This window comes from Agelaius tricolor, unplaced genomic scaffold (genome assembly GCF_023055355.1).
Source record: "Agelaius tricolor isolate 1412-34295 unplaced genomic scaffold, bAgeTri1.0.p SCAF_27, whole genome shotgun sequence".
In the NCBI taxonomy this organism is placed as follows: Eukaryota; Metazoa; Chordata; class Aves; order Passeriformes; family Icteridae; genus Agelaius; species Agelaius tricolor.
This window is the reverse complement of record NW_027269287.1, coordinates 459255-747612: the sequence shown is the minus strand read 5'-3', so window position 1 is coordinate 747612 and position 288358 is coordinate 459255. Positions and strand designations below refer to the sequence as shown.

Sequence of the window (288358 nt, the reverse complement as noted above, 5' to 3'; positions counted from 1 at the left end):
AAAAGCTTCACTGAAGTCCAAAAAAATTACATCAACTGGTTTTCATTGATCAGCCAGGTGGGTTGCCTTGTCAAAAAAGGAAATCACGCTTGACCAACAGGACTTTCCCCTCATGAAGCCATGCTGGTTGTGGCAGATGACGGGTTGTCCTTCAGGTGTCCAGAATATTCCTAAAGCTCCTGGGTGATAGCTTCATGGTACCAAGGCATCACAGATAGTAAAAGAGCTGAGTAGGAAAAATGCCCTCCTTGATTTGTTGCTCATTTCCAGAGGGGGTTTTGTGTGGCCATTAAGTGTTTGAGTTTAAAATCTCTTGACAGGAAGAAAAGAACCTCAACCATGGACATGAGGAGAGCAGACTTCAGGAACTAGTATTGAGGTCTCTGGGAAAACATTTTAGAAGGTGCTGGAGTTCATCAATGCTGGTCACTTTTTTGAGCACCACCTCCTAAATGCACAGGAAATTCCAGAATGTTGGAAGTCAAGCAAATGAGGCAGAAGGCTGGCTTGGCTGAGCAGGGTCTTTTGGAGCTAAAGCAAGAAAAATAACATGTATGGCCGTGGAAGCAGGGTCAAGTGCCATGGGAGAAAAATAGAGGTGCTGCTGTGAGGGAGAAAATTCATGTAGCCAGAACTTGGCTAGAGTTGACGTTGGCCAGAACTGTGGGTGACAATGAAAAGAGTTTCCTTAAATCATTAATGGTAAAAGACAATGCTGAGGTAACATTGCCCATCACAGGCTAAGGGTGGTCACCTCCTGAACAGGGACAGAGACAAGGCAGAGGTGTTTAATGCTGTCCTTGCCTCTGTCTCCAACACTGCTGATGGGCTGGGGGGGTCCGAGTGCCCTGAGCTGGAGGACCACGACTGTGAGAGTGACAAACTCCCAGCTGGCCCTGAGCCTGTGCAGGTTCCATTGCTCCAGCTGGATCCCTGCAAAACCATGGGGCTTGATGGGATTCGTCTGAGAATACTCAAAGAGCTGCTGATGTCATCATGAGCCTCTCTCAATGATTTTTGAACATTCCTGGGAATCCACAGAAGTCTGAGTTGATTGGAAACTGGTGAACATTGTCCCAGTTTTCAAGAAGGGCAAGAAGCATGACCCAGGAAACTGCAGGCCTGTCAGTCACACATTCAGCACCTAGTGAAAATATGGGGAAGGGAAGTTTATTTTGGGAGTTGCTGAAAACCACCTGAAAAACCTAATCAACGTACATCATGTAAATTAGGCCTGTCCCTCCATTAATACACAACTTCTTGCTAAGCTCTAAGATTTTTGTCAGTATAATTGAGGGCTAGCAGTGGTCACTGTCTAACTATTTACCTCTTTAGTGATAACCAAGAATAAGGGGTCACACACTAAATTTTTTTGGTGAGATTTGAGAGCAATATATAATGAGAGCATTCCCTCACTGGAATGGCAAAAGAGGCGGTAGGAAAATGTGAATAAACTGTTTGTTTGATTTTGCTTCAGAATATGTAATACATATCTCCAGCAGGGGCAGAAGAAGGGAATATCTTAATTTGATCAAAACTGCTAGCATGTGTTCTTCAAAAGCAAATCTGAATTTAAGGACTTGAAAAAACTTGTATCTTCAGATATTTTTGATAGAATAAAGATAATTTGTTCTTTACCTTCTGCTCTCCAGCCTTCCCACAGACAGCCTGGCAAATTGGGAACATAATTTCAGGGCAGAAAAGGAGCAATATTGAAAATGGAATGTAGAGACTGTCCATAAATGCAGAGAAACAAAAGTCAGTGATTAGTGTTCTCAGTTGCAAAAGCTTAATAAAATATAGAAATGTCCAGATAGATATGTACAGTATTTATGTCATATTTATGTCAGGTTTCATTCGGAAGTCTATTTCAGCCTTTATGTTTCAAATGGTGTTTTTGAAGATAAGTTAAAATCACAAAATATGTTAACCCCTGATATACCTTTTTTTTTTCTCCTGATACTTGGAAACTGACTCAACTAAAAAGCCAGCTATTTTTTCAGCTTTTTCAACAGGAAAAAAAAGGTCTTCTACATCTTCCATTCAAATTGAGGCACTCTTTCAATGGATGCAAATACCATCATACAGTGGTCTAATATGGCAGTTACAGATTTGTTTGTTTGTTATTATTCAAACTGCTAATGAGTTGGCTGCAGTACATATTGCCTGTAACAGCTTGATCTGGGTGAAATACTGTATCACTCTTCCCTTGTTTTCAAAACATAGGAGCAGAACATGACTCCTACCTACCAAAGTAATAAAACTGAAAGGAATATTTTAGCTTTTATCTGAAATTCTGAGTCTTGCTCTTATTTCACAGTCTTATGCTTAGCACTAAGGCAAGTCCAGAGCAAAGGGCCTTTTGCCTGGAACTTGACTGGTCTGCCAAGGTGCTTCATGTCTTTCCCAAAATGAATTTTTACAAGCAACAGACTTGTAAACTGGTGTTCCTGATTCTTGGTTTCAGGATGTCTGCAGAAAAGAAAAACAGCAGGTTTGCTTTTCCTGCAGCAGTGAACGAAACTCACTGAAGTTTCTGATATCTGAAATAGGACCCTGAATTTATGTAATACCTTTGAGTAAAGGTATGTAACACCTTTACATACATTTTTATGTATGTAATGCATTTGACCATTATTTGTAGGAGGAAAGACCAGTATACAGATGTGCCTTGACTCTCTGCTCCTAGCTGTTACCAGCTCAGCTCAGTGCCACTCAAAGTGATGTGATACCTTTGATGCCCACACAGCCCCCTGAAGAGTTTATGGTCTCTGTGGGTAGAGGTATCAGTCTAAACCTGTTGCAAAATACAAGCAGGGGCAGGATTGTCAGACACTCTTCCCATGGACTAGCTTTGTGTATGCAAAATGATACATGAAAAAACCCAAACAAAGGCATGGAAAAGGGGATTCTTGAAACCAAGTATGTGCTTACCGCTGAGAGCACCCTGACAAGGAGATACGTGTCACTTCAACTACTTGAGAACAGTGAGGGGAAGGAGACTTGTCATGTAGCTACTTGTGTTTCAGGAGCTTAAAAATGCCTACAGTGTTTTCTTTGAAAAATGGAGATTTTTTATTTCCAATACAATCAAAAAAACCCCAAAAAAACCTGGCAAAAAGTTTGCTGTGAAGCAGGTAACTGTTGCATAACAGTTTTGACATTCTTTGAAATTAACTAAATAATATTCACTTTGGCTAATACATTTTTTTCTTTTAATAAAAAGCAGCTACTTTATAAAGCCTACTTTTATCAAGGGAATTAATGTGTCGTGTTCTCTTAAGCAGTTTATTTGTATTAATTTGACAACATAATGGGTCTAGAAACTCATTTGTGTGTTTTTCCTCTAATACATTTGTGTCTGATAAGTACTCTACAATAATGGAGTTTCCTCAATGTAACACCAGTTGATCTTCATAAAAACTGCTGTTGAGAAATGGTTCCAATTACTTTACAAAAGGGAAAATATTTGTGTATTTAAATACAGTTTCAACATACAAGGAAAAGCCAGGAGAATTGGGATTGTTCAGCCTGGAACAGAGGCTTTGGGGTGACCTAACTATGGCCTTCCAGTACCTGAAGGAAACTCACAAGAAAGATAAAGGGCAAGTAGTGACAAGACTAGGGGAAATGGCTTCAGACTGAAGGGGAGTAGGCTTAGATAAGATATGAGGAAAAAATTCTTTACTGCGAGGGTGGTGAGGCCCTGGCACAGGTTTCCCAGAGAAGCTGTGGATGCGCCATCCCTGGAAGTGTTCAAGGCCAGGTTGGATGGGGCTTAGAGCAGCAACCTGGGATAGTGGAAGGTGTCCTCACCAACAGTAGATGATCTTTAAGGTTCCTTCCAACCCAAACCATTCTGTGATTCCATAGAACTTTTCCCAATGGGAATAAAAACCAAGACATTTTAGGTTGTAAAGGAAACACGCTGCTGACATGCAGCAACTTAAAAATTTTTGAATTTCTGAAAAAAGATCAGTGTATGCTAGCTCTATTAATTAGTAAAAGTTTAGAGTGTGCAGTACAAGAAGTTGGAATCATACTTAAGGACTAACTGGGAAGCTCTGTAACTGAAACTACTTGGCACACTAAAGCTTCTGCTTGCACAGTAGGACAGACATCAGCACATACCAGCACGTATCAGCATGTGCATCAGATATGCAGTCCTCTCATCTCTGGAAAGAAAAGGGAATTCAAAGCATGATGGTTGGGTGTACACCTCCTTCTGTCTTTGTAGCTGCAAGCTTTTAGTCATCTGTCAGGTATTTTGTTCCCCTCTATCAAAAAAAAGTGAATGGATACTCCTCACATCTTCAAACTTTGCCAATAGTGCAGAGTTACCAGATCAGGATAATTCTAGATGTAATAATCATCACAAAAATGACACTGGGAGTGGGGGCTGGATTTTCTGAAGCTCCTGCATAGCCGAGGGATGTGAAGGATGAGGTGGGTGTGCTGACAGTGATCTCAAAGGGAAGCAGAGCTGCCAAAGAAATGAGAATATACCTCTTCTGGAGTTTGTACAAACACTACTTTTTCTCCTTTGTGCCTCCTGCACACTGTCCATAGCAAGGTATTTTGGGTCTGTGTTCTCCATATGACATGGAGTGCAAATGACAGAGTCATAAGTGATTGATACCTCTTCTTTTTCACAGGGGTCATCTGCTTCCTTTCTCTGTGCAAGTGTCCAGGATGGCTTGTTGATCATTTCCCATTTCTTTGTGTGCACCATGGATTGGTATAAAGGATTGGTCAATAGCTTCAATGTTTAGCGGGGAAAATTGAGTCTTGCATTTTGATCCTGAAAATTAAAATCCTGTGAAAACATTTGTGTAGAAAGCATCTGTATAGTAAGATTTATTAAACTAATGACTTCTTCTGTTAGAGGGAGTATTTGTACTTGACAGCAGACACTTTCCATATACTTAGGTTTCTCCTCTCTTTTCTAGAGTTCCTCTTCCTGCCTGGCATAGTACATCATTTCAGTGCCTCTTTATGTACTAGTTGTCTACCCTCGCTTCAGTTGCTTCACCTTTTTCTAATTTTTCTCTCTTTCTCTTTGGTTTTCATATGTGCCTTTTCTGTCTTTGTTCTGTATGTCTCCCCAGGGAAGTATCCAGCCCCTATTTCCACGTTCCCTTAAATGAAGGGCACTTTGGGTACTCGTCACTGTGCATGATGCTGCCCACAGCTGCTTGTGGAGTACTTGCCAGAAATTGTCACCAGGACATATAAATTGAGCATTACAGGGAGATCGTGAATTATACTCTGCACTGATGGATTCACAGGGTGATGAAGCTTCCCTTAACACTTCAGATGGTTGGGATTAAAAGTCATGCAGCTGAGTTTGTCTTAAATAATGTTCTGTTGGCAGCTCTAGCTGTATTTTAACATACATATATATATATATATACACACAATATAAATATTTACATCTAAACACACACATATATATATAAAAATACACTGTACATACATATATGCAAATGGCTGCATTACAGCTGTAACAGGAAGTATGCAGCTATGCAGGAACTGGGTAAGGATAGGTTTGCAGATATTAAAAAGAAGTTTGTTTCATACTCTTTGTAATTATTGGGGCAATTTTCTAAAAGGTGCCTAACTTTCTGCATTTACAATGTTTGTCTGCATTTATTTTACTTAAATAGCTGTAGCAAAAGGAAGGGAAATAAAATTCCCAATACTGATGTGTAACAATCACATGAACAAATTCTCTCATGAGATTATAAAAATCTGGCTGGGGCGCAGAAATATTTGCTGAGCCCTCAGTGAGGGAAATAAAAGTTCTCATTGGCCAGAAGCTGTTGAATTTACATTATACTCCTCAAAGCAACAAAGTGATGTGCAGTTACTTTCTGCGTGACTGCACCTGTTAAAAAAAAGCATGTGGTTGAGAGGAGCTAGAACAACAACCACTTCTTTGGTCCCCAATTACTTTTTGAGATCTGTCTGCCTTTCTTAGGGAGGCGTCTTTGTTAATGACCCTATTCAGTACAGTCTCTTTTGGCTTAATGCTGCTTATGGTGTGGTCACAGGTGTCCTGTGCTCTTTAGTTTGCTGCCCTCAGTGTCTATTTCTTTTTACACAGGAGTTCTGACTTAGTACCTTGCAGCTGGCTACTCTTCAAGCACCAAAGCAATATTTTACTGTTAATGAAGTACTTTGATCGTTTAACCCCAGCCAGCAACTAAGCCCCACACAGCTGTTCACTCACTCCCCTGTGGTCAGATGGGTAAGGGAATTGGAAAAGAAAAAAAATTACAAAACTCGGGGATTGAGATGAGAACAGTTTAATAGGAAAAACAGAAAGCACACACATGGAGAGCAAAACAAGGAATTCATTCACTGCTTCCCATGGCTGTGCAGGTGTTCAGCCATCCCTAGGTGAGTACGGCCCCATCACAGTAGTGATGACTCAGAAAGACAAACACCATCATTGCTCTCAAAGTCCTTCCATTCCTTCTTCTCCTCAGCTTCATATGCTGAGCATGATGTCAGACACTCTGGAATATCCCTCTGGTCGGCTGGGGTTAGCTGTCCTGGCTGTGAGCCCTCCCAGCTCCTTGTGCACCCCCATCCTGCTCACTGCGGGGGTGAGGAGCAGAAAAGGGCTTGGCCCAGTGCAAGCCCTGCCCAGCAATAGCAAAAACATCTCTGTGTTATCAACACTTTGCAGCACAAGTCCAAAACACAGCCCCATGCTCGTTTACCATGAATAAAATTAACTCTACCCCAGACAAAACCAGAAGAAGCAATTTGTCCATGCTAAATCAATCCTGGGGAATTACTCAGAGCTATAATAATATCATCAAACTGGTTAATCAGGCCAAACAGACCAACATCATAATGATGCTAAACTGGTAGTTTTGGGGCAACTCTGTTTCTGGTTAATTATAAAAGAACTGCTACTAATTAGATTTAAAAGTAGTGTGGCCTAGTGATTGATTGCATAAAAAATTATAAATGATGGAATCACATAAACCAGAATGCATTTCACTGGGGGAAAAAGAAGTTATATTTTTGCAACAACTATATAACAGGGTGATTTTGCCTTGTAGGGAAAAGAACATTGTATTGTTCTGTCTTGTGACATTAATGTGAGGTTGCTTTCTTGGTATCCAGTGCTTGCATGGTACTGCTTGCCCACTTCTCCAGACACATATATGTCTCCTTAAATCCCTTTGTCTTCCACTCCCTCATTTAATCTGTTCACAAGGATTATATGGATTAAGAGTTTAGGAACAAGTGAGATAGTAGTTTGAAAGAAACACAGCTATAATTTCCTTCAAAAATCCTCTGGGGTTGTTCAAAACTTCACTGACTCTTGAAGATGTTTATAAAACACACTAATTCTTTGGCTTAGGAAAAGAACAGTAGAATGTGTGTTCCTCATTTACCTTTTCAACAACCTTGTTATCATGAGCCACTGCATTAGGAGGCATCAAGTACCAGGAGGCATCGCGTGACCATGATGCCAAGATAACCAATGTATGCTTATCTCTATTTAAAATAGATATATTTTCCATTTTAAACCAATTTCTGGCCTATCAACACACCTTCAAGCATATATTCAGTGGCATTATTCAGTGGGACTTTGCCTTTTCACTACTAGCCATAACAATAAACAAATACCAGGTTCTTAGATGCCAAGTCATAATTTCTGTAATGAGTGGGCAGAATGGAAGCTTCTCTTTATTTTCCCCCATTTTTGTACCTAGCACCTCAACCAAATCTGTGGGTAGCACACCAAGTAGGTACACATGTAGGTAACAACCTGGAAGTATGTACAGAAATTAGTACTAAATCAGGGATGGGCAGTTAAATATTTATAACTACTGCCTGTTGGAGAATGAATGACAATTGCTGCAACAACTACAGCCCTGGGGAAGGACTATTTTGTTGCTCTGGAAACATGGTCAGAGTCAATAACTAGCTGGAGAGCAGAGCTGCCAGCACTTGGGTGGGAGGGAGGCACTAACACAAGAAACAGGAAAGAAAGATTTGCGTAGGTCATTCCTCACCGCAGTGAGGAGCAGCAGCTGATCAAAGGTCTGCAGTTCACAAAGTTTTTTCATAATGGGTGACTGTCTGATGCCAAGAGGACTACCCACCACTTGGTAGGTAATGTGTTAGCATTCTTAATTTACGATTTCAGTACAGGACATAGTGGCTCTGAAATTTTTTTTAATTTCTTTTTTTATGGTGGAGGGGCAGAGGCAGGTTATGGAATAACTTGTATGAAATATGAATATGATAGTCGGGGCAGAAGTGAGGAAGTGCAGTTTCAGATGCAGAAGAATAGGAGAGGCATTTGCTTTTATCTGAGAGCAGAGGCACAGTCACCCAGAGATGACTTTGTGTCCTGCTTCTACTTTTGCAATGAGTTTCTTCTCTGACATCAAGACAAATTCATTCATGATCTGCTCCACAAAGTGCCCAGATCAGGTTAATGGTTCAAATTCTAATCTTTCTCCTCTTCTTGGTATACTGTTCTATATGTCTGGGCAAGCCATTGTGGAACTAGTCAAACCGGTACCTCCTGCACTCTTCTGACCACTTTCTCCTTTCAGTCCAGTGCGTACACTTCCTTGCCTGTCATTTCCCAAATACGTCAGGAAGAGCATCAGTCTGTACCTGCATTCAGACCTCATCTGAATGAGGTCCTTACTTTCCTGAAAAACAGCTGTAATACCTGTAACACTGTGCTTAGCACAATTCTGTGCTTCTGTCATCTTGGCACAGGAAAAGGCAGTGTGTCTGTCTGTTATACAGATACTGCACAGCCACTGTCTTTTCCCTCTGTGAGGGTATCAAATCATCACTACAAAGGGAACTTGCCTTCTACTGTCCTACATGGTGAAATTACAACCCATCAAATGGCAGTCTCTGAGAAACCTGTGCTGACCTGGAAGTTTCCTCCAGAGATTGTGATGGAGTAGGTTTTGTCATCTGAAGGGATTCAAGCAATTTTCAAAAGCCAAGACCTTTAACTCTGTTCTTTACTGATTTTTTAACTTATTTTGTTCAGAGCAGAAGTTGTCTTTACTATGTGTAGGTTCCTGAGTAACCCCTTATAGAGTTTTGAAAAAAGTGCAAACATCGTCTTTACTACTTTCTAATCTTCAGGTACCAAAGAATTTTTTAAGTGGTGATGTACTGAAGCCACTTAATTCAACTATTTCATTGTCTATCTTTCTTTAATTGCTTGGAAATAGTGTGACAGTTGTTGCTATTTATTTTGTTTGCTTTTTCTGTAAGGTCTTTTGTTGCTGCCTAAGTTTGAGTTACCACTTCTGATATATGCACTGACAGAGAAGAGGTTCTGAAAATGCTGGAAGCCCTTCCACTCTGAGCACATACACCGACAACTTTCCTGTCTTCTGATAAGGCCATGTTTTCTGCTATCCTTTTTACACCCTCCTGATCTGTTGGTGCTCCATGTTCTCTGACAGGCTTCCTGTTGGAGGGATATTGAGGTGATGACTGATTATTCTTTTCTTATGTCCCTTTTGAGATATTTTTCTATCTCCCTAGACCTTTGTGCTATGTTTTTCACTTTTCTTCTATCTCTGTTGTGATGCCATCTATTTTAATTTGTAATGAAACTAGAATTTTTCAAAAGGTGTTTTTAACAATTCCTTTTACCTTTACTGTGCCATTTTTTCACATTGTCTACATTTTTTCTTTCCACTGAGTTCTTCTTGCTTTGTAGGATGTTTCTTTTTTGCTTTCTTCCTGGGGAACGAAGTCACTGGTTGTGTTAAACATCGACATCTTGATCAATGCTGACACTGGCATATAAATTAGGAGTGGCTGCCTTACTCTGTTCTTGTTCTTGTCTCTAGTCCCCAAGAATGGTAATTAAACTGATGTTCTCATTACAGGTTAGTCATTTAATGTCCTCCACATCATGTGTCTCAGAGTTCTGGTAATGTTGTGGAATCAATTTACTCTGATCCTTCATTTTCTTACCTGTGCATTACTTTGATGGCCTTTACCCGGAAAGCCTGGTTTTCATGGCAACAGCTATATGAATACCAAAACAAATTCCCTTCCACATCTTCCCCTCTCTTCATTTCAAGAACTCAATTCCAACTATCATCCACTTCCAAACGAAAAGTTTCTTTATGCGTTCACAAATAGGTGTATTAATTGGAAAACCTCTAACAGTGGGCAATTAAGGTCTTAAATGAGCAGGAAATTTTCCATAGAGCAAGCAAAGGACCAGGTTTTCTTTCACGAAGATCAAATGGATTAAAAGCCTGGAGACATGAAACACTGGGATTCCCTCCTTTAGGTGCACTAGGGAGATGTAGATTAAAGAACAGTTGGCAGAGAGCAATAACCAAATTCTACCCCAGTTAAATCTGCATTATCCCCAGCTAAATTTGGCTTTTCTGTGCTATGTATGTTCAATGGCATATTCTTATTATAACTATGCCACTTACATGCCAGTTTATAATTATTTTTTAGTACTGAGGCAACTTGTGAACAGAGAGGAAGCGATGACCAGAGCCATGACAAGGGGGAATGGCATGAAGCTGAGTCAGGGGAGGTTTAGGTTGGATATTAGGTTGGACATTGGAAAAGGTTCTTCACCCAGAGGGTGTTTGGGCACTGGAACAGGCTCCCCAGGGAAGTAGTCACTGCACCAGCCTGACAGAGTTCCAGAAGTGTTTGGACAATGCTCTTACATCTCTGAATTTCACACAGGATTTTTGGCCCATACACTGGCAGAGCATACTGCGTGCAAGAGCTGCTCAAAACACATAGAAATTACTTGCAAGCAGAGTTTTTGAAAGAAGACACACCAATAACTACTAGAAATTCTACAAATTGGATTATTTTTTAATTATTAATAATTTTAAGCTGGGCATTAAGGAAAATACCCTTTGTAGTTTATAAAAAAGACTTTTGCAAGATATTTTTTTTATAACTTGGAAAAGCAAATAACTCTGTAGTGTGTAAAATTGTAGTAAAATTAGTCTACCATTCCAGAATAAGCAGATGAAAAAATTAATATGGTGAACAGTTAATAGTGTTTTGATCAATGTTAAGGCAACATGATATTATGAGTTTTTTACTTAGCAAGGTGTGTATGACTTCTAAGGTAAAAATTTAAATGTAGATGTTACAGAGATCATCACTATGATATTTAATTTCTAAGACAGTTGGCTTATTCCCCGTTATTCTCCTCCTTCACTGATCTAGAAGACTTACTGAGCTAACAGCTTTTTGACTGATGCAGATGATAAATAAATTAGACGCTGGCATCACTTAAGAATAACCATAAAAATGTAAAAAAAATGGGGAAAAAAGAAAAAAATGTAAAAAAAAAAAAGGCAGAAAAAAATTACAATTGGCCAAAGCTACTTTGTAGTTTTATCAAAAGGCTGGGCAAATTTGTTAAATCATACCAGAAACATTTTTTGGATGGTAGAGGACTGTCAAAGAAAGTTGCATATGAATACTTTGTGCAGGAGAGTGGTCTCATGGCAACAATTTTCATTTTTTGAGCTTGTAAAAAGGCAATTCACCCAAGAGCAACTGTCTATCCCTTTTCAAGACAGGAACAGTGCCATGCCAGTTAGACTCTGAAGGTAATAATAGTAACTAAGAGAACATAAACCAAGCTGTGGCACCAGGGCAAATACAGGAACCCATCAGTGTGTTAGTAAATAGGAAACACCAGGAGGTTGAACTCATCTTGCACATAATTTCTTCATATTTAACAATGTCAGTGTGATGGTGAGACCTATGACTGTACTGAAGGGGCCTGCTGAAAGGTTATGCGACAGATGCCGCCCAGAAATCTCAAAAATGAAACAAAAAAATGGACCTTTATAATAGATGATGGCTCTTTAACCAGCCAGAAATCACATGATCCAGGATGTATAGATTGCAGCTGGACATATTTCCTTCCCAGAGTCAGGGTAATTAATTAGAGCTCTGTGATACAGATGTGAATTTAATACTCTCTGAACTCTTCAAGTGCAAAAGCACTTTTGATATATTATGCCTTTGGACCTTAAATTAAGTTTCAGATTCAGTGTGTGGTTTTTTGTAAATTATTAAGAGCATTGTCCAAATGCCTGTTAAACAGTGACTAGCTTGGGCCATCAATCACTTCTCTGGGAAGCCTGTTCCTTTCAACAAACAAAGTCTGAACATCCCCTGGCACGGCTGTGAGCCCTTCCCATGTGTCCTGTCCCTGGATCCCAGGGAACAGAGATCAGCACCTCCCTCCCTCTCCACTTCCCCTCCCCAGGAAGCTGCAGAGAGCAGTGAGGTCACTCCTCAGCCTCCTTTTCTCCAAAATGAACAAACCCCATGTGACAGCTGAGGAGTCCACAGCTGCTCCTCACTGGACAGCCCTTCCAGCCCTTCCACCAGCCCCACTGCCCTCCTCTGGGTGCATCCCAGTGCCTTCACATCCTTCCTCAAGTGTGAGACCCAGAACTGCTCTCACAAAATACAGCAGCACAATCACCTCTGTTGACTGTGTGGCTGTGCTGTGTTTGATGCACCCAGGATGGGATTTGCCCTCCTCTTGAATCTGGCAATAGCTCATTCAGTTTCAATCTGATGAAAATTGTCCAACTCTTCCTCCAGTCTAGATTCCTCTGCAAGAAGACAGTGATTCCTCCCTCAAGACAGTGATTACCTCCTAGTTTGGTAGCATCAGAAATCTTGGTAATGGTGCATCCGACTCCAGCATACAGGTCATTAATAAATGTATTGTGAACGTTCATATATCTGTTCTTCAGACAAGTTTTCACACAGGCAGTATTAATCACCCTCCCTAGTACTCTTTTCATGTGTGAGCCATGTGAAGTGTGAGCCAAAGCTTAAAAAAATTGTAATTCTTTTTTCTTACTCAATGTGAATTTTTGCATCAGGCTGTTATATTTAGGAAATATAAAATATATCTAACTATTTCTCTCAAACTCCTGCAGCCTTTGCCCAAAGGTTTATGTGAGCCAGTGTATAGCTATTTTTCTCTGTTTCTCTTCTCCTCCTTTCCTTCTCCCATATTATATTTACAGGAAACAATTGTGGCAGTTCCAAAGCACGTCTGCTTTCAGGTTTAATCCTTTCCCTCCAAGACCTCTAGTAAGCAACTCTTTTTCCTTAAAGCAGAATTTCTTGTTAAACTTACTAGTTATTCAAGACAGGTATCATAATATCTTTATGGTATGAATGGATTTGTGAGTCAGACACCAAGAATAAACTATACAAATTAATTTCAAAAATTCAAAGCTCTGCACTCCGGCTGTTATGCTAAATATTAACAACGCAGAAATTATCCATCTCCCATGTCAGAACAGTAAAATAAAATAGTTCAAAAGATGGAAGATTATTCAGTGTTTTTATTCATGTTCTATTTCAGTAAGTTGCACAACATTGTTTCAAGTCGTTATTTTTAAAATAACCATTAATTTGTCTTCTTATGTAAGATTTATCTAAAATTGCTGCATCCATTAGATCAGCAATCTGTTATAAAAATGTTCTAAATAAACTTTGCACCTTTCTGTGAAGTGCAGGAGAGTTACAATTTGGGGAGTTTCCTCAGGGATATTTTTCTATCTTCTTCTTAGTTAAAGCTTGATGAGGTCATTATGTGGCCTTCAGAAGTGACTTTTCATCAGCCTTATGTTTGAGCTCATGATGTCAAATTAAGCCTAGTGTGTTACTTGTGTAAGTGGAAAAATGAATGTAAAAGCACAAAAGGGATGTAACCTATAGGTGAAATTCTTCTATTCCTCTATCAGTTTCTTCATCACAGATCAGTACTACTTGTGTTTCATTTCTCTGAGTGGACTTGGGGTATTTTTTTTTTTAATATGCTAGACCTCCAAATTGTGAGTAATAACACAGATAACAATAATGGTACAACAGAAGGAAATTACTGTAAAGCAAACTGCATCTACAGTGGAAGAGAGAGAGACACAAACAGGACACTAAAGTGTGTATAAACCTTGCTATTCTAGCTTCTTGGGCAGAAAGAAGCTTCTTGAGTGTTACATGACTAAGTACAACCAGTAGAGAGCAGGTAAGATATAGGAGTTGCTTGCAAGGGGGCTTAAGCCATGAGTTAGGAGTGCAAAATATAGAAGGTAATGTAAGACTTAGAAGCAAGAAAAGTGACTTCAGTGTTGGGGGCCAATCACACATTTAAATGAGGATTTAAACCAGCTGCAAACATCAACATTTTCTGGGTGTGGGAAAGAAATCACAGCTACTTGTCTGTAAGGTTTGTGATTTGGGGAGGTGAGTTTCATTCAAAGGTTGTGATATGGTTAAAGCAGTGCAGCCTCCATGCTCAATTAGAGGATGTGATAATATTGTTACAGCAGTGCCCACACCATTTGAGCCTCAGCCTGTGAAGAACAGACTGTGCTGATGTAGCTGCAGCTTTTCTGGGGGTGACACCTGCATAACTGCAGGAGTCCCCCAGCTGCCACTACTATGATTTCAAGCCAAGATTTACACTGTGATTCTTCTCTCAGACTGCTGCCAAACATCAGTGTGGCACTGAATCCCAGAAGCAAGGTCCCCAGGGTGATTCCTTGGCCCCAGGACAGGATCACAGAGACCTGTGCCTCAAGGTGTGTTTCTCAGTGTGGTGGTGAAGGTGTTCCAGGAGCCTTCTCTAACATCCCACTCCTGGTGGCTCCTGCAAGGGATTCCAGAGGTCCAGCCCTGAGCTCCCTCCTGGGGGCCTCCCTGCTGCCTCCAGACACGGAGCAGGTAGAGTTCATTGTGTTTCAGCTGTCTTTCACAGAAGGCAGTTCTCGTGTCTCGCCTTCTTCTCTGAAAAGTGGGACAGCCTTTCCTTGTGAGGACTTTTTTTTTACTCCTTTGATCAGTCTGCATAAGGTTTTTCTTCCTAGATGTCTGATTAGCTTTGTTGCTTCCTTCTGCTTGACTCCTAGACTTTTTTGTCAAGAACTTGGAAAAATGTTAAGTGTAATTCCAAGTGGCATATGCTACGCATTAAAAAAATCTTAATAGGAATATAAGCAAGATAAAAAAGGGACATTTGGTAAGAAATACACTTAAAATTCTACTCTTTTGGCGGAGAGCCTTGCCATTTGCTAATAATAATCATCAGCTTTAATCCATAAAAAAACTTTCAGATTTATTGGGGAGGAACTGACCACAAGCACACTTCCCAATTTCATGGTGTGTCACACTGACAATATGAAGTTTTGTTTTGGCATTCATAATATAAATGTTTTGTTATTTTGGGAAAGTGTTCAGAATTGTTTTGAATTGCCACATCATGGATATTGAGCCAGAGCTTCCACAACTCTTTTTAATTTCACTCAACATTTCAACCATTGCTAATTTTCTCTGTTTGTTCACATTACTTTCTGTGACTTGGAAGACCTGAAGGGGAGGCACAAAAATCCCCCAGAAAAAAAAGTAATTTTGAGAAATTATTGATGATGTAAAATATATTCCTGTATGCCTGTTCAAGTGGATACATAGTCTCATCTTATCAACATAAAAAGATTTAAGAGCTAAGAAATTTTTGCATCTTAATTATTCCCTAAAAACTTGTCTCTTCATTAGAAGACTATCATGTCTTTAAAGAGTTAATTTATAATTTATGACACACTAGGGATGAAATTTTAATAGTCACTCAAAAACAAATAAGAGAAACACTTGAGATGGTGAGGTCTATGGAGAATTCTAGTTTTTGGATTTTTTTTATTTTTAGTAGTACTAAAATAGGAAAAGAGTTATCTTTGTTCAGGTAAAGTTTCTGTCTATATGAAATCTGACAAAAGAAGTAATTTTAATAAATACTGCAAAGAACTCTTTTCAAGGGCAAAAATACTGGAAGCAAACCAGCAAAGTGTCTTCTGGAGTTCTCCAAAGGCAAGTTTGAAACCAGGAATTTTCCAAATGAAGTAAGGGTATAACCTGTCCTGAAACAGAATAAATATAAACACAGTCATGCACTTGTCCAGCTTGTGATGTTTTTGAGAAAATATTTTTGCAGTCTATTCATGTAATAGTTAAAAAAAAAGAGGAATTCCACTTGGTGGTTATTCAGATTTTTAATTATGAAAAAAATGTTGGTGCTAATTCAATACAACAAATTAATTATTCAAAATTACTTTAAAAAGACTCTTCTGTGAAAACATGAAGTTGTGTATTGTCTGAGTCTCAGTAAAGATCTCATCCCACACTCAAATTCTCTATGTATGTTTAGATCTCTATGTTCTCACCAGATGGAAAGAGAAGTTCAAGACAGAAAAGCTTTTTCTTGTATACACTGAATCTGTCTTGCTGATGAATTAGTAGAGCTACTTCTGAGATCCTTTGAAATAATTGCTACAAAAGCAAATAAAAATTGTACTTTGGGTATATTTCCTTAGATTAGAATGTATCTTTTTCACTAATTTTTTGAATTTTTCCTGATTTTGTTAGAGTATGTGCTTTCAAGTTTTTATAATGAAAAACTGAATTAAACTACATTAAACATTTTGTGGCAAACTACTTCCCACAAAAGTATATATTGAACAAATAAATGAAGACACTGTGGTTAGTTGACCCTGGCTGAATGCCAGATGCCCACCCACCCACTCGATTTTTCTGTTCCTCAACAGGACAGCTGGTATAGAATGTAATTAAAGGCTCATGGGGCAAGATAAGGGCAGAGAGAGAGATCACCTAGCAGTTGCTGTCATGGGTGAAATCAACTTGAATTGGGGAAATTAATTGAATTTATTTCCTATCAAATCAAAGCAGGATAATGAGAAATAAAAGCTACATCCTTAAAACACTCTTCCTTCACCTCTCTCTCTTTCCCAGGCTTAACTTTGCTGCTGAATTCTCCCCCTCCTCCCCAGAGTGGCACAAGGGGATGGGGAATGGGAGTTATGATCACTTTATCACATGTGGTCTGCAGGACCTGCCTCTTCATAAGGAAGGCTCCTCACAGTCCTATACACAAGCCTAACACAATTTCTATAAAAATGCAGAATATAAACCCCACTACATTAATTAATAATTAATAAAATAAATTTATAAATACATATGTAGAGACTTACAAACTTTATTTTCTGGCAGGTTAAAAGGCTGACATATTTCAAGGAAAAGAATAAATGATAAAACTTCAATTTTGGGCTTTTGATAGGCAGGAATTCCATCACAGAGAAACTAATTCCTTTGTTTAAATGTTAACATTTTGTTATCCAACCTTTCCCACAAGTCTAAACATTTTGAAATCTGTAAGAGGCTTTCCCTGCCCATACCATGCCAAACAGGAAGACGTAAAGCCACAGGAATGTACCTGTTAGACCTCACTCCTAAGAGCTGTCTGTAAACAGACATATGTTACGAACATACAGATAAAAATATGTTGCAAGGAGGCCAGCTTTGCACCCAGCATTCAATCTGTGATCTTCTGAAACCATTGCAAAAGCACAGACAAAAAAGAGGGGCTGAGAAGAGAGGTACATGACTGGCATCAAGCATTTTATGGCTGCTGCCACAGGAACTGGGCTGTCTTCTGTGCTCAGGACCTGTTTTAGCAGAGGATGTGGAAGCCAGACCTCGCTGCAGCCAGGAGAGGTCTCAGACCTCCCATAACCAATCACAAATCAAAGCCAGTGGTGCTGCAGAGCAATTGAGTGGGTCCTCAGTGCCTGGACAGGCTGTTGTGGTGCTGGCAGACAACCATTCCAAATAAACACATTAGGACTAGGAATTATTCACCAATTAATAGTGTGGGATCCTGCAAATGGGAATAAAACAAGGATTAAAGTGGACAGTTGTATGTTGGATGTTTATACCAGACCAAAAATTGCAAAGTGGCAAATATCTACCCCCTTGCCCCTCAACATCATCAATGATTTTTATCAGCTGATCCTGACTGGCCACCAGGTGGTCACCAAACTGCTCTCTCACTCCTACTTCTCAACAGGATTGTGGGGAGGGGGGAAAAGTGGCAGAAACATCATGAGCCAAGATAAGGACTAGGAGACCTCTTCCTAATTATTTGTCAAAGCAAAACAGACTCAGATAAATTATTATCTTGCTAATTAAGGAGACTGTGATAATGAGAAATTAAAACAAATGTTAAAAGCATCTTTGTCCCACCCCTCTGTTCTTTCTGAGCTGAACTTCATTCCGAAATTCTTTACCTCCTCCTGTGAGTGGCAAAGAAGTTTGGGAAGTTGAGAGTTGATATTAGTTCTTACCTTCTGAGCTGCTCCTTCTTCCTCATGCTTTTCCCTTGCTCCAGCACAGGTTCCCAAACACATGAAATAATCCTCCTCCAGTGTAGGTCCTGTCCATAGGGTGCAGGTCCTCAGGAACACACTGCTCCAGCTTATCCCCCATGGGGTCCCAGGTACTGCCAGTAAACCTGTCCCTGTGGGGGCTCCTCTCCAAGGGCTGCCAGGAGCCAGCTCCGTCCAGCCTGTTCTCCATGGGGCCACAGCTTGCTCCAAGGCTGCAGAGGGATCCTTGCTGCACCATGGACCCCCTCAGGCTGCAGGGGCACTCCACAGCACCTCCTCCCCTCCTGCACCGACCGTGGGCCTGCAGGGCTGCTTCTCTCACCTGCTTTTACTCGGCTCTCACAGCTGCTGTTGTGCAGCTGTAATTTAACCTTTCTTTGACGCAATATCCCAAAGCTGCTGCCACTGTTGCTGATAGACTCAGCCCTGGTCAGCAGCCAGTCCAGCAGTCTGGCACTGGCTGTGATGGCCTGATGGCAGCTTCTGACAGAAACCACCCCAATGTCCTCCCCACCCAAGGCTGGCTTGCCACACAAGCCCAGCAGAAGCTTGAGGGAATACATTCCTTGTCCAAATGTGTCTTGCAGTTTCCCCTCAGAATCAGTACTGGGAGATCAGAGGTGTCATGCTTTGGTGACAAGAAATAGCTCCTCCAAGGCAAGTAGCCATTTCCATTCTCTCCCTTATTCATGATATGAGGTAATTTGAATGCAATTGCTTGATTGTTTCTTCACTTAACTTTTTTTTTTTATTTCCACATACAGTTTCCACAGCAGATTATTGTGAACAGAGGCATGTGAGCAAAGACATTTTCCTAACCCTATTCATCTCCAAAATTCAATATTTCCTTAATTTCATGAATGCCCCTTTCTTATCTGCTGAAAACTGTTTTGTGTTGAGTCGTGTCCTACAGTGTTGAGTAGTTCTCAGCTGGACAGCTGCTATTCCAGCAAGCTGTCTGCCTGGACCTCTCCCACAAAGGTCATCATCCAGCCTTGTTGTCATAGCACCAACGTGTTGACCTTTTTTTTCTTATTCATGTGTATACTAGAGATCTCCTATCGAGTTCTGTGGACAAAGATTTTTGCCTACAACATGATTCACTGAAGATAAATATGAATGTGTCATAGGTCTGTTCTGAGGAAATCACCTCATTATGCAGTTCTCTTAACAAGATCATAAAATCCGTTTTCCTGTTCAATGGTTCATTGCCCTTTTTGTAATTATTAGGACAAAACCACAAATTGTGTAGTGTAAACAAAGTGTCTGTGGCAAAAAATGATGTTTAAAATTAGGGCCACAGACAATATTCTGTATGTATGTATAAATATTTCCCAAAAGACTTTCACTTCTGAGATCTCATCTGAGATAAGAAGCTGAGAGAAAAAGCCATGCCACTGTAATGTCATGTTTCATTGCAAATTGAAAAAATAAACAAGTCTGGACTTAGTCAGAGTTACTGCTAGCACCAGCTGCTGTGACCTCCTACTGAAACAGGAGTGACACACTACATTTTTCTGGTGATTCTAGTGATGATTACAATTGAGTCAATACATAGCTGGATTTATACTAGTATTGAATTACCAAATAATTAAATTTCATAGAGAAAGTAAGCAAGCAAAAACCAGTCAATGCCAATGTTTTTTAATCCATGAAATTCAGAAATTCAGCAGCTGTTTAATTTTAAACATCCTTTAAAGATCAGATTAAGAGAAAGTCAGCAGAGCTGACAGAATATTTTAGAGTTGCTTCAGATCTAGAAGCAACATTGATACATTTATTATGCTTCTGTATTTTGGGTTTTCTACACGCAGATCTTTTTCTCCAGCTGTAAGTTTTCCCATATGAAAAAGGAGGCTGTTGATCAACAATCTTACCAGAAGACTGCTTTGGTATGGCACATGCAGAAGTTTATTTTCTCTAATAATAGTTTATTATTGTTTATCTCTTTCATGTGCCTATTGTATCACATAAATATAGGCATGTCTACATCTCATCTTTCAGATAAGGAAAAGGAATGCTTGGATAGGTCTCAAAAAAGAGAGCTTCAGGCAACCACGTGATGCAATTTCTAAGTGCTGGAAGTTTCCCCCTTGATGTGGTGGAGAGAGAACAGAGGCTGGGACACATTACCTGACAAGGTGGCTTCTTTTGTGGAGGGGCTAACACTGAGAGACAGGGGCGTCAGTTTTGTGGGAGCACGGGTGCTCAACACAATCTTCCTTGAAAGTTCAAGTGGATGATTCCAGCGTTGCACTGTGGAATACTCAAGTATGGACAACACATGCCTGGGGTTCCACACATCCGCTTAGCTTTGTGCTGCAGCCTAGCACCCTTTACCCACAGCCAGTCTGGGTGGTTCCCTCTTTGACACAGCCAGCCACAAGGCTGCAAGCAGCAGACCCCAAGCACTTCAGAGAGCAGGAGAAAGCTGGAGATTTTAGAAGTCATCTCAGTAGCATCCTCTGGGTTTTGGCTGGAAAGTTCATGCAACACTGAGATCGTTTCAAATGCAGAAATCTTTAGTAATTAGTTGTGGGCAGTACCTTAAAAAGAATTCCTCAGCCCTAGGATTTGCCTGAATCGTAAATACCGTGCCCATAGCCTCTGAACTGTGTGAGGAACAAACATGGACAAAGAAGTTAATGCTCATTCTACTAAGGAAGTAAATAATTGTCCCTTTGCTCCCAGTGCTTTTTAAATCTTTTCCTACAAAAACTTGCAGTTAATATCTGGAACTGGTAATTTTTAACAAAAGAGCATCAGATCAGTCAAACATATTGAAGTGGTAGTGGTTAAGAGGAAAGGCACTTTATTTACAGAGCTGGGCAAGGTCTGGTGAGAAAAACAGAAATTAGACATATCAATGCATAAGAAATGTTAGCTATTTTCTAGGCTGCTACAAGACCCATGTTTAAAAGCATGCTTCCAAAGTGATTTTGGCTTGGAAAATATATGTAAGAGGTTGTGCTAAAGAACTTATTTTCCTGGGGTTTTTTTGTTGTAGTGCGTCTCTCAGCTACACTGGAGAAGAAATACTTGTGTTTTATGATGTTCTGTGTAATTTCTACAGCTATATTTTCAAAGAATTTAATGAAGAAAACTGAAAAAGTTTTTCAACATAAATAAATAAATTTAATGAAGTATACAGCTGATAATCCTGTTACAAAAGGAAAATATCACATTATTTGTCCCACTGGTGGGGAGAATAACATTTGGTTTACGTTAGAATAAGAGAAAGTTTAGAAAACATTTCTTCACACATCTGATAATAATTACTAATGTTGCTGTGATGATAACTCCTTGGCTGGAGTTTCAAGGTAGATTTATCAACATTTATCTCTTAAAGGGAGCAGCAAGTGCTCTGGTGCTTCCAAGCTTCATTTTGCTCAAATCAAACTAGTGGCCCACCAAAACCTGTCTCTTCAAACCCGTCTCTGGAGAATCATACCAGATTCCATACTCATGTGTTTGGATATTTTACAAAGTCATTGTGTAAGTTTTGGAGTTGTTTTTGTTATCAGGGAAAGCAGGACCATATTCCCTCTAGTCTGTGTTTCTGGAGAGTGACCTTCTGATGGGACAGAAGTTGTGTAATTTCAAGGTTAGTCAAATGCCTGACTTGTCCCAGGAAAGGAGAATAAAATGCTTCAAAAGAACCAGGTGCTGGGGAGCTACCCTTTTTTGTCAAGACGTTCCCCTTCTGCAGGTGATTTGTTATATGTTCTGTTTTCCTCTTCCTTTACTTCCATAGCTGAGAAATACTTTTTCAGATGTTGGTCAGATTTTCATTCGCTCTGCTTATGGGATTTTGCAAGGCTAAAGCAGCTTTCACACTCCCAGAGCCTCTCAAAGGCAGGGACCTTCTGTCCTTTTGGGCTAAGAGGAATGAGTGTGGCAGGACTCTCAGCGTACAGCCCACCCCAGTTTGCTGATCTGCTGGCTGCCGTACTTGCTACAGTAATAAGGAAGGTAGATTTAAACTGCAGCTGATAAGAATAGTTGTTTCCCTGTAATCTCTCCTCTGTTTTACATAATATGCTTGGTTTCTGCGCCTTGCATGGAGTTGGATTTAGTGTTTGCTGGGATGGAACCTTACGACCAAGCCCTGCACGTAAACTTATGCAGGATTACATTTTTCATTAATGTGAATGAGAGTTAGGTACTTTTCTCCTGGCTGAGACCAAGATGTTCCTGATCCAACATGTAAATCAGGTTTTAGATGCCTTTATAGCAAAATTTGGAGTACCTATGTAACTTGTGTGCTTTCAAGTTAATTGGCAGATAAATGTAGGTTTTCTGAACAGCAACACTACTTAGGTATCTAAAGTCCAACTTGGACTGGAGGTAAGATGTTTGAACTAAATGTTCGCATTAAATCAAGTGGGAGAAAAGGTTTCCCTTCAAATACATACCCGATGTTGATATTGACCTGCTTAGGCTTCTTAGCACTTGAATACTATTTCTTCCTCAGATAGCTTGAGCATATTTGAAAATTACTGTTCCTTTTAAAAAGTGTTTGGTTAACTGGCAAAAGCTAGCCAACCAAAAGTTCGTTCAGACTATTTGCAGAAGAGTACAGCTGAGAACAGGGTCATGGAAAAAAATGGACTTTGCAGGACAAGAACCAGTTCAGGAGACCATACAGAACTCTCTGTGGAGCTCCCTCTGTTCCTGGCTCCTGTGTGTAAACTTAAGTGCTGCTATGTGGGAAGGTAGGCATGTATCTTACAGGCTACACATTTTGGAACAGATTATTATGCTTCATTGATTTAGTCTTTGTGTGTTTTTCATTAGGTATAGATAGTTAAACAAGATTAGCTTAATGTGATTAAAAGGATTGAGGGCTGAATGCTTTCCAGAGGCCAGATGTCCAAACCATCTGATGGGCCTTACTTGTCTAACACAGAGACACACACTATTACAGTGAATTTTTACAGACCATGGAAAAACTGTGCAAGGGCTTTTGCTGGTTCTGCTGACTCTCAATACAACTATCAACTGAGGAAAGAAAACAAAAGGGAAGAAAGAAGGCAGCAAGGAACAGAAAGAGAGAGAGAAAGAGAGAGAGAAAGAAAGAGAGAGAAAAAGAGAGAGAGAGAAAATAAAAGAAGAGAAGAGAAGAGAAGAGAAGAGAAGAGAAGAGAAGAGAAGAGAAGAGAAGAGAAGAGAAGAGAAGAGAAGAGAAGAGAAGAGAAGAGAGAAAAAGAAAAGAAAAGGAAAAGAAAAGAAAAGAAAAGAAAAGAAAAGAAAAGAAAAGAAAAGAAAAGAAAAGAAAAGAAAAGAAAAGAAAAGAAAAGAAAAAAGCCCCAGGGCCAGATAATGTGGAGAGTATCAGAAGTCCAAACACCTGGGAGGGAAGGGAGAGGAGAAGTATTATTGCAAATTAAGCGTGTACTAGCACAACTTTCACAGAAAGCATAAGAAATTGCTCACCTCTTCTTTTCTCCTCAACAAATCAAGCTGCAAATGGGATTTCAGACTCACTTCAATATACTTGATTAATCATTCTCCTCGTTGCTCTGCAGGGTTTATGGGTATGACTGTTTGGACAATGACTCATAATCTTTTATCTACCTGTAAATCTGGACAGAAACATAGATTTTTGCATTGCCCATGAAGGACATAGGTCCACTTTGACATGACTCCAGTATTTAATAAAGGCTCTAGTGGCAAGAGGAAGAAAGGAATTTACATGACAAATTCCTTGTAGGAATCCAGTATCCTTAAATGATGTGTAGCTCTTTATACATTGAAACCAGGATCAAAATTTCTTTCAACTGAGATAATTCTCTAACTCAAATTTATGTAAGCTTTAAATGTTTGGGGCTTGGGTTTTATTTGGATTTTTTTTGATGTTGGCTTTTTGTTGGTTTGGGGTTGATTGCTTTGTTTGCTTGTTTTTGAGGGGACTTCAGTCAAGTTTGTTGGGTTGATTTCTTTGTTTAGTTCATATTTTTTAATTCAAAACTAAATAAAATCAAACTTCCTCTGACTAAAATTGGAAATTTCTTCTGGTAGTGTATTTCAATAGCATATTCTGACAACTTCCTCTTAATTGGTGGTACTCTTCTGATTCTGGCTTCTATCACAAGTATCAAAAAAGCTGAGGAATTGTAAGGAACAGTATACTCTGCGAAACATGAGGTAAGTGTGAAAAACCAAATGTGTTTGACCTTAGGGTAACATTTTTTGATAATACTGAAAGGTCACCCAGAAACTTCTAATAACTCATAGCACTATTAATTTCTTTTTATGCAAAGCTGACTTGCTAAAACTAGGATATATGTTGTTATAGTGCTTCTATTTTTGTGTCATGTAACTGGGAAGAAAAGTATAGCTTTATTCAGAGAGGTAGAGAGACCTCAGTTCTGCTTGCATAAATACACTCCTCAGGAGTATTTGATTCCCAAAATTCAGTTTACAAGAATTGGCATTTTACAATCCAGATTATTTTTTAAAAGGTTTTCATGGGACGGCTTGGACCTGGTGACCTGTTTTCTTACTTTTTATCTGCGTAGACTTTAAAAGGAGTTTAAGGAGGCTTTGATTTGTGTTACTGCAGATGTTATGAAAAATGCAAATTTAAAGAAAACTATGCCAAAAGTTTAAGTTCTTTACTGAAACTTGAGATGTTGGATAAAATTAGTCAGGACTAAAACTAGCCATGATACCCTCAAGTTTTCTACAAAAAATATAACACCATAGAGTATGAAGTATATCACATAAAGGTAACATGTATGAGAGCTATAACATAAAATGTTTTACATTTTTATACAGCTAGATTTAAAAGCAGATACATCAAAACACCCTAGTCCTGCCTCCTTACTAGGAAACTGAACATTGAAAACTGCTGTATAATCATCAGTAAAAAGAAATTGTACCTCAAAAGTTCATGTTCCATTCCAAAAGTAGAAATATCCAGATCCAATTAAAAGAGTATCTCTTTAAATTAAGTACTTAGTAAGAGATCTGAGCATTTCTAGGTAAGGGTTTTTTTTTTTTCCCATGTCCAAGATAAAATAATCAATATCAGAATAGACTGTTTCATGTGTTGAATATCTTACTTCAGTGAGAATGTTCAGAAGTGCATAAGATCCTAAAAGAAAGTTTTTTACTGTAAGGATGATCAAATACTGGTTATCTGGAGAGCTTGTGGCATCTCCATTCCTGGAGATATTAGAAACCCAGGTGAAGAGTGCCCTGCATGCTGTACCTGCATGCACTTTAAGCAGAGAATTCAGACTAGATGATCTCCAAAGCTCTGTGACAGCCTCACATACTCTATGATTCTGAAATAATTAGGAAAAATATTGTAATGTCCACTGATTGTAAGAAACCAAAATTTATATTCACCTTGAAAGGAAAATAAAAAATTTTGTTAAAGGCTTGACTGGTTTCATCTTCTCATGTCCCTTAATAGAGATGAAAAAAATCCACAATGTATTTTTGGTACAGCTTCTTCCTTATTTTCATACTCACATTGACTTCTTCATTCCTCAGACCATTCCATAAGTGTGCAATGTGTACTTAATCAGTGGTGTAACACCTCTTGTCCCCTCTAACCATTTTTTGAAGCCTTTAATTGATAATCTGACAGAAATGTTTAATCTGTATCTCACCCAAGCATGCAGACATCACTATCCATGACTTGTGTTTGCAATTCTAACAGGAATAGTTACCGATGACTGATGACAAGATGATTAAAGCCCTGGAAAGACTTTTGTTAGAGGGGTGATGGCAGAAACTTTGACTCTTCAGTTTTGAAAATGATAATTTAAGAGGAGGGACAGAGGTCTGTAGAACTGTGCTTTGAAGGAAGAAACTAAATAAAATGACCTTGCTGACTGGTTTTAGCCAAGACAGGGAGTTATCAAAGGAAGTGGTTAAGAGTGACGTTTAAAGCAAATTAAATGGAGGTGATTCTTCATGGAGCAGAGGCTGCTACCTGTGATATCATTCTTAGTCAAAGGATACTATGAATAATAAAAACTTTTGAAGATTTAAGGGTAGAGGAATCAAGTACATGAAGCAAAAATCCATTGGGTATTGCTCAATCATGGGAAACTTTTCTGATTCAGGAAACGGTGGCAGTGTGTTTCTTACATGCTTGGCAAGTTTTTATGTTTCCATTTATGGACAGGAGACACTGTGCATCAGGATAAATGAATATTTGGTTTGACCCAATCTGGCCAGTCTTGTATGTCTGTATATTATACACTTCTATAGTTGATGAATCATTTTGTATATATCACATATCTACATTTAGTATATATGAAATTTCAAGTGAGACAAACTGTTGCAGGACCTCTAATAACTTAATAATTAAATTAAAAAAAAAAAAAACAATTAGACTTTCCAAGCAGCAGTGGCTTAGATCCAAAATATATTTCTATCAAAAGTAGTAGAAAAATCCTTCATAATACAATAATCTCAGAATAGAGGAATAAATATCTTCAGTGCCTTTATATTAACATTTTAGTTTTTCATTATATATTGTCAGGCTTACCTCATTATAAGGGGTTTTGTATGTCTATTTTTTGTTTGTTCATTGTATTCAGAAAACAAATAGGATTTACCCAATATTTTTATGGGAGGATAACTTTAGAAATTAATCAACAGCTGCCCTAATGTGTGAAATCTTCTTCTGTGTAATTTGAGTCTTTCACAAGTTAACCTGTAAGCAATGTAATAAACTGCTCAATTACAGCATATGAGGTATTTACCACCTACAACTAACCAAAGGCAAGTGAAGACATGGTTCAGCTACTGTAGATGTGTTTGCTATAATTTCTTTTTCTGAAAAAGCTGCAAACCTCTGTTCCAAGCTTGTTGTCCTGCTATTACAGCAACCAGGTTGCTGTAATTTATTATTAATTATTATTATTATAATCTATATAAATTATATAATAACATATTTTAATTATTATTTTTATTATTAATCCATATATTTTGCTTTATAACTCTAGATGAAGGACCAATATAGATAATATCAGATTCATTACTTTTTCAAGTTATTTAGCCTTGGAGTCAGAAGGTGTCAAAGAGTAGCAGTGGTTTGTAGGCCATTTGAAAAATGAACAACAGAAGTGTAAATATATGACATTATGAACAAAAGCGAAATTTTTCAGAGCACCAGAATTCATTTGTCTTCAGATGCACCAATTCAAGTCAGAGCTCTTTAACATGAGGAGTTTCTTTAATCATAGCTTATTTCTTTGTTCACTGAGGCTGATAAGATGTCTGGAAGCATAATCATAACCTAATACATGTTGTATATGGTAATAAAGAGGCCCTTTATATGAGCAAACTAAAGACCTCAGGAAGAGAATAAGGTGGCTCAGATTTGGTTTTAGTGCATTTTGCAGTTTACCAGGAAATTAATGGTGACACTAAAAACCCTCAGAGTCTCATGATTTGTTCTTTTTGATGCTCTTTACCCAAACCTATCCTCAATAATTTTAGCTTCCCATATGGGCTGTAGCAGAGAAAAATGCAATAACCAATCAAGTATTTTCAGCACTTGTAAAATAGTTCACAAATGTTACAACATTAATAAGTGAAATTATAAAGTGAAAGAAAAAATAAATTCTGATTTTGATATACTCAAGAGAAAGGCTTTCTAAAAGCATGTTTAAAAGTGTCTGCTTCATATTCGTTAAATTCCATCTTGCTTTTAATCTTGATTAGTATTATGGGAGTACTCCCCAGCCCTGGTCAAGCAGTGGGCTCATCTTAATGATGCTTATCCACAAACACAGAGTAAAAAGCTTTTCTTTCTCTCAAGTTTAGGGCAACAGTGGGCATTTGAGGCAGGCAGGACCACATAAGGAAGGCATTACCTTCCTAGAAAGCTGTCTGTGTTATTGTTATGCTAAATTAAGAACCTTGGAGTTTGTTGGTGTAAATTTGGTAGTTAGTGAAGGGAATAACTGAATAATCACAGGCACATCTCACATGAGAGTATCTTTATCCTCACTCCTATACCCCCTGATGCTTGGAACACAACTCTGAATTGCACATTGCTCAGGAGACTGTTAGAATCCTTTAGAAAATATTATTACTAAAATTTAGGTGTCTGTGCGCAGTTATTTATTGCAAGTGTCAACAGTTTGGAGCTCTTCCCTGACAAAATATTAAGACCTGGCAAAATCACCCATAGGCAATTGCAAGCATTCTGTCTAAATTTCACCTGAAAATTCCTTCAGTATTTAGATATTTAGTGTCTCTGCCTTTAAATTAGTGCTATGAACGTATGCAGGATGAATGGTATGTGTTCCTCAAGGCAATTTTTCTCTTTCCATTTTCATTTTAAATATATCCTTGTTTCTTTTTAATACATTTCATGAGTCAAACAAAGAATTAAGGCAGGACTTTACCTGGAATCTAACAAAGTCTGTTTCTTTAGTCTGCATTTGCTATGTCCTTCCTTCTCAAACAGTGTTAGCAACAGAGATCTCATACAAAAAAAAACCACTTGTCTTTTTTTCATTGAGGGAAGAAGGAGGAAAAGAAGTAATAGATGCTACATATTATGCTTTGAGAAAGGCTTTTCACCTGGTCACAGGCAGATAGATATGTAGGTCTAATTTTCAGAACTTAACAACTAGCAAGTAAAGGCATCATGGATATAGATAGATATCTATGACATCTGAGGATGTTGTCTCATGAAAGCTACTCTTTAGGGTAAGTGTAGTTTAGAATTGATGCACGGATATTAAACAAAGCATATAAATGAGCTTCCAAGCAACTGTGTCCCATCCACATGGTCAGATCTACCATGAAATAAAAAGGAAACTGTCCAGTCAATGCTGCTTGAGTGAAATGTGCTCTCATATGTTTTGCAGACATACACTGTGTGAGGTCTGTGTATTGTATTTCTAATTCCTCTAGAAAGAACTCACAAAATATTGTGAATATTGCTTGTTAATTTTCATTCTAGTTCATGTTGCATCTTGGCATATGTTAAGGTACAGGGTTGTAAAAGTGCTACACCATTTTATTGTTTTCTTCTCAGTCTTGCTTATCTAGTAGAAATTGATTTTACGCTGGGAGGTGGAGAAATGCTTTGGGTGTTCATTAAAGCTGTCATTGATTAAGAGCCTCACTGCACTACTCAGAGGGAGCATGTTATTGCAGATATGTTACTGCAAGATACGTTAGTGCAATCCCTTTCCAGGATTGCAGTAACATATCTTTCTGTCATCGAGTGCCAGAAGGAAAAGTAGTGCCCTTCACAGACATGATTGCCAGGCTCTCTGTCTTCATATGCTTCAATAAAACTGGAGAGGAATGGCAAGAAGCATTGTCACAGCTCTTTCCTGTCCTGTTCTTTCTTCATGCCATGGGCTAGACACCCCATGGTGCTATGCACAGCAGGATGGGACCTGGCATCACTATCCAGCAGAAAAGAGAGTCACATTTCCAAGACTTCTGAGAGAGAGCTGAAAGGGAAGACCTCATTTAAGTGGATGCTCACTACCTACAACCCACGTATGAGCAGGAGATATTTCTTCTGTCATATTGTTTAAAACACCAGGTTGAGTTTTGAAGCAGTAGCTAGGGGACCTAAAAATGTGGGTCTACTTTCCCCTCTCCCAGTGGAAAGCAAAACTCCTTCTCCAGAAAAATATTCATTCAACCATTTGAAAACTTGATAGAGGTTCTTCCTGTGCCTCCTGGTGAAGCCATATATCTGTATAAAGAATAAAGTTTGCATCCATCTCCCAAAAGACAGCAATGAAGAACTATGGCTCTACCTTACAGCAGTTTCATTTGGAAGAGAATGAAAGAGAGGTACTTGTTACCCAAACCAATCCTAGCAGGCAATAGTAGGCATTTTATATAAAAGTGGTTAAAGGAAAGAATTTCCTATTATCATGGTTCTGGCTTTAATAATCTGCCATCCCATCTATCACCTACAAGGAGCTGAGACCCTTAGTGTGTGCCATCTCTATGTCAGGATGAGGTTTAGGCATGAGTTCAGCCTGCAGCTGCCAAGTGTGTCCAAGCCTGGGACAGCAGGGAGATCTGCACAGAGTTGCCACTCCCAGCACTTGTGGACATTTTTTTCTAAAGGCGAGGTTCTAACAGAGCTGAAGTATCTCCAGGGTAGAAATGCCAGGTGTTTTCTATTTCAAAATCTTGACTCATCATTTAAATTCTCCCTGTGTCCCATTTTATACATCAGCTGTGCTAGACAACACCTTATGTTCCCGTGTCAGTCCTGATTTCTGCTCCAGTGAAGAGAAATTGAGTTCTATCTTTAGTCATGCCTTTAAATATTGAAAGCTTCCAGAAATGTCTTTAAGGAGCATTTGTTAAAATATTTGTCCTAGAATGATCAACATGTGAATACTGTTTAAAATTTGCAGAGTTTACAAATTGATCCAAAGCATTAGGCTCACATCTTACAAACAGCTTGCATTTGTCTCTTACTGTAAGAAAACTTTTTTTACAGACTTAGTTTTTATAGCTCTTAGTGCTCATTTGAGGAGATTTAAACACAAAAACCAAAGCCAAAGACAGCTTCTGGGAAACTTATCTGATATCAAGACCAGACAAAATCTGAATCTAAACAAAGGGTGATTGATATACTACCGGATATACTAGGATTATTTTCCTACTGAGATGAGCTAGTTTGCAAAACTAATAGTTTTATTAAAAACTAATCATTTTATTAAATAAAAAAAAACTAATCGTTTTATTAAATATTCTGGTATTTGCTGAGAAAATCAAACACAGAAAAAAATAGAAGTGTTTAAGAAAAGTTTATCATCTTGATGTTATCTGATAAAACACACACAGAATTGTAGTTTCTATTTACAAGTAACAAACATTGTAGATAATAGCTGCCAATTTTTATTATTATTTTTTCATTTCCATAATATTTGCTGGGGTATTTTTAATTTAATAGGCAGATCCTAGAATTTTAAGTCATGGCTTTCCCTGTTAGAGTGATGCTCATGATGCAGAGAACAGCTTGAAAGGACAGACTCAGAGAAAGATTAAAGTAAAGGCACCTCTGGATGCCACGTAGTCCAGCTAACTTGCAAATTGCACCAGGCTGCTCAGGATTTAGCCAGGTTTTAGAAATCCACAGGGATAGCAGTTTTGCTGTGTCTGGGCCTCATGGCCTGGGTTCAGGTAGTCCCATGCTTAGAAACTTTATTATACTCATGAGGTACCACCAAAAAAATGTCTCTTAGGGTAAGTGTAAGAGTAAATAGAATTAATGCAAAAACATGCTATCCATTTGTCATTATTAATAAAAATAAACAAATAAAAAACTCAACCCACACAATCCCCTTTGCCCTCCCCCACCAAAATATCACCCCAAAACACAAGTCATAAAATAAAGTGTTGTATCTAAAGACATAGGAATAGCAAGAACTAGACTTTAAAAAACTGCTCAAGAAAAGGTAAATTTGAGGGGAGGAAGAAACCCTAAAATACACACTCTCTGTGAACTCTTGTTCAGCAAAAGATACCCAGCAGTGAGTCAGCTCCTGCAGGGTGGTAAATTCTAAAAAATTGTAAAGAAGAAAATAAGAACAGGGGAGGAGACATATCCATTTTCACATTCCTAAGCTGTAAGAGGATATGCCTTTCTCTGAAGAAACCAAGCACAAAAACTCTCAGAGCTGATAAATAAATAACAATTGAAACTTATGAGATGTTAACTAAAAGTAAGGGGTAAAGAGATAGGTATGCCCAAAGCTCCAAAAGCAAAACTTCTGGTAGATGACCTGAACAAAGATTACCACACATCTAATGATGACCAAGTAACTTAGATACCAGTGGGACTTGAACTATCAGTTATCTCTTCCATATCTCCCAGATGTGGACTAAAAATCTCAAAGGTAACTACCCAAAGATATGGGTAAAAGCCGCAGACACAGCCTTCCCAACATTATATCAACATATGTCTGTAGAAGCTGTTCACTCCTGTGAGACACTAATGACATGGATATGTATTATCAGTATATTATAACGTGGTTCAGAGTTTCAGATGGAATCTCATGGATTCACAGAATGGTTTTGGCTGAAAGTTACTTTTTGGTATTTTATAGTCCAGTCCCCCAATCAAGCAGGGTCATCTAGGGCAGGTTGCCAGTGATCATGTCCTGTAGGATTTTGAATACCTCTATGGATGCAGATGCCACAATCTTTCTGGGCAACCCTGACAGAAGTGGGGTCTGTGTGTTCAGATGAGATACCATGTTTTAATTTTTGCCCAGTGTATCCTGTCCTGTCAATGGGCAGTACTGAGAAGATTTTGACCCTGTAAAAATGTAAAATGCACATGTGAAATATGTGAAATATAGTTAAACTGGGGAGAATTCAAAGGCAGGAAATCCAAGAAAGGAAATTACATACATCATTCTGAAAGGTAGAAACACCAGTAAAAACTGCATTGAAGATATTTAATTGTCAAGAATATATCATCAAATTGGAATAATTAAATTATTGAGTATCTATATAAGGATCACTGTCCAGAAAAAAAGAAGTATCCTGAATATTAGAGAGACCATATACTGGCCAAATATGAGTCAAAAATCTGTTACGCAGAAATGACATTTACAGGAGATTGCAAGAACCCTTTTTGCTGTAAATGATGCAAATACCTTTTCATGTTAACTTCAATTTTCATTTCCAGGCAGCATGTCCACAGAAAAGTCAATGACACACAAAGATACCTTAGTAAGTGCTGTATATTATCAAAGGATATTAACTTGTCCATGGTGACATGCGACTTTCTTGATGACAAAATCCTTCCTTTCCTGCAGAAGTTCATCTGATGTTCTCTTCTCATTTTGAACTGTATCTCACCTGTAAGCACAAACTCATCTCCTGTCTGTGTTCTGACAACTAACAGACCTGTTTTCTTCTCCCAGTGCCTTTTAGTCCCAACCAAATCCTTGTTCTGTTTCTCAAGGCTTCCTGTGGATAACCAGCCACTGCCTTGTGCTAACATGGCTAAAAATCCCACTCACACCGTCTATTGACAGCCTCCTGAACGTTTTCTGTCCCACAGCTAGAGAGAGACATCAGCAATGTATTAAAAAATCATAGAAGCATAGAATGGTCTGGATTGGAAGGGACCTTAAAGCTCATCTCATTCCAAGCCCCTGCCAAGTCTTAGCATTCACCTTATTACTATCAACTTTATACCAATTCTTTTCCTTTACAGAAATATGCTTGCTTTCTTTACCAATTTAATCAGTTAAAGATTTTTCCCCTGTCCCAGATCTCTACAGCTGCCCCCAGCATGAAAAATGAATTTTTTTACAGACTTCCATAAATGCATCTCAAATAGACTAACAGGGGTACTGCTAGACAGGATTTGTAATAGCAGCTCATTTAAGAGGAAAAAGAAACCATCAAATCTGCTTTGTATAGAAATATTCTAAGAAAGAACAATCAAGAAAGAAGAAGGATTGTTCTCTGTGTAAGAAATAACTTGGTTGTGTAACCAAGAAAGCTTAAGTGTTCTGGGCCACCAGGTCACAAACATAAATTACCAAAAATTGTCACTGTGGGTACAGGTTTGATGTTACAAGACTATACTGTTTAAAAAAATCATGGAGAGATTATTCTAGGAATGAATGCCCAAACCATGTTTCTTCTCACTGTCTTCCTAAAGAATAGCTCTAATCATATATGTGTCCCAATAATAATTATTCTAAGATCAAAAGAAGAGACCAATTGTTTTGCACAAAGAGTGTGTCACATTTTGAAATTACTCAATAGCTGTAGACACTTGTCAAGAATTCATTGTTTAAAAATCTCTTCTTTAAAAAAATCCCAAACATTAAATTTAGCATACAGTAACCTGCAACACTTCTACTTAAAACCATCACCAGGAACCCCTAGCATGAGGTGGAAAATTAAACTGGAGTCGCCCTAACACTAGATTTTGGGCTCTGCTCTGGAGAGGTGTGAGGCCAGTGCTGCCCACTGTCCTGCAACCCGCCCTCCTGCCCTGCCAGGGCTCCTGCTGTGCCACTGAGCCACTGTGAGGTGCAGCAGATCTGTACCACAAACATGGCAGCAGCCTTTAGACCTCCATGTCCAGGGGTTTCCTGGTGGGAGTTTAGTGCATATTGATGACATTTCCTGGCATTTTCATTGATGACATTTGCTGGCATTTTCAGAAAGGCACAGATGTGTTTGTTTCTTGTGCTTGTTGAATTTTTCTCTGCTGATGTGACTTTGTGGTCTATCTGTTTCTCTCACTGACTCATGATCTAGGAGAAAGCAGTATGCATCACGCTGTTATCAGAGTTAGAGTTTACAGATTAGTAGTGACTCATCAGTTGGACAAATGGCAAAAGTTTTCTCAATCTATTAATATATTTTTTCTATTCATGTGTATTCTGAGTAAAATGTGTGTCCATTGTTTCTTCTGAATCAACTCAGAATGTGCTGGCACTTCTGCTGTATTTCTTTGACCCGGAATTTTACCTGCACTGGAACTTTTATCTTTGGTTCAAGGCAAAGTTATTTTTTCATAGTTGTACTCAATTATCACAGACACCTGTAAGACCTAAAAGAAAGACTGAATCCTGGGCACATCTTGTGCACTCAAAATGTGTATGCATCACTTAAGATAGGGTGATTGATAAACAGCACAATTGCAAGACCAAGGTGATTGCCATCACTCAGGAGCTTCTGCTGGAAAACTGCTCTGAACAAATTGCATAGAGGTAGTAGGCTTCCAAGGAACTCCCATATTTTTTTCCAAGTTCAAAATTCAAAGGCAATTATGTGCTCATTTGTGCGAGGCAATTATGTGCTCATTTGTGAGAGGCAATTATGTGCTCATTTGTGCTGGTTTTGATTGGGATAGTGGCTTTTTTTTCCCCATATTAGCTTGTATGGAACTATGCTCTGGATTTGTGCTGAAAACACAGGGATGTTTTCATTGCTGCTGAGCAGGGCTTGAGGACAGAAAAGGCCTTTTCCATCTCTCTCTCCATGCAGTCCACCAGCAAGTAGGTTGGGTGTGCACAAGGAGCTGGGAGGGGACACAGGCAGGAAAGTGGACCACAAATGACCAAAGGGATATTCCAGATTATATGGCATCATGCTCAGTATGTAAAGGGGGAAGAAGGAGGAAGGGGGTTGATATTTTGGAGTGATAGGCTTTGTCCTCCCAAGTCACCATTACATGTGATGGGGCCCTGCTCTCCTGGGGATAGCTGAGCAACTGCCCAAACATGAATTAATTCAATTTTTCACTTTCCTTGCATGTGCAGCTTTTGCTTTTACCAGCTGTCTTTATCACAAGCCATGACTTTTCTCACTTTTACTCTCGTGATTTCCTCTCCCTTGCCAGGTGAGGCTTGGGAGAGGCTGCTTGGGGTCCATTTATTCTGAGGTAAAACCATGACAGATCCAGGCTATTAACTGGCAATTTTCCTTTTGCCATCAGGAAGGTCAACTCTGTGTCACCAGTGCCTTCCCAGGCAGACATGACTTGACTCTGCTTTCCCCCTTATCTCTCATTCCCTCCTCAGCCTGTTGCTTTCCTGATGACCACCCCAGGTGTTATGCTTTCCCACTTTCCAAGCCTCCCTGTGTAGTCCTTGTCCCTCTAACCAGACCTGTGCCAGTGGTGGAAAAACAGCTCTGTGGGTCCTTTCTCCCTCCACACTTTAGCAGGCTCCCTGATGGGGAAATGTAGTTGGGGAGTAAAGAGTTTCAGCCTGCTCTCACAACAAAATGACATAAAGCTGATAGGTGTCTCTGGTCTCCCATGCAACTGTGGAATAAGGCCTATCTCTTCCTGTCCCCGTACTTTCATACCAAAAGGAAGAGAGGCAGAACAGCCAGCTGGAGAGCCGCTGAAAAAGGAAGGTGCTGCTCCGTCACGTAACCTCACACCCTCCATAGCTCTCAAAAATTAGTCTCCTCTATAAGCCAGAGTCTCTCCATTTTCAACACTGGATTTATTTCTCTTAGTCAGTGCTGCAGGATAACAGAGCAATGTCTTGAGTCCAAATTCTTGCCATCTTTATGTCATGAAACTATATTAGATGCTTCTGCTGTCATTAGCCATCTCTCCCTCAGAGCCTTCCCTCACCTTGAGCATATGTATGAAATCTCTGCTAGACAGCCCCTGGTGAGATCTTTGCCCCAAGGGAGATCTTTGTGCATGTAAGTGTGTGCATGGTGTGTCCCTGTCTATGCACACACACATGAAAAAGGATACCTTTAAAAGCAATCTCTGGATACAATGCTGAGAAAGCAACTCGGTGATTTATCTTACCAGAACTTCACAGTGTGTAACCACTGGGCTGAAAAAGGGTGCATTTTTAAAAAGAGTGAATTTTTAAAAAGACCTAAAGGCTTCAACAGCCTGATGAAACCCATGTGGAGCTTCTGCCCAGTCTTTTGGTACATAAAGGTTAAAATTCTGATTTTGCTTACATTCATTGTGAAAAATGACTCAACAAAAACCTACAGCTTTTGAACTAAGGTGTACCACACTGTTAGCTCCTTCCTCTCTATAAGAAAACTCTTCCAATTTGGTAGTAGATGGCACATTCATGGAAACATTCAGATGGAGTTTGGATGGGATTCTGAGCAACCTGATCAACTCAATATCCCTGCTTATTAGAGAGGAGTTGAATTAGATGAATTCCAAAGTTCCCTTTCAACCCAAAATGTTCTATTATTTTATGAAAAATATGGGGGTTTTACATAGTAAATCTTCATGCATAACTGATTGAAAGTAGTGAATTTATTTTCTTACACTTTATTAAAGCTTAAGGACACAGTTTCTTGGCTATGAGGACCTTAAAGCAATGTTCAGGATTCTGTAAGACCCTTCATCTTTTTCCTTGTCAGAATAGGTTGTGCTGTAGGAAAATGTCTTTTCTGTTTTAGAGAAAGATAATGAGACGTGTCATTTGTCAGCAAGAGATGCTGCAGAAGTTTACCACTAAATTATGGCCATTGGTATCTAGATTTGAGGGAGTGATAGCACTTTTTCTTCTTTTATCGAGATGTATTTTGACTAGTCTGCATTTTAAAAAGGTGCTGTACTTGGGACAGAAGATTTTCAGATATGGTTACACTGCTCTTTCCATCTCATCTCCTCTGTGATGCTGCCAAACAAAGTTAAGTATATTATTATATTAGCTATAAGTTAATATAGTTAGCATTTTCTTCCATATAAAACATGGAAATATTTTTTTCTATTATTCATAGGAATGCATTATAAATCATCTGCTTAGCAGAACATATGAAAAATGGCATTAAAAAGCAAAGTTTATGGAAGGTTGTACCAAGATATGAAAAAAAATTATCAGAGTCCAAACTATCTGAGTCTAATATCGTTTTGCTCCTCTTTGCTTCACATGATGCATTTGTATCACAGTGTGAAAAGACAAGCACAAAATTCTTTGATCTCTTCAGGGAGCAGGCTCTAGCTTGCTCTTGGAGCTGATACTAAGACAGACCACACCAGAAGTGAAGGTTGTGCTGGAGAAGATCTGGGTGTTTAGTAGAGCTGTCTAGGCTCTTCACAGCATTGATATGAGCTTCAGTTGTCAAACATACAGAAGCCTGAAGATGCCATACCATTAAAACGCATTATTCAATTCCTTGCTGCAAAGTATTAAGATTTTTGCCTCCTAATGTTTACTTAGAACCTTTTGATGCTTGGTTCAGAGCATTACACTTGGCATAATGGAAATTGAGTTCAAATCAATTTGTAATATTTTTGAAACTACTCTGAAATTTGACTTGCTAAGAAAGTGATTATTCACTGTCATTATATCCTCCAGAGCCAGTGATGGTAATGTCATGGTGAACTGGGCTGCAGCAGGTGCCTTGTGGTACTTCCTACAGATTTACTTGTTGGTAGTTTGATGAGATGTTGTGTTCTATTGAGTTTTGATTATGAAGACAGGCTGAGAGAGTTGAGATTATTCCATCTGAGCAAGAGAATGCTCCAGCAAGATGTTCCTTCCAAAAACTGAAGAAAGCTACACAAAGGTCAGAGAGGGACTTCTGACAAGGATAGTGACAGAGCAAGGGGGAATGGCTTTAAACTGTCAGAGGGCAGACTCAGATCACATAATAGGAAGAAGTTCTTTACTGTGAGGGCAATGAGGTGCTGGAACAGGTTGCCAAGAGAAGTTGTGGATGCCCTATCACTGTAAGTGCTTCAAGACCAGGCTGGTTGAGGCTTTGAGCAACCTGGTCTAGTGGAACTTGTCCCTGTCCATGGCAGGGGGTTGGAATGAGATGGTCTGTAAGGTCCCTTCCAACCCAAATAATTCTCTGGTTCTATGACTCAAAGAATCAAGAACCTTCACATGCACAACATGAAACTTTTAACAGACCTTTTTCCTTATTTTTTGTAGGACTGTCTCATAGCCTTTCTGCAATACAATGCAAGTCTATCAATACTTATTTCTACTCTACTATTTTGTAGTACTATTTTCTGAATTTGTCATTGTGACACTACATCCCCGTTGCCCATGAGTTATGTTTCATGAACATGTCTTAAGTGATCTTGAAGAACCTTATTCCCACTTCCTTTTACTCCACTAGCAGTTAATCAGCATGGTGAGAGGAATTACAGTTTACAGAACTCACCCCAGTTTGGCATATTATTTTTCACAGACCTTCCTCCAAATTGATTTCTGAATCAGTTCACTATAAACACTCTTGTAATAAATGTGTTTAGATGTTTGTGTGGTAGTTCTTTTTTCATTGGTTTTCTTTGGGGCTTTCTTTTTTTGTTGGTTTCTTACCAATATATAATTTTGAGATCTCCAGTGAACCTCTTAGGTAATTTGTTTGTTTCTGCCTGAAGTGAAATTTTTTCCAGCTACTTCCCATATATTTCCATAGATTTTTCCATGAAATTGATTTTCTCCCATTCAAGATTAAGCAAGCAGACGTGCCCTACTAGGTGCTAAGTAAAATCAAGGCACTTATGTTAGTGCTATGTATTTCAACTAGTAACAACTTTCAGAAACTGTGTCATGAAATCAGTAATGAAAATATTGAAGAGTAATTTTATGCTTGGAGTCCTGGCTAAATTTTCTTAAGAAAATACAGGTGAAATATTATTCAGGCTTGCACAGGGTAGGATATGTTGCTTCCTCCTGCTCATGTCCATAAAGCATGGTCTCTGTCTGACTTTCTCTTTTCCAGACTGCATGAAATACATTACAATAACTTTTCTCTTGTTCCTCTCTGTGTTATGAAATTTGCATCATCTGTTCCTACAGTTTATACCATAAGAACTCTTTTTCAGTTTGTTTTCCACACAAACCATGTAACCCTGATGTTGATGACTTGGAAAATGGGTTATGTCACTTTTTCCTTTTTTGAAATTTGGACCCCTGTTTGTCTGCTTCTCAAGTAGCTATATTAATTATGGACTGCTAATCCTCACAATTGTAAAATCAACTGTCTAGATACTATTAGCACATATTATGCCAATATGTTATATTGGATATCACAAATATCCGTCTTCATTTTGGGTGTTCAAGAGAAAAACCCCACAAAGCAAGAGAATCAAGACTTTAAACTAGTTGATCCTGTCATCAAACAGGCTTCAAACTCCAACTGCAGATTCATGTCCAGAATTGCTCTTGCTTCAAAACTTTTATTAAACTTTGCCTCACTTTGCCTCTGTTTGAAAAGTGGTTCCAGCTATAATCATTACTCCAAATTAGCCTTCAAATGCCATGAGGCCCTCAGAAGAAAATAATGTAAACTTCTGTGAGCAAAGATGGTCTTTTGTGACCAGCAAACACACTTGCAGAATGTTACAGTAGGAAATATTAACACTGTGCTTATTCCTTCTTTCAGTGACAATAAATTACTCTCATTATTACACAGATTTTTATTGCAGTGCTAAGAAAGTCCCTCCATCATTTAGATGCAGCCCAGAGAGCCAAGTGTGTCCTGGGCTGCACCCAGAGCCCCTGGGCAGCAGGGCAGGGAGGGGATTCTGCCCCTCTGCCCCGCTCTGCTGAGACCCCACCTGCAGAGCTGCCTCCAGCCCTGGGGTCCCAGCACAGGAAGGACATGGAGCTGCTGGAGAGAGTCCAGAGGAGGCACCAAGGTGATCAGAGGGATGGAGCACCTCTGCTATGAGGGAAGGCTGAGAGAATGGGGATTGTTCAGCCTGGAGAAGAGAAGCCTTTGAGGCAACCTCATTGGGGCCTTCCAGCTCCTGAAGGAGCTCACAAGGATGGAGAGGGACTATTCACAATGGCATAGAGTGACTGGACAAGGGGGAATGTCTTCAAACTGAAAGAGAGTAGATTGGATATTAAGAAGATATTTTTTGTGGGGCTTTTGCCAGGTGAGGCCCTGGCACAGGCTGCCCAGGGAAGCTGTGGATGCCCCATCCCTGAAAGTGTTCAAGGCCAGGCTGGACAAAGCTCTGAGCAGCCTGGTCTAGTGGAAGGTGTCCCTGCCCACAGCAGAGGGGTTGGGACCAGATGGTTTTTAAGGTCCCTTCCAACTTTCTGTGATTTTAGCCAAACAAGTCAATGATTAAGAAGACCAATACATAAAAAGTGAATGATCAGTTCACAGAAATGGGAATAAACCATCCAAGGCCTGAAGGGAACCCTCTCATAATTTTCTGTTGGTCAAGTATGGCTATGCTATGGTTACCTGGTCAAAAAAACCCACTATAGTCTCAGCCTTGCATTGTGCTTATCCTAGTAAGCATCCCAAAAAGTGATATTGCAACGCTATTTCTAGAAGGTTGCTAGAGTCTTCATGTAGTCCCACAGCTTTGCATGAGGTTGGCTTTCTGGTTTTCACCTGCAATAACTTGGAGACTTGCACATCAAATACCCATGTAAGCAGCAGAGTAAACATAGCTCCTTGGCCATGCATAGTCATAACTATTGCAGTGTGGTTCTCCTCATCAGGCACTCAGCTCAGAAGTACCCTTTTCGAAACTACTCATTTCCTTCCTATTTGATTTAAACAGCTGCCAAGTGCTGAAGTGCTCAAAATTTGAAAAAAAATAGTAGTTCTTCAGTAGCTTTGGACTACTAAGCAAAGTGTTATTGAAGCTCGAGAATACTTTGTGTTTTAGGAATGTTTTTTCATGGTAAAAAAATTTTAAAATGTTTGCCTGCATTATTCTACTGTACACAGGTTTTTTTTATATTTTTGCTTTTTTTTTTCATTTTCATCAGCAGCACCTCTGCTTTTTCTTAGCATGTTCCTTTCTCTGTTGTAGTTGAATGGGAAGTACTACAGTCGAAATGTTAGTCCTCTCCTGTTCAGGGATAGGATATTAATCCACTGGGACTTGCTATTATCAATATGAAATACTTCTCTCTAGTGCGTTTCTTAACATGATGGAGAGTAACTGCTCCAAGAATTCACGCAGTCTACCAGCTCTGAGCAGCCTGAGACCTATCCTAATGGTTTCATGATGACTCCACTTTTACTCAGATCCTCTGAGATCCTAGTTATTCTCGTAACCTCTTCTAAAACTACACACTGATTCACTGAAAAGATAGCTAGCTTTGATGCAGACAAAGCAGTGAGTATGACAAATTATATCAGACCACATAAAGAATTATTTACTTCTCATGGAGTTTCATATTTTTGAGAAAATGCTCTAGCAATGGGATACGCCAGTTGTTCCTGTGTCACCTGATTAACAATGAATATATCGTATTGGATTACGACACAGGGACGGAAATTTTAGACATTGCAAGTTATTACCTCTTGAATGAACTTGTCAGAGAACTGGTAAGAAGAAAATCAATGTCAGATTAGCTGTAGAAAATCCAAGCAATCTGCCTCAATCCATAAGCCTCAGACACCTTTAGAACTTGCTGGAAAGTGCTCAAGAGCAGTATTCTTACAGGAGGGGAAGAACACCCCTGATGAATTATTATTTTATTTAAATGGCCTGGGAGTGGGTGCACTGATCAACATAAAACTAATGAAACTTGTTAGAGGGAGCTTGGGAAAAATAGGTCAAAATATAAATAATTTGCAAACATCGTGGATATGCTATTTACTAAACCAAGTAAACATTTATGGTAGATGAATGTGAACTGTCAAGAAAACACATGCACACAGACAAAAAAATTAACTGGGTTCCACAGCAGAATTATAGTTATCCAGTTGTAAGACAAGTAATTTTTTAATACAGTAGTCAAGCACAAATGAAATGTAGAGACACCAATGAATTTTTAAGAAATTAGACATAAAACCACTATAGGGCAGACAAACAGAAGAACTACCTAAAGACATCAAACAAAATAATCAGTGTATTTTCATTTCTTCTGGAAGCTGACACCATGCCAAGGAAGCTGTGGAATTTACAGACAAAAAAAAGTAAAAAAATGCTCTAGTAAAATACTTATAGCTGTGAAGTATTGCATTGCTCCATTTTTGGCACATGAAAAGTCAATAGGGTTGGCTGAGAATAAAATTTTGGTTTTCTCAGAAAACTGTTTTGAATGAGAGGTTGAAGAGTGAAAAATCTTCAGGTTGAGCTTGGAAATAACAAGGTGTGAAATAGCTGAGATAGCACCAGCAGTGTGGAACTTCTGGTCAAAAATACCCTGGCAGAGAAGGACTGGATGGTGCCAAGTGTGGTCCCAGCTTCTCCTTGGGTTTCCAGGAGTGGACCAGAAATCTAACGACCACTAAGTCTGATTGCAGTGCTGGGTAAATGTATGACTACAGCAATAAAAGAGAGAACCTGCAGATAGCAGAGACAGACTCAGGAAGAAACAGTTCTGGTTTTGTAGGAAACTGTGCATCACCAGCATTACTGGTTTACTCTGAAGCAATTGCATGTGTGAGGTGAGTCAGTCATATATCACACTTGGAATTACAAAAAGCTTTTTACGAGATCTAATGTGAGAGACTCTTAAAGAAATTAAATTGTCATGGGAGTGTAAAGTTGACTAACAACCAGCTAAATGTTGAGAAATAAATGGTAGGAATAAGTTGGGATGTTTCACCATGGAAGGACATTGTCAGCAAGTTCTCTCAAGAATTAATATTGATCCTCTCATATGTGACCTAGAAGAGAGTTGGACAGTGAGATGACAACTTTATCAAACCTTATATAAAATAGTAGACATTTTTCAGAGCAATTTCTGGCAGGTATCCTTAAATTTGCATGGTATGGAGTGACAGAGTGCTGAAATGGCATTCAATAGTGACAAATGAAACACAGTATGAAGAATATGTGAATGAACATAATGTCGATTTATATATGAAGAAATTGTCCTACCTGTGTTTTGTAAGTTAAGCATAATTGTTCAGATCATGGATGTTAGAGCCATTCCATATGCAGAAGCATCCAAAATAGGTAAATAAAATACCATAACCCATTAAAAATACAATATTTACAGATGATGTCTTTCAACAGAACTTGTAGTTTTAATCTAAAGTTTTTCTTTGGTCTTGTGGCTGCAATATTATTCCTACAGTTACATGAATTGGAAAAGAGATGAAAAGAAATAAAGATGATTTTGCAATTGTGTAGAATCACATATTCAATTATGAAAAATAAGTCCAGTTCTGGTTCTCCCATATGACTAAAAAGACAAATCAGAAAAGGAAAAAGGGTGGAGTCTCTGTGACAGGACACTTAGCAGCTCTTCTACCAGCAAGACATAATTGGGGATGGGGATTTGTAAAATTTCCAATGGACAGGAAAAGGAGTGACTAGGGAATGAATTTGCACTGTTTCTTGGGGAAAAGGCATGTGAAACTCTTAAACATCAGATTTAAACCAGACAAAGGAAGCATTTTCCTAGAGAACCCATTACCAATCTGTGGCACAAATCACTGTAGGAGCCATGGAAACAAAATATTTGAATGAAATCAGGCAGGGTTTAGACCAGCCCATGCTGGGTACATCCACTGGGGGCCACTGAATGTCACTGATGGAAAGCTGCCTCCAGCTGAGGAAATCCTTGAACCACTGACATCAGAAATTGTCTAAGCCCAGGCAGCATCTATTTCCTACATGACCGGCTTCTAGTACTCTTTTCCAAAGTATTAATTACTTGACTCAGGATAATAGAATAATTGCAGCATTATGGGCTTTGATCTTGATTTGCTGTCCTCCTAGGTCTGTTTCAGTCCTATGCTGGGCAAAAGAAGAGATTAAGTTTGGTCTTGGCCTCCTTGCTTCCACTCAATAAATGTGGGATGCTGGTAGTGAGTTTTTTGACAAGACCACAGTTTAGCTCATGGTGGATGCAGTGAGGTAATTTCTGGATGTCTCATTGCTGTCCTTTCACCTCCACAACTTTTCTGTAGCTCATCTTATTACTGGAATTTGCCCTCCCCATCTTCCTCAGTTTGGCACATACATGGTTCTGCTGAGTCAGGATCTGGCCACCCACTCCCTCCAAATGTCCAGGAATCCCAGGACTTTTCCACAGGAAGCACAAAACCTTGCAGACCCTGTACTCAGAAGGGTGTGCAACCGAAGAAGCCCCTTCCTGGAATGGGCGATTTCCCTGCTACCAAATGAACTCTCAAAGCAGCAACAGGCGCAAGGACACACAAAAGGGTCAATCCAAGTGAGAAGCAAGACACAAATTGGGAGTAAGAAACTCAGATATGGCCATATAAATTCCATCCATTCCCTGAGCTATATACGATAATTTAAAAGTGTACAATCATAACTTGGAAAAGGAGTGTTGGCATCATAAAACATCATCTTGACACAGAATTTCTCTTGGACATTCTACTTCACTCACTCCTACTCTTTGGGTCTTGCTATACTAAACATCTTTCTGCTCAGACTGTTTGAGGACATTTATAAACGTGTTGTCAGTTCTTCTTAAACTTCTGTTTTAATAATGGAATTGTTTTCGGTTTGAAGATGAAAATACCAAATCAAACACCTGTTCTGAAAATCAAAGAACAATTTCGTTTGGAAAAGACCTCTAGGGTCACTGAGTACAGCCATTAACCTAACAGTGTCAAGTCCACTGTGTCCCTGTGTCCCTGAGTACTACATTTACAAGCTTTTTGAACAATTCCATGCATGATGATTCCAGAACTTCCTTGGGCAGCCTTTTTCAGTGCTTGACAACTCTTTCAGGGAAGAAATATTTCCTGATCTAAACCTCCCCTGGTGCAACCATTTCTTCTTGTCTTATTTCTTATTCCCTGGGAGAAGAGGCAAATCCCCACCTGGCTATGAGTCCTCTCAGGGAGTTGTCAAGGGAAATAAGGTGCCCCTAAGCCTCCTTTCCTCCAGGATGAACACCCTCTGCTGTTCCTCATCAGACTTGTGCTCCAGCCCCTTCTCCAGCTCTGCTGCCTTTCTTTGGACATGCTTCAGAGCAAAACAAAATAAAACAGAAAACGAACCAAGGTTCAGATGTGTAAGATGTGGAGGATTTCTAAAGCAAAGAGAAAAATGTTTACGAAATTTGTGAAATCCCCAAAATTTATTTCTTTTCGTTCTAGGGAATTTTAACAGCTCTCCTCTAGCATCCTTGGCACTGGGGGGAAGAAAAGTGATTAAATACTCCTATTTTTAAAATCCGGTAAATTAAATATCTAGCCACAGTTTAACTTTCTGTTACTAGGATTAAAGCAAAAAATGCTATTAAAACTGAGCATGATTCACCAATTTAAGAAAAGGAAAAAGGAAAAGCAAACCTCATACTACAATTTGTAACTTACCGTGTCATTTTCAACGAGACTCATAATCTCTCAGCTGCAAAGTCGAGTCTAGTTTCTCTTGACAAAGAAATGTTGACTATGAATTGTGAGAAGTCTGACCTTTAAAAGTAGTTTGAACAAATTTTGGCTGTTCAGTTCAAGTACAAGTACTCTGAAGTAAGATAACATCTCTCAAGAGCAAAGAAAACAAATGCAAAGAGCACAGTGTTGTGCTCTCTTTCCACCAGGTAGGAAAGATATTGATCAATGACCTTAAGCTATGGTATAGCACAGACATGAGTAAACATTGTTTGAATAGAAGCACTTCAGAAATTTGTCTAGAACAGTCATATTTTCACAGCTTGGTGTGATCAAGTACATGCTGACAGGCCCTCTGTCAGAAACAGTGTAGATATATATGATTATGCCTTGAGGAATGGTGTAAATTATCATCTCTTGACAGCTGTTCTAGCTCTATGTATTTTTATGAACAAAAAAGTATTCTCATTGTTTATATTGTCATTTGAAGTATCAGCTGTTTCCTTCCCTCATTCACTAACTGCTAATATGTTTTAAAAATAGCTCCATTAGCCTGTCATAATCCCTGCTAGTGGTAATTTAATTGGAACCTTACCCAGTATGATTTAATTTTTTAAAATAATCTTAGTCCTTTATACTTGCCCTTAGTTTGATAATCACTGGCTTCAGAGAGACCAAGGCAGAGTTCTCTCTGTAAGTATCACCATCAAAAGAGGGAAGACACCACAGTACTGTCTTTACTCACCACTGGCTTTTCCAAGCTGAACAGCTTCTATTTCAGCTCCTACATTAAAATCTTCCTTCACAAAAGTATTTTTTCTGGATAAATCTTTTTTTCTCTACCAGAATTCAGTAATGAATTAAATACTTTCTCAGAATGGGATAGCAGTCCCCAACAGTCTCAAGGAGTTTCCCTGAAAATCACTCTTCTAATAGGATACATATTTAGAGAGGGAGAGTACCATGAGCCAACTCTATAACACCTTTTTGGGGTTTGTTTTTTTTTTTTTTGGATAATGAAGATCATGTTGGTTTCATCAGAGACTTACAAATAGCTCATGTTGATGCTGTGTTAAATACAGTTTTGGCTCTTGGCCTGTCCATAGATTTCCTCTGTTCCCCACAAACATGGTCACCAAAAATAGGATTCTCCATTGGTGAGCTGGTGTTGCCTTGGGCAACACATACATAAGATGATGTTTATTGGAGGACCTGTGCTATTAAGTTTGTGATTTTCATTTTGTTGCTCATCTTTTCTGAACATGTCATCAATAATGACCTCAGAGGCTTGTGGGGTAAACTTCTTTCCCTTTTGTCCTCATCTGGTACTACATTGAATAGAATAGAATAGAATAGAATAGAATAGAATAGAATAGAATAGAATAGAATAGAATAGAATAGAAAATCTGAGACTGTGCTTGTATGACATTTCTGTTTCTGGCTAAAACTGAGGTACAGAAGTTTGCCTTTGATGAAATAATGGGGAACTATCTTTCCCAGAACATTGATCTGAAGTGTTGCATATGTATACATTAGACATGGCACATGCAAGTGTCTTCCAGAAGATGTTATGGTGGTTCAAGTCTCCCATGAGGACCAGGACCTGCAAATCTGAAGCTTCTTCCAGCTGTTTATGGAAGGTTTCATCCAACACTGCTTCCAGGTAGGGTAGTCTATCAAGGACACCCATTGTGGTGTCCTTCCCTCTGGTTCTACCTTCCAAGCCTGTGGTAAAGCTGCATCTATTTGAGCCATTCCCTCTTCACAGGGTACATATCCATCCATATATGCTGTGTATAATAAGGTACTGTTCAGATGATTAGTCAAACATGACTAAAAATTAACATATTTAGCCCAGAAACCAAGAAATTGATTATGAGGGAGTGGGAACAGCTTGTATAGACTTCTTTATGCTACTACTTCTATTGATTTCTACTGGAAATTACCTTTATTTTGTCACTTTATAAAGTATAATACCTATTATTAGGATTGGAACAGGACATTTGCCAGCCATGTCATTCAATCCTTGCTTAGGAGAGACTCTACTAAGTATCCATAATTTTAGCCCATGTATGGGATATGCATTTTCAAAATTGGAAAGGTATGGCAAATTCACATAGAATTAAAGATAAAAATGAAAATAATGAAATGTAGAACCTTTTCAGTTAGTTGTATATGTTCCTTATGTTGAAAGCAACTTTTTGAAGAAATTAGTGGGTACCTTTCTCTTTAGGACAAGCAATGTGAACTATTTTGTAACCTCAGTTATTTTAGAGGCCATTTAGTTCCCACTCCTGAAAAAATAATGGAGTTCAAATGTCTTGCTTTGTAGGGATTTTTCCAATTTCTCCACAATAAGTTTTGGGATTTCTATAACCTGAGTACCAGAACCCAGAATTATTAGGGGCTGGCTTTGTTTCTGTTCCTAACAAATGACACTTTAGGAATTATATTCTCTCTTTTGCAATGCCTTATCTAGACTGAGGTGTCTGTTGTGTGGTGTTAGCAAGTGGAGTTGAACGCATTTATTGAGTGATTCAGTGGCTGTAAAATACCATGTGATTTCTTTATGTATGGCACTGTGAATATTTTCTTTCTCTTTCTGTGCAACTACAAAGTAAAAACATCCTGAAAATCTTATCTGGAGTTATCTGTAAAAATATAATTAAGTTCTCTTAATTAAGCAGATAAACTCTCCATTAGACTTGATCCTTACAAGAAAGAAAATACAAGCCTTTTTCAGAAACTGAAAGAAACTGTTAACCCAATGCATGGGATGCAAAATACAACCATGAGATGCAGGAGGATTCAACTTCTGATCTCAATTACTTTGAAAAACTGCTTGAAGCAACATTGTGTCATGCACTTCCCAAAGCTCACAAGTGACCTGTCTTCTTCAGATGCAAGAGCTGTAATACTCATAATCTCATTTCTCATAAAAGCAACCATATGTGGAAAGTGGTAAAAGGCAATGTCCAGACTTTTTAAATTTATTGTTTATTTCTAGTGTCTGGCATGATATACTTGTATGTCTGTCTCAGTGTAAGAATGGGAGAATGAAAGTTTTCTCTGTGTGCTTTCTGCCCCAAATAGCTGCATTCAGGCCAGCAGTTTTTTCTTCAAAGTTAAAAGCCATCGGAAGGTAGAGAAATTTTACTTTCTGTTAACTGCATTTACTTCTAAAATCTAAGTAAAGAAAATATCCTGAAAATAGTTTTTCATCCTATCCAATTTATCTAAAACATTTTTGTGGTCAGTTACGCACAAAAAATATTGTATTTATCTACTTTTTCATATACAGTAGTTAGTGTTTCAATGTCTAATTATAATCTACATACATTTAAAGTAGTTTTGTCAAGTTCTATCAGATTTAACAAAGCATTTTCCAAAACCAAAACAAATACTTGCTTTGTCAGAATGGTATAACCTCTTAGGGAATCCTATCAAGAGAACAATGAAGATTTTTAACCAGTGTAAACAGGTCCAGCCTTTGGATTATTGTCCACTACTGATTTTCTGTGCAGGAAGTGACAAACTTACAATAAAGAGTCCAAGGGCAATCAAGAGAGGCTTCAGGGCTGGAATGACTGGTTAAGGGATCAGTCTATCTTTCCAGTTAGAGGAAATGATGAGGAAAGAAACACAAAGACCCAGCAGATCAATACCTGGATCTATGACTGGTAGGGGTTTTGACCCTGGATTGGGCTACATGACACCAGACCTGCAGGCAGCAGATGGGGTACACGTGTCTCAAAGTGGGAAAAGGATTGTTGAAGTTAGACAGGTTCATAGCAACAGCTTTAAATGAGATTTTAAAGGGAAAGAGAGAAAAATGGGCTTGATAGAGATAAGCCTGGGGGTGACAAACCTGATCCAGATGGGGGTTGGCTTCTTTTCCCAGGTAACAAGTGACAGGATGAGAGGAAATGATCACAAGTTACACCAGCAGAGTTTTACATTGGAGATGAGGAAGAAATTCTTCATGGAAAGGGTCATCAGGCATTGGAACAGGCTGCCCAGCAAGGTGGTACAATCACCATCCCTGGAGGCATTTAAAAGATGGGTAGATGTGGCACTTAGAGACATGGTGTAGTGGTGGACTAGACATTGTTATGGTTGGATTCAATGTTCTTGAGGATCTTTTTCAACTAAAATTATTCTATAATGCTATGAAATTTCAAGTAATATTTAGTAATTTCTACCACAAAGCTGCTTTTTAGTGCAAGACCTTTTAGTGCAGGTCTCCAAAAGAAGGAGACCTGCTTGAGCACCTTTCTCTGAGATTCAAGAGAAAAAAAGGAAGTTATGAAACAAATAAAAACTAGGCTTATACTCTGACCCCTATCATGAGATAAGAGCACTGGCAAAAGCATTTCTTTCCTTCATTCCACACCTCCTTTTCATAGCCTCAGGAAAAAGATATTGCATACACATTCCTTGGAACTAACTAGAACTGCACAAAAGAAGCAATTCATTCGTGCCACCTGTGTTTCTTCTCCTAAGAGAAACAACACTTACTGTTCAGGTAATTGTTATTATACAAATGACAAGCATTGCAGTTCAATATGCAAAAATCTGCTTTAAACATTTCTTGGCAATGGACATCTAGATATTTTCCTCTAAAAAGGAATTAAATGGATTTCTGAGAAGCCTGATCTAGTGAAATGTGCCCTTGCCCACAGCACTGAGGTAGCTAAATGATCTTTAAGGTCCCTTCTAACTCAGGCCATTCTATGATTCTATGATGATTCTATATATTGTTCAGCTCCAGTACAATGATAAAAATTCATAAACTGAGAAATTAAAAAATACTCACAGATAATGATGGTTTATCTTTCAAAGAAATTTTAACCTTTTAAGAAACTAATTTATCTGAAAAGGTTGTTACATCTAAACTCCCTTATATCTCCTAGGTTTTTGGGTTTTTTCTCAAAATTATATATATCATTGTGTACTTATGTTTATACTCTGCAGTCTATTTATCCCATAAAACATAAAAATAAGTAACATAAATAATAAGTAACAAAAAATATGTTACTTTCTGAACATTATTTGTTAACACTTCTAATTTCTCTTGCTTTTAAGTAATATTTTTAAATTTAAGTGCTGTAGTTCCATTAATGAATTTCAGTTATTTCACCCTATACAACATGATGCTAAACTTTGCACTAATGTTTCCAAAGATCATTGTCACAAATATTTTTCCAGTTTTTCAATAGCTCTCTATTTTGAGCTATAAGTGTCCATATAGAATATAACAGGATCATCGTGAATTTAAGTTTCTATGATCTTTCTTTTACTTTTTTTATTTATTTTTCCTTTTTTATTTTTCATTTTTACCAGCTTCTTTTAACAAAAACTCTAAACAAAGCAAAACAAAATAAAAAGAATGAAAACAGTATTTTGAAGTGAAAAAGCAAAGTACCTGTTCTCAGTTAATCTCTGATCAAGCCATTTTTGTGTAAATGCTTGTGTGGCATACACTGAAAAGTGGCACACCATGTGTGAAGAACTTGCTTAATGTGGAGTGTCAGGCAGCAGGGTCTCTGTTTCACAAATCATGGCCCTGCTGCTTTTCTGTCTTCTTGCCACAATGAGAAAATCAGTGTGTGTCCCTTCCATTAAAACACTGCTGAAAGCAACAGCTTTTATTTCTTTCACACTGCATAACACTCAGTGAAATAAGACCCAAAAACAAGGAAATGGATTAGCCACCTCTCAGTGCATAAGCCACTGTAATGTCTGGTTTTACATAAATCAGACATCAGAGCCAGAGGGCTTTTAAATTCTTTATGCAACAGTCCTCAAAAGCATGGGTAAGACATTAGTTTCCAACACACAAATAGTCATAAAACCAAAATGCCAAAGTGAGTTACCTCAGGCTGCTCAGAATTTTCATCAAGAGATATTAAAGGGAAACATGCTTGTGTGAGTGAGAAGGCATTTCCCAGTCACAGCCTTGTTTGAACCTGGTCATCCAGGCTGTGAAATCCCAGTTTAGTTTAACCTACTAGACCCCACTCCCATTTGCAGCAGGGACTGGCTCCCAGTTTCCTCTGAGTCCCCACTGCCTTTAAGTGGATACAGAGCAGCTGCAGCTGAACAAATATTTGGCTTTTAATCCCCTGCAGATCATGACCTTACTGTCCAAGGACAATTCCCAATAAGGTATCCCTCATCTCCTGTGCCAGGGGAAGAACACATTAAAAATCCCCATGATTTTCATTTTTTCTTCTTGTGACCTCCCCCTCTTTTGCTAAATTTCTGAGTGTCTTGCTGTGACATCAGAGGATGTAGGTTTACTCACTGGTAAGTTTTTGTTGCATGGCCACCTGTCAGGCTGTGTGCAGCCAGTCAGCACCATGCTGGCACGTGGCTCCTGCCTGTGCTTCGCATGGGTCCCCAGGGATAAAGTTTCTGCCTCTCTGTGGTGGAGAACCTCCTCCCTAGCAGTGCTTTAGCACAGATATAAATCCAAAGTCTCATTTTCCTCTCCACCCCATTTACTTCACTTTGAAAGTCATACGTGTCCACCTTGCAGCTATCAAGACTATGCACAAACCTGGGTCCTTCATTGCCTGAGCTCAACCCTCTGCTAAATTAAACTTGTCTTGGATTCACACTCTGTGTTGATGCCTCTTCTACATACTACATTTCCTCATCACACAGAACTTGTGGAAAATGTTTTGTTCCAGTCAAGCTATGACTGCAACCAACCAACACCAGCAGCAGGTCTGTACTGGTGCTTCATGCTGGGAATGGGTGCAAAAGACACAGCATTCCCCACCTTCTGTCCTTCACCCAGACTGGCTGCTCCTAGAGGATATGCTAGGCATGAGCATGCAAGAGGACAGATAAAGGCAGAGCACTGGACAGCATTATCTGGAAGCAGATTCCGGAGAGAGCAGGCAGGAGTGGCAGCAGGGCTGAGAGGGCAGATGGGTGCCTGCAGCCAGGCTGGGGCACAGGACGTAACTCAGGGCCTGCAGGCAGGGACTATACAGGGATCTGCTGTGTGCCCATGTCTTGGAAGGGACATGAAACTCTGAACAGGCATAGCACAGTATGTGAATAAGGTGAAATGGATATGCACATTTCACCTGAATTCTAGGTTTCTTAGCCTCACTCATTCTACAGGTTACCTTATCCAATGGGATACCCCAATGGCTTTTGGGATGGTTTTGTCTTGAAGCACACATCAGGTCAGATAATGAAAAAATTCCAGCAGGATGGAGGGCAGTTCTAGCAGGAGGCAAAATCTCCATTCCCAGGCTCCAGTCCCACCCGGAGTGATGCCAAAGGAGCTGCCACTTTTGGAGGAGACACAGCAGCTCCTTGCATTGCTGGTCTGGGCTCTAGAGTGAGTGGGACAGGCTGCTGTCCTCTCCATGTGCAGGACAGGCAGCCTGCCTGTCTCTGCTGTTGGGCTGGCAAGCAAGGAAGCCACAAATGCAGCACCAAAGAGTGAACTCCAGCGCTTTCTGTGCAGATATTCCTAAAACTCCCCCAGGCTGACAACTAGGGTCAATCAAAGCAGTGATGTGTAAGGTTCTGCCATGGTCTGTAGCTTCCCTGGCTTGTAGCCTTCCCCTTCCCTTGTTTTCAGACCACTGATCTCTGCAATGATGCAAATCCAAGACCATGAGATGGATCCTTTAGGGGCCTCTTTTGGGACTGGTGCTATTTAGTATCTTCACTAATGACACAGATTATAGGATTGAGTACATACAGCAAATCTGCAGATGACATCAAGGTGAGAGTGCAATAGACACTCCTGAAGGACAGATGCCATCAGAAGAAACTTGAGCAGTGGCCCATGGGAATCTCATGAGGTTTAGCAAGGCCAAGCTCAGGTGCTGCACCTGGGTCAGGGCAATCCCTGGTGCCAGCCCAGGCTGGGCATGAACAGATCGAGAGCAGCCCTGCCCAGAAGGACTTGGGGGTGCTGTGGCTGAGAGCTGGACATGAGCCAGCCATGGGCACTCCCAGCCCAGAGAGCCAAGTGTGTCCTGGGCTGCACCCAGAGCCCCTGGGCAGCAGGGCAGGGAGGGGATTCTGCCCCTCTGCCCCGCTCTGCTGAGACCCCACCTGCAGAGCTGCCTCCAGCCCTGGGGTCCCAGCACAGGAAGGACATGGAGCTGCTGGAGAGAGTCCAGAGGAGGCACCAAGGTGATCAGGGGGATGGGGCACCTCTGCTATGAGGGAAGGCTGAGAGAATGGGGATTGGTCAGCCTGGAGAAGAGAAGCCTTTGAGGTCCCTTCCAGTCCCTGAAGGGACTCCATAAGAAGGATGGAGAGGGACTTTTTACAAGCTCTTGGAGTGACAGGACAAGGGTGAATATCTTCAAACTGAAAATATATAGGTTTAGATTAGATATTAGAAAGAAATTCTTTACTGTGACAGTGGTGAGGCCCTGGCACAGGTTGCTCAGGGAAGTTGTGGATACCCCATTCCTGGAAGCGTTCACGGCCAGATTGGATGGGGCTTGGAGCAACTTGTGGAAGGTGTCCCTGTTCACGGCAGTGAGTTTGAAAATAGATGATCTTTAAGGTTTCTTCCAAGCCAAGACATTAGTTGATACTATAATTATTTGGTATGCTATTAAAAAGACATCTGGGTAGAGGGCTTCCTATAGGGAGTGAGTATTGCTGGGACATGCAATAGCTGAGCAGCATCATTGAGAATTGCAGTTCTGAGTGAATATATTTTAAATCATGAGTGTAGTGAGAGTTGGACATCCTCTTTAATCCAGTTACCAGGAATTTCTATTTGCTTTCCCTGGGGCTGCACTATATCTATGTCTTAGTCTACTTGGCAGACTTTCTTGGCAAAATATAATTCAGCATTATTTACATATATATTTCTGGCATGTTGCTCTTTTTGAGAGTAGAGATAGAGAAAACAGAGCTAAGTACCCTATTCCTTTAACAAATTATAAAGCGTTTTGTAGTTGGATGAGGTGAAATGGATCTGGTGATTTTGAAGAAGCTTAATTCTGATTGTTTTGCAGCCCTTGAAATACAACAGCTTAATCCCATTTTTTTTGAAACCCTCCAGTATTGTCAAGACTCACTTCAAATTTTTACTGAAACAGCACAAAGGCACAAGTTTGCCAATACTGTGCTTCATTTAGAAAAGGCAAGATAAGAAACCATTTGGTAGCAAGTTGTTTGTAATATTAAGGTTACGTTGCTCTCCTTAGTGAATGTGATATCTTGGTATTGGTAACACTTAATTTAGATCTAATTCTTTCATTCAGCCAACTGACAAATTAAATAATGTACTTATTTTACTAAAATCTGTGAGAAAAAAAAATACAAATTTCTATTTTACTTTTCACTGCCCTTTCGATACATTGATAATGTCAAAATTATAGCAGCATTAGTCATATTCCTGTTAAAAAGTGTGCAACTGAAATACTCAGAAGTATTTTATAAAGTCATCATTATTCAAGGCAAAGTAAGCAACAAAGTGCATAGAAGAGCAAACAGAGGAGAGGGGATAGATTATTTGTTGATTTTTAAAAGTTATCAGAAAAATGAAACATTATTAAGCAATCAATATTTCTGGATATATATATATAATTCTTCCACTTCTCCAGAAGTTTTGGATCCTGTGGTTGATCAAGGCAAGGATGTCCTTTCAGTTTCACTCCTTTCAATAACATGGAGATTGACTTTCTCAGGAATTCAGAGTTTTTAATTCACCTTGCTGAGTAAGTGCCTCAGGGTATCTCCCTTGACAAAACACATCAATAGTTCAACTGGATTTCTACTGAAATATTTCTTGGATGAGACAAACCTCATATATTTGGTGAAACATTTGAAATGTAGGAAACTAGTTTTTTTCTCATCATTTCTAGCCAGAAAATTCTTGACCTCCCTCGTTAAATGTGGTAGCTTTAAAGTAAGGATCTAAAGGAAAAATTATTGTGTTGAGCTTCCTCACCCTGCTTTAGTGGTTTAAAACATGTTTCTTATACAGTTAGGCATATCCAGTTACAATGACAGTCAGTGGATACCCAAAGTTCATTATACTTCAGCAGTGTGTTGAGAGTTGTTTAAAGTTTGAAGTGATGTCTTCCTGTCATTCAGGTTTTACACAGTGGACATGACCAAAGTACTATATGTTCTTTTCAATTTATCCTTAAATACTACATTTCAAATAATAGAAAAACAAGTTTCAGTTATTAATTTTGAGAGAGAAGAATGCTGGAGTTATATTGGACTACTAATGAAAGAAAGGATAAAAATAATGGCAGCACTATTCATTAACTCAGAAAGTGCAAGACAAAATTCAAAGAAAGGTAAATGTGTTAATAAGTTATGATCACACAAGACTAAAATATCTGAACCGGCTTGACTCAGACAAGCCAAGAATACCCAGAACCATGACATGGTTACAAATCTGATACTTTAGGATTTATGAGCCAGAATAGATGCAACTAACATTTTTTCAATAACTTCTTATGGGATTTCAAAAAGATTAGCAGTGAAAGAAAGCAAGGGAAGAGTTTGAAGGCAGGTAAACTCTTCTCTACCCAAGAAAGGTAAAAGTTTAAAAATAAGTATTTAATAATGGACTGGGAAAATGATTTGGGACTCGATAAGAATAGAAGGGCAAAAGACTCAGAGGCTGACATTGGTGATGTGGTGGCAGAAGATGCTTGAAGAGATAAAACAAAGATGACAAGGGAACAGGGAACAGCAGAGACAAGTCTGTTTAACTCATAGACTACAATTTCTCAAGGGCCCTAACCACAAAGTGATGAGTCTTTGAAGCTTTTTCTGGCAATGAATCACTGTGACACCTCTAGGTAATATGCATTTTATACCTTCTAGTATCTGATAAGCATGTAGAATAACAGCTCCCCACTGTCATGACTGGTCAGCCTGGTTGGAAAGGATCTCAGCTAAGAGCATGACCCCAGAGAGCACGGCCAGAGCAAGATGGCCATTGGTTTGACTCCTGGTGCTGAAACTTTTCTTTTGGATGGGTGCTCAATTTCCTAAAGAGACAGGAAATTAATGCTAGAAACAAATAGTACTGAGAAAAATATGGTTACAAAGCTTTTACAAGAGAATGTGTCAGCAGTTGATGTTGTGGGACTTAGACAACCTGGATGCTCAAACTTAGGGGTTTTTTATGTGCCCCCTATGTTTTTTATGTAGAAGTCACCAGTGTGGGGAGGATTGTGAGAAAGGTATTCTGTGCTCACCTCAGGACTCACATGCCAAGTCCTGCAGATGTGCCGATGGTCTAGACAGCTGCTGCCCAAATAAATACCATCATGTACCATGACCATATCAGATGAAAATGGTTAGGTTTTTGTGCAGTAACGTGGACATACTCCTGTGTTTTGCTGACATGTCCTTTGATCTCTGGCGGAAGCTGAGGAGTACCAAAGGCAGGAGCTGCCAGACCCTCTTAGTGCTGTTTTGTTCATTGCCAGCCGCCAGCTACCCTCAGGTGCTCCTGGTGGGGATGCACACACCTTTTCCAAGTGGCATGTGGAGGTCATCACTGGCATTCACCTGCTGCTGGTGTCCAAGAAGGTAAGCTCCTAAGGGACAGCCAGCCAGCCTTGTGTGTCCGTGACCAGGAGGAGCAGGTTCCAAGCATTGTATAGGAATGTGGAAAAAAATTGTGGGCACCACTTACAATTTCCATTGTGATGGAAATTATTATGCTTCAAAGGAAAAATATTTGCATCATTTTCTGAAATAAGATTATTTTAACAAAAACTTATGAAAAAATATGAGGCCATTGAGCTTTTGTCCCCATGATCTGTGTATGAAAGCTATCTCTAACATAATTTTCATGTTTGCTGAGGTTTCTTGATGGTGGCATTCACACTCCCAAGCTGCAAAAGGCAGGGATTTTTTTTATTAGCTGGTTGGGTGCTGAATTTTTAAAATTTCCAAATCCTATATATACAAAGTATAAATAATAGCATTTCTGTAGTGGTGAGAGGTTTTAGGAAAGAATATATTACTCATGTTTACAAAAAATAAAGGAAGCATAAGGTTTACCTTCCAGCAACATGTACTAAGGTGTAAGAGTCAAAATTGGCTCAGCAAATACAAGCCAAAATAATAAATTATAATACCATAAATATAATAATATTGATTATAAATGTCTACTAAAGTCAATGACTTCATGTTGCCTTTTTTCTTCTCCTGATGAGTGCTGGAAGCAGTCCCACCCACAGATACCATCTCAACCTGCAGCAAAATAGCAACTGCTGTTTCTCAATCCCATCTTCCCATTGCTCAAGCACCACCACAAACGTGAGATCTCCAATTCAGCCAGGAAACAGGGATTAAGGAGGAAAGTAGTTGTAAGTATAAAGATCCAGCAGAAAAATGCCTCTTGTCACTTATTTTTCTTAGTGGAAACCACTTCCAAATCCCTTGAATTTGGCCAATTGCTCTGATCAAAAGCTGCTGTCACAAGTGAGGCTGCAGCACTCTTGGCTGAAGCAAGTAAAAGTTTTGAATTGCTATAATTATAAAAAGGAACAGATTTTTCCAAAGTCCTTTTTTGCCTCCTGCCTCTCTGGTATATATGTCAGTAATTGGACTTTTCTCTCTGAAGAATTTAAAATAGAGAGCAAACTCGACCACATATTCATCTTAACGTGATATTTAAGAGGTTACTGCTGCATGCAAATGAAGAGATTAGCAAAGTTTTGGAGAGATACTATTTATTCACTATTTTCCATACAAATAAAAAAGAAAAGGTGGTCCAAGAGGAAGCTAATTCCCTTTTTCCTAATAGGCTTTCATTTGAACTTACTTACAAGCATGTTTTTAATATCAAATCATCTTTTATAGCCACATATATTTCTGCTCTCCTTAAAAATCACATATTTTAAAATTTGCTAATCTGAGTATATTGCCAGTGTCTTTTGCACTTTGTTGTATCTTTGGAGACACAGCTTCAGAAATAAAAGCATGTGCATACTACCAGTGATGGAAAAGAATTTCAACCCCTTGTTATTTGCATTAAAATATAATTGTTCCCTTCATCTACACCCAAGTTTGCTATGTCCTGTGAGGTAGGGGCAAATAAATACCTTTATTTAGATATTCAAAGGGGTTTGTGTGCTCCTCAGTAAAGACAAATGAACAATGAAAAGTTAAAAATAGCGCATTCCTGGACCTTAGATTAGTATTACACAGAATTCATGGCACAAATAGGCTTTCCTTGGTTATGATGCTGGTTCTCTGGTGTACAATAAAACTCACCTAAGGTGACCTTTGTGCTGTGGTGCACCTCCAATTACACAGAGAAACACAAAGCTATTTAACAGATTCATCTTTTTATCAACTTTTAATAACTTCCATGAAGCCCCTTAGCAACTTCAAACAAAAATCTTAGGAGAAAAACTAAAGCACATGACTTTGCAAGTTAAGAAAACCCCTCCTAGAATATGAGAATAAGACACCTTTTAGGAAACTGGAATTTGTTTGGCACCACTGTGACAGCAATGCAGGTAACCACCTTCTCAAGGGCTCTCGGGGGCTACCCGAGCTCAGCTCCAGCTTTGTAGACACACCTCCATTAGTGCAATAGCTGTTAAAGCACGGGTTTTGAAACGTCAGCCATGACTAGAATTAGACGTCCGCACACACGCAAATTCAGACAGACACCTGCAGGCATTCACGGAGTCGCAGGACTGCGGCCACGCTGTGAAGCAGAGTCCAGGAGCGCTCAGCGCAGACCGGGGCGCTGCTGCGGCCGCCTCTCGCCTCCCGCGCTGGGCTGCGGGAGCGATGCAGGACGAGAAGAAACAGAGGAAACGGGAGATCCAAGAGGAGGGCAGGGTGGGAATGCACTCAAGCGGACAGGCACCCCCTGATGACTAAGCTGCTCTGGCTGGTCCCCAGCTCAGCGGGCCAGAGAGGCGCGTTGTCCCGCGGCAGTCTTCCAGGGTTTCCCTCATGACTCATTCCGCAGGGAGCATTCCCCGAAAACGAGCACGCCCCCGGCCGGGGCTTCCGCAGAGGCTCCCGGGGCACTTTCCGTGAAACACTTCAGGAGGACCCGGGAACAGCTGGTGCCGAATGTGGCAGAGCGTCGGTGCCGGCCGGTGGAGGCTCGGGGGAGTGAGGGAGGGAGGGAAGGAGCAGAGCCATGTCTCCTTTTGGCCCCGCACTCCGGGCACCCTGGTCGCCAGCGCCCGGGGCAGACTGGCCCCCGACGTCCCTCTCACACCGATACCCTGTGCCCGGGGCAGCCTGTCTTTCGTCGTCCTGAGCATCCCGATACCCCGTGCCCGGGGCAGCCAGCGCCGCGGTGTCCCCAGTGCCCGGCGCAGCCGCTGCCCTTCCTGTCCCACGGCCGCGCAGCTGCACTCCCCGCAGCCTCAGCAAGCCAAGGGGGTCCCCCGGAGAAAGGGGTTTGTAAGATAAAACGTTCACCTTCGAGGGAAAAAAACCTCTTAATTGTAGACGGGGATGGAGGAACGACCACTATGCTCCAGTTATCCCGCGTGTTAAAATGATGCGCTGGAGATGTCCCTGCAACCTCAGTGTGGAGGGTTTGCATGCCCACCCCTGGGCAGACCCTCTGCAGGTGCCCCGACGCATTTTTTTCTCGCCTTCAAGAGAAAAAAGGCGAGAGTAAAATCGGGTTTTACTGCAGCAGTTCCCGCTGAAGTAAACGTGTTTGCGGGGAGTGCTACTGACACTTGTTTCAAGCAAGATTGCCCGTTGCAAAGCTTTTGTGTTTTCTTTTGTTTTGGTTGGGGTTTGGATGATGCCTTTGATTATTATTCGTTATTCCGGTTTTATTTTCGAATCAGTGACACAACTTCAAGACTGAGTAATAATTATTTACAGTTCTGGAAAGAGGTGCAAGAGACGTCCAAATGAGCCCCGGTTATGGAATTGGAAACCTTTATTTCCGTAGGCGTACAGGTACATATATGAAGCCAGCAACGATCTGAAGCCCGGGAGGAGAAAAACAACGTGTAAAGACATCATGGATAATCTCAACGGTAACCAACCAGTTTCTCTAGCGCTTCTGAAGCACGGGCATCCCTCTCTTCAGCTGTCTTTCGTGCCTTGTCGGGTCACGTAGTGGTACAGGATAATTAACCTTTGGCTTTTTCTTACACAGTCCTTTGTAGCTTGATCATCTTTCTTCAGATCGCCTTCTTACCGTGGGGGTCCACCTACAATTTCAGCCTCTGCAACCACGGCAAGATACAAGAGGATCTACTAAACGTTTTGGATGCAGACAAAATCTTTACACAAGAGGTTGGTGCTTTCTCTGGTGGCATCGGAGGGAAACTGTCGGGACGGCACTGCCTCCACGTTTTTACCCTTGACCACAGGCAGCTATTTTCTGAAAATCTCGGTTAGCAAGCCGGGAGTTGGCTAGTTTAGTAAACCGGTACCTGTGAAACAGGACCTTGAAGTTATGTCCAGCTCTCCTCCGGCGACCTTCCTAAAATGTGCTTCGCTGAAGCTGGGACTGGCAGGGACGGAGAGCAGGAGCCCGGGCGGCCGCTGCCAGAGCTCTACCCGACCCTTCCCAGCGCCTTGCAGACCCGTAGGACTGAAAGTCGCTTGTATAATGCTTCACCGACGCTGAAGACGGTGTCACGGTTGCAAAGGTGATAAGTGGTTTAGAAGCTACGCGGAGGGTTCCCACGCCCAGCCGGCCCTTAGCTCAAAGACCAGGTAGTGTTTTTCGGGGACAGCAGCCCTGCCGCTGGCTCGGACATCACAGCCCGGAGCTGCCCAGCGCAGCCCAGCAGCGGCTGCCCCGCACGGCCGCCGCCCGACTCCCGCAGCCGCCCGCACCGTGCGAGGCCCCGACGGGACGGGGAGCCCCGACAGGAGGGATGTCCATAACGGGGTGCCCAAGACAGGCTGGCAGCCGGCGAAGGCGACCCCGTGGGACGTGGCTTTAACAAGCATCCTCTGTTGTTGTTTCCTTCCAGGAGCTACGACTCGATTTTCACACCTGCGAGGACGCGCCCTCCGAGCCGGCGGGCAAGCAGCTGTCCGAGGTTCGCCCTGGAGGGCTCCCTTCCCGGCGGCTAGGTGGAATTCCCTTTCCAAAAAAGAAAAAAAAAAAAAAAAGGAAGAGGGGGGCAAGAAAGGGAGAAGGGAATATGAGGGAATGGGGGAAAGGTAAGGGGGAAAAGGAGAAGGAAGGGAGGACGGGAAAAGAGAGGAGGGGAGGAAGGTGAGGAAGAGGAAAAGAAGGGAAAGAGGGCAGAAGGGGGCAAGCAAGGATGAGGAGCTTTTATATATCTTTGGAGTGGTGGATGGGCAGCCTCTTATTAGGGATGCGTGGGGAGGCGCTGAAGGGAAAAGGAGTTAAGGGTCGTGACCGGCCGTCTGCTCGCAGGACTCCAGGCGGGCGGAGCGAGCGGGCCGGCTGCTGGAATGCCTCCTGGAGCGGGCGCGGGGATGCGGGGAGCGGCCGGAGCTGTGGCGCCTCACCCGGTCCGTCCTGAAGCACCACTGCCCCGGCTTCTGCGCGTCACAGCAGGGCAGTACTGGGACAGCGCGGAGGGGCAGCCCCGGAGACAGCGCCGGGAGCGCCGCCGGGACGTCAAGCCCGGTCCCGTGCGACAAGAGCAAAGCCCGGGAGCTGGTGGCAGTGTGGAGAAGCTACAACAACTTAGGATAGCTGCTCGGGGCAGGGGGGGGGGGGGGGGGGGGTGCGGCTTTGCATTTTGCGTCCTCCGCCGGACTTCACTTGCATTGTCCGCCGTGCAGTCATAGCAACGGAGTAATCCTGCGGGTTGGTATTTTTTTTCTAATATCCATAATTTATTAAAAAAAAAAAAAAAAACAAACACATACAAAACCACCACCACAAAAACTCAAAACAGACACCTCGGGAAGTTCAGAGGCTCCCGACGCGGGTGTCTCGAGGGATGCGCCATCGGAGGTGGGCTCACCTCGCGCCCCGCTGCCGCCTCTACGGCAGGACCACCCGCAACCGGACCTGGTGCTTTGCCACGCAAAGGGGATAACGAAATGAAGACTAAAAGGGGATACAAAAATGAAGAATAAAAGAAAAAAAAAAAACCACCGCGCAGTCGCGGCTGCGTGGAGTGTTTGCGGCAGAGTTGGCGGCATCGCGCCCGTGAGCGGCGTGCGGAGCGGGGCCGGGGCGGAGCGGGGCCGCTTTCGGCGGCGCACGGCGGGGAGGGGCGGGGCGGCGGAAGCGGCCGGGTGCTTCCTGCGGGAGGGCGGGCGGATGTGGACCAGGACCCGGACGGGGACACGTGCGGAGCGATGGCGCGGGAGGGCGCGGGGCTCTTCGCCGCGTTCCGGGTGCTCGGCCGCTTCAGCGGGCACGTCCCGCACGTCCTGCGCTACCACGGCCGCCACCGCGAATTCTACCTGGCCGTGGCCGTCGGGCGCAGCGTGCACACCTACAATGTGAGTACGCGGCGTCCCGGTCCCCGCTCCTTTTTCCCGGCCTCCTTCCCGCTCCCACCGGCCGTGGGGAGGCCGGGGCCGTGCTGAGAGATCCGCCTCTTCCTCCCCTCCTCCTCCGCCCTCGCCGTCGTGATGCGGGAGCGTGTGCGGGGCTGTGGCGCCTCGCTGCTGCTCCTCTGCAGCCGGCCTGACCGGGAGGGAGGGAAAGAGGGAGGCTGCCGGCTGAACAGGACGGGAATGAGCTCGTTCAGCCGTGTGGGCAGCGCTAGCCGGTGCGGCACGACTCATTCGTCGGTAGCGCCCAGCTACTGAAGCTTTTCCTTCATCACGAGAAAAATCAAACCCGCTCTGGTTTAGCGTTTGAGGGTTACGCTTTAGGGTCGGGGGGCGGTCAGATCCTGTTAAAACCCCTGTATGAGAACGGATCATTATAGCTGAGCTCAGCAAGATGAAAGCCTGTGATACGGACTCGGTTTTTTGTGGTGTAGAATCCTAAAGCCCTTAAGGTTGGAAGGGGCCTCTGGAGATCACCCAGACCAACCCCCCTGCCAAGGATGGGTCACCTAGAGCAGCTTACAGTGGAAGGTGTCTAGGTGGGTTTGGAATGCCTCAAAAGAGGGAGACTCCGTGACTTCCCTGGGCTCAGTCAAAGCATTTTCACTGTATAGGAAGCAGTACAGCACAGAACTGAGCTGAGTACAGCGAACACCAGAGTGCAGACATCAGAGATCTTTCTCTGCTTCTGTGGCGCCTTTTAGCGTTCACTCTTGTCAGTCTCCTTCACAGCCTTTGAATAGAGTAGTGATCATCACTGGCAGAGATGGCTAGGTGTTTGCAACTAAAGCAAAATCTCTGTGAACAGAGATAAAATTAGAATACATGGTGGTTGTAGTGAAAATAAGGTAGAAGCAGAGATGAGGTGGAAATGATGGTACCCAAGCTCCTCAGGATGTCTTAACATGTCCTTAAGATGCCTGTGCATTAGGGTAAATACATGAGGAAGCACAACTTACTGTTGGTGAGTAGTTGTCTTTTGGCAAATGCATTGCCCCATTCCTTTTGACCTGCTGTCTATGTGTTTTTCAGTAGACAGTGTTTTAAACTGGGATGAATAATCTTCCTGGTTTGTGAAGTATCAAATTCATTGTCCGGTCTAGGTTAATTCCTAGAATTTTTAATTTGTTTATACCAAATTCATTGCAACCAATCACTAAAAACACCTTTTCTTTTAACATTTTCATTCCAGGTGAAGAAGCTTGGTATTGTTGCTGTGAGTAAGTATTCATAAATTGTTAATTCTTTTGATTTTGTTGGGATTTTTTTTTAAATGTCCAACATCTGCACTTCATTTTCAACTAAAAAACAAGAAAATAAATTGTACTTGCAAATATTTACACTGAAATATATTAAAAGGAATCTGAGAAATCTAAAATACCAGTTTGTAAATAAGACTGCTGTTGAAACTGAAATTTAGTTTTTTTAGAGACATACCTTTTGAACCTTCTGTTCTTAACATCTTGTTCTTCCAAAAACACCTCTAAGCCATAAGGATTGATTGCACAGTGAATAAAGCTCAATTATTAATTTATTGAATTAATTTCAGATCCCTTTTTTGTTGTTTTTGTGATTATTAGAAGACTCTTATAGGAGAAAAATAATACATTAAGAAAATAGATGTGGATGCCTTCAGGGAGTGTTAGGAGTTGGTTGTACTGGTGGATACAAAAGGATATGGATTGATGGCTTGACATTCACTTGACCTTTGGTGGCAGAGCACCCTGGGTGTCAGCAGCAGGGCCCATGTTCTTCAGCACCCTCCCCAGTAGCCAGGGTGATGAGGCAGCATGCACCCCTAGGATAAGCTTGCAGAGGATGCTGTTTTAGGAGGAGGAGCTTGACACCCAGAATGGCAAAGTTTTGGTCCAGGGAGCTGCTGCAAAACATGAATCCCGGGCCAGCAGGAGCCTTGCCAAGTCCTCAAAGGGCAAGCGCAGAATCCTGCTGCACCTGGGACAGAGCAAGCTGGGAACTGACTGGCCCATGGCATCCTTCTGGGGAGAAGCTGGAGCTGTGCTGGTGCCAGGCTGAATGTGGACCAAAGACACGGTTGCTGTGAGTAAGGCAGGCTGGGTGTCAAACCTCATCAGGAGTGCATCCAGCAGATCAGGCAAAGCTCTTCTCCCCCTGCACCTCATGCTGGTGGGGCCGTGCCTGGACTGCAGCACCCTGTTAGTGTGGTTCTGTCCCTTCCACAGCTCTCCTTCCTCCTGCAGGAGACAGGCAGAGGAGCAGAGAGTGTCTACAGCAAGCAGTATGAAAAGAGACATTGGAGTAACTATATCTGCGTAGTGCTAAGAAGATTCAGGGTGACCCAAAGGGTGCCTGAAGGGCAGAAGGATGGTGGGGCTGGATTTGTGCTGATGGTGGTAGGCAGAGCAGCAAGGGGCAACACCCACAGACTGCTGAGACCCTGAGAGGGTCACAGTGGAGGGTAGGAAAAGTGTCCCAAAGAGGTAACTGTGGTACAGTGTAAACCTTGAGGAGAACTCCTTCCACAGGAGTGTTCAAGACTCAGCTGGGCACAGCTGCAGCTAACCCAGTCTAGTACTGGAGATAAACTTTGTGAGGAGCTGGTGGCATGTTGAACCAGTTGATTTCCAAAGCTCCCTTTCACTTGACACTTACATGATTCAGAGGGATGCACTCTGTCTTGAAAAGTAGGGGCTTTACTTCTGTGTACCACAAAGTTTTTACAGAGATGTCATATATAAAATATTTTCTATTAATAGAGGATCTGTAAATTTGAGAATAAATGTCACACAACCAGGACTAGATTAAGATTTCAGCTATGCATTTTTAAAGGTGTAAACAAATTAACTTTTTCAGCTTGCAAAGCGATAAAAACATTGCATATTCTGTTCTACAGTGGGCTACATCTTCTTACAAAATGTAATCATCTAAGCTTTTTGAGAAATTGAGATGTTTACATACAAAATTGTGATTGAAAAAAATGAATGCTGTGCCTCTCATATTTTTATGGTGCTGTTGGTTTGTAGATGTTATGTGGTTGATGCTCTGAACTTTTTAACTTGGGTCTGTCTAAAGCTGTCTTAGCCTAAGCAGCCTTGCATGCAGCTCCTGTGGATTGCCAGGTGTCTGTAACCTGGTTGTAAGCCTGAGTCACTTCAGAGGTGCTGTGGGAAGATATGCTCAAACAAATGAAACCTCATGGAGTGCAACCTTATTTTATGTTCTTATTTTAGTTCCTCCCTTTGAAGCTGTGCTGCAGTACAGCAGAGGGTGCAGTTTTCTTTGTGCCTGCTAACGATTCACGGTACAAAGCACCTTTGTGGGAAAGGCTGCTGTGTGACCATGCTAGTTTGTATCATGGGTGCACTCCCACAGTGATTTTTGACCTAGTGTTTCTCTGCAGAAGTGTAAAGTGCTTTAGTAATTTACATTTTTATATTTCCTTAGATTGAGAGTATTATTCCCTATAGTAATTTTTTTCCTTTTTTCTACTATTTGGGACCACACCAGCAGCTTCTCAGTGTGGTCTGGAACTTTGATTCTTTTACCTTTTGAGCTAGTAAAGTAAATATCCCAATATTAGATACTCTTTCTAAACCAGTCATGAGGTAAGGAATGAAATGTATTCTTAGAGCATTAAATTCTTTGTGTGATCAGGAGATAGGTGCAGGAGTGAGTCACTAACTCCCAGGCCTGCAGAATAACTTAACTTAATAAGCATTGCTAATGTTGAGACTTGATTTATCATCTGTTTTTTCAGCCCTCACAGAGCTAATGTGTACCTTTACTTACAGAGATATGTCACTGATTTATTTTCAAGTGCTTTTCAAAATAACAGCCTTATGTTCTTCCAATCTTATCTTACTTATGATGTTGTTACTGGTGTAATGTTTTGTAGTAATATTTGCATTCTTCTGAAATGTGTGTATTTCTCTAAAATTCAACATGATGTTCGAACAGAGGGTTTTCTTTGTGGGTCACTATGCCAAAGAAATACACTTGTCAAGCTTTCTCTCTTGCTAAGAACCCGAAACTCGTTTAACTTTTCTTTTGTTTGATCAACAGGTAACACTTTGCCACAGGACATCACATGTTTGGCAGCAGATCGCATGCTGATATTTGCTTCATACGACAATATTCTCCATGCTTTTGCCAGGAACAAAGAGGTTTCTATTAGCTTACTTATTACTCAGTAGTACAAAACAGTTGTGTCGTGTCTGTGGTATCAAGGCAGTTAATTTTCTCTGAATGCCTATTTCAGTAGCTGTTTGGTACCTTCAGTTTTAGGGAAACAAGCTGTGAAATGAGGAGTCAAAGGCTTAAACTGGAACATAAGAGCAAATTCCATTATGCTGAACTGTGTTTCGCATATTAATTGGAATAATTAAGTAGCTATTTAAAGATTGAAAAAAATCATCAATTCACATAAGCTAAATTAATTGAAAATAATTAAAAATGCCTAGCTAGCATATTTTTTTCGAACAGTTTTAAATATCAGATACAATTAGCTCTCTTGCATTTCAAGTTGTGTGTCCTTTCCATGAATTTTATTTGAACTTGTTGCTGACATCTTTTAGTTGTCCTCAAGTATTATGTTAACATGATATTCTACCTTAACAGCTTATTAGAAGCATTTCTATTTTGAAATTATAGGTGGTTCATACCTATGAAGGCCACAAGGCAAAGATACACCTTCTACAGCCTTTTGGTGATCATGTCATCTCTGTGGATGTTGATAATGTTCTTATTGTTTGGAATATACAGTCAGAAGGTGAGAGATTTTATTTTTCTTGCTGCTTTATAGGATAGCACTGTTAGACATTCAGTAATTTAAGAAGAAGGGTGTTTTTTAAATGCGCACATTCAGATGCAATTTATTCTTAAAAAAGAAAATTCTTACATGATCATGCTAATTTAGTTGATCTGAAGTCCTAATCCTGCAGTAATGTTTCATTAATGGATACTCTGCCATGTGCAGAGGCTCAGTGAGATTCCGTGTAGATGTAAAAGAAAGAATGATTATATGAAAATTGCATTCTAGTGTTCCATTTTCTCATAAAGGCTGTGATAGAGCAGCTTTGGCATTATTTCTAATTCTTGTAATTCCTCGGTATCTAACAGACTGGGTATGACTAAGTGCTAATGTATAATCTTTTTGTGTGTGTCAGCATCTTCTCATGCCGTTGTCAAGTGCTTTGTGCAATTGTGCTTCAGTGCCCCAAACATGTTTCTTTAGAAAGCATTCATTCGTGTGACCAGTGTTATTCTCTGCGTGCTGGTTCTTGAAAGTGTCTGTAACCAGGCTTTAGGAGTTTGGAGTTGCTATAACAAACAGGCATGCTAATCAGGTGAGGTGTTTTGCTCAGGCAGGAGCAGGAATCCCTCAGAAAGATATAAATCAGATAAAGATATGGTATTGCCAGTATTGTTGTACTGGATAGACTTACAGGGAAAAAGTACACCTTCAAGCCAACAGATGTTTACATTGTAAAGATGTTTAGCCTCTTCTGTTACATGTTAGCTAATCCTGTAAGAAAAATCAGTTGCAGATTTGAAGAGTTAAACATCTATCCCGCTTTTACATTTGCAAAGGGAGGACAAGCCTGCAGATTTGTAGGGGTAGCCACACTAACACTGTTTCTTGCTGTTTTTGCAGAAGAATATCTTCAGATAGATTTTGATAAAGCCACTTTTGCAGTTTCTGCACTTTTGCACCCCAGCACCTATCTGAATAAAATTCTCCTTGGGAGTGAACAAGGAACCTTGCAGCTATGGAATATAAGATCCAAGTAAGATTCTTGATACTTTGGCTGTGCTTCATGCTCCAAGTAGTTTGATAGGCAACAAATGATACTCTTAAAGTGTGGAATCTTTTACTGACTTCTGGCACAGGTTTTCAGTTGGTATATTTCCAGGAACAAGGAATGCTGCTGCTCCCTGAATGCTGATGCCTTTCAGGTTGTGTGTTGTAAGAGTAATCTCCTTGCAAAATGTCAGGGGCTGTTCAGGAATTTTTTTTTTTAAATTTCCTGGAATCACATAGCTTTCACATGAAAGCTGTTGAAATAATAGTAAAAACATGTTCAGGCCTCCTGCCTCCCATCTTCCAAGCTTGATTTTTTTGGTTGTTGTGGGTCCAAGGAAGTGCTGGCAGGTAGAGTAGAGGTAATTACTAGCATTTGAGCTTAGATTCAGGTAAGAGATGCATAGGCATGCAGTTGTCTCTGAGCGTGTTCCAGTAGATCATCATCCATAATGTCAGTATTTCATTCCTACCACGAGCAGCTGCTTTTCTAAATCATGAAAGTTACAGGTACAGTACAGTGAGCTTTATTGCATTTAAACGTTCATGCTGCAAACACATGTTAAGTCAACTTGCATAAATCAGTGTTTCATTCTCCTGAGTCAGCTTGCCATGATATCACAGATATTTCATTTTTTCATATGTTCATGGCATATAGTTTTGTCATTGTTCTGGTATTAATACACAACACTGCCTTTTCAATAAAATTTAGCCATAAGTTTTGTTTTTAACCTTACTTCTTAGTATCACAGGCTTTCTGTATAAGTACATATAAAGCAATCACCATGTCACGGAAAATCCCCAAGGGTTAATTGATTTATTGGTTTTTTTATGTTTTTTTTCACAGCAAACTCTTGTACTCGTTTCCAGGATGGGGCTTAGCAGTCACAACTCTTGAACAAGTTAGTATTTTTCGTTATCTTTTATTTTCATATGTAATTGGTCAAGAACAGCAGGCAAAATTTGGTTTAAAATTACATCAGTAAAGATGGCATGTATTCTCCCAGGTAATTATAGTAACCCTCTCTTGACTGAAGGTTTGTTATCTGCTCTTCCTCTATTCCTAGTTCTGTTTTATTTGGCATCTTACCTGTTTTGTGTTCATCATATCTATAGTCTTCACTGAATGATGTCATGAAGTCACAGAGATTTCAAGATGCAGGTGTATCATGAAGCTTCATGATGCTGGTAGTTTTTTGCCAAATTTGTTTTGCTTTGGAGTTTGATAAAGTGTAGATTTTCTTGATTCAATAAAAGATTTTGTAATGCATTTGCTATAATTTTTTTTTAGATACAAAAGTAAGTTAAAACTTAACAGTAGCATTGATGACAGCTGGTGGAAATGGTCAGAGTTGTCTAGGATAAACTCACAAAAGCTCTGTTTTTCACAGTAGTCCCAGCTTCTGGAAACAGATTTTTTTTTCATTTTTTGCAGGCTCCAGCAGTGGATGTTGTTGCTGTCGGCCTTGTATCTGGTCATATCATTGTACATAATATTAAGTTTGATGAAACTCTGATGAAATTTCAACAGGACTGGGGTCCCATCACAGCAATATCTTTTCGTACAGGTAAGTCGTAGTGTTTTTAGTGAAAATATGTATGAAAGCACTAAGATTAAAGAAATGGAGGAAAACACTTCATGATAAAACATTTCAGAATCAAATTTGTGCTGAGAGTTTCAGTTTCCAAAGGCTGAAGGTGGTCTAGAAAAGGTAGCAATAAGTGAGATCATGCATTTTCATCATGCTAAGTGTTTTATAGCATTTTCTTGTGTTCATATTGCATAGAAAGTGATATACAGTATACTTGAAAATAAAAGTTTGTTGACAGTGTGCCAAGAGCTGATACAGTACACAATTGTCAGAGGTATTGTAATCAGTACATCCTGCTTTAGTGTCCATACCTACTGCTCAGCAGTGTCTTACCCCCCTCCAAATGTTAGAATGTTAATAGTTGGGTGAATACTGAATGGATGTTACTGGGGAATCTTGACTTGTATTCACAGCTTTTTCTTGGCTAACAAACATGTCCTAATTATTAGAGCTAGTTATTCTAATGTTGATCCTGCCTGCAGAGCTGTTGATACCAAATCTAATCTCTCATTTGAATAATCTTGTGAATCTTAACAGAATATAGATTGAGTGCACACCCTGTTGAGGAGGAATGATACAGGAGAAAATTTTGGAAAGACTTGTGAGAAGTAGAAAGAGAGCCTTTTTCTGTCAATACCTATTGTGTTTTCAAGCAAAATCTCTGACTCTTGATTGCTGGATTTAGAGATTTTGTTGTTCTCTGATATGAAAAAGTAATATTTTTTTAATCAGTGAATTTTGTTTCTTTTCTGATAGACATATTACAATATTTCTGTTAAAACCTATATTATTTCTAGCATCAGCTTGAGATTTCTTTTTCCTTGTGGTTATAGACTTGTCTAGCATCAGTTTTAAGATGTGACAAGACAGTAGGGATGAGCTGAATGTCAATAAGCAAACCTTTTGAACTTTTTTTTTTTTTTTTGAGCAGATGGACACCCAGTAATGGCAGCTGGAAGCCCAGTTGGACACATTGCTTTGTGGGATCTAGAAGAGAAGAAGCTGATGTGTCAGATGCAAGATGCCCATTCCACAGCAATAGCTGGCATGACATTTGTCCCTGGGGAGCCACTTCTTGTTACTAATGGTGCTGATAATGCTCTACGCGTGAGTTACAATCTCTGCTGCTCTCTGAAACCAGTACAACAAAACTCAGGTTGCTGGTTTGAGTTGGACTGTAGTGGACTGTAGTTTAAAGATTTGCTGCTATGTTGTCATTGCTTCATTTACTGCTTTGTGTAGTACCCTTGAAGAACAAAGCTTTGGATCCACATTTCCAGAACCAGACTTTATATCCCAGTATGCTTTTAAATCTTTATCCATTTTGATAATGTTTTGGATCATAAGCAGTTGCTGCTGATAAAAGTCCCTTATGCTGCATGTCCTCTGATGCCACTAGGCTTTGGTGGAAGGGCAGAATGAACAGCAGGAAACAAATAAAGTAATGTGATGGAAGCTTCCAAAGTTTGAGGGTTAAGGCTGAAAGCCAGTGTGTGAAGTTGGCTGCACCAGCTCCCAGAGAAACACGTTCTGCTGACAAGAGGTGCAATTATTGGCAAGGCAGTGTTTGTCAGCCTGGTTTTTTCTGCTTATTTTGGGGTACAGATTTGGATTTTTGATGGGCCTGGTGGTACAGGTCGTGTACTGAGAAGCCGAATGGGACATAGTGCACCACCAACAAAAATCAGATATCACGGGCAAAACGGAGAGCAGATTCTTAGTGCAGGTATGAGTTTCCATTCTTCTTCAGTCTGCTTTCTTGCTGTGCTAAAGAAAATGTGCAGAGCTAAGTGTCTTTGTTTTATTAATACACTAGATTATATTTCAAGTGTTGTATAATGTGTTTATGAAACATAGTAAGTGGCTAACATAAACAGCATAATTTATTACTGTAACAAAGTGTTTCACTAGAGTTTTCCTACTCTAGTAGGAAACTAGTGTTTCCCTAGAATAACACATCCGCAAGCTGAAGAGTACTTGAAAGCAGAATAGCAAAGGAGCTACTCTTATCATCCATATTTATATATTTGATGAATAAAAATGGTTTATATTTGATGAATAAAAATGGTTTTGTTATCTTCTGAGCAAGTATTAGCTGGTCAGAATGAAACCTGTAACAACTCAAAAAATTTGGTTGTGGCAGGGGAAAAATAAGCAGTGTAATGCATTTAGTAACTACTTTTTCCACTAGTTTGATCAAGCTTTGTGGCTTGCACTGTCTTTGTAATATATTGCAGCATACTTGTATCTGTAATATATATTTTCTAGGTTGATTTTAACTGAGATATTAATCTAAAAGTGTAAAATTGCATAAGTGACTACCCTTCCTTAGAAACTAGCATATTTAAAAAGACCCCTTAGGCAAGGGAAGTGCTGGTGTTTTACCCTAGACCACTTAGGTGATGAGATGATAGAGACTCACCACCTGGTCTTGAATTACTCTTAAGAAATTAATTGTATGGCCTACTTTTGAAATCATTACTCTACCTGTACTAAAATCTCTTGCTAGTCATCCAGCTAGTGACTTGTATTCATGTAATGAGTTATTGTCTGTATTTCAGCTCACACCAGACAAACCACAATCTCAATCTTAAGTGCTGCTTAACAAATCTTCACATTTGCTTTTTCAGTGGTGAAGGCACAAACACAACCTTTACAATGAAAAGGGACTTAACCTTTGAGATCTGATGTATCTGCGGTGCAGAGAGACTGACACTCTGCCCTCCTTTCTGAAACAGTGATCAAACTTTGTGCAGCAGAAGTGATTTAGAGTTGCCTTTCATGGGCTACTGGTTTCCTTAGAAGAGGCATCTCCTCAGATTAACTTCATAAAATTTCATTAATGTCACGAACATTACAGAGTCAGAGGAATTGAACATAGAAAAGATGTCTGTGAAGAGGGGTCATTCTGATAATGTGCAGGGCAGAGTTGTAGGAATGGGATGTAGAAAATTAGATTCCATTAGTTCTGCCACTTAGAGTGTATCTGTATTTATTCTTGGACCGGAATTTTTAGTAAATACCTTATTACAGTGTTTAAAGTTGCTTATTGCTTACCTTTTACTTTTCTTGCTCAAATAGCTTATATGTAAAGTTGATTTTTGCCCTTCATTTGCTCTGTGCTAATACTTTCTTAGGTCAAGATGGAACATTGCAATCTTTTTCAACTGTGCATGAAAAGTTCAATAAAAGTTTAGGACGTGGTAAGTATCTCAGTCAAAGTACAAACACGAGTGAAAAGAAGGCCAGAAAAGCATATATGTAAATGTTAGTCAGGCCTTATTTTCATTTCAGCTGTTCTATAAAACCTAATCACCTCTCCTTATTCTGCAGACTCAGTCCTTCCTGCAATAAGTGTGCTGCCATATTTGATTATACTTTTAAAAAAGAGATTTCTGATCATGGCAGTGTATGTTACTTCACTGTGGGAAACACTGTGCATGATTTTTGTATGACATTTTGTATGAACTGCACCAGCTCCCATTTCAGCATATGTAATTGCAGCTTTTTACCCTGTTTCCATTCTGTTCAGTTGACTAAATGATTAGCCAGTTCATATTTCTTGGCTTGAGTTCTTTTGATTCAGTGTACAGTTTGACTTAAACACAACTTGCGCATCATGCCATGGTTAAGGAACACTTTCATTTGGGAGAGCAAGGATCAGAAAGATTCAAATAATTCTTAGTTTTAACTATCTGTCCATGTTGTTTATATGTATTTGGACCTGTTTAAAAAGATGCATAAAAGTGAATTTGGGCATTAATTTGAAATTCAGGATTCTTTGGTTACTGAAAGGTCTGGGTACTGTTTATTACTTTATATAGTCATGTCTATAGGACCACATTTTCAGCTGTGATGGGGGAACCTTTGCCTCAGGATTTCAGCACAAGATCCTGGAACAAGTAGATTGAGTAGTGAATTCACAGCTGTGAATGTAAAAGTGGTGATTTGCTCAGCATTGCATGAATTTTAACACAAACTATTAGTGTTCTTAGCTCTACAAACCTAGGGAACAGGATTGTGTTTATTTAAGCCAAATGTTTCTAAATTTAAAAGGAGCGTTGCATTTTGTTAACAGTCCATTTTAAACCATTACTCTCAGTTCTGACAATGAGACTAAGACCCTTAATGTCTATTTTTAAGGTTCAATTAATAAAAAGAAATCAAAAAAGAAAGGCCTTAAGCTGGATACGATGGCACTTCCACCAATTATAGCCTTTGCTTCAGGTGAGTGGTCTTTGACATAGGTTACAAATTAAATGTGAGTATATTATCTTCATGTATTAATTTCAGTTTTTAACCCTCAAAACACTATTGTTTCGGAAGCACATGCTATATCTAGATTATTCTGTGGCCTTTCGTGAGCTACTGAGTGACAGTTAAAAAGTGTGTTTGACTTGGTAAACTGTTCCAATATCTCAAAAAGAGCATTTTATGTTAAAACATCCTTATCTGGCTCTTGGCTTGAAAATCTCCTGCATGGGAACCAAAATCTACAGATATACATATTATTTAAGGTTGCAGAGCCAGCAGCTAGGTGGAGGATGATCTTTGTCAGCTGAGGAAGTCTTAGTTACACTTACAGTTGGTTTTGAGTCCTCAGTACACTTATTTGAGTCATTTTTTAAAGCTGAATTTCAATAATCAGTTCATTTGTAATTCAGTATGCAATAATGAATCTAACTTCTTTAGGCAGAATTACAATTACATTTGCTTCATCAAAATGTGCTTCTTTGAATTAATGACCTCCTCTTCAGACTTGAAATCTCTTTTGTCAGAAGTGTAGGTATTCTCTCTTCTGAGGATGTTTTATTGTTTCCTATGTTGAAAGATCTGGATTTACAATTTTGTGGAGCCATTTGACTTCTGTGGTATAGACTGTCTGTACACTCTTGTTGCAAGAATGTGTGTAAATTTTTAAGATTTATATTTAAAATCGATTAATTTTAAAATTAGAGCTGCCTGTATTTGAAGACTTGAAACCTCCACTTACTTAAATACATTGTTTTCTTTGTTCTCTTTGTTCAGTTAAGTGAACCAGTTTGTATCTTGTTTTAATCTTTTAAGTTCTAGAAGTACCTAGTTTCAAGCTCTCAATTTTTTTAAATTTCCAGGAAAAAAATCAAACTTGCTCATTATTTAGATCTCCATATCTCATATTTGACTACAAAGTTTGGATACTGAGCTTTTGATAAACAATTTTCCTGGAAACACAAAAGCAGTATTTTGCTATGTGAATCAGATTTAGCTCTTAAACCTGACATTATCTGGTGGCTTCTGCTGCTTCAACAGCTGAAGAAAAAGTTAAAGACACTCAGCTGGAAATGTGTACAGATTGAGCAGTCTAAACCATTTAAACCAGTTTAAAACATTTACATTGAAATATGCATTTCAAACTGCAGAGGTTAAAATGTACAAAAACACAGAGCATAATGTGCAAAACAGTGCTTGAGGTTTTGTTTTAACATTTTATTTACACTACACATGTACAGCTGTTTGCCCTGTGGTATTTCTGAGTGGTTGCCTTTTGAGTGTGTAACAAGAACACTAAATATTAACTGTTCTGTTTAAAATATCAAGAGAGCTGAAGTTTGACCTTAGAGTTACTGTTTCTAAAAGGACTCTGTGTTTCCTTGCAGAGGTGGCACATCAGAGTGACTGGGATGGTATTGTTGCCTGCCATCAGGGGTATATAACCTGTACAACCTGGAACTATCAGAAAACCTCCATGGGAGCTCACAAACTGAGGCCAGAAGAATTTAGCAAACACAAACCTATTGATATCTATGCAACAGTAAGTTTACTTGGGATAAGATTTCCTCAGATTAACAGTGTATGTATGCTATTTTGATTCCTGTTGGTACAGAAATAATCCTTAGAATGAAAAAGCACAGTCTAGATGTGTTTTAGTTGCTAGAAGAGTGCTTTCTGCCAGCTACAAAAAGCTGTTCTTTTCCCCTAAACATTCAGGTTAAATGCACTTACTTTCTGGCTCAGAGAGGTGGTTGGTGTTTACCTTTAGTCTGTCACAGCAATGTAGAGTTGTCTGTATGCCTGTGCTGATTAACTTACTCTGAGAATGCAGATTACTGAGCTTTTTTTGGCAGTACTGGGAAGTGTATTTCCAAGTTGCAAGAAGGATATTACCTCAAAAATCCTTTACAACTTGAGCTGGTCACAATTGTCTCAAACACACAGTGAAGGGGATACAAATGTTTGCTGAGGTTTACCAGCTTTTTATAGGAGGAATTGCTGTGGCACCCCACATTTTCTAGGGGTTAATGCAACTCCTATGTCTTGTGATACATGGTTTTTTGACATTTTGCTTAGTAGTTAGGTGTTAGATAAATTAAATTGTAAATATCCAGTTTTCTTTTGATTCTATTACATTCTATTAGAATCTACTAGATTCTTTGGACTGTAGCTTTCCAAGGAAATCTAGACTGTTGTTTCTTTGTTTCTTCCTATTGAAACTCTCTGTGACCTCACCCTAACTTGGGTGGGTATTGGTAACGCAGGCATTGAAAGAGCAGTTTCCGTGCTTGCCATTTGTCTTAAGGATTGAATTTGTGGCAATCTTTATTATTTAATTTACAATGCTGATAATATTACCTATGGCTTCTTTTGGATGCCACTAAGTTAGGATTTCATTATCTTTCACAACCATGCATTGCCATATTTATTACATGTTGACTATTTGTTCATTTTAAGAGCTTCTCCCTCTGCTCTCTTGAGATGTAATTTATTTGTTTTGTGCAGGTTTCCCCAAATATGTACTAGTGTTTTGTATTCCTGATATTCTGACAACTTCCCTACTTGACAGACACCTAAAGAGTGGTTTTCATAGGTGCTTTGTGTTGTTGATTGATTTTTTTTTTCTTCCCTTGAAAGGCAGTTGACATTACCTCGTGTGGTAATTTTGCTGTAATTGGGATGTCAACTGGACAGGTAGATGTGTATAACATGCAGTCTGGCATTCACAGAGGGTATTACGGCAAAGAAACAGGTAAGGGCTCCTAAACTTCCCAAACACTGGCACTTAACAGAGCAGCAGTCACCTTGTGTTCTGTCATCATGAAAATTCAGTGTAGGTTCTGAGTTGAATTTGGGATGCATTCCAGTTTTTCTAATTATGGTGCCCTGTCCTGTCTTGCAATCAGAAACATGACTTGAAGGACAGGATCCTTGATAATTTTAACAACTCTGATGTTAACATATCCCTGGTTTTATTTAAAACAAAGTTGTCAGTTACCACAATGATTAGCACTTAAATGAGATACTATGGCCTCCACTCTTTTTGAGATAGTCACATTTTCAGTATTTGGCTTCTTGTTTTATAGGATTCTGTCTCCTAGGTAAATGTTCCCATCTGTTTTGTGCTCCCTGCTTAGAAATGGAAGGAAAATTGAAGTCCTGAGCAAGTCCAGCTCTTTGCATATGGTGTTATTTTTTAATTACCCATCTGCAAATTTAGGACATAATGTGACTGTGCCCTGACATTTCTTTTAGATTTGCATGCATGTATATTTTATGTATATTCCATATACTCTCATACATGGTTTTTTGGCACTCATGATTTGAATTTTTTTGTTTTAGAAACAAGGAAAGAGTCCTGCTGAGCCCTTAAGATTACTGGATTTCTAAAAGCCAGCTAGCTTAGCAAACATGAAGTAGTCTCTTTATAAAATCATTGCTTGATAGTGGGATGAATTTTCTAAATTAGCTTACTGGCCAGTAGCCCTAGGTATAGATTAAGAAATAAAATTGATCCAAAACTAGAGGAGCTATGTCTTGTCTTTACACTGCAGTGTGAAGCAGCTTTGGAAAGCTCCCAGACTTTGTGCCTGAGCTGAAGCTGTAAATTTTGTCTGGAGTGGTGGTTCCTCTTGGAGGCATCCCTGAAGTGATTCAAAAATCCTTCAAATCTCACAATCACAAAAACTTCCCCAAACTGAAAGCAGAAATAAGAGCTAACACTCATCTTCGATTGCACTTCTTGCTTGTATCCTAGGTGTTTACTTGAAATCCATTTGGTTTGTGTAGAGATAAAAAAAAACCTAGAATGCTGGAGCATCTTGACAAGTGGCTTTCAAATTGCCATATGCTTGCTGATTATTCATTGTAGTCAGGCAAAGATAAACAAACCAGAGTTTGTTATTCAGCTGATTTCTGTGCTAAGTTTAAATTCTGAAATAATACCCTTTTTTCTCTTGATTTGCAGCACATGAAGGGGCCATTAGAGGGGTAGCTGTGGATGGATTGAACCAGCTGGTAATCACAGCTGGTAGTGAAGGATTAATTAAATTTTGGAAATTCAAAGTGAAAGATCTGGTTTATTCCACTGAACTTTCTTCTTCTCCAAGTGGAATTCTGCTGCACAGAGACAGGTAAGAAACTGAAGTTATTTCATGTGTACAGCGTTTGGTGAATGTATTTATCTAGAATGGCAACCAGTACTCTTAATTAGAATATATTAGAATTTATTCTTCTAATGCTTTGAAATACAACTGACTAGTAGACAGAGGATGACAGGACATTTTATTAGACTGAAGGAATGTAAGACTTGTTATTTTTAGGATAAAAGATACCTGGAACAATGTTAGGATGTTTTTTGTCTCTTGAGTATTCTCTCTCATGTCTGTTGATGTTTCTTGGCAGTGGTATTCTGGGAATTGCCTTTGATGACTTCACTATTAGTGTTTTGGATATAGAAACCAGGAAGACTGTCAGGACATTCTCAGGACACCATGGACGGATTAATGACATGGTAATTGTTAACTCATTTTCTGTAACAGGTGCCATACACAGATACCTAACAGATTTTACAGCTGGTGGATTTCTCTGCATTTATTAAATCACTGGGTATTACGTTCACTCTGTGAGCAGTAAAGCTGTAGTTCAGCTTCACAGCACTTTTAGTCACCTTTAATTTGGAAATGTAAAGTGGCCAAATTGCCATCTGTTTTTTAATCTGCTTTGTGATTTAACAATAGCTTTAAACTGTAACAGCAAGCTGATTTGGGGGTCAAACAAAACAAAGCACTGGGAATAATGAAAATTGCATTGAGGAGCAAAACTGCAGAAATCTCAGCTGTGTATATAAAAAAGATAACAAACTGAAAACATCTGAGATTATGCAGCACATGGATAATTCCTTATTTACATTTTATGTAATAGTTCATTGTACTGTTAACTGAAATAGTTTTTAGCTTCAAATTTATTTATAAATGCTACTAAAATAGTATTTACTTGACTTACTCAACTTTATGCTTAGAAATGGGTTTCCACCATGAACATAAAAGTGACGACTGAAGCACTGTGACTAACAGTGAGATACATCTTGTGCTTTATGTTTGAGCCTCTTCTTAAAAAGCTTCTGGTTTTGTTCTTTCTTCACTTCCAGTCGTGTTACTGTCAGTTTTGGCTTATGGCCATACCATTTCACCTGGGTTTTAGGGAGCAGTCTGATCTTGGCAGGGCCTCCTGTGGGGACTGGCTTATTGGTTGTGCCATTAAATTGGCTATTTTATTGTAGACTTTCAGTCCTGATGGTCGTTGGCTGATAACTTCATCAATGGACTGTTCCATTAAGACTTGGGACCTTCCCTCTGGATGGTGAGTAAATTTTAAAACATACAGCACAAGAAACAATCCCCTTTCTGATAAATGGCAGAAAGCTTTCTGGCTTGATTATCTGTTACCAGATGTGTTGCACATGATAAAACAATTCTGCCCACTATTTTAATTGTACTCAGTGCTAGCAATGCATGTCTTTTTCTGGGTCTACAGAATAACACTGTCCTGAAGATCTGTTGATGACACCTGGAGTTTCCATGTGCTCTGAATGAGTGTGAATTTGTTCTTTGTCTGGAAGCAGCACTGTAATGTAAAGGGCAAGAGATTGCTTCAGGTGAATTGCACTGTGATATGCTGAAGTGTTGACAGGATCAAAGAGTGGTTGGAGTTGGGAGCAAAAATCCAGTCCAACTATCTTGATATGGAAAGGAACTTTTCTCACTGGATCAGGTTACTCAGAGCCCCAGCTTAGCCTTGAACACCTCCAGGGCTGGGCCATGCACTGCTTGTTCATGCAGTCTGTTCCAGTGCTCAACCACCCTCATCATAAGAAAATTCTGCCCTGCATACCATCTAAACCCACAGCCTTTCAGTTCAAAGCTGCTGGCGCTTGTTCTGTCACCACAGGCCCTGTTAAAAAGTCTCTCTGAGTCTTCCTTGTAAGCTCCCTTTACTATTGAGAGGCCACAAGGTTGTCTCCCCCAGAGCCTTCTGTTCTCTAGGGTGAAGAACCCCACAGCTCTCTCATTCTCCTGATCAGAAATGTGTTCCAGGCCTTGAGTAATTTTCCTGGAGCTGCTCTAAGTTCATGTGTCTTGTGCTGGGGGCCCCAGAGTTGGATGCAGTACTCCAGTTGGTTTTGTAAAGAGAAGCCTGTTTTCACTTACATTCATTTTAACAACACAACATGGCTTTACATCAGTTATATTTTTCATTTGTTTGTACTTGCAACTGCCAAAAATACTCTCTTGTGATCCACCATGAGTAGTCTTCTCCCAGAATAAAGTTTGGCTGAGAAGTAGGCAAGTACACACAAGAAGTTCAGGAGCCCAGAAAAAAAAAAAACAGACTGAGAAATAACTGCGTTCTGCCAGTGCATTCTTTCAGCAGCATATCAGATAGATTTTTTTTTTTAATTTAAGGTAGTGCTGTGCAGTGTGCAGCTCTGGTGGTTGTGCCTGGAACTGAAAGGTTTCAGTTTGGTTGATTAGTTTTGTTGACATGGTTTGGTAAATAATTTTGTATACTAATAATTTTGTAAAAGTTCTCATTTTACTACCAGAAGTGCATTGCATCTCAACAAACAATTGGCCTCTTCTTGTATGATGAGAGCCACTAAAATATTCTTAAATAGGACAGGATGGATATTATGTGCTTTGTTTCTATGGATGGGAAGGAAATTAGCACTCTGGTCTTCATCTTTCTAACACTCTTTCCCTTGCAAAGTAATATGCCTACAAAAAATTGCAGCATTAACTAGTATCAGTTTCTTCTGGTTTTCATTTCTTCAATAACCTAATACTTTACAATAAGAATCTATGTATAATGTTTTTAAAAGCAGTCTGACAGTAGTTCTCTTTTATATGTAAAAAAAATTAAATATTTTGTCTCTTGTCTCTAAAATTCAGGTCAAGCTGAAATCCAGGCAGGTAGATGACAAACCCGGGTTTTAATTGTAATTAGGTTAAATTATTCTTCCAGTGTGTAAAGGCAAGGTTTTCCCATAACTATAGGCAGAGGAGTGTAATGAAAAGGAGGAACAACTTTTAATAAGTGGATTGATGCTTGCTTTACCTCTGTGACTCATAAGTAGGGAAAGCATCTCATGAACTGTGTATTCTAAAGCCTCAGCTTTGATATTGTTTTTACAAAAATATGGAGAACATGTTTCTGGAATCCAACATTACAAAAATTACCACCTGACTTTAATAATGGTCTGACATCTATTAACTGGACATCTGTTTTTGCTTGGGAGTGGTGCTTAGCTGTCCATATGTAATGCAGTGCAGGTCTTCCTAGTGCATGTTTTTAATGTAGGGCTTTTTTAAAACTGGGAAAAAATGATGACTTTGTGTACAGAAAGTTACAAGCAGGAGCCCAGGCACTATGCATCTATTTCTTTCTGCTGTGCAGCTTGCATAGAAAATTGAGGAGTCAGGGGTATGAGCTGACTGTTCATGGATGAAGCAGTTAAGAAAAAACAGCTCAGGAGACCTGTTAAATGTGAGCTCAACATTATACTTTCCATTGTCACAGTTTTGCAGTTAGGCAGGAACCATAAAGGTAGATGCCTTCAGCCCCAAGGCAGGATTCATTTAGCTTTTTGTGTAAAAAATACAAGTGTATCTAATTTCCTAGAGTAGATTGATCCCACAAGCCAGTAATTTTAATCATGATTTAAGTTCAGTAAGTAGAAAAACTTAATTTGTTGTTAAATTTGTTTTGGAGCTCTTTGTGGTTGATTTACTGAACAGAATTTCTCAGTTACAGGCAAGGATTGTCATAAAAAGATGGATTTGAAACTAAGAGAAAGCATCTAGGATAAATTTTTTCTTGCCATTGTGCACTGTGTACAAAATGTATCTGATAAAAGTTTGGGATTTATGGGTTTAGTATTTATATATTATATATTGAAAATGATGAATGATTTTTCTCTTACCTGAGATTTGCAGCATCTAAGAAAATGCATAGGGAATGAAACACTCCAAGGGGAAAAAGGCTTTTCCTTTTGACATGCTCTCTCAAGCCATCACAGGAGTGCTCAGTAGCTAAGAAAATACATGCCCACAAGATTTTACGTTTTAAAGTTCTGTGTTACATCAATATTTTTTCTATGGTTAGTGAACAGAACAGGGCTGTTGAGCTGTAAACAAGAACAAAGTACTCACACTCTTCGTTTATTCTTTTTGTTTCTCTTGGTGAACTGGTTGTCAAATTAAATCTTAATTTAAACTTTAACTTAAAATTTAAAGTAACTGAAATTTCTATTTCAGCAAGAGACAAGCAGTGCTGTCAACCTGGGCTTGAGTGGAAGTCTGCTAGAGAGTGCATCATCCAGAACTTAAATGTCTCATTGTTAAAATAGTTGCACAATAACATGTTACTATAATGTTATTATAGTTGTATTTTAACTTTTGTTTTCACATGGTATTTTTTCAATTTTCCGCAATCATGAAATAAATGATTAAGAAATGGTTTATCAGGCTGAAGATATAGTAATGCCAAAACTGATGCAGATAATCAAACTTCACATTGTGCAGTTCATATTTTATTTTAGAAACATGTGCTAGTATTAACCAGGTGTACATGGAGTGTGCTGAGAGCAGGAATTGTCAGTCTGAGCAACTGTGGCTAAATGGAAATTCAGAATTTATGGCCAGCAAAAGTTTTGTGTTAGGCATAAGGAGTTGACTGCTTCATCACATATTCTCCATGTGTAGATGTCTAAGGAGGCACCAGCTTTATCTGACTTTAGAGCATTTTGTAGAGACTTTGTTGCACAGTGCTGTTCACTTGCTTTGTTTATATAATATATTTGGATTTGTGTGCAGATAAACAAGTTTATCTTGCTGATAATTTCTCTGTTGTTTTTTTTTTACTCCATAGTCTCATAGATTGTTTTTTGGTAGACTCTGCAGCTGTGAGCCTTACTATGTCCCCTACAGGAGATTTTCTGGCTTCAGCACATGTGGATGATCTTGGAATTTATTTGTGGTGAGTATGTAATCTGTTTCTACTTAGAATTTAGGATGGGACAGAGTTCTTTTAATCACCTTTATTGCAAATAGAGAATTACCCTGTGAAGTATCATCTCCAGTGTTTTGTGTTCTATGGTTCTGATTAGGACAGATGTTCTGTATTGCTCTGATTCCTAAGTCATGAAATTTCCACAGTTAAATTACTTATTCAGATAGTTTAAACTATCTCTTTTTTCTAAATGTTTCTTACTCTTAAGGGTTCCTGTTATGCCATTTGTAGAGTTTTCCTAGACTCCATTTCCTCCACTGCTTTGAAATGTCTTTGTTCAAATAGTGCTTCTTTCTGAAGTGCTCTTCTTGTCCTGCTGTCTGAGACTTCTGGGCAGTATATGAAAGTTGTGATTATTTTTCTTTATTAGTGATAAATGAGCACAGAAGTAAAATGTGGTTTTGTTCAGTTTCCTCCAGATACAGCTTTAAAGCAAATGACTGTTCAGGTCCAGTACTGAAGTGACACACTGTTAAAATGGCTTGGGTCTTTTTTTCCATTTAGCTGACAGATTATTTCAGGTTATATATGTTGGCTGTAGTTTTGTGTGAGGAGTGTTCAGTTGTTAGGCCTTCCTATTGTTAAGTGCTTCCTTGTGAATAACAGCAGATGTTTTTACCTAACCCTAGTTTATATTGACAAAAGAAGCAATTTGCCAGAATTATTTGTGTGCATGTTTCAAACCTGAAGAAAATTTGCTAAGAGTATTACCCTAAAATCCTGTGAAAGCAGGATGAATAATTTACATTTGCATAATGTGTTCAGCCTGGAGAAGGCTCTGGGAGACCTCAGAGCCCCCTCCAGTGCCTAAGGGGGCTCCAGGAGAGCTGGGGAGGGGCTTTCGACAAAGGTCTAGAGTGACAGGAAAAGGGGGAATGGCTTCAAACTGAGGAAGGTAGATTTAGATTACACATTGTAAAGAAATGCTTGATTGTGAGGGTGGTGGAACACTGGCACAGCTAAATATTCTTTTTGGCCATCAGGACCAGGGCAATTATTGCCCCTCTCCTGGGCACTGGTGAGGTCACACTTCAAATTCTGTGTTTAGCTCTGGGCCCCTCACTTCAATAAGAACATTGAAGTCCTGCAGCCTATTATTATGTTCTTGGCAATAATACTTGAACATAACATTTATATTTCAGATGTTCAGGTGAGTCTATTGCCATACTTAATTTCCTGCTTATCTGGTAGATGAGGAGAGCTAATCTTGAGTAGAGCCTGCTGAATTGCCATGCTGCAGCAGTATTAGACTGCAGTATAAATTATGTCTGAAGTACTTGTTCCCGTTCATCTGGAGATGGCTTTTAAAATGCCTGACTTATTTTTTCAGGTCAAACCGTTCTCTGTATTCACTTGTGTCATTACGGCCCCTTCCTGCAGATTATGAACCATCTTTGGTGACCCTCCCCAGCACCTGCCCCATGCAAGGTAACCCTCAGACGAAAGAATGTTCTGTTTTTCCCTTGCAGTTTGCTCCCCCTTCTTGTATGCCACAGATTCATTGTGGATATCTTGTTGGCAAGAGGATGGGGTTCAGCTGACCTGGCATGTGCCTGTGTCCAGTCAAAGAAAGGCCTAAGTGGAATTTTTTGCTAAATTAATAGAAGTGATTGTGCGTCAGAAGTCCTCTAGATGGAGATCTTGTCTGCCCACGTTTGGAGTGCCTGCATTTGCATCTCCATCTGGAGGGGAAGCACACCTAGTTGTTGGCCACTAGAGCATGCCTCATGGTGATGGCTGCTATAGCAAGCACATACTTGCTCTACATACTTAAACTGGGGAGACAGGAATTCATCCCAGAACTTTGAATATTTTTGTCCTGATTCCAGCTGAAAGCTTTAATCCACTTTGTGTCTTCAGCAAGTGTAAAGTTCCTGCTTGGATGCTAAGGGCTCTTAATGGGTTACATTCCTTTGTTGTTTCAGGCTTGTATATTAGATTCATTGTTTTAGCCAAGTAATATTTTACAAAAAGAAAGGAACACAGACCTGTTTGGTCAAGATCACACAGAGAAAAGAGAAAATTGAGTGACCAATATTATAACTTACCTTGTGGGACATTGTGCTTTAATGTTGAGATTTTCTTCATTTTTATGTGCCACTCCAGTCATACCTGTGAAGAGGTTGTGATGAGGTAGTGAATTTGGTGCAAGGATCTAAATGCAAGGATTTCACAGCTTTATTATGTAGAATTAAAATTACTGTGTATATATTTATTCAGAAAGAGTAACAGATTACTGTCAAAATTTTGTTTTCTTTAATAAATCTGTAAACTGCTTTTATATAACTTCAATCAAAGTGGACATATCTTATCAGTCATTAAAAATTTGTTTATTAAATTCTACATCTTAGCTATAATATTTAAAATTATTTAATATTTCATAAGGCTAATACAGATTGTTTCTGTAGCTTTTTAGCTCAATGTTATGTTAGCACCTATGTCTATAACTATTATGCATTTTTTATTCAAAAATTGCAAAAAAAGTAAAAGTGTTGGGCTTGACTTTTTACGAAATGAACGTGGAGTATGAATGTTCATAAAGGATATCTGTTTCTGCAAGATGCGGATGTGTCAGGAGATGAAGAGCCATGTGATGAAATGATAGAATATGTCTCACCTGAGCAACTGGGAGAGCAGCTGGTGACCCTTTCCTTGTTACCGGAATCTAGGTGGAAAAATCTCCTCAACCTTGATATTATCAAGGTACTGAAACTGCAAAAAACAGCATACATCCATACATTTGCCCTATTTCTATGAAATGCATGAAACTTGATCCTGCTTTTCAAGTGTTATTCAAGATTTTGCATTAGAAGTCTATGTGGTGCTTTTCAGTTCCTGGGATTTGGGACAGGGGTTGTTTTTCTGCTAATTAGTAGCTTCATAATTAGTGGTAAAGGATTTTACTTGTATATTTACTTTTCAGTTAGTCTTCATAGTTTTCACAGTATTTTAAAAAGGAAGCTATTTACAAACAAAATATTCCCACATGCTCTTACTATGATGGTAATGATTTTAATTCAAATATCTAATTAACAGAAAAAAAATAAACCAAGAGAGCCACCAAAAGTTCCAAAGTCAGCACCTTTCTTCATCCCAACACTTCCTGGTCTTATACCCCGATATATTGCACCAGAGGAGGAAAATGATATACAGGTAAAAACAAGAATCAATGTAATTGTATTTATATAGTGTATTTTAAAAGAAATCGCGAGTGCTTTTTAATGTTGGGTTAAATCACTGGACTTTAAAGAACCTGTTTTAACTCACTGTACTATTGCTTTATTTCTCAAAGTCTTACTCTTTCAGTAGAAAAATAATGTGATTGAATTGTAAAAATGTGTTTGCATATTCATGGACACACTGCTGTGCTTTTGTGGTCTAGTCAAAGGTGGTAAACCTTGGGATACTGGCACAGAAATCTGATTTCTGCATTCATCTTGAAGAAGCCCTGAGCACCAATCAATGTAAGTTAATGAAATATTTCATTAAAAATGTTGATGCTGCTTTAATTTTGATACGTATGTGATTTCTAATGTCAGAATTGTAACAGATGTGAGAAAAAAAATACTCATACTACAGTATAATACCTAATACACAGATAGCCACACTAGAACAAAAATCCATTGGTACTGCAGCCTGTCTGCAGCATGGAACCCAATTCTGGCTAAAACCCTTACGGAGAAAGAAGACTGGGTTCCTTTTTCATTAACCTTTTTTGAAAACTGATGATATCACCCAGAAAAGGTGCTATGCATTATTTCTGGGAAAAGGAAGGGAAGAAGGAAGGAATTGATTTGAAGTAGACCTATTTGAAAGGAATAGTCTGGTGATTCACTGAAAAATGAAAAGCATAGTGTGCCTAACAAGTTCTCCTTTCAAGGGTTACTTCACCAGGCAGTGAACTTACAGTGTTAATTCATTGCCCTATAATTTAAAGCTTTAGAAGAAATAAATTATACAAAAATAAGGTGTTGGATTTCTTTGAACATTCAGTTTATTTTGAAATTTAATCACTTAAACTACCAGTGGAATGCACCAGCTGTTTTTTATGTTTATCTTGTGATGCTACAGAATCATTGAAACTCAGATTTTTAAAAATAATATAGCCGACTTGGAAATGTAAATGGACAGTAGTTTGTCCACAAGCAGTTCTGTGGGGAATTCTTCTACCCCTGCTTAAACTCTCTTGAGATGACCAGCTTACTCAAGCAACTTAAAACATTTTGTGTGCAGAACTTCATTATCTGTCACAGACAAGGTGTGTTCTGCCTCACTTGTAGTATTTCGATTGACAGTGTTCTATTGAAGTGCCTCAGAGCCACTCAGAAGAGGTGAATGTTTAAAAACCTTGTGGAGCTGGCTCTACCAGCGAGCAAGTGCACTTTGATACGCTTGGACATGTGGACCTGCCTCAGGCCACCCCTGCTGTAAGGCCCAGGGTCTGTGCCACAGCCACAATCCAGAGAACCTGGTGATCCTGGCTGCCGATGGGGAGCATGGCTCTTTGCTGGCTGGATTACAGCCATCTCTTCTAAACATGACTGGGCCATGCAAGTAAAAAAATCCTGCTTGAAACCATCCTGGTTTACTGTAGGGGTAGAAACAGGGCTTCACACCTCGGGTCAGGTGTGAAGATTGAGCTGCACAGATTGAGCTGCAGCCTTTTCCATGTTGTACGTGTATCAACCTCACAACATGTTCCATGCTTTGTTTGTTTAATGTCATAAAAAAAGCTATTTAATGCATCTGTTTAGTACTGTTAAAATCAGTTATATTCAAAACTAGCTAATGATTTTTTTTTAGGAATCAAATATTGATTTATACCACCTGAGGAATATCAACCAATGCCTAATACCAGTAGTTATCATGAAGTTGGTCTTCTTAGCAACTTCTTAGCAAAAGAAATATTAACCACATACATTTTAAAAATGCTATAACTATCAGTTGCATTTTTGCAACCAAACATATTTTTGCTGCTTCCTTTTTAAAGCGAATAAATGGAATCCTCATAGGTCATCAGGCAGGACGGTAGAAGTCCTGAGAAGGAGCAATTATGAAGAGGAAGAAAGTTTGTAAATTGCATGTATTTCTGCTGTGAAAAAGATTTTCCTGTAATACCATCCAGGCATTCACTTAACAAAAGTAATAATTTTGTTAGATGTAGCTGAAGGTCTCTAGTTTTGCTTATTGTCAGGTAGAGTAAATATTGCCTAGTGAAAGTAGTGTTCTCCATCTTTCAGAGTATATTCACAGTTAACAGCTCAAAATATCAAGTATGTACATTCTTTCTGCCAAGAGATGTTAAATGACAATTATGTGGTTAATTAGAAATTTTGTTTAACTTAGAAGACAGAAGAGGGGAAAAATTGAAACAAAGATTTTTTTAATTACAAATGAAGTGCATCTGTACTTTTAGTATATGTTGGGACAGTAAATTAAAGATAGGGAGACATTTTGTTGAAAACAAAAAAGTAAGGAAACAGTAAAAACTTGAAATTCATAGTCACTGCTGAAGAATTTTAGAATAAGCCTGTCTTGTGAAGGATCTGTGAGATTCTGTTTTGCAGACGTTACTAATAATGTGTCCTCCAATGTTCTATCACAGATAAAGCTCCCCTTGACTTACTGAAAAGCTTGGGACCATCCAATATTGAGGTGGAGCTGCGGGGTTTGGCCCCTGAAGGTGGGGGCTCAATGGAGGTGATGCTGAGCTTTCTGAGAATGATTGGGATGATGCTGAACAAGAAGCACAACTTCGAACTCGCTCAGGCATACCTGGCACTATTTTTAAAGGTAAAATATTTGTTACTAAATTTATGTTAGTCCTATTAAAAATAATGGTTATACTAAAAAGGTATAAATTGTCTGTTCGAATTATCTGAAGTGATTTTGGTTGAGAATGGTTTTAAAATGTCTAACTGAATGTATTGGATGATGTGGCAACTCATTTGGTGACAATCCAGAAAAACTTGGAAAACAAAAGATGTTGTGAAGAGGGCCCTGCCAGACAGGTTTTGTCTTGTATTCCTTACTTAGAATTGTTTTGTTTTGTTGGGTTTTTTTTTGTAACATTCCTAAATTCTTAGTGGTTGTTGATTGTTAAGCTAAGGTATGTTATGTCTTAAATAAGCAAAGAATTTAATACACAATGGTTGGGAAATAAATCAGACATTTTGTTGGATTTATAACTAGACTTTGTAAGCCTGACCTACTTTCCATGTCAGTGGGCTGCCTTTCTTGTGTTATCTGTTGAGTATCACAGAGCTAATGAAATTATCCCAGGGCGTGTGTAAGTTAAAGTTACTCTACTGAAGCACAGTAACAGTTACTCTTACTAGAGACAAAGTAGTTCTGCAGAAGATTGAAACCCTTCTGATGCACAAGTGTTTTAGATACTCTGATTTATGAAATAATGTGAAAGCACTTAATAACAGCTTACTTGGAAAACATTGTTATAGACATTCAGACACATGTAATATCAGGGCATCCACAGCTTCTCTGGGTAATGGGTTCCAGTGCCTCACCACATTCACAGTAAAGAATTTTGTCTATTATCCAGACTGAACCAACTATCTTTCAGATTAAAGCTCTATCAAGGCTCCTAGATATTTAAATTGTAGCCTGGAAAATAAGTATTCCATCCATTAAGTGGTGATAATTACTGCAAGTTCAGAAGGTTTCTCTTATTTTTAACAAGGTTGCTGTTTGTCAGATAAGGAGACCTCATCCATCTCTATCACTATAGTGTGTGCTGGCATCATTCTTCTTGATGTGTGCAACATGGATAATTAAAATAATAATCCTGATTGACCTTAGTACATCTGTCTTGCCTTTCTAGATTAAAGAGAAATTTGTGATGCAGGTCAGAAAGTGGAGAAAGTTACCCTCTAGGGAAGCATGTGATGAGAATAGATTCAGCAGCCTTGCCAGAAGAGGATTTAGTAAAAATATAGCATATTTAAGACACTTTTCTGCTTTATCCCATCTAGAACATGAAAAATGGCTTGTAAAGACTAGCAAAAGGGGAGCAGTATTTTGAATAGAGGAAATTATTGAAAGAGAAGAGTCCTTTCCCTATTTGGGACATTTCCTGAAAGCGAAGTATTGGAATTGGATGGGGAAAACAGTCTTTTAATTTTTTAATCTGTATTTGTTTCACTAACTGCTTGTTTTTATTTTCAGTTACATCTTAAGATTCTCTCATCGGAGCCAAAACTCTTGGAAGAAATATCCAAATTGTCAATGCAACTTGAGGAAACTTGGGTTCACTTACGGGCTCTCTTCAATCAGAGTCTGTGTGTTTTAACATACATGAAAAGTGCTTTGCTGTAAAATACTTCAGGGTTTTATCTGCATAAGACTTCCCTCAGAGGAATAGTACAATTTATACCAAAAAATACTGGATTCCGAAAGTCATGCTGGGTCTTGGAATTGTAGAATCATTAAGGTTGGAAAAGACCTCCAAGACCATCAGGTCCAATGTTCTGCTGGATACCACCCTGTTCACTAAGCCATATCACTAAGTGCCAGACTGCTCATTTTTTGAATACTTCCAGGGATGGTGATTCCACCATCCTGTTCCAATGCTTCTTCCGGTGCTGTATTTTATACATCTACATATGGCAGAGTATTTTAGAAAAAGCACAACTGCCTATTTTTGTTCACTTCAGTTAGAGAAAAAATTGCTATGTGCAGCTAAAATATTTGTTTTGTTGGTCTGTGCTGCCAGTGGACAGACATTTGGATTCAAGACCCTGGGCACCTTGTGGAAGGTGCCCCTGCTCATGGCAGGGGTTTGAAAGCAGATGATCTTTAAAGTTCCTTCCAACCCAAGCCATTCAATGATTCTCTGATTCTATGGCTACATAAAACGTAGTTCACCATGAAGAAATGATTTGCAGGAAAAAAAAGAAGTGGGAATGTAGCTTCTGTGCAGGAGGCCAAAAACTATATTTTTGTTAATAAAGTCATTGTTGATGCAAACATAAAATAAAAAATCTGAATTGTTAACACTTTATAAACAATAATTTAAAGCAAATTAATCTAAAAATTATGTTCCTCTGCAATTAGAGCACTTTTCTTAGAATGGTTGTAAAAATCAGTTGTCCTCTCACTTTTGCAGACATTTATTTCTGAAGGCAAAGATTTCCAGCTGTACTAGCAATGATAGAACTTCAAAAAAACCCTAAAAACCCAAGCACCAAACTAACCAAACAAAACCAGATCTTTGGGAGGTCCAGTTTCATATGAAAATAATTTCTTTTCTTAAGGAAAAGGAGAAAAGATTACTAGAAAAAAAATTGTTTTGAGAAATTTTTAATTAAATCAGATGGGTTTTTTTACAAATTGATATTTAGGTTTCAAACCATAACATTTGGGCATTGTTTGGGACCTCATGAGTGAAATTAACTTGAACTTGGCTGCTTGAGAGTACTTCCTCCCAGCAGAAGAATGTCCTGAACAAGGCCTTTGCTGTACTTCACATGCTCAATCTATGTACACAGACCAACAGAGTAACTAATACAAATATATGCAATTTCAATGAGTAAACTTGAAAGGTGGTTCATTGCATTTGATAGAAGACTGAAGCAATAGTGTGGGTCAGTTGTGTACAGTATAGCTGTTTGTTGTTTTTTTTTTTATGCCATCACATTAAACCCCTTTTAGTCATGTGTACTGGAACAAATTATCTGCAAACATAGAATCATAAAACAATAGAAGGGCTTGGCTTGAAAGGGACCTTAAAGATCATCCACTTCCAGCCCCCTGCCATGGGCAGGAACACCTTTCACTAGATCAGGTTGCTCAGGGCCCCTTCCAGCCTGACTGCACACTTCCAGGGATGGGGCATCCGCAGCTTCTCTTGGTCACGGTGTCTCACCATTGTCACAGAGGAAAATTTCCTGTTCATGTCCAATTTGAACCTACTGTCCTTGAGTCTAAAGCTGTCATGTACACACGAGGTTTCTACAAGGTTTGCTACTGAGATTTAAGAAAATCCTTTGTAGCACAGAATTATTAGTTTCTAGTGGTATGGTTCTTGGCTCCCAATTTATTGGATTGATCTGAAGTTGTCCAAAGTACCTTAAATGTCAGTGTAATGAACATCTCAGCTTGCAGGTGTTAGTGTAACTCCTTTAGAAGATCTTAGACAATAATTTTCTGAATAAAGACACAATGTTCAAAGGTTGATAGGACAGTATTTGCAGACCTGCCTCTGTGGAAGAAGGAAACATGATAAAGAACTTTCATGTTGGATCAGAGGAAAGATCTGTCAAGCCCACTGTTCTGTCTTCAGCTGGAGGAAGGAAGATTTGTAGTATAGCAGGCTGGTTGTGTATAAAGTGATGGTTTCTCAAGCATATCACAGCACCTTTCATCAGACAGCAATTAGATCTCTGTGACCCAGCTGTAGCCTTACAGTTGTGTTTAATGTTCTGTGACAGACCTTTTGTTCTCTGTGAGTTCATCTAATCTCTTAGAACTCATTTATCCTTCACAACATCCTGTAGTAATGGGGCCTACAATTTAATTAACGGCAATAATGTATTTCTGTTTATATACTCCAGACCTGCTATCTTCTAACATTGTATGCCTCTCCTTGAATGTGAGAAATATCAGCTGTGCTCTAGTCTTCATGCTTCCCAGACTTTGCCTCAGAGCAGTGGTGAAAGGGCTTCTGCTCATGAAGGACATACTTTATTTTGCTGAGTGCATGTCTGCTTTTTCACTGACATCCAAGAGCCCTTTCTGGGCACAGATGTTTAAATCTGTATTTACAAGATTTGTCTACAAAACCTGTTAGGATTGTAGAGTAGTGGGTTTTTTTTGCTCTTCCATTTTCATGGTCTGCTTGATGTATTCATAAGAAAAAACTCTGCCAAACAGGCTATATTATTAAAACAGAAACATCAGGATAATTTTTGTGAGCTATGTATGTATAACACAGTTGACACGATGTTTGCAGTCCTGTATGACCTCATTAAATGTGTTTAATGCAGTTTCTTCTACACATACTTATTTGAAGTCCACCTGGAACACTTCAATAACTTCCTTCAGAATATAGTATGTAGATGTGAGTGTTATCTTCTTTATTCTTGTCTTTTTCTCAACATGTCTACTCATCACTGCTATTTCAGGGATGTTTTACTATTATTAGAGCTGTAGAGTCTTCCACCAGTAGTTCTGATTGCTTCATGTTCTTGGTCTTTTAGTTTGTCCTTTTTACCCCACATCAAAATGATAACTTGCTGTTAATAAAAAACTTCTTCAGAAATAAAAAGTAATTTCCTCCTGTTAGTGGATGAAAGTAGATATTTCACCTGCTATTTCCTGTATTATTCCTTTGCCTGAGGCATAAAGGACAGTATTTTGTGATATTAGTGAAAAATTGTTGATTACAAGTGGTAATATGCATGGAAACTGAATTTAATAATTTGGGCTTTGTTGCCCATAAGAACTCACACTAGCATGGTGCTTTTGTAATGGCATATGCAATGGGATGTGGAGAAATGCTAGATAGATGAAGGGATATTCATGTTAACTCTAGGTTCTCTTCCAAGCAGGGCAGCTACTGTGGATTTTACCATTCTTACACAATGCCAAGGCCATCTTAAGCTAGCTCTGAGTAGCAGCTTGCTGTTAAAATTCTCTGTGTTATGTGTGTGACACAGCACTCCTTCCAGCTTCCTCTCAAGCCTGTCCCCACCTCTCTTCCTGTGCTTTCCTTTTCACCATGATTTTTTCAGCTCTTGGTTCCTGAGTGCAGCTGCTGCTCTTAGCAACTCCTGCACATAGCAGTCCTGTCAAGTTAGGTTCTCTGTACTTCCACTATTTCCTTTTGACTGTTATTTTTTCCAGACACATTTGGTATTCCTGGTTGTTTTGAGACTGGTAGCTGGACCTTGCTGCCTGAATTTGCTACTGGGTGGATTCAGATGCTGCACAGTGAATGTTGCTCTTCTCTGAACCATAAGAAGCCTTCAATTTTAGTAGTCTTTGTTTTCCTTTTTCAGTCAAGTAAAAGTAGAGGTATTATGAGGCATGCAAACATGAAGAGACAGTAGAAGGATACCAATGTTTACATTTGGCTACGTGGTTCAGTAGCCAACCTATACCTCTGACTTGAAGCGCTCCAACATTTTGTACATTTCAAATTTACCTCTTACTTCTTCAAGAAAAATATAAGAAAGATCTATCTGTGCAAGTTGTCATAACTGCAAGTCCTAGAGTAAGGACACTGGAAGATACTTATTTGCATTCTGTGAATTAGAAAAGGCAGGATGTTTGTTGGCATATTTGAACTCTGTTAATGTGCTCTGTTTTAAACTCTTGTGAAGGAGTTTAGCATTGTTCAAGGATCACTATTATGTAAGTAGTTTACTGTGTTGTCTGTTGGCTTCAGCCTGTTGTCTGATGTTTCCTGAGTATCATGTTAATCTTCCCAGCACATCACCATCTGTATCTTAAGAGCTATTTGTTTTATGAAAAATTATCTCTTAATAAAAGTAATTTACCTTTTTAGAGATGAGGAATCCAATCAGTGTCTTATTTGATGCCAGTGCAAGGACTGGCATCCTTTACTTTTTGATGTGTTTACAATATACATTAGAGGAGACCAAAATGCTGTCATTACATGTCCTTAATGCCTGTGCTTTTCTTTTTATGAAGCAGTGGTGAATTGAGGAAAGCAAAATGAAAGATAAAATAACCAAGATTTTTCTACCCTGGCTGTTACGTCTTCTACTGTATGATTCTGTGTTCCCCAGAAGGATTAAATGAGCTCTCTGATGCTTGTTGCACATCACAAAGCTTTGCTGTTTAGTAGCAGTCTCTGAAAAAATTACTTTCCTCCACTGATGTGTGCACTGCTAGTTTGTGAAACAGCTTATGTGGCTAAGTGGAATTGCATACTGCTTCCCTGACTATCCAGTGTGTTAAAAATGTGCTGGCTCTGTGACTACTAGATTATGAGTGTTTTAAGGGTCCTCACTCTGAAGGATCAGATCACCTTGGTGTTTTGCAGTTACCTGAAATCACCCATAGAATAAGTCAGAATAAGGTAGAATAAAATACTTGCGGGATCCTCACTCAGTTGATATTTTTGTAGAGACTGGAAATAAAAAGAAAACTCGCCTACTGAACTTAAGTCCAGAGGGTTCCTTCACCCTTTTTTGTTAGCCTGTAGCCAAGCTGATATTTGCCTTACAGCTACACAGCTGAAGATCTATCACTTACTGTTTCTGAAGTTGCCCAGTATTGGTCTCAGAATGAGACATGAATTTCGCAACTCATCTCATCCATTAGCACTCCAAACACTTTTTGAGCGTTGTTCAGATTCATATGCCTCAAAAGGATTTTGTAAGTATAGCTCACTGAAGAACATGGCCATGACATTCATTTATTAAAACCAGTGATGTTCCTGCTGCTCTGGAACTGTTCCATCTGTTTGGCACAGCTGGAACTGAAAAGTCACCAGCCTGTTGTAATGCAACATGTCTCTTCCTGTCCTGTGGAGGAAAGGTTAAAGCCCAGGTAAAAAATATTTTTTCAGAGTGTGTCAGCTCGCATATTTTGTTGAACATCAGGTTTGTTCACACAGGGTTGTGCAGCTGGTTGTTCTTCTCATTTGTGAATAACCTTTGTGTTTGCCCATTGGTTTGGGTTGATGAAAGGTTGAGGGATGACTGCCCAGTTCTCTTTGAAGAATTACATTTCAACAGAATCAAGACAAATGTAAGCTATTTCAGCAGTGCTTACATCAGTGCTTAATTGAGATGGTTTATTCATGGTGCTAGAGTAAACAGCACCATCTGTACAGAAATCCCTGCAGCTCCCTTTGTGTTGGTGGGTGAGGATGACAACCCGCTGGTACATATGGAAAGGGCAGAAATACTTGATACTTTTTTTTTTCCTTCAGTCTCTACAGGCAAAGCCTGCTTCCGTTTTCAGTGTGTACCAGCATCCTCTCTGCGGGAATTGCCAGCAATTGAGTTTGAAACTTTAGAGTGCAGAGCTCTGAAGTCACCTCATAGTCAAGGGACTGCACAGTGCACACGTGCAGTCCAGTGTGACAGCACTGGCATCGAGGAGGTCCCTGACAACTGGGTTGAGGCTGTTGTGCCCATTTTTGACAGAGGTGAAGTGCAGGATGGGGGGACCTGTTGGTTCATCAAACTTCCCTCATTCTCCCGAAGAATCATGGAGCCCATGCTGCATGTGCCTTTGGAATCCATCTCTAGCACACAAAGGGAAAGATTAGGAGAGTTGCAAGGGCAATTCCTGCTTGCCCAAGGTGCTCGCCTTCTAGGATGAAATGGCTGGTTGTATGCACAATGGAAGAGCCATGAATTTAATGATCAAATTTAGTGCAATTACAGCAGTCTGTGATTACATTATCATAGTCTATTATGAAACACTGTAAATTGCTACTCTAAAAGTCAACAGGCATGCTTTCAGTTAATATTTTGCAAATTATGGTGCTTGTTCATGGCAGTCTATGCACTGTGTACCTTTTATACTATGAGCTGACTTAAGCATCATATTGGTTCTGCAGCACCAAGGTGTGTGAATTACTTTTGCAGTTATCCATTATAATCAGCATACAGAAATTAATTTAGTCACGTTCTAATTATGCCTAATGCATGATTATTTTGTTTAATATCCCATAGCAAAGAAGCTCAATAAATTAGATGCAGAATGTTGAAAAATGCTAATGGTATTCAAGAGATTTGCGCTGAGGTGTAGAAGAATTAGGCTGCTAAACGAGTTGAAAGTATTTCAAGTAAATGGCTGATAAAAAATTATTCTAAAATTGGTGTGTGCCACAACACACTTGGCTGTTTTATAAGTTCTTGCCTTTTATCCACAGAGGTTTCAATTTTGTGTATCACCACTGTATCATGTCTCCTGCTGCGGCTATAGATCGTTCTTCTTTTTACAATAGCTTCTTCTGCCTATTTCATAACCATTTGGTAACACAATTTGTTTGAACGAAGACTCTTCCTGGGGTACAAGACGCTTACTCTGGGAATGGTGAGAGGTCCAAGAAACACTGTTAAAAGAGACTGCAAAACCACACAGCCAGCTGAGAAAGAGACACAGAGTGCAGTTTTCTTAGTGTGAAGGTGGTACCTAGAAATGTATTTCTGGAACAAGACTCTGCTGCTTAGGCTTGGAGATAGCAAATTGTGCAAGAAACAGACTGTGATGTATCCTCAGGAGCTGAGTGCTTCTCAGTCAGGAAAATGCATGAACTGATTTAAAGAGTCTGTGCAATCAGAGGTAGGAAAGGTTGTCTGTTCTCAGAAAGAGAATGGGCCCCAGTACAGTGGTACTTGACCCAAGAGAGAATGTCCTCTCCAGAGATGTTGTCCCCATTGCAGCATCTCTCTCAGAAATTAATGAAAAATTGCCTGAATATCACAGGAGTTGCAACAACAGCAACAAAAACTGATTGGAGGAGAAAAACACAGAGCATCATTTACACAAGAGGACTTGTAGATAATGAAGTAATACCAGTGTTCCTGCAGGGAAGCAAGGGTCTGATTGCTGAAAGCCTGTAATGAGTAAAGACAAACATTCACATTTCTCCTCTTCCCTGCTTAGCTGTGGGAGCATTGAGGCTGTGCTGTAGATGCTTTCTTTGCCCTTACAGTGAATTGACTGCAAGATCTTACCTTTATGCCTCAGATTAGTCCTAAGGCCCTTCTGCTTAGACAGGGTCACAGGGTCCAAAAGTGCCCCAACTGGCTAATGTTAAACATTGAGGATATCACACACAAGTTGCAATCCTTCTTTGCAGGACCTTCTTTGCAGGACCAAACAGAATGATTTCCTTATAAGCAGAAGGCCCAAACCTGGAATTCTGCCTTTCTGAAAACTGACTTGGTTTTCTATATAAATTGGGATTCAAATCTGTCTGTTGTGATTGACAGTGTTGAGATCTTAAAGGGCAAGAGAAAGAAATGTAGTAGAAAAATACAAAGATATTGCCAAAGTACTAACTTTATAAAAATACGTGGAAAATGTACAGATTTTTTTCTCAAAAGAATCCAATTAGTGAGATATACTGAATGTTTCTAGGGGTTGTCAAGACCTGAAGAGATTTGTCTTTCTAAACACAAGGTTAAGGTACAAATTATTTTTTCATGAAAATATCAGTTTCTGTGAGCTTGGGCAATTTTTAGACCTAATTTATAACTATTTAATAATCTACTTTGTAAAGAAAGAAAATACTGAAATTGTCAAAATTAAAGGAAAAGTATCAGTGAAATATTAGGAGAGAAATAATGACATAAATTTTAATCCTAAGGGATAATGATACTGAAAACATTATGTGCTAATGAAGGCTTACCATGTTAGATTCTCTGCTTCATGCTCATGAGAATGTTTTTTAACTGAGCCTAGTACCTGGTGTTTAAAGAATAATTCTTGAATATATCATACATATGTAAATGAACTGTTTTGACATAAGTGAAGAGGTTCTGTTCTTCATTTAATGCCTTTTCCTTTCATGCTCTAAGGAAAGGCTTTGAAAATATGGTACTTTTTCTCAAGCAGAACCATAGCACAGCTTAGATACTCATTCCTCAGTTTATTTATCATTTTGATATGTTGGAGAAGGAAATCCTGGAGCCACAGATCACTAAGACAATACCTTTAATCTTGACATTACCTACCCTTATGACCCCAGCTCCACTTAAGTCTCTGGACTAAGAAAGACAGATGGAGCTCTGGGATTAGCTCTGTGAGTTGTTACTCAACTTCAGCATGGACCATGAGCTCCTTGATAGGCCTGGACAGCCTAAACAGGGACATAATATACTGACTGAGGCATCAGATTCAGATGTTCCAATGATAAGATGAATTTAAACCCATTTTAATTGATCTATCAAGTGCTGTGGGCTCGTGCCCAGGAGTGGAGTGTCAGTGTTAAGCTGAAAGCTGAGGTTGGAGAAGGAACCAAACCCAAACGATGATGGTAGAATATTCTTGCCATCTCAGTGTGTTCCATCAGTAAAAGAATGGTTACAGCAGCCTCTCTGAAGTTCAGCTTTATATGCTGCTCCAGATTTGTTTGCTACTCTGATTTAAATACTTTTTAAAATACTGGTTACAGTTCTAAAAGAGATGCTGTGGTCTAGGTAACTATTAAGCTGTTTTAGCTGTTTGCTTTTAATAACTGTCAGTCCTAAGTGAACTGTCAATTAAAATGACAGATTCCTGTTGATTAGAGATATCTACAGTGAATCTCTAGTCAGTGACAAGAAACAGGCTTATATGCTACGAGACAGTCTGCTGTAATAACAGGAAAACGATTTTTTATAATAGGTCATAAATTAATTTTCTACTGCCTTTCCATAATAAAATAGTATGTTGTTTTTAAAAGAGATTGGGGTAAAAGCTTTAAACAAAAATTTTGTAAAACTTACAAAGACAAGATTGCTAAATAAGTTCTTGAATTTTACATAATCATGATTGAGAGCTACATTCAGAAAAGCTAACTGTTTTTATGTGCATTGGAGAACACTAAACGAAATAATTCACTGTCTTTAAATAGAGAAGGACAACTGGCAGTTTCAAATTATGTTCTAGCCTCTGTTGTCCTATTGTAATTAGTCTACATTACCACAGACTTCACCTCCCATGAATACTAACCTCACTAGATATTAGAAACACATATTTGGAAAAGTGACAGACAAAATCATTTGAAATTATTTTAAGTCAAATAAAATAAAAAATTTCATGATTAAGAGAATGATGTAATTTTCCTCCTTTTCCAATCAGTCAAAAGGCACTCATAAGATTTCTTCTTAGCTATGACTATTATCCCCCCAAAACCAGAAAAGCAGTTTACTTGCATTAATTGATTAAGTTTCCAACTATGTTTGTCAATCCTCTCTCAGTTTTTATGAAATTGTTCTTGCAGTCTCCACTCCACTCCTTCCATATATAATCTACGGAAGTTTGAAGAGCTGAATCAAATTCTGCGGACACATCTGGTCAATTCAGCATTTTCTTGTCTGTATCCACAGTTCTAAACAAGATTCTTTCTTTGCATTGTTTGGTTATGCTTTTCTCCTTTGACTAAAAGGGAGGATGTCTTACTAAAATGACAGGATTGTTACTCAGATTGTACAAAGATAAAGGAAAAATCTTATTTGTTCCATTAATCTTTATAATTTCCACTCTAGGATTCAAACTGTAACAATTATCCTTTGTTACAGACTGCTTCTATTCCTATTAGAGACTGACTTGAAAGACAGGCACTTCTTTTTACATTGTTATTTTGTTAGCAACCACTTTCTGAGGAGCTAATTCTCAGTCTAAGCAGCACCCACTCATTCTGTGATGTCGGTAATAATTTCCACTTCCTCAATGGGAAGTTCAAAGACTAGAAGTGCTTGACTTGGATAAATTTAACTTGACAGCAGACCATGAATAGGTAAGTGTTGTTAGAACTGTGTGACTTGTAGGAAAATGGACCATCTAGCATACTGCCATGTAGAAATATTGGTATATTGTCATTTAGGAGTGTTACCCAGGGGTTCAGTTCCCAGCTGTGGAACTGAACAGTTCCCAGTTCCATGCCTAAAAAGCTTGGTGCTAGCTTGTTATCTCTTGATTTTCTCATCACGCAGTCTTGATACACCTGTTGTTGCTAAATGTCCTTTAAGAAGTCAGCAGAATGACCGGAAATAGTACAGAGGATTTCCAACTCTTAGCTTCCACTCTTGTCCTACCACTCAGTATTAGTCCTGTCTTGAGAAAACTGGAGTGTAAGAAGAGTGATGAAAGTCATGATTTCTGCATTCATGGTAAACTGGATTAGAGATAAAACTATCTTTTAGTTTCCATGGTGTGACCAACTGTATTTTTGTGGAGATTGCTGCTCAAGCATTTTACCCCTTAGCATTACCATTGCTAATGGTTCAACCTATCTTCTCCATCTCCAGCTAAATCCTTCAGTGCTCGTCTGCATTAGCTCCAAATAGCACTTCTAGATTTACAGGGAAAATAGAGTGATTTATTACCATTACACAGGGTAAATTATCCACACAATCAAATGCTTAAACATTACTCTAACTCAACCCAAAACAATTTCTTCCTAGCGAAATAAAAGAACACTAAATGGTCAAGTCTGGCTCCTAATAAGACTGGATCATGTAATAGTGTTCATATTCATAAATGAAGAGATAGAAATCACTGGGCTTTATTCTATCCAGAAATCCAATAAGAAATTGTTCTGTGAACTCAAAATACTTCACTCATGTGAGTCATTCTGTTGTCATGCGAGTACTGATAAATCTAATTATAATCTTATTGAAAACTTTATCTTGCTCCTCTCTCTCTACAAAGATGAGTACCTGGATAGTCAAAGTGAGAGTGAAGAATGTGTTGTTGACCTTAGGCCATCTCATTCTTTCTACACTTGAACACTTCCAGAGATGGTGACCCTACTGACTCCCTAGGCAACTTATTTCAATGCCTGACCACTCTGCCAGTGAAAAAATTTTTCTGATACCAAGTTTGAACTTCCTCATGAACAACTTATGGCCATTTCCTTCAAGAAAATCTCCTGCTGTGTGTGTACTGCTGAAGGCTTTTGGGTTTGACTCATAGTAATGCATTTGCACTATTTATTAGTTAATTACTGAATTGTTTGTGTGTATATCTTGTAGCCCAAAATTTCAGAACTCCATGTGGTGACTCGCTATGGCCTAAGAGTGGCAAAGGGACTGAGGTTTGACATGGGGTTTGGATGCCATCCAGTACATGTAGGATTGAAGTTAAATGCAGGTAAACCCAGAAATTTTAGACCTTTCTGACAAGATCCTTACAGTACTGGATCCACAGATAATGAATGTTCTGAAAACCAAGCACACCAAAAAGCCAGGCAGATGACAATGGCCTACCTTGTTGCCTTTTTGTTGCTCTGTCCTGTACATCTGCAACCCTTCACTATATGAACATCAGGGCTATGAATCATGGGCTCTAAAGCAAACCAGGATCCCACAGCACAGGGAGGGAAGTCACTCTCTTACAACTCTATAAAAATACCTGAAAGGACGTTGTGGGAGTTGGTCTCTTCTGCCAGAAGTCCCCAAATAGCAGGAGATTTTCTTGAAGGAAGTTTTTCTGTGTTGCGATGAACTGAAAGGTTATTTAGAAAAATAACCTAGAGGAAAAATCCCTTCAGTAAGATCTTATTTTTCTCTGACCTGCTGTTTTGCTTTATGCTGTGGTAAAAGAAACTTCTTTGTAATGACAAATGCAGCTCTGTTAGATCTGACCGAAGTGGCCAAAAAAGACAAGGAAAAGTGAAACACAGCAAGAACATCTACTTTCTCTGAAACACTTTCTCAGGCTTTACCAAGTTGAAGTTAATGGACTATCAGAGGCAAACATGGTTTCTAGGTGTTTTGGGATTCAAACAATGGATTTGTCTTTCCAATTAATGAATCTGCCTGGCTTCTTTTGAATCCATCTGCATTTTTGGCATCTGCAGTATCCCACAGCAAGTAGCTTCAGAACTCAAGCTTAGAGCAAGCTCCTCTTGCTTATTTGAGGCAAGCTTCCTATTAACCCTACTTTATTTCTCTTAGTTCTCTCACTGAAAAATAGCACCACACAATCTTTATCCAACCTGGGTTCCCTCCTCCCTTGCCCCCTCCTTTTGATTTTCTAGTTCTTCAGTATGGGTAAAATTAAAACAGAAGTAGTTGAAAATATGACCTCGTAGAGGGAAAGAAAAATTTCTACCCATTCAGAGTAGATATGGATATGTATAAACACTGAACAGTGTAGTTACTCTTTTTAATGAAATTAAAAATATTTACAATTTCTTTATGTTTTGAATGCTTTCATGAATGTTATACATTATCAAATCGGCAGCCAAATTTATAAGAAAATTTAACAATGATTTATTAGATCGTTAACAAAAATAGAATTTCGAAAAACCACCGCAGCCAAGGCAGCGTCAACCCCAGGTGCTGGCGCTGGGTGAACCGAGATCCAACCAACAAAGTGTCAGCATCTCCCCAGTGGTTCACCCCAACTGCTTCACGCCGCTAGCGAATATACAGTTTATTCTGCCTGAGGCAGAAATGACCAAACGTTCCTTTGTGTCTCTTCACAGGTAGAACTGGGGCCATACATGAGCAGAAACCGACAAAGGTAAGTCCAGGTGTCCAGACGGATGTCTGAGCACTTCAGCAGAGCCCGCATGTAGCAGAGTGGTGCCGGTGCTTGAGTGTGGTAGATGCAATCTTCCCAGGTGCAGGTCCTCGTGAGGGGCTTAGGCGTTCCAAGGAAGTCAGCACTCGTGGCCCAGGAAGGTTTCAATCATAGTTAACAGACTTGATATTATCTTAATGTTGTCCGGGAACTACTTGAATAAACATAAGACTCTGCTCCCAGCCAGGATGGTCAAAGACATACTTTGGATAATATTTTATATTTATACTTTGGACAATATTTTATACATATATAGCATGAATTATCTCTACCACATACTACAATGAAGAACCATGAAGTCTGATTATTTCTTGAGTTGTGTGCAGCTTGGGATAACTGCCAACACCAGAGAGTAAGTTCCTATCTGCATCATCCTCTTAGTTAGCAAACTAACTATTAACCTGGGAAGAAAACACAGGCAAACCTCCTGGAGCCCTATTCTAGTTTTGAGAATATCTTAAAAAAACCCAAAGCAAAACAAAATAAAACCCACAAAAAAACCCCATAAAAAACCCATAAAAAATTCACAAAGTAGCAAAGTGAAGGCAACTAAGTTAAATGGTTGTTTTCAGGTACTTCATGAACTAACAATTACCACGTCTGGATTAAAAAGAAAAAGCCTATTCAGAGTGTATTAGCCTTTTGTCAATAATATGCCCTTGCTTGTCAAACTCCAAAATCTCAATTCCATTTCAATGCAGAGAGACCATTTCAAAACAACATTGTTTTCCTTTGGAAATTTTATATTAATCAGAGCTTTGGATGAGATCTGGGCACGGGTGGACAGGTCTTCAGGTTGTGCTGACCCTCTGAAATGCAGAGACTGTGCCTTCGCAGGTTCTTTTCAATATATGGAGCCATTAGCAGTAAATGAACAACCTCATCTGTGATGTCAGGACCAAAGCACTCTTTCTATCCCTCATCATATAGGGTGAGCTGGCAGCTGGTGAAGTGTGCTTGGCTTTGGATTGCCATCGTGGAGCATCTCTGTTGCAAAAGCATGACCTGGCCTTAAACACTTAAACAGGCAGAAAAAATGCTGAGAGTATGAGTTGTTTATTGTGTTCTCTGTTTTGCACACACATTTAAATGTCCATATAATTTAATGGGATCTCTTACATTGTTTGCAGACTCCATAACTTCTCTGAGGCTCTGTACAAACTTTTAAAAGCATATTCAATGTTAATGCTCAAGTACTGTAAAGTGAATGCAGGGGACTGATAAATTATATGTGACATTTATTATGCTACATTCTGTGCTGACCCAGAGCTAATGGAAATTACAGAGTATTGTTTGCCTGTATTTGTTCCCATTAAGAGTACTTGTTCTCAGTGGCTCTTTGGGCTGCTCACCTTATCTATTTATCTGTTTAGTGGCTTGAGCTGCTTGAAGTCTTTCTAACTCTCATGATCAGTTCCACTTCTGTAAGGACAAATACACAAGGGGGATCACAGTCAGAGGAAAGATATATGCTCATGTCTTCACAAATAATTGGATGGGTGAAGGTATGTGTGTTTAACGACTTGCAGTGGGGTCTTAATGTCCCTACTGACTTTGGGCAGCAGGTTTGCTGCAGAGCTCAGACAGTTTGGCTCCTGAGAGAGACAAGTGGGTCTGCACGAGCCTGAACTTCGGAACTTTGGGGTAGAACAGGAGGTTTAAGGGGGGATATGGGGTAGGCGGTTCAGGAAGGCTGTACCTCAGCCAAAGGGGAAAGGCAGAGGCAACATGCGGCCAGGAGCTCAGGATAAAAGGAGGCTGCTCCCTCCGAAACCCTGAGAGAGAAAACCCCACGGCCATGTGCCCCGGTGGACTTCTTTCCTTTATTCAAATAAAGGTGAAGGACTCCTCTGTCTCCTTTTTGGACATAAACCCTAATGTTTGTGGATTGTCCTGACAAAAAGAAGGAACAGAGTTGCAAAAAAGAAGGAAGAAAAGCTTGCAGTTAAGACAGGGGTTGCAGAAAAGCTGAGTTTTCTTTTGTTCCATGCAAAACTAGAATGGAAAGATGTCAGTTCTTTTCTCAGATCTGTCACCATCTCTCAGTGCCTTAAATAAAACTGTAATGTATTCCTGAGTTCCTTCATCAATGAACCAGTGCTCAGTGTGTCACTGTCACCAGGAATTCAAGGAATTTTTTTTTAAATGAGCAAAATAAAGTGGCAGACTAGAAGGAAATATCTTTCTCAATATGCAAGCAATACTGAGGCACATAAAGTTTGTGGCCTGCTCTGTGCCAGAGTGTCATACTGTGCTTATACACATCTTGTTAGATCAGTTACATTTAGCTTTTGCAAAACCTTTCCAGCAGTTGGACTTCCATAACTGCCAGAATGATTGAGTAGTTTGGATGCCTTCCAAGGCTCATCCTTCTCCCAGTAACCTATATTGTTTAAGATCAAGTATGTCAGAGACAAAAATATTCCCTAGCAATGCCTGTTACAGGAATTGCTGGAAACATCACTGGAAGTGACTCAAACTAGAGAATATAGTTTGTTGCAAATTTATATTGGCAGCTCTTGAGTGTCATCATGAGTGTCAAGTTTAGTCATATTAAGCCTGAACAATTTTCATGTCTGGCCTTCTGAATTATGAACAGGGAAATAATCTCCTGATGGCAGGTGGTTAAAAGACTGCCATCTATCTCAAGCATGTGGGAAGAACATAAAAAAATATTGAAACTCTACAAAGATTCTTCAACAAAGGAGTGTGGGTGGTCAGCCCCTTCTATTGAATGGGGCACTTTTCATCCTTGTGGTGAGTGAGGTGTGTGAGGAGTGTGGTCCTCAACTCTGAATTGACACAAAGGCAGAAACAAGCATTTTTGACGTTTGGTGATGACTTGAAAAAAAAGTTCTTGAATATTTGCTCACATCATTCTGTCCCTGTGCAGTGACCTTACCTTTACTACCTCCAGCCTAGAAGAGCCTCAGGGGAAAAATTCTTATATTTTGGTGGAGTCTTTAGGAGCAATTACTTAGTCTTGAAAATGTCCAGACATTCTTCCTCTGTGGTAAGCATCATCATGTTTTAATAATGATATTTTTATTACACTTTCTAGCTACGTGGAGGAATTGGATTTCTTCGTAAAAGCTAATGACTTCACCATTGCTGACATAGGAAAGGGAAATCTGATGTAGGCTTTAGTAGACCTGGACGTCAGGCTTCATCTGTGACACTGAATGCATTCACTACAATAGGAAATAGCAGAGGGAAGAGAGGTGGGCACACTTCTGCAAGTGAAGGCTCTTCAGGTTTTTAAAACAAATGTTGAATTTTTTTTCTTCATTTTTGCAATCAATATACTAATTTTTACTTTTTTTTTAAGACACAAATGATCTATATGCTGTCTGCATTATATTAGCTGATTCTTGTTATGTGTTCACAGATTAAAATCTGTCCAGTATATTTTTTAAACTGTAAGATTTTACTTTGTATCTTCAAATGAAGAGACTTCACCAGCTGCAAGGCAGCAAAGATATGCAGCCATATCTTTGCAGCTTCACTGTCCTTTGCCTTTATCTTTTTTAGGCTAGGAGACATTTTCAGCAAGTCTGCTATCTCATGGTCTTAATTTTTTTTTTTTTTTTTTTTTGTAATTTCACATGGTAAATTATTTGATGCCTGCTGGGAATAAAATTCCATACTAGCTAATGCTGCTACAGAAGGAGCATGTGCTATATCGGTAATAGCAATGATGTGAGCACTAACTGTGAGCACAACAGCTTTTCAGGAAGTTAAGAAGGCTTGGGATGCAAAAATGTAAATTCACTGCAGATTTACATATTTTAATGATAAAACATATGTGATAATTTAATCAGGAGATTCTGGGTGGAGGAATGGGGGGCAGGGGAAGCACATGTTCATAGCATCTCACTGGTGATACTCTCCTTATGCTGCCAGAAGGCAACAGATAGTTTTGACCTACCATTTAATGAGAAAATGTGATGCCACTAGAGGATAATTTTGTAACTAACATATATTCTTTAGCATCCTTCTGCTTTCATCTGCTAGTTTGCATTCTGGTTATAAAATTTTTGGATATATTGTAAGACCTTTGAGAGCAAGTGGGGGATACTGACATGTGGAACATACTCTCAGCCGCTGGAAGTTGGCTGGAGCCACTGATGCCCAACAAGTTTAAATTTGGTCGGTCATAGTATTTGTTTGAGGCCCCTAGTTAATATTTCCCTCCTATCCTATGGGTCATCACAGCAGTCTCAGCACCAGTGTCCATACCCAACCTCTCCATCCTCCCCCAAAAAAGTTTTCCTTCCCTCTGCCAGCACTAATTGTTTTCTGTCACTTGCAATGGTCTGTTTCTCATGCCTCCTCAGCCAATTTCCAGTTTGTACCTATTTATTCTGCAGAACAGTAGCCTCCTAAATTAAAATGTGGTCCGCATATTCTGGATACAGCACACTAAATCGGGCATTGTTGCACAGGGATCCTTATTTTCAATAGTAAGTGTAGATGATTCAGTCTTAGATGCAGTTCTTCTTTTGCCTACTGGTTATTCTTTTCATGGAGAAATCAAACCTCCATGTACTTCCAAGTGTGCGAACTATACTGATAGTTCATAGATGCATTTTAACACATTAGACTACTAATAATTAATTCTTGTTGTGGGGAATATCTCACTAGCAAACATCCCATAAGGTGCAGACCCAGTCCCTGGACTTTTTCTTCTTTAAAATTTGTATGAGATCTTGCTGCTGCAATCCTGTTTAAGGATTGACAGTGCTTTCAGTTTAAAATCACAATTTTTAAAGAATTCAGTATGCAAACATGATTGTGGCAGAAAATTGTAGTACCTACAGATGACTTAGGCAGAGGGCCTTCTTTTCTTGGCTCTGGGGCTTTTTAAAAAAATATACACCTATCTGAACCTTTGCCGTTTCTTTCAGCTTAAGAAAACATGATAGAAACTGCTGGTTGGGAAGGATGCTTTCTGTGGCCTATGAGAAAAGTTTGCAGTTTGTGTAGCTGCAATTTTAAACAACCTGCATTTTTTAGGAAGTTGGCAGGGAAGTTTAGATGGCCCAATGGCATGGAACTAACGCTGTTTCATCAAAATTTAAAATTTTTTGCTAATGGGGGCCACAACCTAAGCTTGTATTCACCAATCCACTTAGACTTTTACTTGGTTCAGCAAGATGTACATGTGGGCTTAATTTCCAGTAAAATCTATTACATGAATTGAAGCCCATTTTTTACACCTTGTTCAGTAAAGATGCTAGATGTAGAATAAGAGCCTCTTCCGGGATGAGAATGCAGTGTGAGCTGGAGCTGAAAAGAGGAGAACCTGCCTGTTCTTGGTGTGGTACCTGCTGATTAGACAGCTGTAATCAGCCAGGAGGAAGTTTGCTGATTGCTTGCTCCTGCACTAAAGACTTCAAAAGACACATTTCTGGGATTAACAGTCCATGACAAAATCACCTGTGACCACAAGGGAGGGGACCTGAGAGCCCAGAGTGCACTCCCAGCATCCTGTATATCGGGTCATGGTCCAAATTCACCAGAAACCAATTCTTGTTGTTTGGGCAGATCAGCCCAAACAGATCAGCTCCTGTGCTGCCCTGGCTAGGCTGAAAGCAGATAAGCTTGTTTACAAGAGCTGGTCACATGTGTTTATGAGTCTGAGCATGACTTATGTGTACACCATCTACACATGTCACATCGGCGTAAGTCCATGGCAACCAATCCCACTGATATGAGTGGGACCAGGCATTCTGCCTCCTGCTTGCCTTCCTCTAATTTGTCACAGGAACATGTTGAATATAGGATGTTTTAAAAGTTTAAAGCTGCTTAAAGCTCTTTGTTCTGTGTTGCTCGTCTGGCTGTCATACCTTCATTCTGCTTTTCTCTTCTCATTTGTAGCCTTTGGCAGAGTCTATTTCTAGATGCATCATTTCAGTAGAAAATTTATGCTGTTGCTGTGGGAGTGATTCTCTGGTTCAGTGGGAGAAAAAGAGAAGGATTTTTCTCTGAAAATCTATCACTAGTTTATTATCAGTGGTATAACCTGTACCCTTGAATATAAATATGTTGTGGTCAGTTGATTTCTAGAGGAAAAGCACTCCCTTAGGTGGTCCTAAATGATGATTTCTTTTTGGTTTTTTTTAATTGAGAGCAAAGTTTGTGCTGAAATTATTTGGGTTTATCAAGATCTAATAACAATATTAGAATTCTGCAGAAGTCATTGTAGGAGGGTAAACCAGCATGTTGTTCCACAGAAATGCTGTGTTCTTGACCAAGTCACTGAGTATTCACTGATCCAAACTGAAACAGCAGGAAGATTAGATCCTTTAAAAGAAGCTGATATTAAATGCAACATGCATTTAAAAACTTAATCTGAAAATTGCTTATTGACCTGGTCAAGTTATGTATAGAATAAAGACAATCTTACAGATCTCAGTGATCTGTTTTTCACCAGACCCAGCTTCATTGTTTGGTTTAAACATTTCGCACACATCACAGGGCCTCTCTTATAAAAGTTCTGGGTTTGGCAGTTTAGACTGAAGTTTGTAGGTTTGAAAACAGCGTCCTGTATAGAATTGAGTGAATAGATGTAAAGTCAAGGTACCCTGAATTTCATTACTCTATTGGTCTTGGTTTTCTCCTCTAACAACAGGATGAGGATGATTCATGTGGCCTGAAAATTAATTTTATTATTTTTCTAGAACACCTATTCCATGTCATGCAGTTAGTCAAAATGCACATAGGCTACTGTAGGAATTATTTTTGATGAAAAAAATGTACACAATACATAAGGATACAGGCAGAACTTATTTGGAATAGTTATACTAGTAGTTACTGTGCCTGAAAATGGTAAATATGGCTTGGCCAAACTTTGAACTTCTGTCTTCCTTTAATTTGCAAATTTTTTAACCAGAAAACTGTTTTTCCTGTGGCAGAGCACAGGTGAGACTTCTGAAGATTAGTACAAGGAGAAATATACAATTGAAATGCTGGTTTCTGAGAGAAGTGGCTCTCATTGATGTCAGAGGAACTCAGGCCTTTCTCTAATAATTTTAAAGTTTAGCTCGAAAATATTGTACACTTTTATGAGCAGAGTAACAGAACAGAGATATAGATGATCCATGTAGTTTCCAAAGTATTTTATCAGTCTCCTACTTAATACCTGTAAATCTATTGAGAAAAATAATATTTGAGGATGTGGTATTTATGGTGATGCTGCAGCATCCACTTCACTCAGCTTTCCTCATGACTATTCTGTGATTCTATGACAAGGTGCTAAATTGGCTGTGTTACTCTTAAACTCTAGATGTCATCACTTCTGGAAAATCTTCACACCTTCAGAGCACTTACCCTCCTGCTTTTTATTACTTCCACTCATTTGAACTCATTTGAACATGACAGTGGCTGATGCAGGCTTTCTTGGTCTTTCTTGTCATGACCTGCTAAATGGATTTCCTGCCGATATCCTGTCAGGAAAGAAATGGCTGCAAGTTCTACCCAAAAGCATGGTGTGTTTTGCCATGTTTTTCCATGCTGCATGACTATGAAAAATGTGGAAAGCCATAGCCAAGATAAATGTACAAAACAGATGGTTCTTCACTTTCCTGTCTTTTAGGCTTTACATTGTTAGCAACCGAGGAGTTTGGGATTTTGGTTTTGTTTGGTTTTTTTCTGTTTGTTTGGGTGGCCATTTTTTTTGTTTGTTGTTGTTGTCTGTGCTTCTCTGTCATAAAACTGGGGACTACCTTCTCCAAAGGAAAAAAAAGAAAAGCTCAATAGGAATCCAGTGTACTCAGAGCTAAACTTGGTAAACAATTCCCCAAAACTGAAGAAGAAATTAATTCATTTCATTTGGAAGAAATAAAATGTTTTCTACAGGTACTTTTGAAGTAAAATATTCTGCTTAAAAACTGATTTTTGTTGTTCTAAAAGTTCTATTGAAAAAGTTAACCCAATCTGAGTCTGATGAAGAATTTTGTTTACGTGAAATAAGTCACTTGCCTTTTACTGCAAGACCCAAAAATACTGATTGTAAGTTGCCTTAAATAAATTAGTGTGGGATTTAACCAACCAACCAGGGAGTCTCCTGCAGAGCCAAAGATGAAACACACACACAAGTCTTCACTCTGGTGAGGAGCAAAGAGACTCTTTCTTGTTTTCACTCATTTCAGGTTGAAGGTACTTCTTTCCAAGTCAGTCAGAGAAACATAATGAGCTCTGCTATTCCTCATCTCACTTTGATAGCTCACATTTCCTTCCCCGTGTGAGTTAAGATGCTTATCTATGTAACTGCTGACATTTTGTACCAGTATCTGCTAAAAATCCTAGGGAAATAGGAAAGTGGCAAGTAAAATGGAAGCAGTCTTGTGTGATTATTTTCTGGAAATCTTTTGTAGAAAAAGATTAGCTGGTAAACAGACCTAGCATTATCAGTGCACTGATAATGCTGGTGTTGTAAAAACCCCATCATTTTCCAAATCGGGGTCAAACTGTTGACCCTGAAGGTGGACTGATGGCAAATTTTCTCCAAGGTGTCTGATGTCTGACCAGATATTTCTTTCACTTTCAGTTGCCAATAGGCTTAGAGATCATTGGCATTGCATAAGTATAAACCAATGTTTGTTTCTGATCTATTATTAAAACCATACAAATAATTGTTCAGCCTTTAACTGGACAAAAAAAAAAAAAAAAAAAAAAAAAAAAAAAAAAAAAAAAAAGGTGCCGAAAGCCCCTAGCTAAGACCCAGAAGGTGTGAGGAACATACAGCAAGAATAGCTTGGAGAGTGCTTAGAGGCTTAGAGTGCTTAATGTTTTAGTTTGTTTGTTTCCATACACTAATTAGTGATTTTCCTATTGCCTTCCTATACAAGAGTTCTATGGAAGTAGGAGGTATTGTCTTCAAGTGCAAAAACCTTTCTGTACATCTACAGTAATCATGTACAGATCAGCATTCGAATTATACATGGTTTTTTACCTATACCTACCTTGTCATGTACTCTTCTGAAGGCTGAAGGATTATTTATGTCCTCTTAGTGAACTTAGCTTTACTGCAAAGACTGGTCCATCACAGGATAGGATTTGTTTTAATTTATTGTATTTTTAATATAAGCAAAAAATGGACAGATCCATTTGAGCATTATTCTGATTGATGATCATAGCATTTGATTTAGTGAAGAATTTTTCACCGAAATCAATGTTCAATATTTCACTGATTGCATTTCAGTTCAGATTTTTTAAAAAATAGGTATGTAATACTACTTAAGGAAATCAGGATGTCCTTAAAATTTTACTGGCAACAAGAGGAATTATGAGTCTTTTCAAAGTGATTTATATGAGTCAGATGTTGCCAAGGCTTTTAGGTACACTTCATAAATCAGGGGTCTAAACAATGGTGAGAGTATTTACAGTACCAAACTACTGTGTGAAAAAATAAGCAAGAAGAACTGTTTACATAAGTAATTAAACTGCTCTACATTTCACTTTGCTTTAGATTTACTGAATTGGAGTTTGCAAGGCAGGGTTTTGGTGGAGAGGAAGGTGATGGAATCAATTCCAGCCTGTTCAAAGGCAGACTTGCTGCTGGCTGAGTGAGAAGTAACACCTCTGGGGTAGCATTGCAAAGAGCAGGGAAAAAAGTCCTGCACAACAGAGACAGGAGTCCAAGGAGAGGAGGGAGGCTATGTGAGATAAACAGCCCTACAGACACCAAGGTCAGTGGAGAGGGAGGGCAGGAGCTGCTGCAGGCAGAAGCAGATTCCTCTGCAGCCCATGGTGCAGCCCATGTGGGGCAGCAGCTGTGACCCTGCAGCCCGTGGAGATCCATGGTGGATCAGAGACCACCTGCAGCCCATGGAGACCTCACACTGGAGCTAGTGGATGTGCTCAAAAGAGGCTGTGACTCCATGGGAAGCCAGTGCTGGAGCAAGCTCCTGACAGGATTTCATGATCACCTGGGGGCCCTATGCTGAGTTTCTGAAGGGTTGCACCCTAAGGAAGGGACTCAGACTGGAGCAGTTTGTGAAGAACTGCAGTCCATGGAAAGGACTTGTGCTGGAGAAGTTCATGGAGGGCTCTCCTACATGGGAAGGGACCCCATGCTGGAGCAGGGAAAGCGAATTGGGGGTCCAGCCCCTGAGGAGGGAGGAGTGGCAGAGGCATGTCCTTAAGTGACCACAGCCCCCACTTATCCTCCTGCAGCACCAGTGGGGAGGAGACAGAGAAAAATTGACTAAAATTAAGAAGGGAGGAGCTGGAGGGAAGGTGTTTTAAATTGAATCTATTTTACCTGTCATGGCAACTGCTGAGTGACTTCTCCCTGTGCTTATCTTGCCCCAAGAGCTTTTCCTTGTATTTTCTTTCCCCTGCACCAGTGAGGAAGGTGGCAATAGAGCAGCTTGGGCAGGCACCAGCCAGGGCTAACCCACCACACTGGCTGAGGTCATAATGGAATACACAGGTGGAAACTCTCAAATACCATCTCTACACATGGTATCCAACTCACTTTACTAGGAATTCTACCTGAATACCTTATATTCTACGTTTAATCTTGTTCAATTTTAGCTGGAATGCGGTAGTTGAAGGGATGGGTATAGTAATAAAATAATACATTTGTTCAGTCTGCAAATGTGATCATCATTGTTAATTCCTACCAAGGTAATTACTGAGGGGTACAAGATTTTAAAAATTTAGCCAAGCAAGAATTTAAACAAAGTGAAGTGTAGCTGATTTTCTTAAAGTGCAAATAAAACTTATGTCTTGTGCTTGGAAATGCATAATTTTATTGGTGTAACATGTTTGAATATATATATGTGTATTGTGCAGAGAAGAAATTGCAATGCTGTGACTTGGAAATACTGACTTTTTTTGCCTTGGAGGGATTCAGATTTTTCTGTTTTACAAGATGTAGCATATCTTGTATGAAAGTATAATCTCATATGATCTTGAGTCATGAGTGAATCTATTAGGTATTTTCAATGTTTCCAAGTTTTTTATGAAAACTGCAGACATTTTCTATGCTCTGTGTACATATGCCTTCACTTCAGTCAGTGGGTCTAATGATACTGAGTTGCTGAATAATTGGTGGCACCTTGCATTTCACCAGCAGCTTAGTGTAAGGTATCCCTGTGTACACCCTTTCATTGCAATAACTATTTTTGAGTTGTAATAAATACAGAGTAAAAATCTTTATGTGTGTGCTACCAGAGAGCAGAAGAGCTGCTGAAAGTCTTCCTTTTACCTAATAGAAACTCTTCTTGTCCTTGAAAGTTAAATTAGTTGCAGGGAATTTTAAAGAAACAAAATGAAAAAATCCTGGAATTATATGGAGAAAGTTGAGCACAGTGAGGAAAGTTTTATCCTTGAGCTCCAGCAAGAACTGTTGAAGAGTGAAGCAGTTAGCTGAGAGCTTTATGTCTGCATGGAAGCAGCCTCATGCAGGCCTGAAATAGGCACCACATTTAGGTGAGACAAAGTGAGTTAGAATTTGTGTTTTCCTCCTCCTCTCTTCTACATTTGTCCACAGATAAGCTTATGAACATTACGTCCTGGGGCACAGATGCCCTTCTCCTGTGTCAGTGAAATATTGTTAGAGGTAGTAAGGCCATATGAATCCAGAGACTCAAGGGCCTCGTAAAAGAACAAAACCCCCAAAACACAGACATTCAGTCTAGAGGGGAGTAAATGGAGTAATTATTCTCTGAAATACTCACACACAGGCATATTCACTCCTTTGGAATTTCTGCATAAGCATTTCCCACAACTGCTCTCTCATTTTGAGATCCCTCAACAAAAGCATCAGGTCTGTCTCTTGAAATTATTGCCTTCATGGAGACCAAAGGCACTAGTCCTGGAGCTAAACACAAAACTAAATAGTTAACCTTTACTTTTGAATTGGATATTTTTCTAATACCTGGATTTTTTTTCCAGAGTTAGATCTTTTCTAGAACCCCTTTAGCTAACACAGAAAGCCTGTTATCATCAGTATCAGCCAGGGCACTCAAACAGATTAGATTGCAATTGAACAAGACCATATCTGGATGCTTAATCAGAAGGATGTACAAAACAATATCAATAAACTACAGCCATTTCCTGTCTCATAAAAGCTGCAATTTTCCTGAATTTGCAGAACTGGAAGCAATCCAATCAGAAATCACTGAAGTAAATAAGAATAGCTATTTTTTCTCTTCTGTACCATGCCCTGGGTACAAACTGTTTGTATTTCCCACTATTGTCACTGGCACTCAAGTCACAAGAAAACCAGTCACAACTACACAGCAGTTAACAGCCCTCTCAATTTATAGCCACTCAAATATGAGGCAAATGAGTGAAACAAAGAAGGTTTGTTCCATAATGGATTGCAGCAGTCAGAATTGATAGTCTTAATTGTTTTTCACAACACAGCAGGGTTTTATTTATTTTGTTTGGGGTAAGGGGAGGTCACAGAATCAGACAGCTGGAAAGGCAAGATTACTTGCTGGTCTAGCTAGTAACTTAGCTGCCTTTTGGAACAGCAGTAGGGATACACCTTGAATTATTTTCGGTTTTAACCATGGCTATTAAGTTCTTGAAAATGGATCAGCTACTGAACTCACCTTACTAGTGGATAAGGTGTTGAGGTGCTGGCAATGGAGAGTTTGCTTTATACCTGTAGTAAGAAATTTTGCATTGTTGAATCTGCATGTATTTATATGGGAAAACCAAGCAGACAGCATAGACTGCCTCTCTCTGCTAGGTAATATAACATAGAGTCACCTGCTGAATTTTTAACTGGGTTTTGCTCACAAATCAGCAAAAGGACATGCACAACCACTGACTAACTTTTAAAATTAAGTGAGTGGCAGCTGTTCCCCTTCAAATTATTCCTTAATGTCTTCTTCAGCGCTGGGCAAAACATACATTTTAGGAAATAGAAAAAAGGTGGTTTAAGTATGGAGGTTTTTTTATTTCTTCAATTTATTCCAAATCCACACAGGGTGCTAATGCTTAAACCTCCTCCTAACCTTCCTCCAAAAGGAGTGGTTTACAACTGAGTTGAGGTTGAATTCCAGCCTACCCTGGGAAAGTGAATTCTCTTCATATAAATCACCATTACTCAGAAACTGCTAATTTTGCCTTCCTCTTACAGTCTTCATAAAATTTCCTGTATGCAGATTTCTTTTTCCAAGTAGCAAAACATGGACAAATTTTTCTTTTCTTTCTTGACAGTGAAAGAAACAATATCAATATTGTCATCTTTGATTTTAAGAGTGCTTGCCTGTGACTAGGACCCTTTATATTTGTTTTCCTAATATGTTTTTCCAACTTTCTGTTGAAAGGGTTTAAAATCTGGCATCACCTTAAACCTGGCATAAAGTTTGTATTTTTACTTGTACATTTTAGAGTTCACTTCATGGTTTGCTTTTTTTTTTGGGTGCAGGGGGTGGTGAGGGAAAGGTGTTCTTTTTCCCTGTGATGGAGGGAGTTTAAACTACATATTTAAACTACTTAATAGCATTTGACGAGGAAGAGAAAATTTTGCCTTAGAAACAAGGAACACTATATCCTGGAGAAATTTCTCTAGCTGCTAATAATGGCAGAGGACCTCCAGCTGGATTTTGTTTGAGCAGGGATTAGAGACCCAGCAACAGCTAAGTGAGCTTAACTCAGGAAGAGCTATGTGTAAGTTCTGTGGGTCCTACCAGGTGACTTCTGGTTTATGAAGCTTGTCCTCAAGGAGGTGGTTTATTTAGGTTTAATGACTCATAGACTTGTGGACCAGCTTTATTTTTTTTTTGTGAACCAGTGCTGTTTGATCCTGCAAAATGAAAGGGAATGCTTCAAGTATCCTCCTACATCCTAGAAATCAAATGATTTATTGAATCACTTAAAGAGGGACAGGAAAGATAAGTGAGTATGGTGCAAAGATAACTGTTCTGTGTGCCTTCCCACAATGACTATAAAATGACCCTATTGATACCCTCAGCCCACATAATGTGGTTCAGAGATGGGTGAATCACACTGTTTTCTAACAGTTTATCATCAGGCAATCACTTCTTTTATCCCCATTTACACATCTGCTTTTCCCAGTCACTGGCAAAAAAAAATCATCTTGACTTCAAAACCTGTGAGTAGGGTTTGAGGTAAAGGGCACGTTGCTACTCTCCTTCACCTCTAATGTCACTCTGCAAAGGGTCAGTCTGCTCCTCTTTGTTCTCTTGCATAACGACACCTCCTCTCCAACATCACTATTCTCTGGCCTCTCCCAGCACTGCATTCATTCTCACCTGATTTAAACTCTTCATTTACATAGCTGATGAAAGAGCCCATCTTTACCCAGCAGCTCTATAAATCTTTAAGTAGACTTAGATTTACACATAAAACAGCATGAAAGATGATGATAAATTGAGAGACTGTGATGAACTTGTTCAATACAAGTAATAAGGCTTCCTATACATAAATAAAAACAAGGAAATTCGCAGAAGTTTTTAGCATTCCCAACTGACAGGCATCCATGGAAGCTTACATAGTGATTCAGAGGTACTGGAAGTTGAGTGGGAGATGAAAGATGTTACAGAAAATAAAACCTGATGCCAGGCTTTGTATTCAGCAGGGAAAATCAATGACAGGGAAGGGAAGTGAAAGCTTTGGGGATTTGCCTTGATCTCAACTTCTTTGACTTGTATGTGACACAGTTTGAGCAACCTCTGTTTCAGAAGACTTAATCTGCATTACAATTATCGCTGGTAAGCATCTGGTCTAGCACAGGTGGAAATGCAGAATCCATACTGGATCATCTTTGTAAAGAAGGAAGCTCTAGTACATGAAAAGCACTTTGAGAAAAATATTCCTTAATGGGGACTGTATCTGACAATTTGCTTTTAATAGATAACCTTTACTACAATAGGTGTGGACACATTTGTACCTTCAACAAGAAGCTGCTGCAGTTTGGCCAAGAAGAAATACTGACCTAAGTTTCAGAGGACTAACACAGTGCTCTTTCAAATGATGCCCACAAACTGGAAACTACTTATTCAAAACTGGGGACAGAATTTGTTTTTTGTTTTTAATTCCTACACAAGGCCTAACTGCTAGAATTGTATGAAAATTTCAGAAGTCAAGTTTAAAAAGTTCCTATCCTACATTTATCTTTTAATTTAGCCTTCTATGGTATGTTCTGCTCATACCTTGTGCAGTGATGTCTGTACAAAGGACAAGAGCATTCACAAAACAGGACTACAGCAACCAGGAGTGCAGAAAGATTACTGATCCCACACCTCCACCAAGACACCAGATAACATTCCTGCTTTGGGGCTTAAATTTATGGGTGACAGGCTAGAGGCAGAAAATTGGACATCTCTTGCATGTATGTTTTGTTCATATAAACTGCTTCCTCCTTGACCTGCCTTTTTTGTTTGAGTTTGTAACCTGGGTTTGTTGCAAGGAAAATTATGATCTTTGTATCTCCATAATAAAATTTTGTACATAGTGTGTCACAAATTGATAAATGAAGATTTGTTAGCGTTTTAGTTTCATGTCCAATAAAGTTGGTGCAAATCTTCACGTGTTTAACATAGACTTGAGTTGGAGCACTGCACATTTGAAATGCTGTCTTTGGTTTCCATGAGACTGAGAGGCATTTTTTTGCTGGTTAGATACAGTGTGCAACCTGAAGACTTCTTTTAATTCCCCGTGGACATATTTGGATATCGTGATCTTAATTTTTGAAGCATGTGGACTTTCTGAAGAACAAGGTCCAGTCAGTTTTCAAGTACAAGGTTGTCAGCATTGTGCAATGCTGCTCACTTTTGAGTCAGAGTTTCAAAGAAAGTAAAATGCCTTTTCTAGATATACCCTAGTCAAAAAAAAAAAAAAAAAATCAAAAAAGAAAATCCACTGGTGCTATGTCATTTACCAAGGAGCAGCTGAAGTCTCATGGTAACTATACCTATATCATTAGAGATATGAACCTGATTGCAGGTACCTGGATAAATATAGTGCTACTAAAATAATTTCTTCAAAAACCCCACCAGAACAGAATTATATCTGCCCTTTGTCTTGCAGAATACATTAGAAATTTGACTGAAAATTCAGTGTAGAAAACCACTGTCTTCTAAGTGTGCTGATTTGCCATTTTTTGTGTGTGTGACTGTCTTAATCAGTGACCATTTCTTCTCCCAGGAGATGCTGTTAACAAATAAGATGAAAAAGTGTCAAAGTGTCACCTATCAGCCAAAGACTTCTGAAGAAAAGCTCTGCATGCACCAGCAGAGGCAGAGCAAGCTGGGGGGTTGAAAGAGGGCACGAGCAGCAGTGAAACGGCTGCCTGGTGCTCTGGTGCTGCTGTCAGCCCTGTAACTGATAGTGGGTGCTCTAGGCATGACGTTCATCTGAAAGGAAATTTGGAGTTGCTGTCAAACTGCATTTGATGTAACTTGGTTTTCTAATCAGGACTTTGGGTTATTTTTTCCTGACTTTCAAATATGAATTTGAAAATGATAAAATCTCAAATTACAGTGGGGTCTACATTTAAATTTTATAATGGCAGTAACTTGAGGCAAAAAGGTTTTATCTCTCTTTTATCTATTTCATTTATCTCTCATTATCTCCCACTACTAACAAAGACTAGTTTAGGATATACTTCTATTATCTGGTTACTCAGAGAGAAGCACTTCTTTGTTAAGATCTTTGAGAAATTAAGAGGTTCAGAATTAAGATTAATTGCCCCATCTGGTTACAGTTAGGAACTTATAGAACAGTAAAAGACAGACTTGTTTATGAGGAGAGAAACATCAATACACCTGAATCAGCAAAACACTGAACAGGATACTGTGCTTTATTTGAGGAAGAAATATGATGTTTAAAAAACAGGCCGGTGAATTGTGGTTGAAATTTGGAGAACAATACTTCGTCCTTTCTGCTGTGCAGTTCGCACATGGTCCATTTTACCTCCTGCCTGTGCTGGCATGGCAGTGCGAGTGGGTGTAAGAGCACAGAGAGGATGTGAGTGGGATTGCTCTGGCACACTATGCATGCGAGGCACACACAACTGCTGCTGTTTTATTTCACCACTACACCAACAGAAACGACCCTTCTGTAGATGTTTCTGGCTAAGGATTCTGCAGTTGGGGATGTAGCATGCTTTAGTATAATTCACATGCATTTCATAACCTGCAGATTTCATAACCTGCTAGAGAGTGGCATTGCAGCAAAGCAATTTTATTTCTCTATGGCTTCTTTTAGCTCTCTGGTGGGAAGAGAAGATGTGTTTTGGGGATTTTTATAGTCATGTTCGAGAATTTGTCAGTCTCTTTCTTTCCCACTGCTGTTTGCCTTGCTCAGCCTCGGCCCCCACACCCTCTCCGCCAAATTCACGGCAGAATTCCTGAACTCCCGCTCGGAAACTGGAAAAACGCTGCGGCATGGCGGGCCGGCGCCCACCGCCCTACGGGCTGCGCATCCCGCCCGGCCCCCCCGCACACCGCCCGCGGATCGGGATGCGATTCCTCCTGCCGTGCGCTGTCCCCTCGCGGGGCCGTGTCCCGCTCCCGGTGCCGCTGAGCGGGCGGCGCTGCCTCGGCTCAGGCCGGCCCCGGGTGTCTCCCGCTGCAGGCGCGGCTCGGCCGCCGGGCTCGGCGGGCGGAGGGAGGGAGCGGGCGGGGGGCGATGGAGGTGAATCCCCCGCCCCGGGCCCGCCCCGCCCCGCCGGGCTGGGCACCCGCCACCGCCTCTCCGGGGCGGCGCGGGGGGAAGGAGGAGGAGGGGAGAGGGAGGGGAGAGCGAGGGAGGGAAGGAAATAAGTAAGGAAGGAGAGAAAGAAGGAGGGAGGCGAGGTGTTGCTGCCGCCTTGTCGCTCTGCGTTCTGCAGCCGGCGCGGAGAGGACAGCCCTCGGTAGGCGTCCCGGCATGCTGAAAGTCACCATGCCCTCCTCATCCTCATCCTCCTCGTCCTCCTCATCCTCCTCCTCTGGCTCCTCGGCTGCCAGCCGCCCCAGCTCCGCCGCGCCCGACTACTGGATCGATGGCTCCAACAAGGACACCCTGGCTCACTACTTCGAGCTGGAGTCCGAGCTGGGACGGTGAGGCGGGCCGGGCCGGGCCGGGCGGGCGGCCGGGCGGGCGGGCGTGGGGCGGCCGGGGCTGGGTGTCCGCGTCGCTGTGGCCAGAGCAAAACTTTGGCGTGCCAGAGCGGCAGCGGGAGACCGTGCGGCTTTCACCAGGGGCAGGCTTTCGAAGGAATAATCCCAGCTCCCCGGGAGCCAAGCCGAGAAACCCCCGGGTGAAGGGAATGATTTTGGGGAGGAGGCATCTCTGCGCTTGGCGGACGCTGGCCCGAGCGGGCGGCTCTCGAGCAGGGTACCTGTGTGCTGCCTTGCCCGTGCGCTGCCGGCTGAAGGGTGGGCATCACTTCAGAGCGCCGAAACGCCGCCTCATGCGCGGCATCCCTCACGCCAGACCTTTCGCCGCTCTCTCCATTAGCGGAGCCGTGCGCTGACAAAACTCCCACCCGAGACAAGATTCCCTGAACAGGCCTCTGCAAGCAGGGTCCTTCCCATCGGGGTGCAGGGTAGGCGAGGGAGCTGCTGCATCTTCATTCATTAATTTTTGCACTACTGCCCTGGTGGTCCTGCACAGCAACTTAAAGATCCCAAGTGTTCAGGTTCTTAAAAACTGATGTCTGGTGTAAAAACTCTATATCTGATGTGCAATTTTTGCCCTCTTAATGTATTTGTTAGTTCATGTTGAATTTTCAGGTAGACAGTAATGTGCAAAAAAGTGGAAAACTGCAGGGTCTTTGAAGTTCACAGTACATGACTTAAATGTGTAAGTCAGTAGGTAGCAAATAGCAATTGTTAGTTTTGCCAATGATAGAGCATTAAAACTCCTGAATAAAGGTGGGAAATTTGCAGATAAAAACATGGTTGCCTTGGAAGAATACTTTTACCAGAAAGAACATGCAATGAAAGTTATTGCTACAAAGCATACCTGTGCTTTCTGTACCTTAACTGATAGGGGCAGGAAAAGTGATAGAAATACAATATAGCATAATTCTTGACTTTCCACCTAGGTCTTATACATCTGCTGCTACTTTTTTTCCCCCACTGTTGCTGCTATTTAGCAGCAGATTTAATAGGTATAATTTTATGTATGGTTATCACATTTATATTTGACTTCACTGTACCCCTGTGCAAAAGCATAAAAATATAAAGCAGGAAATATTGGTGTGTTGGTAGTGTGTCTAGAGTAAACAAAAAAGGACACCAAACAAAATACAGCAGTTGATACTAACCCTGTCACCTGGATTAGTACTCTTCTCTGGGGTCTGTCTAGAATCCTTCCACCATTTGTGATAGTGACTGTTGGCTTTGCTTGATTGCAATATGCATTGGTGATGCATCTTGGGTTAGTTGCATAAGGAAGTGTTTTTAACATGTGAAATCTCCAGGGTTTTGTAGGAAGAGTTAATGCCTGTAAAAGTACTACAGTAAAGATGAGATGCAATGGATTTTCCTAACTTGCAAGGTGAGAGAGTAAATGCTGAAACACTAACAAAAGGTTTGAATATACAAGATAACCACACCCAAGAAGTGTAGAGAGTGTAGAGACCCTTAAGTCTGCTCTGTTCCTGGGTAGAGCTAGGAAGTAACATTTAAAACAGAAACAATACAGGAGAAAACAACCATCTTAATCAAAGATTAAGGTAGAGAAGGGACAGTAGAACTTGGAGTGGTACATGCTTTGAGAGAAAATTTCTCTTATGGGTCTAATGGATCAATGAGATCTTGGTCCTTAGGCCAGCTTTGAGATCTTTTCAGAGCCAGCACCCAGAGTGCTAATGGTTGTCTCAGAATCCCTCTGATAGGTGTATCTTGGCAAATCTATAAAGAAGATCCAACAATCCCTCTTGGTTCCCAAGTGTCATATAAAAGTGTATTGCTTTGTCTTGGTAACCCTTTCTCCAAACTTCTAGTTTTGCATATGGTTTTGAGTTTGTCTACAAAAACAAAATTATTCATTGCTTAGTTAGGTTAGTGTTGGGGAAAATGTGTCAGGTGAGGCTGAATAATGTGGCTATATGATCCCTTTAGATGCAGTAAATAAAGTAATATACTGAAATAACCAATGAAAAAGACTGTCCTAAATTATCTTTAGCAAATACAGGGATTGAAAGATGTCTTTTGGCAGACTCCAAAGATCTGCATTTGGACAGCTGTAGCCAAATATGGGAATTTCCATTTGGAAGGAGTGCTCCTTGTGCAAAGTATATCTGACATATCCCTAAGACATCTTACTCTGTAACTCTTGCTTGCATGACTAGCTAAGGAGTCATGGAAGAAGAGGGAGATGATCCTTTAGAAAGAATGATAAAAGGCCTTTAAGCTTAGGTGGGAGTCAACAGTTGTTTTTAAACAGTGGAGTTCCACAGGGATCACTTTACGTGTCTGTGCTGCTCAGCATGTTCATAGATAGAGGAGTTTAACAGAAATATTTGCTGGTCTTTGTAAATTGTCAAGGGTTTAAAGGTTGTGTTGCCTATAAAGAATTACAGAAAGGAACAACTTACTCTACTGTTGGGGCATTTAAATAGCAGATGAAGTTTGGATAAATAAAATGGCATGGATGGAACATCTCATTAGAGGTGCTTGTTGGCTGGTTTTTTTTTTTTTTTCATGCAGGCTCTTGGGGGTATCTGTCAAAAAATGGGGTATCCAGCCAAAACTCAATGACAGGAGGTAAGGCCACTTTAGCACAGTATACTGCAAGTCCTGGACATGGATACTATGGATACTAAGGGGTTACATGGAATTAATGGGCAACAAGGCAAGTTAACATGCAGGAAATCCACTAAGGCTTATTAAACCTGAAGATGCTTACTACTGAACTGTAAGATCTTGAGAGTTTTCAGGGTGTTCTCTGACAGTGTTGACAGGAGTTTGTTCTACTCTTACATTCTTCTTGAGGCATCTGTGTTTGGCCACTGTTCATACTCTGGGCAAGATAGGCCTTTATTCTCATTCTTTTATTCTGTTTTTATGTTCCACTGAAGCCCTGATTAGTTCACCTTCCTCTTAATCCATTTTTACAAGGGTTTTTGTGTATAAGTGGAGCTCAAAATACTATAAATGTGAAATTTTGTGCTTTGCTTTAAAAAATGTCTTTCTTTTACAGGTTGCAATTGTTGATGTAGAGTTTTGAATTTTGTTCTGAGTATGTTTTATCTAAAAGCTTATTTTCCACACTCCCTTGGAAAAAGATGTTGAAAATGTTGTACTCTAAACTTGTATTTCCTTAAGGACTGAAACCTTTTGTTAGCCTTATATAACCTTTGCTTTATCTTTGGACTTCTGGGCTGGTCTAAATATGGTATTTGACTGAAGAAGAAATTCAACAATGATTTTTTTGATACTCAGCAATATTACAAAAAATGGAAATTTTTTTTGTTGGAATTTTACTTGACAGGCACCCTCTTTGCCTAACTTACTACACAACTATCTCAGTTGAAACTGTCTAATGTTACTATTGTAGGCAGATTGCAAATCTATTAAATAGTCAAAAGTAGATGAAAGTATTTCCAGTCAAATCCTTCAGGCTTTCTTTCTTCCAAGGTTATCTTTTCCTGCCTGGGCAATCTTTCAGCTGTGTGATCCTTGCTGAAGACTGAGACTGAAAGGCTCTCAGTACTTGGCAACTTAGCTTGGACTGACAGTGTGAGCTGAATCATAGGTGGTTTATGTCCTTGAGTTTTTAGCACAGAGAAAGTTTAAATCTAATGTACAGTTTGAACTCAAGATTTCATAGTGCAGAATGACATCTTACTCTGTCAATCCTATTTATGAAAGCTGCCACTCTGACACGTACTTTTGTAATGGCAGAAGTAGATGAAATCAGCTAACTTCTTTGTTAGCTAATTTAAGCTAACAAAGCAAAAACTTCTTTGTCAAGCTGATAAAAGCATTATTTTATAGAAATGGATTGGTTTTGCACTTGATGCTTGGAAGTTCAAACAATTTTTGCTTTGAAAGTATGCCAACTTTTTTACCCTCCATCCCTTCATTAAAAAAAAAAAGTTCCTTTTTCTGTTCATCTCAAGAGTAATTTATTTTACAGACTCTTTGCCCTGTTTATTTTGAAAAATCATTTTCACGGTGTGCTTTAGGGTGAATTTAAATTAGGTCTGTCCCTCCTTCCTAACACTCTTGGTCACTTGCTTGGGATTTTTTTTTTTTTTTGTGGACCTGAGAATTTTCTGAAGTGATGCGGGATGCAATTGACAGGCAGCACGTAGCACGTGTTCTGTGGTGCTAGCTGTCTGACTGTGAGAGCGTGGAGTCCTTTTAGGCATCATGATTTGATTTGAGCAGAAACTGCCCATGTATTTGTGCCCGTGCCACAAACTGCACCTTGCTTGTAACCCTTACACCTTCAGACAAGCAGGAAGCATTTTCCCTCAGACAGTTCCTGCCCATGGGGGGGAGGCTGTTGAAGAGGTGGGCAGGGTGAAGTTTCTGACTTGGGTACCAGAAACCAGAACTTGCAGTGAATAGCCCAGGCTATTTGACAACTAAAATTCTTTACTCAGTGCAGGGTGTGATTTTTTTTCCCAGTTTTGTCTTGTTCAGCTCAACAACTGGTTGATTTGGAGGTAAAAAGCTGTGTTGAAAAAGCAGTGAAAGAAAATGTGCTATTCCATAAATAATACCTGAAATGAATAGGTGATCAGTTCTGTGTAAATCTGACAGCTTTCTCATACTTAAAAAAAGAGCTATTAATAATGAAAAATTATGATAGAGAACAGTTATTTCTTGATTTTCAAGGTTTTTTTTCCTGTCAGCCACCATGCATTTATGTCACTGGTTTAGATAATGTTTTCTAATTTGAAAAATTATATTTCTAGTGGAGAAAATGAATAGCTCTTGAAGTAAGTACTCTTAAGAATACTGAAAAAGTTTTTTACACATATTGGTTTTAGGAGTGAAAATCATATAATTTATGTTAATACAAGAATTGTCAGGCTTGAAAAGCATCACATTGAACTGCAAGAGGTAAGATGTAACAAAGTCATTCTTTTAGCATATTACAGAGAGAATCACAGAATATCTTGAATTGGAAGGGACCTACCAGGATTATTGAAGTCCAAGTCTTGCTGAAGAAAGAAAATCTGAAATCAAATAAGTATTCTCAAGAGGAATTGAAGAGAGTGGTTGTGGAATAAGCCTGTGTGATTCTGGGTGGAGGGCAGATAAATTTACTGAAGTTCTGTGGTATCAGAAGCGTATTATATGTTCATTCCACACAGTATCTTTTTGTGTGTGCAAGTGTGCACACTGTTGTGTAAGGGATTGTAATGGACACAGTTTAATAGGCAGAATTCTTCCAGTGAGAGATGTTTAAAGCTTGCTCGCATAGTAAATAGCCACATTTAAAAAGACCACCAGTTATGAAAAACTCAGTGAAAAAATACTCAGCAGTTTGCAATAGCCTGTGCCCCATCTGTGGAAGTTCAAGTGCTTGCTAGAAAGGGCTAACTGTCCTCTTCAGTCACTAAGATCAAAGAAATTTTATTTTCCTGAATAGTCTCTGAAAAGTTCAATAAGGAAATTTTAAAAAATAGTCATTCCTAGCCCTTATTTTGTTTAAAGTGTAACAAATTGAGCCAGCTTTATTGCAGTAGATGAGAACAATTCTTCTGTAGTCTTCTGCTATCCACAATATTGACTGGGCTTCAGGAAAGCAATCTTCTGACCTGCACGTTGTGTGGAAAAACCTGCAGAGGTTTGAATATTATTTTCATCTATATGTATGCAATATGAATGAGCCATTAGTAGGCTCATTACAAGTTCAGACTGTATAACTATAAAGAACATGTACTTCCTTGTGCTTTGAAAATGAAGCAGAATTTAAGCATAGAAACTTGCATATTTATTTGCTCCTTGCTTCTTTACTTAGGTATTATTACCATGCTTCCTCTGTTCACAAAAGGCAAGCCTTTATTATCGGAACAATCAGTAATTTCACGAGGAATATTCTTTTTCCAGGGATGATAATTCTGAGAAAGGGAAACCATTTATTTCCAAGCGTTGGTGCTGCTTTTTTTCCTTGGTTTGTCTAATGTCTTTTCTGGTATTTATAATTTCTGTTTGTCTTCCATAAAAATTAAAAAAACGGTAAGAATGACACGTTTTATGACCATTCACTGATATACTGGAAAGTGTCCTACATTTTGGTGTTAGTGATGCTTTATTTGGCCTTGCATTGTCAATGTCATTACTATCATAGTTTACTCTCTGTTAAAACACATGGACAATTGAGGCCCATCCATATTTGCATCTGTTGCCCCATGAATAGATTGATGAGGTATTATTTTACTCCTTTCAGTTTTACTCCAAAGTAATTCTAAATTAGGAAAATCTATGTAACAATATGACTTTGCAAGTGACCACTCAATGTGTAGCAACTAAAGATTTTGAATTTGAGCTTCAGGGAACAAAAGGAGAGAATCCACCTAAGTGGATTTGGTTCAGACATGAGTAATGGTTTGGACAACATGGTGCTGTAGATTATAAGTTTGCCTCCTTTCATTTATGTGGTTATCTGTGCTAGAGATAAAGGACCATAAAATGTAATAGAGAAGGAAATGGGAGCCCTCCTGAGGAACAAAAATAATTATAAAACACACTGCCCTTTGACAGTTTGCTATCTATATACTGTGGCATTTTGTGGGGGATAATGTAAAAGCAAGTCCAAAAGTTGTAATTCACAGCCTGAAAAATAAAACACTAAATTTTATGCCCTTCAACAAATGTATAGTCTGTGTTCCAATGCATACCTTGCTGTGAGCATCCATATGCCACAGATAAGATGCCAGAACTCCAACTTTATCTCAGAACTGATGTCATCCCCACAGTCCTTTTCCCCAGACCCTCCTCACCAGAGACATGTGATGCTTTTCTCCTCTGGCCTGTCTCCAGGCATTGTGAAGAAAAACCAAAAACACTTGCTTGGATTTAAGGAATAGCTGTCAATTCTAAAACAAGGTCATGTATGTGTTCCTCTCCATGCCTTTCCCCACAATAATTTTTCCTTCTTGGAAATATTCATATTTTCCTCTCAATTTAGATGATTATGAACACACCAATATGTTTACTTTTTTCAGTCTTTTGATCTTTAAAACATATCCATGTCTACCAGGTTCACTGCCTTTGGGTACTGATACTGCATCTTAATATAGTCAATTTAGTGTGATTTCATTAATGAGGACAACCCTGATTGCACCACAGACTTTAACAATTAAAAAATTCCAAGAAATTGTCTTGATTTTGTCTTTTTGTATTGAGGTGACTGGGAGAGACAGTCAATCAGATCAGCTGCCACTGGTATTATCTTCAAGTACTTCTGAAATAATGTTCATATTGATTTTCTCTAAATAGTCCTTGTTAACATAGTCACACTGACAGTGCCAAAGGATGTGATATGTGATTTTATTTTGTACTTAGCTCTAAACAAATTAAACACACTGTGCTGAAATTATTGGACTTCTGTACCCGTCTACAGAAGGCTGGACATAAATTGTGCAGTTTTCACTTGATAATAAGATCCTTAGCTATTATATTTATTGGTGATTAGTTGTTTGAATTTTATTCAAACTTGAGGACATATCTCTTTCAGAATCTCTAAATACAAGACAGCATTTGCTGTTTTCTGACATATTAGGTATCCTGCACCAGCCTAAAGTTGTGGATCAACAAGAGTCTCTTAAGAACATGCTTTGGACCAGAAAAACCTTGGTGCTTTTGACACAATATGATTGTTTTGTATTAATATGGTGGTATTACATAGTTTTAGATTTTTGCTGAGGAAGTTGATGTTTTGGTAAGGCTTATAAAGTCCTGAGAAAATCTGCCATGGATAAGTACAGATTTTTTTTTAATGTATTTTTTTAGCTTATTGACATATTTTCTAGTTTAATGAACCACATTTCTGATCTGATGTACAGTGCTTTACAGATGTTTGGGTTTTTGTCTTCCTAATGGAAAATGTGTTTATCAGCTTCCTGTGTTGTGCAATAATGATTTCTTAAAACTGAATGCAACACATACTGAGAACTCCAACACCATTATCATAATCTGTGCTCAGAGAGCTGTAGGATACATGTGCATGAATGTTTTTAGCTGCCTGCTTTGAGTGATCCTTCTCTATACATTCTCTTCAAACCCTCATGATTTTCTAGCTGACTAGTAAAATTAAAATTGAAAGGGTTGAAAGCTGATTTTGTAATGGGAAGCAACACTTTAAGGTGTAGGTACTGATGACCCCTTAGGAAATGACTGATGACATTGTTTAATGACTTTAGTCTCCAAGCGATCAGAGAAAGAAACCTAATAAAGGCGGGATTTTTCCTTTCTCCCTCTCACCCATCTGTTTTTTTTCTGGGGATTCTTTGCAGCCTTTTCAATGGAAGCTGCAAATGCTTGTGGAGCACACTGTTTACTGGTCTGCTAGCTAACTGTCATAGGATTGAGTTGAAAGAGGAAGGCAAATTCTAGTCTTAAAAAATGCTACTAGAACAACAAGTAACTGATAAAATTGGAGCAACACTTATGGCACTGAAAAGGCAATAATAAATTAATTTTGTTTGGTGCAGGGAGGAGGAAGACTGGTATCTTATTCTCCCTTCACAGGATTTTAATTCAAGAATGGCTTAACTATAAACAAGAACAGAGTTTAGTAGTTAAAATTAGCAACTGATGAATTCTAAGTAAAATCAGTAATCATTTCTAAATGGGGTCAATATGTAGTGGAAAATCTGCAATGAAAGAGACGCTAAAATTCACGAGCAGGTTTTTTTTTTCTCTGTCTCCTAGGGGTGAAACCCATCTCCGTCTCTGTATTACCTCCATAATAAATATGCACATAAATTATTTTTGAGTTTAAATTAAAATCCCATCTTTCTTCATAATTTATAAGTCTTCAAAAGTGGGTGGAGCAGGAGTAAAACTGAGTGAAAAAGGCAGTTTTATTTATTACTATAAAAGTTCTTCAGAGAATTGATTTGATTGCCAGTAGGATAAGGAGAATATTCTTTTCAGAGAATCATTAATTTCAAATGAGAAAAAAACCTTTGGTCACCTTCTCCTTAGCACAATGCCGTTTGAATATTGAGGTTGTCTAGTTATGGTACACTAGCTCATGTTAATGTACAATGATTTCAATTGATTTGGTCCATACTAGGCTATTTTTATTGTTCATGCTACACTTACATAGTAGAAGAAAAAAACCAAAGTGTTTTAACCTCTTTACGTTTTTTTCCTGCATGACTTCAGAAAAGATGAAATGTCATTTGTGATGGAAAAATCATATTAGATGTATTTCCCTTGCAAATGACTGTCTAAATTAGGACTGGTGAAATTTATTCTTCACATAAATAGGCCTCCAAATTACCTTCTTTCTCTTGTCAGTCTCTATTCTGTGAACTGGTTATGTGTGCTATTTGTGAATTAACACAATAAATATATTCCAGATAGCCTGTTTAAGTAATTTGCCATGGTGTTTCTTATGAACCATGTGTTTTAACTGCATCAAATACCTAGTAATACCATTTTACTGTGTTTTGCTCTAAGTCACAGCTAAGATAGAATAATAATGATTAACAAGATGTGTTAGTCACCCACAATGGCATGTGGCCATTAGCAGACCATATGTAATTCTTTAGAGCCATACCTGTTAAAGCTTGTTTTATCCACATACTCTTATCTTTGCAATAGTTAATTTCCATATTTGAGGACTCTGCAATTTTCATCCCATGATAAATTTCAATATTTTGGCATTTCTCTTTGTTTTGAGTTAGAATGAGTAATTGATTAAAGTACTTACGCATTGTGAATAAGGCACAGTTTCACACTATGGAATTATTCAATCATTTTGAATTAAAATTTACAAATCTTTTCACATTTTGTGTTTTGTGCTCATTGAAGACATTCTTTGCTCAAAGTAACCAGACTGCAAGTATGAAGTAAGTTAATATCTTGTGTGATGGTACCTTACGAGAGTTCTGATTCAGCTCCCTCTCAACAGTTTTTGTCTTGTCTTTGGTTCTTGCTTTGACTGTGTTCTTCAAGCTACACCAAATGTGGTGCAGCTTTCATGTGATTTATTTCCTGCTGGAACATAAAGAGGTTACAGAAGCTCTGTTTGTCTACTGCCTCCAGTTACAAAATTGTCAGATTTTTCTAATAAGAACAATAAACATTATTGAATGGGATGACAGGGGGTCACATTTGCCTTTTTTACAACTGCTGTCTTGGTGGCTTATAGCTGTCTGGTTGTTTGTTGCCCAAACTGTATGTTTTCCATTTTCCTTCTCTGTTTGCAATTGATGAGATTTTATAGTGGTGTTCTTGTTATTTGTCTGTACTTCGTGACGATGCAGCTAAATTTTATCCCTTTTCTCTTGATCCTACTCCCCAGGTAGTAAGTACAGGCTTTTTCTTTCTGTTATTATAGCTCTCTGATGCACTGCCAATGCCTCCCCACCTTTATCATCAGCAAACTGAATCAGCGTACTCCAAAGTTCATGCCAAAGCAGATAATTCAGATATTAAATAAGATGTAGAACCAACCAAAGGCATAGTGCTCAAACATGCATGCATGTCAGATAAAAGCAAAAACACTGAAGTAACGTGCAATGTGTTTCTGGCAAGTTTTGATGAAGGTTAGATGCAAAGGCAAAGAGACTGAGACTGAGAAACAAAATCCTAAAAGCAAATGGCTAATAAAATTGTTCCCCTCTATACCATTATTCCACTCCAATGAAACTGAAACAAATCAGAATTCTTGCAGTATTGCCCCTACCAAGAATGAGTCTCTTATTTTCCTTTGGTGATTCCTAGCTCCTTTAGCTAAGCGAGTCTATTCTCACCTTCCCTCTCCCCAGTGCTTTCTCTAGAAAGAGAAAACACTCAAATGCACTCTCAATCATCTTTATGCAAAGAGGAAAAAATAATCTCCACGTATTTAATGGGCACAACTTCAGAAGCTGCAAAATTGGTCATTCTACACCTGTCTTCTTGTGATGGGTGCCAAATAATATAATTGGTGTGCTAGTCAGGAAGCTGACAGAAATCTTGATGTTTCAGTAGATTAGGTTTTAATATGCAGATAGGTGTAATCCTCCTGTTTTTGAAATGTGGATTTAGTGTGTATAAATTTATTGACTCCTGAATGTTGAAGGACTCATCTCCAGTAAATCTGTCAGACAAAACAGAATATTTTACATGGCATTTGAAAATTATGTGGGTCTGTGAGTTATCTGTAGCCTGATAGGTCCTAATTTTTTATCCATCCAGCATAATACTTGCAGCTGTGAAAAGTCATAGCAACATTGACATAAAATACTTGCCTTCCTAGGTATTATGAAAAATCTCTTTTAAATTTACTTGTAAACATTTCCTCTGAAAACACACTGTGGAGGAATTGGGTTTTTTTACTTCCAGGTAGTTGGTTATGGTAGTTCTTCAATAGAGGACCACATCTGTGAGATAGAATAATTCATTTAAATTTAAGGACTCCTTACATGCAAGGGAGAAGAGAACTACCTTGACCATGGTTACAATAAAAATTTTAATTTAGAAGAAAGTCTTTAACCATCTGTACTTCTGTCACAGCCTTTTAAATATGAGCAAGGCAGACAAGAATTGTGCCTAAAATTGGTATGTGGTAGTTTTGCAGAAGAGACTGTACGACATGGTTGCCCATGTTACCAGGAACTGTCTGGATGACTCAGGAGATCACTCTCAGTTATCTTCAGAATAACTGCATTGATTTTCAGTGTCCTCTTGTTGGCAACAGTAAGTTCAGTATTGATCTGTTGACACCACCAAAAGATCAGCCAATTCTCCTAGTCACATTCTTATCTCAAATTGAAATCAAAATGTCTTTGGGGGCCAATGTACTCTCCTACATCCCTGTACTCTACATCCCTAATGCCTGGCTAGTGGAAAATGTACCTAAACTGCAGTTAATGCTCTCATAGATGGCTATGCAGTGCACTGGGTATGTGTCTTTTAGTGTTTAAAGGAAACTTTAATTTGCCTTCCAGAAAGAATCAACTCTAATGATACCATGGATGTGCTTTTCCATTTTGCTTGTGAAGACATCTTGTTTGGAAACATTCAGTATTTCTTTCCAGAACTTTCAGCCATTTCAGAGTATACTGACTAATGCATACATATATATATGTTTGCAATACAATATGGAATCAACTGCTCTTCCTAAGTCATTTGAGTCTTTATGGTGTAAGAATGGTGATGCTGGGTCAGATCATAACAGCTGATATCCTGTCTCCCATCAGCAGTGAGAAGCTTATGCCTAGAAGAGGGGGTCCAAGAACACATCTATCCTTTGATGCTTGCCCGGAGCAGCCCCTCAGCCTCCAGAAGTCTGAAGCTAATCTGAGCCTTCAGCTCTGTTCCTCATACCAAAGTAGTCACATAAATTTGCATGCAGTGCTTGAGAGGTGACAGAGAATCACAGAACGGATGGGCTTGGCAGAGACTTATAAAGATCATTCAGTCCAACCTCTTTGCTTAACAAAGTTAGTTGGAGAAGGTTTCCCAGCAGTGTGTCCAGCAGAGCTTTGAGTAGATGGAGATAAACAGGGGAGACATTCACCCAGTGAAATTATACGTGGGCTAATACTTAATACCTCTTAACAGTTGTTGGGTTTGGGGCTGCCTTTTTTTTTTCCCTTAGTCAAGGGCCTGATTTGTGTAATTTTTGACTATATATCAAGATGTCTTTTCTTGTGATAATAGCACAATTATTTTTTTTAATATAGGAAATTAGGATTGCGTGCAATATTCCTAATTTGGTATTTATTTACAGGGAATTTTCTCTGCTGTTTAATACCCTATAACTGAATCTCAGTACACACCTGTTGCAGCTGGGCACAGACTTATTATGGAGAAATTGGATTATAAAAAATTCCCAACTGGATATTTTCACCTCATTTCTCAGCTCCCTGGGTAGCAGACACCAGCTCTGGTAAATTAGACTTATTGATGACCTCTCTGCACTGTGAAAACTAAAGTTTTATTCTTTCCCTGTTTTGTGTCTCTTAACAAACTACTATTTCATTGGTGCTTTCTGTGGTTTCTTCAAGTATCTGTTTTGAGGGACCTTATCAAGTAACTTCTGAAAACCCAAGTATCAAAATCAATCAAACCTACTTTATATTCAAAATCTTGCTGAATCTTTCAAAGAAGTTCTGTGGTTTTAACATACAGCTTCTTTTTACAGAAGCCACATGAATTCTTCCCCAGGCTCATATATGTATCCATATATCCACAGTTCATATTCTCAGAGCTTTAAATTACTTCAGCCATGTAGAGCAACAGTACAGTCCTTCAGTTCTCTCTAATTAATATTTTTAAAAATTGTCACATTTGTTCCGTTTCAGTCTCAGATAGCTAGGTCAGTGTTGTACAAAAGTTTAGATATCACTTTAATTTAAGCTATCTCATCTATGAGTTCAAGTCACTCAAATAACTGAGTCTCATCCACTGCCCATAATGTGCTGTTGCTCATTTTATCTGTTTTTCCCATGTTGTTTGCCTCTTCACTCTTTCTATCTATGTGAGCATTGAAGACCTTTCCTTTTTTCCACCTGTCTTCTGAGTAAAAGAAAGATTCTAACATTTGAAAACATCAGATTTATAATAGGCTTTTCAATAGACACAAAATCTTAACAGAATTAAAATTTTATAATGATCTTGCAGCCACTTTTCAGTGTATTGTGGCCATTCTGTGCTTGCTGAAGAGATCACCTTCAACACAGAATGTTTTCCATTTGATGAAAAAACAGGTAAGATGTTACTCTCCTGTCATTTGATGCAAGTGCCCTTTGACAGCAGGTCTTAAGGAAGAGTGAAGCTGTAGAAGCTGCTGCTCATCCTTGCAAGGTTTCATCCTACACCTTCCTTTTACTGTGCTAAGGCACAATTTGGGTAAGGTGAAGGTTTTCACATATTGTCACTATTTTTTATGTTTGACCACATGGTGTTAGCCTCTTTAAGTCCAGCAAAGGAAAAATGTGCATGACTAAATATGAGCAAAAATTTTGTTAAATTATTCTAAATCCCCATGCAGTGCCAAATATGTTCTTTTTTTTTTTTGATGAATTGTGCAATGGAAAGACCATTTTGGAAAGCTGAGGGACAGAAGTTGAGTTCCAGACTAATAGGCAGATAGAGAAAATTTACTTTGTGTTATACGCATAGTTTTTGGTATAGACATTGTGGATGACTGTTATGAGTCTTGCATCAAATTGGTGTTTTTCAGTGCTTCTGGAATATATTTATGTAACCATTTTTTTATAGCTTATAAGAGAAATACATGTGGCTGGAATAGGCTGGAAAATATATTATCCTAATTGGACAGTGAAATATGTGCCTAAATGACTGCCATTTAGCCTCACAAAGCTGTGTAAGGGTGTTTCAATATCTACTAATCAATAATCTAAATGATGGCTCTTTGGCTGGTACTAATTTTCTGTCAGCTTCTATTGTCTCTGCAATCATCTATGACCTTAGATTACAGCATCAGTTTTGTTGTAGGAAAACTCAATTTTGTTTAACTGCTAGGAGGTAAAACATTTGACTGAAACTAATCATGCTTATCATTGTCCCTGGAGCAATACGATGCTGTGAATGTTCTATAATTCATGCAGCTGCTGTGACTTCAAATGTGTGCACACATGTGTAGGTGCAACCTCGAATGGATGGGAAGGTGAGTGGCAAGCTTGTAATGTGTAGTGACTTTTGTGATTCCTTTTGATGTCAGGTGAATGGGAACCACCAAAGAGGGTGCACTGATGGAGATGAAATGAGTGGTAGGTATTTAGAAGTCTAATGGAACCCTTATTTTTTTGTAAGAGTTTGTTCCATCTTCTATCAGTGATGGAGAATACAGCATTCCGAATTTATGTTAAAAAAACTCTCCGAAGTCGGTTGAAAGCTGTTGGTCATAATAGTTCTTGGGGCCCAATAGAGGTGATAAAATGCCTACATCAAATAATGGAATTATTTAGGGTGGAAAAAGACCTCACCATAAATCTAATGCTGTAACATTCACCACCAAACCATGACCTCAAGAACCGTGTCTCAATGTCTTTGAAACACCATGTTGCTGTTGTTGCTGACCATTTCTCCTTGGATTCTGGGGAATTCTTCCTGCTTCATATCTCTGTCTTCCAGCTCAGGGGGCCGGGTATCCCAAGGTAACTCATCTAGTGTGCTGCCAGTGCTCTTGGCCACAGGGGCACCGTGGCTGCACAGGTTTCTTCTGTGCCTCATCAGGTGAAGTCTGGAAGTGTGTCAAGCTCCAGCAGCTGTACAGAGCAGCCTTTCTCTCTGTGCTTCCCCACACCTGAGATGTTCCAAGCATCCAATATTTCTGAGGTGCTGCCAGGACCCCAACTGGTGGTGTCCTTTCCCACAGAGGTGCCCAGAAGGGATGTTTTGAATCTGCTCTTTTTTTCATGCTGACTCCACATCTCTTATTCTCAAATGGTCAAACTTCTGCCAACAGCTGCTGTCCATTATGGCTCACAAATGTCTAATTGTGGCTACAGATTGCTTGTCAATTTCTCCAGCTAAATTCTTTTTGTGCATCTTCTTGGGGTTACCCTTCTAATAACCTGACAGGATAAAACTTCTCCTTTCTTCCCCTGTTGCCACACTGTGCTTCTCTGAGTTGTGGAAAGAGGAAAGCCAAGTGAAAATATTCTTCCTTGCTTTTAGTTTTTCAGAGAAAATGCGGAAGGCTGTTATCTCTGATTTGGCCTTTTCCACAGCCTTGATTTGTGTTAGAACCTTCTGGTGCTGGGAAGTAACAATGTTTAACCTGATCCCTCAGTCATTCAAAAATGAACATTTTCATGGACTCTGAAAGAAGTGTTATTCATCTCAAATGAACTGGCCTCAGAAAATTGAAGAGAAGGCTGGAGAATGAAATGAGCATTATGATGCACAGAAACTGTTGATTTATTGTGGAGTGTCAGACTTCATTTAGGGCTCTGCCTTGAACTGGGAATCCTATGAGAATTTGCCCTGCCGTGCTGAGATAGAGATATGTCATCCTGTCAATGATATCCCTTCAAACTCCAATACAAAATACATGCTTTGAGCATACCTTTCTTTCGTAAAATTCTCATGTGCCAGACTCTCTACCAAAGTAGTTTAAGCTACCTTGAAAGATGAAGTGTGAAAATTATCAGTTTGCCATTAAGACTTTTGCCTCTGAGTTTCATAGGATTGGACTCTGACAAGGTTGGGATGACTAATGGGATGGGTGTTCACTGATTTTACACCAGCACCACCCCCAGCTTTCCCCATTTCCAATTATGAGCCAAATCTACTACTGCGATCAGTATTTTCTGACTTTCAAGTTTGAAAAGCTGCAGAGAGGTCAGTGTTCTTTCATCGCCATACAGAGTGCTTTCCAGCTTAGACTGCCATTACAATCATTATGAAACAAAGCTGATTTGTTTTCCACCTAAAGTATATTTAACATAAACCCTGATTTCTTCAAAAATGACAAAAGGGAATCTTTCACTGTAGAGCACATTTTTTGTTAACATTTAAGAAATTTTGCCCATAATAGCATGAGCAAATCTTGGTACACAGCAAAAATATTGGAAAATGCTTTCATACAACATGAATTTCCCTAAAATTTCATAAATTCAGCTTTAAAAACTGTCTGCAGCCTGGATTTTTTACTTCACTGACTGATGGTGAGAAAGGAATTGTTAGTTAGAAAGCTGTCTTCAATTCATTCAAGTGATTGCTTGGGTAGGCATAGTTATTCTTGTTAAATGCAGATACTTAAGTGGAAGTCAGAGTACTTGGAAAACAGACTGCATCTGCCTGCTGCTCTGCAGTAAATCCTTTGCTCACCACTTCTGCAAGTAAGAATTTTGTTGTACCATCTGCGTGCTTAAATGGTGAATAATTCAGGAACGGTGATGCTGCTTCCTGTGTAGTGGTCCTATTGTTCTCTTCCTTCTTCTTAGCAGATTTTTTGTAGAGAATGTTGTTTGTTTCTGTGCTCAACACCAAGAGAGTTATATGGGGAGCCTGAATAATGATGGTCCTGAAAGGTGTATGGAGACTTGTCAGGCACTTTTTTTGTCTAGATGTGCTCCTCTGTCTGTTCCTGTCAGCTATGGGCTCAGGAGCCCTGGGTGACTGAGGAAACAGGGATGTCAGTAGAAGGTGTTTTGCCCCTTCTCAGGTGTGCTTTCTGTGTCCTTGCAGCTGTTCTGGCCCCAACATGCAGCCTGCACTCACAACCAAAGAGAGTGGGTGATGGTTGTCTCTTCCACTTGGAATGTCATCCAGGATGAGGTGCCTCACCTCTTGGGAATGATCGGGCTAGAAATGAGAATATACCATGACAAGTGGTACATACACCATTGCAAACTCACTTTTTTTTTTTCATTAATATTCTAAAAGGTGCTTTTGAGTTTCAATCATTTTAGTTTTACCGAGACTGAAGTAGTTGCAGAACTAAAATTTCAGTAGAGCAGGATTAAAAATTCCTGTGCTCTACTTAAAAAGCTTCACCAGGTGACTTTTAATGAGCCAGTCAGTGGAGAGTTTCTGTGGTCTACTGATGTTTTGCATAGGCTGGCAAAGAGAGAGGCTGTCATCCTCTGTCAGCACTGTTCTCTGGGTCTGACTGAGGCTACCTGAGAACTTCATCTCTCTCTGATGCCTTAAGAGACATCAACTTCCTATGCATGTAATATCTGCTTAGTTTTCACTACAATTACTTTGATCAGCCAAGGCTGGGACATCTTCAAGGCTCTTGGGTAAATTGGGGGATTTAAAAGCAATGAGTCCTGGTGTAGCCATACTGATGGAAAAGCAGCAGCTTCAGGTAAATGATGGAAGGCAAATCTGTTATGATGAAGGATAACAGGTTTTTGGGTTTTTCTGCTAATACATTAATTGTTATTTGTAATTACATTAACTTGAATAATTCCTTTTGAGGGAAACTGCAACATGCATATGGGCATCCTCTGTGATAAAATATTGAAAGTCCAATACATCAGGGCTGGTTCATGCTATTGTTAATGTTATTGTTTAAGATCTTATGGCTTAAAGAGCTATTTAATGTTGTGCTTAGGTGTGGTTATCCTTCCTGTAGTACTTCAGACCCATAGGATTAGGCTACCATACCATCTTAGGGTAGCTTTCAGTGTGAGACAGTGTTCATATAGGTTTTATACCAAAAAACTGCAAGATTTTAAAGGTAGCTCTGAAATGTGTAGTCCATTTCTCTCTGCTGCTTTTTATGCTATTATTTGGATTTCTTCCTAGAAGTTGTGCTCCATTGTTGAAAGTATTTCCAGATGTTTCCATGGGGTGCTTGCTTTGTGTGATTGCTGTCTCTAAGGTGGTGTTTGCATGTACTCAGATCTTTATGACATTGTCCCTTAGCTCTTTAGCAGTATTTTCTAGGAGTCACCAATGTATATTTATAGGTACTTAAACTGTGTCATCAGACATGCATACAGGTCTGTTTGAAGGCGGGGGTTTTGCTTAAGAAAAAGCATTCGGATTTCATCAAATGGAATTCATGACTGACTGCTTCAAGCTATGCTTTCTTGCATATAATTGAGGATCATGATTTTTGCTAGTGTGTTAAATTCTTCTGTGCTGTGACTCCCCTAGCTCACCACTCTTCTTTTACAAAAGCTTATAGCGTGACCACTATAAGCTCTGTTCTTTGAAAACACAAATAACCCATCTCTTCATCTTTAGGGAGAAAAGACTTTCTTTTTACTTTATATTGAAGTCTTCAATTTTGTTTTCAGAATGATTTCAGACATCATTATTAAACTATATCCAGCTGTCTTCTTTGCTATTCTTACCAAATGCTTGCATGAAAGCAGCAAAAGCCCATTGCTCTATGCTAGAAAGACTAAAAAATACAATTTCTAAAGAATGGAAAGTAATTGAGAGCACTCCAGAGTGCCAGGACCAGCTCAAAGTACACTATAGCATATAGCATCAAGTGTAGCAGCAATTTTCAGGAAACTGTAGAGACAAAGGTAAAAATATATATATGTGTATTTGTGTGTATTTGTATGGAATAACAGAGGGTGTGTTCAGCTGTCTCCAGACTTGCCAAGATTCACCTCCATGTTGAATAGATCATGGGGATGTAGAGAGGTTTTACTGTATTAATTAACTTCATCTGGAGATTCCCTGAGGGAGGTATTTGTTTCTTCTAAGTTAGTTGGGGAGGGGTCTTTCTGACTAGTTATTTAGACTGTCCAGATTTGTTTTAATTCTTGTGTATTCTCAAGCATACATTCCTACATTTGGAGTGTCTACATTGAAAAAACTCACCTATTTTTGACTTGCTAAAGCAATCATGAGCTGTCTATAATGACCTCTTATGATAATCCATGAAAGCACCAAGCAGCATCAAGCAGGGGAGCAGACACAGGACTGTTGACACATCTATCCATTGGAATAAATTGCAACTACTTTTAACTCTCAGATAATTTATAACTGTTATTTCAGTGTGTTTACCCAATGTTTCCAATGTTTCACTGACCCTGCAGTGTTCTGTTCTAGACCGTCTCCCTGCTATTTCTGAGAAGGGTGTGTGAGACTATATCATTAGCTGCATGGGGGTGAAAGTCTTTGGCATCTGCTGCCTCCACTTGTAATGAGGCCTGTTACAGGGGAGGAAAAAATATGTTTGATAATTAATTGCTCTTGAGAAATGAAACTTTCTTGCCAGTCATCTCGTCATTCTCTGGTGCTGACAAATACTTTTCGTAAGGGTTTTTTTTTTGCCTTTGGTATTCACCAGTGCTCATATTGTCTTTTCTTTTAGAGACAGTGGCAGTTTGGCTTTCTTATAATTTTCTCAGTCTAATAGTTTGTCACTCATTTCCCCTGAGTTAAAAAACAGCCATTTGTGGCTTTGAAATGTCTTCAGATCATGCTTTTAATATTCTGAGATAAAACTAATGAAGGCAAGCAGTTTTGATAACATGTAATTCATCTCTCCCCAGTGTTAAGCTGTTACAAAGCTGTTAAATTCTTCTGCTCACCTGAAAAACTGACCCTTTAGTGGAAGACAGAGATTAAACTTGAGCTCTGCAGAGATTTTATGACTGGTTTTTTTTCACCTCTTTACCAAGTAGCTGGTTAACAATGCTCCTGGTCTTTCTTGTAAATCTCCTTTGCCTTTGACCCTTCCTATTTGGCCTTGTTTTTCAGAGATGTCCTGTGCAAGCCTTTACTTTCTGTCATTAGTGATATGACCAATTTTGTTTTGGAAAGGTGGGATGTCTGTTTCTTTGTTGTTTTTTCTTTTCCGCTTTTTCCTCATTGTGGTTGAGGGAAAGTCCTTTTTGCTATGTTGGTCTTTTATTATACTTACCTCTCCCTGACTTGCATTGGACTAGTTTGCACTGCTGCTTGTTGCTGTGTTTTCTGCATACTTTCCTGGGTGCTCTTGCCTTAAACTTACCTGTCTCTGATCCAGATTCCTGGTTCTGAGTGCGACTTCAAAACAACAAATCCAATATTCAATTAGTTACCTATTACACCCTGTACCCTATGACTACATAACTGTTTCCAATGATTTTTCAAAGCCATTCATATTCAGCACTGAACAAATGTAAATTATAGAAAACTGTTCTGTTTTTTCTATTGTACTTTCCTATTTTATTTTATTTATTTTCATTTCTCTTTATTGAAGCCATATCCTTAACCTTTTGTACAGCATTCACCTCTGAAACATTGCATGGAGTAATATTTAAGTCAAATAGCACATATACATAGCTGCCAAAGTTTTTGTACTGAATTATATTTGACATTGCTCATATTTATTGTTTTCAAGAGACATTGAGGAACAGAAATAAAGCCATTCCCATGGAATATTGAAAATGCTTTTGTTTAGTGATATACCAATCAGTACCTTCTCTGTGAAGCTGGAAAGTTGATTTTCTATAAATTGGCCTTCCAAACAGAGCTGCCAACTGCAAGGAGAGTAAATATTAGCTATTTAGGTAAATATAGTCATTGTCAGTTACATTGGATTGTATATTAGTAGTTACATGGGATGTCTAGTGAAGAGCTACAGTGGGCTTTTTCCAGACAGAAGAAATGGACACTTTGTGGATGTATTTACTCATAAATGGCAGAATACACCTTTCACATATGTGGAGATTTCCCCCTTTTCTAAGAAGTCTGTGGGTAATTATTCTAAGTATGTTGTATACCTACACTCATTCATGTGAGTTTTCCAAATTTATTCATGGAATTAGTTTCCATAAAAAGAAACTTGAAACATGAGAAACATGAGAAACATTTCTATATTGAAATAGGTTTTATACCAAAGAACTGCAAGATTTTAAAGGTAGCTCTGAAATGTGTAGTCCATTTCAGAGAAAGTCAAACACATTGTCTGTATCTTTTGCATAGAGCATGCTGTCAGTTTTGTTCAGACTTAACAGCTTATGTTTCTTTTCCATGAGATACTGGGTGCAGTTGTATTCCTTCTGTGAATGGGGAGATGCAGAGAGGTAATATGTTTTTGTGCTTGCTAAGAAGATAATTCCTTGAGTAGTACAGACTTAGTATTTTTCATTTCACAGGGAAGAATTCCAGGTCCTGTGAGATGTCACAAATTTTTAATAATTTGTATAACCAGCTGTGCTTGTTTCATCTGTGAAAGGCAAGAAAACCCAAGGTTGAAATGGTGCTAGTATCTTCATCTGATAGCAACAAAACACTTTGGAAGAAAATCTAAAAACCTCAGAAATTGTAGCATTAGTTACATTAAAATACTACATTTTACCAGATGCTCCTGAGTACTACATTTTTTGATCCTTATAAAACTGATAGTGCTTTTGTTTGTAATTCTGATCTTTCTAAAAAATAATTTAACTTACCATTTATCTCACTAAAAATCCATCCATTTCAAGATTTGGGAGTCCTTTTTAGCTAGGTACCTCAATCCAGCTCCATAGGAGATCTCATGTTACAAAAGCCAAGTTCACACTTTCAGTATGAGACACAGCTGTATCATTGGTGTTTTACAAGAACTGCTGAACCCTTCCATGATACCAACTTTTACTTCTAGAAATAACTGCTGACTAGTGGGTCATAATATAAACTTCAATTTTTAGTTATATTTTATAGATCCAAACAACTGTCTAAATCTGTTTTCAAACTGTGACCTCAGAGTAACCTTACTGTTTATTTTCAGTTGCAGTTACATAAACTGGTATGATGTCTTGTGAGGGAATATCCCTCAAACATATGGGTTTGTGTCCTTTTACTCAAGAAATTAACTTTTTTAGTTAGGAATGCAAAAAAATATATAATGGCACCAATGACTAGCTGAGAAGGTTGCCTTCTTCTCTTCTCTATTATCTGGTCTGTGTTGGCCATTGCTATGATGGGGATGTCTCATGCATGGAGCAAAAAGGAAGGTATAATGTACAGTGAAAAACACAGAGACATGTTTATAAAAACAGATTAGGCTTTTCATAAAAAGTAGTTTTATAAAAGTATAGCATCAAGATGAGATACACATTTTGAACATTTCAAGAGAATAGATAGTGAAGTGAAAGAGCTCATTCATTCAGATTATAAATAAAAACTTGAGAGTAGTCACCAGGTGTCTGTCCAGTCTGTTGACATGAAGAGCACACAGTTGCACAATCAAGATTACTTTAATAGATTTATCAGGACAATATATTCTTAAAAACATTAATATTTATATTGAACAGTGTTCGAAATAGATCTGTCACTTGAAGATACAAAATTATCTGATATTACGACAGCCCACTCAATGAGGGTCAATTTTAAGTGTGAGAAGGAGACATATAGTATTTTAATATTAAAGTACAGAAAAGGACAAATAGAAACACTTGATAAAGTACAGACAGCAAATATGTGATGTCATGAAAGTCAAATGTCTGCTCTCAGAATAAATTTCTTTCTTTGACCTGTTACACTGAACATATTTTTAGTTAGATTGTAGGTGTCCTCAGCTGATTCTTTCTTCACAATTCTTGAAATGCTGACTGAGGTCCTAAAAATGCATAGAGAAGAATAACCCCCAGATAGCAAAAGATTAATTAGGAATATGCTTAGAGCCTGAGGCCATTCACATTCATGCTGTACAAGTTGTCCAATTTTACTTTCAAAGAAATGTTGTACTTAAACTTAAAAGGGATGGATTACGGGACTCTTTGAGGCTCTGAATGTTACAGTGATACCAAGAAAACATTGTAGAAAATGCATCTCTTCCCTTTCTTTTTTCTGATCTGTTATATGGCACTCATGGAATTAAGTTTTCCAGCAGACTCAAAATACTTTTGTATTTCAGTCTTTTTTTTCTGCTTTCCTTTAAGACCTATTTTATTTATTATACATTTATAAAGGTGTACTTAACTGTGCTAAATTTGTGACAAAAGAAAAATCAGATTGATTGTAATTGTGAAAATTACTGGGTTGATGTGAACAACTACTCTTCACTTGAGGAAATTACACTTGAATTATACCTGAAGACTGTATTGCCATTCAGTGGGACATTGACAGGCTGAAGAATTTGGCAGAGGGAAACCTAATAAAGCTGAACAGGGGCAAGTGTAGGGTCCTGCACCTTTGGGGGGGATGACACCCAGTAGCAGCATAGGCTGGGGGCTCACCCACTGGAGAGCAGCTCTTCTGGGTAGGACCTGGTGGTGCTGGTGAGTGACAAGTTGACCATGAGCTGGTCATGTGTGCCCTGGGGGCCAGGAGAGACAGTGGTATCCTGGGATGCATTGGGAAGAGTGTGGCCTGCAGGTCAGGGAGGTGATCCTGCTCCCCTTCTTGCCCTAGTGAGGCACATCTGGGGTACTGTGTTCATTTTTGGTTTCCACAGTTGTAGAAAGATAAGGAGCTACTGAAGAGGGTGCAGTGGAGGCTGCAGAGATGATGAGGGGTGTTGCTATAGGACACAAAAGAACACAAGCTCACCACCCTTCTCAAGATGAAGGAAAAAAGGAAGTTTGTTTTCTGACTCCAACATTTATAGTTTTCTAAAAGTGACAGCGGATTGGAGGGTGACAGTGACACCTCTCCAATGACACTGGTCAAACTAACAGTCTATCAACTCTCTCCTCCTCTATAAAGGAATGCAAAACAATGAGTTATTTACAGAAAGTGTGTGAGAAAGTTCACTACAAGAATGTCAACATCAGAAGGCTTAGAAAATCTTAAAAAAACAGGGTGACAGAGGGGTCTGGGGCATCTCTCTTAGGAGGAGAGGTGGGATCTGGGTCTGTTTAGTCTGGGGAAGACTGAGAGGGGATCTCACTAATGCAAATAAATAGCTCCAAGGTGGGTGCCAGGAGGATAAAGCCAGACTCCCTTCAGAGGTTCTCAGTGACAGGACAAGGAGTAATAGCCATAAATTAAAGCACAAGAATTTCCATCTCAACTTGAGGAAGCACTTCTTCCCTTTGAGGAAGGAAGAGTACTGGAAGAGCTCCCCAGGGAGAGTCTGGAGTCTCCCCCTCTGAAGACATTCAAAATCCACCTGGGGCCATTCCTGATTCACCTGCTGTAGGTGACTATACCTTGGTAGGGGGTTGGACAAGATAATCTCCACAGATCCCTTTCAACCCTAACTGTTCTGTGATTCTGTCAAATTATGGAGATTTGGGGGATTTAAATGACAAAGTAAGCTTACATTTTAGAGTGAAAGGCTTTGCAGATAGGAGGATAGTATAAAAATAAAAATTTGTGAGAAAAGAGAACAAAAAGATGTGACTCTGCTCTTAAGAGCAATTCTGTGAATAGCATTGTATAGACAGATAAAAGATCTTTTTGTATTTTGTTAAATCCCGGATTAAATCTCTGATTCTTATAAAAGAGAATTTATTTTTTCCTACTCCTTCTAATAGTGCTTGACCAACAATAATAATTCTTCAGTCTTAACTGAAGACTCAACTTGTGAAGGCTGAAAAGAGCTTGAAAACTGAAGTCAGTCATATAACTCTTACAGTTAAAATCAAGCATGTTTTTAAAAGCTGTAATAGGTCATGGTCACATAAAACAGTCCAGCAGAGGATGTTCATATAAAACAGTATGAGTTCACTTTCCCTTCTGCTCACTCTTGCATTACAGAGGAGATGTGTAGAAATCTGCCACACTTTCTCTGAGTCCATAGAAGAAACAACACGTTCAACGTCAGCACCTGGATTCGTTGAGTAAAGTGAAACTTTGCAGGATACACTGCAAAGTTTCCACAATTGCCTGCTGTTGTGCACTTAATCTTTGTCTGTAAGGCACTGTAATGATTGATGAAGTCAAGTGATTTAGGCCTGCCTTTCCCAACAGTATACTGCAGTACAAGTATTTGCATTTTACTGGGGGCAGATGCAGCTCAGGTGACTTGTGCACAATTCCTGCAGATCATGGTGCCTCTGAAGTTGCAAGGGTAGTCATAGGATCAGACAGGGAAGTTTGTAGATTCCAGCCCTCTGCTGTGTATAAAGGTACTTTCAAGTAACCAAGAACATACTTTATTCTAGAAGTCAGTTATTTTTAATTTCTAAAGAGTTTTGCAAGGGTATCTTTTAAATACATGTCATCTGGAGCTTTTCGGCGTGGGTTGTGATTCTGCTGACATGAAATTTAACTGTTTGCTTCTATGCATTATTTTTTTTCCAAAGGAGAAAGGTAATTTCAATGATTTATGAACTCAAATGCAAGATCTTTAAATAGGCAGGAAAATGAAAAAGTCAGAGTATCTGCAGATGTGTTTTCTGTCAGTAACTGGCAGAAAGCTGCATGGAGGAGGGGATGGAGGCTTAGTAGCAGTAGGGGTCCAGAAAATGTGTGATATGAAACAGAGCAGCATTTACATACCTGTCATTCAGAAACCCTATAATTCCACCAAATTTGGATATAGAATCAAATTCAACTGCTGAGTTTGCCTGCATGTTTCTTATATTAAAAGGAGAGTGAGTAAGATATGTTGATAAAGCTTTCCTAATTCAAGTTAGGCAAAATCAGTTTCATCATTTTTAGAAGTGATGCTCCCCTGCATAAAAAGACATGTCAGCAAATTATATTTGAAGCAAAGTGTGAAATTAGTCACCCTTATTTCTACAGCATTGTGTGATTATGTAACACTGTATATACATTTATTCAGCATATCTGTAACAGATGTGTTCCAAACTCCCCAGATGCTTTCCCCAAGGATACTATTTGGAGCATAATGACATTTGAACATAAACTGGAGAAACAGAGATAATGAATAATTACAGCTCTGTACAATCCAGGTAGCATTGTCTGCAGCATTATTTTGTAAACAGTTACTATTATTGTCAGAATAAACCTGAACTTTCATTGAAGTTTACATTCCTCACACAGAGTCTTCACAAACTTCACTTATATCAACAAGCAAACTTCCTATCCAAAGTCAAAATCACATCATGACAGCACTTCAACACATAGGTCATTTACTGATGCTAGTACTTTTGCCATCATTAGAATGAAATTGTAAAAGCTACAACTGTTTCCTTGCTGCGAGCAACATTTACCCTGAACATTTCTTTTTTCATTCAGTGCTATGCAGTGTCATTGAACAACAACAGCAGCTTTGAAACAGCATCAGGGCAGCCATAAGTAGCGTGTCTGACCTACCAGCTAGGAGGAGAGAGGGCAGAGATAAGGGCTTTCTGCTTGGGGCCAGCTTTGGGTTTGTGGTGACCCCGCTCTCGCCATCAGCCATGGCGCTGGCCATGGTGCTGAGTGCGGAACCGGGACGGGACAGACCGGAGCAGGAGTGGAGGGTGTGGGAGCCTTACGCTGGAGCAAAAGTCATATAAACTGCTGGAGGAGAAAGAGAAAAGAGACTGATCTCCAATGCCTTGTTAGGCTTTGCATCTTCCCTGGAATTATTGTTATGGTTGATTTGGGTTTTGTTTGTTTTAGAATGTTCCTAGCAGAGAAAATGGGAAATAAAGACTGCTGCAAGTTTTATTTTCCTTGTAAGTAAGGATGGCACATGGCACTGATGTGCAGAAGAGTTCAGGAAACTGAGAACTTTGTCAAACTTTTGGGTAATTGGCTGTAATTGAATTTAAGCATTATTTCAATCAGGCTTATTGCAGAATTGCTGCTATGATCATTTCAGCTAGGAACTGTGTGGCTAGTTGTGGCAGAAAAATTTGGTTGGAATTGGAGCTTATAAGGAGTAGAAGCAAAGGAGAAACTCTGTGTCTAGCCTTGTTCTTGCTTTTAATTTAAAGTGAGAGAACAATTTTTCTACAGTTTGTTCAAGTTAAATAGTAAAAGGGCATACCTAGGCCATTTTTCCTCTTTCAGCCTAGAAACTTTTGAAGTCCTTTATGCTGAGCTGTTCTGTTTCTAAATCACTGGATTTCTTTATCCCTTTTCAATATTGGTGACAATTATGCCAATGATAAGCAAAGCTATTTTCTTGCAACAGAACAGAAAATATTTCTATTGGTTTTTTTACCCTCTCAGCCTGAGAAAACGTATTTTAAAATTTAAGTTTCTGTATGATGTGCTGCATTTGCAGAAGTTCCATCATGTTACAGCTGAACATGCTTGATTGAAAAGACAAGTTTATATGTTTTGGAAGAACCTCCTCTAGCAGTCTTCTGCATTTTCCATGCCTGCTCCTATGTTCCCACACATTAGTAAGTTAACCAATATTAAATTGGTAGTCAACATTATTTTTTGATAGCCACCTTTGCACCTTTTCCTATTTGGTGGAATTTCTTACCCTTTTAAGCTACTGCAAGCTGCTTATTTGTTTTGCTAGAAGATGTGTATAATTAAGTCATTCTGCTTATCTTACTTTAGTTTTGGTAATGCAGCTATTAACAAGTAACTCCCTTATACAATTCAGAACACAATTTACAAGCTGCAATGAATTACTCATTTTCTTTGGCTGAAGTTTTGACAAGCAGAAAAATCTTGGTGATGCTGTCAAAATGAAAATCAGTTGCAGAAAGCTGATGTTTTGTTAATGTTTCCTTAAGCCCTCTAATGTTACCTTCTGCCAAATCCCTGCAATTAAATGTCATGGACACATGCAGATTTTGAGTCCTGTATTGAAGACAGCCTTTGTTTTGTGGCAGGAGAATTATCGTATTCCCAAAATCCAATTGATAGTCTATATTTCTCTAAGATCCTGACTTGTCACCTGTTCAAGCTATCACTTTAAACAGCTCATGAGCTTCAACAGTGTTTGAAATGTGGGAATCACAGATAATAAGATCAGATTCTTTCCTCCTGGGTTTCCCTAAGTGATGATTTTGAGTCCTTGCTGATGTCAAATAAAAGTAGAGCGGGACATTGGAAAGCAGCATAAGAAACTATTTTTAATTAAGTAAATTAGCTTACTGTTTTACATGGATACTTAGCTCGCTATACTATTTTGATGAAAACCCAATTTATATTCTGCTGGAAAGATTTCCAAAATACATCCTACTTCTCCATTGTAGAAATGATTTAACATTTTCACTTGCAACAGAACATGCAAATGTACAAATTGAGTGGGTTTGCTTTCTATGGAAATAATAGACAAAGCATTTGTAACTAGCTAGAAAAGATGCAGGTTCTTGTGGTATAAATAACTCCAGTTTTTCTGGTGTTTCTTGTGTGTGTGCTAAATATAACTAATAAATCTAATAACATTTCCAGGTTTTATCCATTACTCCTTTTCTGGTCACATCAGATGTGTATTCTACATACCTTTTAAACTCTCCCGGAGGTGGGGGAAGGGGAGGGTCCACTGTTTTTCAGTTTTTTGTTTGTTTTTTAATGTGTGAGTTTCTTTCTAGTCACACATTTTTATCTTCTCTTGGCATTTTTCTTTGAACTTGATAATGTACTTTTGCCTTTCTTATTTCTTCACAGAATGTTATTTTAATGGTTAAATTAGAAGATCAAATAGGTGGTCATGTTGCCCTTTTCTGCCTCCTTTTGCTGGCTTGTGTTCACTTTTGAGAACCTTTGTTGCTCAGTCTTACCTAGAAGTTTGTCAGCTTCTTCTTCTGATTTTCTTGTGATGCCAGACCCTTTGTTTGGCATGTAACCAGTTGCTCTGGTGGTTTTCTATCTGAAAAGAAATGACAGAAAAGAAATTTCTAATGTAATGTCAAAGGGAGGACTGAATCCACCATCCCTGAATTAATTTCAAAATTGCGGCTTGTAGTGTGTTTAGGCAAAGAAATCTGAAAGGGGGGATGGGATGCCAACTGAGAAGCAGAGTTCCAGAATGGCTTCTCAGCTGTGCCATTCTTCCTTCTAATTTCACACACCATCTTGCATCTTAGATCCGAGGTCAGCTTGAGTGGGCTTGAGGCTAGGGACAAATTTTTCACATGTTCTTGGTAATGGTAAGTGAACTGTAACAGGGCGTTCTCACACAAATGGTAGCAGTGTGAGAATGGCTTTGGAGCTCTTCTTTGTCCCACTGGATCTCCTCACCTCTCCTCATTATCACTCAGAGTTAACACTTCAGTGCACTCACTGCTTTCTTTCTGTGATGCTTACCTGCTTTCAAACTTTGCTAATGTCCAAATGTTTGGTTTCCTCTCACAGCAGAAAAGTAATTTATAGTTTCCAGATCAAATATACTGGACACTGCCAGATTAAAAGCACCTTCTCTTCAGAAATATCATTTTGTACATTGAACTAAGTCTCATTTTGCCGTTTGCTAGCAGTAAAAATGGGAAAATCATCCTAGAAGTGTGAAATACTTAAGTACCCATAGAACAAAGACTAAATGCTTCTTGCTTTTGCATATGCAGAATATGCAGAGAGAAAAATTGTAGAACGTTGACAGAGAAATTTGATCTTCAAAGTTTTTTATGTCATTCTAAAACAGTTACTTACAGTGTTTATATGGCAGAAGCTTTGTGATCTGTCTGTATTGTAAACTAAGGAACAACTTTTATTGACAAGCTGGGACAGCTGTCAAGAGAGGAAATGAACTTCATTGTTACCATTGTAATTTGCATTTCTTCCATTTATACTGTGGGGAAAACATGGCCTTGCCTGTGTGGACCTAATGTGTGACTCTGAAATTGAGGTAACTCTTGTTCTTTTTCAAGTGTACTTTGTATCTGAGACATCTTGTATTTGCCTCTTCCCTGAAAGTTTATTTTATTCATTCACACTGACATCTTGCAGTATCATTTTCACTTAACACCCATCTATGCATTCAAATAATTTTCATTGTTTCCATTTTAGGATATCTATAAATCTTTTTCTAATCTGTCTTCTGAGACTTATTGGCTTCGTTGTTGATGTGACCACTTCTCATGCCAGCACTTTTGTATTTGCATTAGGCTGAAAGAAAATCTCGGCATGTTACTGGCCTGTATTAAAAGCCAAAATAGATGTGATTTGTTTATTTCCTCAGTGGTTTTAGTTGTCATTGTTTATTCCTGTTTCTGTGTCCTCACAGTTATAGTAGGTGAATCAGAAATTAAGCAGTCAAATGTCAACTGTCTTCCTTCTCAAACATTTTCGCTGAATCAAATAATCTTCAGAGAAAGTTGAGTTACACCACATCCTAGTGGAAGGAAGTACCATTCCCTTGCCATTCTTATTTTTGTGACTACCTGATAACATACTTTTAATTAAAAAACACATTTTATGACACATAAAGTTACTTTTTAATATTTTATTTTTACTATGATGATTTTGCACACTGTTGGCTTTTGCTGATTTTTTTCATGTCAGTTTAGATACTTGCAAAATATTTCTGTTTAGAAATATTAACCTGCAGAATATGACAAATAACCCCATGGCTTCCTGTATTGACTTGTTTTCTGCTGTATAGAACAATCAAGTTTATCTATGGATGCATCTCTTCTTTTTGTAAATACTGTGTCACAGGTATGTGATCTGATGCAGTGTAGGTTGACAACTTGAACACATAGTGAGTTAATAACATTTTAATCCTGACCAGGACCAGGTTTTCTGTGCCTTGCATGGTTCCTAAGCTGAATCTATCTGATTGCTGAAATATGTACTAATTTTCTGTTATACTTTGCTGCATGACATCACATGAGAGGATGCCAGAAAAAAATAAATAGAGTTGAACCTAAAACTCCATGGGTGATATGAATTTGTGGAATATTGATGTGCAAAGAACACAAAATCAGTTATTCTATTTTTTCCATATACTAGATGGAAAAATGCAGATATACTACTATTCCAGTCGCTATATATTAGCAACTGATGTGCAATCACACATTGTCCATGCTCTTCTCTTGCTGGGAGTGCTTCCATAATGCAGCCCAAGATGCCTGGTCCTTCTTTCCATAACCCCCCTTATCTCCAATGCCTTGTTAGGCTTTGCATCTTCCCTGGAATTATTGTTATCGTTGATTTGGGTTTTGTTTGTTTTAGAATGTTTATTTCTCACTCATTTGAAACTGTAGTTAAACTAATCTACTGAACACTTGACTGAATCAGAATCCTTTATCTAGTCCTGTGTAATAGCACAGTTTTTTTGGGCAAGATAAATTGTCCAAGGATGAGAGATTGTCACATCTGAGCAATTAAATCTTGTAGAAATATACTCTTTAAGTGATTAAGAAAATTAAATTTAAAATGTAAAATTTAGCTTGAATGATAAATGACAAAATGACAAGATAGCATATTTTAAAGTCCATATCTCTATGGCAGAAAAGTAAGGGTCAAATATTATTAATCATTAGTTGTTACTGATTCAGGGAATAAGTTGTAACTTTTTTGCAGGATACATTATGGCAAGAAAATGTGATTGTTGCTGTTTGTTTTGTTACAGATGGTTGTGCCACACGTATTTGTAAATTCAAGGAGATGTTTTCCCCAAACAAAAGCTTTGCATAACCACAGCTTTCCCTTAGTGGTGCACATGATGTGGTGCATGTTGAAAAACTCATGGGAAATAAAAGAGGAATTTTATTGGATCTTTAATTTAATCTGAAATGAGTGGCCACATGCAGGAACAGAGAAACAACCCTACCAGTTAGCAATGCAATAACAAGTATACATTTAAGCTGGTTCTGTCTTTTGTTGCTAGGGTTTCTTAATGGGAATAAAGGAATCTTGCTTCATTTAATCTAGTCTTGAATATTTCTTGGTTTCAAAATAAGATGTGACATGCCACTACAGTGCCTTTTAACTGAGTTCACTGTTCCTCTAAGCCAATAGCATTTTATCACCCCCAAATCCAGATTTTTTCTCTTCTCTTCTCCTCTCTTCTCTTCTCTTCTCTTCTCTTCTCTTCTCTTCTCTTCTCTTCTCTTCTCTTCTCTTCTCTTCTCTTCTCTTCACATTTTGGAGGAACTGGACAGAATTCTGTTGGATGTTCATGGTTTCCAGTAGTTATATTGCAAATAAAATGTAGCCAGAGAGTTTGGATGATGATATGTGCTTGTAGATTCATTATCTGAACAGATTTGTAATGTAAACGTGAAGTCAGAGTTTATATCTGAGCATGTCTGTATTGTGTTTTGTTTGCAAGCTCTGCTAGCATCCAAGATGATTATACAGAGCTTAGGTATATGTGAAAAATATATGCTTCAATTCTTTTTAGTGATAAAAGAGACACACTGTGGTTTCAGGGTGAACAGTGTCAATGTATTATTCAAGTCTAACAACCTTTGTAGGATAGATCATGCAGTTTCACCAAATCTTTTGTTTGCTTAACATGTTCTGGAACTGTGCACTGTCTCCTAGAAAGGTGGAAATAAAATACTCTGCAATGGAATTGAAATCAAGCAAAGGAGAAGAACTTCTTTGAATTAGAATGAAAACTATTACATCAAGATAGGTTTTAAATGAATAAGCATAATTCTAGGATAGAAATCTTGTGCCTTTGTGGTGTAATTACTTACTTTACACTGGTGTGTACAGCCAAGTCTAAGAACATTAATGCTGCACAAAGCACTGTGTGACAGGAGAGATGTCTCCCTCTCCATTTACTGCACAGGCAGAACCCACAGAAACATGGATCAAGCAGCCCCTGTGGGGGTGGGGTTAGGCCATGAGCTCTGAAGACAGAAAGTCAGATGGGATATCCCAAATGTGTCTCAGGGAAAGAAAAATACCAACAACAAAGCCGCCACCACCACCAAAAACCCCCCAGTCAACCAAAGCCAGTGGGAGCCTGTGTATTCAGTTCCAGAAGTTCTGTGTTTCTGCTGGTCAGCGATAGTTCTGCTCATTTGTCTTTCCTGCTCTGTTGCTGCTCTTTCTGGTTTTGGTGCTTTATAACAGGACCGCCAGAGACCATGGAGTTTGAAAACGGAATGTTTGGTGCTGCTTGTGTGAGATGGAAGGCAGCAGGCACAACAAAGGCCATGGCCAGTAAGATGGGAGGCCCTGGGAAGGATTTTGTGAAGCAGAGAAATGTTACAAGACAAGAAGAAGAGAATTTACAGAACCAAAAGCCTCTCATGGTAAAGCTGTGGCCTGTGTCTGTTCTCACTCTCTGAGTTTTGTTTGTCCTTAGTTGCAGCCGTGCATTGTGAGCAGCTGACCTGGCTGAGCTCATCTGGCCTTAGAACTACTGGGGGAGAAGCTGCAGAAGGGACCAGGAGTGACGCCCAGCCACTTGTGTCACCTAAGCTGGGGGTTCCTTTGGCCAGTGGCAGTGTTAACCTTCAGCACAAGGACCTCTGGCACCATCTTCAGCAGCTTCAATTCAAAGTTAAGGGGCAGCCTCTTGCAAAGCCTCCCTCCAGCTCCATCCTCAGAAGCCTTCATGTCAGCAGGGACTCTCATTTCTGGAGCTGTGAAGGTTAACAGGTCTGAGCTTACAGGTTGCAGGTTTGACTGGCTTGCCCACATTCCCTCCTGAAAAGCATTTATGTAATTGGCAATTTTGCATGGTCACATCTTCTCCAGATCTTCCAGCAATATAAAGGTGGAAGTTTTGACTTCCACAGCTAAATGAAGCTTCCAGTTCTTTCTGCATCAAGCACAAGACCAACTTCCAAACCTGAAGCTCTTTCTTTCATATAACAGGTATCACCTGATGTAGATATAAACTATATAATAAACATTTGTTGTAGGAAAGAACAGATCCTGTCTCAGTCCAGCATTTTGTCTCTTGTTTCTGTACCTCAAAACTCCACCTTTTTTTTTGTTTTTTAAAGTCTTGATCTTATAAAACTTTTCATGTTAGTCATTTTATGTTCTAAAATGGGTTCAGCATTTCATACCATTTGTTTCTGCTGGAAGATTGATCAAGACATGCTTTCTCTGGTGATTGAATCTGCCTGAAGGGATGAATTGAGCTTGACTGAGGGGCATATACCCATCAAGGTGCTTTTTTACCCCCCCCCCCCCCACCCACCCACCCATTCAGTTAATTAAAACACTGTGAAAAGTTTTGGGTCAGGATGAGGATAGGGAGATCTCTTACTATTTACCATGACAGACAAACAAGAAGATCTTGGGGCAATTGATTTTATTTAATGACAATTCATATCAGACTATTAGGCTGGGGGGAAATGAGAGCAAATCTAAAGCCATTTTTCCCACACATACACATCTTACAAGAGTCAACTTTAAGGGTTGCAGTCAAGTCACAGCACTTTATCTCTGGTGCTTCTCCCTTCTGATGCTCTTTCCCTGTTCTGATATGGGGTCCATCCCATGGGAGACTGTCCTTCCCAGCCTTCTCCAACATGGGTTATTCCCTTGGGCTGCAGTTCTTCACTAACTGCTCCAGTGTTTCCACAGGGTGCAGTCCTTCAGGAACTGGCTGATTAAAATAGTTTTTGGGCAGGTGTCTCCTCCTGTGAGGCAAAATGAAGGAAAAAATATAAAGAAAGTTTTCATCAAAGCAAGACCAGTCAAACAAGAGCTTGACTATGTCTCAGTTGCTTCTGTTTTATTGCTGGAAAAACACAAGGTGCTTGGAGAAATGTTTTGAATTTCCAAAATACAAAAATATAGATAGCAAGGTCTGTGTAGCATATCAATAAAGAATCTTGAAACTTTATGTTTGAAACATTGGATTATAAACTCCCTTTGACAACATACATGCAATTAACAAAGCGTACATAAATAATTTGAATCAAACTTTCAAGTGCTAGTAGTAATAGTCATTATGAAAATACTGTAAAATATAAGTTCAAAAAAGAGCTGTTACTGAAATGGCTGAACCTAACATAATTGAAGGTGTGCTGTACTTCCAGTGAATGAAAATTACTGCAAGGCACAGACTTTAGGCATCAATAGAGGTCTTTCTCTTCTTTGTTAGATAACACTATTTAAAGGAAGAGACCCTGAAAATAAATGACAACTTTCTACCAATGCCAAGAAATTTAATTTTCTTTGTTATTGACCTAGAAAAAGCTTTGAGTATTGCAGCACATAAATAAACAGAAGTATTTGGCCTTTGCCTGCAAACACAGCAGAACTCAGTCATCACCTAATGAATTGCTGCACAGTTAGAATCTTTTCCCACTCATAAGAAATGTAAGCAATCTAAATAAAGATCCGTTCTACTGTTTTGTGAATTTATGATGTTTGAAACAAAGTTAATGATTCATGTAATTCACTGAATTAAAGAACTAACTCACTCTTTGTTTCATGACTGCTTGATGACATGAACAAGAAATTGTCATAATAAATTAAATACAGTACAGCAAAAGATGAAAGAACCTCAGATATGTTTTCTTTAAGAAATAAAATCATTATGTATTGTCCTGGAATGTCAAGGCTGCATAGGAAGGGTGTTCATTTTAGTTACCCCCTTAACATGATTAATATCAAGTTGTTTATTTTGGAGTCACAGGATCCTTGTGACTGAAGAATGATCAGAAACATATGCTTGGATTTAATGTAGAAATGCAGAGCCAAGAGCTGGATTCTCATTTTTCTCCTCTCAGCTGGCACAGTGAAGATAAAAATGGAAATTATATGCCACAACTCATAAACTCATTTATTTATTTCTTACCATTTCAGATAAATTTTCCAATTGTTTTGCAATTTCTTGACTGAAGAAGAAATGTGGTGTGAGGTTGGGGAGTTCATCCATCCAAATTTTTGTGGTGTTCTGCCAACACACAAAAGTTATGTCCCGGCTGGAATTTTACCTAAACCCCATATCTGTCTGCCTGAGACATGCACAGAATTACAACAAGGCAGATAAAAGGTTGCAGAGTCGAATCAGTCACCTAGTTAGGGCTGAGCAACATTAATTTAAAATGTGCTTTCTGATGGTCTGGTTCACTTCTGCTCTCAAATGTAAGACCATGGTTATGAAAGAAACTGTCTGAAATGGTAGCTGCTGTAATTCTGTCTGACAGCTAACCTCTTCAGTCCTGATGATTTACTGAGGGAAGGAGCATGCATTGCCATGGTTATCTTGAGGCATTTGGTAAGAAACAGAAGCGTTCCCTATACCAAAATCTTTTCTGTGGCCTTTCTCACACATCAATTTAGTAACAAAGACTGGTAAAAAGAATATTTGTACCTAAGAGAAAGTGGCTAGGGAAAGAGAAGATTGCTAAAAATACAGTGCTTTTTCCCTTCAAGTGGTATGTGGGGAGAACTGTGGAGTTGATTTGAGTTCTGTGAATACAGAAAAGAATTAAGTGGTTGGCAAAAGCAGAGTATAAACCCCCCAATAATAGTGGTCACATATATTAGTTGATTCATACATACCTGGTGAAATGATGTGTGAACTGAAAGTATTTTAAAGAATTCTGCTATTTTTGTCCATGTCTAGCTTGGAGAAAAGGGTGTGTTGCTCAAGTAGAAAGAGTTTTGTCTTGAAACACTTGTGGGATAACTAGAGTTAAAAAAAAAAGGAAGTGGATGATTTGTCAGAAAGAAAATTGGGTCATATCCCTTTTCCAGAAAGGTTTTGTTCTTGGATACACAGGTGTAGGGCAAAACATTACAAAAAGACATAGTTTTTCTATAAAGACCATATTTGTCATCACACTGGATTAATGAAGCAACTGGAAAGAGGAAATAGCAATGTTTTGTCTCTTTGTGATTCTCTACTTACACAGAACTTTTAAATTTTTTTAAAGTATTTTTCACATTGCTTTTCTGGAATGTCTGGGGCTTTTTCTTCCTTTTTTAAAAGTACTCTTTTTCATGTCAGTGTTAAGTGCAGATGCTGGCTTTTTAGAAATCAGCTATGATACTCTTACTGTAGCCACTGGTCCATTACATAATGAGCTTCTTGAAATGATAACCTTAAAAAAAGAAAGTACATGTAATAGAAGGTTGCAATTTTGAATTATCCACAGAGTTAAAGGGGTGAACAAACTGGCACAGGTAGCTCTTTTCAAATCCAGTCGTAGAAGAAGGTACAGTGTACTTTTCTTGTCACTCATCTCTGGATAAGTGATTCCTAGCACTCTTCAGTAATTGTTTATTGGTTTGTTTTTCTTTAAAATAATAAGATTTGATGAATATATGGCTTTTTCCTAGTTGTTGCCTATATAGCCTGTTGTGTGCAGCTAGGATTTGCCTAGGGCCATGAGATGCCATCATGCCATGAGTGATTGACAGCTGCTGTAAGATGTATTCTTTCATTACCATGGCAAAAAAACTGTAGCTGATCAAAAGCAGCAATAGTGGAGGCAGTTACATACTTATTTAAATGATATGCTGCAAGAGCACTTAAAACCACATGATATGGTTGACTTAAATAACCTCACATTTACAGAACAGCAGTAGGCAGGTAAAGACACTGCAAGAAGGCAAAATGCACCTACTTAATCTATTGTGATAGTAGAAGATCAAGTAAAAATGGTTTATTTTTTCTTACATTTATGCATAGGAGCATAAGGGAATTTCAGTGCTTTTGCAAGAGAAGATGAGCTTGAGGGGGAAGATTATAGGCAGCCTATTAATGGTGGATTTATATAGTGACTTTATGCATTCTTCTTTAAAAACTGGGGTTTTTTTCAGCTTACAGAATGAGTTTACTTTCATATGAAGAACAGACAGATATTCTTTAAGGATGGTGGTTCTTCAGGGTTGAAATTTGAATACTATGAGTTAGTCTCAGTAGCATCTGTCAGACCACAGACTGGTCAGTTACACAAGGTGTGTAGAAAGGGCACAGGCCTGTTTAGACCAGATTTTAGTGAGACATGAATTATGCCCACATGCAAGCATGAGGCTTGATACTGCAGTTTGATGCAGGTTGCCACAGTTAATTTTTTTATTATTATTATTTTTTCCCTTCAATCTGTACTTTTTTAAATGGCATTAGGTGTAGAAAGTCTACACAGCTGTGTTTCATATCATTTTTGATGCTGCATTGAACCTCAAAAAATTGGCATCACATTTAATTATGTTCAGCAAGTGTTGCATTTTCTCTAAGATACTTATGATTAAATTAAGGTGTGAAAAAAGAAAAAATAAAGTCCTAAGGTATTATGTATTCTTCACTCCATTTTATGCTTCTCTGTACTATTACTCATTGCCTAAGCTTGAAAAGTAATACAGTTGTTCTCCTCAAACTTGCAGTTTCTCTCTTGCTCTTATTCTCTGCTGTGTTGGTTTTTTTTTTGTCATTGCATGCTCTGTGTCCCCAAACTCTGAAACCATGAGCCTACATGCTTATTTTCTATTTGCTGCTGCTTCTATTCTGAATTCCTTTTTCTCACTTCCTCTCTTACTATGCAGCTCTTCTCTTGGCGTGTCTGCTGACCCACTCTCCACACTCCCACCACCTCCTCCTCTCACCACCTTATCTTTGTGTGCCTGTCTTCTCACTTCAGCATCCATCCCTCCTCAGCCTCCCTCAGTGTCTAGATATCTGCCTATCTCCTCTCCAGATAGCTAGATAAATATAGATACATGTATACATGTCCTTCTCCATTCCTTCATCTAAGATGGCTTTTCTATTTTTTTTTTTCTCCCAAAGGTTTTTCTTCCCTGTGTTCTTTCTCCTTCCTCTTCAAGTGGTGGTGTGCTGTGGGGAACTTTTTGCACGCCCCACAACACAGTGCAGCTGCTTTCTCAGAACAGTTTTGTCACACATGTTAGTCTGGACTGGTCTGGGGGCACGTGGTGGGGGCAGAGGATTGAGAGATCCATGAAAATTTTCATTTTGACTACATCAAGAGAGTTTGCAATGCTATTCACTGACAAGGACGTGGAAGGGCTCTGAATCATGAGAGACATGGTCACCTGTTTTTTGCTGCTTTTGGGAGTCTTGAGAAGAGTTTGCCATGACCTGCATTCAAAAACTCATTGCTCTGTGGACTGCTGTACTTAGAAAGGGTGGGAGCAATTTCCCCTATCAAAGACAGCTACCTTTATAGGTACCTATATAAAGCTTTGTTGGTGCTCAGAGTTAAAACTTTTCCAGGTCATGTTATACCCAAACTATTCAAAATGCCCTTAGGACAGAATGAACCATGTTCCAAAACTGCCAATTGCTCTCTGTTATCTGCAAAGGGAATTCAGATAATTATCAGGGAGGTACACACTGACATTTGATTAGATGAGCTTTGCTCACTGTTTCTGTACAAATGGAAAGAAAAAAATTGTGTTGAGTCAGACAAGCAATTTGATGGTTCAGAAAATGTATCCAGCACTCCCTTTAGCATCACAAACTGTCAGACAAATGGGAAGGTAAATTCAAAGTAGAGCAAGACTCTGCCAGTGAGATATCTGATGAGTCTGCTAATAAGGAAGAATTACTCAAAGTCCTGTGTTTTACCAAAAGCTCATGTAAATACTGTGCAGAGCTAAAATTAGCCACAGGTGTTTAGTGCTTAATGTCTCAGATCCTGGTCTTAACTTTGCAATATTACATCTTTATAAACTCCCTTGAACTGACATTGGAGTTTTTACACTTTTTTCCCTCTCTGAAAATAAATAGTTCCTTGGTTACACCTGAGAATGCCCAAGGGAGCAAAAATTTATCTGAAAAGAGCCAAGCTTGGTTTGAGGCTATTCTCTTGATGCTTGTGGAGGTTTTAACTGTTCTGTCAGAATACATTGTGCTGGTTGCTGACACCTTTCGTGCTTTGGCCGAATTCTTCCTGATTTTGTAACCTCTTCAGCCACTTTAACTCAATACTAAGATGAAGAATTGGCTCTTTGTAAGATTAATGTATGCTACAGAGGTATAGGTTTTAAAAAATCAGGAAGACAGACAATTTTAGAAGTGTTGCCATTTGCTAAATATTTTCTAGTGCTCAGTAAAATGGTCTTTACAAGAAAATCTTAGGCATTTTCACCATATGATCAGCTCATGTTACTGATGTAGTATCTGAAGACAGAACTAGAAGATGTCTGCTTTTTCCACAGTGTCATTATGTCTAATAACATATTATCTCCTCATGCAGTTTGCCCTTTTAAAGTATCATGGCTGAAATAATATTGCGCCTCTTACAGTTACTGAATGGAGTATAGTGTTCACTTTATTGTATGAAAACTACTTTAAATAACAACAAGATTTTTTTTAACTCATGCAAAAATTTATGCAACACAACCAGAGCAGCAATTTTCCTTATAGAGTTGTGTAGCCCTACTGCAGTGTTTGAGTCAATGGGAGTAATTTCACATTACTGCTGTATACTGCCCATTTCTAGTACTTATAGTACAAAAATAGCCTTGCATGTTCATTATTAATAGCCCTTTCACATTTAAGTTTTTGAGTATAAATGAAAAAAAAAAACAAAACAAAACACCACAGCAAACCGTTAAAACAAATGTTCAAAAGCAACCCAAACAAGATTTAAAAAAACACAAAAAAAGAAAAAGAGAAGTGCCAAAAGACTGTGAGCCTACTATAGGCAACCATGTCGTAAATAACAGTATTTTCTGCAGTTTCTGTAACTTAAGTCATTCTGTTTACAAGTGATCCATATAATAGTGGACTTTCCAAGAAGGTCCCAGGTTGGAAGCCTGGTGCTGTGCCTTCTGCCTCCCTGGGGCTGCGGCTGGTCCCCGCCAAGGGCCCCCCTCCTCTCTCCTCTCCCCTTCCCTGGAAGCTGACCATGCTTCTCACATGAATTTTTCCCTCTCTTCAGGTGATGCCTCTTGGGGCAGCACTCCTATCTCAGACTAATGGAATGCATGTTTCTGATTAGGGACTAATTAAATTAGAAAGCCAGGATTCTTCTTTTTTTTTTTTTTTTAGTAGTATCCTCATTCCTTTTACTTTACTAGAGGCAAAGGGCTTTCATTTATCACACTCAGTGTTTTTTATTATCAAAGAGAATACAATGCTATAAACCAGACAGCAAAATAATTACCCTTAAATCTCTCTTTATAGGCAATTACTGTTAACTCTTTGCAAATTAAATCCAGTCCGATGGACAAATTATGAAGATCTGACTTACTATTGCAGTTGACAGGAGTAGATTTGAAACTCTGGAAAATGATTTCACATCTTTAAATTATAGTCAGGGAGTTATTTGCACAAACTGGGAGAAAACAAGCTACCTCTTCATTTTTTTAACACTGGAACTAGTCCTTCCTGATAACTAGAAAATGTGTTGAATGCAGGGTTCCTCCATTAGGAACAAAATGTGGTGCACTTACAAAATTTCTTAGACCCTTTAGTGAGAGAAGGGGAATGAAGATGAAAACAGGGTAGTTTATTGTGTGATATGATAAATGGGAAGTTTGCTGATTTTAAGTTTTCTAAATATTTACAAAACTATGTTGAGCAGTAGGTTAGCAATTATTAATTTCAGGAGGAAGCTAAGCTAAGCCCATTTTGTTAATACATTGGAAATCAGAGTCTTCTGCAACTATAGATTGCTTTAAAAAATAAATTAGGGGGGAAAATTAGAATGATGAAGTCCTCTGGGTCATATCTCACAAAATCTGTGCTATTTCACAGAAATCAACAAGTGACCCTGTAAGTCTCATAACTGGGAATTACCTTTGCTGACTACGTTGTTGTAGTGTGACTGCAGTGAATGAGTATGAAATGCCATGAGTGAATAAGAAATGCCATGAGCCAGTTGAGCCATGGTGTGCTAATCCAGGAAAACTTCTGTAATTACTTTCAATTTTAGGTACCTGCGTATAAAATATGTCATATAAATGGTGAATCCATTGCTGAAGTACAAGCTGGGACCTCATTTAGGTCCTGAATAGCTTTAGCAGTTTTATCAAAGACTGATTACTCTTACCATTTGTCTTCATGGTGCTACACCAAATATATCTTTCTTCAGATTTGAATGATTGGGAGATCCTCTGTTGAGATTTTCATTTTTCCTAAGGTCTCAGGGATACTCTGTTCTTCAGAGGGCACTTCAGCATCACTGTGCAATGCTCTTTCTTCCTGAGAGTGGTCTAGATTTGGGAGTTTCAAATACTGGGCAAATACAAGTAAAAGGTGGTGTTGTGACATGGCTGATAATTCTATTTTACCTTCCAGAGAATAAATACAACTGATTATAAACTTAATACAGAGCATTATTTTTTGCATTATGTGTTTTGGGATTTTCAGAACACTAATTCTGTGGCATAAAAGAAATATCACAGGTTGAGGAATAATCCATTAAGTATTGCAGTGCAAGATCCTATCTTCTGTGAAAAGAGACATTCTCCATTAGAAGTTCATGTATGCTTTCTAGGAGACAGAAGGCTGCAGTAAAGGCCAATGTCTGGGAAATCAAGCAGATTTCTAGAAACTATAATGATGGAAAAACATTATTACTAAACAAAGCAAAGGGAGGTTTTCTTTTGATTACCATTTGGGTGAACAGCTCAGTATTTCAAAGTACAAATGAAACAAGGGAAAAAAAATGCACTTTGGCCAGGAATGTTCCACGGTTCTCTCACTTTCTTGTGGCCCACAATAGCATTTTTGTTCCTCTGTAGTCTGATAATGGCAATGCAACATGCACTGATCTTTGTTGTGCAGGATTGAAAAATCTCTGGCTCAAAATCATGCACCTAGATTTTACAGGACTACATTCAGTCCCTGTGCGTTGGTGAGGTGCTTTGCCTTCTGTGCTGCAGTGAAGAATGGATTCAGCTCCTGGCAGTGTTTGGAGCTCATGGCTGAGCTGTCTGCTCTTGACTGTGCTCCTGTGCAGTGGAGGGGACCCCTTTGAATTCATGGGCAGTGAACCACTGGGTGGGAGCTCAGTGGGCCAGGAGTGGGTTCCCAAGCACGGGCAATGTGGTGCCAGTCCAGAAAAGGGATAATGTCTGACTGGTGCAAATAATACAGTGTATCCTCCCTTATGTGACTGGCAAGTGGGATATTTGTAAATGTACATCAGTTTTCCTGCTGATAAACATGCTAGAAATATTCTAACTCCATCTGTCCTGTTTCCTTCCTTTGTTTTGAGAGGAGAGGGAGGATTAGCAGTAAATAATAAGAATGTTGTTTGGAATCATGACATATGGAAGTATGTTTGCTGAGTGTGACTTCATAATATTTGTCCTGTTCTCCTACCTCTTGAGAGCTACCCTGTGACCACACCTGGGAGCTGTTTCACAACCCAGATGAATCAACTAGAACAATGTGGGTCTTTTGAGTCAGGGTGACCTTTTAAGAATTTTTTCTCTCTCTTTCTCTCTCTTTCTCTTTCTCTCTCTTTCTCTTTCTCTCTCTCTCTCTCTCCAGAGCTCACCATATGGCCAGGCTATCTCAGCATTTCTGCAGCAACAGCAGCAGCTTCTGATTTCTCTGCTTGTAGCCAGGCCCACCCTGCTGAAAGATGAGGAGATGAGCTGTGTCAGAAGTTAGGAATTCTCACTGGAGCTGGAGCACATGCACATTTAAATACCTAGGGTTTACCTTTCAAGAAGGCCAAAATGCCACTTCTTAAGAACTCTGTCTTAATTTGACTTCCCCAGAGAACAAAAAATGAAAGACTAATGTCACACACTGAGAAATCAGTTTCTCATGTAATAAGATTCCTGACACAAAATATCACAAACCCTATATTTTAAAATTAATGTGTTTTGCCCTGGAGCAATAATTCATGAAATGCACTTAATTTTTTGCTATTGTAGCTCTATGCTGCAAAACAGCTCCCATAGTAAACTTAGGTGTTAAAGAAGATATTTGTGAGATCTGTGATCTCTGCCCTTTGGTAAAAGCTAAGAAGTAAATGAAGTACATATCTCCTTTCTTTTTAATTTCTCTCTTCTGTTGTGTTTTTTGTTGTTGTCATTTGGTTGGGGGCAGGGGGTTGTTGGTGGGTTTTTTGCCTGTGTGTGGTTTTTATTTCAAGGACATAGTAATTCTGTGTTAGAAAACTGATGCTGCCAAAGGAAGGTGTATTTTGCTTTTTACTTTTGGAGCAATTAAGGCAGAAATTTAAGACTTTTAATTACTCCTCTTCACAGAGATTACACTTCAATACCCTGCAATTAGGACCCAGTCCTACTCCTTTGCTGCTGGCAAATTCGCCCTGTAGATAAATTTTGCATTTATGCTGCTATAGAAAGTCTTACCAAAGAAAAGTGATGTAAAAAGCACTCTAATTAGCTAAATGCAGCCGTAAGGGTAAATCCAGGGATTTGGCAGTGAGTGCATTATAACAGTGTGTTGTTCAGGTAGCAGGTTTTTTTCCTGGGGGGACTGATGGCAGCTTTGAAGAGTCCTCCTCAAAAATAAGAGTATGGAGAAATGAAGCAATTAATTTTAAATATATTACCTGAAGCTTCTAAGTGGCTTGTAATGCCTATAATTAGCTTCATGTAAGAACAAGAATGTATAACAGATGGAAATATCTCACTAGCACCTGCTTTGGTGTAAATTTATTGCTTATATCTGAATGACAAATATATACAGATATACAGGTGTTACACAGTTTTTCTATAATCTGGAATGACAGCTCTGGTTCTTCAAGTTGCTCTGAGTGTGCTTTGTTCTTTAACTGACATATTTTTCTATGTTATGCAGTCATAGTCCACAAATACAGCTGCGTGACATCACCACATCCCACTTATGACCTAAACTCTTTTTCAGACCTAGATAGATATCCATAGTTGAAAGCCACTCTTCATTTTTTATATCCTGCCTCAACTTTCTTTCCTGCCTCTGCCTTTGAAAGGAGATACAGAGGGTTTCTGAGTGTCTCAAGCAGCAGCAAAGTGCATTTGAGGCTGTCAAAATCTAAAGAGTGCTAAAGTTATCCTTCACTGAGAAAATGGCTTACAAGACTAGTGCTTGTATTGAAAACTTCCCTGTAAGTACTAGAAAAATATCTTAGTACTTCTGATTGTCCTGTTTACTGTTTTCATTTGCACAACATCATTCCCTAGGAAAACTAAAGAACTAGAGTTTCTGACAGTGTTACTGTTTTAATTGTTAGACATCTCTTAATCAGTTTTCTTCTTACAATATATGTTCAGCAGGGAAAGAAAGATGAGGGAAGAGGGTTTAAACCCTCACTAGCACCAAAGCATGTATGTTGTCCATGTCCCAGTGTCCTATGATTAAAATCAAACCACATGACTGTATGTGCAGTCCCTCAGATCTTATGGAAATTATGTTCATTGTTCTTGCTTCCTACAGCTAAATATCTTTTGTGCCTGAGTCAGTTTGTAGAAATAGTGTAGTTCCATCGGTCTGAATCACATTTTTTGTATAACCAGGGAAAATGTAGACTGTTTAAGGTCTTAATATTTTACAGTCTAAGTCTGTAATACTTTAAATATGGGGTATTTTAGTTTATGTTCTGCCTACCTGATTTATTAATTGACCCCAAATAGGACTGCGAGAGTCGCTGAAATAGTGCACAATCTTCTCAAAATACAGAAGTGCTAAGGGAAGAGCAACACAGATCATGGGCAATAAGTTACAGAAATGCTGATAGCTCCAGTGGGTGAATGGAAAAACCAGAAAGCTGCAGGAGGAAAGGGACAGAGTGGGACAGAGCCTCTAGTGTCCTTGAGGCTACAGTCTGCACTGTGCACAAACCTTTTGGATCCTTGAGCATTTATAGAAAATGCAATACAAAAAGCTCTCTCTAAAGATTAAGGACTGCTTAGCCACAATCATTAATATTTTGTCAGCCATAACCACCTGGTCTTTTGTCAAGACAGGACATCGTCCTACACGGATTGCTGTGACCCTTGTGCTTGCAACAGTGTCTGAAGTTTGTGAGTGTATTCAAAGTTTAACAAGCTTTAGTGTTGTTTCATTAAAAGCATTTGCTTCTTAACAGAATTCACAAATTACCATTGCAAACAGATGTGTTACTAAGTCAGTGGGGAAAAAAAATTATTTTCAAAACTTCAGATGGAGGAATAAAGAAAACATTTCTTCTGAATAAAAATGTGGATAAACTTCTCAGCAAAATAGTGAACGTTAAATATTTTTTTCTTCAGGATGTATCAAAGAATTCAAAATTATATTACATTTTGCCCCCCTTTTTTCAGCCAAAGCTTTTGAGAGCCCAACATTACTAAAATTATATATGGCATTGATATAGGGTAAAACTTTGTGCTATTTTGTCAGATAAAAACATTAATAACTAGATACTTGTACAGAAAATATTGTTAAAGCATAACTGAGCATCTAGGGGGATGGTGATTGATCACCACGAGTCTTGTGCATCTGCAGTTAAATCTTCAAAAAAGAATTCTTTGATTTTGGATAAATTTTGACAAATCAGGCACAAGCCCAGAAGCAGAATTTTGACACTTGTAAAGTTAAGTTTGCAGAGTTGGACTTCATGTGAGATCTCATTAAAGGTGTTTCTCTCCAAGCATCAAGAAAAGAAATTGTGGGAAGGGGTGACAGAATTACATGATGCATTTCACAGCTTGGTTCTTATTCAGAGGAGAATGCTCTGCATGTCAATGTGACACCCAGTCTGCAGGGCACAAGGGGGTGTGCAGAGACATAGAGCAACATGCAGGGACACAAAGTCATGTGCAGGGACACAGAGGAGTTTGCAGAAATGCAAAATAATGTGCAGGGACACAGAGCAGTTTCCAGGGACACAGAGTAGTGTGCAGGAATACAAAGGGGTGTTCAGGGACAAAAAGTGATGTGTGAGGACAGAAAGGAGAGTGCAGGGACACAAAGGTGGTTCCAGGGACACAAAAAGAGATGTGGACACACAAAGTGCTGTTGAGGGACACAGAAGAACTTGCCTGTCTGACAACAGAAGGCCTTTGAAGTTCCATGTCCAAACCTTCCACCCTGCTGGGGCACCACAGCTCTTTTCCCAGGCTGTGGCTGATGTGGATGCTGGAGCTGTGCCTGCAGGGCACCTCTGCTGTGCAGGGCACACAGCAGCCACTTGCTGGCATGGACAGCTGATCTGCATGGCCACCACCCACCTAGGGCTTACAAGAGCATGAACCAGCACATGGACATAAACATGACTGCATGTTTTGTTTTAAGTCACTCTCTGAAGATACATACAGAACCTTTTTAAAAACATCTTTTTAAAATGTGGACATGTAAATCCTCTACAGACTATGTCTTAAATACTGCCTAACTGCAATTCTATTTTACATTCCAGTGGAGTTTGAAAATGGAGTATGGACACATTCCTTCAGGTATATCATTGGAGTATGCTGTGCTTGAAGTTTAAGTATGTTGTGAAGAACATGAAAGTAATTTATTTCCAAACATCTAATACACCACTGTGCTGAGTTCAGTATGAGTTCAGAGGAGTAGAGACTGACACAGATTAGATGAGATTCATTATCCTGGATTACAGATCACCTCTGACAGCTAAAAAGCCTCAGTCCTTTAAAAATGGAAACTGCAGCCTTTCTCTAGCATCACCAATTAAACACTGGCTTGATCAGTGACTGGTGTAGAGAACTTAAAGAAAAGATGAAAGATGTTCATGGATGAGAAGTTCTGGAATCTTCTCTTTGAAAACAACAATTTTATACTTTGTAAAAAGAGTTCCCTAATTTCAAGGATTGAGTAGTGGTGACACTTTCATGAAAACAATTCAGTGTATTCTTGCCTGCAGATGTGTGTGATTAATTACCAAGATGGTCTGTGATCATGGTTATTGAGAAGACCTTCTTAGCATCCTGTTGAAGTTTTTGTAGGTATAGCTGCACTAGGAGCTGTCAAAGTACAGAATGGTGAAAATTGGAATTTCAGGAAAAGTGGAAAAGCAACATGGAACAGAATATACAGCAGTAGCACTGAGAAGGGAGGAAGCAGAAGGAGCATTATTGATTAAATTTACTAAATAATATGTTTTAAAACTGTGGTGGGGGAAGAGAAAAAAGAAGAAAAAGCTAAGTTCTTTAATTAATAGGGAATACTAGCAAAGAAAACATTGTGTGGAAAAAGCTGGGATCCTTAAAATGTTCAAGGCCAAATTAGAGCAGGTGTGAGAATATTTGAGTCAGAGTCCTGATGTCACTGGTGAGTTGGTGATGTTCATCACAGAGTGCTGAAGAAGGAAACTTCTGGGAGGAATATCATAGTTTTCACCTGCAGTCCTTCAGAGTGGCTGTGGGCAGGGGAGTATGGACTAGGTGGAGTCTGTTGAACTGAAACACAGAAAGTCATTCCTACAACGAATGGGTTTTTTTATATAGTTCATTGCTCCAGGTGACAGCTGATGCAGGAAAGAAAGAGCTTCAGGTTTGGAAGTTGGTCTTGTGCTTGATGCAGAAAGAACTGGAAGCTTCATTTAGCTGTGGAAGTCAAAACTTCCACCTTTATATTGCTGGAAGATCTGGAGAAGATGTGACCATGCAAAATTGCCAATTACATAAATGCTTTTCAGGAGGGAATGTGGGCAAGCCAGTCAAACCTGCAGCCTGTAAGCTCAGACCTGTTAACCTTCACAGCTCCAGAAATGAGAGTCCCTGCTGACATGAAGGCTTCTGAGGATGGAGCTGGAGGGAGGCTTTGCAAGAGGCTGCCCCTTAACTTTGAATTGAAGCTGCTGAAGATGGTGCCAGAGGTCCTTGTGCTGAAGGTTAACACTGCCACTGGCCAAAGGAACCCCCAGCTTAGGTGACACAAGTGGCTGGGCGTCACTCCTGGTCCCTTCTGCAGCTTCTCCCCCAGTAGTTCTAAGGCCAGATGAGCTCAGCCAGGTCAGCTGCTCACAATGCACGGCTGCAACTAAGGACAAACAAAACTCAGAGAGTGAGAACAGACACAGGCCACAGCTTTACCATGAGAGGCTTTTGGTTCTGTAAATTCTCTTCTTCTTGTCTTGTAACATTTCTCTGCTTCACAAAATCCTTCCCAGGGCCTCCCATCTTACTGGCCATGGCCTTTGTTGTGCCTGCTGCCTTCCATCTCACACAAGCAGCACCAAACATTCTGTTTTCAAACTCCATGGTCTCTGGCGGTCCTGTTATAAAGCACCAAAACCAGAAAGAGCAGCAACAGAGCAGGAAAGACAAATGAGCAGAACTATCGCTGACCAGCAGAAACACAGAACTTCTGGAACTGAATACACAGGCTCCCACTGGCTTTGGTTGACTGGGGGGTTTTTGGTGGTGGTGGCAGCTTTGTTGTTGGTATTTTTCTTTCCCTGAGACACATTTGGGATATCCCATCTGACTTTCTGTCTTCAGAGCTCATGGCCTAACCCCACCCCCACAGGGGCTGCTTGATCCATGTTTCTGTGGGTTCTGCCTGTGCAGTAAATGGAGAGGGAGACATCTCTCCTGTCACACAGTGCTTTGTGCAGCATTAATGTTCTTAGACTTGGCTGTACACACCAGTGTGAAGTAAAAGCCACATAAATAATTACACCACAAAAGCACAACATTCCCATCCAAGCCTGAAGATAATATGATTAAAATATGTCTTAATGTAAGATTTTTCTTTCCAATTTCCACTGTATTTATTAAATGTCAATAATTAAAATTAATTTCTCCAAGCCAAGTCAGTTATGCCCATGTTATAAATTGGTAAGGGATCTCTCTGCCTTTGTCTCAACCCAAAATCTTTTCTGTCAAGCTCCCCACCAGCTTCTCCCCAATCCTGTTGAAGGACTGGAAGTGATGGAGCAAACCTGGAAGGTACCTGGCAGCCAAGCACACCCCACTGCAGTTCTGCATGGTGTGCATGTGTCCCTGAGACGGAAGGTGTGGTGATCCCAGATTCTGTCCATTTTGTGCCTGGCACCATGGTGGGTGGTAGGGAGGGCTCCATGGCCTCTGTGGGTTAGCTGAGGAATGATGCAGCATTTTTCCTCTGTGCATGTGGAATAAATCCAGCATTTAAGGAAGATCTAGACCAACTTAGGTGTTTCCCTCCCACCAGAACCGAAGCTGGAAGAGGTGGTCCTATAGTTTTGGAAGATAGGACCTGACTTGAAACCTCCCCTGTGCCTGCAGGAAGTTGGCATTTGGCTGCCAGGCCTGGCAGGATTGCAAACCCTTTCACTATGATGTAAATAACCCTCACTGGCAAAACCTGCACCAGAGTATATGCCTTCTTCACTTCTTCAAGAATTTTTTTCTGTTTTAGAAGTAATAACAGTGTCTCTCTGCTGCTGCTTCATCTTTCTTCTGTAGCTTTGTTAATGCAGTAAAATTACAACTAAGTGTTAAGTCTGCAGGTAATTTTTATGATAATGGCAAGTTGGGTTTTCTGACTGTGACAAAAATACTAGAAGCAGCAGATTAAAAGACCTCTCTATTATGGAAAACTAGCTATTTCAATTTATCTTTTGCGAATATATTTAAATATGATCAGAATACACACAAAATGTTATAAAACTTGTTAATTTAGGGAGTATTGTAAATATTATGCATTCCTCCAAATTATTTTGCATTGCCTGGCTTTCAGTCTTATAGCTTATGATTAGAAATGTCTGTCCCACGAGGTTGAAAGAAGAAAACATACATAGTAGCTAAAAACAGCCCGAGAACTTTTGAATCTGTCATATATTAAAATTTTCTTTGTTGTTTTGTGCTAAGGATCCTAGGCTGGCACTGAATATAAACTTCTTAGCAAAAGCAATTTATTTCAGAGAAGACACTGCATAGGAATTGATGATTCAGCACAACACAAACCTCCAAGGAGAAGACTTTGTAACTTACCAAAAAGAGGGCTATTAAGGACATACATGGGCACATGAGCTTTCAGAATCCAGAAAATGCCTAGACCTAAACTTGCTGGTTGTAAAGTTTGTTCAAAGCTAGATTTAAATGTGCAGACATGAACAACCATTAATTTTTCCCTGTCTGATTTCAAATGATGACTTTCCTATGTACAGAGCAAGCTGTTAGAAGTCCATAACCTCCTCACTGCTTCCCTTCCCTCAACCGGGGGAACCAGAGTCAGCATGTGAGGATGTTCATGCTGCCACGTTGTCATTTAGTGTTAAGTCCAGTCTGCCTCCTGCATCTGGAGATTGTCATGAAGAGCAGTAATCAATGGTGTTGACACCTGCTCATAGTACAGACAGTTCAAAATACTTCCTGATGAAGGAATATGTTACCAGGAAAAAAAAAAAAAACAGGCAGGTAATTCTGCAGTGGCCCAGGAAGGAAGGCTTGTAACATAGAAGGTTTTACCAAGTTTTTACTGCTCAGCACTCTTTTCTCCTCACATGCACTCTTCATGAAGTTTAAATAAATAATGTTTATTCTTCATTAGAATCTTTTAAGAGGAGGGGAGAAAAGTGCTGCTTATGAGATAGGGGTTGAAATGGTGCTTTAAACAAGGCACATGTATTCCCAAGAGGGGTGAGTTCACTGGATAGTTTCAGTTGTCAGGCTTTGTGTGGGACTTAGGGAGGCCAGTCACATCATATCTGTGCACAGCATCTGTCTGTGACTGTGAGGAAACCCTCCCTTGAGACTGCCAGCCCAAGGATCTGGGGCTGCATCTTGCACACGTGGTGTTAGCATATGTTGGAAGATTTGCCTCACTGTGTCCAAAATTCAGTACTGAGGACAAAAACATGCATGGCTTCCCTTGGTCCACTCTTCCATTTTCTTTTCTTTGCTCTCCTCATTTCACTGAACTGCTTAGACATGGGTAGCTAAGAACTCTCCAGTCACTGAAAAAAGAACAGCATTCTCAAGGAAAACTAATTTCCAAATAAAATATTCAAGATCTGTTTCTGGATCTGTTGGGCTTCATGTTGAAAGGTGAACTCCCCACTATTATAAGTTCAGTTTCAGCCAAGTTTAAGTGATCTTTTTCAGACTGGTAGGAAAAACTTTGGGTTTCCTGCAGAGAACTCATATGTGGTTTAAGAAATACAGCTATTCCAGTGTGTGGTCTGACCCAACATATTAGAGGGGCTAAAGGAAAAAGAAGAAATGGTGAATGTATTTTCTATACATTTTTCTTACATGGTGCTGTAGGAAGTGCTCTAATCTTCACCTCATATCTGCATTTCAGCAATCATGCCTGAAGTTTTTTTAGGAACCCAAATTTCAGAAAGGTGGGTTACTTCAAGGGAGTAATGTACACAGAGTACAGCAGTAACCTCTGGAATTCAGTGTAGTTTGAGTTTTGCTTCTGTGCTTTTCAAATTAGTACTTGAGATAATGATTCTTGCTTGTAAGTTTGGGTCAGCTATTTCCACTCGGTGAAAGGCAGGGAAGTCAGATTCAGTCCTGGGGGTCTCTTTCTTGTTCTCAATATTTGCCTACTAGCTAAACTGAAATTTTAAAAGTAGCATTTGATGAGGGGGAAATTATCTAGTGTTAATATGGATGCAGCTAATGTGACGCCTAACTGAATTCCTGCAGTTTAAAAAAGGCACTACATCCAGGTGTAATAATGTGTTTAGCCTCTCTGTGGGATAGAGGTCCTTTCAAAACTTTATAGAGGTCCTCTATAAACTTCCTGCAATACTTGAGGGAGGAGCTTCATTGGAAGCAAGTTAGAAATATGCTGCTGCAGTCCCAGCAGGAATTATCAGCTGCTGGTCCAGCCACCACAGCAGGAGTGGCTTGAACTGCTGCATATTAATTAGTGTTTCAGCAGCCAACCTACCCCATGTCTAAAGAATTATAGTTCTACAAACTGTTATCTGTGGCATTTACCGGTTCAAGAATATGGGCAAGCACTAGTTTGATTACAGTTTTTTATTTTTTTTAATGGTGTAGGTCTTTTGTTGTGCTTATCTAAGGCTCCTTTTATCTGCTGAATGCAGTGAAGGCTGAATATAAAAAAATATCTTTTTGGACTATTGCATTGCCTTTGGGGGCCAGTCTGAATAATTGCTGAAAAGTCTTTTCAACTAAAAAATTAGAAAATCTACTCAGCATTTTAAAAATCAAACCAGCCAGAACGCTGGAACGCAATTTCTGGAATTAGATTTCCTTTTCATAACCATGTACATTTTTTCCACTAACTTTGCCTTCATTAAAGATTTGTTTTATTCCTCATAGTATGTGGGAATCCAAGACTTTTTGCTGCTCCTAAATGATATATGTTTTGTGAAATTTTCCATTCTGTTTACAAGTCATGAAATAATGAGAGAAAAGGCAGGGCTGCAGTGGTTTGCAATTGCCTGCAGGCCTTGTATATGTAGATATTGATATTTAGAAGAAGCTTTGACATTAGATTTGAATAATGTAAGAATTGTTTGTTAGATTACTGTAGAAAGAGTTTGTTTGATACTTCTCCATGAAATGCAAGTTGGGAGAATTTCCGAATTTACATGACTGTATTTTTTAAAGTGAAGGCAATATTAGTAATACCATGGAATATGCACATATAAGCTAATTTTAGTTCCTCTAACTGTTAATAGATTTTCTCTTTTCTTTTATTTTTGTTTGGTTTTGAGCATTTTTGTTTAGTTTAGTTTTGTTTTTTCTGTCCAGTCTTTTAACTTCAAACAGGACGTTTAATTTGGAAGTCCAGGAATAATAATTTCATTTCTATAAATCCATTTTGCTCTTTTAGTGTATATCTAAGAAAAGGTAAATTAATGAGCTTTGACTTTATAGTTCTGTAAACTATACAAAGAAATCAGTATTCTTTGTGGAAAACTATAATGAACTTTGATCTCTTGCTGCAGTTTTGGCAGCACAGATTTCCATGGCTTTGTACTAGGTACAGTTTTCTTGGGACCAATCATTCTTTCACGTGCTTTTATTGGACAAACTTGATTGTGTAATTATTGCTTGACTGCATGAAGCATAAACTAATTTATTTTTAAAAAATCAATCCAGAACTTAAGGAATTTAATCCAAATGAAATTTTTAGGAGATTACATTGAGGACTGTATTTGTAATGAGTTGATTCAAAGGCAATATAAAAACCAGGATGAGTGGGCATGGTGTGGAAATGCTGACCTACTTTTGAAAAGATTGAATTTCCTTCTTACAGTGAAATTACTGCCAATGAGTGTTATTTTATTTTAAAAGCTGCAGCTCGAGGAATTTACTTTTACTACCTACCTGTGGCCAAGTAAACATATGGCTGCATTTCCTTTTGGTTCCCTTTCCTGTTTCGGAGGCAGAAGCTTTTTGTGGTTTTCAGGGAAGAAATGCTTTTTCCAAACTGGGTCAAATTCTGTCTTTTCTTGTTTTGTATTTTCTCTCTCTGCCAGGCTCCACTGCAGGATCCTGCAAATTCCATTTTCTCCTTTATGTGCAAATTCTGCTGATCACTTCCACCTCCTTAACACCCCTCCTGGGTGTCCCTGCCTTCCTTCCATCTGTGCTGACACCACTATTTTTGACTGCATCTATTTGAAGTGTGGCCATGCCTTTTCTCTCAGTCTTGCTGTCTGGAGTCCTTAGCACAGGCAGGGCACTGTGGTGCTGCTGCCCAACCTTTAAAACAGTGTCCTTCTGAAACCATAGGAAGCTCAGTAACACCTGAGAATAGTAATAACAAAAATAATCCAGAATGCTCAACCAATTGTATATTGAGAGGTGGATGAGGGAGAAGGTTTTGCACATTTTAAATATTTTAAAAGCACTTTTCAAAATCATGTCTTGGACAACACACATGCAGAGGTCAGTTATTGAATTTGAGTCTATTTTGATGTATTTAGTGGCACACACCTACATTGGTTGACTAATGGGTGAGTGAATTTATCATGCTACTGAAGGAAAACTATTTCTATGCCCATACTGGGCTGTGTGTGCCTCAGCTGTGATACATTCCATGCACAGGACATAATGAGCTTTCTTATGTGTTGTCACTCTCTGCATTGTAGGTGGCATCACAAAAGTGAGTGTTTTTGTTGTCCATTATGACCAAACAGTAAAGATGTATAAATGATTTTCAGGCTTTTTCTGAGTTCAATACAGATATATATATATATAAAAACAGGTTTTTGTAGTAAAGCATTTGGCATCTTCACAATAAGATGATCTCTTGTCATTGCTTTTCTTCCTTAGCATGATCACAGTTATATCTGGGCTTTTAAAAGTAAAACTTTAACAGAATCATTAAGCAGATTTCCAGATTGAAATGCATGTGAGAGTAAGGGGGAATGGCAATATTTTCAACAATTCTAATTACTATTCTCTAACTTGGCCAACTGCACATGCCAAGAATACAAGAATATGCCTTTTTTTCCTTTTTTTTCCTTTCCTTTTATTTTTTTTCCTTTTTTTTTCCTTTTTTTCCCCTATTTTTCTTATTCCAGCCAATTTCAAATAATTTATGTTTTGAGTTCAGGTAGGTAGACTGTTTCCAGGCAAAGGTGCAAAAAACCAGCAGCTGGATGCTCCTTTAAGCCTAATTTTGCTTAGAGGTAAATAAATGCACACTTACAAACACAAATATATATAATAAGTATTGCATATAAATTTGTATGCATATATGCAAAGGTATATATATATTTGTATATATTCACTAAATACAAAGAGGCAAAAGCTGACCAAATCAATTCTAAGTAGGCAAACACAATACAGTGAGTAATCTTGTGGAACATGTGAGACATGATTTCTGGTTTCTAGCCTGAACTGGTAATGGGTCACTTGTCAGTCATACTCTGCAATGCACTTCTGCAAGTGATTACCAGTTTGGGCTCAGGGCCCTCTCAGTTACTCCCATTTAAACTGTTAATGGGGTTGGATTAAATAGTCTCTAGTGTTGTTGTCTGCTTCTTATCAAATAAGTGCCTTAACCATTGAGTATGGGTGATCTCTTTCTAGAGCAGTATTTACATTTATCATTCAGACAAGGCAAACCCCCCTTGCAGAGAATGGGACAAATTCCATTCCTGAGGGAAGTGGCATGTTGCCACAAGGATTCCTGGTTTCTGTATATTTGTATAGTCTGACAAAATGTATCAATGAAGTTTTCAGTTGATGCAAATTCGGGAGGAGGTTCTCAGAAGCCGGATGACGGCAGTCAAGGTTTGATGCAAAAAAACTTAGGGTAGGGGCAAGAGGTTACAATTAGCAGCTCTCTGTGTTTCAGCTTCACATGAGAATCTTGCAGCTGAATCTTCCCCACTGCTCTTTGGTGATGAAAGCTTGAATTGCTCCAGTTGGTGACCTTCCAAGTCACACAGTCACTTGGGAAAGCTGGATGTGCTGATTCAGCAGAAAGCTCCAGCAGGAAGCCAAAGAAAGAAGCAAAGCAAACCACCTAGATTTACATGAGGCAGTTCTGCTAGTGCATTTCCATTAAGTTCCATAGGCTGATTTCTGCTTGCACCACTCCCCCCCACTCCTCACTACCTTTTTTTTTTTTTTAAACTGTGAAGAAGTGAAGATATTTTGTTACCAGCAAAGAAACAAGGAATCAGGTCCATACTAGTAATAGCTCACTGCTGTTTAGCCCCGGACATGCTGTAAGCAGGTTGCCATCCTGTTCCTGATTTCCTGCACTAGTTTCTGCCTGGAAGAGGAGCAGAGCTGGTTGTTAGCTAATGTTAGGTGTTTTCTCTCCTTGCTGGTGAGAGCTGGGCAAAGCCATGTAAATCAGAAGCAAAATCTTTCAAAGTGTTCCCAAGTCTTGTCATCAATTTTACATCAAATTCGGACTGCAGCGATATGCAGAAATCTGTACAATAGAGAGTAAATTCCAAAGTAGACCTTTTTTTGTGTTTTGAATATTGACTAATGAGCCTGATGTCAAACTGCTTGACTGGATTCTCTCTCTGAGGTGTCTTACATCTCTTTCAAGCATTATGCTGCCTGTCTTCCAGGTTTGGGTACAGTCAAATGAACTGTAAAAGGTGATGTTATCTTCCCTTCCTGGTGGAGATGTCCATCTCATCACTAAGACAGTTAAATAATCTGGGGTGTTCCAGTGGCTAGGCTCTTATTTACATGGAAGACTTTGCAAACTGGTGATGCAAATACTGACAGTAGCCTTACTGAGAGACAGGGACTGCCTTCCATTGCCACAGCAGCAGCGAACATCACGAGATTTGTACAGGAATTATCATCTATTTATTTGGATTAATAGCTGCTGCTAAATAGCTTCTCTAATTCTGCCCTCACCCAAATACAATAATTTCTAGAAAGTTTGCTGCCTACTTTGTAAGCACATATGTAAACTAATGAGTTTAATGTTTGTACTGCACTTTGTGTATGTGAAGCAGGGTACATCAATGATTTGCAGTTTATGCACTGACTTCCCCATTGCAATCCTGCAGTGAAGTACAGGATATATAAACCTTATCACAGCACATTCTTAGAATTCTATCTTTTAACATTTTTGTTGTATTTAAAAGATGTGAGGATTTTTTTAATGTGATATATTTTTTCTTCTTGCTAAATAGAGTCTTCGGAGACTTGGCTAAGGAGAGGAGATCTAATTAAATTCATGTAATGATTCTGAGAGTCACTGAAGCTCTCAGTACTCCCACACATTTATCAATATACTTTGAAGAGAGACAAATCATTTTAGCATTTAAGATGAAGTGAAGATTAATTTATATGTGGTGCAGAGAAGCCCTCAGATGACTGAGCTGCACAACCCTTGCCACAGGTGACCTTTCCTTATGAAGAGGTCTTTCTGAAATAAATCTTCTCAATCAATTGCCAGTTCTTGTGCTCACTCATGAAATTGTGAAAACAGGGATGTGCCTATGACTCAGAGCCTTGTATGGAGCATGTCTGGCCCATGCTGAGGAGGGAGAAGAGCAGGGCACTCATGGCAGTTTTTACAGCACCTAGAATAATGAAGCTTGTACCACAGCTTTATTCCTATGGTCAAGTGTGGCAATGCCATTCTACTGTTTAAAAGAAAGCTGCTCCTGTTATGGTTGTCTCCTGTAGACTCACTGAGATGGGTTTCTCCTGGTTCAGAGGGATCTGCAGTGCAATTTGGCATCTGTTATGCCTGAGAATTCGCTCACTGCAGAGCTGCTGTATGCACTTCTGCAGTGGTTGTTCAGGAGGTCATATATGACAACTGCAGTCCCCTCTACCTTAAAAATATGCAGCTACTTAGAAGTGCTGAGTCTTGGAGTGGGTCTGAGGGAAGGAAGTTTGCAAAAATGCCTTAAGTTCAGTGATGGTGCTTCAGTGTGTCTATTTTGGGTAGAATACAAAGGTATCTGGATGGTTTGTAACCAGTATGAGCTTAGCGGAGGTTTCAACCTCTCTTTAAGTAATTCACAGAGTACAGGGCTCTTCCTTGACAGCAACAAATAAAGCACAACAAGTTGAGCCTCCCTCTGGAGACCATCTGCCCCAACTATGCACTCAGAGAAGTGCCTTCCATCCAGCAGAGCCATAATTTTATGAGTGCTCAGACTTTTCACATTCAAATAATTACACCTTGAAGGCAAACAGAAGATGTAAGCTCAGTCCACTTTTGCTGTGAACAAGTCCCACCGGTTTCCACTGAATTAACCTAAAATGCTGCTTCCTCCATTTGGTGCCAAATTTGACTTTTTGGTCCAGTGGGCAAGGAGCAGCACAAAAATTTTCTCTTCTGTTTCACCATTTCAGTCATCAGCAATTAGTGAGCGGGCCCCCCAATAAAAGTTATTGTTGAAGATGTGTTGCCTTAACAAAGACAAGATGTGGTGACTTGATTATCCAAGGAAACATCCAGGGATTACCATGAGACAGAAAAGGTGTGGCCAAGAAGGATGTTAAACCCTTGCAACTTCTGTTGGCTGAGTGACTGCTGAGGTTCTCTGGTTGAACACAGAGGGGGTTTGACGCTTCTTGGGTTTTGGGGTGGAGGGTTTATTGCATCTGTGGGGAAGAATGAGATAGTTTTGCCCAAACTGGGAGGAGTAGAAAATGTAGGCAACTCTGTTTGTTGACAGATTTGAAGAGTTGTATGTACAACCCAACTATTCTTCCTTTTTTTTTTTTTTTTTTTATTATTTTAAATTTAGTGGGGCTACATCCATTGTCTACAGATGCAGGCAGAAAGGGACCCAGAAACCTTACGCCGTCAAAATGTTGAAGAAGACAGTAAGTCATTTTTGTTTTGTTTTGCTTTGCTTTGCTTTGGAAAATGATTGGGATTTTCTCTGGGCTTTTTTTTCTTGTTTTTTTGGGGTTTTTTTTTTTTGCCTTTTTTTTGTTGGTTTTTTGGTGCAGTTTATTCATGTGGGGAAAATGTGCTAGATTTAGGATTATAAACTGCTGAACTTGTATTTTCCATTTGAGTGAGCTTTGGCTCCTCATCACCAAAACAGCTGTTAGAAGTAACAGTACAGTAGAGGGAATGCCTAATCCCCACAAATCTGGCTTGTACCTTCAGCTGGTGTTGTCTGTATACACTTGGACTTGGCAAAAACCTTTAAGAAAAAAATTCTTTCATTTAAAAAAACAAAAAAGGACACTGAAAAATTTAAATATTCAGTGTTTTGTGTTTGATGTAATACATTGTTTTGCTCAAAAAATGCCATGACACAATTAATCTTTTTTCAGAAACTGATTTAAAACACCAACTCAAACCCCAGTAAAATTAAATATATTGTAGTGGGTTTTTTTACCACTATGAAATTGCTAGAGAACCAGTTGAGGTGACAATATATTTTTAGAATTCCATACATGTCACACTTCTACTACAGCTATTTTTGTGTGTTCTGAAAAATAGATGGTGGAAAGCAAGAAGAGAGACTAAGAGAAGAAAGGCAAGCTATGGACTGAGAGACTTCATGCAGAAGGACACTGTGGGGCATGGGGTAGAGCAGTTCATATTCCTAGGATGGAAAGAGAAGTCTGAGAGAAAGCAAGCAATCTGTGAGGCATGCACATGGTATTTTTTCATGAATGGTTTTGATTCAGTTTATCCCAGCGTTAGAACATTCATTATTCCATGATATTCAGGAACGTTCACATGTAGAAACATAAGGATGGGTGGGTAGGCATAACCATGTCCAAATGGTGGCTCCACTGGTGGTCTCAGTGCAAGATGTAATGAGTGGGTTTCACATGAGTAAAATGTTGGCATTAATTTGTCATCTTTGAACACGAGCCAAGGTTTAAACTGGCACAAAGATTCAGTTGTGTGTGCTGCTTTTGAATTAGCATCTGGTACACTGGAAGAAGCAGAGCATGTGCATTGCTGCAGCTTGTGCCCTATGGAAGCGCAGAGAATTTTTGAGGTTTCATCTGTTCATTATGCCAGAGATTCTCATAATGTTTTAGGACTATACTGTCCTCTAATTCTCATTCTGAAATGCAATAGGAAGAACTACATTTCTTAAAAATATTTCTCTGCCTTTTGATTTTTTTTTGCTTTCATGGAAATTAATTCATGTTTAAAATTGTCACATTTATGTATTTATGCTAGATCTGTTTTTCTGTGTCTGAAACTAGTCAGTTTAGACTTTGGTAGACTTGCTGTAGCACAGATTTGTTTATTTTTTTTTTATGGCACCTAAGGAAAAGACTATAGTTATGAAAGTTGTTTTTACATCAGCAATAATATATAAGTTTCACTTAATGCAGCCTTGGTTATATTAGCAATGTGGTTAAGCAGTTCAGAGAGCTGAGTCGTTCCCAGTGCAATTGATGCACTTTGGGATGTTTTGCTATAAAAACAAGTAATCCTCTTAGACAAATGAGCTTTCCTGGGTAAATGAGAACATGGGAGACAATGCTTTAAGGATGTGCCACTGCTTGTGTCTGACCAATTTGGAGATGTAATTATAATCACAGGGACTGAACTACCCGTGTTAGAGTGTTCTTACAGCAGGAGGTCTGATCTTTGCTCAGAGTGTCTCAGTATAAAAATAACCATGTGTGAGCCAAGTCATGTACTAAAATGTTGATCAGCTTGTTTCCTGTTGCCTTTTTGAAAACAATTAAGAAAAAGGATGGCAGTTCAATAGTAGAGAAAAAGGGATGGTAGGAAAAGAAGAGGAGCCTGTGATTGTTTTCTTGGTAGAGTCCCATTTCTTCAATTCCATTTGTAAATATACATAAGGGAGCTCTGGAGAGCACATGGGTTGAAACTAGAAGACAAAGGAGGATGACAAAAGAGCAAATACTCTTGGTTTTTCCATTCAAACAGACTGTCTGAATGGAAATAGTCTGCTGCTTCAAACAAGACTGACTCTCTAAGGAAGAGGTCTGTAAAACCAGGGTGAGGGACAGGGATAGGGTGGTCCAGATTGCTCTGGAAGTGATGACAAGTGATGTGTGATTAGGAGGCTGGTGGCTGATGGGCAGCTCCAGATTTTTGAGTGATGATCACTGAAGTGCTGTAATTTGAAGTAAAGTATTAGGAATTATTACTTTTGTCCCATGGGAACAGCTTTGGTAAGAACATAGGATCCTTTAGGATTGAAGTAGTCCTCTAGGAACAGAGTGCAAGAAACATAAAATAGCTATCAGTGTTCTTTTCATTTAAACAGAATGAGTAATTTTTCATTTTGCATGATTAATACATTCTTATTTAAGAGCAAATAAAATTTTCAGCAAGACCTATCATCCAGTTCTGAGAATGCATGCTTGTACAGTGTTTTGAGTTCCTAGGAGTTTCTGCAATTAATACATTTTTTGCCGTCTTGTTTAATAATAGTAGATTATTCACTAATTTTTGGGGGGTCTGGGGGATGTGGGTGATTTCATCTGTGGTTTAGGGGTTCTTTGTAGGGATTAAACCATCAAAGAGTAACAGAAAAAAACATTTATACAAACCTTTCTGCATAACTAAAATAAAAGAAAGTGTTCATAATATTATATTTCTGTTGAGAGGTTTAATAATTCTTAACTATTAATACAAATTTTCTACAATTTCAAAGGGAGGAAGAAAAACAGGTTTTTACCGCTTCAAAATTATTGAAGCAGAATGCTTCCATTTTCTGTTGATTTTAGTTTTGTCAAGCCCAAGTTTAGGAGTAGTTTAAAATCCTTAAAAATAAAAATTAGTTGGGAAACTAAGAGGCAAGTTAGAACTTTAGCTTCTAGAGCTGCTGAAAGACAACTGTCATAAGGATTGAGGAGGTCCAAAGAAAAGTTGATTTTTGAATTAGCAGGAGAGACACTCTCCAATAACATATGAGAAATAAAATTTGTAATGGTTCTTAAGAGCTACCAAAGAAAGGTTTAAAACCCAACATCTATGGGTCAGATAAGCAGGCAAAAATATTGCCTGTGATTTCCTCATCTAACCTTTGTGCTTTGTTCCTGGGCATAACTGAAATGTATTGCCTGCTCATTTGCTATGTTTAGCAGGTCTTTTAAATTCCACGCCGGTGGTAAATGTAAAGATCTGAACCATGTCATTTCTTTTGGGGGAAATCTATTTCATGAAGCAAGAAAGAAGCAAAAGCAGATCACATAGCACTTCAGAAAAAGTCATCAAATGAACAGAGTACCATGATGAACTTTTACACTTGCAATTGCAAATACGAGATTATTTTGCTTTTTACTATGCATTTTACCACTCCTTGATGACTCAGTGCTACAGAAAAGTGAAGAATCTTTAGGGTACACTTTACAAAAATTATTCTTACTACTCTTAAACTGACATTTAAAAATTATGTCATATTTACAACCAGTCATTCTGGAGTGGTCATTGCTGCAAACAACATACAGCATATGGATCATATTGGAAGAATGAAGTTCTCTAAGGAAGCAAACATATATATGTGGTATTTTTTATATGAAGTCTCTTATCTGTTTTTCCACATTTTGGTGTGTTTTGAGGAAGCTAAGTAGCCTGGGGTAAGAATCCGGGTAGGTGAATGCCTTCCAAGAAATTAGATCCACCTCTGCCTTAAATTTCCTACCTGAGTCTGGACAAGTTGCTTTAAAAATAGTGATGAGAACAGATGGACTCTGCTGCATGGTTTCTATACTAAGACACCAAGTGCCTGCCTACATTGTAGGTCTACCAAGTGCTAACTACTGCAACTGAAGGAATTTTGGAGCTACCACTGTAATAAAACAACATGCTCTGCTGAAAGGACAATAGGATTCTGAACTGGTTTGTCTGTAGCCTTGGTCCTGGCATGTTCCCAGTATTTCTTTTGGTTTCAACTTTTTCATCCATAAAAATAAGATAATATTTATTTTATTTGCTTCTCAGCAATGCTTTGAATGAAGGCTGGTTAATATTTCTCAGTTCTAATTGATATGTGCTATCCCCTAAGCACAATTAAGTATTGTGAAATACTAGACCCTGTCTGTCTCAGTTGATGAGATATACAAGTATAGAGACTGTTTTGGAAAATTTTCATTTTGATTTCCTTCTTTTTTATGTGTGGGCCTCCTCCCTCACACAGTTTGTGATGCTTAAATAATATTTCTGCAGCACTTTTATCAAAATCAGTATATATGAAGCAGCATTCTTCCTGGAGACTGGTTGATATTCAAATTCAGACAAATGTTCAGGCCCATCAATTTTTTCTCAGATCTGAAACAGAGCAACAGTTTTCAAGCAATACATACTCTGGAAAGAGTTGGGCTGGGATTAATACAATTGTACAAATAAGTTACACAATTTGAAGACAACAGATATTTCGTGTCTGTGGATCAGAAAGGAGAGTAAGCAAGTGCAAAGGTAATAGGCTTCCCTTGTGGATAATTGGGGTTGAATATCTGGAGTTAGGGTCTGAAGGAGATCATAATGGTCTATAAGGCACATCTAAAAAGTCTCAATTGCATTAATGTTTGCACATGTACATGTAGGCACACACACATGTATAAATAAAAATAAATAAATAAATAAATAAATAAATAATTATATATAAATATACATATACACACATATATATATATGTATATACATTGGGAAGAAGGGACAGGCAACTCAGGAAGAGTACAATGATGTTACTGGTGATGTAAAGAAAAAATTAGAAAGGTGAAAGTTCAAATAGAACTCAATCTGGCCACTGCTGTGAAAGATAATATAAAGTGTTTTTACAAATACATCAACAACAAAAATGGGGCCAGTGAAAATCTCCATCCTTGATTGGATGCAGAGCAAACACTGGAACCAAGGATGAGGAAAAGGCTCAGATGCCTTCTTTGCCTCAGACCTCAACAGTAAGGCCTGATTATCCTCAGGGAACCAGCCCCAGCTGGCAGACAGGGACAGAGAGCAGAACAGATCCTGTGCAGTCCAGGAAGAGGGAGGCAGTGACCTGCTGAGCCACTGAGACATTCACAAGTCCATGGAACCAGGTGGGATTCATCCAAGGGTGCTGAGGGAGCTGGAGAGGGAGCTTGCCAAGCTGCTCTGCCTCACTGATCATCAATCCTATCTAACTGGGAAGGTCCCAGATGATTTGGAGGTTGGCTAATGTGATGTCCATCTACAAGAAGGGCAGGAAAATGGATGCAGGGAAGTACAGGCCTGTGAGCCAGACCGTGGTGCCAGGGAGAAGATCATTTTGGATGCAATCACATGGCAAATACAGTGCAGGGGATCAGGCACAGCCAGCAGGGGTTTGGGAATGGCACATCCTGCCTGACCAACCTGATCGCCTTTCATGAGCAGGTGACCTGCCTAGTGAATGCAGGAAAGGGGGTGTGAATGTGGGTGTGTCTACCTGGACTTCAGCAAAGCCTTTGGCACTGTCTCCCCCAGCACTCTCTTGGAAAAGCTGGCAGCCCATGCCTTGGGCAGGAGCACTCTTGGCTGGGTTAGGAACTGTTTGGATGCTGGGCCCAGAGAATGGTGCTGAATGGTGCTGGGTCCATCTGGCCTCTGGTCACTGGTGGTGTCCCCAGGTTCAGTGCTGGGCCCAGCTGTTTAATATCTTCACTGATGATCTGGATGAGGGGTCAATTGCATCTTCCATAAGGTCATGGATAAGACTGAGTTAGATTAGAGTGTTGATCTGCTGGAGGGCAGGAAGGCTCTGCAGAGGGATCTGGATAAACTGGATTGATAGGCCAAGGCCACTTGTATGAGGCTAATTAAGACCAAGTCCCAGGTCCTGCTCTTGGGTCACAACAACCCCTTCAGCTCTATCGGCTGGGGGAAAGGTGTCTGGAAAGCTGCCTGGTGGGAAAGGACCTGGGGGAGCTGGTAAAGAGCAGCTCAACATGAGCCAGCTGTGCCCAGGTGGCCAAGAAGGCCAAGGGCACCTGGCTGGGGTGAGCAATAGTGGGGCAGCAAGGACAGGGCAGTGATCATCCCCCTGTGCTGACACTGCTGGGGCTGCATCTCAAACCCTCTCTCCAGTTCTGGGTCCCTCACTGCAAGAGAGACCTTGAAGTGCCAGATAAGGGAACAGAGCTGGGGAAGGAGATTGAGTCCTTTGAGGAGTAGGTGAGGAATGTGGGTGTATTTAGCTTGGAGAAAAAGAGGCTCAGATGACCTTGCTCTCTAAAACTGTCTGAATGGAGGTTGTAGTGGAATGAGGGTCATCCCCTTCTCCCAGGTAACAAGAGACAGGATGAAAGTAAATGGCCTCAAACTGCAGCTGGGGACCTTACAGCTGGACATTAGGAGGAATTTCTTCACAGAAGGATGATTAGACATTGGAATGGGCTGCCCAGGGATATGGTGGAAGCACCATCCCTGGAGGTGTATTCAAGAAATGACAATGTAGCACTCAGTGCTCCTGTCTCTTTGACAAGGTGGCAATTGGTAAAAGACATGATTTGATCATCCTGGAAGTCTTTTCATCCCAAGTGATTCTGTGATATATATATATATATATCTAAGCATGTATGTTTTATAGACACAAATATACAAACACCTATATACGCACCCTAGAAGATTATGTATTAATATGATATGGATTTAAAACTCTTATGTATTCCCAACTCCACAAGGAATATAGTTGGCTGAGTTTTTCATTTTCTGTTGCAGTGAATTGGTGGTATTAAGTGGTTATCAAGAGGCTCATGGAAATGTTTAGTTTTGTCTCTCGAAGGAACACAGCTTTTGGTTGAGCCTTCCCAAGTGATTAAGACGACAAGCATCAGGGTGGAAGGGGCAGGGGAGGAATGGGCAGACACTTGTGTATCACACTGGCATAACCAGAATTAGTAAATTGTTCCTATATTAGCTTCAGGAGAAAATGATGTATGTTTATAGGTGTAAAATTAAGCCTTCTTTTTATTGCCATGTGGTTCTATGTGATTTATATTTTAAGTGCCTCCTTCCTCCATATGCCTGTTTCTCTATAAACTTTATATATGGATGTATATACACACACACACACACACACACATATCTATGTGTATATATCTATATTTATATAGCTATCTATATCTATATCTATCTAAATTTATCTATATCTATATTTAATCTATCCACCTCCATTGGTGCAGTAACTGTCAGTACTCATAGTGGACAGATAGTTATGAGTGATAAAGTTTAGCAGACAAAAAAGCAAGAGCCTGACATAATATACCAATTTGTATGACATGCTAAGGCAGTATCCTTTTTTCTTCGGGTTAGAAATGTGTGGTATATATTCACATTCATATGCTCATTTAAGGTCATTTTTTCCTCACATTGTATTAATGTGTAATATTCTGATTTTTTTTTCAAATTTTTCTAAAAAGAGAAAGAATTGTGTCACGTGTAACTCTACATGAAAACAGTCAACTGCACACCACTGTACATCAGTACACAATAAAAAGGACTATTTTTGTCAACAAGCTCACACATTGTCTTCAGTCATTTATTCACATACACATACACATGCACACCACACAGGCCACTGCTTGGTAATTAAAGGGAAACAGTAATTTCTTAACTACCACCTGATCACCACTCCACCTGCAGTACTACCTGTTATTTTTCCTGGCTTTCTCATTTTTCTTCATCCCTGTCATCATCTCATATGGATATACATATGCAGTTCACACTCTCATGTTTTTAATGGGAGACCAAAAGAAAATTGAGTCAAAATTACTTTGAATAAAGAAATAAGGCAGTAAAACTTTGAGTTTCCACTGCTTATTTTCAGCTTTCCCTCATGTAAGGGGAGTCTGGCTTCCATTTTCTGCTTCACTACAATCCAAAAGAAATGAGTTTTGAGTAGAAATACATCAAATGCATAGTGTCTAAAGTAGGACAAAGAAGTTCACTTAAATTCTCTACAAAATAAGAGACAACTAAAGCATTTATTTTCTGCACTAAGTTACCAATAGAGTTTTGCTCTAGAAGCTGCGAAATCAGGCACCTGTCAATGAAGGTGGAAATTTACCTGAAAAATAAAATTGTTAGGTATTTTAGTCTTTGCAAAGAAACAAACAAACAAACAAAAAAAAGGGTGTGTCAGGACAATTTTTAGGAAAGGAAAAAAAATCCCTTTCTACTATTGTAAAACCCTCCCCATGTAAATAAAGTTATTTAAAATCTGCAGTACATAGTAGTGCAGGTATTGTGTAAAAGTCACTTAATATAGAATAATATTTTTTTTCTGTGACCATTTAGATTGAATTGCTGTGTTATTCTTGAGTAAGTCAGAACTTTGGTTAAGATTTTGAGAATTGACAGTATGTATTGTATTTCCTTCTTCCTTGCCTAATTTATAGGTATGCAGAAAGGGTCATTTCTGGTCTTCACAGCTTATTTTTCAGAAATACAAAGATCATCTAATAAAAAGAGAAAAATATAAAGCTCAACTTGTTCCACTGTTCAGGGAAGCTCAACCTACACTATACATTGCACTGTTGAACAAATAGTTCTGAGTGATAATATCCTTTGGGTGATATATTCAGTCAAAAAACTCAAACCCCAAAAAATGACACATCTTTAGCTTGTAATTGCTTGATAGGAACTCTGAGAAATTACCTCAGCCACAGGTATTCTTCCGCCAACCTATCCATGCACATTTTGCTCCTTTCCTGTTGCAGTGATTTGTCTTCTCCATGGCTTTACCCACGCCTGGGCAACCTCCGTGCCTGGGGTGCACATAAATATGGAGAGGTAAGATGGGAAGTAGGACCAGAAACTCTTACTCTGTGAGGCTGTGTTTAATGCCACACTATCCTACAAAGGGATGGCATTTCTGAACAGTGGTGCAGAGGTAAATATTAAGCTATCCTGAGATTATACCCCTCCTCTTTGGAAACCTTTCATTGTTTGCAGCCTGTTAAAGAATTCTGGAGATGTACCTTGATTGAGCAGAGGTTTCTGCATAAGTGGTGAATCTGTGAAGCTTGTGCTAGGGCTCTCTGAAAGTGTTCCTCCTCTGCATTTTAGGAAGTTTTTTTGCTTTTAGATGTGTATGGTGTGGTGCTATCGTCACAGGTGTGACAGCTATTTTTTTGGGGGAGAGAGATTCTAAGCTTAGAATAATGAATTAAGGGAAAACTGTATGCACTAAAATATGAAGAGGGCAGAAGATAAGAAATTATAGTGCTTTCTCCAGTGTTAGCAGTTCAGGTGTTGAAATAAATCATGAACATTTTATGACTTAAAACGTGTTATCCTGTGCTTATTATTCTGAAGCTGAGTTCTCTGTAGCCTCTCAGAGAGACAAATCTAATTGAGATCTGTAGAAGAGAGGATTTATTTTACCAAGGGTTCTGTAATCAGCATGTTCTTACTTGACAAACTGGCTTATTTCCAGATAAAATATATGCTTTTTGGCTGAGGTGGTCTTCATTTATTTATGTCTTTTAAAAGATCCACATGTAGGGAGGAATAAAAAAGCAAAGGTGGACATTGACACAGCAGCTATATAAGCAGCACAATCTGAGGGCTCTGATACAGAAGCTTCTTTGAGAAATCAGAAAGGCAGCACCTTACTCTGGTTTCCTTGGGATACATCACCTGACCAGAGGATCTCTCAAGACTAGAATTAAGGTTCAATACAAATTTCTAAGCCAAGTGTTGTGACAGCTGACAGCTGCAGCACTGGTGTGTGTGAGTGAGGCTTGTGATAAGTTTTTGTTAAACTAGACTTGCTCTCAAATAAGTCACTGAAAAAGGGCTTTCTTAGAGAAAAAGAAAAAGCCCCAAACAAAACAACCCCCAAAAGACCCATGCCCCTCCAACAAACAATACACCAGCTAAACCCAAACTCTGAATAAATAAATCAAAAGTAATAACTTGTTTTCATACAAAAGTGAAAAACCCATCCCACTTCCTTTGTTATTCTTCTCCCTTCATTTTGTGCAATCTTCAAATACTACTACTCATTTCCAAAAAGCTATTCCATTACACTTTGCATATATTTAACAAGCAGATGTTTCAAACGCCACCTGAGTATGTCTTCAGTAGATACAGTTGAAAAGAGCTGAAATTTCCATAAATAACATTTCCATAAATAACAAGAAATAGCATTAATAAGATGATTATTTTGTATTTCAGTCCTGTGATATGCAAGCCTCTTTCTTTTACAATTTGTTGGAGACAATCCTGATTTCAGATTTTTTTGTTAGAATTGCAACTATATACATGATGTGCTAACTTGTGAGGGCTTCTAAGCAGCTCTCTCACAAATATCAACCAGAAGAAATTTAGATTTTTGTCTGCAAGATACATAACACTCATATAGGTTTCATGTCTTTGTAAAGTGATAAAAGAACAGTACTACAAGAAGAAATAGCTTGATAATAATTGTAGGTTTCTGAATTGAGTAGTAAACACAGTAGATACAGGATTTGAATGTAAAAAGATAAGAAACTGCAAAGTCAAAAGAACATAGGAGTTGAATGTAAAAATGTAAGAAAATACGAATCGAAATAACTCCATGATATGGTTTTCAAGAGTTTGTGAGAAAAGTCATAATTCCTCAAGATGAAAGCCCTAATTACCAGAAATAAGAAGCCATAAATCTGTTAATGAGAAGTCCAGGAAAATTATTCACTTCACGATTATAACTAATTTCAGTTATTCTTTTTGGGCCATTTCTGTGTTACAGCTGCACCACCATGGTGAGAACACACATTAGCATTTCCATGTTTTATGGATGAGGACCACAGGAGATAGAGCTGTATTTGTATCCAGGCAGTTGATACCACAGTTCATAGCACATCAACAACTACCCCCTGCATCCTTTGCATCCTTTACTTCTTTACTTCACAGGTAAAATTTGTCCTCTCATCTCCACACCTATGGAGTCTTGAGGGATTTCAGGTTTGGGTTTTTTTTTTTGGTGGGTTTTTTTTTTGTTGTTGTTGTTGTTGTTGGGGTTTTTTTGGGTTTTTTTGGGTTTTTTTTAATATATATCAGAATTGCATCCAAATCACACAGTAGAACCAGAGGCAGGTTTTAGGTCAGGTATTGTGATTTTCCAAATCTGCATGTAACTTCACTGGCCATGAAGGGAGACATAAAGTCTCCTGAAATTCAAAATCTGTTCTGGTTCAGATTTACATAGCTTAAAATTGTCCCCTTTCAGCATCTTCTCCATTTACTCTTAAATTGTATGAAGCATCAGGGAGCACAGGATCAAATATGAAAGGCACCCTGTGGCTCTTTGTGCATTGAATTCATGGGTTGAGGTGACCTGTTGGGGAGGGAAGTCACTGCATATTCATTCTGCTCTCAGCCTGCTCAGTCACTTGTCCTTTTTTCCCAGCACAACTCATAGTTCTTGGCAGAGGAGGCAAGTTAACATGCTGCCATTAATGGAGCTGAGACATCCTCCATTGGGACTGGGGAGATGCAGGAACAAAAGCAGTCCTGTAAATTACAGTGTTATTTGTTGACACATAGTGCTAACAAGAGAATCTCAGCTCACAGTTCCTAATCTAAGAAGCAAGGTCTCTAAATTAGTTACAAAGGCTTGCTTTCACGTCTGCCTGTCTTTCTTAACCATCTCACCATTTCTACATGCTTCTCTGTATCATCTTCCAATTACATAAAATATTTCTCATTTTCAGTCCCTGAAAATCTTCAGCATGAGAGTCCTTTCCTGTTTTCCTTTGAGCCTCCACTGTTTTATTTAGTTCTTCAGATTATAAGGTATAAACCCTATAAATCTGAAGCACTTTTGGGATCCATGTGTATGAGTCCTGTAAGCATAGAATTGCAGGTTCTGAATACTATCAAGCAACACAGAAATTGCTCAAGGACTCCTTGTTATCAGTGTTTGGGGCTGACCTGCCTGAAAAATGGACTGGAATCCAGATATTGCAAGTCTCCTAGTACAGGGGCCATTTGAGCAGCAGGCTGAACGATCCAGGATGGTTCAGAAGAGGAAAAGTGTACAACTTAAGTTGCACTTGACATTGTCATGTTTTTATCCCACCTGAAATATTTTGAATATAAATCAACCTCATTTGAGCTTCAGTGCCACCAACTAAGCCTTCCCTACCTGCCATCTGTGTAACTGCTCATAAATGGAGTGGTGCAGCATGTAGCCCCTTAAAGGTTACTGTGAAGAAAATTAACTCCAGCCCAGACAAAACTGCTTCATTGATTACATGGAATTATTTGATATCTGTGATTGAGATTATGATATTAATGGTAGCCTTGATGCACCAGACCTTCATTGGGTAGCAGTGGACTCATACAAGTTGAATTGAGAAAAGGATGGATAATAAGGGTAATAAGGACCAGCTTATTATTCATGTGAAATTTCTTAACTAGCAGCAAGCATTGCATTTGGCTAATGATATAAGCAGATATAATTTATTCCAGATCTTTATCATACAGCTGAGGGCTCCTGAGAATTCGGAGTGTGTTTAAGATAAAACATCAATGATAGGAAACATCCTATCACCAAGTAGCTCTCCATTTCTAATTTTTATGCGGCACTTTGTTTATTCAGAGGAATGGTGTGAATGAGAAGCCAAGATGTTTAATACTGGATGTGTTACCCAGGATAAAAGCTGGAATAATAAATTTTCACTGAGAAGAAAGGAAATTTTTGGATTTGTAACAGTCATAGCTGAAAAGCAAGAATATACAAGAAGATGGCAAGTACAGATTTATAAATAGAGTCATAAATGCATCTATTTTGGCAAAAACAAAAGAAGTTACCTTTGATTTTACACATTGTTCTTGCATCTTAAAAGTGTCCTCCCCCACCCAGCTTTGGGAACAGTAACAATGGCAGTAACACACTATAAATAGTGAATCGCTGAAGTGAGCAATTCATGAATACCTAATAGGCTTAAATTTGTTTGCATAAACTGCTCAACAATTATCTAACATATTTGCAGAAATCTGTGTGTTAATGAGACAGGGAAAGAGATAGCAACCAAATTAGTCATATAGTTAGACCATAGCCTATAATGAGGCTTATCCTAATGAACGTATAACTTGTTTTGTACTCTCATAAATAAATATAAACATAAATAAATATACAATATAAAATATGTTGTTGCAAATGACCAGTGTTGTACAAACTGTAAGTGGTTCTGAACTCATCCATTCACTCTGTGGTGATGCCACCAAGTTAATGTGGGTGAGTAACGGAATCTGTTCACTGTGGATCCTGTGTCTTTGGGGAATGTTACCTGCATCTGGTCACCTTTACTACTGAAACCATGTATTTCAAGATGCAGGGCCTGTTAATCTGTTTTACCAGGGATTATTTACTGTTCTTACAGCCATAAGTTTATACAGCCCCATGAATTTTCTATATCCATCTGATGGTTTCCCTGCAAATGTACTGTGCTTTTCTTCAGAAACAGTAGAGTTGCTTCTTTGATGGAACAATTTACTCTTAACAGATTAACAGTCCTATCTCATGAAGATAGATCAGTCTCTTTCAGCTTCTACAAACCCATGTATTTGCAGGCAACAGCTACCAGACATTTAATCACTGACAGGAAAAATACAGGCGCATTGATGTAACCAGCATTATTCCCATGCAGGGAATAATGTTCAGTCTGAGGAATATTCATCACTTGAAGGACTGCAGTTGCAAATTGGAAGCATGGAGATATGTGCAGAAAATAGTTGCTCTAGTAGTGAATAGTTTTCTTGGTTTTTTTTCCTTCATTAATAATACAAAATTACTTATGTAGGGTAAAAATAAAGATCCTCAATAACGCATGGTTGTTGTTTAACCCCAGCTGGCTCCTAAGCCCCATGGAGCTGCTCACTTGCTCATCCCCAGCAGGATGGGGAGAAAGTCAGAAGGGTAAAAGTGAGAAGACTCATGGGTTGAGATGCAGACAGCTTAATAGGCAAAGAAAAAGCTGTGCACATAAGCAAAGCAAAGTAAGGAATTCATTCACTGTGTTGCTTGGTAAGCCATCTCTAGGAAAACAAGGCTCTATCACCCAGAACAGTGACTTGGGAAGACTCTGAATTATCCCCCCCACCCCTTTCCTTCTTGTCCCCCATCTTCATGTCCTGAGCATGATGCTACATGGTCTGGAGTATCCCTTTGATCTTCTGGAGTCACCCGCCCTGGCTCTGTCTCCTCCCAATTCCTTGTGCACCTCCAACCTTATCTGTGATGTGCTGGAATGAGAAGCAGAAAAGGCCTTGGCTCAGTGCAAGCCCTGCTTAGCAATAATAAAAGCATCCATGAATTATCCACACTATTTCCAGCACCAATGAAAGTCCAACCCTATGCTAGGCACTGTGAAGAAAATAAACTCTATCCCAGCCAAACCAGCACACCTGCACAGTGAAAACTCTGAGCTGAGCTTAGGGAAGATACCACAGGGCTGTGCAGTTGCTGTTGTGCTTTATGGAGTTGTTTATTGTGCTCTCTATGATGCCCACGTTAAGCTTGAGTGCAGACAGAGCCAGTATAATCTGGCCAGTTTAAAATGCAAAAAGATTATTTCAAATTGTTTGGTTTTTTAAGATAATATTAGTTTGTTCGGAGTCCAAAGGTTGTTGCTGCACAAGAGAGAGCTGCAGACCTTACTGAGAAGGTCAATCAATGTTCCAACAAGAGCAGCTACTAAAACATAGGAGGAATTCTTTACTTGAGAAACTGTTATTGTCATTCAATGAACAAATCATCTAAAGCAGCTGTTAAATAAATGTCCTAGTTGGAACAATGATCTATCCCTTCATTCAGAAGGGTCAGCTTTTTAAAATTCTGCTTTTACCTACTGTCCACTGCCATGCTGATTACTGAATTCCATCAGAGTAATTCAGGGAAGTGGATTGAGTCTCATATAAGTCCCTAGTTTTCTGTCTTTATGTCATATCACTTTTTGAAACCTCCATGTCTTTATCACTTAGGCTGAAGACTGACCTCTATCTCATCTTGATACATAGATCAGATCAGATTATTTCAATTCAATCCATCTTTATGAATGTGTAAAAACACATTCAGAAGTCTTCTTTAAAGTGTTTTATACTTGAATCTTGACTGAAAAATTTTGTGAGAAGGTACTCTATGTATAAACTGGGCAGAAACTGGAATTCCTATCATTCAGGACATTCTGAAATTGAAAAGCAAAACCTTAAACTTCATAGAAAATATTTTCTTTGAACCTTCTTCTTGTGAACATTTATTTAAATTCAAGCCTATTTCTTTTTTTTCTTCAAATCTCTCAAGACAGCCTGGGTAACCCATTACTCCTGTGTTTAGTTGTGACAATTGGGAGCAGACCTTTTAGACTATCAGGAATGACAGCTCTGCTTGTATGTAGTCTATGTCTGTACAGGTTTTAATATTTCAGCTTAATTGTGAAAAGGACAAATAATGGCAAAATTATAAATGGTAATTAGGAATTGATGCCATAAAATATAGAAAGGTTTAGGCTTCAGAGCAGTTACTGTAGGAGCAAATAAAACCTTTTTCTTGGAAGCACTTTTAATAGTGTCCTGGTTTAGGGCAAATTTGGGAGGAAACCTCCAAAAGGGGCCCCTCCAGAAATCAAACCCACACGGCCCCTCCCCCCAACTGGTTCGGGAAGGATTTCCTCGGAGAGAAGTGGAAAGAACCTGTTTATTTAACAGGCAAAGCACTCCCCAGCACACAAAATGAACAATACCGGATGACAAAACTGATTCGCTGCTCTGAAGAGATGACAAATTCAGAAAGTCTCCCCGGTGGCTGGTCACAGCTGCTGCAGCCACAAGCTGCAAACTCTCAGTGTTCCCAGGTCCCAGTCCAGAGCAGGTTCAAGTTGGTTCAAAAAAAGGAAAGGAGAAACAGTCCAGGAAGAAATTTGGACTGTTTAGCTAAACTAGCTAATGAGCAGAAGCAAGAGCAAGCAGAAGCAAAGCAGAAGCAAGAGTGAGAGCAAAGCAAAAAGCAAAAGGAAAAAAGCAAAATCAGCACAATGTACTGCCCTGTCTCTGTGTCCCGCCAGGCTGATAAGAAAACCCAGACAAAACTTTCCCTCCTCAGAGCCAGTCTTGAAGGCACAGAACATAATATCCAGCATAAACAGAACACATGAATGGGGATACAAGCATCATAACGTCACCCTAGGACAAGTGTCAAGCTAATAATGCTTTGCACTGTGATCCCCCCGTAAGTGCAAGAAGCACATAGTCAGAGCCTGACCTGCTGGTTCAATGGAGAATTAATTGCTCATATTAGAGGTGTTCATGTGAGTCAAGAAGTGGGATATTAATTAAGGAGCTGTGCAGAGCTGGTGTGAACAGACTCCCTGAGATGAGCAGTGCTGTGAAGCTCCTCAAGAGATTTTTGCATTGATTTCTTCACAGCCATTGCCTGGGCACAGTGTTTTCACTGCACAGGGGTCACACCTGGGCAAATGTGCCCCTTTGGCTCTACAGTGCCCAGGGGAAGGAGAACAGCAGAAACTGAGCTTGCAGGATGAGGAGTGGGCTCTTCCTCTTGCTCACTACTAAGTTTGAGGGTACAAAGAACATCCATTGGCCACCTCTTTTTAGGGTGGTACTATACTGCAAAGATGCAGCTGGATTAATCTGTGTAAAGTGGTGGTTAATTTTATCTTGTTTCATTTAATTCACACAGAAACAAGACTTTCACATCTCAGTGGTTTTTAGCATTACTCCATCTCACCATCTTTGGGCATGGAAACATGGAAGAATCTCATCTTTCATTAAGTAATTTTCCATTCCTATCTCTTGTCAAAATAATCTGAAATTCAAAAGTAAGAAGTACCCTGAATACAAATCTAATGCTCCTTTTCTGCATGATCAGTATGAAATTTCAAAGACAGGGTAATTGCAGACACATATCTATCTATAAAAGACATAAATACCTAATTCTACTGAAGTGAAATAACTGGAGGGACAAATACTAGGAGTAGTCCAGGAATGATCTCCCTTTTAATGTAAATGCTTTGTTATTAATTAAGGGAGCAGCAAGATTGCCTCTTGCTCCCGAGTTCACGCTTTTAGATCTTTGCTGCTGCAGGTACTTTATCTAGTTAGATTAAAGCCAGCATGCATTTGCTTATCTGTGCTGCAGTCACAGCTCCTGGTTTGCTTGCTAGAGTTTACTGAGGAGCACTGGAAGCCACATCACCAGGCAGTGGCTGTACAGCACCTGCAAGCAGTCCTTGCAGATTTGCTGCCTTTCAGCATTCCATGTGCCTCCACAGTAAGCTGAGGAAACACATAGGTGCTGTGGGTTTTAATAATCACAGGCCATCTAACAACTTTGTTTAGGTATTTTTTTGGCGTATGACAGCGAAATCTTCAAGCTCAGGGTCAGCAGTGAGGGGAAGATAAATAACTGGTTTGGGTTTACCTGTCAAATGAATTCTCTAATTGTCATGGGTGTTCCACAGCAGGTTGTTGCTCTGCGGGCCTATCATGGCAAATGCCCTTTGATTACTTGCAATTTAAAGTTTGCAAATACAGAAAATAAAGCTTAGTAAAATTGCACCAGTGTTAAAATCACCTGACCAGGCATTTACACAACCTGGCATTACAGAAGTAACATTTTTCACACAAAGTAATCTTTAAAGTAGAAATCAAATTACACTGATGAAATATTTGACTAAAAGTGTACTCTAGCCATTTAGCATAGGTTAAAAGCAAAGAATAAAGGATAGAAGGAAAATTTCTTAGCTAGTGGAACTGTGAAACCCCTGAAAGTTAACATTTGATTGTTTTTTCACTTCACAAATGGACCAGTTCTGCTGATGCCATTATTCTTGACTGTAATATACTGACACATATCTCACTGATGCTACTGTGAGTAATGCTAATTTAAGGAAAGCTCAGATAGTTTTCAAGCACTGAACTGCCTATTTAAATTGCATCCAAAGAAGAGGAGACAAAATAAAGAATTTTGCAACCTCACTTTGATCAGTTATTACATACACACAAATCAGACTGCTGTATTTGATCTAGCCCAACATACTTAATTTGCCCAAACATTTGTGGTAATGGCATATTTTGATTAAATTATCCGAGTTTTAAAAATTGTTACTATAGCAACATATACTCTAGAGTGAGATGCCTGACTCTCATCCTAGCAAATAATTTCTGTCAGGAAATTATTTGATAGGATGATGATAGGAAAATTCAATATAAGTAGTTGAATTGCTGATATTCCTGCCCAAACTAAAAATAAGCCAGGTTTAGCCCTGATATAAGTAGGTACCTTTTTTTTTGGTAGGAGCTGAACAAGGTAAGTGTTGACATAACTCTATCTGTTCTTAGCGTAGGAGAAGGTAAGAAGATAAAAGTGATAAAATAGCCTGTCTGTAATGAAATGTCATGACTAAATTTGTCCCTGTTTTCACTCTGAAACATTTCATATCACCTATTTATGCCCATTTCTCTAGTAAAATCTATCCCAAAAGCCATTACATATAAATACCTAACACTCCTAAGTGTTTCTCTGCAGCATATTTGCCATTGAATCTTATCGTCCTGAATTTTGAGGTACCTTTTTCTCATGCCATCATCTGAGAAAGTGTGAAAGTCTACTGTTGTGTGTCAGGTCACAAACTTGATCACAGAGGAACTCACCTACAGTTTGAGAGTAAATGTCTATGAAACCAAAAGAAACCTAAAACTGAGTCTTAGGCCATGTTTTGACTTAATTAAGTGAGAGGCAAGGTGAGAGGAGGCCTCTGTACTTTTTAACTTGCAACTACTCAGTGCCAAAAGAAGTCCTCTTTAGATTTTAGGCAACCTTTTCAGTGCTTGCTCCCAGGTATGCTTGGTGCCCAAACATTTTCAAAACTGCAGGAAGCAAACTGTGGGTTGTTCAGTCTATAGCAGTGCTTTTGGATAAGATAAATTTTTAAGTCGAAACTGCTCTGCTGGGAATATCACTGTCCATGCACAATTGTACATTAATTTTTCTGAGGTGCAAAGCATGTGGGAACAGTCACAGTATGTATCACTGTGTGAATCATCAAAAGCCCTTTGTTGCCCAACAGTGACCTTTGGAGGCCTTTGCTGCATGTTTGCACTCACTGAAGTAACCCAAAGTGATGCCAAGGAGATGTTAAAACTGAGCAAGACCTCAGGCTGGTGCTTGCAGCATTTTAGGAAAAGTTCACAGGAGCATATCTTCAAACTTGTTGCTCAGTGTTTATGTAGCAGGAAAAGAAATTTGTTAATTGCATTTGGAGTAGAAAGCAAAAACATTTATAAAGCATGCATTGTTCACAAGCTTAAAGGGTCCTGAGTTTGACCCCAGAGCAAGTGTTTGTCCTTGAAGATTTTGTTATCGGCCATATTATTTACCTTCAACTAGATGTTCAGGTAATGGAATATTTCATTCCTCTTCAATGTTTGATTTCTTTTCCTTCTTACATGCACTGAATTTGTCCAAAGTTGTTTTTTCTTGCTTCATTTTGCTTCCTGGCAGAGGCGCTAGAAGAGACTGAATGTCAGTAAGTTTTAAGAAAGCCCTGAGGACTGTAGTTCTCTACTCATTTACGCCACTGTGGCATTACTAAGCTGGAATTGTCCCTGATTGGCACAAACGGAGAATCAAATTCTGCCTATCCAGTAGTTCTGAAGGTAATGGATACTTGGATTTTGTTGATGTTAGAAAAAAATAAATTACTGAGGAGTAGCTCTCTCCTTTCAGGTGATAAAATGTGTCTTCAGATGTGTCTTCTTCACTAAGAATTGGAAGGCAATTTTATGTCCCCTTTAAAGGTTTACATATTATGGCTGCCATTCATTTCCCATCTGATGTAAAAAGCGAAAACCAAAACTTGACTTTGATAAAAAGCTTCCATGAAAAACAAACAAACAAAAAAAACAGCAGAAGTCCCTCTCAAAATGTTCTGCTTGACATCATGTATGTCATCAACTTTGAACCACAGTGACTTGCTGACTCTTATTCATTTCAGAACCCCCTGAGTCATCAATGTAGGACTTCTCTAGGGTTTGGGAGAATATTTGCAAATCAGGTAGTTTCCTCATAAGTGTATTAATTGCCTTAGAAACATAAAAGCATTCATAATTTGCTTACAAACATTTTCCATTCTTGCTTGCTTAAGCATTCTAGTTACAGGAGAGTTGCAGTTTTCTTTCCTGAACAAAATACTCCCTAGCTCCATGCTTCTTGTGAGAAATGACTGATGACCCCCAAGAACATAAGCTGTGATTGTTGAAGACTGCAGTTTGAAAAGGGAAGGGGTAATCTTCTCAGAGGTTTAAACAGTAATTTGAATTAATAGATCATTCTGTCAGAGATAGTTGAAGAAAATTGAGGTTAAACCTTATACTCTGTGGCTGGAGGTTTTTGGAGGTATTTGCACCACTTTTTTGCTCTAAGCAGTAAGTTACATTGCTTTGATGAGCACATTCTTCATGCAGAAACCTTTTCCAGTACAGCTGCTGGACAGTGTGTCAAAAGAAAGTTGCATAAACTCAACAAACATAAGTAGCAATAGACAAGGTCAGAACTTGAGTAAAACCAGGAATTTTCTCACCTTTTTCAGATATCTTTCCTATATTGTACTTCTTGTGTGACTCACATGTATATTTGTAATAGTTTTGCTGGGTGTGGACATTTCCCTGTATAGTATCCATCTTGTGTTAATGGAAAATTTCTCTTTCCGGTGTGCTTGACTCGTGTGTCTCACATTACCTTACTCTTCTGGGAGATCTGGAAGTGCTATTCATACATAGCATCCTGTGATTCATCCAGAAGTTTCTATGCTGAACATAGAAATAATTTTTTCCCTTTTTCCCTCCCCACTTTTAACCAGGTAGACAAGAAAATTGTCCGCACTGAAATTGGAGTTCTCCTTCGCCTTTCGCATCCCAACATTGTAAGTTTAGCCAAGTTACTCCACTCCACATTTGTTTCCTTCTTTTTCTTAATACTCCTTCTGTTTATGAAAGACTGTTGTGGCTGTACAGGAAGACCTGTAAAGGAAGACCTGTACAGACCTGGATTAAAGGTCTAGGTTCTCTTAGTGGGCATGCTAGCAGCTTTTTTATGAACATCTGTTAAGTTATATTTCCATTTTAAGATAAAACAATGATGTTCTTACAGAGCTGAGTAAGAAACTATGTGAAAAAAGTTCTGCAAATGAAAGTAGAAATTGGTGTTTTCAGTCCTGGGAGACTTAAAGACCAAAAGGTCTTACTTTTTGGTTTCTCTGAGGGGTTGGCAGATGGCCGCTTAAACTCCTGTATTTCACAGAAGTCACAGAGGTATGAGAATAACCAAAGAGTAAAAAAAAAGGAAAAAATGTAGCAAAAAAAGTTGGGAGAGAACACAGCAACTCTCCCAGCTGTGTTCTGTGTTCTACTGCTGACCTTCAGAAGTGCTTTGCAAGAAGACAAATAAGCAAAAGAAATACTTTCTGTATTCTTTTACCAGATAAAACTGAAGGAGATATTTGAGACCCCTACAGAAATAAGTCTTGTTCTGGAACTTGTCACTGGTGGAGAACTATTTGACAGGTAAGTTACCTGTACATACCTCTTCCAGTACCTTCCTTCCCCAAGGATGTTAGAGTTCAAATTTCTCCTCTGTATGTAAACCCTGTGTTAGTAATTATTGGAGTTATTTTACCAGCATATGAGTAATTCACATGAATAAATATCTGCAGCAAATATCCTAAAAGTGCCTTTGGAAATGTAATTACCATGAAACTTTTGGGGGAAAAAAATTAGTTGAAAATGGAGAAATTAGCCAGTAAATGTTGAAGAAAAGTGCTCAGCAGGCACATAGCATCAAGTGTGTTAGAGCAGACAAAAGATGGGAAAAATTGTCAGAATCTCCTTGAGAGATCATCATAAAACAGATTAGGTGGCAATCAGCCTGCCAGGAGGATAGTGTTATGTCAAATAAAAATTTTGTAAGCAGACTAACAGGAAAGAAATTCTCTTTGGTATTTACTGTGTTTATCACACATCTGGTTTTGCTACAAGGGTTCTTCAAGACAGCTGTTGAGTTTTGAAGGTTTTGCTTATGAGTCTGCTCATGCTTCTGAAGTGCATATGCATAAAGTGAGATGATTCTTTAATAGTGCTGGGATGATATTTTATTGGTAGGGATTTGGGTTTTTTAGAGCAAGAGATGATAAGGAAAACATTTTATCCCAACTTGAGTAAATGAATTAACTGACTGGTGTTAGTGATTTCAAACTCACGTAAGGACAGGTTATTTGATATTCCTTGTTCTGTAATTAAAATTTAGTATCATAGAGGAATATTACAAAAATACACATCAAATATTCAGTATGAAAGTATCTTCCACTTGAAAAAACAAAAACATACTTTTTTTTATGCCATGGTCATACCTTCAACCTTGACAAGATCTATTTCTGAACAACAACAAGAAAAGCAACTGCTCCTGTGACATCCTAAGTTCGATAGAAGAAGGGTGATTACTCTCTCAATACTGAGGCAAAGGAATGAGGAGAGATATGCTGCAAGTTAAAGTACCAGTGAGGCCCCAGTCCTGAGCTGGAGACAAGCCTGGTCAAAGTGCCTTACCTTTCATGTAGCCCTTTATATATCCACATGGGTTTCAGATTAGGTCATTCTCAGGAGGGCTGGATACTCTACAGGAGTCTTTTGTGAGATCTTGCAAAGGCAAAACACAAAAAACCCAGTGAAGCACTTGGTTCCTGAGCAGCAACCATCTGTGTGGTAGGAGAACTGAAAAGATTTCATGGGATCCAGGATGGGGAACCACATTATTTGATTAAACCAGGATTTAATATACTGACAGTTTAAACATTCTGTAAACTATACTCAGTAGTGACTGTGGGATTTAAACTGTCAGATTGATCTTTTCAAAAAGATTGGATGCTTGATCCAATAGTTTGGACAGCTAGGACCAGTTGTCTGGTGTTCTGACTAGAAACAAAGTCACTCAGTAGAATTGCAGAGCCCCCTTGTGATGCTATCGATAAGCAGCAATATTGTGGAGATCTGCATCCTCCTTTGCCCCATGTACAACAGAACTGGAAACTTTGTCAATACAGACCTCTGTGATGTGGAAAAAGACCCAGCAAGCAATGAAACAAGAAACCATATTAAATTATTTTCAGCTCTTAAGCTAGGAGTATTACTTCACTCTTCAACCCTAAACTAAAAATAATTAAGCAGAAATATGCAGCCAAGATGTTTTGCACTAGTGACTCCAGTTAACACTAGCTGTTTCCCCTTTCTAAGCTGGGCTAAAGGATTAAAACTTGGATTGTTCTGAACAATGGCTGCCCTCTGAGTTTTAGAAAGGATAAATTTAGCTTTCTGCCTTAGGGCACACTCCCCTCTCATGCATAATGTTTTCAGTTCTTACATCTTTTTATCGTGCATGAAGGAAATGTCCTGACTGACAGAGAGACCTTGTGCACGCCTTTTTCTGTGCTTGTATGCGTCCCATCGCAGGAGAAAGATAATGAATGACCTGGAAATCTCCTCCTGAGTAGAGGAGCTGTGTCAGATGTGGAGGGACAGCTGTGACTAGGTTTGAGATCCACCCCATGGTTGTCCTCAAGGTGAGACCCTGTGTGGACAAGCAGGACCCCAGTGTGGCCTGGCACCACCTCCAGGGTGTGGAATACCTTATGTGCCTTATTTGTTAACCACCGCCCATACACAGACAGCAAAGCAGCTTTGTGCTCTGGAGGAGTTACTCTTATCCCTCTTTCTAATCAGCTATCAGCAAATGACACAGCTGGGCCTGTTACACAAGCAGTGCTGCTCTCCTGGCTGCAAACATCTTCATCACTGTTACTGCTAGATCTTGTAATATACTGCTACTTTTTATATCAACTGTTTTATTGCTCCAGTTTTCTCCCGTCCCAGATGTCCATTCTTCTTCTGAATAGTATTTGAGCTGCAGAAAAGTAAGTTCTTCCATGCAAACATCCCTCTTACCACGAGGATGATTTTATAAATACCCAAGATCCAATTGGTCTTCTAGAATCCTGTTAGCATTGTTGGTTTCATGCCATTCTAACTAAAAGTTCTGGATAATGAAATTATTCATTTCCTTCACCATATTTAATAGTACTGTCAAATCATCCACATTATTGCTAAAATGAACTGTCATTATGACAATTTTTCAGTTGTGTTACCTAAAGGGAGATAAATTTAAGTGAATGTATCAGTTTGACACCTGAGTTAATACAGTTCAAATCAGATCGATTTGGGCTGTATTTTTAAAAAGAAAACTGTTTCTCAGACTTCATAAATCACATTGTGGGTCATACCCTATGTACCACTCCAAATACAAACTCAAAACTGGAGATGTTTGTGTAAATAGAATATTTATTGACAATGTACATGATGTTTTTTGCCAACCCAGCAAGTAAGGAGTGACAAAGAGCTTGTGGCAAAGAATGACAAAGAGAATGGCAGACCAATGGAGGAATTTACCAGGACAGAGAGAAAAATGTAGTAGGTCTAAATTAATTGGTATTAAAATTCTTTACAGGTGCTGCATCTCCAGCCTAGTGCTGGGACATACTTCTCACATTTGCTTGCCTCTCCTCTCTCATTCCTGCATGTCTAAAACAGACAGGCATGGTTGAAGTGCATTTAAACTGGCAGTGTTTTAACAGAGCCCCAAGGGACAATCTTCTGATAAGGCTCTGAGTATTCCAGCAACGATAAGCCCAAAGCACAATCTGATATCTTGTCTTCTATGGACTACCTTTTGTTCAAGTTGGGGTTTTTTGCAATCAAATTTTATTCATATCTATTGTCTTCCAGCTGAATCACCAGTATATATCTTTTTTTCAAATATGAATGTCAGCAAAAAAAATCAACTCTAACTACTTTTTAGTCAGAATACTGCAGATTGCTAAGAATAATTTTTGGTTTTACCACTTCAGATAAAAATGTCAATCCATACATTCTTCTTTTTACTTTGGCATCTTGACCATAGGCTTTTCTGTTTCTTCTTTCATGTTATTATTAAGCGCACTGAACAATGTCTAAAAATAGCACTTGCAGCTGACAGTCTCTTGACTCACTTCCCTTTCAAGTTTCATGTAATTTCCTGTGAACTCTAGGTACAAACTCATATTCTCTTCTTTTATATAGTATACATTAATTGTATTGTTAATATTTATTAATTGTTAATATTTAATTAATACTAATTGTTAATATTTAATTAATATTAATTAAGTATTATTTTTCTAAATAACTTGCCTTTTTAAGAGGTGTGGGAATGATTGCTTCTTATGGAGAAAATATAGCAAAGCTTTCCCAGGCATTAGGAACACCTTTTTGTTTGTGCTTTTGGAAATTAAAATTGCTAAGGGATGTCAAAAATATTCGAGGAATTAATCAGTCACTAAAGTGGGAGTCTTTTATGAGGTAGTGTCAGAATAGCACCTTCTGTTTACTTCAGTGCCCTGGCCTCATTATGTCATGGCAGTCTGTCTGTCTTCAGAACAGGGGTCGGAGAAGTCCTTTGGACTCCCTGCTTCATGGGACCATGTTACAGATCCCCCAGACAGGACTGGCAAAAACAAAAAGAGGTTGTGACTTGACTACACCAACTATGCCTGTTCTCTGAAGCTGGAGTCAAGAAACAGAACTCTGATAAAAGTGCTCTTTGATGTCCTAGTAGCTGATTTAGTTTCTCTTGAATTTATCTTCAGTAATGATAAAACCAAGTAATTTCAGAATAAAGACATGTGCATTAATGCTCATTTGTAGTCCTTCCAATGTAATTTGGTATTTTGTTCTTCATACAGAGTTGTAGTAATGCCTTTACACCTTTTTTTTTGGTGGTCAGTGACTCATTTTCTGTCACACTGGAAACTGGGAAAGCCCTTTGTAAGTTGTCCCCAGTAGCTAGAAAGAATGTGATAACTTTATTCTTTAAAGCAAACTTTATAGAAAGCTCTCATGCAGCAGAGTATTGTGAAAGACTCTATTTTCTTTGCCCCTGCAATCTTTTGTCCCCCATTATGTTTTCTATGTTTCAGTTGCTGTCTATCGAAAGTCCTGTACGTGCCCACATCTTTCCCATATGCTGGGGCCCTTAGCTACTCAGAGAAACCCGATTAAAGCCTCAGCAGTTGTTGTCAGGCAGCTTCATTGGTGCCTTCAGTGCTGCTTTTTTCCCCTCCCCGGGCCACTGCCTCTTTTACAAGCTTTCAGGATTCCCCTCTTCACCCCCTCTCAGCAGGCAGGAGTTGTGACACGATTCAGTAACTCCCTTTGCATTGCCTCACACAGCCCCTTACACAGGAACTTTTGAGGGAAGTTTGCAGCCGTTTCATCAGCACTGTGGCTTCAGAAGCAAACTTCTAGAAGCAAAGACTGTTATTTTTTAAAATGTCTTCTGAGATCAAGCTCCTGAAAGGTGAACTTGTCTAATTCTGTGGGTGCTGAGTTGGAAGTAGAAAGTTAAAGAGGGGGAAAAAAATCCTAGTATGAGCTATGAGAAATATGTAATCTTTCTCTAAATTCTCCTGCATGCCTCATCTATCAGAGAGTGAGTCTTGCTTAATAACAATGGAGGGAAAACAGTTTTCCTGAAGGACTGCAGTGCTGAATTTCATTTATAAACACAGTATTGAAGAAAAACTTCTAGTTTGTTTCTCAGGGAATCAGATTCCAACCCAGGTCAGTATTTCCCATTATCTTTTTTCAGATGACAAACAGGCAGTTTGAGACATTAGAGACAGTAGCAGCTAGTCTGCTCTGGAATATGAACATGGTGTAGAATAAGGGAGATTCTGCAGAGCTACTTTTAAAAACATTTATTATTCATCAGTTTTGTAATATGGAAAATGCATGCATATTTATGCGGGAAACCTTTTTTTTAACTAAACAAATGCAACTATGAATTGCAATCACCTCAATACAGACAAGAACTAATAGATCTGTGAATCATTCATTGAGAAAATGTCCCTTGTGGAAACCATTTTGCTATTGAATAGAGTGATGTCATTTTCTTTTCCTGTTTCTGCTAGTTTTTAGTCTCACTTTATCTTGTAGAAATCTTCTAATTTCATTTTAATTGAGTACAATAATTTGCATAAGAATTGAGTGGTTGCAGAAAAAATCTCCATGACAACCAAAGCATTTTAGATAAATTAACATTTATTATATAGAACCAAACAATTTTTAAAATTGTTAGGACATACTGGCATTGGAATAGAACTTGTAGGTATCTCAGGCAGCGTCTTGCCTGAGACTGTAGATGAAGTAGCATGACACAACTAAGATGTGGTGCAAGGGTTTTGGGTAAAAGCCAGATAGAGGCAGAATGAAAATTACGCTAAAAAGAGTGATGGCTTTTTTTTTTTATAATAGTTATAAAAGATGGTCTACAAGGCAAATACAGAGAGTGCTTAAAGAAAGCAAAACAATGTTGGGAACTGGTAAAGTATAATAATTTTTACTGTCTTAGAAGGCCAAGTTTAGCAGGACTTTTGCAAGCCACATGATATGTTTCTAAATTCAGCTAATACTCAAATGCTACCAACTCCACATTGTGGAGAAATAGGATTTATAGCCGCAACATTAAATAATTGCTAAATATTGCAAATTTTAGAGTAGCTGTTTAGATTATTAGCATAAAACTAAGTGCATTTGCTAATATAAGTTAAAGCAGGAAAGCAACAGACTTTACCTGCTCACATTTTAGGCAAGACTGGAGGATGGGTGAGGTGGATCACGTGGGAGGGAAGCAGAGAAGAAAAGCTAAGAATAGGAGAACTAGTTCATGTAGAGCATGGGGGAGGAAAAAGTAAGTTTTTTAAATAGTAAGATTTCAAATTTTCTTGATCAGCAGGAGTCATGAGTACATGTTGAGTTTAAAAATGCAGGAATATTGATTGTACCAATACCAATTCCAATACTGATGAAAAATAAAAGAGAAAGAAGCTTTGGTCTCAGGGACAGTGGTCTCAGCTGGAAGTTTCAGGCATTTCCACAGTGAGAGGCCTGGAGTGGTTCTGTGGAGGGGGGAAGGGTGTTCACTCTTCCTCACTCTTAGCTGAGAGCTGTCTCTATAACAGCAGGAATTTAAGGCTGACGGTGCCTTAAATTCCCATGCTGACTGGGTATTTAAAGCATGGTCAGCCTTGCACAATGAGGTGTGCGCTGCCAGTGACTAGCCCAGTGTAGCATCCTGTGGCATTGGATGAGTCTTCTCCTTGCTCAAAGCAGGTTCCTGGGTGGTTTTGATTTCTTTTTCTACCAGTTCAGCTGTGCAAGATCTGTTTCTCTTGCTGGACTTGGAAATAGCTCGCCCCCTGTTTTGTTACTCTTTGAAAAACCAAACCCCAAACCTCGTCCTGTCCTTCTCTGATGAAATGTTCACTTGCTTGTTCCTTTAGGAGACTGATTATTTTCACTTGCCTGATGTGCTTGTCATTAATCCCCAGAAACATGTCCTAGCCAAGTGTAAAATTGTATACCAATATAATTTTAATACTCCTCTGAAAATGGATTCTAAAATGATCCATTGGGATTCCCCATCTCTTTCCTCCTTGAATTTCAAGTCCCATGTGTTTAGATTAGCCAGACTGCACTCTTCCTTTTTTTCCCCTACCAGTAACAAAATTTCTGCAGAGCAGGTGTGGCCACTACCTCCCTCTCTTTACTGGGATGGCCCACTCCTTTCTATGGCTTCACACAGATACAGTCAATTAAAGCCCAGTAGCAGGAAGAATGCCCCAAAAGGAGTAAAATCCATTACATGGTCTTCCCATATTACACTGGATGCTGCAGGGATGGGGTGAATGCTGGTAGGAGTTTATGTATCTGCAGACCCTAATGAAGACATGCAACATGGAAATATTATAAAAAAATTAGCAAGAGCTGCAATTCCATGGTACTGAGGCTACACTGAAAACCGTCTGCAAAACTAAAGAATTTATACTGCAAGAAAACTTCCAGTGCTCATAAGGAAAGGAAATGCTGGAAAGGCCAGTTGAATCTGGCAAGGATTACTGCAAATTCTGAAACACTTGAACAGACACACGTGTTTGATAATGGAAGCTGCCAAAATATGAAACATGTGCCTCCCCAGAAACACATTATGCCATTTCCATGTGCTTGCTGGGCAGTGTGATGCTGGGGTGGTTTTCTCACTGCTAAATCTGTTATACCCCCATTACCTGGCAAGGCTCTTCCACCTCTGGGCAGCAGCAGCAGCTGAAAGAGCAAGATAACACAGATTTCTGTGGGGTGCCCAGGCCCTGCAGGCAGGCAGGGATGTGTCTCAGCACCATGGGACTCAGGCTGCTCCCAAAGGACATCTTCTCTGCTGGCACTGGGAGAGGGCGGTGAGTAGGGGCTCTGGGAATTATTTCCCTGCTCCTCTATTTAGAAGGAGGCAGATTTGTCTCAAATATGATGACATGTGCTTGGAAGATTGAGTCAGGTGGTGCTTTGGGAGAGCTCTGGCTTGCTGTCCATCTAGTAGCCATTCTGCTAAATGTGTGTCTTGACATATAAAAGTGTAAACAATGGATCAGCGTATTTCAATAAATGTGTGAACAGAACCATGAAAAAGGGATCCTACACGATCAGGCATTGCATTTTTGCTCGGTCTAGAATGTCTCTATTTTGAAGTTGCATCTTAAATTTCCTGAATGCCTGCAGCACCAAATTAAGTGTTTTTCCAGGCACTTTTCTGGTTTCCAGCAGTTCCCTGCTGTCTTCCTCACAGTCTTTCTCTCCAGCACCCTCTTGGCCTACCTGGCTTGTTCATTTGCATATCAAAGAAAATATTTAATTAGCTCCTTATTGCTGCTGTTCCTGTATTTCTGTCCTCTCAGTAAAGGCTTAATCTTCCTTCACCCATGATTTTGTCAAAGATCATCCTATAAACTAGGTATAAATAGTTGGGGTTTGCTTCAGTAATAGTGAAATAAGATATTTCTGCAGGTTTCCTTCCCCTTATAGAAAAAAGGCAATGAGTAATTGTTAGTCTTCAGGCTGAATTTGAAAAATCCTTTTAAAGAAGACTCATTGGTCTCAGGTAGGAGTCTTGCTGGCACACTTACCATTTGTCTTATGTAAACTATCACAGGGAGGATGCGAAAAATAAATATGCAGGTGATCCCCCAGCTTTACTATATAACCCTAAACTACAGGATAATCTTCTTTCACTATTCCTCCTTACTGCCTAATAACCAGGTTTTAGTTCTAAAGCAGAGTACCCTTAGAAATAAATTTTCATCTTTAAAAAGGGATGTCTTTTTTCATTTATTGCTGTCACAGAATATTAGTTTTTCATTTGCTAGATTATTATTAATTAACAGTAAGGTTTCTATCTCAATAAGTCTGAATAAGACTTACGGAAAACTGGAAAGGTAACTCTGTATGACATAATCTGTAATTGACCAGTGCATATTATTCACCTGTAGCATTGGCATATGGGTCCAGTGCATTGCAGAATATTTCTACAGTTATTTCTTATTGCTTTCCAGAAATATAGGCCCACACTTCATCACATTTATTTATTTTAAAGTGTAAATTATAAGGCTTCATCTACAAGGTCTTTGTGTTTTCTCTGCTGTGTGTTTAATATAAATAATGAGAGCAGCCTGCTATCTGTACCAGCATATATTGTCTAAGTCAGCATGGACTTGCCTTGAGGTCAAGAGGTCAGCCTTGAGTGTCTCTTTGATTTTTCCCTTGTTTCCAGTGGTCAGGTAATTAACATTGACTGGGCATTTATAGGAAGTTCCTGTTTTCTTTGATTTTGATGAGTGCAGGAAAATACAAAGCTGTAGGCTGCCTTTGCGGTTTTTGGTTTTTTTTTTTCATTTCCCTGGTTTACGTGTTTCAAAAAGATGATAAAAAAAAAGTCTGAGCTACCGCACTGAAAATAGAGAATTTTTTTGATTGAGGGAGAAATGTAAATTGAATTGTAACTGCATTACTTCATATTCCTGTGATCTGAGATATATTGGAGAAAACAGAGTACTCAAAATACTATTTAAGCCTTAGAACCTGCCTCATGCATTTCTGAAGTCAGGTGCACAAGGTTATCCTGCACTTGGGGGACTCAGTGTGTGGGGCAGGGTGGATGCTACAGACCAGCACATCTGGCTGACGCTAAATACTTCATTTGAATCAAAAAGGAGGAGGAAGCAAAGCCAGTGTATTTGGAGCAATGAATGCAAGAGCATTAATGGGGCTCAGGTCTCACAATGTAATCTAACACAAGAGGATAATTCAGCCTGAAATGGCTAAGGAGTAATCTAGCCTTCAAGCACAGTGTAGCATTTTATGGCGTGATTTTTAGGTTTTTGTAACCTCTTTCTATACTTCAGGGTAAAAGCCTAATATAATGTCTCAGTGAGTAAGATTTGCTTTGTTTTCTCCTTATGGTGATAAGTTCCAGTAAAACTCTCCCTAATGGTGTAAACAGATGACCAAAATAGGAGAAGGGCTGAAGGCACAAAAAAAGCAAAGGTATTAAAGCAGTCCATATGGCAGGACAGCTAAAGCGTTGCCAAAAAACCCAAAGAACCCAAACCAAACAAGCTTCTAGAAATAATCCCAAGCAATTATGGAGCAAAGAAATAATGATGAAATAGAAGAGCTGTTTGAGAGGGATTACTTGCTGTTGTTGCTGCCACATGAATAGACACAGTTCTCTGTGAACACAATGAGTGTAAAGGTCAAGTGATGGCAGCTGATTGGGAATATCCCTGGCTTCCCACAGTGTGTTGCCTCTGTGTCTGGTGGAGTGCTGTCTGTGCATTGTTTCTTACTTCTAATCACTTGATGCTCTAATGAGTATAAAGTAATGTTTTTCCATGTAGTTACTCACACCTTTCCTGTCAGTTTTGTGAAGCTGTGAGGAGCTGCATTGATGGTAACTGAGCATTAATCTGTTATTTCAGTGAAAGGAAGTGATAAAAAGTGCAGAGCAGGAGTAATGGGGAGAAAGAAGGATAGCCTTCCTGCCACCAGCAGAGCCTTTTTATGGATCTTGGGGCAGAAGGCCTTTCCAGTGACTCCAGCCATTAAAGCTTCCTTGCTGTTCTGCTTCATGGGGACTTTAGGATATTGTTTTATAAAACTGCCTGTCTGCTTATAGAATGTCTTGTAGGCACCACAGGCTCGGCTCCTAGACAACATCGGTCTATGTTTTCTTGGGCATTGAAAAATTAATATACTAAAAATATCAAGACTTCAGATCAAAATTCTGACCTTTAAGGTAACTCTCTGAGGGACAATTATTGTAGTTCACAAATACTATGCTCAGTTAAAAACATTAGTAAAAAGACTGTTGAGTGTCTTAAATAGAATATTAGGATATCTTAATGATAGATCCTTCTTTTATTAACTGCTTGTACATCATTATGCAAATCTTTGTCTACTGCTCACTCTGTAAGGAAAAGTAGCTTTTCCAAAAGAAAAAAGTAGGTTTAGTTGTAAAAAACCTGCATTTCTCTGCATATAGCATCCCTAGTTTTCTACTGAGGGGAAAAAAGACAGTTGTTCAGCCCATCACACTTGAGGAATAATTTGAAACTAGTAAAGTTTTACACTAATCTTTTCCCTTGAATAATTCTGTGTGTGCATAGCATTGTGCTTTTGTATTATAACTTACTATATATCTGTCTGTCTAACTAACTAACTAACTAACTAAGTGGGGAAGAGGGGCTTAAGTTAAATATAAAAGTGAAAAAACAGTTCCTAAATGTTGAATAGTTTTGTCTTTCAGTAATTCAGATTCCTTGCATGTCAGAAAGTTTCAAAAACTTCTAATTAAATGTGTGCATATATTATGAGCATCTTATCCAGTTGATATCTTACCTCCTGTATTTCATTTAATTGGAAATCAAGGGTAACTTAAATTGCAAAAGGGCTATTTTCTAGTCTCTTGGGGGCACTCCACTGTCCTAGTCATATTTAAATTTGATTGCTTGCTATCTCATTTTTGAAAAGAAGCATCTACCTTCACTGTTTATTCACCTTGGTTCTTAATTGTGTTGCTTTTTTTCTGTAGGATTGTGGAAAAAGGGTACTACAGTGAAAGAGATGCTGCTGATGCTGTCAAACAAATCCTGGAGGCAGTTTCTGTGAGTATTATCTCATATCATGCTCAGCACCTGATCTTTCATCTATGGTGGCTCAATAAATATTTGTGTGTGAAAGAGGCAGTGTGCACAGGTTTCCTCTGACAATTATAATTTTTAAGGTAGTGACACTTTGAAGAATTGCACTTCAAGTGCAATGACAGTACTGTTGAGAGAGAGAAGAATAATAATTGTTACCAGTAGCTTGTGCAATTTCTAATGCACCTTCTTCCTCTTTATGTTTTGTGATTTTCAAACATTGGACATTTTTATATAATAATTTCACATTCTATTAGTTAAAGGCATACAGATTCTTGAGGAAGGCTTCTAATGTCTATATACAGCATTTCTCTACATTTTCTGTGCTTCTTAGTCACTTGTGGCTCTTCCATCTGATTTCACACCAGATGTTCTCCAAACTAGCAATCAGATGCTGAGGAAATACTTAAGAAATTAATTTGCCCAGTGTCCAGTGTAAGTGTTAGTACTGTTCACTTCCAGTACAGAAGAGAGGGGACAAGAGAAAAGAGAGGTCAGCCTGCAGGGCTCATTTGTGGGATGTTAGTGGTGGGGCAGGTTCTATACAGGCCATCCATGGAAATTCAGTGTCAAAGGAGCTGTCCTCAGAAAAGGACTTGTAGGGATTACTGGCCTCTGCAGAAGGTATCCAGAGATGAGGAGATGAATGGTTACAGCAGTAATTCTGTTCATCAGAAGGAGCAAGGCAACCTGGGCATGTTTGCCTGTGATGATCACAAAATACCTCAGTGTGAAAAGCCCCTGTTGGTATTATTAGTGTGAGCCTGTTCACACTAAATAAGATGTGAGAACTGGTGTTCACAACACAAACTGCACATACTGCAAGGCCATGCATGTTCACTTCATGGTCCCTTCTGAATGATCTGATTCTACTGTGGCACTCTCATCCAAAGAAATCTAAATTATGTATTTTACAGCACAACATAATGCATTTGTATAAACTTTTAAAATTGGATCAGATTATTATTTTATTACTAATTTTTTCTTTCTGTTGAAGTGCCCTAGTTAAGATGGCTCTACATTATTTAACATTATTTTACAAAAAAATGATGATTAAATTCTGCTGAAATATATTTCAGATGGTGTTTAAGCTCTTTATTTTAAAGCCAGAAACAAAAGAAAAATATTCAGCTTCTATGAGCCGTAATAGCTTGGCTGAAATCAATGGAGCAGTGATGTATGAAAATTAAAAAGCTGATTTTTATATAAGCAATAATTAGGATTTCTATGGTTCCTTGTAGTAGATCCCTAACTAGGATGAACTGTATTCTCTTCTGCTCTTACAGCTGACACCAAATATCTAAGCCAAAGCTGGAAAAGCTGTGGAAGTGGCAGCTCCCAGCTTGGGATCTTTGCAGCCCTGCAGAAGTACTCTGATAGATTGGGGCTATAAACTTGACAGAATGGTGCTTGTGAGCAGGACAGGAGCTATTGTCAGGAACTGGAAAATGCTGCTGCAGCAGAATAATCTTTTCAAAATAAAAGGAAATGTATCCATAGATCATTCTTAAAATTAAATATTTGTACAATTTGTACAATAGGCAATGCCAATGAATACCCTTCTGGCACCACACAGGCTTTTTGAACTATGTGATTTTTATAAATTGCTCTTTGAAAAAGCAGCATCCAGCCTTCCTTTTGCTGACCTCTCTTGAGCTAAATGTTTTATAAGGCCCCTGTTCAGGTCTGTTGCTATTGTCATGGATCTGTCTTTGCAGTGGGTCACTAAGGAGGAGGTATTATGTCTCATATAGCAAGACACTTCTAAAGAATTTAGTAAGTGTAGAGTGGCCTTTTAAAAGCACATAAGCATTTTTTATTCAATTTCCTTTGAAATTGTTAAAGCAAATTGACTAAATTACAGACTAATCAATAAAGATTAGTCAATCAATAAATTCTAGTTCTGTCTTTTTCAGGCTTTTTCAGGGTTTTGTAATACCCGAATACCTGTATGCCCAGCTCTAACTGGCTTACCAAGAATTAATCAAGCAAGCAGAGTATCACACAGAAGATTAATCTGAATCTTCATGTCACAAAGCATCATAGATATATCAGACATCTGTAATCCCAAGATCAGAGAAAATTAAAAAACCAGTACTGTTATGTAGACCTCCACATTAATTTTGTCTTTTTTCACGATTTTCCTTTCTTCTGTTTACATCTGATCTGGAGTTCCCAGCCAGTGACTATATTTGTCCTTAGAGGGAACACATTACATTTTTTTCCTCTCTTCTGTATTTTTGCCTTTTTCATTATTCTTTAGTTGTTCTTCAAGCTGGGAGAGAGCTTCATTCATAAGATAAAAGGCTTATGCAAAACTAGGTCAAACCAATGTTCATCCCTTTACTCTTCTGCTGTGCTGTTCAAAACAAGTGAGGAGGTTTTGTTGCTATCTGACAGCACAGGGAGATGAGATGGAATCTCATGATTCCATGAATGAGTTTCATGCCTAAAGAGGAGGCATTTGAAGGCACTCTTTCTTGGAACACTATTGTAATTTCTCTCCTCTCAGGGAATAAGTTGCATGCAGTGTGGCCTTTTTGCACATTTATTCTAGTAGCAGTTTTTAGTTTTTTGGGGGTTTTTGGGTTTGTTGTTGTTGTTGTTGTTTTGTAGTGAGAGAATTTCTGCATGCAGATGAGGCCAGATCTTCACTGAAGTGAAGAATTAGTTATTGATGTTTTGGTATCCAAGCAGTCCTCAAAAGATTCGTCACAAAAGGAATATTCTACACTTCTTTAGGAGAAGAACACACATCTATTTCTTAGGTGGTTAAACTTTATAAAATTATACTGATATATTTTTTTAATGTGTACTTTTAAAATCTTATATTTGTCACTAAAAATAGTGCTGTTCCTTCTTATCTATTCTACATTGGTGTAAAAGGAATACTTTCTGCTTGGGGTTTAAATTACTCTTTTCAATATATTTAAATTTGAAATTAAGTTTAAAGTTTAGTTTTTTGTACTTAGGGTAGTTACTAGCATACATACAATATTTAGTTTTGAGCTCATCCATCAGTCTCTAAAATAATTTTCCATCAAATTTCACAGTAATTTGTTTTCTTAGACAGCCCATTCTCTTGTCTAGATGGGAATATTTTCCTGAAGTTATATGTGGGACTCCCTCTATTTCTATTTTTTAATTTAAATTTTCTACCGCTTCAAGCTTCATTATAGATCTGCACTTCTGTTCAGATCCTTGTCATCTTAAATTCACAGGGAGCTGAACTGTCAGGTATGCTTGAGTGCCTGAGGGCACTTGAGTGCCTGAGGGCACTTAAGCAGCTTGCAGATTTGAGAGAGAAAATCTAGATTAAAGATTTCTATTCATTTCAGAGAATTTTGATCTGTCCAATAATGAACTGTATGTTAGTAGGTAAGAACCTACTTAAGAATATGCAGCTTGCAAGAACATTTACAACATCTGAGTTACTGGTGTGTCTGACAATTGTTGCTTAGGCCAAATGAGCTAATCAGACTTCTAAAGGCAGGATAAGACTCAAGAGAATTGACTTAGATATCTAGGGAGTTTGACATTCAAAGAAAAATGTACAAGAGATAAAGATTATGCAGACGTTTCCTTTTTTTTTTTTTTTTTCTATACAGTCATTGAGTTAGTTCTTGCTGGAGACAGAGACAACAAATGTATTTTAGTTTTAGCCACCAGCTACAAGGTGAACTTACTCGAGGTATAATTGTCACAGGTTTCTAAAGTTTTGAACAAGGTGAATGTGTTACATTATCAATATATACTTAACAAAGCCTAAAAAGGCACACCACAAAAAAGGATAAGAATTGGGAAGAAACATGGAGCTCAGTTCTATAGAAAATGAAAGTCAAAATTAACAGAAGAGAATGGCAGGGATGCCTAGATATTACAACAGAGGAAAAAAACTTGTCTAAAATAGTAGCAAAATTTGGGAATACTCTATGTAGGAAGAAAAATACTATGCTTGATTGAAGATATTGAAGAACATTAACTTCCTCTCTTTAGAAGATTTTGGAAAGGATTTTCATTTCAATAGAAGAGGCATTTGTACCTTCAGGTTTTTACTCCTTCACTGATGAATCCTGAGTGTTTTCCATCTTCCCTCTGGCAGTAGAGAGTGGATTTCTGAGTCTGTTCCTGGCATAAGTGTTTTTATCCATAAGGAGGAAGTTAAGGAACAGCCACTGTTCTCATCTAAGACTACCCACCAACCCTTGCTCTTCTGATGGGGAAAGAAGGGGAAATGTAAAATTCTTCTGTCAAGTTTTCTGTATGTTTGCTTGAAAGTGGAACTTTAGAAACTTGCAGGTTTAGGCCAGATTCAGTATGTCTTCAACTATATGGTTGTTGCTGAAGACCAATGCTTGATACTATAAGAAAAGGAATTTGCTAAGGATTATGATTTTGTACTGCATTCACTGAGAATGTGTGGTCCACTTTGGCCATTCCCCTTTTTACAGGCTCATAGCCTCTTGAAATAGCATAGACACTACTTTGATAGTGGTTGTATTAGACTGCAGAATAAAGAGGTTCTAGCAATATTTCTAAAAAGGACTTTCATAATAAAACATGCCTCACACACACAATAAACCCTGTATAACAAAGCAAAATGTCAGACAGAGGAGGAATTAAATAAGGGGAGAATCTGTTGTTTGTTTGCATTGTATCTTATAATACAGTGAAGGCAGGCAAGGACTGATGATTGAATTGATATCAGGACGTGCTTTGCAGGTCAATTACATTCATTCCTCCCTGAACTGGGAGTATTGCCAGAGGCATGGCATGCAACTTAATGACTTGTATTAAGAAATAACAACATCTGACCATCCTATGGCATTGTTGTTGGGGTTTTATGAAATAAAAAATAATTTCTGCTTGATCTAGTCTAGGCACAAAGTGTTTCTTTCTTCAAGATTTGTTTCTGAGGCTTGAAGGTGAATCTTCTTGGAGAGGCACAGTTTAACACATCATGTGCAGAGATGACTCCATGGAAGCTGGGAAATTGTCTTGGCCTTTTCTTCCACTTGGTGACAACATTTTAACAGGGACTTGATCAGTGCCCTGGGAGACTGTTCTGTCACACTGCTGTTAAGAACAAATAAGCAAGTAGGTAAATGGAGAAGTTGTGTAAGAAACCAATCCAAGTGCTGCCCCTGCCTGGGAGAGAAATGCAGTTGTGTTTCTGATGTGCTGTCTCCGAAGCAATGTTCAGTAATGGTTCCATATGCAGGATAATCTGCTGAGAGCATGAAGGCATTCTTAATGACTCAGTTCATAATATTGCAAGCTTACATTTGATTGCTTTTCATGTTTGTTGTAGACAGATTTTAAACTATTTTTTCTTTTTATTGGGGAGGGTAACAGAGTGGGACTTATAATCACACTAACCTGATTTATCAGTGCCTTGATTCAAAATTATTTTTTCAAAAACATTTTTTGAGATCCGTTTTTAGCTGAGTATGAGGTTCATCTTGCAGCACACATATTGAAGAAGAATTACAGTCAAAAGAGCCCAGCAATGCTGTCATCAGCAATGAGGAAATGAGGGTATTGTATTTGCTATTATCACTAATAGAGGAAATGGAGTGAGCAGATTTACTGTATTACAGTTAATGTCCAGTGCAGCAAAAAGTCAGGGTCATATTTGCCTAATTGTTACTATTTTATATTATGTTTTCATCTAAGTAAGCTGTCCTTCTCTTGTTTTGGAAACACTAAAATATTAATTTTGGAAAATATTTGGAAGTAACAATGAAAGTGACTAATTATCACTTGTTTTAACTCTTAGCACACCCCAAATGCCAAATGATACTCTGAGTCAGTGGCTGATACTTAGTTGAAGAGACTGACATTTCCAGGGAAATTTCTGTCTAAGAACTGTCTGGGGACTCAAGGATTTGACCTTTTCCCAATTCATCTCAAGGAGACGGGCAATATTTCTGCACCTTCATTTATAAGATGGATTGTTGAAAATATTGTGTGAAGAGAGTGCTGACCCTGTCCAAAGGCTGAGTCTATCTGCCTCATTCACTGATTCTTGAGGCATTAGTGATGGCCTGGCCATCTCATTAAGGGGGAAAATAGCATAGGAAACCAGCTCTGTGAGGGTCTGAGTCTTGTCTTTAGACAGCCACACATTTATCTTCTGTATGTTAGCCAGCACAAAGTTAGCAATTAACAAGCACAAATAAAGGAAAATGACTGCATTTATCTCAGGCTTTAAACTGCTAATACTCTTTTTATTACAATAATTTTTATTGCATGTATTTTGCAAACTGTAATGCAGGGATAGGGCACTCAAGTACCTGTTCCTATGGGACACACTGTACACTCTGCATCTCCAAAAGTACATGCTGCTATATGAGCTTGGCAGGGCTCTGAAGGTTTCTGAGTGGGAGAAGCTCCTAAAGTATTCTGAGATCCTCACATACTGTGTAGAAACAGTAAAAGTTTACCAGCTGGGTGCTGCAGAAAGAGTCAAGAAATATTGCTGAAGACTAAGGAGGTATCAGGAATTGCCCTAGAGGAAATACCAAAGTAGAAAACCTCCCAGCTATGCATGGAAAGGTAGAGGAGAATTGTGAACTGACACTGCAGGAGTGCCACAGGTGACTGCTGCCCCTCATGCAATCTGTGCAGCCTTGATAAAGTGATAGCAGTGTGGACACATATTGCAGTATTTCACTAAGGACTGAAAGGCATCTGCTTAAATGTTACATTAAAAAAGAACCACCTTTATCTATGTCACTGCTTTGTCCCCAGAAATATTTACTGAAGCCTAAGGAAATCCTTAGGCACAGTCCTCCAGGACTGTGGTTTTTGTTTCCTAAGCCACCTATGCCTGTAGGACTAAGTAAGGACAGGCTTGTCTCTGTGTGTCTTGCTGTCCATCCATCAGTAATGATGGTAAGGAATAAAGAGACATTGATTTCAGGGCTAAATTTTAAGGGAACCCATGAAAATAAAGACAATTGCCAAAAAATTACTCAGTAGTATTATTATAGCCTTATGCAATTTTGCACCTCTAATTTCGTAGTACTAGACTGACTAAGATAGCAGCCTCTCAGCAGAACAGCTGCTTGCAAAATTGCATTTTTTTCATTAGGTTGTAGGGAAACTTACCAGATACCCCATGCCTGTGATTTGGAAAAAGGGTAAGATAATTTCTGCCCTTTTTGGGGGAGATTCCTAACATGCCAAGGAGTTGTCATAAACTAAGATTGACTGACACTGATCCCTTTTAAATAGGCTACATAGAAATCAATCAGTCATTGTTTCAGTTCGGTGGATCTATTTCTGTGGCCCTGGTAGCTACATGAGTGAACCAAAACTCCTCATTTAATCTCTCAAGGTTCCTAACTGATCCCCTGAAATGTCAGCAACTGTGGATATTTTGGAACTTGTAATACATCTGGTTTTCTTCTTTTTCATTTACTATTTCCGATTATTTTTATGTCTCTGAGTGACTGGTTTACATGATGTTGTTACATTTGTTTGCTGGCACGTGAAGAATGCTTTCTGAAGCCTTTTACCTCCACTTTCATTATTTCTGTCAACAAATCCAGGGAATTTGAATTTCTAGACTTTAAATTTCACACACTTCTTCTTTTCATTTGAGCTTTACACAGACTTCCATGTCGGAAGAGCCAAACCTTGGCAGAGGTCAATATTGAAGCCAATGCTTCCAGTAGTCAGCACCACCCTGCACATACCACTTCATTAGATTTGAGTCCATGATTTTACTTCATGAGCTAGAAATAATGAGACCAAGTATTCATAAGAAGGGGAACAGGGCTTTTTTAGGAGCTGTGTTAGATGGTGCCCGAATGGAGCACGCAGTCAATGGTAGTTCGATTTCTGGACATTGACAAATTTGACTGTTTGGTGAACAGTGCTGGATGTGAGGATTTTATTTTAATTTTTGACACAAGTTCTTGTGCAGTAGTAAGGATGGGCAGCACCTGGAGGGTTAACAAAAAGTATATTTCATTATTGAAATGTGCTTTTCCAAATACTCTGCTCAGCTGAGTCCATTTGATGAGCAGCAACAGCAAAAATTCAGCATGCTGTCAGGAAGTAAATATATGAATATTTTATTTCTTATGTTTTAAAGTTACTTTGTTTTACTATTGTGGTTTCCTGTCTATAAAATATTATTGTATTTTGTAATTGTTATCATACTTTACAGCAATAAAATATAATAATTCTGAATTATATTTTAGCAAGAAAAATCTAACAACTGTAGAGATAGGTATAATAAATTATCAGGGCTGCAATCCTTTTCCTTGCATCTGACTGTGCCTGCTTTACTGGGATTCTTATATCTTTCTGTGTGACACAATGATGGATTTTTTATAAGGAACTTGGAAAGTCAAGGAATAAAATCTGTTAAAATTATGTCCTTCATTTAAAAATCAAGATTTAATTTAAAATTCCATAAAGATTTGATAATATCTGGTATGGAACATTGTTGCCAACAAAAAATTCAGCATGGTTTTCTGTGCAGATACAACCACCCTGGAATAAGTCTGTGCTTGTGGCTGTCTGGAAGGATGAATAATTGAACAAACTCAGAAAAGATAAATTTGACAGCTCCATGTCTCTCACAAATAAGAGTTCTTTCTTCCTGAGTTCTGAGAGGGTGCTTCATTAAAGTGTCTTTATTCTGAGCACCACATGAGCATTCAGCTGTACATGGAGTGTCTTGTCTTGTAGTGTTTTCCTTGATGATAGGACTAAAAAAAATCTCCTTTGTTGGCTCCTTAATTTTTTCCACCTAGTGAGAGATGTTTGGTAATGTGTTATTTTCTTGTAAAATGTACTTGAAATTATTCAATAGTCTGAAAAATTATTAGTTGGAGGGAGCAGACTGACTCCCTACATCTTCTTCCTAAAGAAAGAAAGGGTGGAAGACAAAAATAATGCAGCAGATGTCCTGAAGAGGTGATCTGTGCAATCAGGGTTTAACTCCTGTATTTTATTCATGTCAATCCTAGCTTTTTCTCCTGAAACCCTCCCTCTGACTTTTTTTCACGTTGGAAATCCAAAGCAGGGAGGATCAACAAGCAAGAGCTTGTTCACAGCTGCAGGCAGACAAGGTACCACAGGTACCTCAGCTCCCTGCCTAGAGAGAACTGAGAATTGCCTGCTGCAAAGACACCTTCTCCTCAGAGAGGGTCTTCCACCTCCCAGAGGCTGCTTCTTTTTTGGGTTTACAGGGCTCTCACCTCCAGGTGCAGGAGCAGAGGGAGGTTCCTGCCCTGCTCCTGCCTGTGCAGATGCTGATACAGAGGTGCACAGGGATCTGCCAGCATCTTTGCTTCCTGTGCAGGGGCTGATGGAGGGTGCTTTCCACAGCTCCCATCCTCCAAATGGTGCAGTAGGGTAGTGCCATTTACTGTATACCCAGATTTGGTATATTTATTCTGCAAATTAAGTATTCTTCTGTTCACACGCCTACTGGTAAATCAAACAGATGAACCTAAGCCAGTTTGTTGGGTTTTTTTTTATAAGAACAACATAGTTTCAGACTAAATACTCTTAACAAATCAGGGGTTATCTCACTATTTTAAAGGATTCATCTGGTTTTCTGTGAAAGCATAAGTCCTTGCAATAATTTTGAATGAATGATTGTCTAGAAAGGCAAACCTGTCAAAAATTAAATTAATAAATCCGCAAATAAAATTAGAAGCTTCCATCTCTAGTAAGCTTTGAATTGTCTAATTAGGGAGTGTGAAGAAAAATCTGGTAACATGTAGAGAAACCAACTGAAAGACAAATTCTTATATACTTGCTTTTAAATACCTGTGTGGTCACTGAAATTCGCAGCAAGGATAAGGTCCAGTATGTCACTTGAATATAAAATAACCATTTGCAGCCCTACATGTTTTTGCAATTTTTTCCATATGAGACTGCCGGATGGCTCCTGTGCTGGGTTGACTCTAGTGTTATCAGTGGAGGTGTCCAGCTGCCACTTTCCTAAGCTTAATTTCAGAGTAGGGGTCTGTGAAGGTGCAGACCTTCTTCCTTTCCAAACTAGCTGCATTTTCCCCATCTCTGCTAATCCTAAGGAAGAAACAGACTGAAGCAGTTAGTCTGAGCAGATCTTTGAGCATGTGTTTCAGGAATGCACAAAAGATTTTTATAGTTGCATCTTAGTGATAATGAAGAAATAACTGCTTAAATAACATAAGGGTACTTTCCAAACTATTGGAAAAGATGAGTGATATAATTGGGTTAACATTGCTGCAAGTGAACTGGTTGGTAAATAGAAATTGGAATAGCCAGCAAAGCATGTCTATTCTGCAGCTCTTTTTGAGGTCTGTAACCCAGTAATTGGAGTTCAGGATCACACATGGGACTGTTCCATGGTGCACCTGTGCTCTGTGGCTCACATCACACCTCAGGCTTTGGAGCTGTGGGGCAGCAGCCTGGCACTGGCAGGGTGGCCTTTACTCCCATGTCCCGACTACCACATAGATGTGCAAGACACAGCCCTGGGCTGCACAGCTCCCCATGCTCCAGCCTGTGCCAGATTCTCCAAAAACCAATGCCATAGCTGGCCAGGTTTAGATCTGTAACTCAGATTAAACTCTCTTCCCCAGAAAGCCTTTAGTGTGTTGAAAGCAAAGGTTTATGAAATTCTGTCACTCTTCAGGTTTGATGTACTCAATATGTTGTTATGCGGAATGGGCATGTGGCTCTTTGAGAGTAAATTATTCACCCCTGCTATATTACTATTTTACTTACTGTTCTTCCTGGACTTTATTTTCCATGACCTTTTCTCTTTATTGTTTCTTAGAATTGTTTGCTTTCTGCATGAAATACAGACCAATGTATCTAAATAATGAAAAGTCATGGACCAGTTCATTGCTTTCTGTCAGTCTTCAATTTGATTGATATGCTTAAAATCACAGAGCTGATGTCTGCTATCTAGGCAAAGAAAATTAAATTATTTAATATGGTAAGGCACAGCTAAACAAAAGAAAAAAAGTAATTCACTGGGCTATTGTTTTCAAACATTAACAATCTACCTTGGAGAGATGAGTTTTTGTCTCAGAGCTGTGTCCAATGTGTTGTAAACTTGGCAAGGGCCTTTGGCTGAAATCCTTTCAGGCAGCTTTGGACATATAAGAAGGAATGACACCAGAAAAATAAGGTTGGTCATTCCTTCCAAGGCTTCCCTGTTGGACCTCCCACCAGTTTACCACAAGAACAAACCCTTAATCACATCCCTTCCTAAAGACAAGCTAAAACAATCTCTCACACAGGCCCCATAAAAATTCTCATCTGTAGCCAGAAGTGATGAAAAGAGCCTGGCAACCCTTCAAACAGAAGACCCTTAAGACCCCACAAGAACCTATTCATCAAAAACATTGAATGAAAAGCACTATGTACCCAGCAGGGTGTGTGGCCCTTCCAGCAGGGGCTGCAGGTATGTCCATCACTGGCCTTCTTGGCTCTGTTATGCTGCTGCAGCATGATCTTGGTTTGTTACCATTGCAGTGCTCAGGGGAGTCTACAGCTTTTTCTGATTAGAAAAAGTAGTTTGTATGTTGTTAGTATTCTGAGCTCGAAGTTGCATATGGGGAAGGAGGTTATCCCCTGGAGGGGCAGGGAGATAGAATCCTTCACTACCCTTTTGGGGCGTGTCAGAGACCACTGGGACCTTCTGTGTCATTCTTCCTGTAATCCTGTCTCGTAACAGCTGCATTCATGCTTTTGGGTTGATCAATAAATGCAAAAAAATGAAGGGTGAGAGGCCATAAATCCTCTCCAGTTCTTAAATGTCTGGTCACTTCCTCATAGTGCTCAGCATGGCAGTAGGGAGTAGAAACATGTCTACAGTGCTGGGAGGTCAGGAATCCAGTTCTGAGCCCCTCCCTGGATGCAAAGTTTTCTGCTGAAACAAAATTAAATGTAGCTTTATGCCTGTTGTCCTTCCCTTCCAATGCAGGTATGGGCACCTAAGGTTATTTAGATTTGCGCAGCAATTAATCACACAAGATTTGAGAATAAGTTGTCACATCTGGCATGCTGTAGTTCGTTCATCTGCTATCAGTTTTGATTTACTCTGAATTACAAACCTAAATGTGTAAAATTTCTCTCAAATACAAAAGAGTGAAACATTCAAGTAAGATCTGTGCAATATTTGGCAATGGAGGTAATTGTACACAACATTTCATGATAATTAGATTAAAGGACTACTGTTTCTGTAATGGCATGGACATATGGGACCTTACCAGAATGAGCAGCTGATTCTTCTAAGTTATTATTTACTAATGTATAGTGACAAGAAAATGTCAGAGAATGTGGTGAGATAGTTCTGAAATCCTCTTTTCTTAGTATCTGTGCCAGGAAAATATAATTTATATCCTTCCTTACTTAGGGGGAAGGTTTTGTTTTGTAAAGTGAGAGATTTTTGCCTTTCTTTACTGATTTGCATGGGTTTTATTCAGTTTCAGGAGGTTCAGTCTCTGGTTGACTTCTAGCTCTGGTGATATTTGCTTTGAATGGAGGGCCTCACTACTGAGAATCATTTAAATGTCCAGTTCAAGCCACAAAAGTTTTAAAAAGTCTGTTTCTTTAAACAAAGTAGTAAACATGATAGGCATTGCCCTTAGGCAGAAAGGAACTTCTGAATGCCATTGCATTTCCATCCAGGAGCATTATTGTGTTTCAGCAATTTGGAAAGTCACTTTGAACTTGGCATGGACATTCGCCCTTGTGATCTGTCGTAAGTCTTCATTTTCATTGTTTCCTTTGCATTCTGTGTTAATTTTGGGAGGTGTCTAAGCGGAGAACCATGGCTAACAAACAGTGGAATGTTCATTCTAATAGGTAGTGTGCGCAGTTTAACAGGTAGATGAACTTATCTGCAGATATTGTTGATAACACTAGTGGACTTGTTCTGTTCTTGAGGAATCAACATTTACTTTAAAAGCAAAGAACTTAGATTTTAATTAACTTAGAAAACTCTTTAGTGTAATTTAGTGGTGTAGCTGTGGTTTGTATTTCAAACAAGTCTGCTCAGACCAAAGCATTCTGAATGTTAAATAACTGCAGCCAACCAATAAAGAATTTTAGAAATAAATATTTAAAACACTGTTTGTTTGGCTTTTATCAAGCTTCCTTACCTGATTTCAACATAAAGAAGAATAGATTGTTAGAAAAAGGATGTGCTGTGAGATGTGAACACATCTCACATGAACACACTGGCATAAACCCAGCATCAAATCTGTGTAAAAAAAGCTGAGGCTATGCTGGGCTGCACTTTCTGAGGCTGGAAAATACACCACTCTACAAAAAGGGTATGCACACCCTTGTTGCAAAAATGAGGCATCACTAAGCAGATGCTCTACAGCATCCCACTGCCCTCTTCTGGGTCTGTCTGGGGTGGCTTTGCCCTCTCCAGAAAAAGTGTTCAGGCACTGGAAGCAGCAGCAATGCACACTGCCTAGCTTGGGACTGGGATGGTTGCTCGGAGCCTCAGCTGTGCCTTGTTGATTGATGGAAAAAGAGAAGAGAAACCTGTGTATTTCTGTCTTCAGCCACCATTGCAACAGCAGTTTTTTATCCAGGATTTGCCTTGAGAAGAAGGAGTTTTTAAAGCAAAGGAAATGGTGCCTTCAGATGTGGTTGAAAAAAAATAAACAGTCGCCTTCAGCCGTTTACAAAAATACTGTTCTCTTGGTCGCCAAAATGAAAGCCTCCTTTTAGTATTTGTTTCTTTCATTTTTTAGGGTTCAAAATTTTGGCATTTCTCTTGAAGAGAAGTGGCTTTGTCTTAAGACAGCGGGTTGTCTTCAGAAAAGGACTGAGATGTCACAGAGTCACATATTTAAATGCTAACTACAGAGAAGTATATTCAGTACCTAAGATGTGGCATGTACAGCCTCAGGAGTTGTGCAGTTCTGGGCTTTGGCTGAAGCAGGTAGAACTGTCCCAAAGACTGAAGCCCTTTAGACAACAGATTGCAGGCCAGGTCCTGTCCTGAATTTTAAAATACTTCAGTATTAGCAAGTATTTTCCTTTTAAAAAAAATCACACTTTTTCTAGGGATTTTATTAACTCATTTTTGCATGTTTAGTTCACAGTAACTAATCATACCTCTGGAATTAATCCTTCTTGATTTCATGCAGGCTAGGCAAAGGGAAGGGAATATGCTCTGAACAGGGAACTAGAACCTTATATGCCCTTTTGCTTGCAAAATAAAAGCAAATAAAGCCTCAGCTGAAATAACTTCACTTCTCTTGTTGAGAGTTTTTTTTTAATAAGAGGCATTCCAACAGAAAGCAGCTATAATGTAATACTTTCCTGGCAGTCACAGTATATATTATTGCATGACCTTTCCCTTTGCTTTCATAATTCTGCCTGCCCTAGCCATGCCAGCTGCCTGCTGCCTCCTTGCAGGATGGTCACAGCTCACCCAACTGGGCCATAAAATCCTGGTCAAGGATGTTGTCCCTCAAGTTTAGTAGGGTTTGATGTGCAGCACCAGGTACAAATGCACAGCTCCCATGGAAGTGATCTTATTGAAACACACATTCTTAATTTTGCACCAGAGTGTTACACGTTAAATGCTCTTGCTTTCTTCTGAAGAAAATGTGCCTGGTTTGGTTCAGGTATTGTAGGATGTGCTGGTGTACATTTATATGCATACACTCATCCATGTAATGTGATAGTCTGTAGCTTAATGTTCCCTGCTCTCAGCAGACACTGTGGTAATTTTTTTTGTGTTGAAAATACCAGCTTTTCCTCGTCATTCACATGCACACTGTTACAATTCTATGATAAAATCTTCCAAAACCTGGGATGAGATAGCTTAAGCACAGTGACAGTTAAGATAATTAGGTTTGTCAAAGAGGTAGATGCAGTAAATTTGTTTTAATGGTGGAAAATGTTAGCATTTTCATAAGTTTTCATAACATTTTTTATCTATTCCTGCAAATTGTGTGTTTGATGGTGTGCTTGAGAGTTTCTGTTTCCTCGTTTGGAAACAACATTGGTTTGTATGAAACTGTTGTGACTTTTCAAAATAATTTTTTATTACAACTGTCTAAACACAGTTACTGTCATCTCTGCAAGTTCAAAAAAGCTGAATGATGACTGCAGCAGCTGAAGCCCCAAAGCTTTTGTTCACTGATTTAGCAGGGGAAAAAATACATCCTTTACTGAAAACTGGGCATGTATTGCATCAAAGTACAGATTTTACTGTGAATAAATCCTCCATCTGTGGAGGTCATCAGTGCTGCACTGAAGCCAGTGGGGTAAACATAGCAATTAAATTTGGTCTTGTTGACTCCACAGTTTGGAAAAAGCATCCCTGACTTCACAGGTGTGCTCACTTTTGGACTCTGGGAAGGGTGCTCAAATCTGAAATTCAACCTTTTGTTTCCATAAGTTCCAGGATTTTTGCTGTTGCCATCATAGATATATCTTCTCGCAGAGCTGTGATCATGAGACCAGTCAGCTTTTTGCTACTGCATTCCTGTTGGAAACCTCCTTTGACCTCAGTGATTAAGTAACAGCCGTGAATTTTCATTCCTTCTTCCATTTTGTCCATTCTTGTCTTGACAAACAGCATTTGTTTCCTCTTGCAGCCTACAACTATTGTTAAAGCAAATAAGCCCATATGTTTAATCTCTGCTCATAAAAACATGGACTTCAGGCTTAATAGATTTCTTATTGGGAGGTCTGAACCTGATTGCAACCTGTTCTGGGAAAACTCCAGTCTCATATTTCAGGCACCTATGCTCAAGGTAAAATAATTCAAAATTAACGAAATTCTCCTCATGACTTAGATAGATCTTATCTTTACATGTATTACCTTATATATGTAAAATATTGCATGTCACTTTATTAATCTTCTTTTGCAAAATGAAAATTTTCATGTTCTTCAAAATTCGCTTGTTTTTCAGTCCAGAAAACTCTCACTATATAAGTTAAATGTTACAGCATATAGTAGCATCATCAGTCTGTTTCAGCATCTGATCTGAATCAGAGTCTTTCCAGTAGCACCTCTCTCCCTGACAATATCTCCCCTGCTGCATCTGAGGACTGCATCTGTCTGTTGCAAAAAGGCATCACTCCAGGAGTTCACCCTGTGCCTCTGGGATGTACTCATAGCACATCTTGTGGTGTATAAATACACCTAAGCATCTCTCTTCCTCTTGCATTTCCAGCTGATAACTCCTCACCTGTGAGCTCAACAACTCTGTATAGGTGTACAGTAGCAGGAATGATTACCACCTCTGAGGGAAGTTGGTATATTACATATTCCTATGTACCTGCCAACACTGAATGCAGCTCATCTCTGGAGTGGTCTTATGAAACTGGTTATATCTGCTGTGTGAGGAAAACAGCAGAGCTGTGTGTACTACAGGACATGCTGCCAGGATGCTGGAAGATGTATAAACATGGATAAAGGCTGGTGCTTAACACAGATCCTGGAGTATTTGGGTAAGAGAAGCAGTGCAAGGGGGTGTGAGAGACCTAAGGAGAAGGACGTGGAAAGGCTAAAACAAGGAGTGTGATAATAGAGGAGGGACAGACCTTCAAATGAGCAAGAAGATACCAGTAGCTTGACTATTTAGCCCTGTGGAATGAATAACTGAAGAGAAAAGAAATATAAGGTACCCTGAAACTAGTTTAAAAAAAGGAGAAGAAAAGAGCAGCAACAGAAGCAAAGATGGGTTATAGGCAACCTATTAGCAGGATTTGTGGGCTAAGTTAAAGGATGATAATTATCCAAAAATCAACTTAAATAAACATTAAAAACCTAAGCAATTGAATGTACATAAAGTGGAGACCTCATCATAGACAAGACTGTGTAGAAGCTCAGCCTTGTAGTCTGCGGTGCTATCTTTGGTGTTTGACAAAAGTCTCAGTGAAACATATGTTTGCCAATTTTATCTGAGCCTCACAGATTGAAAGATGTAATTTCCAGCAGTACCTTTCCTTTACATCACTATTTCAGAGCTACACAATCTCTCTGCACCACATTCCCTCTTAAACTGGAGCTAAGCAGCCCATTAAATCTTTCCCCTTTGACATGTCAGCAGCTTGAGTTGCTCTTATCTGACAGAAGACATTACTCATCTGAACTTCTTCCAGTGCATCACTGAGCAGACAGGAAAGTCATATCCTCTCACTTGTTTGCAGTGTTTTGTGTACTGGGGCTTTGACTGAGCAGGGATCACTCTCAGTGTGATGCTCACCCTGGCAAGCACTGAGCTGAGATCAATACTTAAGGATGTAGTTGTCATTTCCAGTTCAACAATGAAATAAAGTACTCCCAGCTCATTGTTTCCCTTTTGGCCTTCTTACTTTCAGCCTGTGTCCTCCTTCAGCCCAGCTGCACAAATGCTTGCAGTCAGATTCCCTATGCATCAAATCCTATTTCTGCTAATTAGCACAACACACAGAAACCACCAAAAACTACAACTAAAAACCGCTCAAAAAGCTGTATTTGGGGCTTGAGCCTGGCTCAGTGTCAGACGCCCACCCAATCTCCTCTATCCCTCCCCTTCCTCAGATGGACAGGGGAGAAAAAACAGCAAAAAGCTCATGAGTCAAGGGCAGGAAGAGATCGCTTAGCAACTTCCATCACAGGCAAAGCAGACTCAATTTTGGAAAATTAGTTTAATTTATTACCAATTAAATCACAGTGTGATAATGAGAAAATATTCTCTCTTCTCTCCTTGAAGTGATGTTTCTGTGGTGAGGGAATTTTTTTCCCTTCTTAAATATCTTATCCCAGAGTTGCTGCCCCTGTTGCTGATGGCTAGCCTCACAGAAGCCACCCCTCTAGTCCCCTTGCTCCCAAAACCTTGCCATGCAAACCCAGCACCTTTTAGTATAAACTGGAAAGAAAATTTAAAAAAAATAATATAGCATGTTCTTTATAGTGGTTCTTGCATGGCCTTAGAAGCAGTTTTTGGTTTGACCCGCATACACTCCTCCTGGAAGGTTGTCCTGAATACTTGACACTTTCACAGTGAGGAGCCTTTTTCTCATTTCTGGCCTAAAAATATTCATAGCTACTTTCTGGTTGGGTTTTATGTGCCAAGAATGAGATAGCTTAGCCTGTCCCTTCCGCCCTGCCTGGTGGTGATTTGTACACCCTGCTGTGTACTTGTAGAGGGTGGTCAAGTCCTCCTTCAAACCTCTACTTTGCATTGCTGAACAGGGCAAATTTAGCATTGTCTCATCAAACAACAGCCTCTCCAGTCCTCCATCAGTCCCTCCTTTTCCAGAACAGGTCTCTCAACACCAAGCTCTTTCCTCGCTTTGTGCTCCTGCCTACTTTGCACTCTCCTACTGATCTCTATTTCCATCAGTGCAACCATCAGCAAGACCAACTAGACACCAGAGTTAATGTTCTATACTTGACTGAAATCCAGACATATTCACATCTGTGATTGTTGCATGAAGTTTACTATCAAAACTTCCAAAGAAGAGGATTTCTTTCCTTCTAAACAGCCCACAGGCAGGATTTTTTCTCTTTCAGCACTGGTGTTTATATTCACATTTGTCATTGAGCCTAGTCCAGATGTGGTTTGATAAGAGGAGGTTCTGGGACAGGAGTGGCACCCATGTTTGACATATGTTAAAATTAACATTGATTTATCTTCTCTTAGCACTTCTTAGTCTTATGGAATTGTTCAACCATAGCCTGCAGAGGCTGAGGGGGTTCACGTTTTTCTTATGTAATTGTACCATGCAAAACTGTGAAAGGCTTTGAATTTTTACTTTTGCGTTTCTTCATAATATTTCACATTTATAATCCAGGTCATAGCAAGCCAGAAACCTCTGTGATTAAAAAAAAAAAAAAAAACAAACCAAACATAAATAAATGATGGCATTACAGACAATGAGATGATGAAAGCCAGGGTGTCAAGAAAGGATATCATTTTCAGTCATCTCTTCACAGTTTTTCAGTTAGGTTGTTTTGTTGTTCTGATCAATAGGAATTTAGCTGTTTACTTGAATGAGGGCAAAATAGCTTTTTCTGTTTATATGGATTTATGTTTAGATTCAGAGACGTGAGAGAAAAAGGTTTTTATCCCAGCTGGCATTCCTGTTTCTCATTACATGTTTTAGATTTATTTACTGATATTTTGAGGTAAAAGACTTTCTATACACAAATCTTTAACACAATCATTCCCTCAATTTGGAAGTTACTCTGGAACAATAAATACATTTTATATCTCACTCTGATTGCTACGCTAATCAATAAAAATCCAAATAAACAGGAATCTGTGGACCAGATTCTTTATTATCCTGTTGTGTCCTTTTAGTATGGGAATAAATTTAACTTCAATGTTAATCTTTAAGTCTCTTGTACTTGATACAAAGACACAAACCTAGATTAAAACACAAAATGAAAAACATACTGCCACCCTATCTCCAGCCCCCGGAGTGCAGTGATAACATGTGACTGAGTTTTGGTCATTACATTTAATTCCACAGTTTTAAACCAGAAGACCTCAACTCTCCTTGAGAGCCACAGCAGTGACTGTCTGCTGATCAAGGGTACAGGGATGTCTGAATTATGGTGGTAGTGCAGTGCAAAACACTAAACTAGCACACACACTGCAGTTTCATTGAAAATGACAGAAACATTTACACTTACTTCATGGGATTATTTGCCGTTTGTCCTGTGTGACTGATCCTTTTTCTGGCTCTAAGTCCTAATTGAAAATTAGCAGTGGCCTGTGAGACAAATGCCTGAGATGCTTTTGCACCCCAGGCTCCTCCTGTCTGACTGCAGACCCTGAGGCAGGTGCTGGAGATGACAGCAGGTTCTTATATTTTAGACATATTTTATTTAGACATATTATCACTATTCACCCTGGAAAGCACTTGTATTATTTGAGTTTGTCACATGCTTAGAGAAACAGCTCTGGAAGTTGCAGTTTGGGAAAGGCTGGCTTATTTGCATTGGGAATACAATCTGTCCAAAAAGTCAAAATACTAGGATATTCTTGTCAGTTCCATGGCTTTGTAGAATATGTGACAGAGCACAATTTTTTCTTCATATTTGTAGGCATTTTTACAAAGATTTTGTGAATGCTGGGAAGAGTATGGCATACTAACAGAAATTAAATTTTTGTAGTTTTTTTTATGGACATCTCCATTGTAATAGCAACATTTGGAGTTAAGAGAGATTCATGTAGAAACCAGGAAAAATACTTGGAAACATGTTTCTGAAAATCTTTCCGTGATAAAAATACAATTTTAAATTAAATCTCTTACTGTGTCTTCCAGTATTAGCAGATGTCATAAGGAAAATGTTTGTAGCCTTTTGGATATTAAAACAACTGTCATATGATGTATTTTAAAAATTGGTGGCATTGCCTGAAGTTCTGGACTAGACCAGCAAAACCACAGGGAGGTTACTTTGTTAGACAGAAATTAAGCATCCCATTTTGATCTGTTCCTGGACTTTCTAAAAAAGAGAACCTTCTAGCAAATTACAATTTGGCATTTCTCTGAGTGGCCCATGGTATTTCAGAATTCCAGGTGTCTGAACAATGAACATGGAGTGCCTTGATGAAGTTGATGATTCCCAGCAGAACATTAAATTTTCCTCCACTTTCAAGAGTCATATTATGTGCACAAACACATAATATGCCTTTACAGAAAACTCATCATTATACTCCTGTGCAATCTGAGAAAGATTTTCAATAGAAGCAGTCACCTATGTATCAGAGTAACCACAGGCTTACCTGACCTCTTCCTCTTACTATTAAGTGAGAATTTTATATGTCCTTCCTGTTACATTTTTAAAGGCATAGCTAAATGGGTCTGATTTTTTTAAAATACCTGATTTCCTTACAGATATTGCTGGTATCTTGTAAAGTACAACAGAAGTGTATGTTCCTAATGTCATCACCTGAAGAAAAATACAGGCTTTAAAACCTAGAATGGAAATAGAACTTATGAATTCCCACTGTTTTGGGATCCTAAGTAACTGTCCATGAAGTTGTTTGGATTTTTTCACTGAGTCCCCATGACAGAGCATAATAGACTTCTTCTCTCATTTTGAGTGCAAAGTTTGTGTTGCAAAAACATGAAAACTGGGGATAGTTTACAGGTCTAGCCTGCAAGGTGTACCTCAAGCAAGGAGATGCCTGAGGTATGGTGCTACCGACAGAAATGATATTTTATTTTCCTTCCTGATTTCAGAATAGAAGAGTGCATGTGTCACAGTTCTGTGAGGCTGAGATCAGTCTCAGTTTGCCTCACCACCACTGTGGTTTAATGTAATGGCACCTCAAAGACTGATGTTGGCATTTGTATTGCAAAGGCTGAGGACTCACATCTAGGAAATGAATGAGTAGAGACTCTTCTATACATGTACTCCTTGAGGGCTAAGCTGTTTAAAATTACGTTTTGTAAAAAGTCTGTAACAGAAGTAAAAGAAGATTATTCTTTTTTTAATAATATGGTTTATGCAGCTTAAATGTGTGGTCAATATTAGGCTTAACAAGTGATGCCAGTGTAGGCCAAACTTGACCATTCAAGCTAAGCAGTATAATATAACACAAAACAACATCTGTGTGTTATTTATGCATAAAGAAGAATTCAAATGCAGGATTATGAATATCCCATAGATAAAATGATGCATTAAAAATTACAGACTTTTTTAAAATGCATATTTTGGAATGAGAATTTCATGGATGGACAAGAGAAATTTCATCCTCTTTGGTTTATTACACTGAAATTTCACCTTTGAAACTATTTAAGTCTGACTCTACCAAAACAGTCATTCGCTGTCAGCAATGACAGCTGGCTTTTTACAGACAATATCCATGCCATTAAATTGTGCCAGCGCCAGCCTGCCAAAAAAATGTCCAGATTCAAATTGCTTGGTGGGAATACCCTTTACTTGAGAAACAGGGTGTTGTTTTGATCAGTACTAATTTACCCAGGACTTTTCTAAACATTTGAAAAATGTAGACAATTGAGTACTGGCACCCAGGAGCACTTCCTGACATGGCTTAGTTTTGTAGTGTACAGTACAGGCAGAACAAAATCTGCTTGTTCAAGAACGCATGCTAAAGACTAACTTACCCATTTAAGATCTACATTACTTTATGAAATATCCCTCTTAAAAAAAGGAGAAAAAATAATCAAAATGAAATTTAGTGCTTTGATTGGAATCCAAAAAAAGCAATTTCTTGCAAGAAAACTAAAATATGTTGGTTCCAAATGAACAGACGCGCACCTGTGGGTAATTAGGGTATTGCATTATGGCCCTGTTACAGTATCCTAGAACTGTGGCTTGTGAATCCCTGTGGTCAGTGAAACCTAATGCTGCCAGAAATAGTTTTCCATTAGCTAAATGTCTGTCTGATGATTTCATTACTGGGACCTGACCTAGACCCAGATATCATTGACAGCAGCTTTAGATCTATTCTAGATTGGTTTTCATTTGTATGTTTTTCAATTTCCCAGAGGCAGAACCAAAGACATTACTGGCTTGCAAGAACAGTGCTTGCTTTTCAATAACCTGCTCAGAATAGAGAATCTAAGTTTTAAATTTAAATAGAGAATTTAAGTTTTAAATTTGCTAGAATTGCAGTGATCTTGCTGAATTTTTCTTTCTATATAGGGATAGCAGATTGATAAAAGCCTTTCTGTAGATTTATGCCATTGGCTAAAAGGTAGAAACTCAATTTTATAAAATTCCTCCCTGCTTCCTTTCAAATTTGCTGTAGTTGCATTACTTTACAAAGACACATTCGTGTGTTCACAAAGTTTTTGAAAGTTTTTTTTTGTAGGTTAGTCTTAAATAATTCCATCTCTTATGCTATTTAAATATTTTTCATGTCTTGAAGTTAATTAAAAACTCTTGCTTATTAGGGATTTGTTTGTTTGTTTGTTTGTTTATAAAGTTTGTTTGTTTATAAAGTTATTGACTGTGGTCAATAAACTAAAAGATGGTGAAGACAGTGAGCACAGCAAAGTGGTAGAATGCAATGTGATTGTGATGCTTTTTGTCTTCTGACCTCTGTACAAACCATAAAACCTCAGCACACTGTGGAGGGTTGGTTGTAAGAGCTTTGTTGAGTTAAGTAAATTGAGCAGAGAGGTTCTGTGAGCTGAATAAAACGAGATGAAATGGGTGCTTGTACCAAGGAAGAACTGCACTGCCAGGTTTTGGCTTTTGTTTTAAGAACGGTGCTGGTTTGGGGAGGGAGTTTAACTCTCCTGGGTTTTTTTTGCACCTCATGAAGTAGTGTACTGTACTTCAGCAGGCCTGACAGATCGAGTCACAGCTGTTCAGCTCTGCCCACTGCAATTTTGTGGCATTACGCTACATTTATTACAATGACTCTTTTGAATTTCACCATAAACGACTGAGTTTTCCCAGAACAAAATATATTCTTCACCTTTTCCCTATGAAACTGGAGAGGGGCAGGCACTGGGAAGGTGCCCAATCTGTGTGGAGACTGCAGTGGGAAGATTTTCCTACATGAGGGGTCTGGCAATTGCAGGAGAAGTTGCATCATCTTTGTCTTCTCTACCCCAGACCTGCAGAACAGAAAAAACCCCAAAAACACCAACAAACCAAACAAACAACAACAATAAAAACACCCCAAAACAACAAAAAAAGAAAATTCAGCAGAGTGGCTGTGTGAGCAACATGGTAAATGTATGTTAATTCTTCTCTGAATTCTGCAGGTGGGTGGCTGCTCTGGATGGATGTAGAGAAAAAGCCACTATATCAAAGCTCTTCTAGCTACTCTGATGCTGTGGCCTACTTACAATTTAAGAGGAGAATTTCATGCCACTGCAGACAGCTCTCTGCACAAAGCCCGCTCATTTGGGAGTTGTGTGGGAAGGTGTGTGTGTTACCATCTCCTACATATGTCAGATTGTACAGAAATTACTGTACATGGTTTGCTGTCACCACACCTGGTGTAGTGTCATCATCCCTAAGGCTGCTTCACTCTCCTAAAAGCTAGAATGTTCAAAAAAAAAAAAAAGCTTCCAAATGTAAAAGAAAATTAATTGTGGGGAATGCAGTTGAAACTTTATATAACCCAACTGCTTAATTTAAAACCTCCATTCTGACCTATCTCATAACTCTGAATATCGTAGATCAGCAAAGAAAATAATGAGATTTGGATTTATTCATCTATGCTGATGCATTTCTTCATTCTTTTTCATAACACAGAGATTTATTATCTGAAATTATAAATCAAATTAGTTGTGTTAGTGCATACTTATGCTAAATACAAAGGCAAATATTCTTTGTTCCACTAAAACAATGTTCAGTTAAATGAATCTGACTAGGTTAATGGATATTTTATGAAAATGTTTGGAAGTCAGTTTCTCAAGTAGCAAACATAATGGCATACTCCTATTTCCCAGAGCAGCCAGTAAAAGGAAGACAAGTGCAAAGACTCAGATTTCTGCAATCTGCAATCTGCAACAGCTCCTCTGTTTGGAGGAGCTTTCATTATTTGTGAGCTTTCTAGGTCTCTGTTTTGTTGTGATCCAGACACTGAATTCCATAACTTGCTGAAATAATACATCCAGAAAATAAATTGATAGTGGTTTCATCTGTTATGGTGGTGAAGTGGACCTCTGTTTATTCAGTCTCAAAACCAGTGTGACTACTAGAAAGGAAAGGTGGCAAAGAGGAGATATTGATGTGTATATAACTGTAACTTGATCTCACACTTTATTACTGAAGCTTTGCTGATGCATGTGGAGCTGGGTTCTGAAATTACCATTGATGGTGGGTTTTTATTTGGTGACATTTTTTTTAAGCTTTTTAAGCAGGAATTCTAACATATACCTCTGCAAGACCTCTTAAAACAATTCCTGTATATTCAAAAATATTTCTATTCTTTTGTTCTCTTTTGTACAGAAAAAACTTAACCCTAAACAATTTTTTTACCATGTAAGCAACAGAGTTAGATAAATGCACTTTCCCATAATCAGCACAAATAAAACTATTCAATTTCCAAAGCCAAAGCATATAGGATTTCACGTCCTGTTCTGCATTTAAAGTTATGTGCTGCCTAAGGGATAAATGGAACAGGAACAGGCTGTCATATTACTATACATATTTTAAATAAAGTCTGAAAATTTTGAAGTAGGGGAATTTTACATAGATTTCACTGGTAGCAGGGCCATTTCAAAAACAAATTATTATGTGTCCCCATTCCCTTTGCATGTTTCACTCTGACATCTGTGCAGCTTATATACCTCAACAGTTTCAAAAATGTAGAAACTGAGATACAGAAGAACTGCCTGGTTTGCCCTAGGATAAGCCTATAGTAGTTCCAGGTCACATACCATATCCTCTTATCAATCTGTAACTTCTGTGCATTTGTTGGACCTGTGAATTGCAAATTGGCTAATACACGCGTGAGATTGTAATAGTGCAGAGGTCCTCATTAACTATAACATTTTAGATATCTCTCAATTCCTCCAAGCTGCATGTGTCTTGTTTTCTAAAGTCTGCACCAACATGGAATGTAGGATTCCAGGTACATTTTCAGTGATACATTTTGAATATTTCCCTGTGCTCTGTAAGGTCTGTGCTGAATGGTGATTTTAGACACCACATAGATGGAGACTGGCTTTCCCATTCTACCTGTATAAGGTGAGCTGACTCACCTTCCTAGGACTAGAAAACAGGATTTTTTTTCCCAATATCCTTCTAGTTTATTGAAAATTTATTTAAGCTTCCTCTTAACTGATGCAAAATCAGCATCAATTAACCAAGCCTTATTCAAGCAGTATATGGCTGTAATCAAACCAAATTACTGTGCAGTAGCTTTCATTATGCAATGACACTCTTCTGTGCAGCTTTTGTGAGGGCCACAGAAAGAGCTTAATTATAAGTCTAGACATTCCTGAAAAGAGAGCAAAAAAAGTCCCTGATTTCAGTTCCTTATGCATGCAATGACTGCATTTATAGCAGAAAATGTCCAGTGCTGGCTTTGGTTTAAAATCTTACTGTCCTGGTTTTGTAATAAAGTCAACATGCGAGTCCTAAATATATTCTATCCAGCAATGAAAATGGTGGAAATTTTCCTTTTGAAAACATGAGTGAATCTGGTATTCATGATCATGGCTGTCCCATTATCAGCATCCTGGACAGAAATTGCTGTAATGAAATCACTGCACCAGCCACATCAGACAACAGACTTCTCCCCACTGCTAATGCACACAGAAATCTGCCATCATCAGTCCTCGAATGAAGGTCACTGCTCAGAAAGAGCCCATCCTGGAGTTAAACACTGACACAGGTGGAAGCAGAGAACAGGTCAGGGTCTTCATGCCTGGCTTTGAATAACAGCAGGAATTCAAAGGCTGAAGCCAGGAAGGCCAAGGCAGAAAATGAGAAAGAATCTAGAATGAGACAAGAGGGGTAGTGAGTTCGATCCTCCCCATAAGTGCTACAGGTGAAGGAGACCTATTGAAAGATGTCTAGAAGGAAGCACTGTTTCTGTCCTTTTTTTTCCTGCTAGTTTCCATAAGTGTTGAGCTATACTCAGATGTCTAGCACATTTAATAACAGTGAATAAGCTGTAAAGGATGAGCCTACAATAAGAAAAATTAATAAAAATTAGCTTCAGAATGTATTCAAATAATTTAGATATTTTTTTAAATTCTTTGCACCCAGTGACCTGCATGGTACAATCTTTAAAGAGCAAGATTTTTAAGCCTAAAATAGATGTAATAGATAACACTCACATCCAGTATCGGCCGGGCAGTGAAGCAGATATATTCAGTACTCACTTCCAGAGGAAGAAGGAAGGAATTAACTTCACTCCCCCCAGAAATTTGAAGTAAATAATGAAGAAAAGAATATGGGGCACCTGGGGAATAACAAGGAATGGAGGACACCAGGAAGGCAGGATTTTGTTCAGATCAAGCCATGCCAAATCAATCCTGATATAAATGGAGCTTTCAGTACTTGACTCATCTGACAGTTTTACAATAAATTATTAAAATATTATCAAGGTTATGTGGCTTTAAGCTGGTTGGAGACTGGTTGTCTCTACTGAGAGAATGTGTATCAGAAGAGCAAAAGTGGAAGTTCAGGAGAAGCCTTGCCTGCTCTGCTTTTCTAGTGTTTTTTGTTGCTAACCGCATATGATAGAATAGAAGATCCACTTAAAAAAATTCTATACACCATAAAATTGGAGAAAGCTGCAAATATGTTGCAGAGTAGGATTAGGAATAAAATAATATTGCTAAAATTCAGTGCCCTTTTTGTTCAGTCAAGGCAGTGGAAAAAAAGAGAAAGGGCTTGAAGGTTACACTGGATCAACAGGCAGACAGGAGTGGCATATGTTGGAAATTAATGACAAATACATTTATTAATACATTTTACAAAATTTGTCAGGCCACAACTACTGGAATGCATTTTTGCATTTTCAACACATTAGTGCAAGTTGACACTTTCCTGTAGGAGAAAACAAGAATGACCACAAGTCTAGAAAAGACTGACCAAACAAAAGTCCTGCAATCTGAGAGAGAAGAATAATTGTGTACATGATAACAAGCATTCAAAAGGCTCTTGCAAAACAAGGACATAATCTACTTTCTGCCTCTTCCATACATAGGAAACAAAGCAATGGGCTTCATCTGCTCTAGTCAAAATTCAGGTGAGTTGCAGAGAAGTACTTTGTAACAGTCAGAAAAGCACAGCCCTGCAATAAATTGCTTGGGGAAATTCTAAAGTCTCTAATAGCAGAGGCCTGCAGGAATAAATTGAACAAACAACTGTTGTAGGTGTAATTGATGCTGCCAAGGAGCATAGAGAGGAATAGATCATTCAGGTTCATTACAGCCCTACTTTTCTACAGTTCTGTGTAATGGGTGCCATAAATAAAATTAAGGGATAGGGCCAGAGTGTTAAGCAGTTTACATTTGTCCTTTTGTCATAAAATCTTTCAAGTTAGATAGATGCCTGAATTATTAAACAACAAAACAAAGACCAAAAGAAACTTTCATGCATCAGAGTGAGAGCTTTTTGGAAAAAAAGCTTAGAGGGAAAGAAAAAAAAAAGAAAAAAAAGTCTTTCTGTTTCAGTCATAGTTAGAGTCATGGAAGTTGCTCAGTCATGGATTCCTGTTGTGTACCCCAGGAGTAAAGGCTGAGATGAAGGCTGTCTTCATTTTTAAGTAGGTCCTATGGAGAAGCACCTGTATATCAAACTCAGTACAACATAGTGTCATGATGAGTCTGACCTCAAAGTTTATCAAAGAGTAATAAGACTGTGCTACTAAATTTTGTTATAAAACTTTTCTCCCAGATTACCTGAGAAGTCTTTGTGATTTTTTATTGGCTGGCATTCTCTATTGAAAATCTGAAGAAAGTGAAAACTGAATATTTTAGTTACAGTGAGAGTACCGCATCATGATCACATTTTAATGTGCATGCCCTGTTAAAGTGTTCTGCAGTGCTATACATTTGCAAACTCTACATCAAGCCACAGATATAAACTATTTTCCAAATGTGGGAAAAGTGATGTAAATCAGTAATGCCTAGGTTTGTAAAGTGAGTTCTTGCATGATACCTGGGCCCAGATCCTCTCATTTGATCATATAACTTAGTCATTAAGAGACATAACATATAATTAGTAGAGCACCTGTCTTACAGTGGAAATGCACAATGCCCAACTCTATACTACAAACTAGGAAAGTCTTTGAAGTTATGCAAAGGAACCTAACTTTCATTAAAATCAGTATATGAGAAATAAAGCGAGAGCAATCAAAATAAAGCACATATAAATTGAGATAAGTGTTATACAAAGTGGATTATGCTAATTTAACTAAATCTGTTTCTAAACCAAGATCCTTTAGCTCATACTGTTCATATTTCTACAAGACCAATTAGTATTCCTTCAATACTACCTGGAGCTCTAACACTACACAGGGAGAATGGGACTGATGAAAATTTGGAAATAGGTCGGTCCCAGGGTACCTACTAACTAAGGGAGCAGTGCTGAGAAGGGACAGTGTTGCAAGAGGGTTGTGGAGCCGGAAATGCTCTCAGTGAGTGACAGGTGGCCCAGGCTGGAGGACAGGAGGTCACTGCATCTGCTAGAAACCATTACTAGCAAGGCTGTTTGGAGGCAGACACCTTGTACAGAAGTACAACCAGCTATCTATCCCCTCAGAGACCTAGGGATCCACAAGCCTAAATAATACTTCCATAAAGAATGGGGCATCCATGTCCATAAAACCACTGGGGGTTTTTTGCTGGGTTAGTTTTGAGGTTTTTATCCATGTTGTCCTTCTGTCTGCTAGTTCACAACAAAGCTGTTGACCCTATTGGCAATACTCCAAAAAATTTGATGTATTATGAAAATACAAGCTGACAACAGTAGCTGTTAAAGCCAGGACCTGGCAGCATGAGGCATCCCTGGCCATACACGTCTTGTCCCAGTCCAAGTATGAAGTCAAGCAGAGAAACAAAGGATGAGAGAGGAAAGAGCAGCAAGGACTGATTTTAGGGTGTAACAATGGCAGGATTTATGTGGGCTGCAAAGAGATGACAGAGGAGTTACTACGTCTGGGCAGGAATTCTGGATTAGATGCTGGGAATATAGGGGAGGTATGGTGAAGAGGGAATAGGTGCAGGTGTTGTGATGAGGGCACATGAGAGAGAGAGCACAGATTACTGTAGTGACAATCTTTGAAAGGCATGGGTTAAATTATTGAGGAATTTTCATTTGTTGGGCACCCCTATGTGTAAGTTTTATGCAAATGGTGGTTTGGACAGGGGAAAGAAATTTCCTACTTGGGGTTTTGTAAGTTTGTAACAAAAAAAAAAACCAGTTTACACTCCAAGTTCAATTAGTTAAAAAGTCAGTCAGTCATCAGGCACAGGAGTGGTTAGCAGATGTTCTCAGTTATGGTTCTGTGCCTGAGAAGGAGCCCCACAAACCATTTTATGACTTAAAAGGGAGGAAAAGTTGAACAGCTTCTCCTAAAGTTTTTCCCAAAATTCCCTCCCACAAAAATGTGTTTCTGGAAAGAAAAGAAAATTTCTATGTTTTCAGCCTCACAGCATAAAATGTTTTTAGGATTATGTGCACGTGGTAAAAAGGACCTGCAAAAAGACTGCAAACTTGGCTGGAACATTCCTCTGCACAAATTTGGTCAAGGACTTTCTGTGCAGATGAATTGGCAGTGTCTGTTTTCCATCAGATCATGAAATGTTTGATCCTTCTCACTCCTTAGAGGTAGCTAAACTGATTTTCAGCACATGAACACAGATCAGTTCAGACATCTTTTTCTGTCCACTCCAGTCTGATGGCTTTTGGTGTCACCTCTGCATGTCAAACACATCACTGCTCTGCTGTGGGAGCATCTTTGCTACAGTTATGTCTGGCATGATGAAGATATATTTTTATGGAGGGTGGACATGATTGTTTACAGGCATGCAGATGTGGCTGCATTACATGATGTAGCAGTGTACTATCCATCAGTTTCCATATGTTGTTGGCTGTTTTTACCTTGGATAATTGATTAGTTAGCTCACTGTGGAAAACAGATAGAACAAACACTTAAATTTCTCTGTGAAGTAAGGTGAGAGTCTTTGGCTGATCTCTAAAAGCCACATCATGACAAATCCTATGGCTTTAGGATTGCAGAGAAAGTCAATAAAGAACACTTATTGCACTGTGAGAAAAAACACTTGTGAAAAACACACAGTGTCACTAAAACAATGCCAAAGGACAGAGCAATGTATTCCTTCTTAATGTTGTTTAATCACTGGCAATTTATAGGAGATGCACAGTCAAGAATTCAGCTCAGATGCTAACTCAAGACTACATTACTATAGCTGTATTGTCTAGGTGAATATTCAACCATTTGTCATTTCCTGGATAAATATACACAGAGACTAGGGTTTTTTGGTAGTGAAAACACAGCTGAGAGAGGTACTACTAAAATGTATAACAGGAGACTTTTGAATAAGATAATGTGATTCTACCTTTCAGCAATTCTCTTCTAAGACTTCAGAGTTTTGTGTGAATATTTTATCAACAGCAGTACAGATTTTCTCTCACTAGTTTATCCATTTTGTCTATCAGTATATTGTATATTATATTTTTTCTATTTCTGTCCATAGCAGTATAAGTGGAAGCCATATGTTCTAGAAATTTTTCTTTCCATTAGTGCATGGCAGGAATTCAATAGTGAGTGGATTTGCATGTCCTTTGGCAAGACAGATGGATTTTTGGAACTTTCCCCTTGAGTGGTTTTAAAACTTGTAGAAAATCTGCACCAAGGGACCCTAAGCATTGTAGTTGACCCAGGACAACTACTGCATCCTTTCTACTCAAATACGTGTATTTAATTGTTTAATAGTTACATGGCCATTTTCCTATCTCTGAGAATGTTATAATGTGCAGAAACTACCTTCCTCTGAGCCAGACTTTGGCATCTCATCATCTATCAGATTGCTTCTTAGGAGCTACTGCTGTATTAAAATTCAAGGATACTTTCTGAGATGTTTTTGTTCCCAAATGAACATGATGTTATCTTTGCCTTCCCAAATTTTATTTTCCTATTCATTACAGATTACAGCATGAATCCAAGGATCCTATGCTGAGCAAGTTTGCAGAGAAAAGAGCTGCTGAAAATTAGTGAAGTAACTCTGTTTCACACACAGAGAAAATATTAATCTACTGCTATAGAGAATTAGAAAGATGTCAACTCATGCTTGACCATTCTCACTTATGTGCTTTGACTTTCTCTTTCTTAGTATCTGCATGCAAATGGGATCGTGCATCGAGACCTGAAGCCAGAAAATCTACTCTATGCAACACCAGCACCAGATGCACCATTAAAAATTGGTGAGCAGCATTAAATGTCTGCTTCCCTGATGCCTTTGCATCAGTAGTATGTGCTAACTGATGTTTGGAGTATGTGCACCTCATGATCACCCTATTTGAAGCCAGTGCTTAATGAACAGCATGTTACTTCAGCAGCACAGCTGTTAATGATGGTTTCAAAACCAATGCAAAACTAGATGCTTGCTTAGAGAATTCATTGCCAAAATTGTGTGGAACATAGCAGAGATTAAAGCACTGGGAACAAGAAGAATCATAAGAACAGCATAAAGGTCTGTGCACCACTTCTATGCCCCTTTTTTTCTTTTAAACTAGTACCTTAAGAGGAAAGATACACTGGTGTGAAAATAAAAATGTGCAGATAAGTGGCAGAAGGCAAACTGAGCAAGGCTGGCTTCTGTTTTGAGGGCAGGTTTGAGGGACGTGCAGAGATCTTTGCAAAGAGCACAGGGAAACTCTCTGAAGTACGGTCAGCCCCAAAGAGGGGGCAAGGAGGAGCAAGGCTCTCCTGATCAGGAATCTATTGTGCCAATTCTGCTGTAGATGGCAGACACTTCCAAAGGGTATGGCCTCCAAAAATGTTGGGCATGCCTAGTTTTTTGCTTGAGCAACAAGGATCATCTGTGCAACCCTTCTGAGTTTGAAAATACTACCTGGTGCTCCCTTGGGAGTGTTTCCATGTTCATCAGGCTGGTGATCATAATGGTATTCTGGATCCAAATTTCCATGAAGTGGCCTCAAGCAATTTTGTATCAATTTCTAGGAATGTCTTGGTTCTCAGGGTGATGGTACTTTATATCTTATCCTACTTCTAATCTTTCCTGGAAAGGCTCTAAACTTGATAATTTAATGCAACACCATCCAGAGTGTGTAGGGCTTTTGAAACATTTCCTAAATGCCATGATTCTTCATCTTTTTGATAAGGTTATTGCCCTGTTTAAATTGAAATTCAATTTACAATGAGTGGCTGTGTTTATAAAAGTAAACTGTATTTCTAATTAGATAAATTATAATGCAAAAAGGATAGCCATTTAGGAAAAAGTGACCTATTTTTATCCTGATCTTGAGTTGGAGTTAGAACATTCACTTTTATATTCAGTCTTACAAAACAAAATCAAGTCCTTTATTTTGCACTTTTAAGACAAAGCTGATTTTCATTATCTAAGAATAAGTCAATTTGAATAAGCTTAGTTTATTTTTGGTGAAAAAAGTGTTGTGAACACTTCCATTTTTGTTACTTTTATGAAGCCATGCAAGTACAGTGTGTATTGTCACAAAGGCCCTTACTCTGTGAATGATAATTCAGGGTGGAACATTGGAGAAAGGATGATCAATACTTCTTCTGTCACCATCTTTATACCTCTAAAAGCCTTCTATCAAAATACTGTTGAGATTTTGTCTTGCAGAGACTGCACACTTTGACCCTTGACTAAAAAAGCAACCCAAAATAGTTCTGATAATTTTATTGGATTACACACAGAGCGGAAACTGAATATATACCTAGAATATATTTTTGAATCTCTGCTTGTATGCCCTTAGGCCTCCCACTGCACTGGCTTTGTGTAGTTTTCAGAATAAAATACAGGCTACATTTCTGTCAAGCAAGAGCCAGGAATACTCATTTGTACAGGAAATTTTGCCTCTGGATTGCAGCATGAGTAGATTCATTAAATCAATCCTTACCTATGGAAATGTCAATACCATTCATTTAATGTATAAATGTTTGTTTAATTGCATATACAACATAAAACCCCACACTATTACAGGGAGTAAGAACATTAATATTCCCAAACCATCTTAACAGCTGACTTTGGACTTTCCAAGATTGTGGAAGATCATGTGACCATGAAGACAGTTTGTGGAACTCCAGGGTACTGTGGTATGTTGTTTTGTTACTTATATTTGCTTTTATGACTGTAGATTCAAAGGCAAGAGGACATTGCAGAAGATGTGAGATCACTCTGTTACCTCGTAGAGCAGCTGATAACGCAATTCAGGTGACATTGTCACTGTCCATTACCTTGTATGACATTGCCTGCAAAGCACACACATGGGCCAAGTCTGCTTCAGAGCAGCACCTAACTCCAGTCCAGTTAGTTTCATAAAATGTTTTCACATATTAGCTGTTAATGTTCTGGTTGTCTTCTCTTGTGAAATTATAGTACCAATGCCACACATCCATAGTTAGTGGTTAGTGCTTTTATGCCTATCTTTGTATACTGTAAAAACAGGATAAGGCTTATTCCTGTAGAAGAGCTCTAGAGTTGTGTCGACTGGGTAGGAAGGATTGAGGCTGAATATTTCTGCAGGGAAGGGAAGAAAAGAGCTCTATGCCTGTAGTTATGTGCCTATAGCAATCCTTGATTTACAATTCAAGTTAACTAACTGTGCAGAAGTCCTGGTGACCGGAAAACATTCAAGCATTACTTTCCAGAATTGGAGGAAACCCAGCAGAAATACTGTTTAAATGCCAAATTAAACTATGAATAATTGATGGTTCCGGGCTGCCAGCTCCCACATCCTGCCCACCCATCTAACAGCAGCTTCTCCAGAAAGGACACAGCAACAAAAACACATACTGGATTCTGAACACTTTGGCATCAAGACTTGACAATCTATTGTCCTTGGGATGTACAGATTGATGCAGAGGACTGAAGGCAAGAAGATGATCACAGAGAACTTAGTTTGCTGCAATGCTGTACCTTCAGTGAACTTAACAGGAAGAGCATAAGTGATTTCTGAGAGTAACACAAAAAATCAAGCCAGTGCAAAGCAGTGATTCATGATCAGTCTGTTACAGGCAACATCTAAACTAACGCAAATGTGTCAGACAAATCCATTCACCAAAAGCAAACTTCTGGAAATCTTAAAAAAATACTAAAAGCCCTTCTGTTCATGGCTGTGCAAGTGTAGTGTGGGAAGGGAAGAGATTGCATTGATGTTCGTAGGTACAGCCAGCCCACTGTGCTCCAGAAATGTGGCAGTCATCCCATGTGCCTCACAGATCCAGGGCGACCAGGGTCCTCAAGCTGTGCCTGTCAAGATGCTTAGGCAGATATTGACTCCTCTTTACTGCTGCAGAGCTGGAATCCCCCAAAACTGCCTGGCCTTTCCATCTGCTCCTCACAGCAGCAGAACCAACTGCCTGCAATGGTCTGTCTTTCCTTCCAGTTAAAACAGAATATCAAAAATAAAGCCTAAATCAAGTGCCAAGTAAATAGTCTCATAGAACCATTAAGGTTGGAAAGGCTTCCAAGACTTAAGTCCAAACTTCGACTGCATAGCACCATGCCCACTAAGGGCTATGTCCACTTTTTCTTGAACACCTCCAGGGATGATGACTCTAAGGTTAAGGTTGGAAAAGACCTCCAAGATTGTTAAGTCCAACCTTTGACTGCATGCCACCATGCTCACTAAGGGCCATGTCCAGTTTTTTCTTGAACATCTCCAGGGATGATGACTCTACCATCTCCCTTGGCAGCCTCTTTCAATGCTTAACCACCCTTTCTGTGAGAAAATCCTGCTTAATGTCCAACCTGAACTTGCCCTAGTGAAGCTTGAGCCATTTTCTCTTGACCTATCATGGTTACATGGGACTGGAAGCCAACTCTCACCCCACTACAACCTCCACCCAAGTGGTTGCAGAGACTCCCTGAGTCTCCTCTACTCCAGGCTGAACACTCACACTTCCTTCAGCTGCTCTTCTTTGGATTTTTTCTCTATACCTTCACCAATTTCTTTGCACTTCTCTGGACAGGATCCAGCCCCTCAAGGCCCTCCTGGTTGTAAGGGGCCCCAAATTGGACACAACATTTGAGGTGTGACCTCACTGGTGCCCAGTACAGGGGGGATGGTTACTGCCCCACTGTTGCTGACACGGGCCAGGATGCCCTCTGCCTTCTTGGCCATCTGGGCACAGCTGGCTCGTGTTCAGCCACTGTCAACCAGCACACCCAGGTCCTTTCCCACTGAGCAGTTTTCCAGCCACTCTGCCCCCAGCCTGTAGCACTGAAGGAGGTTATTGTGTCCCAAGGCAGGGCTGACTTTCAATCTCATTGAAACTCATGCCCCTGGCCTTGTCTCATGGATCCAACCTTCCACATCCCTCTGTATAGCTTTCCAAGTCCCCACCTGACTTGGTGTCCTTTGTAAACTGATTGAGGATACCCTCGATCCCCTCATCCAGACCAGGATAAAGATGCAAAACAGGACTGGTCCCAGCACTGGGCAGGTCACCTGCTCATGAAAGGCGATCAGGTTGGTCAGGCAGGATGTGCCATTCCCAAACCCCTGCTGGCTGTGCCTGATCCCCTGCACTGTATTTGCCATGTGATTGCATCCAAAATGATCTTCTCCATCATCTTCCCTGGCACCACGGTCTGGCTCACAGGCCTGTACTTCCCTGCATCCATTTTCCTGCCCTTCTTCTAATGTGGATGGACATCACATTAGCCAACCTCCAAATCATCTGGGACCTTCCCAGTTAGATAGGATTGATGATCAGTGAGGCAGAGCAGCTTGGCAAGCTCCCTCTCCAGCTCCCTCAGCACCCTTGGATGAATCCCACCTGGTTCCATGGACTTGTGAATGTCTCAGTGGCTCAGCAGGTCACTGCCTCCCTCCTCCTGGACTGCACAGGGTCTGTTCTGCTCTCTGTCCCTGTCTGCCAGCCGGGGCTGGTTCCCTGAGGATAATCAGGCCTTACTGTTGAGGTCTGAGGCAAAGAAGGCATCTGAGCCTTTTCCTCATCCTTGGTTCCAGTGTTTGCCTCTGCATCCAATCAAGGATGGAGATTTTCATTGGCCCCATTTTTGTTGTTGATGTATTTATAAAAACACTAAGTAAAATACTGAAGTTAAAGCACTACCTTATTGGTCACATTGCAGCTCCAGCACTGCTGTAGCTTTCTGTGGTTGCTTCCACAAACATAAAATACAATTTGAAACCAAAGTACACTTCTCATTTCATTCTGGCTCTGCTTGGACATGACTTCTCTTGTTTTGTATTCCGTGAAGGGAATCATTTGTCTAATTAAGGGCTTAAATGGGCAGTCCTAGTTTTTTATAAAAGACACAACTGTGCATGGACTTCGATTTTGTAGCTATTATTTCTTCACTCAACTGTTGTGTTACTGACAAGTGTTTTGTCCTCTGCAGCACCAGAGATACTACGGGGATGTGCCTATGGCCCTGAGGTGGACATGTGGTCCCTGGGGATTATCACCTACATCCTGTAAGTGCAAATGTTGACAAAGAGAAGTTCACTTTTTAGCATCCACAGGATATCATTACAATATGAGCTGTGGTGTTGGAAAAGACAAGATCCTGAACTTTACTTATTATATTCCTAACCTTACTGAAGTAAGTCAAATCCTAGAGGAACATGGCAAAACAGTCAGTCTAAATATTTGATAACTATAACACTTCTTCCTGAACAGCAGCAAGACCTGTGCAGAATCATGCTACTAATGTGAATGAGTACAGAACAAAAGTTCCAAACACTTGTGTTTAAGTAGGCATTTGTGTCTAAGTCTTATTGTGGTTAGTCATGATTCAATTGGTAAGAATTACAATTACTTTATTGTATTGATTGAATCTTTGAAAGGAACATTATTGAGAAGGAAAATTGCATATGATGTATTGACTCCCTTCTTTATGGGAGAATAATTATGAGACTAAATTTAGACCCTTGGCAATGACAATATTTAGACGGCTTGTGTAGTAATATACAATATTTCTAGGATGCCTTTTGTGGGAAGAAAATAACATTTTATACTTGTAACTTAAAGATATGGAGGATTTTATACATGTGGGCCATTATCCCTCCCCTACTACTTGCTATGTCCAGCAAGTACAGTGTGGAATAACATAGTTATTTTTATCTTTTGCAAAGAAAAAATTATATTCTCTAGTGTTTATAATAAAAGTCCATGTAAGAATATACATACATGCTGATGGTAATGCCAGAAAACATTCATCTTTTCTTCTGCACATAAACCTCAAAGGTTTATGTGCAGAAGAAAAGATTCAAAGGTCCCCTTTTTGGTACCTGTAAATAATAGGCTACAATATTCCTATTTCCCATCTTGTTATCTGCTCCTTTTAAATGCATGTATCTTTGTGTCATGGTCTGGTTTAAGATTCAGACTTTGTGTTGAAGATCACATCTCAGATATTGCCTGCCCGGTCCTCATTTCTTGTCACTTCTAAGATTTCCACTCATGACAGAGAGATACGAAACTTGCCAGCAAGGTGGTCCCTAAGACTGGAGAGGTGACTTTTGTTGTCCCTTTACAAAGCCACCTAGATTAAGTTATGGCCTTTCCTAGTTACTCAAGGCCTAATGAAGTTATTGCGCTTAAAACTAAGAGCAGAACTTATTTTCAAGTGTAAGCAAGCTCCAACAAACTCCAAACAGTTCCTACCTAAATATCTGGCACTTTCTATATGCATCTTCTCAAAACCTTCCAGCTCTTCAGGGGATGCTCCCAAGCCACACTAATCCTCTACAAGTGTGTGAGTGTAAATGTAAGTGTGTGGGTTCCTGCCCTGGATGGACTACAGATACTCTTCCATGACTACAGATACTCTTCCATTTTTCCTCCTTCTAATCCCGTCCTACTCCCACCTCAAAATCCAATTTGATCTACAGGAACAAGATGCAAAAATCCGCCTGGCTGTCTCTTCCATTTAGCTTTAACAGTACTCCACATTTAAAACTCTTTTATTGTGTATAAAGCTTTGTGGATCAATATGTCTGATGGATTAGAAACTGAGACCAGAAAGATACATGTAAAATTACTAAGTCATTAATCCTGGAGCCCAGAGGACAATGTTTCATGTCTCCATCTCATAGCTCAGTAAAGGAAACCCACTTACACAGAGACAAAAAAATCCCCACCATTCCTGTATGTCCCCCTAAAATGAAGTGGATGTAAGAGCTAAAAACCATGTTACAGAGGATCTGCATAAAACTGTATCTTGCCATTAATCAAAGTGGACTTACATTTGATTAAAAAAAACCGACACATATTTTGACAGAACAATTTTTCCTGAGGCAAATTATATTAAGACCTATTGATGGTAACTACCATAATTTAAGGGAAGCCACATGTATAGTTCTAAAAGTCAAGAGGAGCAGTCCTTTTTCTATTCCTAAAGCAGGTAGAAATCCTTCTGCATGTTTGAGATGCAGACAGTGGTCAAAAAATACAAACTCTTTGCCTATAGTTAAAATTGCATGGATTTAATTAAGGATGTTATTTCACTAACTTACTTAAAAGGACACAAGACCCAATCTGGTCTTTTTTAGTAGTTTTTTAAGCTGCTTACATTGACTTTTCCTTTATTTATAGGTACCTGAATTAAAGTGAATCAGAATAATAAAATGTTATTTCAAAATAAAATAAAATCAAGAGCAGCCACACTAGGTTTTGCACTGATTCAATTGATCTAATTTGAAACCACACCTCTAGATTTACTTATCTATTTTGGCATGTAGCAAAAAAAAAAAAATACTCTCTGCTGAAGTGGATTTTTAAGTAGAAGTATATCTATTGAAATTGTTGGTAGGAAAGCAATAGGTGATAATAGTGAGTTACAGTGAAAACGTAAAACTCACTTAGGAGGCTTCCAGCACAGTCACAGCAAGGCTTTAGCAGGTTCTTACTGTCATAGATTAGCCAGATCCAAAAGGCAGTTTGGCCTGAGCCAGTGAGGGGAGCTGCTCAGGGGTGTTCCATGGGACAGCAGGGACCTGCTGCCAACCCAGAAATGGTGATGGGAGAGACAGCAAACAGGAGCAGCAGAGGGGCTCTGCCTGCCCACCAGCTACTGAAGCACAAGGTTTTGAGGCTAGATCCTTGTGTTTTAATGCACCTCTGCCAGACTTGGAAAAATAATGTGCCCAGAATGTACTTGCAATGAGGTGTTTCTCCTCTTCAGCAGTGGAATTTGATGCAGCTGTTCCACCCACGGTTATGCACCACTCCCAAAACCACATTTCTTCCTTGAATCTCAGCCTCCTTTTTCAGAACAGTAAGCACATTGTGTTTAAAAATACAAAAACAAGTTAAAATGTAAGGCTTTCCTAGATTTGTTGCTGTCTTGATCATTATGATCTGCTGTTGTTTTCCTCTCATCATCTTACTGCTTGTTGCATTTTCTGGAAGCAGAGGAGGATATAGCCTTTCTCTGTCAAGCTCATACTGGCTGAATAGGAAATTCACTTTAAAAAATCTGATTATGTGTGCAGGCGTGATTAAAGTGCAGTGAAGCGATAAAAAAAGGACATTATACAAATGGAAACCACATCTATGAGTCTGCTTTCCCTGAGGCCAGCGGTGTGGATCTCTGCTGGGATCTGTATTATTCAATATATTTATAAATGCAGTCATTAGTGAGATCACAAGACTTCTAGTTTGTCTGTAGGTTACCTAAGTAAAGATGAGGCCTAATCATGAAAACTTAACAAAGGTTTTTACATATTGTGGCTGAGAGGATGGAAAAAAGTACAGGGATGAACATGTCTAAAAATCATTCCTAACTGGATATATAAAAACTTTAACTTCATGTGTAAGATGGGTTTCCTCAGCTAATTCCTCTTCCTCTGGCAAGAGTTACAGGGATTCTGATAAATGCTCTATGATCCTATATTAATAGTTCCAACATATGAAAATAGAAAAATTACAGTTAGAAAAACCTTTCCCAGTGTTTAAGAATACTTATGACCACATTTCTCTCTGTTATGTAGAATTAGGAGTTCATGAGTGCATCCAGGAATGGTTTCCCAAAGTGATCTACAGGACACAAAGTAGGGAAAAATACTACCATGAACTGTTTATAACAACCCAAGACTAATTAAACTTTGATTAATGAATTTCTTTTTTATCCTTTCAGACTTTGTGGCTTTGAACCATTTTATGATGAAAGGGGAGATCAGTATATGTTTAAGAGAATCCTGAGCTGTGAATATGACTTTGTGTCCCCCTGGTGGGATGACGTGTCTCTGAATGCCAAGGATTTAGTAAGTAAAGCAAAAATGAGACTGGAGTATTTAGTATTTCTGCCACTGAGAAAGAGGCCATTTTGGGGTGGGGGCAGAATAATTGGTTAATTAATTGTTCATAATTGTTTCCTCTTGTCTTTGCTACATTATGGTGCTGTTAATATCCCCTGTTAGTCCAGTGCTGTAATTTGCACTCAGAACATGGATATTCAGGTCCTTCTGTGAAGCAAGCCATAGATTGTTGGCAGCTGTCACAGTGTTCGTGTATGCCTGCCTTTCCTTCCAGCTCTGAAGTCTTTCACCATTCATCTTTTCCGGGCAAACACCTTCAGGGAATGTAGAAACAAGCCCTTCTTTTTGTGCATTTTTCAAGCCTGCATTTTGGGGAAGAATATAAAAGGGAATTAAACTTTCCTCCCACTGCTTTTTCTGACATATTTTTTCTGTCCGTTATAGTTTTTTTTTTTGGTAGGTGAGGAAAGACTGACTACTTTTAAATATGCTCCATTAGCAAAATGCAAGGGCTGGCATGCTCTCTGCACTCTATTCTTTTATTACTGGATAAAGTAATTTGGATCCAGGAGACACTGATCTGCAAAGATAGGTATGCTTGAGTCTGACTTTTGTCAATAATAACTTGCATAATTCAGTTATTTCATAAGCACTGAAAACACAAGTGCTCTGTTCCATATACACTTATACAAACTCTGTCACAAAATACTACATCATTGGTGTTAGTGAAGTAGTTCAGGATATTTCAAATGGAAGGACTGAAGAAGTTCAAAGTACTTTTTTGGTGTTTTATGAGATGTGAAGTTTTTCTAAGGCCAAAAAAATATCATTTAATGCCAGATAAACAGCAGTCTGCAGGTAAAGCTTTTGAACATTGCATAGGAAATTGTAGATAACAATGATGACCATGACTCTCAAAACCCATGCTGTGGGCAGCTCAGTGTTCAGTTGAAGGGATTTCTTTAACTCAAAGAGTTCCTTGGAGACACAACCAATATTCACCACAATGCCTGTTCTCCTGCATGCACTTCAGGGCAGCAACTTTAAAGGTGTTTGTAGGGAGATTTCAGGGAGCCCTAAAGCAAGTTTTCCCTCACCCTTGGGCACATACGAGCAGTGGAGTCCTGTGCCATCACTTGCACTGCTCCAAGAGGATCTGCAGTCAGGAGAGCTGGGTAAGTGTGGCTCTGCAGAGTGCCATCTGTGTACTTTGTTACTCCATCCTCACCTTTCTTCTTTTTTTAAAACTCCACTTGTCCGGAGATACAATAAAACTCATGGAATGTCAGTTGACTGGACACACTTTGTATCCAGCAGGACCATCTCCCGTCCTAAGGGTATGTTTGCAGTGCCTTTTCCCAAAAATATCCTAGTGTCATGTTTGTAGAAGTCCAGGTTTTCTGGCTGTGGTGATAGAAGGAATGGTGTAAACAGCATTAGTACCAGAGTGGGTTAAGACAGAAACACTTGTACAATGCTTTTTTTAATATGTACAAGAGGTCTTTCAGTGACTGAAAGAAAAATTTCCTTTGTGATGTATATGACAGGGACTGCGTGGTACAAGCCTGCAGGAGCTGCATATGCATAATTTAAACCTTCTAATCCAGTGTAAGGCTTGTCCAAATCCTGAAGTAGAGAGAGAGACTGCTTAGAGACTTTGAGAACCACTTAGGGTTTTTGTGACAAGTCAGACATGAAAGAGCCTATGATAGATACAGGTCAGCTGCATTGGTACATACCCTTAATATGTTGGTAACCAGTTGGTACTTTCTCTTCTTTCTTCCCCCTTAGTGGCTGTCTTAATCAGATGTTATTTATGGAGGACCAAGAAATGCCAGAAGCAAAATACTTGCAAAGACACAAATGAAAACTCTTGTTGGTTTCTTAGAATGTCTCACCTAAGATGCTCTCCAAACCAAGGCCAGAGCCCCCAAATGCAACACTAGGTAAATTTGAATGAAGAATAAGGTTGACAGTCTTTTGTATTTCTTGCTTGTGATGCAGGTTAAAAAGTTGATTGTTTTAGACCCCAAGAAACGCCTCACCACTCTACAGGCTTTGCAGCACCCGTGGGTCACAGGGAAGGCAATAAACTTTGCACACATGGACAACGCACAAAAGAAACTTCAAGAATTCAATGCCCGGCGTAAACTTAAGGCAAGTCTCTGCTCATAGTCTCTGTTCTGGCTATGAAAGCATGCGATTAAATTATTAGCCTTGCAGAAACCTTGCACATTTTTGAGGACAATATTCCATGGTGTTATGGAAGCTTTTCATTTAAGATGTCTGATGAAGATTGAAGAAGTTTGAAGTTGATTCAGTCAATGACAAATAAATAAAACAAATAAAATATTGGTGAAGTTGATTGAAAACTCTATCTACACAGATAGAACCACTGAGGATGTACACACCTTTCACAAAGTCCTTACTTTCCATCTTTTCTTCCCTTCTTCCTTTCTTGCTTTTGTCCATCCATCTGTCCTGTATTGCTGGCGCATCCTTAGAATACTGACCAGAAAGAACAGCATACTGAGTAATTTTTTAATAAGCATCCATCAATCTAGAAGAAAGTTAGTCTATTAAAGAATATTTTGATCCCTAACCCACCTGTACCTGTCAATACAAAGCAGGAGGTTTAAGCCATCCTTCTGTGTGAACTTGAGTCAGCATTTCAGATGTGTAGGTCCATAAATATCCCCAGGATGCTCTTTTACCATCCAGTCCACATATCTGCCGTGGAAAGAAGCAGGGAAATGTCTTTAGGTGCAAATAGCAGGCAATTGAGCACCTGACTGACATAGTATCAGGAAACTTTCTTTTCTCCTAATACATTATTTAGTTTTTAAAGATTTTCATCTGATCAGGAGATAATTCCAGGGATACCTCAGCACAGGAATTGTTAGTAACAGCTACAGTGAAGCTGCCCTTGTAGCCCTGGGGAATTAGAGTAGAAGCAATTTAACTGAGAGCTTTAGTAAATTCCATAGAAAAATCCATTCACAAAAAAACTGAGCCTTAACTTTGGCTTTGCTATTTCTTTTTAGTAGAGAACTGTAGCAGAGAATTTCTACAGGGCAAAGAAATTTGTTTTGTCATTTACAAAGTTCTCAGAGATTATAGATATAATTCACATTGACATTTTGATTTTGTTTTTCTTTATATTTTTTACACCAGAGATATTTTTGAAGCTCATTTTATTTAGACCCCTACACTAAATCAATTTATTCTTTTGTGATTACAAACTATCACTTTTTATAAGTTTATTTCTTCAGTGCTTCTCTGTTGAAGATTAAATTACCAAATCTCCAATTATTAAGAGGATTGATTGAAGTTAGCAGTTCTTGTAGAGTTAATAATTTTCCACAATATATCTGTAAAAGAAACAATAAACTTTTTGACAGCTAACTCCTGGTCAAAAAAATAAAAAGCAGACATCAAAGTAGTGAGTACACGCTTTGGCTCTTGTTTTGTTATTAAGAATAATATGCAATTATTTTCTCTTTCCCAACATAAAAGTCCATCAGCAGACTTTCTTTATGTAAAGACAAATTTTAAAGAGTAACTCTAAAGGTCTCAGTCAGGACTTGGTTTCTCATAGGCTGTGTTGAATTTGTTTCATAAACATCCAACACTGCTTGCGACACTAAATTACATTGAAAGCGCCTTTAGACATCATAGTATCACTAAGTGGCTTGTTCTGTTTGTGATCAGTTTTCCAATGTCCTCTCACCACCAATGTGGATGTCTGTGATTTTTCCTTTAAGAGGTCTACTCTCTCAAAATTCTTGCCCATTTCTTTGGTTTATGCCTTATAGTATTTCTTCATAATCTGTTGTAGCTGATTCTTTTCTATTGACAATGTTTATGTTATCTACTTTTCATTAAAATATTTTTTTCCTTTTTATTTCTTTGTGGGACTTTTTTGTTTGTTTCTTTTTTGTGTGTGTTTTCCGTGTGTGTCTGTGTGTCTGTCTGTGTGTGTGTGTGTCTGTGTGTGTGTGTGTGTGTGTGTGTGTGTGATTACCTCTCCAAAGAATCCACAAAACTTGCTATATTCTTCATCTCTTCCTGCAGACCCGCTTTGATCTAAGCAAAAGCTGCCAAGTCAAAAATAGCTTGAGCTGTCGCACACAGAAATTAGCATTTATTTTCCTCACCTCTGTATGTCTGGTTTTCTTCAGGCAATAAAACTGTTCAAGGCAAGGGCTAATATACCTGTCTTCTTATGTGTCTTCATTTTGTGATATTACATGTGATATGAAATCCTCCTCCTAGTGTGTATTTTCATATGCCTATACTTAGGAAGGTGCCCATCTGCTCTGCAACATTGTGCTTGGAATATACAACAGTGCAATAGCGAAAAATATTGTGTTCCTTTGTGAAATTTTCATGGAATAATCAGTGGTAGTACTGGTGTTTTTTATTATTATGACAGAAGATGATGACTTTCTTTTTTGCCATCAGGCTTCAGGGCAGGACACCTGAAGTGATTTCTAAAACAAAACCAAAACCAAAACAAAAAACAAACAAAACAAAAAAACAAAAAACAAAAAAAAAAAAAAAAAACCAAAAAAAAAAAAACCAAAAAAAAAAAAACCAAAAGAAACAAAAAACCAGCAGGTATAGCTGAAAAAAAAGTTCATGTCACCCAACCTGTAACCTTGTGAAAGCAGCAATTTTAAACCTCAACCCAGTATGCCAGGTGGCCTTCTAAATCCACCCGGGCCCAGGCAGGTATCCAAAGCTGACATTCCCAGGAAGACTGAATGTAGTTGCTGCTGTCGGGGCAGTGCCGCGTGCCCATGGGCCGCATTCCCTAAGGAATGTTTGCTTGGTCCCCTCTCTCCCAGGCTGCAGTGAAAGCTGTGGTGGCCTCCACACGCCTCGGCAGCGCCAGCAGCCACAGCGCCCACGAGGGCCACAAGGCCGGCCCCAGCCCGGCGCCCGGCCACAACAGCCAGCCCGCGGACACGGAAAATCCCTCGCAGGAGGCGACAGCGGCGGCTCCCGGAGAAATGCCTTAGATCGATGGCGCTCGCTCGTGTCAGCGGAGATGTCATTTCATACACCAGCTACCTTGTCATCCAGCAAGAGAGATTAGCAAGCTTGGCCTCTCTGGTTCTGCTTTGGGGTGTCACAGGCCCCACCTGATGATCCTACCTTCAGTGCATGTGACTGCTTATGAAAATAGTAAACTGTTCCATTAGGCATGTCATGGAAACAGTGTAATTTGCAGTAATATCGGCAGGTGAAAACATGGGGATTATTAACTACCTACCATAATGTGTATACTTCATCTATCTAGTGTTCCTAGGTGGCATTTGAAACAAAATGCTATTTTGTTTGGTTTTATGGAAGTAGGTGTCTTATCTATGTTGTGAGTTTCTTTGAACTGTTTCCTTCCAGGTTCATAGTCCTTCAGCAGAAAAATGGAAGGAAATACCAAACCAATGCTTTTAAAACTGATGTATGAAGTAATGTTTTTTATCTGTAAAATTGAAAAAGTATTTGGGGATTTACATGCAAAAAAAAAAAAAACCACAAAAAAACATTCCACTACTTCTGAGAAGAAATTGAAATGGTAGTTCCACTGGGCATGAAAATGTACATTGTTCAAGCTTGCATTGAGAATGCCTTATTCTGACTTTTCTTGTTTATATACAGTATTTTAATAACAACCAAAATTACTCTGTTATTTCATTCCAAAGTAAAGTGTTAGCAAAACAAAACCACACACGAAACAAGGATTAAAATACATGCAAATTTCTTGCATACCATTTTATTTCTTCATTAAAATTCTAATTTGCAGATAGAAGACATTTTATAAACCCTAAGGGAATAATCTGCATTTAAATAAGCTGTAAATGCTTGAAGGAAGCTATTTCACAATTACTGATTTTGCTTTGAGGAAACACTCTTATGCAAGGTCTGGGAGCAAGTAGTATAATCTAGTTGGTTCCTGAGTAATTTAACCTCATGAGTGAGCAGTTTCCACTTGTAATTAGTCCACATTTTCCTAACAAAGGATGCGTCCTGTAAAGTGATCCACCAGCACGATCATGCATCCACCCAGAGCTGTCTTGAGTTAGCAGCTGTGTGCATCAATCAGCTTGCAAAAGTAGGGTCAGGCTCTTCAGCTATCTTGATGTTCTTGTTGAATGTGATTGTTAGGAACTGAAAAACTAATGTGCATCAGTGTGTATGACCACTTACACTTGTTTGTTATCTATTTGACAGCATGTGACTATTGTACTGATATATTACAAAAATGGCAAAAAGAACCTGACATACAAAAATGTCATTTGTGCTTGTTAAACTTTTTAATACTGATAGTTACCTAACATCCTAATACAATCATCATTCCTCTTTAGCTTTAATTGTTTTTATGTTGTTGTTAGGCCTTGCACAACTTGCCTTGAAAAAATATAGCAGCTACTGAAAAAAACAAGACTTTAATAAAGCATTCAATAACTACATTTCCTGATGAAATTAAAGGGTAATACAATGTTATTCGTATGGTAGATTTAATAAATAAAATGTGCCCTAAATTAATATATAAAGGAGGATTAAAGATCCTGTCTTTACTGGGTGAAAATGCATGCTAATGGATCTATTATACTTGAGATTTTTTATCCATTTCTCAGAACTCTCTGAATTTAAACAAAAAGTTTTACTAACTAGGAAGGGTTGAAATGTAAAATATACAGCATCCATTCAGTTTTCAAAGGACACACTTTGAGGTCAGCAGAAACATCTGGCAGGGGCATAACAGCTGTATGCAAGCCAACATGGCACTTTTACAGATTTTTCCCTTGGAAACAAGTACAGCAAGATTAATAACTTTGGAGAAGATCATAGATACATCCACCTGTCTCACTTTTTACTGTCTGTCATACCTCCTTTCAGGTCACTGAAGGAAAGAGGCAGTTCTCAGCTACTTTACTCCACTCTCCTATACTGTAGTGAAGTCATCCAAGTTCAGTCAGTAGGGAAATTTGATGGGAGAGGCTGGATTTCTGTACTATTTCTCCTTCATTTGGGATAATTGCTTCAAACCTGCAGAAGTGGAGTTGGCTGAGCAGCAACTGCACATCTGTGAGAGCTTGAGTATAAATTCCTTCGTCTGAGGCACAGTTTGTTGAGCTGAAAAGTGGTCCCAGCTGATTCCCAATGGTGGTTTTTGATAAATTATACCACAGAATATCATAACTATGAGCTGATGATATCTAAGAGGAGACCTCTCTGTGACAGCATGATCTTCAGAGACAACTCAGTTTTGTGTTAGGCTCTGGGGCTTCAGTTGTTTTTGTTTTTATCATACTCAATATTAAGCAATCAGGATGTCCGTGCTGAGGCTGTGATTACTAGTACATGACTTGGCAAAGCACAGTGCCTAGCTGATATATTTGATGTATGACAGCAGTTGGGTGTATGCATGCACTGGAAGATGCAGGTGTTACCTGCATTGGCTTTGTCTGAAAAATCACATCCTGGTGGCATCTGCTGTAGTGCAGACTGGGATGTGCAACATCAGTGTCTTACTGTGGCTGAAAAATGTGAACACACTTGAAAACTACTGGGGAAAGAGCAGATGTTTCCAAATCCATGGTTATAAGCTAATTAGAAAGTTACTTGTGCTCTTTTCTGTTGAAATACTGAGCTTTAATTCTTTAGAATATTTAACATATTAACAAAGTTCTTTAAGTACAAAAGGGGAAACTTTCCAATATTTTTGAAGTATTTGAACTTAGTAAAACTTTTCCTGTAAAAGCAGACTTCAGCACTAGTCAATTGTAGGGTAATATTTTAGAGCTGAAATGATGAAAAGATTGCTGTTAAATGGCTAAGGAAGTTCTGCCTTTGCACCACAGCAGGGGTTTTACCAGTTTCAGAAAGATTCCCTCCAAAGTAGAACAGATTTCCTGTAATTCCAAACACTTTTGCTTGTAATTTTGTGGATGACACAATAGATTGCACTGTATGAGCCTGGTGCTGGTTTGTTGGCTGAAGTTTGTACTCTAAAGTGTGCAAACATGCTGTAAAGAGGCAGACACACCATAATCAAACTTCTGAATGCAGAATACCATCCAGGCAAAAGTTTTTGATACAGCAGGTTCTTCAGAAGAAGGGTACTATTTGTCCACACAAATGAGCAAGCTGTTGGGCACACAGAGTATGATAAAAACTGCCCAGCAGTCCCTTTGCCTTGGTGAATACAGCAAAATGCTCTGAAATGCTGTGTGGTAGCAAAGCAGAATCAAAGCATCAACCAAAAAGTTATTTGAAGTGGCTCAGACCAGCAGGGTGGCCCAGGCTGCAGGAGGCTGTGGCTCACTGTCACTAGGCCTCCACACTTTCCAAATGAATCACCTTCTCCTACAACTCACACTGCAAGTGGAACACAGACACAGCTGGCAGCCATAGGACAAGTGAGGACAACACCACATTTTCTGCAGCAGGGAAAGGGAAAATGATACTGGGAGCTGTTAGTGTCCAACTCAGCAGAAGGAAAGCAATATCTGACAAGCAGCAAATGCAGCAGGACTCTGGAAAATAAGCCCTTGTCTTTAAATAAATGTCCCTCAGCTCTTGCACATGTGCTGGGTCATCTCTGGGGTTTTGAGAGCAGTATTATAAAGTGTGGAGTGGAGGACTCCCTGCAGATCCTTGCACATTGTCCTGCACATTGCCTGCTTACAGAATGACAGACACAAGTGTCAGCACAGTGCCTTGACCCGAGGCTTGTGCAGAGGCTTTTCCTCCTGGAGAAGAACTAATTTTTGTGTGGCTGAGCCAACATTGTTGCTGCTGAAGTTATGTGTGCACAACTTATGGAGGCATGGCATTCATGTAACAAAAAATATCAGAGGCTGACCAAGAAAGATGTACAGTTAGACCTAGAGACCAGTGCTAGGGATACACACAAGTCCTGAAGATAACTAAGGTAATATAAGAGACAGGCAGAACATCCTTAAAGTTACTTTATAAAACAATAACAACTCAAAGAATATCCTTTATTTCCTATCAGAGTTAATCCAGTTGGAACATAAACAGAGTTCATTCATCTTTTGTATAAAGAACTTTATATTAAATTCCCTGATAAGCCCCTGCACAATACCATGTTTTCTTGACAAAAAAAACATCCGCTGCATTGCAGAATAACAAGAAAATAAGGAAGGAAAAGGGGAAAAATATGAGGGAAATATTTGCCTAGTGTAGACACAGAGCTCTAAAGCAAGGGTTGCAGAGTGTTACAAAGATGATGACAGGACAGGAGTAACTGTTTTATGGGGAAAGGCTGAGGAAGCTTGGCCCTCAGGGATGTCTGAGAGGGGATCTCATTAATACATGGGAATACCTGAAAGAAGGGTGCCAAGAGAATGGACCAGGCTCTGCTCCATGGTGCTGAGCAATAGGACAAGAGGAAATAGGCAGAAACTGATGTCCAGGATGTTCCCCCTGAACATGAGAAAGAGCTTCTTTACTCTGTGCAAGTGTCCACACCTGGGGACAGATTGCCCAGAGAGGCAATATCTCCCTCACTAGAGATATTCCAGAACCTGGACACAATCCTATGCTATGTGCTTTAGGTAGCCTGGCTTGAGCAGAGAGTTGGGGCCAGATGACCGTGCCAATGGTCACTTCTAGCCTTACCCATTCTGTGATTTTGTGATTTCATGATCTTAGTTCCAGAAGACATATAAATTCTTACCGGCAAGGCTGCAGATTCTTTACATCTGGGAGGTAAAATTTCTGGCCAGAGTAATTCAGAAGATTGCTGAAGGAGCATTGAAGAGCATTCCTTGGAGTGTGAATCCTCTCACTAATATAAGGATAGAATGATATACATGCACATAACTAAAAATTCAATAAATACGTACATCCTCTTCTACCCCTCCCAAGTGGAAACGAGAACATGAATGCAGTTATTATTGGAAGGCATTCAAATATTTTGGGAATAGGCATAGTACAGAAGGAGGAATATAATGGAATACTTGAAGTGGCCCAATTCTGAATTTAGCAGTAGAATTATAGATTGAAATCTGAATATGTACATGAACACATAAATATATAAATTTATCAAATAAAAAGCAGAGACTGCTGAACAATCTGAGAACCAAGTATGTATTAAAAGTTGCAGCAGTGGCAGTTTGAAGCCATCATTTGTCCCTTGCCAGCATTACTCAGCTGGACCTGAAACTATAATGATTATCAGTCTGGTGTACATAGATCTTTGCTGATGAAATTCAGTAATGCAAATCAAGGTATGGAAGATAACAAATACAGCAGTATGGAGTTTTGCCCTGCTCTGGCTCCTTCCAAGACACAGCAGGGAAAAAGATCATTTCAAAGCCTTCCATTGGTGTGCTCAGTACAGGGGTGGAAGAGGAGTGACAACACAAGAACAGCATTTTGTGAGGAGTTGGAGCTGCCCCAAACTGCACAGAAGCCCTGCCCAGTGATGCTCCATCCACAGCATGTGTGAGAACAGTTGGGCCCTTTATTTGTTTATCAGGAAGATGTTTACTGGCCAAGGTATATTAAACAGCAAGTGTTTGCCCCTATGAAGTAGCACAGAGTTCTTCCTATAGGAAGATATATAAAGAGCAAAGCTTAAAAGAAAGGGATTTTTTTTTTCTGTTTGAAACTCTGGCTTCAGAGTTTGTGTTAACATGTGTTAACATTAATGGCTAAAGGGCTTATCGTTATTCTTCCTCTTTGTGCTTCATCTCTTTTTTCCTGGCCCGGGGGCACCCAGGAGCAGCTGTCAGCTGCCAGTCAGTGGGTAAAGAGCCATCTGACACCTGGCAGGTTTCAGCTTTTCAGCCCTTCCAAATCTGCTGTTGCCCTTGGTTCCATCAGAGGGTTTCACTCCTGCTCTTGTGCTCCCAGAAGGGTCTGGGTTTCACCAGTCAGTACATCTATTTCTCTGTGAGCCATCCCTGGTGTGATTTGTCACTGCCAGTTGGTACCCAGGCAGAGGTATTTCTACTTTCCCTCTCCAGTTCCCAGACTCATGCTGTTTGCTGGCACCTTCAGATTCCTTTCTTAACAGCCTATACGTGGCTGACAGAAATAGCTCACTGGTGTGCAACAAATGCCAGACAGACACAGAAAATAACTGAGCTTCTTGGGTTATTCTCCCAAAAGAAAATGAAGGCACCTGGGCTGCTGTAGGCACAGGGTGAGTGGCTCAGAGCAAAGAGGCACAAAAACAGCACCATGCCAGGTTCTGCTCCTCAGCACCAGGAAGCTCCTTTGCCAACAGCACCTTTTTCCTTCTGTGGAAGACATTGTTTAGGTCAATCCAGAGAGATAAGTAAGGTCTGGGAATTCTGAAAAATATCATGTGTTCTGTGACCAGTGACCTTCCTAATACTGTTTACATAATATGAGTTGACACACTTAGAATCATATTTTATGCAATGTTGCCATTTACAGTGTTAGCACAAGAAGCTGCAAAGTCAGTTTGGAGCACGTGGTCCCATTAGTTGCCTGGAACTGTAAATAATGATCTGCTTTGTAATACAAAATTGTGGAGCCAATCATTGTATCTGCATAAGTACACAGAGGGAAAGTCCCATTAACAACAAAAAAGACTGTAATTCTTATCCCTATAACCCCTTAACCCTGGATCTGGGTTAGCTCTTCTAATTGAAATTATTATTTCAAATTACTTGAAGCAGCTATTCTGGTCATTTGAAAGATGAGGACAAACCATTGGGTTTGATTTACATGTGATCTGCCCCAGAGACTGTATGTTCTAGGAGCTATTGAGTCATATCTGTTCATACACAGAACTGTGCATAGGGGTCTACACTATCCTATCAGCCCTCAGATCCCAAAGCATGATGATGTTACTTACAAATGTGAAATTTGCATGAATGAGCACAGCTACACAAATCCCCAAATAAAACTGCACAATAACCACCCACAACAAACACACTAGAGAAGTCTGCTACAGAACACACCAAAAGGAGCTCCTTTTTAGCTTTGTGACAACAAAGGATAAAGTGAGAAGTGTCTATATATGTACATTCTGAGGTCTCAAGTTTCTTGATTTCTGTTATTTTCCCGACATGCCCACCAGCCATGTTTCTGGAAGTAGTGCAAACACATGTATCCAGTGACAGCCTCCTCCAGATGGAAAAATGTCACCACTGACCCTGCCCTTCATTTGTAAGACATTGAAGTTGTATTGTTTGTACTATTAATATGTTCCCCAGTCGTCTCTCCCTCAGCTGGCCATGGGGGCCTGAAGTAGTCTTTTACAGAAAACTGAAGTTTGTCAAGAAAAATTTCATTAAACTAAGCAAATGGACTATATGTATATTTTGACAAAAATATCTTTGAAATATCTCCTAAACCCTGCTGCAGCAGTGTCCTCCCTGAGAAGTATTTTCCTCGGGAATGACAAGGACCCTGCAGAGCATCCAAGGCTGGTTCCATCATCAGTGTACTACCTCCAGTGTAGTGATAGGTGCCTTGTTTGCACTGCTCAAATCATTACCAGCTTGGTTGCAGGGAGACAATAATTACAAATGAAGATTCTTTTTATTGAAAGGAATTAAAAACAAGGACAGTTACAACTACTAACTGGTGAGAGCTAACCCAAACAGTTTCTTTGTGCTTGTTCACACAAAGAAAGAAGAACACTTCCTTGTTCACACCACATCCTCATGAGATGTCATGCTAACATTTCTGATTAAACAGCAGAAATTTTACTTAATGTTCCATAAGAGGACATTGTTTTCAAGTCTGGTTGTTCCTTGGGGGTTTTTTTTGGCTTTATTTTTTGGAATACACGGAGACAAGTGGCCTATGCTTGTGAGAAATTACCTCTGAAATGGTTGCTCAGGGAGAAGGAAAGATGGAGAGGTGGAGGTGAACCCACATCATAGAACCATAGAACCATCCAGGCTGGGAAAGACCTTTGGAAGAGATTGGTTGGGAAAGATCATGCAGTCCAACTGTTAACCCAGCACTGTCAAGTCCACCATGAACAGGATGTTATTGCAGGGAAGCAGTAGTGGTGGCTGTTCCAGCTTGTCAGGGAGCAGGAGAAGGGAAGACTCATTGAGGCTCTCTGGCCTGGGGGAAGAAGTCTGTTGGTCCCCAGGAGTTATACCACCACACCCTTGCAAGATCAGGGGTTCCAAGCAGAGGCTGCCTGGCTGCTCCCCACCCACAGTAAGGAGTTCATCAGCTTAAACTGATTTTAACCTGAAGAAGCGTGATACATAAAGGCTTGGCCTTGGTTTGGAGGCTTCTGGCTGGATGAGGACCATAAGGAGGGAATATTGTGCTTTTGTTAATTCAAGAATACTGTATGCTGGATGGTTAGGGTATGTGCTGATGTTTCCAAGACAAACAGAAAAAATGGTGCCTTTGATTAATAACACAAAATATTTTATAAGCCTGTTACAGAAGCTCGTTGATCTCAGAGCAGTGGAGGCAGGACTCCAACTAATAACAATGAAGAATGTTGTAAATATATATAGCAGACTCTCTCAAATTAGCTCCATGTCCTGTGTTCCTGAATCCTTAACTTACTGCTTAATGTGTAAGAAATCCTGTACTGTCAACACTCTTTTCTTATACTAGCAAAGATGTAAGCAACTAAATAGCAGTTTATAGTCTGCTTGTTTAACTTTACCCTTTTGCTTCTGATTAGGCCTGTTTGTGTAGTAAATTTTCTTGTACTGTGCAAGTGAATTAGAGAGAAATTTGAACCAGAAAAAAATGACGATTTTGTTATTTCCATGTATTGTGTGTGGGACAAGTGTACCTCCTTGTGTGTTTGCATGGGAATGCTGATAAGCCATGAGAAAATGCTTCAGTGCTGGGATGTCTATTTTTAATAAGTGTCTTGCATGACTGATCTGATGCTAAATAAACTAGTAAATCTAGAAAAGTTTACATCTATTATTTGCTGATAGCTAATGCTCAATGTAGAGCAAGGAACAATATTCATCCTTATAAAGAGGAGTCATCATGGGTACTAATTGGTTATATTGCAAAGTCCAGATTGAATTCCAGCTTGGCACAGCATTTCCCCTGCTCCTCTTTCCTCAAAAGTTAGCAGCTGAATAACAAACAAAATCTGTTATTAATGGTGGAGTACAAAACTAGGGGCTGTCCAGGCTTCCTCTGTGTCCCAGGGGTGGGTTATGTGATATAGATGCTTGTGTCCCTTTTTGTTAATTACTTCCAGCAATTAAGAAATTACCACCTCCTTGTGCATTTTAGTTCTGCTTCTCTTTTAACTGGGAAGTATTTTACAAAGTCCCAAGTCTTTTTGTTGCAGTTAACAGTTTTTCTATCACAATGATTTGTTTTCTGCAGCCATTTCACAATGATTTGTTTTCTGTAACCAAATCCAATGTGCTCCTTCATTCAGCATCCTTTTCTCTCAGCAGCACAAACAAATCCTTTACCCCAGAAGTCTTACACTCCTCTTCTTAGTGGAATATGAATTTTCTGCTTTTAGTTGACTACTCTTTGTCTTGAGCTATGTCGTCAAAAGCTGCACATGGTACTTGAATGGAGAACATTGCAAGACTGACATGTTGAAAGGACTTGTTTTTTTTTAAATTTCTCTGCTCTGTTCCCACATCTATCACCCTCAGTGGTGTTCTGTCTTGCCTGGTACTGGAGCATCTTGTTATTCTTGTCACCTACAACTCCTTAGTCCTGCGAACTGCATGAATGCAAAGTTCCTTCATATCCTTTTGTGGGAGATGATTTTACAAAATCTCTCCATCCCGGAGCAATGTAAGAAATATATTATTATAAGCTCCACAAGACATTTTGCATGGCAACAGTGCTCCAGGAAAAAAAAAAAGTCTAATTTGGCACTTCCATGGATGTTGCTGAATCTTTTCCCAAGCTAATGCAAGGCATATATTCTTACTGCAGTTTCATGAAATCATCTTGGTCACACCTCCGTTACGGAATGGAAAAGGGCAGTGGAAAGACCAAAGGAAAGAAGAGGGCAAGTATCAAGCTGGCTTCGAGCTCCCCCTGGAGCTCAAGGGTTGTTTGCTTTTGCCTGACCTCTTAAAAATAGCACATCAAACAGCTGAGTTGGAGCTCGTGATACAGCACAACATTACACTGGCTTTATAGCGAACTTGAGGCAAATAAGGAAATGGGAAATAAGAATTAACAAGTCAGAGGAATTTTTAATGAGTTAAGATAGCTGGGGAGTTAAACATAATGATCCTGCCTCATAACTATCAAATTTCTGCATTTCTGTTGATGTCTAGTGAAGTCTTCTTTAAAAAGCACTAGGCTTTTGTAGTTATCATGTCCTTCTCAGCAGTTCAGGCATTTGTTTCCTTCAACATTTTACATATCCCCAAAATTATGTTTCAAATATCCCATGATGCAGGTAGTTTTGAGAAGTGATTCAATATTTTTACATCCATGATGAATTCTCCATATTTTCATTTGACATTAAAAAAAAAAGTGCAAAAGTGCATGGAGGGTCTCTTCCCTCTTCCTAACTTCTTTGGTATTAGTGGTGGTCATCAGATTTCCTCAATTTCATTTCCACTGAAGCTCTATTCCCATGGTGTGGGCTGTGAGGCACACAGCAGAACACAAAGATGTTTTGCCCATGTTGAGCATATACAAAATTTTATTTTCTTTTAGCTGATTGAAACAGAGACCATGAAATTCTGCAGATATGGCTGCGCACATACAGGCTGCATCGTTAATCCTGTATGCAGAAGAGAGGGTGGTTTATGGAGACATGGCTTATGCTCCAGCAAAAAGGCCTGCTGTGGTTTCTTTCCTTCCCCTTTCAAATTGTGAGGAGCTTGAAATCCTGTTAGGCATATAACAAGGAGGGGTTGTATGGCACCCAAATAACATGAGTTGACCAAATTCCTGTTTGCTGCGGCTCAAATGCATCCGCTTGAGCGTTGTTGCCCTGCCTCCCTAGTGCACCCTGGAGTTGGGATTAGTGACACCAATGCCTCAGCAGCAATGCTCCCTGACTGGAACCCAAATTGCAGGCTGAGTCACAGAATCTTGGCATAATAATTTTCTCTCCATGGTTATAAACTGCCTCAGAGAGGGGTCTCTGCTGGCAGGCAGGTCAGCAAGGCCCAGGTACAGAGCTCAGGAAGTGATTTCTACCCCTGTGCATCCCAGGGCAGAGCCAAACTGGTCCAGTGAGGGCCTGAGCAAGGTCAGTTTCCAGTTACACTTCAGGCAATAACTGATCTTCTAAGATCAGTTCATCTTTGATACAGGTAACCTAAGGATTATTAGCTTGCCCCAGTGTCTTGGCACACTGAAAGAAATGTTTTAAAGAAAGTAACTCCAGAGAAGGCAGTTCTGGGTAATGTGTTGGTATTTGAGGCTTCTTAGTCCAGATGTGGCATTTCTTATCATGTGGGTCAGCTATGCAATATGCACAGGTATCTCCTGCCACATGCTGCTACCATCTGTGTCTGCTTTCTCCCTGCTAGTGGCACAATTCCAAAGAAGGTTAACTCCATGATAAGCAGCCCCTATCTGAACTGTAAAACTGAGTCACCAGCACAGCCCATGCAGACTGGAAAAGGCAGAATGTGTTAGAATGGTGGTTTAGGACTTCAGGATATATTCTTTTCTAGAGAACATTTAACATTTCGTGTAGGTTTAAAATCTCTCTCAGCTTTCTATTATCTTTCACCAGGAAATGGGTTTGAATATCAATCTTTTACCAATTCTAATAATTAATGTCCTTAAGGATTATCCTAAGATCCCAAGTGGCCTCTATACCTACCCCTACCACACTTTACAGAAAGTGACATGATACATGCCCTACAAGAGTGTGCTGTTTTTCAGAGGTGACAGTTCCTTCTGTCAGCAACAGAGGAAAGCAACAACACTTTCCACCCAAGTCAAATGTTACAGAACCCTACTGCCTTTATGCCAGCTTGGCAAGAGAAACAAGGGAAGGCTCTAGAGAAGATACAGGGATTTTCTTCATTTCTGTAGGTGCTAATTAAATACATGACAATATACATGTTGCAGCTTGTTTTATACACCTAATATACATCTATATGCCTTCTGGCAGGTGCTATATGCTCATTTATTTATTTATGGTTAATAGATCACTTCTTAAACATACAAAAAGATAAATAATCCACAAAAATCATGGGCCACCAAACACTCCTGCATATACATTTTTAGAACTGAAGCCTTGCGAAAATCCTGCTTGTACAGCTTTCAAGACATTTCAGTTAGGCATTTTCCTCAGTCTAAATCAAGTTTCTAAGTGAAGGCAGGCCTTATGGGTTTTAGATTTAAGGAGACAAACTGGTATCATTAGAGATCACCATGCAGCTGAAGATGAACCACATCATCAGACATAACTCCCCAAAAATGCTACATATGGCTGCACAAGTATTTAAGAAACTACATCACGAGCCTGTTGGAATCCATTATTTATTCTGCATTTGCACTCAAAATACAAATACAATTGCTTAAATGCTGAACACAGTAAGTTAAACCCACTGTTAAAACAGACTTTCACAGGCACAACTTGAGTGGTTTCTCTAGAATTAGGGATTTTTTTACAACAGTGAACCTCCTAGGTTAAACAATCAGGCCACATCGTCATGTTCTGGCTACTTACAATTACTGGAGGAATTATATATGCTGTGTTTTATAAGTTCATCATGTTTCACATTTATAAATTAATCAAATTTGAGATCAGGGCCTGTGCACAGAATATCTCTCTGAAGTACTAGTGCACTTCCCAGCCAGATTTGGTAGAGTACTTTGCCTCTAAATGTAGGCTAACCCCAGCCCTGCGTCTTCTGCACATCACAGGCAAGGTTTAATGCTGGAGGTTTTAGATGAGGAACAGAACCCAAACATGAAAATTGTCTTATCTTCAGTCATGTTTCCCACACACATACAAAGCACCTAGTTAAAGTGCCAAAGCATAAAGTGCCACATTGCCCAAATCTCTAAAAAGTAAGTTTTAAAAAAAAATTATTAGCCATATAAAAATAATTTTGATGTGTCTATATACATGCTATTTGTCTAGCAAAGCCAGATTTCTACTACTCCTGGGCAATTTGTTCAGAAGCCACTTCTGGACAACTATATTCCTAAATGATAGAAATCTATACTAACCACTTACTTTGTCTCCCATTTCTTCTGCATAAGCAAAACATAGGTTCCTGCACTTTGTCCTTGCCACTGCTTTCCTGTTTTAACCCTCTTCGCTCCACCTAGATTGTCCAGTAAATCAGGAGGAGAATACAAGAGTAGGAGAAGAGGCTCTGATATTGTGGCTTTCTTGGTTCTGATGTATTCTGGTTAAAGAACAGTTCTTCTTCCCTCTCCATCTATAGCTATATAAAAATAATATAAATTTCAGGTTCAAATACATTTGAAATCGAACATCTTTTTTCTAGTTCTGTATTAATCAGTAGCTGAAATTTTTATTAGAAGTATCAATATACAAAAATACGCTAGCAATTTTCTTATCTTAGCTCAAGTTCTTTCTTCAGCCGCTCTGTGCTTCACCAACTTGTCTCTACTGAAAGCAGAAAAAGCCATTTCACTGGATACTAAATATGGATAGATACTGTATATGTGTCAGAGCCACTAAAATGGGTGTTTGGAACAATTACTTTTCTGTGCCTGGTGTTGTACAAACATCCTCCTGTAAGTGTCTTGTGCTCCTTGTGACCCACTTCTCCAGCACTGAAGTGCCTCTATGCAGATTTAAACTGGGCAATATTTTTCTCAATGTACATCTGTATCACAACCCCTCCATTAGTCACTCCCAGCAGCTCTAAAAAGAGAAGACATGAATATGCAGATTCACTGCACATGTAATCTTTGTAACTGGGAAGAAAAAATAGGATACACTTCAAACAGTTTCCTCTACAATCATGTCATCATTCATGGAGCAGCACTGCCAGAGATTTCATAATTGCCTCTGTACCAGTACTAGAAAGGAGAGGATTCTGGCAGCAATTCCTCGGTGTCCTTGGCAGTGGAAGATCACCTTGTGAGCTTGCAGTACTTTGGCAGACACAAGGAAGGTAGAAAAAAAATGGGAAGACTAATTGAGGGGTTTAAAGGGAAATGCAGAATACACAAAACCTAAAAAGGAGTTAACATTTTCTGCCCATAAAGACCCAAAGGCTGTTTCATGCATTGTTTTTAACAGTCTTAAATAGTACTAAATACCTTAAAACATGAAGCAGGTTGAAGAAGCCCTCACTATTTTTGGTATTATGATTTTGCTACCTCTCTGATTGAGCAATGAGAAAGGAAAGTCCTCACTGTTCAGAGTTCAGTTACAGTGGCTGCTGTCAAAAAAGCCAATATTACTGGGGACTTTCATCTGAATTTTTGGTTTTTTTGAGAGTCCATTACCCCTCCCTGGATTATATGTATACAACTCCACAATATCAGGGATCCAAGATACCTTCCCAAACTCCTACACAGCTAAACTTGCAACTGTGAGCACTGGCAAAACATGGGGATAACTACAATGTCTGAGCAAATGACCAACATCAAAGGCTTAACATCAGATTTTAAAGAGAATTCATGTTCCTAGCAGGGAGGGAGTTATTTTTTAAATGCTGCTGCTATGTATCTGTCAGAATCACAGATTCAGATTGCTGAATATCCTTGAAATCTGCATCTTAAAAAAAGACCCTGTATCCTTCAGCAGTTCTCAGCAATTCTGCAGCTTGAGCTTTGGCCTTCAGTTGCTCATGCTTTAAGATCTTAATTTATTGCAAAAATCAATCTAGGGGAAGTAACACAGAGCACTCCACAGCACCAGAACACTGGCAAGTCTGTGCTGTTGTGGCTACAGCAACACCTATCCCTGAAGCAAGTGAGTGGCTCTTTCTGCTGCTTTTGTAATTCCAGGGTTTGCAGTTAAAGAAACATACACAGAAAGAAACCCCCCCAGAAACCCAACCAAATGAAATCCCTACACACACTATTACATGCAACTTTAAATAAAAAACTCCTTAGAAGTAGAGGGTGTCACTGAAGATCCATTGGAGGTTTGCTATTTTGACAATTGTGTGATTAAAAGTCCAACAAAAAGCCTATGGAAAGATACTTGATGACCTAAATGAGCTTTGGATCAGCTGTAAGGGCATTTCCTTATGTACTGAAACTGTTATATAAAACAGCAAATAAGTTACAGTTACAACATCAAAGAAATGCCAAAAATGAACACTTATTTTTGCTCTCAAGTACAAATAGCTTTCTTATGAATAGTATAATTTAACAACTTAGCTACATAATATCCATATGATAAATCAAAGCAAATTTTAAAAACAAATTACAGATGGAGCTGAACAAACTTTAAAAAATAAATTAAAATTTAGTTAAATATAAATATATATATATTACAAAATTACATCTTCAATGAGATGCTGCCTGTACAGCAACCTGCACCATCAAAATCCTGAGCACCTGGCTTCCAAAACTCTCCAAAACTGGAGAGAGCTGAGCTCACACTGCATTTTTCAAGCCCACACACACATCTTGCGCTTTCTACTGAGGAAGCTGGCAGTTTAGAGATTCAGGCTATTCTCACAAAGATGCACAGTGCTGAGCAGCAAAAAGCATCTTGCACTGTGCACTGGGAATGTATGCCAATGATCACATCAGGAAGCACTTGCTAAAGTTATTTGGAACAAAGGTTCAGGTGTCATTCAGGAAGAGTGTTACCTCAATTTAGTAGGTAACCTATGCTAAGCTAAACAACATAATCTGATTGCAAAGAATGCGCTGACTTTTAAATCACTGTTTGTCTACGCTTTGAGTGCCTTTTTGAGGTCAGAGTAGAAATTGGCCAGGGTGCTAGACATGGCAGTGTCTACTGCAGACTGTGGCAGCATCCCTCGCAGTTCAGTCTGGATATAGCCTGTCAAAAGACTGTGGCCAGGAGAGTCCTTGAGAGGGACACAAAACCAACCGCAAGGGTGATTGAATCCACGGACAAAGTTTGGTGTCACCTCTCCATAGTCCAGGCTTATACCTATCAAGGAAAATAAAACAAACCAAAAAAAGGGAAATTAATTTGAAAGAGATTGAAAAAAAAAAATTAATGCACAGTAAATTTGTCATATATAAGCTTCTGGTTGGGGAATTTAGTAGTAGTGACAGCCACACTATGAGTTTCCAGGTATTTTCATGCATGGAATTTGCTGTTCATCCAAACTCTATGACAGGAAAGCATGATAAGCAAAAAATCAAATGTTAAAAGAGGACATTCCTCCCATTTACATGAAGCTAGTTGTTACTCATCCCACTTTGCTCTAAGACCCAAGTTGAAGGACTCAACTTGTCTCTAACACTCCTGCCCCACAGCTGACATAAGTGAAGCCTGGCAGAAAGGAATGGTTCATGAGTAATCCAGTAACTTGTACACTTCTTTATATACGTAAAATTAAAGTTAAAACACCTTTAAATTTGTTAAAAAACACCTTGAATTTACTTGTTGAAGACCATCTTAGACCATTTTTGGAATGTTTACTACTACTAAATCTGAGTCAAATCTTAAGCCAAGCAACTGTTGTAAAATAAGAATTTAGCAGAGGCAGGTGGTGGCTTACCACATGTTAGAAGCCCATCTTCATAGCTTGTAGTGTAAGAGAAATCAACAAACTCCCTTGGTGCTATGATGTTCCAGAGCTGGCCAGCAGTTGTATAGCGCATCACACAGCAGTTCTTGTGACGTGACAGAATTATAAGGGGAAAAAAAATATATAACTTAGGATAATGAATACAGGGAAAGGTAATGCTTGCAGGGAGCTAACGTTTTTCACAAAGTTCATAGCCTCTGTCAACTGCACTGCAAATTCAATGAGGTCTGAATGGCTGTGCCATTCTCAACCTAAAATCTGGAAGTTTTAAGGACTTGTGGTCTACAACTGAGAGTTGTGGAAGCAGAGAGTATCTGGCACCATAAATATTTAAAGATCTAAAGCTAGAGAACTTTGGCATGCCTGATAACTGAAAGCCACGTGGCTCTTCTGTCACCAAAGAGCACTTGGGAAGTCAAAAAGGACCATGAACAAGCTTCAAGAGGAATCTCTTTGTACTAAGATACTCTATCTAATACTTTTAATCCACAAGTGAAAAATAAAATGGAATGTGAACAATTCTTCAAAATAGGCTTTCTTATTATATTATAAATTAGAGTCTGTATAAATTTTATATAGACAAAATACCTTGTCATACAAATCTTCTTTCAGAGACAGAGCAAATGACAACCCTTGTTCAAGCCAGGTGTCCAGATGAGGGTTTTGAATTCATTCTGAATGTCTGCATTAACCAAAGGAAGGCTACTAGCTGTTCTGTAATCAGCTTCAAACCTACCTTTTTTTTATCAAGTCCTGACCCTCAGTATGAACTATTTTGTGTCTCAGCACAAAGCCATGCTACACAAGTCAGCCTGCAGGAAGAGGGGGAGGTTGCAGCTTCCATACATCTGGACTAATACTATTGTCTGCTGTGGAACGGAAGAAAGCAAGCTGTATGAAATGGCTTTGGCATACACAGTATCACACTGTAGCCCTCTGTATGTGAATTTTATCAGAGGCTACCAGACCTCCCAGGTCCAAGAGAATTGTGACTGACTCCTTTATTTTTAGCATTAATGGAAAGATGCACTTCATGCTTCAGAATAGGACTGTGCTGCCAGAGGGCCTGATCTATGGTCACACAGAGCATGTACGCACAATGCTGCTCATGCATGCAAACAAGAAGGCTGAGAAAGGTTCTGATCTTTCAGGTTAGAATTGCTCTGCTCTACATGAATGTTAAAGCCATGAATGTTAAATGAATGCATTCATCAATACACATCTCCTTCAAGAATCTAAACAAGTCTTCACCTCTTCAAATGTTTCCAGGATGTCCATTGAAGTCATTAGGCTGTCCCAGTCTAGCCTGTAAGGTCCAGGGCGAATATGATCCACTATTCTGTTAGTAACATCTTCCACCACTCCTTGAGCTTTGTAGCTAGAAAAATGTGTTTACATTTAGTAAGAAATTCTTTATGTTACATTAACTTTCAACAGTACACTTACATTAACACCTTGGTACCAGGAAGTATGGTCTGTGCACAATTACATCAGAGAAACAGTACAGGAAAACACCTATGGGTGCATCTGTTCTTCTCTGCAAGAAATTTGTTTCTGAAAATACTACCTTTTTTATACAGTTAGTATTTTATAAATGGCAAATTCCTTCCTTGGATAAAAATTATCCTGTTTATTTCTCTAACAACTGTAACAATTTATCATTTTACTCCTCTTGCTCGGCTAGCAACAGAGTTCACCATAGGTAAGTAAACCTAAGGTAAAAAGGAGATCACGAATATAACAGGAAAAACATTTTTCATAAAGCAGAAGTAACAGGATGTTGGAGATTGAAATGCTATGGTTTATGGCTTGAACTGTTTTATGAAGGACTTTTGCCCATTATAGCAAAACTGTGTAACCAAAGCTGCACAGAAGCTCCCTCAATGGGCCTCCTGACTGAGGCTCTGGACTGCAAATTGATTTGAGATAAGATAAAGTGACTCAGGTCTGGGCTGGGGTATAAAAATACTTTCACAGGATTAAACCCAGCACCTTTGGGGTGGAGGCCACAGCCCCAGGCTTATCTGCTGTCAGGCTGGAAGAGACCCTCACACCAAAAGAGGACGAAGAAGAGGTTTTGGGTCTATGGTTAAAAAGCCTCTGCTCAGAGGCAGTGAAAGCCCAACACCAGCTCAGCTGTGGGACCTCTTCACCCTGGCAAAGCCACATCTAAGGGACATCCATCCACATGAGGGACAGCAGAGGGGCTATCATGGCCCAATAAAGGGCCCTCCCAAAGGGGTCCCCAGATCCCGCACCAAAGCTGCATGTGATGCAAAATGACAGATCCAGAGTCATGCAAGGGACAGTGTCAAACTTGCCCCCCTCAGGGGAGGCCACCTGGGCATTCCCACCTGTCCAAACCTGTATTAATCCTTGGGATTCTATACTTTTGGATGGGGGACCCTCACCACCAAGACTAGACTGAGGGGAGCAATGAGACATCACTGGGACCCACAGAGGGGTAACATGTTTCTACTTAAGCTGTCATGCTCCCTGTCCCCCCAAATACACTCCCCTTTTTCTACTTCTCTTTTTTTTTTTTCTTCCTTTTTCTTTGCCTCTTTTACTACTAAATAAAATGTATCAATTTTTCAGTATCAACACCTAGCCTTGTTTGGTTTTAATCAAGTCTTGGGAATATTCGAATGGTTTTGGGTTCATTCTGCTTTATTCACAGAGAGTTCCCATTACTCCTCTGTGATTAGACCAGATCATAACACAGGAGTAGAACCAAGCTAATGAGAACCAAACTAATGAGTCCAAGGACTGACTGAGTTGTCACCCAGTGACCCTTCAGGACTATGAACCCAGGCTTGATTCTGAGCTTTACAGGACATAATTTCTGGACAGATGCTGTTGCCACTTCAGCTAATGGGAGTCCTGTGGTGTGTTCCACAGACTTCACTGTTGTTCTAGACACCATGCAATGCTAAAGTATCAAACTGAAAAACTACAAAGGAATCATACAGCCACAATAGGTAACCCATTTAGCTTCCCATCTGTAGGATCAGTGTAGCTGAGGGCTATAGAATTCACAGCCTTAATCTCTAAATTCTACAGAACACATCTGTGGAACATTAAAAACGTATCTCTTGTGCTGGAAAACTTACAGATATCCACTGAATTCCTCTGATGGTTTACGCCACACAGTTGCATCTTTCTGAAAGAAAATATAAGATACAGTATTAATTGTCACTTGGATACAATTGCAAGAAGTCCACAAAATGTTTCAATTTCCTTGAAGAAAAGCAGACAACTTTATAATTTTCCATGGTTCACCTGGGCACCACTGCACAATTTTCTTCAGATTTTTCAGATATCTTTTACTTGTAATTTTCTATTATTTCAAAAAAATCAGAAAATTGGCTTTTTCAGAGTGAAACACTAGAAGTCTGTGCAGAAATAGGGTTTGGTAGGCCAAGTCAGTTTACTGTGAAAACACATAGAATAATGGAACAACATTAGCAGGGAAAGCCTTCCAATTGCAAGGCCACTGGAAAGCCAACAGCCAGATGTTGCTCAGACAGGAAGACCCCACTACTCCTGCTTGCACTCCTGTAACACAAGTTACAGAAGCGTGCATGAGGTGCAGGTGCAGACAAGAAAGTTCAATTACCTTTCTCTCCTAGATGCCTGACTAGAAGATTCTTGCAAGCAGTAGTCTACTTATTTTAAAGTTACCCAGAGAAAATAGAGAAACCAGTATCTTCTGATTTTTACATAACTATGACATGGAACCTCTGCACAAAGTGTCCAAATTTTGGTGTTGAAAAGAGTACCATATGGCACCACTTTCTTTGGAATCATGATTATATAAGCACAAAAGACCAAATGTCCTAAAGAACAGTACTGCTAAGTACTACATCCAGAATCATTTAAGGTATTTTGGGGCACAACACATCTCCTTGTGGTAGGTAAAGCTTGAGTTTCTTTTACATGGCACAACATCAAAATGGAAAGAAGGGAGGGAGGAAAGAAAGGAAAGAGGAAGGAAAGGCTGGAGAAAGGGGTAAAATCTGAGGATTTGGAACATAAGGATGCAGGTAACTTTTTAAAGGAATTCAGTAGTACTTAATTTAACAACACATTTAGTAGAGTAGAGATGGTATAGGTGTATTGCAAGAGTGAAAGGCTTGGATGCTCCATTCCTCCCTCTCCAGACAGCAAATTTATTAATTCTGCTAATAATAAGTTACATTTGGATCAGTTGCCTCTGTCTTATCAGTGTCTGCTCATGATGGAAGAAAAAATAAAAGCACTACTCAAATCACTGTAATAAAAAGACAAAGACAGAAATTTACCACACTAGCCCTACCATATTGCTACACTTCTACTTTCTGTGGAGGACAGAACCAAAAAGTATTCACCCAGCCTAGGACTGGTGCACAAGTAAAGGCTATTTAGCTTGCTGAAGCACAACTCAAAAAACCCAGGCAGCTCAAAAGAAGAGGATGGCAAACTGCTTGGAGAGAGCAGGAATTGTATTCCCTTTCAGGGAAGGAAACTTAGGATAACGTGCGGTCTCTAAACAACAGAAAAGTGAAACAGTAGGAGAGGAAGCCTTGAGAATTATTTCTTAAGAAGGAAGGAATTTTCGCTTTTCTAAGAGGGAGACAGCTGAAGAATGATCAACTATCTATTGACAAGAGATTCCAGATGCCTGCGTCTGCTTTGCTGGAAGTACACGTCAGCCTCTTGCAACACTATTAATGCTAACTACTTCACATTTTCTTGCAAGTCAAGCCTATAATCCTACACAGGTTCTTCCGTGAGATACACCCCTGCAAATGGGTAGAAGAAATGACAGACTATGCCTGAGAACAGGAAAAACACATCCTGCCATCTAAAGATATTCTAGAGGGATGGTTTCACAGCTTCTGTCAGTTTCAAGTCCTGCAGGGCGCGGCCAAGTGCTTCTCAGCCGTGTGGCACGCACAGCAGCGGGCTCTTTCTGCCGCACCGGTGACCCACAGCTTCCTGTGGAGCAGAACGGGGAAGCGGCCAGAGCACTCACGGTTTTCTTCGCCACCCGCCACTCGCTGTCTCCGATGCTGTGATACCGAACCAGCGTGTTCCGCAGCTTCGAGGCCAGGGGCACGGGATTGGACCGGGGATCCATCTGCTTCCCTCCTGCGCGAAGATGCCTAATCACACAGACACAGAGCAGAACAAGGCACGGAGTCAGGGATGCCAGCAACAGCGCGGATCTTCCAAACCCGAACGGAGGATGCGGGAAACACCGCCGCGCGCACACTCGCACATCTCCCAGCTTGGTTCGGGTGGCAGAGAGCGGCTGCCAGGAGCGCAGGCCGAGGGTCAGGGGCGCAGGCCGAGGGCCAGCAGCCGCCACCTCAGCACCAGCCCCGTCCCGGGATCCGGCGGGAACGCGGGACAGGCGCGCTCCCCTCACGGACGCGCCGCCGCCCCGGTTCCGCGCTCACCCGCGCCCCGCCCAACAGCGCGCGATACCGACAACCAATCAGAACGCGACCGCCCCGCCGGCGCAGCCAATGGTGGCGCTGTCCGCCGGGCGCGGGGGTGGGGGAGACCGCCCCTTCGCGTCACGCGACCTCCCGATGTGTGGCGAGCATGACGTCATGAGGCAGGGCCGGAGCTTCGGGCTGGATTGGGAATGGCGGGGGTGGTGTGAGGGAGGGTGGGGGAGTGGGATTGCGCTCGGCCCCGGCAGCTGCGGGGACAGCGCCAGGGCTGCTCTGCTCACGCGTGTGTGGCAGTGCCGCTTTGTACCGATCTCAGACAGTCACAGAATAGGCTGAATTGAAAGGGACGCATCAGGATCATTGCGTCCCAACTCCTGTCCTGCACAGGACGCTTCAAGAGTCACAGAGTGCCCGAGAGCATTGTCCGAACGTTTCTTGCACTCGGTCAGGCTGGTACAGTGACCACTGCCCTGAGGAGTCTGTTCCAGTGCCCAAACACCCTCTGGAGCAAGAACCTTTACCTGATACCGAGACTAAACCTGCCCTGACACAACTTCAAGCCATTCCCTTCTTGTCACTGTGCGCCCCAGAGAAGAGATCAGGGTCTGCCCCTCCTCTTCCCCTTCCAAGGAGAAAGTTTCAGACCCCAGTGAGGTCTCCCCTCAGTCTCCTCCAGGCTAAACAGACCAAGGGCCCTCAGCCACTCCTCACAAGGCTTCTCCTCAAGGCCCTTCACCAGCTCTGTGTCCCTTCTTTGGACACTCTCTAGTAACTTTAGATCATTTTTACACTGTGGTCTCCCAAACTGCCCCCAGCACTGGAGGTGAGGCCACCCCAGCCCAGAGCAGAGTGGGACAATCCCCTTCCTTGCCCAGCTGGTGATGCTGGGCCTGATGCCCCCAGGACAGGGATGTCCCTCCTGGCTGCCAGAGCACTGTTGCCTCATTTTCAGCTTGCCATGTACCAGGATCTCCAGGTCCCTCTCTGTGGTGCTGCTCTCCAGCCTCTCATTCCCCAGTCTTTCCATACATCCAGGGTTGCCCCATCCCAGGTGCAGAGTCCAGCACGTTTCCTTGTTGAACTGCACACGGTGATTGCCCAGCCCTTTGATTCATCGAGGTCTCTGCAGGGCCTCCCTGCCTTTGAGGGAGTCAACAGCTCTTCCCTGTCTTGTATCATCTGCAGATTTGCTGAGTCTCCCTTCCAGTCCTGCCTGCAGGTTGTTTATGAAGATGTTAAAGAGCACAGGGCCAAGGATGGAGCCCTGCAGAACCCTGCTAGTGACAGGTTACCAGTCAGATGTCACCCCCAGTGACTGTATGTAACCCTTTGTGCCTGACTGGTGAGCCAGTTGTTCACTCATTATATGGCATGTTTATCCAGGTGTTCAAAAGATTGATTACTTGTAACTATAATGGCCTTGTTAAGGTTTAGGACTCAATGGGCTTCATTGTCATGACTTAGGGGGAGGTTCAATGCTCAAACCTAGGAGGAGATTGATAATGCCTAGAAGAAGAATGTACTGTTGCAAAATGTGGAAGATGTAAAAACTTTTTAAAGAAGGGATGTTCTTTAATTTATTACCTTTTTGTGCTTTCAACAACAAGATTTAATTCCTGAAACAGAAAACAGCCAACAAGCTCTAAGTGATGTCCAGGTGTTCGAAAAACAAACTACTTTTTTGGCAGAATTGCCTTATTAAGGTTTAGGGCTTGGCAGGCTTCAATGATCTCAGACCTATGGGAGGTTTGCAAAGCTTGGGGAGAAGGATGTACCACTGATGGTGGGCACAAAGAATGCAGAATTTCTAAGGCACAAGAATATCTGGAAGAATCCCCAAGGAAGAAACTAATAAAGGAACTCAGCAATTGCACTGAATCAGGTATTATTAATTTCTCAATTTCTGAGCCTCCAGCTGTGCTCTCCTTGGGCACTCCTCTGTTGGGGGAGACTCTCCTGGAGCAATTTTGTGTCAGAAAAGAGAGATGCACCGGACTTTTTCAGTCTTCAGGTTTATTATTATCTTATCTAAAGTTTTACATGCTGTCCACACTAGGTTCAGTGCACTGGAAAAGCACCGCAAAAATGGCTAACAATCTCTTGTTACAATGTCATTTAAGACCAAACTACCCAATTAAGAATTGATGCCTAGATTATTTTCCCTTTTAACCCAATAACAGATCCCTGGAAGCCCGTAATGCAAACTTTTCTACCCAATTACAAAATGCCACCCAAACCCATGAAGAAGAGGGAAGAAGGATAAAGAAGGAACTTGGGACACACCCTCTGTCTTCCATCTTGCTTCCATATACAACATACTAAAAATCCCAAAACCTGAATTTCTCAGCCAAGTGATACACCTACACTACTCTGTATAATCTATAATCTACTCTCTATCTCTATAATCTATTTCACACTTTTGTGGATTCTAGTCTATCTTGAAGTCTAGGAAGCTTTCTCCATGAATGAGAGTCAAAGTCGGTACTCCCCTGGGGGTCAGGGCACCCTAGAGCAGACAGAGAAATATTCTCTGTGCCCTGGATTTCCACAAGGTATGACTGGGTAAAAAGTAATTCCAGCAGCAGGAGATGCAACCACTGACCCAAAAGTAAAGAAAGACTGAGCATGCAGACTAATTAACATAAGAAGGGAGTGATTCACTTAACCTATAGAAGATAGGCTGCTAATTAATAAGAGAACTATGCAGCTTTTAGCCAATGAACATTAATTCCTATTTCTGCTAAAATGTATAAATAGGAAAAAGTTCTGGGAATCATGGTGCTGGCTTTGTGGATTTGCCACCTAGTCCCCATTTGCTGCCCAGGTCTGTAAATAAATCAAGTATCTCTATTCTGTGTATGGGTTGGCCTCCTGCACACCAGGTGCAAGAACATATTTGGGGACAACAATGCTTCTTTACAGTGGCCATATAAAGGTTTACACAGGGCTGCAGCTTTCCAGAGTCCTCTGTGTTTGCTATTCAGCTGAAGCATGTCCTTTAGTGCCAATGTGGTGGGCAGGAGCAGTGAAGGAAGATTCCCTGGGTCAGCATCTCCAGGTGGCTGTTAGCTGTGGCCTTTGTCACAGCACCTGAAACTGAAAACAGCATGCTTGTCCAGCCACAAAGAGCTTAAGGTGCTGCAGAGCATGGTGAGTGACACATTGGGGTGAGAAAGCCTATGACACTCCAGGTCCAGTCAGCAGTGCTTGCAACACAACTCAGCAAGATGCTGAGGGAGTGTTGAAGTTTCGCTTTGCTCTATAAAGCAGCAAGCAGACTGGATTCCTGTCCTAGGAAACAGCAGCACCTACGGCCAGCGCACAGCTGAAGCAAACTTCAAAAGTGTGTGTAAGTGCTTGTTTCCTGCAGGTTTGCACTGTTCACTGGGCATCATTCAGTCAAGCAAACACATTGGACAATGTCCATGTAAAAAGTGAAACCTCTTGTAAAGACAGGAAGTTAAATTGGTTAAAAAGCAGATGATTGGAGTGGGAGGTCAACAGATCTTTGTGTGGTAATATGTTGTTCATTTTGGCCAATGCTGGCTCCCAAAATGAGTGTTTTGAACATGGTTTTGTTTTCAATACAGGGCTTTACCACCAGACCTTTTGAACTGTCCCTAGTTCCCTTTGCAATGTACAACTCTTGCTCATTTTTCCCTAATTGAAAATGGGTCTCTAAACAAAGGTCATGCTAGCACATACTAAACAAAAAATGATGATATTTTACATGCAATCCTTGAAATTTTACAAATTGCAGAATCAAGAGAGAAGTTTGAGTTGAAAGCATATGACTATACAGGAACATACTTCATTCATCTTCCTTCAGATTGCTGTCTATTATATTTCTCTGAGTGAAAAGGTGTACATTTGACCAGTCCCTGGCTACTTTCTCCATTCTTCCTTGCCCTGTTACACTCCTTGAAGTCCAGTGCTTTCATGCCTTTGAGCATGAAATTCTTCCCCATGGGCTGTTCCTAGTTTAAACCACCAGTGTAAATTTAAGAGGGAAATTTCTTTTTCTTGAAGGAGGGAATGGCAAGTTTGCATTGGAAAATGCTGATTTTTTTAATAAAACCTTACTTGTATAAATGTTTTATGTTTCCTTGGACTGAGTGGATTATAACAGAAGGTTGGTTGGGCTTTTTAAAGCTTCTCTGGGAACTCATATGTCAGTTTCTCAAGTTTAGGAGATCTGCAAAGTAGTCTTACAGAATATAGATACTCTGTATTCTCATATTTAACATTAATTTTAATATATGAGCCAACAGGGTGCTTTCAGGACTTATAAACTGGTTCTTGCTCACAGTGAGGTACTTCCATACCTTCTGGCTTCCCAGCTGTGCAGAGCACTGTGTCAGTGAAGCGTGCAAGATAACCAATGTGATGCTGAATATTTTTCTTGTCTTACATTCCTTCATGAGTTACAGTAATACCTAAAATGCCACCAGTTTGTGCTTATGTGCGAAAAGTGCTGTGAGGATCTGAATGTTAAATACTGCTAACAATACCAGAGCTGAGCTTTTGCTGTTCCTTCGTGCTGGTCTCTCTGGCCCATCTCTGCGCAGTAACTCCTGAACCACTCCCAAATTACACCACAGCTGTGTCATGCCTGAGGTATGCTGTATTCCTGTGGAAGAACATCTGTTCCTCTTGTTACATAACACCTTGCACGGGTGAATTTTGATTACCATAATGGGTGAAACCCACAAACACTGTCAAAAAGCCCAAAATACCTCTGTACCCCAACAGGAAAGTGACTAGATAAAATAATTTTCTTTCTGGAAACATCTGCATTCACCTCCATGAAGAGGAATGCTTACAATGTCTGATATTTCATATTAGAAATCCTGTTGTTTGGAAAAGTGGAATATTAACTACTGGCATTTAATTTTAATTTACCAGTGCCTGGCAATAGCTTTGATCACTGAAGGTGCTCTCTGAAGAATGTATAACAATCTTGTCTGCTTTTCAGATACAAGGAACTGTAGACATTTAATCCTAATGTCTTGCAAGTCAGCAAAATGTCTGCAGTTTACCAAACATATTGGACCAAGTTCTGCTTTTGCAGAAAAGGGTATAGAACCACTAATACATAATGTGCTCACTTGTATATGACACTCAGCATGCTGTTTCCAGCCCAGAACAGTACCCAAAGTATTTAGCTGGATGAAACCTTAACTCCAGCTGTTGGAAGAAGAGCAAATGGCACACAATTACCTCATTAAAGTTATTCTGACCAAATTTTTTTCTCTTAAATTTAGATGTATTTTGTGCTCTTTGCAGATAAAAAAGATGTCCTTGATGTCCCTGGCAAGTATTATATGATTCTAAAGCTCAGCAGGCTGCCATTAATAATAATGTATTTGATATTCTCAAAGTTAAATATAATCTGAACTTGTGTCACACAGAGGACTCTAAAAAACCAGTATATTTTGTCCTGCCAAGACTGTTCTTTGCTGGTTGAGCTGGCTTGATCATATGGAGATGCAGTATCTCCATTTAGAATTAAATTATTACAGCT

The 288358-nt window shown here is 39.3% G+C and overlaps 3 protein-coding genes across 4 annotated transcripts; 2 read left to right on the top strand and 1 right to left on the bottom strand.

The window, feature by feature from the left end:
- The first annotated feature begins 63204 nt into the window (after positions 1 to 63204).
- On the top strand, positions 63205 to 95665 carry WDR36 (WD repeat domain 36). Its single transcript, XM_071448583.1, has 23 exons — positions 63205 to 63392; positions 64639 to 64666; positions 67488 to 67588; positions 68076 to 68193; positions 69079 to 69211; positions 70073 to 70127; positions 70661 to 70793; positions 71749 to 71924; positions 72423 to 72543; positions 73955 to 74020; positions 74961 to 75044; positions 76457 to 76611; positions 77709 to 77823; positions 79039 to 79204; positions 79476 to 79584; positions 80353 to 80432; positions 84000 to 84107; positions 85471 to 85568; positions 86701 to 86843; positions 87177 to 87293; positions 87523 to 87604; positions 89746 to 89933; positions 91323 to 95665. Exons 1-23 carry the CDS (start codon positions 63246 to 63248, stop codon positions 91470 to 91472), a joined length of 2673 nt encoding a protein of 890 aa, XP_071304684.1. The 5' UTR covers positions 63205 to 63245; the 3' UTR covers positions 91473 to 95665.
- A 26432-nt stretch (positions 95666 to 122097) lies between these two features.
- Positions 122098 to 262315, top strand: CAMK4 (calcium/calmodulin dependent protein kinase IV). The gene is made up of 11 exons (XM_071448606.1): positions 122098 to 122413; positions 181561 to 181639; positions 202598 to 202660; positions 203218 to 203300; positions 214795 to 214867; positions 246650 to 246740; positions 248542 to 248616; positions 251894 to 251969; positions 255635 to 255761; positions 257760 to 257912; positions 260606 to 262315. Exons 1-11 carry the CDS (start codon positions 122241 to 122243, stop codon positions 260777 to 260779), a joined length of 1167 nt encoding a protein of 388 aa, XP_071304707.1. The 5' UTR covers positions 122098 to 122240; the 3' UTR covers positions 260780 to 262315.
- A 10871-nt stretch (positions 262316 to 273186) lies between these two features.
- Positions 273187 to 282660, bottom strand: STARD4 (StAR related lipid transfer domain containing 4). 2 transcript variants are annotated; one of them, XM_071448607.1, is made up of 5 exons: positions 282408 to 282660; positions 280504 to 280553; positions 278642 to 278768; positions 277361 to 277475; positions 273187 to 276783 (listed from the first exon to the last, which is right to left on the bottom strand). In XM_071448607.1, the coding sequence occupies exons 1-5, from the start codon at positions 282510 to 282512 to the stop codon at positions 276557 to 276559; spliced, it is 624 nt and encodes a 207-aa protein (XP_071304708.1). In that variant the 5' UTR covers positions 282513 to 282660; the 3' UTR covers positions 273187 to 276556. The 2 variants fall into 2 exon arrangements, with proteins under 2 accessions (XP_071304708.1, XP_071304709.1); XM_071448608.1 differs by lacking the exons at positions 280504 to 280553; positions 282408 to 282660 and adding an exon at positions 278127 to 278259.
- Between the last annotated feature and the right edge of the window lie 5698 nt (positions 282661 to 288358).

Coding starts and splice junctions, on each gene's coding strand:
- WDR36 (XM_071448583.1), top strand. CDS start 63,246: ATGGCGCGGGAGGGCGCGGGGCTCTTCGCCGCGTTCCGGGTGCTCGGC. Junction 72,544..73,954: donor AGAGCAGATTCTTAGTGCAG/GTATGAGTTTCC, acceptor ATACTTTCTTAG/GTCAAGATGGAACATTGCAA. Junction 85,569..86,700: donor CAGCACCTGCCCCATGCAAG/GTAACCCTCAGA, acceptor TGTTTCTGCAAG/ATGCGGATGTGTCAGGAGAT.
- CAMK4 (XM_071448606.1), top strand. CDS start 122,241: ATGCTGAAAGTCACCATGCCCTCCTCATCCTCATCCTCCTCGTCCTCC. Junction 202,661..203,217: donor GCCTTTCGCATCCCAACATT/GTAAGTTTAGCC, acceptor TTCTTTTACCAG/ATAAAACTGAAGGAGATATT. Junction 257,913..260,605: donor ATGCCCGGCGTAAACTTAAG/GCAAGTCTCTGC, acceptor CCTCTCTCCCAG/GCTGCAGTGAAAGCTGTGGT.
- STARD4 (XM_071448607.1), bottom strand. CDS start 282,512: ATGGATCCCCGGTCCAATCCCGTGCCCCTGGCCTCGAAGCTGCGGAAC. Junction 278,769..280,503: donor GAGGAATTCAGTGGATATCT/GTAAGTTTTCCA, acceptor ACATTTTTCTAG/CTACAAAGCTCAAGGAGTGG. Junction 277,476..278,641: donor TCCTGGAAACATTTGAAGAG/GTGAAGACTTGT, acceptor TCACGTCACAAG/AACTGCTGTGTGATGCGCTA.